This window comes from Elephas maximus, chromosome 16 (genome assembly GCF_024166365.1).
Source record: "Elephas maximus indicus isolate mEleMax1 chromosome 16, mEleMax1 primary haplotype, whole genome shotgun sequence".
In the NCBI taxonomy this organism is placed as follows: domain Eukaryota; kingdom Metazoa; phylum Chordata; class Mammalia; order Proboscidea; family Elephantidae; genus Elephas; species Elephas maximus.
This window is the reverse complement of record NC_064834.1, coordinates 3,820,371-4,048,680: the sequence shown is the minus strand read 5'-3', so window position 1 is coordinate 4,048,680 and position 228,310 is coordinate 3,820,371. Positions and strand designations below refer to the sequence as shown.

General features: G+C 40.1%; 2 protein-coding genes across 14 annotated transcripts; both read right to left on the bottom strand.

Moving 5' to 3' along the window:
• Positions 1-6,693: 6,693 nt before the first annotated feature.
• Positions 6,694-132,281, bottom strand: ZFAND4 (zinc finger AN1-type containing 4). 9 transcript variants are annotated; one of them, XM_049855540.1, is made up of 10 exons: positions 132,202-132,279; positions 122,783-123,083; positions 59,824-59,899; positions 58,840-58,907; positions 53,954-54,140; positions 47,027-47,174; positions 14,895-16,073; positions 14,322-14,376; positions 9,649-9,766; positions 6,711-8,622 (listed from the first exon to the last, which is right to left on the bottom strand). In XM_049855540.1, exons 2-10 carry the CDS (start codon positions 123,042-123,044, stop codon positions 8,487-8,489), a joined length of 2,229 nt encoding a protein of 742 aa, XP_049711497.1. In that variant the 5' UTR covers positions 123,045-123,083; positions 132,202-132,279; the 3' UTR covers positions 6,711-8,486. The 9 variants fall into 9 exon arrangements, with proteins under 9 accessions (XP_049711501.1, XP_049711497.1, XP_049711495.1 ...); XM_049855538.1 differs by lacking the exon at positions 132,202-132,279 and adding an exon at positions 131,877-131,958; XM_049855539.1 differs by lacking the exon at positions 132,202-132,279 and adding an exon at positions 131,728-131,870.
• A 3,169-nt stretch (positions 132,282-135,450) lies between these two features.
• LOC126059664 (WASH complex subunit 2-like) lies at positions 135,451-214,501 on the bottom strand. 5 transcript variants are annotated; one of them, XM_049855532.1, is made up of 31 exons: positions 214,389-214,501; positions 214,164-214,286; positions 213,099-213,263; positions 207,224-207,286; positions 204,491-204,664; positions 199,914-200,007; positions 198,316-198,377; positions 196,698-196,745; positions 196,306-196,416; positions 195,691-195,781; positions 195,039-195,107; positions 193,850-193,968; positions 191,728-191,785; positions 190,071-190,130; positions 189,533-189,688; positions 187,595-187,716; positions 185,884-185,970; positions 181,942-182,043; positions 169,574-169,705; positions 167,285-167,457; positions 156,458-156,560; positions 151,921-152,076; positions 148,709-148,891; positions 144,214-144,342; positions 143,997-144,077; positions 143,284-143,406; positions 141,932-141,994; positions 141,407-141,580; positions 139,222-139,830; positions 138,208-138,385; positions 135,451-135,790 (listed from the first exon to the last, which is right to left on the bottom strand). In XM_049855532.1, the coding sequence occupies exons 1-31, from the start codon at positions 214,389-214,391 to the stop codon at positions 135,651-135,653; spliced, it is 3,951 nt and encodes a 1,316-aa protein (XP_049711489.1). In that variant the 5' UTR covers positions 214,392-214,501; the 3' UTR covers positions 135,451-135,650. The 5 variants fall into 5 exon arrangements, with proteins under 5 accessions (XP_049711489.1, XP_049711490.1, XP_049711492.1 ...); XM_049855533.1 differs by having other exon boundaries at positions 196,698-196,742; XM_049855535.1 differs by lacking the exon at positions 141,932-141,994.
• Positions 214,502-228,310: the final 13,809 nt, after the last annotated feature.

Below are 228,310 nucleotides of genomic sequence, written 5' to 3'. Positions count from 1 at the left end.
CGTATTGTGTGCTGTCTTTCCCTTCACCTAAAGTAGTTCTTATCTACTATCTAATTAGTGAATGCCCCTCTCTTCTGCATTAATGTTTTGTATACAGTTTATGCCATGTATTAGGGCTTCAAAAGTTGTCCCTATTTTTTCTCCCATGATCTTTATCGTTTTAGATTTTACATTTAGATCATTAATCCATTTTGAGCTTGTTGTTGTGCGTGGAGTGAGGTATGGGTCTTGTTTCATTTTTTTGCAGATGAATATCCAGTTATGCCAGCACCATTTGTTAAAAAGACTGTCTTTTCCCCCATTTAGCTGTGTTTTTTTTTGGGGGGGTGGGGGCCTTTGTCAAATTTTTTTTTTTTTTTTTAATGTGGATGGATTTATGCCTGGATTCTCAATTCTCTTCCATTGGTCTATGTATCTGTTGTTGTACCAGTATCAGGCTGTTTTGACTACTGTGGCGATATAATCAGGTCAAGTAAGGCCTCCTACTTTCTTCTTCTTTTTCAGGAATGCCTTATTTATCCGGGGCCTCTTTCCCTTCCATATGAAGTTGGTGATTTGTTTCCCCATCTCCTTAAATAATGTCATTGGGATCTGGATCAGAATTGCATTACATGTATAGATCACCTTTGGTAGAATAGAAATTTTTATAATGTTAAGTCTTCTAACCATGAGCAAGGTATGTTTTTAAACTCATGTTAAGTCTCTTGGTTTCTTGCAGAAGTGTACTATAGTTTCCTTTGTATAAATCTTTTACATCTCTGGTGAGATTTATTCCTAAGTATTTTATCTTCTTGGGGGCTACTGTAAATAGTACTGATTTGGTGATTTCCTCTTCGATGTTCTTTTTGTTGGTGTAGAGGAATCCAACTAATTTTTGTATATTTATCTTATATCTCAGTACTCTCCTGAACTCTTCTATTAGTTTCAGTAGTTTTCTTGATGATTCCTTAGGGTTTTCTGTGTATAAGATCATGTCATCTGCAAATAGAGATACTGTTACTTCTTCCTTGCCAATCTGGATGCCCTTTGTTTCTTTATCTAGCCTAATTGCTCTGGCTAGGAACTCCGGTACAATGTTGAATAAGAGTGGTGATAAAGGGCATCCTTGTCTGGTTCCTGATCTCAATGGGAATGCTTTCAGGCTCTCTCCATTAAGGGTGATATTGGCTGTTGGCTTTGTATAAATGCCCTTTATTATGTTGAGGAATTTTCCTTCTATTCCTATTTTGCTGAGAGTTTTTATCATGAATGGGTGTTCAACTTTGTCAAATGCCTTTTCTGCATCAACTGATAAAATCATGTGATTCTTGTCTTTTGTTTTATTTATGTGGTGGATTACATTGTTTTTCTAATGTTGTACCAGCCCTGCATACGTGTTATGAATCCCACTTAGTCATGGTGAATTATTGTCTTGATATGTTGTTGAATTCTATTGGCTAGAATTTTGTTGAGGATTTTTGCATCTACGTTCATGAGGGATAAAAAGGATATGGGTCTATAATTTTCTTTTCTTGTGGTGCCTTTACCTGGTTTTGGCATCAGGGATATGGTGGCTTCATAGAGTGAGTTTGGGAGTATTCTGTCCTTTTCTATGCTCTGAAATACCTTTAGTATTAGTAGTGTTAACTCTTCTCTGAAAGTTTGGTAGAACTCTGTAGTGAAGCCCTCTGGAACAGGGCTTTTCTTAATTGGGAGTTTTTTGATTACCTTTTCAACCTCTTCTTTTGTTATGGGTCTATTTAGTTGTTCTACCTCTGTTTGTGTTAGTTTAGGTAGGTAGTGTATTTCTGGGAATTCATCCATTTCTTCTAGGTTTTCAAATTTGTTAGAGTACAATTTTTTGTAGTAATCTGATATGATTCTTTTAATTTCAGTTGGGTCTGTTGTAATATCACCCATCTCATTTCTTATTCAGGTTATTTGCTTCCTCTCCTGTTTTTCTTTGTCAGTTTGGCCAGTGGTTTATCAATTTTGTTGATTTTTCCAAAAAACCAACTTTTGGTCTTGTTAATTCTTTCAATCATCTTTTCTGTTTTCTATTTCATTTAGTTCAGCTCTAATTGTTACTATTTGTTTTCTTCTGGTGCCTGTGGGTTTCTTCTGTTGCTCTCTATTTGTTCAAGTTGTAGAGATAATTCTTTGATTTTGGCCCTTTCTTCTTTTTGGATGTTTGCATTCATTGATGTAAACCGCCCTTTCAACACCGCTTTTGCTGTGTCCCAAAGGTTGATAGGAAGTGTTTTCATTCTCATTGGATTCTATGAATTTATTTCATTCTTGATGTCTTCTATAATCCAGTCTTCTTTGAGCAGGGTATTGTTCAGTTTCCAAGTGTTTGATTTCTTTTCCCTGCTTTTCCTGTTATTGATTTCCACTTTTATGGCCTTATGGTCAGAGAAGATGCTTTGTAATATTTTCAATGTTTTGGTGCTAAGGCTTGCTTTATGACCTAATATGTGGTCTATTCTAGAGAATGTTCCATGTGCACTAGAAAAGAAAGTATACTTGGTTGGTGTTGGGTGGAGTGTTCTGTATATGTCTGCGAGGTCAAGTCAGTTCACTGCAGCATTTAGATCTTCCATGTCGTTACTGAGCTTCTTTCTGGATGTCCTGTCCTTCACCCAAAGTGGTGTGTTGAAGTCTCCTACTATTATTGTGGAGCTGTCTATCTCACTTTTCGATGCTGAGTTTGTTTTATGTATCTTGCAGCCCTGTCACTGGTTGCATATTTAATATGGTTATATCTTCTTGGTGTATTGTCCCTTTAATCATTAGTGTCCTTCCTTATCCTTTGTGATGGATTTAACTTTAAAGTCTATTTTGTCAGAAATTAATATTACCACTCCTGCTCTTTTTTGATTGTTGTTTGCTTGATATATTTTTTCTATCCTTTGAGTTTCAGTTTGTTTGTGTCTCTAAGTCTAAAGTGTGTCTCTTGTAGGCAGCGTATAGACGGATCCTGTTTTTTAATCCATTCTGCCACTCTCTGTCTCTTTATTGGTGCATTTAGTCCATTTAAATTCAGTGTAATTATGGATAGGTATGAATTTAGTGCTATCATTTTGATGTCTTTTTTTCTGTGTTGTTGACACTTTCTTTTTCCCACTTAATTTTATGTGCTGAGTAGATCATCTTTATATATTGTATTTCCTCATATTTGTTGTTGTTGATTTTGTTTTGCTGAGTCTCTCTTTTTTTCTTGTATTTTATTTTGCTGAGTAGGATAGTTTGTCTCCTTTATGGTTACTTTATTATTTACTGCTATTTTTCTAAATTTAAACAACTTTAATTTCTTTGTATCACCATAACTTCCTCTCCATATGGAAGCTGTATGATTCCATTACTTAGTCCCTCTTTATTATTTTAATATTGTTCTGTTTTATATAATAACTTCATTGTTATCCTGTTTTGACCTTTTTTTCTTCTTTTTTAATAATCTTGCTTTTTTTTTTTTTGGATTTCCCTGTCTGGGTTGACTTCTGGTTGCTCTGCCCAGTGTTCTGGTCTGGGTTGACACCTGATATTGGTTTTCTAACCAAAGAACTCCCTTTAGTATTTCCTGTAGTTTTGGTTTGGTTTTTAGGAATTCCCTAGTGTTTATCTGAAAATGTCTTAATTTCAATCTCAAATTTAAGAGACAGTTTTGTTGGAGATATGATTCTTGGCAGGGAACTTTTTTCCTTCGATTTTTTAAATATGTCATCCCATTGCTTTCTTGCCTGCATGGTTTCTCCCCAGTAGTCCAAGCTTATTCTTATTGGCTCTCCTTTGTAGGTGACTTTTCGTTTATCCCTCACTGCTCTTACAATTCTCTCTTTATCTTTGGTTTTGGCAAATTTGATTATAATATATTTTGGTAACTTTCTTTTAGCATCTACCTTATGTGGAGTTCAATGAGCATCTTGGATAGATATCTTCTCATCTTTCACGATATCAGGGAAGTTTTCTGTAAACAAATCTTTAACAGTTCTCTCTGTATTTTCTTTTATCCCTTCCTGTTCTGGTACTCCAATCACTCGTAGGTTATTTCTCTTGATAGGGTCCCACATGATTCTTAAGGTTTCTTTTTTTAAAATTGTTTTATCTGATCTTTCTTCAAATATATTAGTGTCAAGTGATTTATCTTCGAGTTCAGAAATCCTACCTTCTACTTGCTCAATTCTGCTCCTTTGACTTTCTATTGAGTTGTCTACTTCTGTAATTTAATTGTTAATCTTCTGAATTTCTGATTGCTGTCTATGGATTTTTCCAACATATAAAACTTTTCATTATGTTCCTGAATTATCTTTCCAATTCCTTCAATTGCTTTATCTGTGTGTTCCTTGGCTTGTTTTGCACATTGCCTCATTTCCTTCCTGATGTCTTGAAGTGTTCTGTATATTAAACCTTTGTATTCTGGCTCTGGTAATTCCAGAAATGCACTTTCATCTAGAAGATCCCTGGATTCTTTTTTTTGAGAGCCTGTTGAGGTGATCATGGTCACCTTTATGTGACTAGATATTGACTACTGTCTCCGAGCCATCTATAAGTTACTTTTAGTTTACGCTTGCTTACTGTGTCGTAGCTTCTTGCTTTGTTTTGTTTTGGTATACCACTATGGGTTGCTTGAGTGAGCTCGCTTGATTATTTTCACCTTTGGAACTCTGACGTCCTATCCGCTGATGGCTAGAGCTGTTATCAGGTATATCAGCCTAGGAGTCCATTCAGTTTTCTTGTATGAATTCAGCTCAGGTTTCCAGGTAGCTGGTATCAAGTGTGTGGTACAGGCTCTGTCCTACAGTCTTAGAGGGGCAGGGGTGATTGGCGTATATACCAGTATCTGATTGCAGCAGGGGGTCACGCTCTGAACAAGGCAGGGGGCTTAGAACTGACCCCCAAGTGTCCCTGAGGAAAGCACATCCCTGTTCCCTAGAGCATGCAGGTGGTTGGATTCTGCAGATGGGCCATGGGCACCCAAAGTTTTTTGGTTGTAAGGACTGGGAAGTACCAGTTTTCTTTGGACCCCTGTTGCAGGTGGCTGGGTGACCTGAGTGGAGCTACCAGTCCTTAGGTCCCTGATGTGGGTAGGTGAAGACCTTGTTTAATATGCAAAGAAATATCAAACATCAAACACCCACCTCTCCACCACACAGCTGTAATGGTTGGAGTCTGCCAACAAGGGCCTATTCTCCCAAAATAGGCCCACACGGGTCCATGCAGAAGGGAAAGGTGTTCAAAGTCCATGGATGGTTTATGCACGGACAGGAGCTGCTTCTGTCCTGAGCTCCCCGGTTAGTGGAGCTGGCAAATTATCTTTTACCCCAGTTGCAAATTTTTTTCTTCCCCAAGGCCAAGAGGATGGCTCTAGGTGCTCAACAGCGTCTATCTCAGGCCCAGGGAATTCAGCTGCTGAAGCCGGCCTGGGGGTCGGGGCAGGGGGGCAGGCGGTAAAATATACGCAAGTACTTAGCTTTTGCCAAGAGCGCTGTTCTTCTCTGGTTCCCGAGGTGTGAGTAGGCTGTGTGGCTGGCTGCTTCTTCCTGAGGAAACTGCGGCCGAACGCTAGTAGCAGCCTGTCATCACCGCCACTCCAGGAATGGTGCCTGAGGGTTCCCCGCGATTCAGGTCCGGTAACTCCTCTCCGCTTCTGAATGGTGTCTTCCTCCCTCTTACCCTCAGTTCGTTTTGTAAGCTTGTCTTTGAAGCTCAGGGCTCCCAGCTTGTCACAAACATACTCGTTTCACTTGTTTTTTCGGGTCTTTGTTGTAAAGAGGGCTTGCTGGAAGCTTCTGTCTATTCTGCCATCTTGGCTCCGCCTCCCTTCAGGTTCACTTTTAGGATTTTTGTTATATGTCGTATTGTCAATTCTCAATCAAGCTTGTTTTAACCTAAATTGATTTATTTTATGTTATTTTCAACTTAAGCTACTTGTATTTTATAACACATGTTAAAAATACAGCTATTTAAAATAAAAATGTTCAACCATGTACTACCTAAAATCATCTCATGTTCCTACAGTGGTACACAGGTCACACTTTGGGAAACACTGCCAGATAAAAGATTTGATTATTTGTCATCATGGCTTAAAGCCATATTGAACACATACTAGAAAATTAATTTGACTTTTTTTTTTTCAATTAAATCCCTCCAAAAGTTACACCACTGATAAAATTTTAAAAAATGAGTATTTGAACTTTCCACATTGGACTGATTAAAATGCACAAAACAATATGAAAATATTTCACATAGCTAAATATTAAAAATTTTAAGATACACTTTTAATGTTGCTAAATCAAATGCTTACTGATAAAAAGAAAAAAAATAATCTGGAAACTCAATTTTTCCATATAAAATTTTGCTTAAATAAAACAATATAAATTCTTTGCTTTTAATTATGGCTAAGTTGTCCAAACACAAAAATTAATTTATTTAACTAATGTTAAGTAGTGCCTATAAGCAAGGCACTCTGCTAATTACTGGGAATGTGCAGATTCGAGAGCTCTAATAATTGCTTCTTTATGCGAATTCAAAACACAAAGAAATGCCTCCCAATAATGATATTAACTTCTAAATTAAAGTGGTTCATTTCCCAATGATTTTAGTAAATAAAATAATCATAATTTCTGATATGGCTATAGAATTAAAGCTGAAAATTAGGAAAAGAGTCAACTTTGCCCAAAATCTTTGGTAAAACTTAAAACAAGATTTGTACTTACAGACTTGGTTTAAAAAGCATAGTACACTAAGCCTATTTCACTGCATGCCCTAAGCATCCACAAGTATGTATGTATGCAGGCATGTTTTGGTCCATATTCCAGCAGTCTATCCATGTAATAGAACTCTTAGATGTTAAACGTCTGAAGTAAACATTTTCTCAACAAGGGAGGAAAACTGAACTATTCATTAACACAAATGGACATATTTTTTATTAACCTATATAGAGGGCCACTATGAGTTGGAACTGACTCAATGGCAAGGGTTTGCTTTTGTTTGTTATTCCCCCCTTAAGATACATTCCTTCAACCCCCAATTGCTTCAATCCTCCACTCATTTCTTGCCATCCCCTCTAAGTCTTGTAAACATATTTCCCTCCAGCATCTTTCTCTATTCAGCATTCTATCTCTCACTGGAGTTAGGGGAAGGGTAGCAAACTCTCCTGTTCATGTGGCTTTAGGTGGAGAAAGAAGTCATGTGGGGAGAAAGAAGTCTCTGAAGCCTTCTCTCAAATGTGTATCAAGCACATGAAAAAGCAAAAAGTCAATAAAAAAATTCTACTGTGGAGTTGCTTTTCAAAACAGGATGAAATATTTTGGGATCAACTCACTAATGAGACATTTCCTAGTCTAATAATCTAACATAATGATCTATAAACACTCACCCAACAGAAAAGGCAGCCAAAGAGCTGCAGAGTCCACTTGGGCTGCCTGCTGGCTGTTTACCAGGGCTCAGCATCACCCTCAGCTGAGCCTCTGTAGAGCAAGTGGCTTCCCAAAAGCCTGAATGGTATTTTGGTTCCATCTGGGAAACAGGGCCTTTACGCCCTAAAACAATGTCTTTATAATGACACTTATTTTTTCAAAGTAGAGTACATCAGATTTATTTAACATTAAATGGTTTTATAAAAGAAAGGTTACTGTAAATAATCAAATAATCTCATAATGAAACTGAATATTTATTTGAATTTCTCCTGGTAATAGCACTCAACACATAAGAAAAACAAACCAAGCTGTGAGGTTTAGTTTTAAACATAGCCATTTCTTAAAAGGTGAAAAGTTGGTTTCCGTATTCAACAACAACAAGTGGGATATCTTCTATTTTAAAACTACCATTCAAAAAGTAGTATTTGAAGAAATATACACTATGATTAAGATGATATGTTTCATAGAATGGACACACATATCTGAGTGCCAGCCTGAATACGGAAGAGATAGATGTGTGCTAAAAACCATACTGGAAAACGAAATGTCCTTTTTAGAAATAGTGGCTTGAAATAAAAAGGAACTTCCTAGTAAACTCAATAAACATTCACACACGGGATTTAAAAAAAATATCCCCACCTTCCCAACGCCCATAACTGCCCTCGCCCCCCCACCAAAAAAAAACCATGTGGTAGACTCAAGTAGAGCCATTACATGACCCTCATTTCTGTACTGCATGTGTGGAGGCCTGGTTACACAGTCAATATTAACTTCCTAAAGTCCTTTTTTTGAAGACTTGTCTAGTGAAATTGCAATATTAAATATAAAACACTTAACACAAGACATGCAATAACAAAGCTAACATCATCATAGTGTAAAATTTTTAAAACTACTTTTAAGACTTTCAATTCACCAAAGAATAAAGATGTCCACTACAGTAGTATTGTCATTCTCCAACAGTATACACTGTACGCTTTTGTGATTTGGCAAATCTTTTGGAGTCGAACAAAAATAATGCAGTCTAAACAATATTTCTTCTGTCATTATAATACAATTCCTTGGGCAGAACAGTTCTGTGCAGAGCAAGAGTTATATTTTTGGAAGCTTTGGTGCATTAACAACAGGGTTTGCCTCCTGCAAGTGTCTCCTCCCTGCACTCTTGTAATCATAGGTGCAGCCGTGGGTTTCTGCATAGCGATGAGTGGCACAGAAGTTGTTTCCACATCTGAAGCACAAAAAAAGTTTACATGAATGGTCACATGTCTACAAAAGGCCCACTTCACTGGGAGATCTGAACTCGACTTCAGGTAGTCCAACGGGAGCCCTCTGGTTCTCTTTAGCAATTTCAGAGCTGACACTTCCCTTCCACTCACAAACAAGCACGAGCACCCTCCAAAAGAACAAGTTAATTATCTGTGAGCATGACAGTTTATAATAAAAAATTCCCTATGGGATAAAACAGAATATAGACTTTTAGGAAGTACCAAAATTGTAAAAACCGATAAACATGTCTACCATTTCTCTTTTACCTAAGAAACCTGGGAGAACGTCTAAGAAATTCAGTCTCATGAGAAAATTAAATTATGTAAAATCTACCTATGACATAAAAAGTTTTAAAAAATATTTCCAGCAACAAGAAAAGTAGTTTTCATTTGAATAGAGTACAATCTAAAGAACAGCAGTTATTTTCAAGGCCTGGCCCCAACCTATGGGCAGATACCATCCTTGGAGCAAATCAATCCAATGGTAATGAATGAAATAATTATGGGTAGGAAAAAGTCAGCAATTTTTTCATTATTTCTTAAATATGTATTATCCATCTGTTGAAATAAAAGTACAATTGTTGAAATTTATAGTACATTAACTTTAAACTTTTTTTTTTTTAAACTTTAAAGTTAGTCCTTTTTTATGTAATTTAAAATAGATTCTTGGGGAAGTGGGTTCCCAAGCTACATTAAAATAAAAACCAAGTATATCTATTGTAAGAGAAAGAATGTCTGTTCTCCTGTTGGTTTAAATCTCCTAATTTAAAGAGCAGGAGAGGCTCTGCCTTCACTTTTTGGAAACTCATGGTACTGTCTACTTGTTCTTTACTTCAGCCAGTTAGGAGTTCTACTGAGGGCTGCTATTTGAGCGTCACCTTAATGATGGTATTATGAATAGCCAATTTAAAGAATGTTTTATTTTGCATAATCCCCACACTGGGTCACCACACAGAAAGCATTTCAGCTTCTCCCGCTGGCCAACCTGCCTGCATTCGTAGCTAGTAGCCAGTCCTGTTTTCTTCCCACAAAGAAAACACTGCTTTGCTGTTTTCTTCTTTGTTTGAACAGGGGCTTTCACAGGTGGCAGGTGATGAGTACATTCCCCTGTTTGGAGAAAGGGCATCTTGATTAACGCAGGCGTAAATTCTAAATGTAAAATACCACGCAGCAAAATACATTCCTGTCATAGTAAACTTCTTTGCCATAAAAATTAATTTGTGCTATTTTCATATCTAAAATTATTTACATACCCTGCAAGTGAAGCTGCAATAGTATTTACTGTTATATTTTTAAAGATGTGGTCTTCTACTGATTAGAATGTGTGTTTCTAAGACTTTTTGTACACACCACCACCTTTCTGATTATTTCTAAGGATAATCAGTTTATGTAAATTATACCAAATTTTGACAGAGTCCTGAAAAATGCGTAGGTCAAAGCCCTATTTGATGAGGCCTTCGAGGAACCACATAATGTGTTATACAATCACCAAGAAGGAGCACCAAAGTACTAGGAGACTGGTCTCTTAGCTCTGATCATACCACAGAAAGTAAATTCATTGAACCTTGAACAAGTTATTTATTCTCTCAAAAATTCAGTTTGTTCATTTTTTAAGATAACAGAACACATATTTTTCTCCCCAGGTTACTAAGTGTTTTAGGTCAAATCAGTTCATATACGAAAAAGCATTCCAGATTTTAAGTGTTATAATAATATAAAATATATTATCAGTAGTACAACCTATGGCATACAGCTCAATGTCTACTAAATTCTGTACTACTGTAACAACTTGATTTTTTGCCTTTAAAATAAGAGCACATCTGATATTACATAAAAAATAATTAATCCAGTTTCTTTAATTACTACGGGAAATAAATCGCTTTTAGAACTGACCAAAATTCCAACGAACCCACTCAAGCAGGGAAGCTCAAAGTCACCCCTTTAGTTATCAAAGTCCACAGCTGTTACAGTGACCGTACAGGTCCACAAGTGTGTAATGGCACCCAAAGGCTAGCAACAAGAGGCAAACAAGGAAACAGGAAAAACGGAAGGAAAAGGCAGAAAAATGGCAGAGTGTGTATGCTACCGGCACCGCTTCTCCACTACTGGGAAAGATTTGCAATAATTGGTGTTATGCTTTTTCTACAACCCCGATTGGGTGCTGAGGGGTACACAAGCCTAATACAATTAAGACTGCTTTACAGTCTAAAATATACTCCCAGGTCTTGCACAAAAGTAGAAACAAAATTTGACTTGACTAACTGAATGCCTCCTAATGGTACCAGGGCATCAACTTAGTGCCCTTTAGTTACCAAGTTTTTATTTAAAAAAAAAAAAAAAAATTTTTGATGGTATATGTTTTCAGCACTGGAATGCATGCTTACTGTGTTTAAATATTTGGTTGGTAATATGGATTTTGAGAAATATGATCTGGTAATACAAGCCACAAATAAGGCAAGTGGCACTGTGGTGCCACCAATCTGTGGTATGACAATACACCAACAAGAACTAAATAGAGAATTTATTGTGGGTGCCTTTTTTTTTTTTCCATTAGGTTACATGGGGAAACCTCTGGTTTTCCAAACATGACACAGAAAAATCAAAACAAACCATCAGATCCCCCTAACTATCACACAGGAAACCCATAATTATGCTTGCAAGTCTTATATCATAGAAATAAAGGGAAAAAAGGCAAAAGTTTACAGAACTAACATATCCAGGAAGCATCACCTAATAGAATGCTCAACCTACACGGTGATGCTCCAACTCTGATTGCTGAGCTCCATGCGTTTCAGAAGGGACCCGCCTTGGTGCTAAATGCATTAGGGCCAGACTAATGTAGTACCTAGGAGGTCCGGAGGCATTAGGGCCAGACTAACGTAGTACGTAGGAGGTCTGGAGGCATTAAGGCCAGACTAACGTAGTACCTAGGAGGTCCGGAGGCATTAGGGCCAGACTAACGTAGTACCTAGGAGGTCCCGAGGCGTTAGGGCCAGACTAACGAAGTACCTAGGAGGTCCGGAGGCGTTAGGGCCAGACTAACGTAGTACCTAGGAGGCCCGGAGGCGTTAGGACCAGACTAACGTAGTACCTAGGAGGTCCGGAGGCATTAGGGCCAGACTAACGAAGTACCTAGGAGGTCTGGAGGCATTAAGGCCAGACTAACGTAGTACCTAGGAGGTCCGGAGGCATTAGGGCCAGAGTAACTTAGTACCTAGGAGGCCCGGAGGCATTAGGGCCAGACTAACGTAGTACCTAGGAGGCCCGGAGGCATGAAAAGTGGCTGCTGGTACACCATCAAACCAATATTAGCTAAAAGGTTTTAATAAGAGCTTTCTTCTTCCTCAAGTATACTTAGAAGTACCAAGAACACTTCACAAAGATAATGGGGGTACTTCGCACTTAAGAAAAATAAAAATAAGCATTTGCTCAGAACGCCGGAGGAAGGCATATACTATGTCCTCTGGAAGCTCTTCCAATTGCAACTATCTTTGAAATTCAGGCTTAGGATATCCTCCCTTAAATAATGGTCAAAGAATCTGTTGATGATAATTTAGTTCAATGTAGCCACATTTTTACTTTTTTTCTTTCTTTTAGGGGTGTTTAACTTGATGTTTTCCAAACATTTTTCATTTAGGAACACAGAATGAGGGGGCACAAAAACATAACTGCAGTCTTCCCCTTATGAGAACAGTCTCCGTAAGTCCTTCCACCCATTCAGAGAAAATCACACATTAGTCATCTATCCATGCTAGGAAGTCTTCTCCCCATCAAGAACCTATAACTGCCCTGCCACCAATTGGAAAAATCCAAATTCCTTGGACTGACTTTCAAGGTTTTACATATTCGACAGGATACCTGCCTAACTTTCCAGAGTCATTTCTTGCCATTGATCACATCACATCCAACCTAAATGATGCACCAGGCCATTCACATCTGAAGTCTCTTCTTCTAAAGTGTTCAACTCCACCTTGTCAACCTGGCAGAATTCTACTTATCCTGTAAGACATCATCAATCAGCAACTCCTCTCTGAAGCCTTCTCTCAAATGTGTATCAAGCACATGAAAAAGCAAAAAGTCAATATAAAAATTCTACTGTGGAGTTGCTTTTCAGAACAGGATGAAATATCTTGGGATTAACGCACTTAGGAGACATTTCCTAGTCTAATAATCTAACACAATGATCTATAAGCACTCACCCAACAGAAAAGGCAGCCAAAGAAGTAATTGATTATTAGTGTTCTAGATGCAAGTTTGGTAGTCATCTGTAAAAAAATGAAGGCTGAAACTATCACAAACGGATAAGAATGGATAATGTTACCCAGGGAGACTCTACAGTGGAAAAAACAAGAGGACCAGTGGGGGAACTTACACCAAGTAGGACAGACTCTTCTAGGTAATTCAGAAGCAAGAGAAAAAAAGACATAGTTATTACTATAAGAGGAAATGGCAGAAAATTAAACAGCTCTAGTTTGGGCAATCATCAGTACAGGTGACAGCTGATGCCTTAAGCCTAAATGAATTCAACCAAACTGAGGATATATCTGGGGACAAGCAGACTGCTGGTAAAATGAGAAAACTGAAGTTAAAAAACCAAAACAAGCCAAAAATCTATAATAATCTGATAGCCCAGAGCTTAAAAAAAAAAAACTCAAAAGTATTTCCAGGAGGGCCACACAATCAAGTAAGATAAGGGTACAGAAGCGTGCACTGTATTTAAAAATATGGAGATCTTTGGTGACCTCAGAATGGCAATTTCAGAGAAGCAGTAAGAGTGGAAGTACAGAAAGCAGTGAAGGCCTGAATTAGAGCTAAGAGAGTAGAGACAGGTGAATGCAAACTTCCAAGAGGCTTAGGCGTGAGTTAGGATGGGAGAGACTTCAGTGTAAGTCAAGGAAAAATAACAACTATGACATTAAAAGTGGGTATATTAAGACGTCATAATTTTGGAGCCTTACATAAGAATGAACACAAACATTAAGTATTTCTTTAAAAACATAAAACTCACAAGAAAGCCACATTATGTAAAAGCACCCTTTAATACTTTGGGCTACCAAGGTGGTACATGTTTGGAAATGAGTTTCCTGTTCCCGGCCTGGGTATTAAAAATCAGAAGATGACAGCAATGACTCCTTCCACCTCAGGAATAATGACCAGGTGGTGCACATTTAAGGTGCTATTACTGGTAGAAGAAGTGCTAAAGTTATACTCATTTCTGCTACTGTGCCTTGGAAAGAGCTAGTTCTTTCTCTGATACAGAAATAACCAGTTCATCAAAAAGAGCTTCTTTCCACCACGCAGGTATTGGACCTTTCTAGGGTAACTCCTCAAAGCCCATTCAACAGCCCATTGTGGCTCAACAGCTCAATAGCTCAGTAGTAACTATGGGTTGGGAACTACCTGTTGTTCATTTTTCATGTCTTTTCACATAGGCCATACCTCTTCTAGGAAACAGAAACCTCAGTTTCTATCTTTGTTTTATTTTCCATGTATCTCCTATGGCTAGTTCCCATAATCATTTGCTTAAGTGGAAAAAGTTTAGGGAGAACATTTACTCTGTACATACCACAAAGAATGTTCTCCCAATTTCTCTTTGAAAATTCAACAGTATGTGTAATGATGTGATTAGCCTTATGCCATTTTCAAAATACCTGTTGCTTACCTACTTTTTTTCCTGCTGCTGCATTATTTCCACTTATTCCAATACCACGGGCTGACTACAATGAAAACACAAAACATCTGCAGAGGTGAGTCAATGAAGAATAGAAGAAGAGATCACCAAATAAGAAATTTGTATTATTTTATTACCAAAATATGATCAGGCTTTCATTTAAAATTATTTAATCTAATTTGTTTAATTAACTTGGAACCTGATTCTGACATCTAGCAATATTCTGCTTATATATCTTTAAGAGAATAAAATTTGATGGCTCAAATAAAAGTTCTTATTTGGGAAAAACAGCAACAAAAATCTTTAGCATTTAAAAATATAATGACAAATTGTTTAATGAAATTATTTTCCAAATTACAGTTCTCAATTTAGGACTAAAATATTATTTACAAGTCAACTGTTAAAATATCTTTTCTACAAACTGCATAATTTTAAGAGACATTTATAAGAATGAAAAAAAATTCAACCCTCAGCCTCCTTATTTATATAAACAAAAAGGAACTTTAAATATGCTGAATCAATATAATGGTAAGTGGTGAAGCATGCTGAAAAGGAAGTACTTACTAGAAAGAAATCTGTGGGCTCTAACTGGGGAGAGCTTTTCCTAAGGCTTTCTTCCTGAAAATGCTGGAGGTCTGTAGATAGCCCAATTCCAGAAGCTCGAAGCCTGCCTGCCCCACACGTGCTCTGTAAACTGTCTCTGCTTGCGCTCCGGGCCAGCGAAGCAAGAAAACCTATATTATTTACACAACCAACGGGCTCTTTGGAAGCCTTGTTGGCCATTTCTGTAATATCCCGAGCCTCAACTTTAGAAATAATATCAGACCTTTTCCCAGGTGAATCAACTTTAACACCTCGAAAGCGAGTAGTCCTAGAGAAAGAACAATCAGTTATATTTCGAACATCCAGTGAACGGAGCACATTTTGTGAAGCAGAAGACTGGAGGTTCCCAGATTCTAAACATTTGGGCTGTCTTTGTGGTTTCACCAGAGAATTATGCAGCGACATTGGTGCAGAACAGCGAAGAGGTGACAAGAGTCTATTCTTGTGAGGGCTTAATTCACGGTGGTTAAGAACTGTAGTTTCTACTGACTCACCACTCAACACTCTTGCAACATGTTTAAGGTGTTGTTCTGTAGCTGTCAGTCCTTTATCACCATTAGTGAGTAGGAGCTCTGGATTTACCTTCCATAGACCTTCTAAGCCACTGCTCTGTTGTTCATTAGAGTTTCCTTCTGTTAACGAAGCAAATGAACCCACTTTAGGTAGAAGGGATTCTTCAGTAACACATGGTTCTGTAGTTGGAAATAAGACAGTGTCATCCTCATTATTAGATGGCAAGCTTCCTGAAAAGTGTTCTGTTCGCCTAGACAGGGATGACCCAAGATGGAGGACAGAATCAGTAAACTCTTTGTCATTTTTGAATTCCACATGAGGTATCTGAGGTGGTAGTTTGATGCTACCATTGGAATGAGACAGTGTGTTACTCTCCCAGTTATCATCTTCCTTAAGAAAATCACTAGTGATAGATGATATGGGTTTATCAGCAGGGAGCAGAGTCGCCAAACTTGAAAGCGCATTCTTGGAAGTTTCAGGTAGATATGTATTCCCAGGAGAAGGTAAGCAAGACTGTCCGATGTGGGGGAGAACCCTCAACAATCTACGGCGAGCTGCTGCCGTGGAACCACTAGAAGGTCGAGGAGCTAGAGGCGGACGAGGTTTTACCTTAACAGCTTTCTTAGGCTAAAAGAAAAGAGTGAATACATAATTCCTTTTCTTTTACATAAGTCATTTTCTCTGCCCATTAAAAATAAAAGTGAAGAAAGAAAATGTTACTTACCATATTAGCATTGTGATTACTTCAATTCGAAATGTTTTAAAAAATGAAAACCTTAAGCTTATGACTGAAAATAATTTTACTATCTCCCTTATTGGGTCTCATTTTCCAAGAATGTTAAAGACAAATAATATTTTTGTTTTCCTCACTACAAATTATCTGTTAGAGTTTTACTGAGAAGAAAACTGATTATCTTAGGTATGACACTGCAAACCTATTTTAAGTCCTTAAAAACACTTCCTAGTAGGGTGAACAAGTGTATGGCTAGGTAGGTGTTCAGAAGAGTAAACAGGCGTAAACTGCTAACCTTGAAAAGGCTTACTTGCAAGGTTGGCCCTTGGCTGGCTTATAGGGACTTGGATTTGGGGAAGGTTCTCACTGCCCTGATAAGAGTGACTCACTAAGCTAGGCTATTTGTACAAACAATGTGGTTCATGTTGAACAGCAGCTTTTCTTCTGGGAGTCTAGAATGTTGATATGTGCTTAGCAGAGGCTGCCTGTGTGACCAGTCTCCAGTACAAATCCTAGATACTAATGAGCTTCCCTGGTAGACAACACTTCACACATTTTGTCACAACTCATTGATGGAGGAATTAGGCATATCCTGTGGAAATCCAGTGGGATAGGACTCTTGGAAGCTTGTGCCTGGCTTCCTTCGGACCCCACCTCATAAGTCTTTTCCCTTTGCTGATTTTTCTTTGTATCTTTCTGCTGTAATAAATTTTAGCCATGAATATGATTATACGCTAGTCTTTGGAGAACTCCAGTGAACCATCAAACCCAGGGGTGGTCTTGGAGAGCCCCAACATAGCAGGCTTTGATAAAGGTATCAAAAATTAATTATATTATGGATAAAGTTGAGAAGCCTTAGCTCTTAAAAACAACCAAAATGATAACCAGCAGGCATCAGGGTAGGATGAGATACCTGATGACAAACCAACACTCCCAGCTAGCACAATAAGAAAAGCTAGACAATTCAGTGCACAGCTGTTAAGGTAGGGAGAACTGGAGGAGCTAGGATTCCAAGGAGGAAAGAACCATGGAGAGATGAGCTGACTGCTTTTATTCTTAGACCATTGTCTTGCCAACATGAAATTTTATGCCCAACAAAAATATTCTTCAAACATGAAGGTAATGGCTTTTGGGTTACCAGAGACTAATGACAGTTGCCTAAATCTGAATTTCTTCATGCATCCTCCAAAAAACCACACAGATCAACAAAAAAAAGCAAAGATAATCACACATACCCTGTGCCTTCAGCAAATCCAGGAGCAAACTTTGAAGTTTCACAAATACTTCACAGTACCTGAAAGTGGGAAAATACCCAAATCTTGCAGACTCAACTACAAAGTCTATGCCTGTAGTGAGAGACAAGCAGGAGTGTGGAGCCCCCAAAAGAGAAAATTCCACTTGATTATGAAAATACTGAAAAGAGATCTAAGATCTATCAAACACTGGCTATTAGGAAATCAAAAGAAAGTGACTTGAAATTCTTCAGGACCTGAGGAAGTAAGTTCAAGAAGGTATCACTTCTTGGGGAAAAAAGGGACAAGTTGGAAGATGATGCTTCTTGGGCACCTGATAGTGAAGGCAAAGAGAGAAGTTCAGAGGGGGGAAAGAAAGGGTCCTAGAGAAACAAAAGGGAATCACAAAATCAGAAAGCACACCAACCTCTCTCTCCTCAAAAAGGGTGCCACTGATTTAAACAGCTGCATGCCACTCTACCAACAGAAGAGGGTGCTTTTTAAGTAAGAAACTTGTTTTCCCACCCAATATCCTCACTCTGTCTACATACAACTACCAATGTTTGCTCAAGAAAATTAAAAAAAAAAAAAGAACAGAAAATAAACAGAAAAAGGCAGAACAAATCCATACAAAGCCACTGTACAAGAAATACAAAAATTCAAGACAAAATGGACAAAAAAATAGATATAAAATGAGACCTGACAAAACCCAGAAAATAATCTAAAGGAAACAACTAAATCATTTTAGAATCAAAGACTAAATGACAAGATACCCAAGGAAGACTAGCTCCTGGTGAACATTTAATAGAGGACACTGAGGAAAGGCAAGAAAACAGCCAAGAAAAGGAAAATAAAATAATTTAAAAGGATAAGAGAGGAAGTGGTTGTACAGCAGACAAAGAAGGTCCCATATAAAGTCCCTAAAAAAGAATATAAACAATAAAACAAATTTAATACATAAACTATAATACAAAAAAAAAAAAATCCTGCAACAACAGCTGACTTGAATCTTCATATTGAAAAGGCTCAAGTGTAAAACGAAAATTGACCCAAATGGTTAACTCCAAAACATACCCCGTAAAATCATTAGGCTTAAAAAAAGACCAAAAAAAAAAAAAAAAATCCTCACATCCTCCAGACAAAAGACCAAGCCATTCACAAACTAAATAAAGTCAGAATGGCAATTAGATTTCTCAATGACGATATACAAAGCAAGGAACAGCTGAGGAATGTTTTAAAAAAACTTGTAGAAAAGAAGTGTGAACCAATGATTTCGTATCCAAACTCTCCTTTAAGCATTAAGACTAAAGAAAAATTTTTGAACATTCAATAACCAGGAATTATTCTATTTACAAACCTTTCTTGAGGCATTTACTAGACATGAGCTTCTTCTAACCACACAAATATGGAGAAACTTCAGTAAAAAGACTGGTGGTACGTATGGAATATATAGATAATTCTCATTATTTGCAGTAGATACGTCCTATAAGGCTGCCACAAACACTGAGCTAACAAATATTGAGCCATTACTCCCAGGGTGTCACCTAGGGTTAGGGTTAGGTTCCTGAGAGCTGCTGGTTACAACATTTTCATCAACTGACCAGTACATAACCTTGTTCTATGTGTGCTTCTGTTTAAAGACTGCTTATTTAATATGCATTGGTGATTCACTAACATCGAACTCACGGCAAACATACTATAACTTATGCCGGAAAGAAGCTTATCTCCATAAGGTACATCACAGTCTTCTTGCACTTAGGAACACTAGACAGCACGTCAGCATTATACTTGGGGGCCATTTTAAATAGTAAAACTACCAACATACAAAAATGCAAAAAAACATGGCACTAAATAGGTTGTAAAAAGACACTTGTTTACAGCATGAGAGCTGAAAAAAAGAAGGCAGACTGCTTGCTCCCTTGTTTGACCTCAACTGGGAACACATATGTTGAATAATTCAAATTTTTTGTCACTCTGCAAAAAAAATCTTTAAATATTGAAAACTATGGAAGTACTGACTTTGAGGTTATAAATAAATTTTAGTGAGCCTGCGAATCTTAGAAGTCCTTGTGGGACAGTGGTTAAGAGCTCAGCTGCTAACCAAAAGGTCAGCAGTTTGAATCCACCAGCCGCTCCTTGGAAACCATATAGGGCAGTTCTAGTCTGTCCTATAGGGTTACTACAGGGTCAGAATCGGCTTGATGGTAACAGGTTTGGTTTTGGTTTAGGCAGTTTTGCAAATATATAATTGCAAACAGTGAGGATCAGCTATATTTCATATTAAATATCTAAAATTATAATGGGGTAAGGACAAGGGAAGAAAATGATTTATAAATGTTATATTTTCTAAAAAAAAAAAAGTAGAAATAATGCCATTTTAAAATGGAGGAAAAAGAAGAGAGAAGGGAGAGACTAAAATCAGTTTATTGACTGACAATTAGTTAAGAGGTGGGAATCAAAAGGCATCATTTAAAGTTGGCAAATATAAGAGGAAAAGGGTAAGAAGGAAAAGGTGAACCAAGGACATGACGTACACAACACAATCAGTAAAATCTTATATTTATCAAACTTTATCCCAATAATAGAGAATAAAACACCTTCTCAAGCACACAAAGAACACTCACAAAAAGTAATATTAGATCTCAAAAAATCAAACTCTATAAAGTGGAAATGAAAACAACATTCTCTGATCTCTAGGCAATAAAACTAGAAATTACAAATAAGGAAAAAACCAAAAAGTCTCTTTCATGAGAAATTTTGCAAATTCTATTAAACAACTCTTGAACAAAAAGGAACATATCAACTACAACTGCAAAATTTCTTTAAAGAAATTAATAATGAAAATACTAGAAATTGACATTATGTGGCTCCTCGTGTACTGCACTGAGGATACTGCATCATCATCTACATATTATTCCTGCCAAAAACGTTTGATCTGCATCTACTCTACTCAAGAAGAAATGATCAGGCAAAGCCAAACTGAGGGATGTTCTTCAAGACAACTGGCCTACACGCCTCAAAACTATCTGACATGGACGTCCAAGCTAAGAAATTGTATAAAAGGAGACTAAGAAAACGTTACAACTAAATGCAATGTTTGATTTTTTATTTGATCCCAGATTTAAAAAAAAATGATAGCAAGGGCATTATTAAGATATGGAAAAATGTGAAAACAGATGACATAATGTGCATAAATGATAAACGATGTGAGCATGACAACTATTGTAATTATACAGGAGAAGCCCTTGTTATTAGGAGGTACATGCTGAAGTATTTAGGGGGAAAGCATCATGATGTCTGCAACTAACTCTCAAGTGGATTAGAAAAAAACGTAGGAAGAGCAAATGTGGGAAAACACAACACTTGGTGAATCTAGGTAAAATGTATATGGGTATTCAGTTCACTGTAGTACTAGTCTTATAACATTTTTTGGAGGATTGAACATGTTTCAAAATAAAAATATATAAGTTTTCAGACAGACACAGAGAGATCTCACTGCCAGGGACCCTAAACAAAAAAGAAATAATTCAGACATAAGGAAAATGATCCTTGAGAGAAACACATAAAGAAAGAAAGAAAAGGAACAGAAAAGGTAAAACGTGGGTAAATGGAAATAACGACTGAATACTGGTGTCTTAGTCATCTAGTGCTGCTATAACAGAAATACCACAAGTGGATGGCTTTAACAAAGAGAAATTTATTCTATTACAGTCTAGTAAGTAACAAGTCCAAATTCAGGGTGTCAGCTCCAGCGGAAGGCTTTCTCCCTCTGTCAACTCTGGAGGAATATTCCTTGTCATCAATCTTCCCCTGGTCAAGTTAGGCCATGATTTCCAGTATTCTGTGGTTGTCCTCCATCTTGTGATTATGATTTTATGTTAAAGAGGATTAGGGTGGGATTGTAACACCCTTACCACGTCACATCCCTGATCTGACAAACACAGGCGAAATCAAGGAAAACACAAAGCAATGGAAGAATCCAGGAAAATAACTAAAGAACAAAATGTCAAAATAATAAGCAATCAGAAATCATAGAAAAACAGCAATTAGAAATCCAAAAGAATTTCAGAAATGGACAACACAATAGCAGGTTTTAGGAGCAAATTTGAAAAAGTGGAAGAGTTAATCGGAGAAATTGGAGACAAATCCATGTATGCCACTTTGTCTGAGGAAAAATCAGAGAAAAGAATGAAGAAAATCTAAAAACTATGTGGGATACCATAAAGAGCAAAAATTTGCACATGCTCAGGGGGATAAAATGGGAAACACAGAGAGGACCATTGAAGATTTGCTGACAGAAAACTTCCCTAATATCATGAAGATGAAAAGCCGACCACCCAAGAAGCTCAACGAATTCCATATAAGATAGACCCCAAAAGAAAGTCACCAAAAAAAAGGCATATCATAATCATACTTGCCAAAACCAAAAACAAAGAAAGAATTGTGAGAGCAGCTTGAGAAAAATGAAAAGTAACATACAAAGGGGAAACAGTAAGACTAAGCTCTGATTACTCAACAGAAACCATGCAGGCAAGTAAACAATGGGATGACATATTTAAAACACCGAAAGAAAAAAACCGCCAACCAAGAATAATAGATCCTGCAAAACTCTCTCTCACATATGATGGAGAAGTTAGGACATTTTCAGATAAAAAGAAATTAAGGGAATTTGTAAAAATCAAACCAAACTTAAACAAGCATTATTAAAGAGAGTCCTTCAGTTATACAACCAACAACTCAGAAAACAACCTGAATCTAAGACACAGGCCAGTGTCAGCCAGATACCAACTGAGATAATGAACTCTCCAAGATAAAATAAAACTAAAAAATTAAAACACGGAACTAGAGACGTCAATCTGTAAATGATGATAACATTAGAACAACAAAAGGGGAATACATGACATAGGTATAAAATTTTCAAACGGAAAGGAAGTCACGATGATATCAAGTAATAAAAAAAGACTGGATCAAACTTAGGAAGATACAGGAAAATTTCAAGGTAACACAAAGAAAGTTAAGAAATCTACTCGTGAAAATAAAGAAGAAAAACAAAGTCTCGGTACACACAAAATCTACATTGATGAAAGGAAGAAAAACAAATTCCACAAACAAAAGGAACCCAGCACCGGAGAGAAAGAAGAACAAAGAAATCCTGAGCACCACAAAAAAAGCACTAAAAAATGACAGCAATAAACTCAAGCATACCAATAATCACACTGAATGCAAATAGTTCAAATGTACCTATAAAGAGACAAAGAGTGACAGAAAGGATAAAAAAAAATGACCCATCAATCTGCTGTCTACAAGACACAATGACAGAAGTATACTAAAAATTAAAGGATGGGGAAAAAAAAATCAAGCAAACCACAACCAAAAAAGCACCAGAGGCAATCCTAATCTCAGATAAAATGGACTTTAAAACAAAATCTACCATAAAAAACAAGGAAGGACATAATGATTAAAGGGACAATCCACCACAAGGACATAACTGTAATAAATATCTACGCACCCAATGACAGGGCCCAAGATACGTAAAACAAACTAACATCACTGAAAAGAGAAATTCACGGTTCCACAATAATAGTAGGACGCTTCGACACACCACTCTTGTTAAAAGACAGAACACGCAGAAAGAAACTCAGCGAAGATACATAGGATCTTAAGGCCACAATCAACTATCTTGATCTCACAGACATATATAGAACATTCCACCCAACAACAGCAAAGTATACATTCTTTTCCGATGCATATGGTACATTCTCCACAACAGACTACATCTTAGTACACAAAGCAACCCTCAACAAAATCCGAAACAATGAAATAATACAAAGCACCTTCTCAGATCACAATGCCATTACAGCAGAAATTAGTAACAGGAAGAGCAAGGAAACAAAATCAAATACGTGGAAGCTGAATAACACCCTGCTTAAAAACCACTGGGCAACAGAAGAAATCAAAGACAGAATCAAACAATTTCTAGAATAAAATAAGAATGAAAACACATCAGACCAAAACCTATGAGACACAGCTAAGGCAATGCTCAGAGGTCAATTCACAGCATTAGGTGCAAGCATCAAAAAAGAAAAACGGACAAAATCAAAATGTTAGTCCTACAACTCAAACAAATAGAGAAAAGCAAAAGAAGCCCACAGCCACCAGAATAAATAACAAAGACCAGAGCAGAAATAAATGAAATAGAGAACAGAAAAACAATTGAAAGAGTTAACAAGACCAAAAGCTGGTTCTTTGAAAAGATTAACAAAATCGATAAACCACTGACCAGAATAACAAAAGAAAAACAGGAGAGGAAGCAACTGAATAAGAAATGAGATGGGCAATATCACAACAGACCCAACTGACACTAAGAGAATCATAACAGAATATTATGAAAAACTGTACTCTAACAAATTTGAAAAGCTAGAGGAAATGGACAAATTTCTAGAAACACACTACCTACCTAAACTAACACAAACTGAGGCAGAAAATCCTAACAGACCCATAACGAAACAAGAGATTGAAAACGTAATAACAAAAAACTCCCAACAAAAAAGTCCTGACCAAGATGGCTTCACTAGAGAATTCTAACAAACATTCAGAGAAGGGCTCACACCAGTACTACTCAAACTGCTTCAGAATATAGGAAAGGAAGGAATACTTCTGAATTCTTTCCATGAATCCAACATAATCCTGATACCAAAACCAGGAAAAGATGCCCCCAAAAAATAAAATTACATACCAGTATCTTTCATAAATACAGATGCAAAAATTCTCAACAAAATTCTAGCCAATACAATTCAGCATTTTATATTTAAAAAAAAAATCACAACCAAGTGGGACTTATACCATGTATGAAAGGATGGCTCCACGTTAGAAAATCAATTAACATAATCCAACACATAAATTTTTAAAAATCACATGATCACCTCAATCAATGCAGAAAAGGCATTTTGATAAAGGCCAACATCTATTCCTGACAAAAACTATCAATAAAATAGGAATAGAAAGAAAATCTTCAACATAATAAAGGGCATCCATACAAAACCAGGAAACCCTGGTGGTGTGGTGGTTAAGTGCTACGGCTGCTAACCAAAGGGTTGGCAGTTCAAATCCACCAGGTGCTCCTTGGAAACTCTATGGGGCAGCTCTACTCTGTCCTATAGGGTCACTATGAGTCAGAATTGACCCAACGGCACTGGGTTTGGTTTTTTTTTTTTTTTTTGGATACAAAACCAACAACCAACATCATTTTCAATGGAGAGAGGCTGAAAACATTCCCCTTGAGAACAAGAACAAAACAGGGATGCCCTTTTATCTCCACTCATGTTTAACATTGTGCTGCAAGTCCTAGCTAGACTAATAAGGCAAGAAAAAGAAATAAAGGGCACCCAAATTAGTAAGGAAGAAGTAAAACTATTCCTATTCACAGATGATATGATACTATACATAGAGAACACTAAAGACTCCACAAGAAAACCACTGGAACTAATAGATTCAGCACTGTAGAAGGACAAAAGATCGACATACAAAAACTAGTTGGATTTCTACATCAATAAAGGGAACTACAAAAAGGAAAATCAGGAAAGCAATACCATTTATAATCGCCCCTAAAAAAAAAAAAAAAAACAACTTAGAAATAAATCTAACTGGGGACATAAAAGGCCTATACAAAGAAAACTACAAAACACTACTGTAATAAACCAAAAGAGATCTACATAAATGAAAAAAACATACCATGCTCATGGATAGGCAGACTCGACATTGTGAAAATGTCAATTATACCCAAAGCAATCTACCAATACAATCCAATCCCAATGCAAATACCAACAGCATTCTTTAACAAGACAGAAAAACTAATCATTAACTTTATATGGAAAGGAAAGTAGCTCTGGATAAGTAAAACATTACTGAAGAAGAACAAAATAGGAGTCCTCGCACTACCTGGCCTCAGAACCTACTATACAGCTATGGTAGTCAAAACAGTCTGGTGCTGGTATAACAGACACATTAACCAATGGAACAGAATCGAGAACCCAAGTAGATCCATCTACCTACAGCCACTTGATGTTTGACAAAGCCCAAAGTCCATTAAATGAGGAAACGACAGTCTTTTTCACAAATGGTGCTGGCAGCACTGGATGTCCATCTGTGTATAAATAAAACAGGACCCATACCTCACACCATACACAAAAACTAATTCAAAATGGATCAAAGACATAAATATAAAACCAGAAACTATAAAGATCATGGAAAGACAAATAAGGTCAACGATAGGCACCCTAATATATGACATAAATCAGATACAAACCATAAATAACAATACATAAACAACAGAAGATAAGCTAGGTATCTGGGATCTTCTAAAAATTAAACACTTATACTCATCAAAAGACTTCACCAAGACAGTAAAAAGAGAACATCCACATTGGGGAAAAAAATGTTGGCTACAACATATCCAGCAAACTTCTAATCTAAAAGCTATAGGAAAATCCAACACCTCTATAACAAAAAGTCAAATAAACCAATCGAAAAAGGGGCAAAGGATATGAAAAGACACTTCACCAAAGAAGACATTCAGGTGGCTAAGAGACACATGAGGAAATGCTCATGATCACTGGCCATTAGAGGAATGCAAACCAAAACTACAATAAGATGCCATCTCACCCCAGCAATAGTGGCATGAATCAAAAAAACAGGAAATAACAAGTGTTGGAGAGGTTGTGGGGAGATTGAAATTTTTATGCACTACTGGTGGGAATGCAAAATGATACAACCATTTTGGAAGACGATATGGCACTGCCTTAGAAAGCTAGAAACAGACCATATGATCCAGTAATCCCACTCCTAGGAATATATCCAAGAGAAAGAAGAGCCGTCACACGAATAAACACATGCACACCCATGTTCACTGCAACATTATTCACAATAGCAAAAAGATGGAAACAACCGAAGTGCCCATCAACAGATGAATGGATAAACAAACTATGGTGCACACACACAATGGAACACTATGCAACAATAAAGAACAATAATGAATCTGCAAAACACCTCACAACATGGATGAATCAGGAGGGCATTATGTAAGTGAACCACAAACAAATACCGTAATGAGATCACTCTTATGAAAATTCAAGAAAATGTTTACACACAGAAAGAAACAATCTTTGTTTACGAGGGAAGGGAGGGATGGTGAGGGAAAAACACTAACTAGATGGTAGGTAAGTGGTAACTTTGGTGAAGGGTAAGACAGTACACAATACCAGGGAAGTCAGAACAACTTGGCCAAGGCAAAGTCATAGAAGCTTCACAGACACACCCAAACTCCCTGAGGGATAGAGTTACTGGGCTGAAGGTTGGGGACCATGGTCTAGGGAACATCTAGCTCAACTAGCATAACATAGGTTATAAAGAAAATGTTAATCTCCATGGAGGAATCTGGAAGGTATTATGCTGAGTGAAATCAGTCAGTTGCAAAAAGACAAATATTGTACGAGACCACTATTGTAAGAACTCGAGAAATAGTTTAAACAGAGTAGAAAATATTCTTTGATGGTTACGAGAGGAGGGAGGGAGGGAGGGAGGGGGTATTCACTAATAAGATAGTAGACAAGAACTGTTTTAGGTGCAAGGAAAGACAACACACAATACAGCAGAAGTCAGCACAATTGGACAAGACCAAAAGCAAAGCAATTTCCTGAATAAACCGAACGATTCAAAGCCCAGCATAGCCGGGGCAGGGGTTTGGGGATCATGGTTTCGGGGACATCTAGGTCAATTGGCACAATAAAATCTATTAAGAAAACATTCTGCATCCCACTTTGAATAGTGGCATCTGGGGTCTTAAATGCTAGCAAGTGGTCATCTAAGATACATCAATTGGTCTCAACCCACCTGGAGCAAAGGAGAATGAAGAACACCAAAGACACAAGGTAACTATGAGCCCAAGAAACAGAAAGGGCCACATAAATCGAAGACAACATCAGCCTAAGACCAGAAGAACTAGATGGTGCCCAGCTACAACCAACGACTGCCCTGAGAGGGAACACAACAGAGAACCCCTGAGGGAGCACGGCAGCAGTGGGATGCAGACCTCAAATTCTCGTAAAAGGACCAGACTTAATGGTGTTACTGAGGCTAGAAGGACGCCGGAGGTCGTGGTCCCCATACCTTCTGTTAGCCCGAGACAGGAATCATTTCCAAAACCAGCCCTTCAGACAGGGATTAGACTGGACTATAGGATAGAAAATGACACTGGTGAGGACTGAGCTTCTTGAATCAAGTAGACACACGAGACTATGTGGGCAGCTCCTGTCTGGAGGGGAGATGAGAAGGCAGAGGAGGTCAGAAGCTGGCTGAATGGACGTGAAAACAGAGGGTGGAGAGAAGGAGTGTGCTGTCTCATTAGGGGGAGAGCAACTAGGAGTATACAGCAAGGTGTATATAAATTTTTGTATGAGAGACTGACTTGATTTGTAAACTTTCACTTAAAGCACAATGAAAATAAAAAAAAAAAAGGAAATGTTAATCTGGAGGGCATTATGGTGAGTAAAATAAGTCAACCACAAAAGGACACATACTGTATGATACTACTATTATACAAATGCATGAAAATGTTTCTACACAGAAACAATCTTTGGTGGTTATGAGTGAGGGGAGGGGTGGAAAAGGAAAAACACTAAATAGTACAAAAGTGAATTCTTCCAAATATTTCAGAAAGAAATAACACCAGTATTATACAAATTCTTCTACAGAATAATGAAGACGGAACACTTCTCAATTCTTGTAGGAGACCAGCTAAGCATGATGACAAAACACAATAAGGACATTACAAGAAAGGAAAACTATAGGCCAACCTCTCTCATGAACAAAAATCCCAAATAGAATATTCAAATTAAATCTAAAGATATAAAAAGGAAAATACATCACAACAAAGAGAGTTTCATTCAAAAAATTCAAGAGTCATTTCATATTTTAAAAAAAATTATTCACCACATTATCAGAATATTTTTATTCAGTACAAAATACTTTTTAAATTCCCTTTGGATTTCTTCTTTGACTCATGGGCTACATAAAAGTGTGTTATTTTCAAATATTATATTTACCAAATATATTTCCATTATGAGTTCTAATTTTATTCCATTGAGAGCATATTTTGTGTAAGTGAATTTTTAAAAAACATATGGGAACTTGTTCTATGACCCACAATATGGTTTATCTTGATAAATATTTCCTGTGCACTTGAAATAATATATATGCTGCTGTTCTGTAATTTTATAAAGGTCAGTGTGGTCAGTAGGCTGATAGTGTTGTTATAGTCTTCTTATATTCTTTCTGATTTTCAGTGTATCTTTTGTATAAAATGAAGAGCATGGGGTGTTGAAATCTTCAATATAAGCATGGATTTGTTTATTTCTCTTTGCAGTTTTTGCTTCATGTATTTTAAAGTTCTGTATTGGGTACCTAAATATTTGGGATTGTAGGAATAAGATATATATATTTTTAAACAGTGTTGGATCAACTGTTCTCTAGAGGGGAGGGGCACAGATATTTTGATCATACTTCACATTGTACCAAAAAAAAAAGGGACTGTAAATCTAAATGAGAAAAGTACACTAATAAAGCTTTTGGAAGGAAAAAAAAAGGAGAATGCCTTCAGTACGTTGTTGTAAGAAAAGACTTCATTAAGTTGGTTATTTAAAAAAAGCACTAATCATAAGGAAAATATTATAATTTGAATTATGTACTAAAATTAAAATCATACATTCATCAAGAGGTACCATTAAGAGTAAGAGTAAGCCACTGAATGGTAGAAGATATCTGCAAGTCATATATCTGACAAAGAACTTGTATCCATGTATATACAAATGTCCACAAATCACTAAGCAAAAGGTAGAAAAACCAATAGGAAAATGAGCAAAAGACCTGAACAGGCACTTCAGAAGAGAAGATATCCTAATATACAAATAAGCATATGAAAAGCTCAACATCATTCTTCACCAAAGAAATGTAAAATTTTTTAAGTAATTTATTTTTCTTTTTGTATTGTACTTAAGATGAAGGTTTACAGAACAAACTAGTTTCTCAACAGTCAGTATACACATTGTTCTATGACATTGGTTAACAACCCCATGACATGTCAACACTCTCCCTTCTCAACCCTGGGTTCCCTATTACCAGCTTTCCTGTTCCCTCCTGCCTTCCAATCTCTGCCCCAGGACTGGTGTGCCCCTTTAGTCTTGTTTTGTTCCATGGGCCTGTTCAGTCTTTGGCTGAAGGGTGAACCTCAGGAGTGACCTCATTACTGAGCTGAAAGGGTGTCCAGGAGCTATACTGTCAGGGTTTCTCCAGTCTCTGTCAGGCCAGCAAGTCCGGTCTTTCTTTTTGAGTTAGAATTTTGTTCTACATTTTTCTCCAGCTCTGTCTGGGACCCTGTATTGTGATCCCTGTCAAAGAAGTCAGTGGTGGTAGCCAGATACCACCTCATACTGGACTCAGGCTGATGAAGGCTGTGGAAGATGCAGTCCATTAGTCCTTCAGACTATCCTTCCCTTGTGTCTTTAGTTTTCTTCATTCTTCCTTGCTCCCAAAGAGGTGAGACCAGTGGAGTATCCTAGATGGCTGTTCACAGGCTTTTAAGACCCCAGATGCTACTCACCAAAGTAGAATGTAGAACATATTCTTTATAAACTATGTTATGCCAATTGAGCTAGATATTCCCTGAGATCGGGTCCCCACAGCCCTCAGCCCAGCAATTTGGTCCCTCAGGGAGTTTGGATGTGTCTATGGGGCTACCATGACCTTGCCTTGTATAGGTTGTGCTGCCTTCCCCAGTATTGTGTACTGTATAACCCTTCACCAAAGTTTCCCATCTATCTATTGAGTGTTTTTCCACCCCCACCCCTCCCTCATAACCATCAAAGATTTTTTCTTTTTCTGTGTAAACCTTTTCATGAATATTTACAGTAGTGGTCCCATACAATATTTCTCCTTTTGTGGTTGACTTATTTCACTCAGCATAATGCCCTCCATATTCATCCATGTCATGAGATGCTTCACAGATTCATTGCTGTTCTTTATTGTTGTGTAATACTCAGTTGTGTGTATGTACCACAGTTTGTTTATCCATTCATCTGTTGATCTGCATCTAGGTTGTTTCCATTTTTCGCTATTGTGAACAATGCTGCAATGAACATGGGTGTGCATACGTCTGTCCGTGTGATGACTCCTGTTTCTCTAGGATGTACTCCTAGGAGTGGGGTTGCTGGATCATATAATATTTCTATTTCTAGCTTTCTAAAGAAGCACCATATTGTTTTCCAAAACGGTTGAATCATTTTGCATTCCCACCAGTGGTACATAAGAGTTCCGATCTCCCCACAGCCTCTCCAATGCTTATTATTTCCTATTTTATTGATTTGTGCCAGTAATGTCAGAGTGAGATGGTATCTCATTGTGGTTTTGATCTGCATTTCTCCAATGGCTATAGATCTTGAGCATTTCCTCATGTGTCTGTTGGCCGCTTTAATGTCTTCTTTGTAGAAGTGTCTGTTCATTTTCTTTGCCCATTTTTTAATTGGATTGTTTGTCTTTATTGTAGAGGTGTTGGATTTTCTTTTAGATTTTAGAGATTAGGCCTTTGTCTGACATGTAATAGCCAAATTTATTTTCCCAGTCTGTAGGTTCTCTTTTTACTCTTTTGGTGACATCTTTTGATGATCATAATTGTTTAATTTTTAGAAGATTCCAGTTATCTAGCTTATCCTCTAGAGCTTGTGTGTTGTTGGTTGTGGTTTGTATCCTGTTAATGCTGTGTATTATCCCCTCTAGTGTTGATTCTTTTTTTCTTCTGTGAACTTCATGGTTTTTGGCTTTATATGGTCTTTGATCCATTTTGAGTTAGTTTTTGTATGTGGTGTAAAGTATGGGTCATGTTTTATTTTTATGAAGATGGACATCCAGTTTTGCCAGCACCATTTGTTAAAAAGACTATCTTTTCCCCAACTGATGGTCACTGGGCCCTTGTATAAGCTCAGGTGACCATAGGTGAATGGATTTACATCAGTGTTCTCAACTCTGTTCCATTGGTCAATGTATCTGTTGTTGTACCAGTACCAGGCTGCTTTGACTACCGTAGCTGTATAGTAGGTTCTGAGGTCAGGTAGTGCAAGTCCTCCTACTTTATTCTTCTTCTTCAATAGTGCTTTATTTATCCAGGACTTCTTCCCCTCCCATATATAATGATAAGTTTTTCCATCTCCTTAAAGAATGTTGTTGGTATTTAGATCGGTATCACATTGTATTTGTAAATCGCTTTGGGTAGAATTATCATTTTCACAATGTTGAGTCTACCTATCCATGAACATGGTATGTTTTTCCATTTATGTAGATCTCTTTTGATTTCTTGCAGTACTGTTTTGTAGTTTTCTTTGTATGGGTCCTTTACGTCCCTGGTTAGATTTATTCCCAAGTATTTTCTTTTCTTAGGGGTGATTAGAAATGATATTGTTTTCCTGATTTCCTTTTCATCATTCTCTTTATTGCTGTATAGGAATCCAACTGATTTTTTAATGTTGATCTTGTATCCCGCTACTCTGCTGAATCTTTCTATTAGTTCCAGTAGTTTTCTCTGGAGTCTTTTGGGTTTTCTGTGTATAGTATCATATCACCTACAAATAGGGACAATTTAACTTCTTCATTACAAATATTCTTCTCCTTGCCTTACTGCTCTAGCTAGGACTTCCAACACAACGTTAAATAGGCCCACAAAAAACCCAGTGTAGGAGTGGTGATAAAGGGCATCCTTGTCTTGTTCCTGTTCTCAAGGGGGAATGTTTTCAGCCTTTCTCCATTACGAATGATGTTGGCCATTGGTTTTGCATATGTGCTCTTTATTATGTTGAGAAAATTTCAATATATACCTAGTCTATTGAGAGTTTTTATCAGAAATAGGTGTTGGTCAAATGCCTTTTCTGCATCGATTGAGATGATCATGTGATTCTTTTTTTTTATTTATGTGGTGGATTATGTTGATTGATTTTCTAATGTTAAACCATCCTTGCATACCTGGTATGAATCCTACTTGGTTGTGGGTTTTTTTTTTTTTTTTTAAATATGCTGCTGAATTCTATTGGCTAGAATTTTGAGAGTTTTTCCATCTACATTCACGAGAAATATCGGTCTGTAATTTTCTTTTTTTCTGGTTTCTTTGCCTGGTTTTGGTATCAGGGTTATGGTGGCTTCATAGAATGAATTCAAAGTATCACTTCCTTTTCTAAGTTCTGAAATAGTTTGAGTAGCACTGGTGTAAGCTCTTCTCTGAATGTTTGGTAGAATTCTACAGTAAAGCCATTGGGCCAGGGCTTTTTTTTGTTGGGAGTTTTTTTTTTAATTACCTTTTCTATCTCTTCTGTTGTTATGAGTCTGTTCAGATTTTCAACATCATTTTGTGTTCATTTGGGTTGGCAGTGCATTTCTAGAAATTCGTCCATTTACTCTAGGTTTTCAAATTTGTTGCAGTAGAGTTTTTCATAATACTCTGTTATGATCCTCTTTATTTCAGTTGTGTCTGTAGTAACGTCCCATTTCATTTCTTACTTGGGTTATTTGTGTCCTCTCCTGGTTTTCTTTTGTCTGTTTGGGTGGTGATTTGTTGATTTTGTGGATCCTTTCAAAGAACCAACTTTTGGTTTTGTTGATTCTTTCTATTGCTTTTCTATTCTCTGTTTCATTTATTTCTGCTCAGATCTTTACCATTTCCTTTCTTCTCTTGACTGTGGGCTTCTTTTTGTTCTATTTGTTTCTATTTGTTCAAGTACTGTAGCTAATGTTTTGATTTTATCCCTTTCTTCTTTTTTGATGTGTGCATCTATTGCTATAAATTGAGCTCTGAGGACTGCCTTTGCTGTGTCCCAAAGGTTTTGGTATGATGTGTTTTCATTCTTATTTGATACCAGGAATTTTTTTATTCCATCTGTGATTTCTTCTATTACCCATTGGTTTTTAAGCAGGGTGTTATTCAGTTGCCATGTAATTGACTTTTTTTCCTTGCTCTTGCTGTCATTAATTTCTACTTTGATGGCATTGTGGTCCAAAAAGATACTTTGTATTATCTCAGTGTTTTGGATTTTGCTGAGGGTTGCCCAGTGGCCTAAGATGTGGTCTATTCTGGAGAATGTTCCATGTGCATTGGAAAAGAATGTGTACTTTGCAGCTGTTGGGTGGAGTGTTCTACATATGTCTGTGAGGTCAAGTTGGCTGACTGTGCGCTTTAGCTCTTCTGTATCTTTGATAAGCTTCTTTCTAGATGTTCTGTCCTTTACCGAGAGTGATGTGTTAGAGTCTCCTGCTATTATTGTGGAACTGTCAATTTCTCTTTTCAGTGCTGTTAGAGTTTGTTTTATGTATTTTGGAGGCCTGTCACTGGGTATGTAGATGTTTACTATGGCTATGTCTTCCTGATGGATTGTCCCCTTAATCATTATACAATGCCCTTCTTTGTCTTTTATGGTGGATTTTGTTTTAAAGTCTATTTTATCTGAGATTAGTTTTGCCACTCCTGTTCTTTGCTGGTAGTTATTTGCTTGATGTATTTTTTTCCATCCTTTAATTTTTAATAAATTTCCATCTTTATTTCTAAAGTGTGTCTCTTGTACACAGCATATTGATGGATCTTGTTTTTTTATCCATTCTGTCACTTTCTGTCTCTTTATGGGTGCATTTAGGCCATTTACATTCAGTGTAATTATTGATAGGTGTGGGTTTATTGCTGTCATTTGTAGTGCTTTTTTGTGTGGTGCTAACGTTTTCTTTGTTCCTCTTGACTCTCCTGCGTTGTTTCTTTTGTTTGTGGATTACTTTTGTTTTTGTAGATTTTATTTTTATCAAGACTTTATGTTTTTCTTCTTTATTTTGATGAGTCGGTTTGTTAACTTCCTTCGTGTTTTCCTTGAAATTTACCCTTATCTTCCTCGGTTTGAACCAGTCGATTATCACTTGGTATCACCTTGCCTTCTTCTCCCTTAGAAAGTTCTATACCTACACCGTTTATTCCCTCTTTTATTGTTCTGACACTGTTGTCATTTATAGATTAACCTCTCTGGTTCCCTGTTGCAAATGTTTTGGTTTTGGATAGTCCTTGAGAGATCATTTCCTATGTTGGTATCTGGCTGGTACAATCTGGCATCCTAGATTCAGGCTGTGGTCTGATTTTATTTGTTCTCAGACTGAAGGACTCCTTTTAATAATTCTTGCGGGTTTGGTTTGGTTTTTACATATTGGCTTAATTTCTGTTTATCTGGAAATGTCCTAATTTCACCATCATATCTGAATGAAAGTTTTGCAGGATATATTATTCGTGGTTGGCAATGTTTTCCTTTCAAGTTTTATATATATCATCCCATTGCATTCTTGCTTGTATGGTTCCTGCAGAATAATCAGAGCTCAGTCTTATTGTTTCTCCTCTGTATGTGAATTTTTGTTGTTCTCAAGCTGCTTTAAGGTTTTTTCTTTGTCTTTGGTTTCAGCGAGTGCAATTATGATATGCCTTGATGTTTTTCTTTCAGGGTCCATCCTATTTGGGGTTCGTTGAGCTTCTTGGATAGTCAGCTTTTCATCATTCATATTAGGGAAGTTTTCTGTCAGCAATTCTTTAATGATCCTGTCTGTGTTTTCTGTCTTCTCTCCCTGTTCTGGAACTCTGATCACTCGCAAAGTTTTGCTTTTGATTGTGTCCCATATAGTTCTCAGAGTTTCCTCATTTTTCTTCGTTTTTTTTTTTTTCTGATTTTTCCTCAAACAGTTGTATCCAAGTGTTTGTCTTCAATTTCACTGATCCTGTCTTCCATCGTTTGAAGCCTGCTCCTCAGTCCTTCTCTAACACTATCCATTTCTGAAATCTTGTTTATCTTTCAGATTTCTAATTGTTGTTTTTGTATTATTTCTAGTTATGAATTTATTTTGACATTTTGTTCCTGTATTATTTTCCTGAATTCTTCCACCTTCTTGCCTTATTTTCCATGAATTTATCTGACTTTTCTATAAATTTGTCTATTTTTTTCCTCATTTTTGTCTGCTTTTTGCTTCAACTCTTGGATAGTTCTGGATATTAGAGACTTGAATTCCCTGTCAGGTAATTCTAGTGCATTTTCTTCTACTAGAAAGTCATCTGGTGTTTTATTTTGGACACCTACTGGAACCATCCTGTCCTATTTTATATGTTTTGATATATATTGTCTACTGTCTTTGAGGGATTCAGTAGTTATTTTCTTCATTTACTGATTGTAGATTTTTTTGTTCCATCCTGGTTTTTTGTTTCATTTGTTATGTCCGAGAAGGCAGGCTGTGCGTTCTTTGTTTTTTACTTGTCCTTAGTCATGATCTTTTTCATCTCCTTGTCCAATGGGTGGTACTGGTCACTCAGCTATGGTGCAGGAGGGCAGGTCCAGTTGTTTGTGGCACATACTAGGGCTAACAGGGCAGACCAGGAATCAGTGCCAGGCAAGTTCTGGTAGGCTGTCCCTGTGCTGCTCAGAGGTGTGATGTTCAGCATATGGTACAGGTAGGCAGGAAAGAGAAGGGAGGTTGTGATGTATGGAGCTAGTATGGGTATGGGAAAGAGAAAAGAGAAACATGAGCCAAAAACAAACAAAGGAAAAATAAAAACACACAGTGCCAAAAGGGAAAAAGCACAAAGAGAGCTTACCTTTGGAGTAGAGATGAGAACCCAAGAAATAGAGAGAACAAAAAGAAAAAAAAGGAAAAAAAAACTAGATAAATATTTGGAAAAGAAAAAAAAAAAAGTAGAAAATAAAAGCCCCCAGGCATCCCACCAGTGAGGCTGCGAAGACTGGGGAAGTCTTCCAGGTTGCATGGTATAGCCTGGCTAGGGGGGTACAGATGTCCCATAGCACCAGGCATTCAGGAGACTGGAAAACAAGGTAAGTATACACAGACGAGAACTGAGAAGTGAAGAAGGACAAAAAGGGAAAAAGAGAGAAGGAAAAAATAAAAAGAAAGAAAAAAAAAGAAAAGAAATGCTCCCAGGGATTCAGCTTACACATCTGTGCAGTGCAGTCCGGCTAGAAGGGGATCCCAAGTGCGAAAAGAGAAAGAAAACAAGCAAACAAATCAAAACAGAACAAAGCAAAACAAAAAAAGCAAAGCAAAGCAAAAAAAAAAAAAAAGCCCCAGGGATCCCAGAAGCGTTGTGTCGTGTGCCAGGGGAGTGGACCCCCCTCAGTCAAGCAGAGCTTCACAGCCTTTCAAGAAGCAAAGATGGCACACGGAGCCAGGTGTTAAAGAGAAAGGAGGCAGAGCTGGTGGGAGGCACGGAAGAAACCAAAAGAGGCCGAAAGAAGCTACAGCAGCTCAGTGACCCAGCCAGTGTGGATAGGGCAAATCCAAGTGGCCTGGGGTGGAAACTGTTGCCTCCTGGCCAAGAGACTGTGGCTGGTGGGAAGCAGAGGAGGCTGAAGGGGTAGGGAAATAAGGGTGGAGATTAGGAAAGTGTGTATCTCTTCTTACTGGGTTCTCTGTCTCCTGCTGGGAACATCATGAAGCTGCTTTTCCATACTCCCTGTCCACCGATCTGTGATGTAGTTGGGGCAAATCCAAGCAACAAGGATGCTGCACTTCCTGGATGGTCGAGCCACTGTAACCAGCCAGGAAGCTCAGAGGTAGAGCAGCAGGAAGAGGACGGGGGTAAGAAAGCATTTATCAACAGTTACTGGGTGCTCTGTTTCCTGCTGCAAGCTCTAAGAAGGTGCTTTCCCATGCTCCCTGTCAGCTGGTCTCTGACAGGGATCCAAGATGGTGAATCCATGCTCTGTTAGCTGATAAGGAACCTTGACAAATATCTCTCCTTGCTCTCAGTCTTCTGTCAGTTTCTTATTGTATTTGGTGTTTGGCTGAGTTCTTTATCTCTTCATTTGATACTTCAGGTTCCAGGAATGACATTTTTCTCTGTTTTACTTAGTTTTTCAGGTCTTTATTGTGGAGGGACAGCATAGTGCTTCCTTCTATGGCGCCATGTTGGCCGGAAGTCAGGAATGTAATTAAAGCTACCACACACTGGAGTTGCTGGGAAGATGGCGACATAAACAAATCATTGTTCCAACCTTCTGCCACAAGTAAAACAAAAAATACAAGGAAACAGTGCTCAGTGTTGAGCAACTCTGAACTGGGGAATAGAGGACAGCAGTGGGGTACTGCAGACAGGCAAGAATCAATGAATCAACAAGTGTATACAGTAGGAAAATCTCTTCTCCCATTGTCCCTGTCCCCCCAATCACACGGTCTGCCGGATACTGTGAACTACAAAAGCAACCACTGCAAAAAGCCTGCTTCTCTAACCACCACACCCCCTGCGTGTACAAAGAGAAGAGACCCCATGTTTCTTCTCTAAAATCAACAAGGCAGACCTCCTTTGGGGTATGACAGCACCTCTACCACCGAGACACTGTCAGCTATCAGGTTTCTACAAACCTTTGGTGTCCACACATCTATGGAACACCGAATAATGAAAAGAATGGAAGAATATAATACAACATTAAACATAATTAAAGACGTAAGGGAAAACACCGACAACATATAAAAGAAATAAGAAAAACAATGCATTAACGAAATGAAAATCTAAAAAAAGAGATAAAAGGAAACCAAACAAAAATATTTCAACTGCAAGGGATAATAACTGAAATGAGAACACAATGGCATAATTTAACAATAGATTTGATCAGACAGAAGAAATAATCAACAAATTAGAGGATGAGATAGTCAAAACTATGGAGTCTGAGGAGCAAGAAGAATGAAGGCTCAAGAAGGCTGAGCACAGTTTACCGGAATTATCTGAGAACATCAAGTGACCAGATAATAGTCATCATGGAAATTTCAGAAGGAGATGAGAGGAAGGGACAGAAAGAATATTTGAAGAAATAATGACAGAAAATTTCCCCAATCTGATGAAGAACATGAATCTACAAATCCAAGAAACTCAAAGAACTCCAACCAGGAAAAAGCCAAAAAGATCTACACTGAGACACACCATAGTCAGGCTCTCAAAAAGTAAAGATAAAGAGAGAATCCTGGCAGCACTGAGAGAGAAGCAAACAGAAACATAAAGGTTCCCCAATAAGATTAAATGCCAATTTCTCCTCAGAAACACTGGGGCTAGAAAGCAATGGAAAGACATATTTAAAGTAATAAAAGAAAATAACTGTCAACGAAGAATACCATACCCAGTGAAACTGTCCTTCAAGAATGAGGGTGAAATTAAAACATTCCCAGACAAACAAGCTGAGGGAGTTCATATCCATCAGACTGACACTACCAAAAAATAATAACAGGAGTTCTGCAGATGGAAAGGACATCAGAAAGTAATTCAAAGCCATACATGAAAACAAAGATCCCTAAGTAAAGGGAATTGCACAGACAAGTATAAGAGTTAGAAATAATGTATTCATGCTTGATAATTCTAATTCTTTTGTCCCTCAGGCTTTTTAATGACAAATGTATAAAAATCAAGAATAAAATTACATTGCAGAGTACATGGAATATAAAGATGTAATTAGCAACAACAACAACAAAATGTGGGGGGAAAGAGGGCATAGGTATCGAATTTCTTGAATGTTACTGAAGTTAAGGTGGTACCAACTTATCCTAGGATGCTATAAATACAAGACGTTAAATTTAATATTCACGGTAATTACCATGAAAATAAAAAACATACATAAAAGGAAAGGAGAAGAGAACTTAAATGGCTCACTACAGTAAACCAACAAAACACAAAAGCAAGCAGTAGTAAAGGACAAAGGCAAAGAAGGTTTAAGACATAAGAAAAATAAGTAATAAAATGGTATAAGTAAGTCACTTCTTATTGGTAATTACAGTGAATATAAATGGACTAAATGCTTCAATCAAAAGGCAGAGAGAGTGGCAGGATGGATAAAAAACATGTTCCAACTATGAGCTGTTTACAGGAAATGCACTTAGACCCAAGGACACAAATTGGTTGAAAGTGAAAGGATGGGGAAAAAAATATTCCATGCAAACAATAACCAAAAGAGAGCTGGTGTGGCAATCTTAATATCAGACAAAGTAGACTGTAAAACAAAATCTGTTAGAAGAAATAAAGACGGACACTATATACTAATAAAAGGGTCAATTTATAAAGAAAGTTTAACAATCATAAATATATGAGGGTAAGTCAAAAAGTATTGCTACTAGTGTCCCAGTTCATACATGCAGGAGTTTATTCCAAACAAAACATGTTTAAACATGTCTCTGCAATCAGTGGATGGCTGCAGACAAGTTCTCACTCAGTAAGTACACTTAGTTTCCTTACGGTGCCTTCAAAGAAATGAATATTTTTTGTGCCATGGAAAAAAGTAATTTTGACGTCAAGGATAATACCAAATTTTTAACAAAACTCAAATGGACATCTTCCCAAACCACTGAAGCCTTACAACAAGTTTATGGGAATGCTGCCCCACATAAAAAAGACAGGTTTTTAGATGGCTCAAGCATTCTAAGGAAGGTCAAGAAAACCTCAAAGAGGAGCCAACAGAGGGAAGACTACTCAGAAGGTTATTCTGGCTGTTTTTTTTGGGATTCTAAAAGGGTAATCTTGATAGATATTCTCAAGGGGCACAGGACAGTCACGGGGGCATTTTATGAGGAAATTTTAAGAAAACTGAAAACTGGTGATAAAAAGGCCAGGGAAGTTGTGCTGAGGAATTTTTTTTCCATCATGACAATGCACCTGCTCATCCTTTGAGGGTGGCAAAGGCTGTCCTATGAGAATTTCATTAGGAAACCCTACCCCATCTACCCTACACCCCTGATCTTGCCCTTCAGACTTCTTTTTTTCCCCAAAACTCAAAGAACATTTAAAAGGAACATACTCTGAGTCACCTGAGGATGCCAACACTGCCACTTTGACATGGTATAAATTGAAGAGTCCAGAATTCTTCAGGGAAGGATTAGAGAGATGGAAAAACTGCCCTCAGAAGTCTACAGACTTAGACGGAGGATATGTCGAGAAACAGCTTCATATTTTGATATTTTTTGTTTAATAAAGTTCCTACGATTTTGTAGCAATACTTTTTGACCTACCCTCATATATGCACCGAACAATGGAGTATCGAAATATATAAAGAAAACACTACAGAATTATAGGGAGAAATAGATAGCACACAGTAATATGTGGAGAATTCAATACACCATTTTCAACACTGGACAGAACATCTAGAAAGAAGATCAACAAGGCAACAGAGGACCTGAATGACAGTATAAATCAACCAGACTTAACAGACATATACAGAACACTCCACCCAACAACAGCACAATATATATTCTACTCCAGTGCACATGGATCATTCTCCAGGATATACCACATGATTAGGTCACAAGGCAAGTCTTGATAAATTTAAAAAGATTGAAATCATACAAATTATTTTCTCTGACCACAACAGAATGAAGTTACAAATCATTAACAGAAAAAAAAAAAAAAGGAAAATACACAACCCTATGGAAATTAAACAATGCACTATTAAACTATCAATGGGTCAAGGAAGAAGTCAAAAGAGAAACCACAAATTTCTTAGACTTAAATGAAAAGGACAGCACAGCATATCAAAACTTATGGGAGGAAACGAAGGCGGAACTCAGAGGGAAACTTACAGCAATAAATGGCTTCATGAAGAAAGAACAAAGATCTCAAATCAACAGCCTAACCTGACAACTCCAGGAACAAGAAAGAGAAGAACAAACCAAGGTTAAATCTATCAGAAGAAAAGAAACAACAAAGATCAAAGAAATATATGAAATTAAAAATAGAAAATGAAAAAATAATAGAAAAAATCAACAAAATCAAAAGTTGGTTCTTTGAAAAGATCAATGAAATTGACAAACCTTTAGGTAGGCTGACAAAGAAACAAGTAAGGAAAGATGCAAAGAACCAAAATAAGAAATAAAAGAGGGAACACTACAACTGATCTGAAGGGAATAAGAAAATTACGACAGAATATTACGAACAACTGCTTGACAACAAACTGGATAACCTAGATGAAATGGACAAATTCTTAGAAATCTACCCAAACTGATACAAAAGGAACTAGAAAATCTCAACAGACCCATAACTAGCAAAAAGATTGAATCAGTGATCAAAAACCTCCCAATGCAAAGGATATTAACAGGCACTTCACTAAAGAAGACATTCAGGTAACTAACAGATACATGAGGAAATGCTCACAATCATTAGCCATTAGAGAAATGCAAATCAAAACTACAATGAGATTCCATCTCACTCCAACAAGGCTGGCATTAATTAAAAAAAAACACAAAATAATAAATGTTGGAGAGGTTGCGGAGAGACTGGAACACTTATATACTGCTGGTGGCAATGTAAAATGGTACAACCATTTTGGCACTTCCTTAAAAAGTCAGAAATAGAAGTACCATATGATCCAGTGATCCCACTCCTTGGAATATAGCCTAGAGAAATAAGAGCCTTTACACGAACAGATATATGCACACCCATGTTCATTCCAGCACTGTTTACAATAGCAAAAAGCTGGAAGCAACCAAGGTGCCCATCAAGGGATGAATGGATAAATAAATTTTGGTATATTCATATAATGGAATACTATGCATTGATAAAGACCAATGATGAATCCGTGAAACATTTCATAACATGGAGGAATCTGGAAGGCATTATGCTGAGTGAAATTAAGTCAGTTGCAAAAGGACAAATATTATATGACTATTATAACAACTCAAAAAATAGTTTAAAACAGAGAAGGAAATATTCTTTGATGGTTATGAGAACAGGGAAGGAGGGAGGGAGAGGTGTTACTAGACAAGAACTATTTTATGTGAAGAGAAAGACAACACACAATACGGGAGAGGTCAGCACAATTGGACTAAACCAAAAGCCAAGAAGCTTCCTGAATAAACTGAATGCTTTGAAGGCCAGAGTAGCAGGGGTGGGGGTTTGGGAGCCATGGTTTCAGGGGACATCTAAGTCAACTGGCATAATAAAATCTATTAAATAGACATTCTGCATCCCACCTTGGCGAGTGGCCTGTGGTCTTAAACGCTACCAAGCGGCCATCTAAGGTGCATCAATTGGTCTCAACCTACCTGGAGCAAAGGAAAATGAAGAACACCAAGATTCGAGGTAATTATGAGCCCGAGAGACAGAAAGGGTCACATAAATTAGAGATTACATCAGCCTGAGACCAAAAGAACTACATGGTGCCTGGCTACAACCGATGACTGCCCTGACAGAGAACACCTGACGGAGCAGAAGGACAGTGGGATGCAGACCTCAAATTGTCGTAAAAAGACCAGACTTAATGGTCTGAGACTAGAAGAACCCCGGAGGTCATGGTCCCCAGACCTTCTGTTAGCCCAAAGACTGGAAACATTCCCAAAGTCAACTCTTCAGACAGGGATTGGGCTGGACTATAAGACAGAAAATGATACTGGTGAAGAGTGAGCTTCTTGGGTCAAGTAGACACATAAGACTATGTGGGCAGCTCCTGGAGAGGAGATGAGAAGGCAGGGGGGGACAGGAGCTGGCTGAATGGACATGGGGAATAGAGGGTAGAGAGGAGGAGTGTGCTGTCTCATTAGGAGGAGAGCAACTAGGAGTATATAGCAACGTGTATATGAATTTTTGTATGAGAGACTGACTTGATTAGTAAGCTTTCATTTAAACCAAAAAAATTAAAAAAAAAAACCTCCCGAGAAAAAACAGTCCTGAACCAGATGGCTTCACTGATGCATCCTAATGAACATTTAGGGAATAACTGACACCAATCCTGTTTAAACTCTTCCAAAAGATAGAGATGAAAAGAATACTCCCTAACCCTAATTCACTCTATAAAGCTAACATAAACCTGATACCAAAACAAGACAAAAACACAAGAAAAGGAATCTACATGTCAATATCCCTTAGGAATATAGATGCAAAAATCTCAGCAACAAACTAGCAAACAGAATCCAACAGTATCTTAAAAGAGTCATATAACATGACCAAGTCGGATTTATTCCAGGAATGCAAGGACAGTTCAACAGTAGAAAATCAAAAACAAAGGAAAAGAACCACATGATTATCTCTGCAGGTGCAGAAAATTGCTTGATAAAATCCAACACCCTTTCTTGATAAAAATCCTAAAGAACATTGGAACAGAAGGGAAATCCCTCAATATGATTCAGGGCATATATGAAAAGACAACAGTCAACATTATACTTAATGCAGAAAGACTGACAGCCTCCCCCTTTAAACCAGCAACACGACAAGGGTGCCCACTTCTATTCAATTTTGTATTAGAAGTCCTAACCAGAGCAGTAAGACATGAAAAAGAAATAAAAGGCATCAAGATTATAAAAGAAGTAGTAAAATTATCTCTATTACCAGATGGTATGATTCTCTATATAGAAGATTCCAAAATTTCTGCAAGAAAACGTCTAGAGCTAATAGAAGAATTTGGCGAAGTTGCAGAGTACAAGGTCAACAAGAACAGAAATCAGCTGGGTTTTCTTACACCAACAGTGAGAAATCTGAAAGTGAAATTAGGGGAACTATTCCATTTACAATAGCATCTAAGAGAATCAACACCTAGGAATAAATCTAACCAGGGACATGAAGTAGTTATACAATAAAAATTATAAAACACTGCTGAAGGCAAATAAAGACTTATATAAATGGAAAGATATCCCATGTTCATGGATTGGAAGACTTAACATTGTTAAGATGTCAGTACTACCCAAAGCAATCTATAGATTCAATACAATCCCAATCAAAATTCCAACAACCTTCTTTACAGAAATAGAAAAACCAATCTCAACTTTATATGGAATGGCAAGAGGCCCCAAATAGCTAAAGCAATATTGAAAGAAAAGAACAAAGTAGGAGAACTCCACAATACCTGATTCTAAAACATACTATACAGCTATAGTAATTAAAACAGCCTGAGAGTCCAGAGAGAGTCCAGAAATAAACCCACACATTTATGGTCAACTGATTTTTGATAAGGGTGCTAAGTCCATCCCATGGGGGAAAGAAGAGTCTCTTCAATAAATGGTATTGGGAAAATTGGATTTCCACAAGCAGAAAAATGGAACAGGATCTATGCTTCACACCAAACACAAAAACAAATTCAAATTGGATTAAGGACCTAAATGTACAAACCAAAAACATAAAATGCTTAGAAGAAAATGCAGGGACGATACTGTCGGTCCCAGCTTTTGACAATGGATTATCTAATACAATAACAAAAGCACAAACAGAAAAAAGGCAAAATAAATAAATGGAACCTCATAAAAATTAAAAATTTTGTTCACCAAAAGACTTTACCAAAAAAGTAAAAAGACAAGATACTGACTGGGAGAGTATCTTATGAAACCATATATCTGATAAGAACCTAACTACCAAAATATATATAAAACTGAAAACTTAACAACAGAAAGAGAAATAAACCAATCACGAAAATGGGCAAAGGACTTGAATAGACATTTCATCAAAGAGGACATTTAAAAGGCCACCAAAAACATGAAGGATACGCAACATCATTAGGCACCAGAGAGATTCAAATCCAAACCACAATGAGATAACATTTCACTCCCAGTAGGAGAGCTAAGATTTAAAAAAGGAAAAAAAAAAAGCAAAAACCCAGAAAATAACAAATGTTGACGAGGATGTGCGAAAATGGCACCTTTATCCACTGCTGGTGGGAATACAAAATGGTATAGCCACTGGGTAAAACAGTGTGGCATTTCCTAGAAAAACAAATGACCTGGCAATTCCACTCCTGGTATATACCCAAAAGGCTTGAAAGCAGAGATTCAAACAGAGACTTCTACACCAATGTTCACTGCAGCACTATTCACAATAGCTAAAAGGTAGAAACAATCTAAAAGCCCATCAACAGATGAATGGATAAACTAAAGGTGATACATACATACAATGGAACACTACTCAGCCAACAGAAGAAATGAAGTCTTGATACATGCTACAATATGAATGGAGCTGGAAGACATTACGCTTGGTGATATAAGTCAGTTACAAAAGGACAAATATTGCATGACCTCACTTATATAAAAAGACAAAAAAGGCATGTATAGAGACCAAATTTTATTAATGGTTACCAGCAGAGAGAGGGAGGTGTAAAGGAGAAGTTATTGCTTATGCAGTACTGAGTTCTGGCTTACGGTGATGGAAAAAATCACACCAATTAAGGGTAGGATTGCACAAGTGATCATTTAAGTGCTGTCAATTAGTTGTACACCTGCTTAAAAGTTGAACTGGAAAAGTTGTGTGATAGACATTTACAACAATGACAGAAAAAGAGTAGCAGCTGAGACTGGTTTTGTACAACCAAACACCTCAAGGGATTTGGTTCCTTCGTTTGCAGGTTTAGGGTCATAGTTTCATGGAACAACCTGGTTAATTGGCCTAATAACGTGTTTAATGCTTCTATTCTACCTCCTATTCCACTGCATATGCCTGAGGTCCTAAAAACTTGCAAATGGACATCCAAGGAACAACAATTGGTCCCTACTCGCCTGGTGCAACAGAGGAAGGAGGACAGTCAGGAATAGGAGGAGGATATGCAATGTGTGGCTAACTGCCTCCATGAACAATTACCTCCTTTGTCGTGAGACCAGAAGAACTGGATGGTACCCGGGTACCATTACTGAACATTTCAATCATAGATTCTATAGAAGAATCCTGATCAAAAGGGGCAAAATACAGAACGGAATTTCAAATTCTCATGGAATCCAGAGTTTCTAGAGCCATGGAGGCTGGATATAGCCCCGAAACTACTGCCCTGAGATAATGTTTAAATCTGAAATCCGAAATATTCCCTGAAGTCTTCTCAAAACCAAACAATAGTTTTGCTTAACTAGTACACAATATCTGCCTTCAGCATTATGCTCTTTTAAGAACTATCTATATGGGATTAAACTGACAACAGCAACTCAAAAAGATTGGATAGGAAGCTTAGGGGATACTGTGTTTATGTTAATGGGGAAGGAACAACCCAGAAAAGGAGTGTGAGAATGGCTGCACAACTCGAAGAATGTAATCACTGTCACTGAATTATACACGTAGAAACTGTTGAATTGGTATATGCTTCGCTGTGTATATTCTCAGTAACAACAACAAAAAATTAAATAAAAAATTTTTAAAAGAATGTATATTGGTTCAATCACTCTGGAAAACTGACACTATCTCATAAAGCTGAGTATGCATACATGCATGTAAACACCAGCAAAGGGAAGAGGGAATAGCCATAATGAATAAATACTAACAAGGCATTTTAAAGGTAATTATTGTATGATTAAAGTTTAGGCTACCTTTTATTATCCTTCTTATCTCTAAGGTTGTGAAATTTTTTAAAAAATCAAACTATTTTAAATTAAATTTAGTCACCTTAGATGTGTTGCTGGCCTAAATAAAATCAATTTATCACTTTTAATATCTCAATAAATAACTGAGGCCAGAAGCTTGAAATACATTTTACGGATCTTTTTTTTTTTCCTACAGTTACTGACAGGCCTCATTGCTGTGAGCCCTACAGGGATAAAGGAAGCTAGAGAAAGGTCGGCAGCTTCACCTTTTTGCTGAGATTCATGTTCTCCATCTTTGCCTTCAGCAGCTTCATCTTATTCATAGTTATTGAATTTTCAATTATCTGTTGCCCAGAAGGAGAAGGCTCAGTTTCTTCATCTTCATCTGTATACAAATTATACACAGAGCCTCCACTGCAAAGGAAGCAATGACCACTCGTGAAACGTGCTTGATGCCTGCATAGTGACGACTAACATACGTGCAACAGGAACATCAGATGCTGCTAATGATAAAACCAAAATGCAAGGAAAATGTATTTCAAAAATATATCTCTAGAAGAAAAAATTAAGTGGAGATAAATACCATGATATAGCATTACTCTGAATTCAGTGCACCATCAGTCAAGATCTTTTGGCAGCCACTGTGGTGCAGTAGTTAAGAGCTCAGCTGGTAGCCCAGATTAATGGTCAGCAGTTCAAATCCACTAGTTGCTCCTCAGAAACCTTACAGGGTAGTTCTACTCTGTTGTACTGAGTTACAAGCACTGGAATTGACTCACAGCAATGGGTTTAAATTTTATATCATCACCACAGGTCAAAATATACTTCCACAAGAATGCTCTGACTTCACTTTACTCGCCAAAGCTGATAACTATGAAACCCAGACAACAGGCTGATCGATTTCCATTAACCAGACACTGGCACAGAAGTCCAGATTTTTATTCATCCTGAGGGTATTCTCACTCATATACAGGTGATGTCAGAACATTTTCTGTTCTTAAAGAACAACAACAAAAAAAAAAAAAAATAGGAATAACAGGGTTTCTCTAAGTCAATCTGGAAATAGAACTACTTGGAATAGCATAGATATTCACATGAAAAAAGATGCCAAGTCAAGGCATGACACAAATTTCTGAACCTGTTTGCTGAACATTTCCATTACCATTCAACCATCATGACATTTATTTACAAAGTAATTAAACTAACATTGGGATTCCCTCCTCTTTGATTGCATAACATCATGGTATTTATCACACTATCCTCATATTTATACTTGTATGTTTTTCTTTTCCCTAAACTCCCCCATATTTAAGCAAGTTGAAAGCAGGTATTAGCTTTATTCATCTTCCTAGTTCCAGCACCTGGCACAGTGCTGAGCTGATGAACTGATCACAAACACTATTGAAATTTCATTTAGCTTTTTCAATAACATGAAAATTAGAATGGCAAGGGTTTAAAAAAACAGCTCAGCATATTTGGTGAATGACTAAAATTTTAAATGCTGCAGAAGAGAAATGAGTATTAATCACCACGCTTGATTTACTTATAGAAAAACGAATGGATGCATCTATGCTACAGAAGTATGAGGGTTAAAACGTCCTGTTCTACATGGCTGTAAGAAACGGAAACAACTTAGAAGGAAAATCTTAACAGGGCATATGACACCTGGAACGCATACTACCACCAAGGGCAAAGTAGAGAGTGGATAGCCCCATTCCCAAAGTTTATATGGTGAAACTGGTGACCTTTTGACATTGCGGGCTAATTGCACGCAGAGCAGGCAGGCATGGGTATCCGAGGGAAGAATGTTAGGAACTGGTCTCCACATGATTACCACTGTTACCTACTGCCGGTGCCTCCTGGTGGATGTTGCCTGACACAACAGGCACACACTAATGTAATGCCATTGCTGCTGTGTAGCTGATGCCTACTCTGCCAGGCACTTCCTGTGCATCATTTCAAAAGTTCACATAAACTATATAAGGGAGGCATTACATCCCATTTTAGAAAAGAAGAAACTGCAGTTGAGAGAGGTAAAGCTATTTTGGTCAAGACCAAAGAGCTAGCAGATGATGGACCTAAGATTCAAATCCCCCATCTGTCTGGTTCCAAAGCCTATTCCTTCTTCTCTTGCTTCCTCAGGGACCAAGCAACAGGCTTCACTGCATCATGCCTGTGCGCCCAAATGAGAGACAGAACGTATACTATGCGAAGGTTCTTCTCTTAAGGTCAGCTAAACCTGTAAAGGACGGCTAAGTGAAGACTTTAACCACTTCACCCTGTAGAGTTGGAAGGGATGACTTAAGTATACTCTATTTTTGGTTACCTTGTAGTATTTTAACTGTAAGTACTACTCTGTTACCTTGTAGTGTTTTAACTTTGTTGTTATTAGATGTCGTTAAGTCGTTTTTGACTCATAACGAACCCATGTGACAAAGTAGAACCATCCCACAAATTTTCTACACTGTAACCTTCACAGAAGCAGACTGCCATGTCTTTCTCCCGAAGAACAGCTGGTGGGTCAAACTGCCAACCTTTTGGTTAGTAGGTGAGTGCTTAACCATTGTACCACCAGGGTTCCTTTAAATACCCATACTGAATACTGAAAGAGGTTTCTGGCTCAGCCTTCCTCTTATAAAAACCCAGTCCTTTACTGTTTTCCCGTGGATTATATATACACAAATAAGGAAGTACAGTCATAAATATTTCATTGAACGCATTTCAGAATATAAAACATTTTAAATTCATGTATTTTTTTCAAAGAACCACATTATTGTATTTTCCCTCACAAACCATAAATTCTTCAGAACAGTTAGAAGCCAATCACAAATTTTTTCTAAGTAAAAAATGCGATAACCAGACCAGGATAACACAGTAATTTACAAACTTAACCCCAAAACATCTTTCTCAATTTTCTTGAATGCTAAATATGTTTTCTAAATCTTTAATCTAATAATATGATCAAAGAATAAGAAATGGATAAATGGCAATATTTATTTCAACCTAAATATTGATTATACCATCCCAAAGTCAAGTACTCATGCGAATTTCACAGACAAGTTATCATTTAAGTCTTGCTCTATCTCCTTGTATTACGTTTCTACTTAGAAAAACAGTAAGGAGATACAATTCACTAAAAAGTTTGAGACTAAAAATGACCAATGATGAATTCTGCACCAGAATGGATCAAATAAACACCCAATTCTTCCTCTTCCTTCTAGAGCAGAAGTCAACAAACTACAGCCATGGGTCAAATCTGGCCCACCACGGTTTTTTTGTGGCCCACAAGCTAAGAATGGTTTTTATACTTTTAAATGGTTGGGGAAAAAAAAATCAAAAGAATAATATTTTGTAACACAAGAAAATTATATGAAATTCAAAGTTCAGTGCTCATAAATAGTTTTCTTGGGATGCAGCCATGTTAGCTGGACCACATACTATGTCTGCTTTCCTGCTACAACGGCAAAGTTGAGGAGCTGCGACAGAGGCTTCTGCGATGCTCTGATTGCTTTGCACTGTGACTCAGCATACCACAAATCACAGTGGCACGGTCATAAGTCCACAGCATTTTGAGTGCCATTTTTGAAAATTATCAGTGCATACCCAGCATGTCAAAACAAGAGAAGTGGACTTCAAATATTGCAATTTTAAGCCACAGTCAATAGTAAATTATTTTGTTATCAAACTAGATGGCAAAGCATTATGTTTACATTAAGTTACACTAAAAAGAATATATCATACTTCAACATTGCCAGACTAAGCACTCACCACAGTATTCCCAACTCACAGGAAAGCAAGAGTCAGGAAATTTAAAATGAAATATCTCATCACAAAAATAAAAAAATGAAAATGAGGCTGTTATCAGTTTCCAAGTCGCTCATTTGTTAACCAAGCAAAGACAGCTGTTTACCAATAGTGAATTAATTAAACTGTGTTTGGTTGCAGCAGGGGAGGAATTGTGTCCAGAGAGGGGAAAAAGCTGTTTAAGACTACTAGCCTTTTAGCAAGAACAACTGCTCAAAGAGTTGACAACACCGGAAGTGACATCAACAGACAATTAAAAAACAGGGCAACTGATTTTGAGCTGTTTCCTTGGCTCTTGCTATGTCAACACTTGTTAACAATACTGCTCGGTCGCTATTGTTTACTCAGGGTGTCAATGCGAAGTTTGAAGTGACTAAAGAATTTGCTTCTATGAATAGTCTGTATAGAACACCTGTAAGAATATTTTCAAAGAAGTTGCTAAAACACTGATTTGCTACAACTTGAAGTGATTCTGCTGAATTATGGTGATAAAAATATATGTTAAACAGAAAAAGGCTTAGTCAGACAGACTGACAAAGCTGGTGAAGATATACAATGTACTACTCATCAGCAGGAACTGCGTAGTAAACATGTCAACCGATCATGTATTACTGAACCAGTAGTGTCAAATTCTGTTGTGATGAGATATTTCATTTTAAATGAACTTCACTTGTTCTCACGGACTTAGCCATCATCAGTTCAATGGCTTGTGGACAGTAAAATTTTACTGTGAGCTTTTTAGTTCACGGCCAAGACTGAAACTTTTCTGAATGTGAAAAACCACCCTCAACCACTATTCTCAAACACTAAAGGCCTCTGGAAATTAGTTTCTACTGTGAACTTGATAATGTTTCTTAAGGAATTCAACCTACAATCATTATGCAAAACAATCCTTATATATGAGATTTATACTGTAGTTCTGAAGTACGGCCAGAATGCTCCTTAGAAGCAAGGATGGCAAGGCTTCATCTCACACACTTTGGACACGTTATCAGGAGGGACCAGTCCCCGGAGAAGGACATCATGCTTAGTAAAGCATCAGCGAAAAAGAGGAAGACCATCAACAAGATAGACTGACACAGTGGCCGCAACAATGGGCTCAAGCATAACAATGATTGTGAGGATGACACAGGACCGGGCAGTGTTTTGTTCTGTTGTACATAGGGTCACTATGAGTCGGAATTGATTTGATGGCACCTAACAACAACAACGTAGTAAAGTCATTTTGATGACAACTAGCATTGTGATGGCGAGTTGCAACATTCCTGTATCCTTGATTTTATGTCTTGACCCAAAAGTCTAAAATATTTACTATCTGGCCTTTGACAGAAAAGGTTTGCTGATCCCTGTTCTAGAGTAAGAAAGCCTCTTCTGGAATAGGTGAGACAAGTGTCCTTCAATTGATAAGCAGATAAAGTTTTATACTTCCCTTTGCCATTTACCTCACCCTATCCTTGCCCGCAAATACTTGGGCCTATTCTGCTGGGTGCATGGAAAAGATGAGAAAATAAAAAATTATCTGGAGAGAAAGAATACAATTTTAATTAAAATTCATGGCAACATTTGGGCTATGCTTTAAACACAAACATAAGTTGGCTGGGGGAAGACTAGGGCAAGAGGAGGAAATGGCGTTTCAAGCAAAGAGAAAAACATGTGCTAAAAATAGGGCATAATGGAGAGACCCAAACAATCGATGATGGCAGGTCATGGATTGCCTTACAGGCTAAACTAAGGAGCTTAGATTTTATCCTTTAGGAAAGACACCAAGAGAAGGATATTAAGCAAATTTATTCTAAGAAAGAAAACCCTAACAACAGTGAGCCAGCATGTGGAGAGTTGAACGTGAAGAAGTTCTAAGGTGACAGAGACACAGGTAGCCTTCACTGCTCGTCGTTCTTTACTTTTAGCCCATGTGTTTACGCCACTTTTGTACTGTGAACTGGATCCTGACCCATTCTAGTCAACTATCAGTACTCAGCTGTCACAGGTCTGCTCTCTGCAGCCACACATGTGCGCATGAACACACAAACACACACACGCACACACACAGCGTACCTTTCTTCCACACACACAGCATCTATGGTAGGCAGAATTCTGAGAAGGGCCCCATGATTCCTGATCCTTGATGTACACATACTAGATAATCTCCTCCCCTTAAGTGTGGGCAGGACTAACAGGATTTTGTAGACATAATTAAGGCCCTAAATTAGTTTTGAGTTCATCAAAAGGGAGCTGAAGGCAGCCTCTAGCCAACAGCCAGCAAAAAGCCAGGACTCTCAGTCATACAGCTGCAAGGCAATGAATTATGCCAATATTATGAATGAGCTTGAAGGTAGATTCTTCCCCAGTCAAGCTTCCAGGTAAGAAAAGACCTTGACTGCAGCCTTGTAACACTATGAATAGGGGGTCCAGCTAAGCCATGCCTAGACATCTGACCCACAGAGACTCTTCTTCAGACTACAAGCTGTTTTTTTTTCTGGGGGTAGTTTTACGACTAGATTTTTATTTTGTGGGGTTAAATTTAGTTACCTGTAATACCTTTCTTTCCTTTGTTTGGCAAACTCCTATTCCTCTTTTAAGATTACTTCCTCTCAGAGGTTGTCCCTAACTCCCCACCTCTCAGACAAAATGAAGGCCCTCTCATCTGTTTTCAGGTCTTGATATCTTTTTATAGACTCAGAAACATAATATCATAGCTACTATTTATAGTAGATTTGCATTCTCCATGAAGATGGGAACAATCATCTTTATAACCCTAGTGCCTCACTTGGTGACTTGCTATAATAGTTCAGTAAATGTTCAGTGACCGATAGTGAAAGAAGACAAAGAGTCATAATAAGTCAGAGTACACAGAATCTTAGCGATTACCTAGTCTAATTTCCTAATTTTTCTACTGCCTACTAAAACATCTTAGGTTTTTTCCTTCTAATTTTAGAAGTATTACAAATCTCCCAACCCCCACTTTATAGGTTATGAAAACAAGGTCACAGAAGTAGAGATTTATCCACTTTTAAGCAGCAGAGTTGAATTTTGAAAAGAGATCCTAACTTCAGCGTCAACCTTTTCTATTACGTCAAAGCTGTAAAGACTCTGTAACCTAGTACACATCTTAGAGTTTCATAAAGTATCATAAACAAATCTTTGTCATAGTTTATATAGGTAGAAAAAATCCTGCCCCATAAAGAAATTTCAGTTCTAGAAATTACTCTCTTGGTATCAATAAAATGAAGGACAATGTCAGAATTATATGCTCAGGGCAAGGCAAGTATGAAATTTAGACTTGGGAATAAACTAAGATTATTTTAACAGAAGGTAAATAACAAAGGTTAATATAGTATATCATATGATATTCTTGTCTAAGGAAGACATGCAAATAAAAACCTGTTTACCTTAAAGATTCAGATAATGGTGTTAAAGTGCCATCTCCCCTATCTACTACACGAAAGAAATTCAATTGATCTCCTTCTCGGTATACCAAAAATGTAACTTGTTTGTTGCAGGAAGTCTTCTCCCAGACCTCCTCTCGACTGGAATCCAGGTACTCAGCCATCTCCCTAAGTGGGTCTTCCACAGGAACTACAAATGACAAAATTGATAAATAAACTTCCATATCATTTGATGCATCTTGGTACAGCGACAGAACATCATGTACTGAATCTGAACAACAGTGCTGTACATACATGATATTCTTCAAATAAATCTCTGAACTTTTTGCAGTTAATATAGCATGCCCTATATTACATGAGAGAAATTAAACACACTATTATATTGTTATGTCCAAATATGTGAGTATTTTCCTATGTCAGTACAGTTGGTGTATTTGCTGATTCTATGGAATTATTATATACCTATGATTATTTTCATTGCACACCTTCTGCTTCCCACACTTTCAAATACTGGTTCTAATAATCAATAATTAAAAAACAACATAAAACTTCCCACATACATTAGATTACCAAAATACACATACACGACTAGGAGGTATATGTATGAAATTAGAAGCCAGTGAACCCCTATTTTTCTTTCTACTTTTATCAAAAGGCTGATTACCCTTAACATGAAGTTAGGTAATTAAAAATGCACTGTCGTCCAGTCAATTACAACACATAGTGACCCTACAGGACAAAGTAGGACTGCCTCATAGGGTTTTCAAGGAACAGATAGTGTATTTGAGCAGCCACGCTCTTAACCACTGTGCCACCAGGGCTCCTTTTAATTACCTAACTCAGAATACAAGTGGGCCACTAGTGTACTAAAACTGCAACATGTGAAATGGTTGGTAAGTCATTTGCTGAAAGTATTCTCCCAGGGCCCCTAGTGTCCTGGTATACAGTGAGGTGTCCAGTCAAAGCACATGAAGGTACACAGGCTGACTGGGGTCACTCCAAAGCCCCATACAGCTCCAGTGGCCCAGAGAGGTGCTCAGGACTCGAATTTTACTACAGCCATCATTGCAACACAAAGGCACAAGGGAAAAATCAGTCCAAAGGACAAATGGACCATATGTACCACAGCCTCCATTAGACTAAGTCCAGCACAACTAGATGGTGCCTGGCTACCACCACTGACTGCTCTGACAAGGAACACAACAGAGGGTCCCTGACAGAGCTGGAGAAAAATGTAGAACAAAATTCTAACTCACAAAAAAAGACCAGACTTATTGGCCTGACAGAGACTGAAGAAACCCCTAGAGTATGGCCCCTGGACACCCTTTTAGCTCAGTAATGAAGTCATTCCTGAGGTTCACCCTTCAACAAAAGATTATACAGGCCCATAAAACAAAACGAGACTAAAGGGACACATCAGCCCAGGGGCAAGTACTAGAAGGTGGGAGGAGACAGGAAAGCTGGTAATAGGAAACCCAAGGCTGTCAAGGGAAGAGTGTTAACATGTTGTGGGGTTGTTAACCTATGTCATAAAACAATATGTGGACTACTTGTTTAAGGAAAGCTCGTTTGTTTTGTAAACCTTCATCTAAAGTACAATTTAAAAAAAAGGAATGTCAGCTTCACTGATCAATGGAAGAGTAACGTACAGAACCATTCTTACTGACAAACTTTGATGAGAAATGTTTGTTTTTACTTTTGCCATTGTAATTATATATGCTTTGTGATCTTATTTGGCTACTACACTGATCTTCACTTTTGCATTCAATATTAGTGGGTAACCAGTGGCAAGTGGGTAACAAAAGAGAAGTTCAGAAATATGAAGGCTGGAATAAAAAGATCTAACACATATCTAATCCAAGTCCCAGAACTGATGAACAAGTGAAGCCATGATGCAGGAAACAATAACATGTCCAAGAGGATAAGTGAAAAGAAATACATGCCTATACACACTGCAGTACAACTGAAGAATGTTAAAGACAAAGAGAAACACTAAAAGGAATCAAAGAAAAAGAGATCACCTTAAAAGTTAATTGGTAACAAGATTTCCCAACAGCAACAGGGAAAGACCAATGAGAGTGGAATTCAAAGTGTCAAGAGAAAGCAACTGAGTACCCTGTAAAATTTCAAAAATGAGGGCGAAATGATTATGTTTACAGATTAAAAAAAAAAAAAAAAAGAATTCATACCAAAAGCTTTTGCTACAGAAAATTCTGAAGAATGTACTTCAGAAAGAAGAAAAGTAATTCCAAAAGAACAGTCCGAGCTGTTAGAACGAATGTGAGCAAATTAAAATTTATATAAACTGTCAAAAAAAGAGAGAGTGATCACCGGCTCATAGGGTAAATGTTCCAGCAGCCCCTGAACCCTGAACTTGGGAGTCTAAGTAACGGATCCAGGAAAAAAAAAAAGAAGCCTGCTTCCAAAGCCATTCTCATGTTATGCTGCAGAAGCATTTGTTCTGTCCTAAAAGGTACAACAATTTCCCAAGCCGCATAACTTTCACTCAAAGAGCTTATTTACTAAAAGAATCACAGTGCTGTATTACCCTTAAAAATAAAAATAAAAATAGCTTCACAGAAAACTACTTGAGTTTAATAGGAAAATATTAAACTCTGAAAGTAATAAGGTAAAAACATTAAATTGTTCCCATATCCTAAATCCATTACTAAAACCCAAAAACCAAACACTGCTGTCAATTCTGAGTCACAGCAACCCTGTAAGACAGAGCAGAACTGTCTCATATGGTTTCCTAGGCTAAAATCTTTACGGAAGCAGACTATCATGTCTTGCTCCCATGGGGTAGCTGGTAGGTTCGAACCGCAGACCTTTCAAGTTAGCAGCTGAGCACTTAACCACTCTTCCACCAGGGCTCCTTAAATACAATACTACCACTAGTAAACTCTTAAAGGATTTTAAAAAATAAACTTAGAAATATGACAAGATTTTGTCTTATTTTATAAACATAATTATTTGGATATTTTGACTGACTCTGTCCTACACACAAAACATGTAAATATCAAGATATTTTCAACAAAATTTTTGTTATTTTTAAGTTAATGCTACATTTTCCACATTATATTAATGGGAAAGAAATAAGAACTATCATACCAATTTACCAGCTGCTGCTACCGCCAAAAGGAGGGACTTTACTAAAATATTAAAAGAAGATTCATCCATATAGATAAGTCCTAGCTGCTGATTTTTCAATTCACAAACCAGGCATTTAAAGTTGTAGGAAAAAAATTATGGTTACAAAGCTTCAACTACTAGAGGGTACAAACAAAAAACCCGTTGCTGTCGAGCTGATTCTGAATTGCAGCAACCCTATAGGAAGAGCAGAACTGCCCCATAGGGTGCCCAAGGAACAGCTGGTGGATTCAAACTGCTGACCTTTAGGCTAGCAGCCAAGCTCTGAACCACTGTGTCACTAGAGGGTAGGGATGCCTTTAATGTTCATTTTTAAAAAATAGTAAAAATATACGTACGCTATTTAACTTAGAATCTGTAGTAGTTATAGTCCTTCTCATAAACGTACAAAATAATTTTAATCCTAGTCAGAAAATGAGGTGTTCTGATTAAATACTCTGGTTTAAAGACTGTACTATTCACAAATAACCAACTTTCAGAATATAATACAATGGAATTCACATGTCATTAAACACTTTGTAATTCAATGTAAATTTAATGGTTCTGTAAACACTTAGGGTTCTTGGACTATACTCAGAGTGGTTACTATACACACTACCTTATGTCATACAGGAAAACTTCATGAAAGCCAGTTAGCAGAAAGTCCATCATACCAGGAATGCTAGGTAACCATCTCTAACACTACCTTTTTTCCTTCCAACCTGTGCAAAACAGTTCAGCAACCTAGTAACACAGCTCACAAAATTCTCTTGAGTTAGCTAGGAAAAAGATGGTAATAACACTATTTTCTCATCAAAGTTATGAAGCATACAGACATAATTTGACTTGAGGAATTAAGCCAACAATGGAATCAATACTTAACCTTAAGTTTTCTGGTTGGTGAAGGGTCAAACAAATTGAAGGCCTTCCCCAAAATGAGACCGACAAAGCAGGAATCTGAGCAGTCTAGGGACTCCTGTGTTTGGTTTGGATTCATGTCACATAAATGAATTATGGAACAATATGAATGCTCCGGGCTTACCACGTGGTTACAGCCATCTTGTCAATCAAGTCTCTGCTCATATGTCATCTCTGAGAGCCCCTTCGCAGTCATCTTCCTACGACCTTACTTTCACAGACACTATCACATTACCGTATTTCCTCCATAGCACTTATGACTACCTGAAATTATGTAATTTCTTTACATGTTTATTATTGTCAGCATCATACAAGCAGAGACTCTGTCTGCATGTTTACTGCACTTGAAACATTATACTGAGCAATCTAGTAAAAGCTCAATGTGTATTTGCTGAATGGATGAACAGATTCCCAGAGACTACGCACATTCTGGGAAAGGATGCAACAGGGCCGTGGCAATATCCATGAAACCCAGATGCATCCCAAACCAAACCAACATGTACCTTTGGAGTTTCCCAAAACAATCATTATTCCACAATCTGAAGATCTAGTGGATTCAATAAGCAACAAGACTGGTATAAACCTAAACACAATGATAGCATAATATTTATACATGGCATCCTATTTCCCTTCCCTGTACTAAAACCCAGTGCCGTACACTAGTGAGGCTTATTTTGAAATCCTCCTGGTTTGAATCAGGAATCCTGAGATATTCCGAGTCTTCTAAGACCTAACAGCAGAGAGAGACCTGACTAAAACCCGAGGCTATAAAAACACTTACTGGCTTGAAGGTTATCATTAGTGAAATTGTTTGAATATATATGATTTTAAAATATGCCTACCTTTTCTAGTATTTATAGGTCCGCCACGCATAGCCAATACCAGCTTCAAGGTACAACCTTCCGAAATGCTGTGGATAGTTAACACAAGAATAAACCATAATCATCAAAATGCACTCAGTGTCAAATATACACATATTAATATGCTGGTTTATCAGGCATAGCGCCTACCCTCTCAAATATAAAAAAGATACAGCAATGTGAATAAATGTAATGTGAACTTATTTACCTGTCTAAATAATGAAAAAGTGAAAAAGTTCTCAATAGCCTTAAATCTGATCTAAAATCCCCGAATAAAAATACTGGAAAGGACCTCTATAATCACTTCCCATGTAAGAAAAAAGAGGCCCAGAGAAGAAAGGAGTCTTGCCTCAGATCCAAAGTGTTAGAAAAAGGTAGAGCCAAATCTATAGCGTCCTGACTCCCAGGGCTCTTCCATCTATTTTCCACACTGCCTCTCACCCCTCTGCTCTTTCCTTAAGTAAAGACTTATTCACTATGTGAGAAGGGAGAAAGACAAGTTGGCGAATATGACAATCTGCAATCGCTGGTACACGAAGTGCCACTTAGTAATAGAAGGAGTGCTTAAATGAAAAATGAAAGACTTACTGGAGACTAAATTCCTCTTACCCAAGACTCTGTGAAAATGGAAAGAAACGGCATTGAACCAAGTGGGAATAGATCATATTCAGAGAAGATAAAAGAAGGCAGCAAGAATAGCAAGACCTAAAAAGGCAGGGGACAAACAGCCTAGCATGATAAAATGAAAAGGAAAAACAGAGTACAAGAAGGTAAGGATCAGGTAGTCTGGGGTAGCCAGCCAACAAATCTTAAAGCTCAGGATTTATATTGAACTTAAGGGATCAAAAAACTATTCAGAAGAAGAAGAGACATGATCCAAGGATTCAGAAGAAAAACACTGTGTTTGGGGCTGTTGTTGTATAATACTGAGAGTCTATAACATAGCTAATATGCAATTACACTCACTTGTAATCATTCAAGCAATAATCGTCTTCAAGTTCCATGTTATTCCAAATTAAGTGCTGCTGACAGATGGGAATACCTTAGGGAAGGTTATAAAAAAAGTTATTAAAAAGTTCAATAGAATCTACAAAAGAATCTGATATAAAGCTATTTTATTAAAGAACTAAGAGTACTAATAAACACATTTCTAAATTGGATGCTAAGTGCTTAGTTAAATTTAAAAAACCATAGGAAGAAGGCATGGCTAAAAATAGATATAGCGCAATCCACTCACTTTAGAAAAGAGGCAATTGAGGCTTAGAGCAGTGTTGTTTCGGTAACTCTCTGGCTCTGAGATAAAGTATAAGATTAGGGATTTCTTGAGGAGCCTTAAGGAGTTTCCCACAGCTCTCATGCTGCACAGACAGCAGTCTTTCCTCAGCTACAGCTGCTGGTGAGGTACATCATGAACGAACCATGCACACGACAGTTTCTGTCTTTACATTTCTGTGATGTTAAATATTAAGGCAGATTCTACACTCGAGCAAAATTAAGCTTTTAATTTTTGACGAACTGCACATTTAAATGCCCAAAGAAAATTTGGACTACATTACAAGGGCATGAACGTTATTTACACAACAGAACATTTAATGAATACTGATTTTGAGAAAAATGTTTTACAAATACCTTGAATACTGGCTTCTCAAACTACTTTTGCTTCTAATGTTATAAGTCTTGAATAATAAGTACTATTTTTTTTATATGTATTACCCTTTGGAAACCCTGATGGCGTAGTGGTTAAATGCTATGGCTGCTAACCAAACGGTCAGCAGTTCAAATCCACCAGCCTCTCCCTGAAAACTCTACGGGGCAGTTCTACTCGGTCCTATAGGGTCGCTGAGCCAAAATCGACTTGACGGCAGTGGGTTTTTTTTTTTTTTTTTTTTGGTATTACCCTTTATTATCATAAGCCAGGCAATATTCTAAGTGCTTAACCTATATTTTCGCAACTTAAGCCCAACAACCTTAATAAGTGGATACCAATATTATCACCATTTCACAGGTGTTAAAATGGAAGCACAGAGAAATTACGTCACACACAGCAAGTATGTGATGGCCCAGAGGTGGGAAGCCCCGGCAGGCTGACTGCAGAGACTTCACTCTTTACGCTACTCAGTCTCTAGAAAATCAGCCTCCATAAAGCGGAAGTAGCTGCTGGGCGATACGCAGTGCTGGCTGTGAGTCGACTTGAGTGTCTGGTAAACGTTCACCAAATGTCCCAAAGGACCGTCATGGAATAAAGCCCGTGGGGGTAGGGTGTAGGTACACATATCTCTTCCAAATGGAAAAATCCATGTCCTTTGCTTCCAGCTAAAAGAGAATACCAGTAAGGAAAGGTTTTAAAGCTGGAATTTATTTCACTTTAAAAGTATTTTAAATGTAAATGTACCAAGGTTATCTTTTCAAATGAACTGAGATATCACCAGCCTAGCTTGATAAAGCAATTTGAGAAGATGACCCACGTTTACATTTAAACAACACGATATAGTATTATTTTGTAATGGCAACTTCAGAGCCGGCATGGAGACGATAACAGAACTGTTTGAACACGACTCTCTAATCACTTTTAATACACTTAGCCATCATTTAGTTGGCTAAAAAAAACAGACAGAAGGTTGGCAGGCAACACAAGTAGGTGTAAACCATCTAAGACAGAGCTGTGGTCCGGACGGCTGCTGGAGCTGCTGGATGACTTTGAGAACTTCGTCAGCCTCTTTAAACTAGGGCTCTTTAGACCACTAACACTTTTGGAATCTCGAACATAAAAGATGAGCCAACTTTGCTTTAAGGCAGGATTACCAAATTTAGCAAAGAAAATCTGGCAATCCAATTTAAGAGTGGCCCTTTGACTTTTAAACTCAACTCTTATTTCTTGTACAACTAAATCTAGATAAATTAATTTCTATAAAACAAACATGTCTCCTCCCCAAAAACATACTACTTGTATATAAATTTTTTATTTGGTGTTTTTAAACTTTTTTCAAATAAAAACATCTACTTCTTATTATAAAAATAAGTCACTCATGAAAAAAATAGACAACACAGAAATATATAAAAACTTTATGTAATCCTAACACCTGGCAGAATCTACTCGTAACATTTTTTGGTATGTATCCCTTTGAATTTTATTTTTTTAATAAAGTTGGAACATATTTTGATAGCTGTTTAATAAGCTGCTTTTTTCACGTAATATACTGTTACATTTTTTCATGTCAATAAAAAAAAATACGCATGGTTTTTAATGGCTGGATGGTATTCCAATATGTTTCCATCGTAATTTACCCAAACCCCCTACTAAGAGATATTTTCACCTACCCAATTTTTCACTTTCTCAAAAGCTGTGATAAAGTGATATCTGTGTTTGAAAACATATTTACATATGTATTGATTAATTATTTATATACCTATAAATAATGTACACATAATAAATATATAATTACTCAAATATGCTTCTTTCTGTATTTTTTTAGAATTTTCAGACTGGTGTGTGTGTCTGAATGTGATTTTGCATACGTGTGCATGTTTGGGAACAGGTTCGTATCTGTATTTGGACTAAATCACAAAAGTAGCATCAATATGACCCCTGGGTAACTAAAGACAATGGTGGATCATAGCTCCCAATTTCCAATACTTCCTCCCAAAACAATACAGAACATGAAGTGAAAATGAATATAGACAGAAATCTCAGTGTAACCTGCAATAAGTAATTCAATTTTCAAAATGATTGTAAGTAAATAGGACAATAACCCAACCTGAGCACAGAATGTCTCATGCGTTTATCCCTACAGAGTAGACTAAGAAACATACAGGAAAAAAAGAAGGAAGCCAGTGGTAGGCCTAAGCTATAAAACCGCCACCATCTAAGGTCACTCTAAGTCTGAATATTCTTAAAAAAGGATTCTGGTATGCCAGATTACTAACTACCACAGAGGGACTTAAAAGTCACACAATTTAAAGGAACTTCTGAGGAAGGTAAAAAACAAAAGAGGAGTGTCTTTTAGTAATTCAGTAGTCAGACGGAAAAGAACCAAGAGGTGAAAATTTAGAATCCTCAAGACAAAAAAGAACCACAAAATCAGAGGACTCACAACTCCCCTCCTCCTCCACCACCACCATATTAAACATTAAAACATCCACGAAAGTATCTGGTCTTTCGCAAAACTATACAATTTCTAAAAGATAACATAGGAGAAAGTCTAGGTGACCTTGAGTTTGGCGATGACTTAAAGCATTTGCCAAAATCCACAGGAATGTTCAACACAAGAGTGAACCATAACATGAAATACGCTTCACAGGAATGCAAGATGTTAACAGCCGGAACAAAGTGCAGGGGTAGGGAGTTATGGGAACTCTCTGCACTTTCTGCACAATTTTTATGTAAACCTGAAACTGCTCTAAAAAATAAAGTATATTAATTTTAAAAATCTGGTCTTTGCTATACTAACATAAAAACAGGCACCATTAAACCAAGAATCTTGTGAAACACCCCCAACCAAAACCAAACCCACAGCTGTCGAGTCGATTCCGACTCATAATGACAGGACAGAGTAGAACTACCCCACAGAGTTTCCGAGGAGCAGCTGGTGGATTTGAACTGCCAGCCTTTTGATTAGTAGCCAAGCTCTTAGCCACTGCATCACCAGGGCTCCATAAAACACCCCAATACCACAAAAACGAACAAAAGAAAAATTAACAAATTCATACAGACCTAATGGTAAAAAACAGAAAACGTAATTCCACACATATGAACCAAGGAAATTTCACCCAGAAAAACAATCACGAAGTAGAAGAGAACTGTAAGGCCATACTTCTGAGTTAAGAATATTCAAATAGGCATGTGAAGATATGAAAAATCATCTCGAATCAGAAATTAAAAACCCCAAAATGGAAACTGTTGAAGAGCGGAGGGATGAAAAGAGGGTTGACTGAACTCAGAAAAGTACAAAAAAAAAAAGGCAAAATTACCTTAGAAAGGAAGAAAAAAATTACTAGGTGCCCAAGAGATAAGAGACTATTATACATATCTAGCAGGGAACAAGGCAGCAAAACCAAGAGAATGAACATGACATAAAAAAAGAAGATGGAAGGTAGACCCCCCCTCAAAAAAACCAGAATAATATTTATATTATCAAAGTTCCTGGAAAAGAAAACCAAAACAAGGGTATACAAATAGTATTCAAAACTATAATCCTGGAAAATTTTCCAGAAATAGAAGATCTAAATCTATACACTGAAAGGATCCACTGGGTACCTGGGAAAACTAACCTGCAAATGTATGTTAAGTGTGGCCACTACCCACCTGTCAGTGCAGGCTTGTGTGCTGCTATGATGCTGAAAAGGTTTCAGAGGAGTATCTACACTAACAGAGACTAGGAAGAAAGGTCTGGTGATCTACGGAAAAATCAGCCACTGAAACCCCTATGGATCACAAAAGTCTGATCTCATTGTGCACAAGGTCACCATGGTTAGGGCCAACTCAATGGCAGCTAACAATGACCACTAACTCCAAGACATATCCTAGTAATAAAACTATTCAACTTGAGTAATAAAACTATTCAACTTGAATGATACAGATGAGAAATTCTCAACATCTCCATGAAAAGTAAAATAATTTACAATGGTAAAAGAATTAGACTGGTATCAGACTTTTCAAAACTAGCACACAAAGCAAGCGCACAGCTGAAGCATTAAAAAAAGAGAATAAGAAGTGTGAACAGAAGATTTTATGTCTAGTCACACTGTCCTTCGAGTATCAAGATTTTTAAGAATGCTACCTAGCCAGCCAACTGGGAGGGACTGATATCTGTGCCCATTCCAAAGAAAAGTGATCCAACAGAATGAGGAAATTATCAAACAATATAATTAATATCATACGCAAGTAAAATTTTGCTGAAGATAATGCAAAAAATGGCTGCAGCCATACACTGAGAGGGAACTGACAGAAATTCAAGCTGGATTCAGATCAGGACATGGAATGAGGAACATCATTGCTGATGTCAGATAGATCTTCACTGAAAGAGGAGACCACCGCCAGATAGATGTTTACACGTGTATTATTGACTATGCAAAGCCATATGACTAAGTGGATCACAACAAATTATGGATAATATTGTGAAGAATGGGAATTTTGGAACACTAAATTCTGCTCATTTGGAAACTGACATAAATCAAGAGGCAGTCCTTCGATGAGAACAAGGGGATGCTGAATGGTTTAAAATCAGAAAAGGTATGTGTCAGGGTTGTATCCTTTCACCATAACTACTCAATCTGCATGCTGAGCATACAATCCAAGAAGCTGGACTATATGAAGGTGAACATAGCATCAGTATTATAGGAAGACTCATTAACAACCTGCAATATGCAGATGATATAACCTTGCTTGACGGAAGTTAAGAGGATTTGAAGCATTTACTGATGAAGATCAAAGACTACAGCCTTCATTATGGTTTGCACCTCAACATAAAGCAAACAAAACTACTCACAACTGGACCAATAAGCGACATCATGATAAACGGAGAAAAGACTGAAGTTGTTAAGGATTTCATTTTACTTGGATCCACAATCAACAGCCATGGAAGCAGCAGTCAAGATATCAAAAGACACATTGCATTGGGTAAATCTGCTGCAAAGGACCTCTTTAAAGTTTTGAAGAGCAAAGATGTCACCTTGAAGACTAAGGTGCACCTGACCCAAGCCATGGTATTTTCGATCGCATCATATGTATGTGAAAGCTGGACAATGAATAAGGAAGACCAAAGAAGAATTGACACCTTTGAATTGTGGTGTTGGCGAAGAATATTGAATATACCATTGACTGCCAAAAGAACGAACGAATTTGTCTTAGAAGATGTACAACCAGAATGCTCCTTAGAAGCAAGGATGGCAAATCTTACATACTTTGGACATGCTGTCAGGAAGGATCAGTCCCTGGAGAAGGACATCATGCCTGGCGAAGTACAGGGTCAGCAGAAAATAGGAAGACCCTCAACAAGATGGATTGACACAGTGGCTGCAACAATGAGCTCAAGCATAACAACGACTGTAAGGATGGCTCAGGACTGGGCAGTGTTTCATTCTGTTGTGCATAGGCTCACTAGGAGTCGGAACCGACTCGACGGCCCTTAATAAGAACAACAACAATCTCTCATGAATTTAGATGCAAAAATTCTCAACAAAATTCTCACCAATAGAATTCAATATCATATCATATCAAAAAAAAAAAAAAAATACACCACGACCAAGTAGGATTCACATCAGGTATGCAAAGATGGCTCAGTGTTAGAAAATCAATCAATGTAATTCCATCACATAAATAAAAGGAAAGAAAAGAATCACATGATCATCTCAATGGATGCAGAAAAGGCATTCAACGAAGTCCAACACCCATTCCTGATAAAAACTCTGAATAAAAGAGGTATAGAAAGGAAATTTCTCAACATAATAAAGGACATCTATCATTCTTAACGAAGCGAGGCTGAAAACATTCCCCTTGAAAACAGGAACAAGAGAAGGATGCCCTTTATCACCACACCTATTTAACACTGTGCTGAAAGTTCTAGCTAGAGCAATAAGACAAGAAAAAGAAGTAAAGGGCATCCAAATTGGTAACTGTAATGGTTAAGATTGTGTGTCGACTTGCCTGGGCCATGATTCTCAGTTATTATATATGATCATTCCCATGACTAAATCTGCTGTGAGTAGCCAAGCAGTGGAATGGGAGTTTCCTTGGGGGTATGGCCTGTGTTCGAATAAAACCATTCTGGCTTTTTTTGCTCTCTCTGGATCCTGTGGCTGCCTCCTGTTCTTCTAACCTCCAGCTCTTGGGACTTGAGCTACCAGCTTATCTGCAGACCTTGGGATTCGTCAATCTTCACAGCCTGAAAGCGGAGCCCTCCTCTCCGATCTGCCAATCTTGGGTTCCCCAGTCCCTGTGGCTATGTGACTCCAAAGAAGAATCTATCCTGATCCATGGTCTTGGGACTTTCCAGCCTCTACCACTGTGTGAGCTGTTTCCTTGATATGACTCCTCTCTATATATATTTATATGGTTTAATGGTTTTGCTTCTCCAGAGAACCCAGCCTAGGACAGTAATGAAGAAGTCAAACTGTCTCTATTTGCAGATGATATGCTACTATACGTAGAAAACCCAAAAGACTCCACGAGAAAACTACTGGAACTAATAGAAAGATTCAGCAGAGTAGCACAAAACAAGATAAATATACAAAAATCCGCTGGATTCCTACACACCAATAAAGAGAACAATGAAAACAAAATCAGGAAAACAATACCATTTGTAATAGCCCCTAAAAAAAATAAAATACTTAGGAATAAATCTAACCAGGGATGTAAAAGACCTATACAAAGAAAACTGCAAAACACTACTGCAAGAAACCAAAAGAGATCTACATAAATGGAAAAACACACTATGCTCATGGTTAGGTAGACTCGACATTGTGAAAATGACAATTCTACCCAAAGCAATTTACAAATACAATGCAATCCCAATCCAAATACCAACAACATTCTTTAAAGAGATGGAAAAACTAATCATTAACTTTATATGGAAAGGGAAGAAGCCCTGGATAACTAAAGCACTACTGAATAAGAAGAATAAAGTAGGAGGACTCGTGCTACCTGACCTCAGAACCTACTATACAGCTATGGTAGTCAAAACAGCCTGGTACTGGTACAACCACAGATACATTGACCAATGGAACAGAATTGGGATCCCAGGTGTAAATCCATCTACCTGCAGTCACCTGATCTTCAACAAGGGCCCAAAGTTCATTACATGAGGAAAGGACAGTCTTTTTAACAGATGGTGCTGACAAAACTGGATGTCCAACTGCAAAAAAAATGAAACAGGACCCACACCTCACACCATACACAAAAACTAATTTAAAATGGATCAAAGACCTAAATATAAAGTCCAAAACTATAAAGTTCATAGCAGAAAAAATAGGATCAATGCTAGATGCCCTAATACACAGCATGAACAGGATACAAACCATAACCAACAACACACAAACTCCAGAAGATAAGCCAGATACCTGGGACCTTCTAAAAACCAAACACTTGTGCTCACCAAAAGACTTCGCCAAAAGGGTAAAAAGAGAACCTACAGCCTGGGAAAAAAATTGGGGGTATTACAAATCAGACAAAGGTCTAAGCTCTAAAATCTACAGGAAAATCCAACACCTCTACAATAAAAAGACAAATAATCCAATTTTTGAAAATGGGCAAAGGAAATGAACAGACACTTCACCAAAGAAAACATTCAAGCGTCTAACAGACACAGGAAGAAATGCTCGAGATCACTAGCCATTAGAAAAATGCAAATCAAAAACACAGTGAGATACCATCTCACCCCGACATTACTGGCATGAATAAAAAAAAAAAAACAGGAAATAACAAATGTTGGAGAGGCTGCGGGGAGATCGGAACTCTTATGCACTGCTGGTAAGAATGCAAAGTGATTACAACCATTTTGGAAAATGATATGGCACCTCCTTAAAAAGTTAGAAATAGAAATGCCATAGGATCCAGCAATCCCACTCCTAGGAATACATCCTAGAGAATTAAGAGTCGTCACACTAATAGAAATAGATGTATGCATACCCATGTTCATTACAATATTGTTCACAATAGCAAAAAGATGGAAACAACCTAAATGCCCATCAACAGATGAATGGATAAACAAACTACGGTACACAGACACAATGGAGTACTATGCAACCATAACGAACAATGATGAATCTGCAAAGCATCTCATAACATGGATGAATCTGGAGGGCGTTATGCTGAGTGAAGTAAGTCAATCACAAAAGGACAAATATTGTATGAGACCACTACCGTAAATACTCATGAAAAGGTTCACACAAAAAGAAACAATCTTTGATGGTTAAGAGGGAGGGGAGGGGCGGGGGTGGAAAAACACTAAATAGAGAAGAGGTAAGTTTGCTGAAGGGTAAGACAGTACACAATACTGGGGAAGCCAGCACAACTTGTACAAGGTAAGGTCATGGAAACTCCATAGACACATCCAAACTTCCTGAGAGACTGAATTGCTGGGCTGAGGCTGTGGGGACCATTGTCTGAGGGACATGTAGCTCAACTGTCATAACATAATTTATAAAGAAAATGTTCTACATTCTACTTTGGTGAGTAGTGTCTCAGGTGTTAAAAGCCTGTGAGTGGACATCTAAGATACTCCATCGGTCTCACCTCTTTGGGAGCAAGGAAGAATGAAGAAAACTAAACATACAAGGGAAAGATTAGTCCAAAGGACTAATGGACCACATCTACCATGGCCTCCACCAGACTGAGTCCAGTACAGCTAGATGGTGCCTGGCTACCTCCACAGACTGTTCCGGCACAACAGAGAGTCCCGGACAGAGCTGGAGGAAAATGTAGAAAAAAATTCTAACTCACAAAAGATCAGACTTACTGCCCTGACAGAGACTGGGGGAACCCTGAGAGCATGGCCCCCGGACACCCTTTTAACTCAGTAATGAAGTCAATCCCGAGGTTCACCCTTCAGCCAAAGATTAGACAGTCCCATAAAACAAAATGAGACTAAAAAAGCACAACAGTCCAGGGGCAAGTACTAGAAAGCTGGAGGGGACAGGAAAGCAGGTAATAGGGAACCCAAGGTCAAGAAGGGAGAGTGTTCACATGTTGTGGGGTTGTTAACCAATGTCATAAAACAATATGTGTATTAACTGTTTAATGAGGCACTAGTTTATTCTGTAAACCTTCATCTAAAGTACAATAAAAAAATTAGAAAAAAAATGAAGGTGAAATAGAGATTTTTTAGCAAATCAAAACTTAAAGTAACCTAGAAATAGAAAGGAACTTTCTCAATCTGATAAAAGATATGTATATTAAAAAAAAAACTGTATCATACTTAATGAAATATTGAATGCTTCCCCTAGACGTCAATAGCAAGGCAAGGATATCCTCTATCACAACTTCCTATTCAACATTATACTGGGGGCTTTATTCAATGCAGTAAGTTAAGAAAAAGAAATAAGAGGTATCAAGGTTAGAAAAGAAGTAAAGCTGTCAGCAACCACAAGAGACATGTTTATTAATAAAAATGTTAAACCCAAAAACCACTAGAATTAACAAGTGACTGTAGCAATGTCACTGGATGCAGGGTTAATACACAAAAATCTATATTTTATACACTTTTAGCAAACAGAAAGTGAAACTGAAAAAATAATACAATGCAGGGACAGACAAAAAGGCCAATGGAAAAGAAGACTCTGAGACAGATGCACATACACGTTCAGCCATCTGAATTACAATAAAGGCCGCAATGCAATTCGGTGGAGGAGAAATGGTCTTTCCAAGTAATGGTGCTAAAGCAATTCATTATCTGATTGGAAAAAATAAATTTACTTCATAGTATATTGAAAAATTAATTCAAGGTGGATCATAGAATTAAGCTTCTAGAGAAAATATAGAATATCTTGATGACATTAGAACAGGCATATTTCTTAAAACAGAAATCAAAAAGTGGCAACAATAAAAATATCTAAATTGAACTTAATTTCAATGAAGAACTTCTGTTCATCAAATGACACAATTAAAACAGTATAAAAAAAGGCAAGTCAAAGTTTGAGAAAAGATATTCACAATAAACATATCCAACAAGGAATCATATCCAGAATACATAAAGAGCTCCTACAAATTAACATGAAAAAGACTGACATGCCAATAAAAAGACCCAGGAAAATAACTGAATATAATAAAAGAGGATATTCAAATGGTCAAAAAGCCTATGAGCAGTTTCTCAACAGCACTGTTTATTAAGGGATGCAAATTAAAATCACAATGAAGAAACACTACACTCCCACCAGAATGGCTAAAATTAAAAATTTTTAAACTATCAAGTGTTTACAAGGGTACAGGGCAATTGGAACTCAAACATCACTGGACATTGTAAACCGTTCCAGCACTCTGGGAAGCTGGCAGTATCATATTTTTACACAAAGAATATGTGCCTCCTGCATTTATTTGCCGACCATTCCCTCCTCTCGTGAGGTATTTTCATAAGTGCGCTATGCTAATTTTTTTACAGCAACATGTGGAAAAGGATTGGCATGGCAGAGCTTGTGAAGGTGTCTCCCGGGGGGAGGGCGAAGACAGCAAACAAATGCTGAGGGCTCAGGTTATTTGTGTTAAAATACAGTATCTACTAAAACAAATTAAATATGGCCCATAAAACTCAGCATCCCTACCCTAGAAATATACCCAAAAGATCTATGAACCTATGTGTGCCAAAAAACAAAAAAACATGTACAAGGATGTTCATAGCAGCATTATTCATAACAGCTCTAAACTGGAACAATACAAATGTCCACTTAAAGTGGAATGAATCAATAAGTTTGTTATATTCACATAAAAGTATATTGTATCACAGTAAAACTGAGCAAATTATAGCTACTTGCCACTAAACCAATGTTAAGTGGAAAAGGCAGTCACAAAAGAACATGGTTCTGTTTAAGTGCAAAAACTGTCAAAATTAATCTACAGTTGTCTGTGATGCTCAAACCCAGCACATCCCAAAGTTCTGACCTTTGATGGACTCCTGGGAGATAATCTCTAAGAATATCCTGCTTGGTAAGAGTTCATCCGGGGCCTTGGGCCACACCAGACGGTTTATGATAACAATGTGATTTACAGTAGGGGCCTAGGGTCAACAACGCAGGTCAGTCATGAGAGCACTCCACGCCACGCGGGTAACCCCCAGTAAAAATCCTGGATACCAAGGCTCAGGTGAGTGTCCCTGAGTAGGGAAATATTTCATGAGTGTTGTCATACATCATTTCTGCAAGAATTAAGTACTGTCCATACAACTCCACTGGAAGAGGACAACTGGAATCTTGTGCCTGAGTCTCTCTTGAACTCTGCTCTATATGCCCTTTACCCTGACTGATATTAATCTGTATCTTTTTGCAGTAATAAACAGTATAGTGAGTGTGATGGTCAAGGTTGTGTGTCAACTTGGCTGGGCTATGATTCTAAGTGGTCTGGCAGTTATGATGTAGTTTGGTAGCTATGCAATAATGTAATCACCTCCATGATGAGATCTGTTATGAACAGCCATATCAGCTGAAAGGAATTTTTCTTGGTGGCGTGGCCTGCATCCAATATAGGTGGACTTTCTGACAAAGTTCGTTGGCTCTTGCTTGCTCTGGATCCTGCAGGTAGCTCCGTTCATCTGACCTCCACTTCTTGGGACTTGAGCTAGCAGCTTACCTGTTGCTCCTGGGATTCATCAGCCTCTGCAGCCTGTAAGCAAGAGGCCTGCTGTCTGACCTACTGATCTTGGGTTCGCCAGCCCCTGCAGCTATGTGAGTCAGGAGGAGCCTCCAGCCCGACCCATGGACTTGGGACTTTCCAGCCTCTACAACCATGTGGGCCATTTCCTTGATAGAAATCTACTAATCTACATATTTATACGCTTCACTGGTTTTGCTTCTCTAGAGAACTCAGCCTAAGACAGTGAGCATAGGAGTTTTTCTGAGTTCTGTGAGTTCTTCTAGTGAATCACTGAACTGGGGTGATCTTGAGGACCCTTAACAACAATGGTGTTTCAAATCAGAATGTTCCAGGTCAACCCTGGGGAGAAGGAGGAGGGTAGTGAATAACAAAGAGTGTAAAGGAGGCTTCTGCCCTCTTTATTGTTCTGGGCAACATTACAGAGATGCATTCACTTGTGATAAGTCATCAAGCCATATGTACGACTTTTTATGCATTTCTATGAATGTTATACTTCTAAAAAAAATCTTGTTAAAAAACAAATTGAGAAAGCCAATATATTAGAAATCATGTCCATTCTAGGTTATTTTTTATACTGAATACATGTACTCCTACTCAACACTGACAATTACTATTTTAATACTTAAGATTACATTATACGGTAATACAGTAAGTACATACGCTACATACAAGTTTTAAAACAAAGATCTGGAAATTAGTTTTTAAAACACTGTATGAACTTAGCCACCTCACAAACTGCAATAAATACTGGTAGAAATAAAGAGGGTTATGAGAATGAAATAGAGAAGGAATGGTATATGCTTAGAGAAGATTACATATGTAACCTCACAAATAGAAAATAATATATACCAGAAAACCACATTGTAATTAAATACAGTAAAGAACTATTAAACATCATTCTGGATTTGCTTCATTCATTCACTAAATATCTGAGTGTCTACTCTATATAAGACATTATTCTCTGAGCTAGAAATACATTGAGTTAAAATAAAAAACAACTCTGCCCTTACGAAGTTCAGGTTTTATTTGAAACTAAAAATAATAATAACTACTCTATCCATTCATCCTTATACTTATCTATAATACAATGCCAAGTTAATCAACACTTTAATACAGCAAAGTAAGGAAAAAAAGAGTGATTGCTAGTGGGTAGGAATGTATTTTTGATAAAGCAGGTAAGAAAGGCTTAAGAAATTACATCTGAGAACTTAATGAAATAAAAGAAAGAACATGGAGGATACCTGGAGGAGAAGATCCCTGCACGTAGGAATAAGCTGAGCTTGCTGAAGGAAGATCAAAAATGCAAGTGTACCTCAAGTAGAATTAATAAGATGGAGAGTAATGGAAGATAGACTAAAAGATATGTGTAGAAAAGACTATATGCAACACTAGAAGTTTGGATTTTACTCTGAATGTGATAATAAGCCAAAGGAGGGTTTCGAGCAGGGGATCGATATGATCTGCTTTTGCTTAAAAAAGAAAAAGTTACTTATATTACAGCAATGCAAATAACTTCAACATTTTTGCTTTTGACAGACTTCATTTATCCTGTCATAGGGATTTCATGGTGGTCCGCCAACACACACAGTAGCCCAGTTTCACACCATCACACTGCTTAAAAAAAAAAAAAAACCGCCAACACACACAGTAGCCCAGTTTCACACCATCACACTGCTTATTTTTCCCAAATTACCACTTCAATCCCTCAATTCTCTACTTTCTCCATAACAATCAGAGATTTAAAAAAAAAAAAAAAATCCTCCCATTTTTTCCATACAAACAGCTTCTTCAGGATTTTTAATATCAGTAGGGGGTAAGAAGACTGGTCCTCTGATACCCATGTTCTAAGGGACTCAACTTCTACTCCAAGAAACTTATCAATGTATTTCTCCCAAAGTTCTCTCACAGAGAGTTGTTAATGTAATAATGTTTTCAAGCCATTATGTCAGTGATAGAAAGATATTTTCTTAGAGAAAAAAAAAAAAGAATCTATCAAAAAGGAAAAAATATTTCCACTAGAGAACCAGATTATAGATGAGAATTAGAAAATAAAGCATTTCCAATAACTGAGATTACAATTAGACTAGCAGAGTTTTACTCTATTGCCTTCCCAAAAAATTCGGTGAGAAAAATTAAAACAAAAAGAAAGGAAAAAATTCCACCTTCAGAGAACGAAAGAAAAATCCATAACCTGAAATCACAAACTATGAAGACTTTATGCAAAATGCAACAGAGAAATGTGAGCCAAAACTGAGGGCAATGAGAATAAATATACTGCCTCCTCAGACCTAGGGCACAAACAAGCTTCTTTAAAAGTATACAGAGGAAACTTCTGCTTCCAGAGAAGACAGAATAACAGGGATCAGATGTACTTTCCCACTCGAAACAACAACAAAGTCAAAATATATAAAACAATGAACATCAAGACACTGGAATATCAAGAAATAAAAAGAAAGTGATCTGTCCCTTAAAGAGGAAAAGCAAATGAAGTGAGCCCTGAGATTGTCCCAGCTTACTACTTTGAAGAAATTCCAAGGCATGGTATATACAAAAAAAAAAAAATAATAATCTAGTCGTTTCCGACTCATAGCGACCCTGTGCAACGCCCCATAGGGTTTCCTAGGAGCGCCTGGCGGACTTGAACTGCTGACCATTTGGTTAGCAGCCATAGCACTTAGCCGCTACGCCACCAGGGTTTCCGTGGTATATACAGGAAGGGGAAATTGAGATGAAGATCAGCAGACACTGAGATGAGAAGACGGAGCTAGAGACCAGTGAGACAAAGCCAGCTGAGTTCACAGAACAGAGTACAAGGGAGAAGAGAACTGCACACCAGTGATCTGCAGAACCCCCTCCTCCCAAACATTCAGCAGAATACTGATCAGCATATGCTTTTGAGGAAACTACCTGAGGCCAGGAAAAAACATCCGAGGGAGAACAATGCCCAGCACTCACACAGGGCCTGAAATCTGGCCTATTCCCACAAGCTAGACTGGAAAAACTTCATAATTCAGGTGGCAATGGATATGTACTCAGGAAAATATTGTCTCAACAATGGGGAATGAATAGACCTAGAATGAGCACTACTCCAATCCCACCTAAAAACAAATCATAAAATCGGTAATGGAAAAAATCAAGTGGTTTCAAAGTAACTTTAGATTTATAAGGATACAAAAACACCCAGCACCCCAAAATGATACATATCAAATAATGAAAAATAAATATCAAGATTTATCAGAATGCAAAAATACTCATCATCCAAAAATAAAAAACTCGTGATGTTTGGCTTCCAGTCAAAGATTGTCAGGCATGTAAAGCAAGAAAATATAACCTTTAATGAGAATAATGAATCAAAGCCAACACAAAACGATACAGATGTCAGAATTACCGCAGAAAGGCATTAACAGTTACAATTGCACTATGTTTGAAAAGTTAAGCAGAGACATGAAAGATTAAAAAAAAAAAAAGACTCAAATCAAATTTCCAGACATGAAAACTACAATGGCTGGGATGAAAAAATACCCCAGGTATTAGATTAATGGGAAATTAGGTATTACAGAAGAGATTGGTGAACTTGAAGACACAGCTATGGAAAATATGCAAAATAAAACATGGAAAGAAGAAGAACGTCAAAACATGAAGAGAACATCAGTTAGCTATTGGACAGCCTCAAGAAACCTAATATAAAGGTAATTTGAGTCTATAAAGGAGATGAGAAAGGGGAAGAAACAGAAAACAGTAGATCAAAATATTTTAATGTATTGAAATTGAAAAAAAAAAGTGTCAACACAGAATTCTATATCCAACAAAAAAATCTTTCAAAAATAAAAGTAATTCAACTAGAAGAATGTAATCAATGTTACTAAATGGCACATGCAGAAACTGTTGAATTGGTGTATGTTTTGCTATATATATTTTCAACAACAAAATAATTTTTTTTAAAAACTGAAAGTGATTAAGAACATGAAAAGACAAGGATTTTTATACCTGAACAAATAATGGATGAAAAATTCCAAATAAGAAGAAAACTATAAACTGAAAGATACAAGAGCTTCAATAAACACCAAGCAACAGAAATATATATAGAAGGCATATATAATCAAGTTGCTCAAAACCAGTGACAAAGAATCTTAAAAGCAGCCAAAAAGGGGGATGGGGGGGGGAAGGGCTTCTTACATCTAGGGGGAAGAAAATAAGGATGACAGATTTCTTGTCAGAAACAATTTGAGAAGACAGTAGAGCAATACATTTAATGTACTGAAATTAAAAAAATAAAATTTCAACCCAGAATTTTATATCCAGCAAAAATATCTTTCAAAAATAAAGGTGATTAAAAAAATGAAAAGACAAGCCACAGACTTGGAAAAAAAAATTGCAAAACTCATATCTGATAAAGGACTTATAGCTAATATACAAGGAAGTCTTAAAACTCAACTAAAGAAAACCAACGACCCAATTACAAAATGGGCAAAAGATCGGAACACATATCTCACCAAAGAAGATCTGTGGATGGAAAATAAGCATATGAAAATATTCTCAACATCGTATGTCATTAGGAAAATGCAAATTAAAACAAGATACTAAAACCCAAACCATTCCAAACCCACTGTCATTGAGTCGATTCCAACTCACAGCAACACTACAGGGCAGAGTAGAACTGCCCCATAGGGTTTTCAAGGAGCAACTGGTGGATTCAAACTGCTAACCTTTTGGTTAGCAGCCAAACTCTTAACCACTGTGCCACCAGGGCTCCAAAAAGATACCACTACCTAATTAAAAAAAAAAATCTTGTTGCCGTCGAGTTGATTGTGACTCATAGCAACCCTATAGGACAGGGCAGATCTGCCCCATAGTTTCCAATGCTGGAAATCTTTACAGAAGCAGCCTGCCACATCTTTCTCCCATGGAGAAGCTGGTGGGTTTGAACTGTTAACCTTTTAGTTAGCAGCTGAACACTTAACCACCGTTCCACCAGGGCTTCTCATACACCTAATAAAAAAACCAAACCCAAACCCGTTGCCTTCAAGTCAACTCCAACTCATAGTAAGCATATCGATCAGAGTAGAACTCCCCACAGATTCTCCAAGGAGCGCCTGGTGGATCTGAACTGATTACCTTTGGGTTAGCAGCCATAGCACTTAACCACCAAGCCACCAGGGTTTCCCATATGCCTAATCGACCAGCTAAAATCCAAACACTCACAACCCCAAGTGCTGGTGAGGATGTGGAAAAATAGGAACTCTCATTAATTGCTGGTGGGAAGGCAAAACGTGATAGCTACTTTGAAAGACAGTTTGGCAGTTTTCTTACAAAGCTAAATATAGTCTTACCATATAATCCAGCAATTGTGCTCTTTGGTATTTACCTAAATGAGTTAAAAACTTATACAAAAATCTGCACACAAATGTTTATAGGAGCTTTATTCATAACTGTCAAACCTTGGAAGCAAATATCTTTCAATAGGTGAATGGATAAACAAACCATGAAACATCCATACCAAAGAACGTTATTCAGTAATAAAAAGTTAGCTAACAAGCCACAAAAAGGCACAGAAGAACCTTAAATGCATAAAGTAGAGGGTCAGCGAAAAAGAAGAAGATCGTCAATGAGATGGACTGACACAGTGGCTGCAACAAAGGGCTCAAACAAAGCAACAATTATGAGGATGGCATAGGTCCAGGCAGTGCTTCATTCTGTGGTATATAAGGTTGCCATGAGTCAGAACTGACTTGATGGCAGCTAATAAGAACAACAACAAGTGAAAGAAGTCAATTTCAAAAAGCCTATATAATGTATGATTCCAACTAGGGTCAGTGAAAAGATGAGTGGTAGCCAGGGATTCAAGTGGGAGGAAGGGAGGAAGGAATGAATAAGTAGAGTACAAAATATTCTTAGGACAGTGAAACAATTCTGCATGATACTGTAATTGGGGGCACATGACATTATAGAATTGTCTAAATCCATTGTTGATGCATGAAAAGTTTTGTAGTCTAAACTGAGTTAAAATAAAGAGGTTTATTAAAGATCCAAGACAGTTTGAACCGGGGATCTCCTTGAACCATGAAAATGGAGCTGCTAAGTCCAAGGCACAGCAATTACAAAGATATTTTCTGTAGGGCTAAAACAAAGAATAAGTGCTTCAATATTCTCATTGGTTTACAGTGACTGAGGTCAATTAAAGGTGGGACAAAGCAAAGCATGATTTCTAACATTACTGGTTATGTTAATACAACTAGCATACACTGATTGCCTGAAAGACATAATTACAAGATATGTGGTTGTGGAGGGGGTTTCATGACCAGTCACAAATGATGGCATGATGGACATTTTCATCACAAACAATGGCATGATAGATACTTTCAAGAACAGACTGTTAACCATTACCTGGCTCAGCAGATAAGATCTAACACAAAGATAAGATACATAAAGGGCAGACCACGATGGCTACAGTAAGCTCCCAAAACAAAGAATCAAGAAATTTTCTGGATGAAGACAAATTCCTGGAATTACCAGAGGTAGTATGCAAAAAATTAATATATAGAACTCTTCAAGACATTGGGAAGATCAGGCAAAATGCAGAACAAGCCAAGGAATGCAAGACATAGCATTAGAGGAACTTAAGAAAATTAGAGAAGAGCATAATGACAAATTTAATAGGGGGGAAGAATCCATAGAGAAACAGAACTGCAGAAGATTAACAATAAAATTTCAGAATGAGACAACTCAATAGAAACTCACAGGAGCAGAGCTGGGATGATGGAAGTCAGAATTAGTGATAATGAAGATAAAGTACTTGACATCAACATATTTAAGGAAAAATCATATAAAACAATTATAAAAAATGAAGAAAGCCTAAGAATTATGTGGGACTCTACAAAAAGAAATAATCTACTAGTGATTGGAGTACCAGAACAGGGAGATAACATAAAATACAAAGAGAACTGTTGAAGGTTTTTTGGCAGAAAACTTCCCTGATATTGTAAAAGATGAGAACATAGCTATCCAAGATGCTCACTGAATCCCAAAATAAAGTCACCAAGACATATTATAATCACATTTGCCAAAACCAAAGATAAAGAGAGAATTTGAAAAGTGGCTAGGGATAGACGAAAAGTCACCTAGAAAGGAGGATCAATGAGACTAAACTCAGACTACTCTGAAGAAACCATGCTGGCAAGAATGCAATGAGATGACATACATAAACCCTTGAAGGAAAACAACTGCATGCCAAGAATGTCTCTCAAATATGAAGGCAAATTTAGGATGTCTCCAGATAAACAGAAGATTAGGGAATTAGCAAAAACCAAAACAAAATTACAAGAAATACTAAACGGAGTCCTCCAGTCATAAAATCAATAACATCACACACCCCAAGGCTAGAACACAGCAGAGAGCAACCACATATCAACCCAGATAGCGAAATCTCAAAAATAAATCAAAGCTAAATTGCTTTGGTTTATTTGATTTTCACTATGTAAAAGATGATAACATTAAATCAAAAAAGAGGGACTAAAAGCTGTAGTCATATATCTTTCATACGGAGAGGAAGTCAAGGTGATATAAATAAAAGAGTTATTTAAACTTAGAAAAAAAGGTAAATATTAAGGTAATCGCAAAGGAAACTAAGAATCCTACACATCAAAACAAAAAGCAAGGAGAACATAAAGACTCAGCAAACACTAAAGCCACAACAAAGAAGACGAGGGAAAAAAAAACGACTCAGCACAGAAAATTAAGTGGAGCAAAGAAACTGTCAACAACACACAAAAAAAGACATTTAAATGACAGAGCAATAAAAAATATCTATCAACAATTAAACTGAATGTAACTGGACTAAGTGAACCAATAAAGAGACAGAGAGTGGCAGAATGGATAAAAAACACAACCCATCTATATGCTGCCTAGAAGACACACACCTTAAAGACACAAACTAAAACTAAAAAGAAAAAAGAAAGATAAACTAAAAGCATGGAAAAAATATATCAAGCAAATAACAATAAAAAAAAAAGCAGGACTGGCAATATAAATTTCTGAGAAAATAGTCTTTAAAGTAAAATCCAGCACAAAGGATAAGGCAGAACACTATAAAATGATTAAGGGGTCAATATACCAGGAAGACATAACCATAATAAATATATGCACTCAACGACGGGGCTCCAAAACACATGAACTCTAACGACATTGAAAAAACAGACACCTCCGCAATACTAGGAAGACACTTCAATGCAACACTTTCGGAGAACAGAACATCCAAATGCCACAATCAACCAACTTGACCTCATAGACATACACAGAACATTCCACCGAACAAAAGCCAATTACACTTTCTTTTCCAGTGCACGTGGACCATCCTCCAGAATAGGCCACATAATAGGTCATAAAGCAAGCCTTAACAGAATCCAAAACATCAAAATATTAGAAAGCATCTTTTCTGACCATAAAGCCATAAAAGTACAAATAACAGAAAAACAAGGGAAAAAAATCAAACACATGAAAAATAAACAACACCTTGCTCAAAAACTACTGGATTATAGAAGAAATTAAGGACAGAATAAAGAAATTCACAGACTCTAATGAGAATGAAAACCTCTTCTACCAGAACCTTTGGGAAACAGCAAAAGCAGTGCTCAGAGGTCAATTTATAGCAATAAATGCACACATCCAAAAAGAAGAAAGGGACAAAATCAAAGAATTATCCCTACAACTCGAACAAACAGAGAGCAGCAAAAGAAGTCCTTGGGCACCAGAAGAAAGCAAATAATAAAAATTAGAGTAGAATTAAATGAAACAGAGAACAGAAAAAAAAATTGAAAAAGTTGACAAGACCAAAAGCCAGTATTTTGAAAAGATCAACACAATAGATAAATCACTGCCCAAACAGACAAAAGAAAAACCGGACAAGAAGCGTGTAACCGAATAAGAAATGACATGGGCCATATTATAACAGACCCAACTGAAATTAAAAGAATCATAACAGAATACTAGGAAAAACTGTACTATAACAAACTTGAAAACCTAGAGGAAATGGACAAATTTCTAGAAACATACTACCTACCTAAACTAACATAAACAGAGAGAGAACAACTAAATAAATCTATAACAAAAGACGAAATTGAAAAGGTAATTTAAAAACTCCTAACAGAAAAAAGCCCTGGCCCCGATGGCCTCACTGGAGAATTCTACCAAATCTTCAAAGAAGAGTTAACACCACCACTACTAGAGGTATTCCAGAGCATAGAAAAGGGTGGAATACTCCCACTCATTCTATGAAGCCAGAATAATCCTGATATCAAAACCAGGTAAAGACACAACACAAAAGAAAACTACTGACCAATATCCCTCATGAACATAGACACAAAAATCCTCAACAAAATTCTAGCCAATAGAATTCAACAACAAATCAAAACAATTACTTCACCATGACCAAGTGGGATTCATAGCAGGTATGATGGTTCAACATTAGAAGCAATCAATGTAATCCATCACATAAATAACACAAGAACCACATGATTTTACCAATTAAAGCAGAAAAGGCACTTGACAAAGTCCAACAACAATTAATGATAAAAGCTCTGAGCAAAATCGGAATAAAAAGGAAATTCCTCAGCAAAATAAAGGGCATTTGTACAAAGCCAACAGCCAACATCATCCTAAATGGAGTATGAAAGCATTCCCCTTGAGAAGGGGAACCAGACAAGGATGCCCTTTATTGCCACTCTTATTCAACACTGTGCTGGAGGACCTTACCAGAGCAATTAGGCTGGAAAAAGAAATAAAGGGCATCCAAAGTGGTAAGAAAGAAGTAAAAGTATCTCTATTTACAAATGATACGATCTTATACACAGAAAACCCTATAGAATCCACAAGAAAACTACTAGAACTAATAGAAGATTTCAGCAAAGTATCAGGATACAAGATAAACACTCAAAGATCAGTTGGATTCCTCTACACCAACAAAGAGAACGTCAAAGAGGAAATCGCCAAATTGATACCATTTACAATAGCCCCCGAGAAGATAAATACTTAGGAATAAATCTTACCAGAGACGTAAAAGACCTATACAAAGAAAACTACAAGACACTACTGCAAGAAACCAAAAGAGACCTGCATAAGTGGAAAAACATACGTTGCTCATGGATACGAAGACTCAACATTGTGAAAATGTCTATCCTAACCAAAGCGATCTATAGATACAATGCAATCCCGATCCAAATTCCAATGACATTTTTTTAAATGAGATAGAGAAACAAATCACCAGCATCATATGGAAAGGGAAGAAACCCCAGAGAAGTAAAGCATTACTGAAAAAGAAGAACAAACTGGGAGTCCTCACTCTACCTGATTTTAGAACCTATTATACTGTCACAGTAGACAAAACAGCCTAGTACTGGTTACAACAGTTATATACACCAAAGGAACAGAATTGAGAATACAGACGTAAATTCATCAACCTATCAGCAGCTGATACTTGACAATGGCCCAACGTCCATTAAATGGGGAAAAGACAGTCTCTTTAACAAATGGTGGTGGCATAACTGGATATCCATCGGCAAAAAAATGAAACAAGACCTGTACCTCACACCATGCATAAAAACTAACTTAAAAGGGATCAAAGACCTAAACATAAAATCTAAAATGATAAATATCATGGAATAAAAAATAGGGATAATGCTCGTAGCCCTAAGACATTCCATGAACAGTATACAAAACATTACTAACAATGCACAAACGCTAGAAGACAAACTAGATAACTGGGAACTCCTAAAAATCAAACACTTATGTTCATCCAAAGACAGCACCAAAAGAGTAAAAAGAAAACCTACAGAGTGGGAAAAAAAATTTGGCTATGACAAATCGGATCAGCGTCCAATCTCTAAAATCTACAAGATAATCCAAAACGTCAACAACAAAAAGACAAATAACCCAATTAAAAAATGGGCAAAAGATATGAACAGACACTTCACTAAAGAAGATATTCATGCGGCTAATAGATATATGAGGAAATGCTCACGGTATTAGCCACTGGAGAAATGCAAATCAAAACTACAATGAGATACCATATCACCCCAACAAGGCTAGCATTAATCCCAAAATGGCAAAATAATAAATGTTGGAGAGGTCGCACTTATACACTGCTCGTGGGACCATAAAATGGTATAAGCACGTTGGAAATCGATTTGATGCTTCGTTAAGAAACTAGAAAAAGAAGTACCATATGATCCAGCAATCCCACTACTTGGAATATAACCTAGAGTAATAACAGTCCTCACATGAATAGATATATGCATACCCATGTTCACTGCAGCACTGTTTACAACAGCAAAAAGATGGAAACAACCAAGGTGCCCATCGATAGATAAATGGATCAAATTATAGTATATTCACACAATGAAGTAATATGCCACAATAAAGAAAAATGATGAATCCATGAAACATCTCATAACATGGATGAACCTGGAAGTCATTACCCTGATTGCAATTAGTCAGTCGCAAAAGGACAAATATTATACAAGACCATTATTATCAGAACTCAAGAAAAGGTTTAAACACAGAAGAAAACATTCTTTGGTGGTTACGAGAGTGGGGAGGGTGGCAGAGGGGTATTCACTAAATGCATAGAATACAAGAATTATTTTACATGAAGGGAAGGTCAACACACAACACAGAGGTAGTCAGCACAATTGGACTAAACCAAAAGCTAAGAAGTTTCCTGAACACAGCCAAACACTTTGAGGGGTAGGGGTAGCAGGGGTAGGGACCATGTTTCTGGGGGACATCTAGGTCAATCGACATAACAAAGTGTATTAAGAAAATGTTCTGCATCCCACATTGGTAAGTCGTGTGTGGGGTCTTAAAAGCTAGCAAGTGGCTATCTAAGATGCATCAATTGATCTCAAGCCACCTGGAGCAAAGCAGAATGAAGAACACCAAAGACACAAGGAAAACACGAGCCCAAGAAACAGAAAGGGCTACATAAGCCAAGACTCCATCAGCCTGAGACGGAAGAACTAGATGGGGCCTGGCTACCACCAATGACTGCCCTGACATGGAGCACAGCAGAGAAGCCCTGATGGAACAGGAGAAAAGTGGGATGCAGAACTCAAATTCTTGTAAAAAAGACCAGACTTAATGGTGTGACTGAGGCTGGAGGGACCCTGGAGGACGACATGGCTTCCAGACACACTGTTAGCCCGAAACTAAAACTATTCCCAAAGTCAACTCTTCAGACAAAGATTAGAGTGGACTATAAGACATAAAATGATACTGGTGAGGAGTGTGCTTCTTAGCTCAAGTACACACATGAGACTATGTGGGCTGCTCCTGTCCGAAGGCAAGATGAGAAGGCAGAGGAGGACAGGAACTGGTTGAATGGACAGGGGAAATACAGGGTGAAGAGGAGATGTGTGCTGTCACATTGTAGGGAGAGCAACTACGGTCACCTAACAATGTGTGTATACATTTTTGTATGAAAAACTGACTTGAATTGTAAATTTTCATGTAAAGTACAAAAAAAAAAAAAAAAACCCCAGTGGTACAGAAGGAAGAAGTTCAAGCTGAACTAAAGGCACTGGCAAAGAACAAGGCTCCAGGAATTGATGAAATAACAATTGAGATGTTTCAACAAATGGATATAGCACTGGAAGTGCTCACTTGTCTATGTCAACTGACTGGAGGAGATCCATATTTCTGTCTATTCCAAAGAAAGGTGATCCAACAGAATGCAGAAATTATCAAACAATATCATTAATATCACACACAAGTAAACTTCTGCTGAAGATCATTCAAGAGCGGTTGAAGCAGCACATCGACAGAGAACTGCCAGAAACTCAGGCTGGATTCAGAAGAGACTATGGAACCAAGGATACCATTGCTGATGTCAAATGAATCGTGGCTGAAAGTAGAGAATACCAGGAAGATGTTTACCCGTGTTTTATCAACTAGTATTTTTATCATCCAAAGACAATCAACTGTGGGGACCATAACTAATTATGGATAACACTGTAAAAAACTGGAATTCCAGAACACTTAATTTTGCTCAAGAGGCATTTGTCAGAACAGAAAAAGGGGATACATCGTGGTTTAAGGTCAGGAAAGATGTACATCAGTGTTGTACCCTTTCCCTATATTTATTCATTCTGTATGTAGAGCAAATAATATGAGAGGCTAGACCATATGAAGAACGGGGCATCAGGACTGGAGGAAGACTCATTAACAACCTGCATTATGAACAGTACTTGAAGCACTTACTGATGAAGATCAAAGACTACAGCCTTCAGTATGGATTACATCTCAACATAAAGAAAACAAAAATCCTCACAACTGGACCAATAAGCAACATCATGATAAATCGAAAAAAGTTCAAAGTTGTCAAGAACTTCATTTTGGATCCACAATCAACACTCATGGAAGCAGAAGTCAAGAAATCAAACGATGCATTGCATTGGGACAATCTGTTGTAAAAGACTGCTTTAAAGTGTTGAAAACCAAAGATGTCACTTTGAGGACTAAGGTGTGCCTGACCCAAGCCATGGTATTTTCAATCGCCTCATATGCATGTGAAAGCTGAACAACGGCTAAGAAAGACCAGAGCTGTGGTGTTGATGAAGAATATTGGATAGACTATCCAATAGAACTATTGAGTAGACTGCCAAAAAATGAACAAATCTGTCTTGGAAGAAGTACAGCCAGAATGCTTCTTAGGAGTGAGGATGATGAGACTTCATCTCATGTACTTTGGACATGTTACCAGGAGGGACCAGTTCCTGGACAAGGACATCATCCTTGGTAAAGTGGAGGGTCAGCAAAAAAGAGGAAGACTCTCCACAAATTGAACTGACACAATGACTGCAACAATGGGCTCAAGCATGGCAATGATTGTGAGGATGATGCAGAACTGGACAGTGTTTTGTTCTGCAGTGCATAGGGTCACTACGGGTTGGAACTGATTTGATGGCACCTAACAGCAACAACAACAAGGTTGTTTTAAATTAAAATGTTAATTGTAACTCCCAGTGTAACACATTAGAAAACAAGTCAAAAATACAAAATAAAAAAAACAAAAAGAGAATTTAAATGGTACAATAAAAAATATCTGAAATAAAGGCAGTAATGAAACAGAGAAACACAAAAGATACAAGATACGTAGAAAACAAATAGCAAAATGACATAAATCTTTCCTTATCAGTAATTACATTAAATGTAAATTGACTATATTCCCCAATTAAAAGTAAGATTGATAGAATATATAAAACATCAGGATGAAACTTAAAAGGAAAAAGATATGCAAACAGCGAGTAAAAGAAAGCTGGAGTAGCTATAACAATATCAGACAAAATAGACTTTAAGACAACAGTTATTATACAAGATAAAGGACATCATATAATAATAAAAGGTTAATCAATTAAAAGATATAGCAACTATAAATATATACTCACCTAACAATAGAGCCCACAAATACACAAATCAAAAACTAACAGAATTAAAGGAAGAAATAGTTAAAAATAGAAATACAACCACAAAAAAAAATACACAGCCACCAGAAGAAAGGAAACAACCCAGATAGGGAAGTCACAAAAATAAAGCTAAAAAACACTGAAAATACGTAAAAGATGACAATGTTAAAACAAAAAAGAGGAACTAAATAATGTAGTCATAGATCTTTCATATGGAGAGGAAGTCAACGTGATATAAAGAAATAAAAGATTGGTTTAAACTTAGAAAAATGGGGATAAATATTAAGGTAATCACAAAGGAAACTAACAATCCTACACATCAAAAAAAATAAAATAAAACAAGAAAAACATAAAGATTCAACAAATACTAAGGCAACAACAATGAAAAAGATGAAAAGAAAATACATAAAGAAAAACGACTTACCACAGAAAATTAAGTGGAATGAAAAAACTGTCAAAAACACAAAAAAAGACATCAAAATTACAACATTAAGCTCATACCTATCAATAATTACGCTGAATGTAAATGGACTAAATGCACCAATTAAGCGACACAGAGTGGCAGAACGGGTATTAAAAAAAAAACACAACCCATCTATATGCTGCATACAAGACACACACCTTACATTTAAAGACATGAACCAACTAAAACTCAAAGGATGGAAAAATATATAACAAGAAAACAACAAACAAGAGCAGAAATGGCAATACTGATCTCTGGCAGAATAGACTTTAAAGCAAAATCTACCACAATGGATAAGGAAGGACACTCTGTAACAATTAAAGGGTCAATACGCCAGAACGCTATAAGCATGATAAATATTTACGCACCCAAGGACAGGGCTCCAAAATACATAAAACTCTAACAGCATTGAAGAGAGAAACTGACAGCTCCACAGTAATAGTAGGAGGCTTCAACACACCACTTTCTGTGAAGAAGAGAAAATCAAGAAAGAAACTCAATAAAGACTAAGAAGATCTAGACACCAGAATCAACCAACTTTATTTCATGGACATATACAGAACACTCCACCAAATGGCAGCCAAGTGTACTTTCTTTTCCAATGTACATAGAACATTCTCGAGAATACACCACGAAATAGGCCACAAAGCAAGCCTTGACAGAATCCAAAGCATCAAAATATTACAAAGCATTTTTTTCTGACCATAAAGTCATAAGTAGAAATCAATAACGGAAAAAAAATCAAACACATAGAAACTGAACAATACCATGCTTGAAAACTACTGGGTTATAGAAGAAATTATGGATGGAATAAAGAAATTCATAGAATTGAATGAGAATGAAAACATATCCTACCAGAACCTTTGGGAAACATCAACAGCAGCGCTCAGAGATCAATTTATAGGAATAAATGCACACAAAATCAAAGAATTATCCCTACAACTCGAACAAATAGAAAGACCGCACCAAATGAAGCCCTCGGACACCAGAAGAAAGCAAATAATAAAAATTAGAGCAGAATTAAATGAAATAGAGAACAGAAAAACAACTGAAAAAGTTAACAAGACCAAAAGCCAGTTCTTTCAAAAGATCAACAAAATAAATAAACCATTGCCCAAACTGACAGAAGAAATACAGAGAGAGGAAGCAAATAACATGAATAAGAAATGAGATGGGTGATATCAAAATAGACTCAGCTGAAATTAAAAGAATCATAACAGAATACTAGGAAAAACTGTACTCCAACTAATTTGAAAACCTAGAGGAAATGGACAAATATCTAGAAAAACACTACCTACCTAAACTAACACAGAAGTAGAACATCTAAATAAGCCCATAACAAAAGAAAAGAATGAAAAATCTCCCAACAAAAAACAAAGCCCTGGCCCTGATGGCTTCACTAGAGAATTCTACCTAGCTTTCAGAGAAGAGTTAACACCACTACTACTGAAGGTACTTCAAGCACAGGAAAGGATGGAATACTCCCAAACTCATTCTATGAAAGCAGCATAACCATGACACCAAAACACAGTAAAGACACCACAAAAGAAAACTACAAACCAATATGCCTCATGAACACAGATGCAAAGATCTTCAACAAAATTCTAGCCAAAAGAATTCAACAACATATCAAAAAATAATTCACCATGACCAAGTGGGATTCCTACCAGGTACGCAGGGATGGTTCAACATGAGAAAAACAAACAATGTAATCCATCACATAAATAAAAGACAAGATCCACTTGATCTCATCAATTGACATAGAAAAGGTATTTGACAAAGTCTAACACCCATTCATGACAAAAACTCTCAGCAAAATAGGAATAGAAGGAAAATGCTGCAACATAATAAAGGGTATTTATACAAAGCCAACAACCAACATCATCCTGAATGGAGAGAGTCTGAAAGCATTCCCCTTGAGATTGGGAACCAGACAAGGATGCCCTTTATCACCACTCTTATTCAGCATTGTGCTGGAGGTCCTAGCCAGAGCAATTAACTAGAAAAAGAAATAAAGCACATTCAAACTGGTAAGGAGGAAGTAAAAGTATCTCATCTGCTGATGATGTGATCTTACACGCAGAAAACTCTGAAGAATCTACAAGAAAACTGCCAGAACTAACAGAAGACTTCAGTAAAATATCAAGATACAAGGTAAACATACAAAAATCAATTGGATTCCTCTATGCCAACAAAGATAACTTTGAAGAGGAAATCACCAAATCAATACCATTTACAACAGCCCCCAAGAAGATAAACACTTAGGAATAAATCTAACCAGAGACGTAAAAGACCTATACAAAGAAAATTACAAGGCACTACTGCAAGAAACCAAAAGAGACGTTTAAGTGGAAAATCATACTTTGCTCATGGATACGAAGACTCAACATTGTGAAAATTTCTATTCTACCCAAAGGGTTCTACACATACAATGCAATCCCGATCCAAATTCCAACAATATTTTTTAATGAGATGGAGAAACAAATCACTGACTGCATATGGAAAGGGAAGAGGCTCAGGTAAGTAAAGCATTACTGAAGAAGAACAAAGTGGGAGGCATCACACTATGTGATTTTAGAACCTATTATACCACCACAGCACTCAAAAGAGTCTGGTAGTGGTACAACAGATACATAGAAAAAGAAAAAGAATAGAGAACTCAGATGTAAATTCATCCACCTATGAACAGCTGATATTTGACAAAGGCCCAAAGTCAGTTAAATGGGGTACAGATATTCTCTTTAACAAATAGTGTTGGCATAACTGGATACTATCTGCAAAAAAATGAAACAAGACCCATACCTTATACCATGCACAAAACTAACTCAAAATGGATCACAGACCTATATATAAAACCTTAAAATGATAAAGTCATGGAAGGAAAAACAGGGACAATGATATGAGTCCTAAAACATGGCAAAAACAGAATACAAAACATTACTAACAATGAACGAACACCAGAAGAGAAACTAGATAACTGGGAGCTCCTAAGAATCAAACACTTATGCTCATCAAAAGACTTCACCAACAGATTGGAAAAAAAAATTGGCTGACATATCTAATCAGGGTCTAATCCCTAAAATTTACAAGATACTCCAAAACCTCAACAACAAAAAGATGAATAACCTGATTAAATATGGGCAAAGGATATGTACAGGCACTTCACTAAAGAAGACATTCAGGCAGGTAACAGATACATGAAGAAATACTCACGATCATCAGCCATTAGAGAAATGCAAATCAAAACTACAATGAGATAACATCTTACCCCAACAAGACTAGTGTTAAACCAGAAACAATCACCCAGCTCATTTCTTATTCACGTTATTTGCTTCCTCTCTCTGTTTTTCTTTTGTTACAAAATAAGAAATGTTAGAGAGGTTGTGGAGAGGCTGGAACACTTATACACTGCTGGTGGGTATGTAAAATGGTACAACCACTTCAGAAGGCAATTTGGCACTTCCTTAAAAAGCTAGCAATAGAAGTACCAAACGATCCAGCAATCCCACTCCTTGGAATATATCCTAGATAAATAAGAGCCATCACACAAACAGACATATGCACACCCATGTTCACTGCAGCACTGTTTACAATAGCAAAAAGATGGAAACAACCTAGGTGCCCATTAACAGACAAATGGATAAACAAATTATGGTATATTTACACAATGGAATACTAAGCAATGATAAAGAACAATGATCAATCTGTAAAATATCTCAAAACACAGATGAATTTTGAAGGCATTAAGCTCAGTGAAATTAGTTGCAAAAGGACAAATATTGTATGAGACCACTATTATAAGAACTCAAGAAAAGGTTTAAACACAGAAAAAGACATTATTTGATGGTTACATGGGGGGGTGGCAGGGAAGAGGGTAATTCACTAACTAGATAGTAGACAAGGATTATCTTAGGTGAAGGGAAGCACAACACACATTACAGGGGAGGTCAGCACAACTAGATTAAATCAAAACCTATGAAGTTTTCTGAATACAACCAAACACTTTAAGGAACAGAGTAGCAGGGGTGGAGGTGTGGGGACCATGGTTTCAGGGGACATCTAGATCAATTGGCATAACAAAGTTTATTAAGAAAATGTTCACTCTGGCATAAATAGCGTACAAAACATTACTAACGATGCAGAAGAGAAACTAGGTAACTGGGAGCTCATAAAAATCAAACACCTATGCTCATCCAAAGACTCCACCAAAAGGGTAAAAAGATTACCTACAGATTGGGAAAAAGCTTTTAGCTATGACATTTCCAATCAGTGCTTGATCTCCAAAATATACATGATACTGCAAAAACTCAACGACAAAGAGAAAAATAACCCAATTAAAAAATGGGCAAAGGATATGAACAGACACTTCAGTAAAGAAGACATTCAGGTAGCTAACCGATACAGGAGGAAATGCTCATGATCATTAGCCATTAGAGAAATGCAAATCAAAACTACAATGTGATTCCATCTCATGCCAACATGGCTGGCATTAATCCAAAAAACACACAATAATAAATGTTGGAGAGGTTGTGGAGAGACGCGAACACTTATACTTTGCTGGTGGGAATGTCAAACGGTACAACCACTTTGGGAATTGATTTGGCGCTTCCTTAAAAAAACTAGAAATAGAACTACCATACGATCCAGCCATTCCACTCCTCAGAATATATCCTAGAGAAATAAGAGCATTTACACGAACAGATACATGCACACCCATGTTCACTGCAGCACTGTTTACAATAGCAAAAAGATGGAAGCAACCAAGGTGCCCATCAACCGATGAATGGATAAATAACAGTATATTCACACATTGGAATACTACGCATCGATAAAGAACAGTGATGAACCTGTGAAACATTTCATAACATGGAAGAATTTGGAAGGCATTACGCTGAGTGAAATTAGTCAGTTGCAAAAGGACAAATATTGTATAAGACCGCTATTATAAGAACTCGAGAAATAGTTTAAACAGAGAAGAAAACAGTCTTTGACGGTTACGAGAGGGGGGACAGAGGGAAGGAGGGAGAGGGGTATTTGCTAATTAGGTAGTAGATAAGAACCATTTTAGATGATGGGAAAGACAACACACAATACAGAAGTGGTCAGCACAACTGGACTAAACCAAAAGCAATGAAGTTTCCAGAATCAACTGAATGCTTTGAAGGCCAGTGTAGCAGGGGCGGGAGTCCGGGGACCATGGTTTCAGGGGACATCTAAGTCAATAAGCATAATAAAATCTATTAAAATCTATTAATAACACATTCTGCATCCCACTTTGGAGAGTGGCATCTGGGGTCTTAAATGCTAGCAAGCAGCCATCTCAGCCATCTAAGATGCATCAATTGGTCTCAACCTACCTGGACCAAAGGAGAATGAAGAACACCAAAGACACAAGGTAATTATGAGTCCAAGAGACAGAAAGGGTCACATAAACCAGAGACTACATCAGCCTGGAAAGGGAAGAACTAGATGGTGCCCGGCTACAACAGATGACCGCCTTGACAGGGAACACAACAGAGAACCCTTGAGGGAGCAGGAAAGCAGTGGGATGCAGACCCCAGATTCTCGTAAAAAGACCAGACTTAATGGTCTGACTGAGATTAGAAGCACTCCAGTGGTCATGGTTCCCAGACCTTCTAGTTAGCCCAAGACAGGAACTACTCCCAAAGACAACTCTTCAGACAGGGATTGGACTGGACAATGGGACAGAAAATGATACTGGTGAAGAATGAGCTTCTTTGATCAAGTAGACACATGAGACTATGTTGACATCTCCTGTCTGGAGGGGAGATGAGAGTGCAGAGGGGTCAGATGCTGGCCGAGTGGACACGAAAAGAGAGAGTGGAGGGAAGGAGTGTGTTGTCTCATTAGGGGGAGAGCAATTAGGAGTATATAGCAAGGTGTATATAAATTTTCGTATGAGAGACTGACTTGATTTGTAAACTTTCACTTACAGCACAATAAAAAAAATCAAAAAAGAAAATGTTCACTCACTTTTGTGAGTGGCATCCAGGGTCTTAAAAGCTAGCAAGCGGCCATGTAAGAGGCATCAATTGGTCCCAACCCACCTGGAGCAAAGGAAAATGAAGAACACCAAAGACACAAGAAAAATATTAGTCCAAGAAACAAAATGGGCCACATAAACCATAGACTTCATCAGCCTGAGTCTGGAAGAACTAGATGGTGCCTAGCTACCACTAATGACTCCCCTAACAGGGAACACAACAGAGAATCTCTGATGATGAAGGAAAAAAGTGGGGTGCAGAACTCAAATTCTAGTAAAAAACAAACAAAAAAAACAGACTTAATGGTCTGACTGAGACTGGAGGAACCCCAAAAGACATGGCCTCCAGACTCTCTTTTAACACAGAACTAAAACCATTCCTGAAGCCAACTCTTCAGACAAAGATAAGACTTGAGTATAAAACATAAAATGATACTTGTGAAGAGTGTGCTTCTTAGTTCAACTAGATATATGAGACTAAATGGGCAGCTCCTGTCCAGAGGGGAGATGAGAAGGCAGAAAGGGACAGAAGCTGGTTAAATGGACACAGGAAATCTGGGGTGGAAAGGTGGAATGTCCTGACATATTATAGAAATAGCAACTAGGGTCACATAACAATGTGTGTATACATTTTTGTATAAGAAACTAACTTGAGCTGCAAACTTTCACTTAAAGCACAATTAAAAAAAAAACAGTTAAAAAATAATAGTTGGAGTATTCATTATCGTACTTTTAATAATGGACAGAAAAACTAGAGAGAAGATCATCAATGAAATAAAATAAAAGATGTGAACAGCACTATAAACCAACTATATCTCATAGAAATCTACAAGTTGTCTAAACTCTACCTAAAAACTGCAGAATACATAGTCTTCTCAAGTGAAAATGGACAGTGCTCCAGGAAAGACCATGCATTAGGCCACAAAACAAGTCTTCAAAAAAATTCACAAAGATTGAAATAATAAAAACAATGTTCTCCAAGAACATGGAATAAATTTGGGAATCAGTAAGAGAAAGAAATTTGGAAAAATTCACAAATGTGTGAATATTAAACAACACATTCCTAAAAAAATTAATGGGTAAAAGACTAAATCACAAATGAAATTAGAAAATACCTTGAGATGAATGAAAATGAAAACACAGCATACCAAAACTTACACTATTGAAACTTACACTATTCAGTGAAAAGAAGGATGTTTATAGTCATAAATGCCCACAATTAAAAAACACCTCAATTCAATAACCTAAATTTTCCCCTTAAGAAACTAGAAAAAGAAGAGCAAACTGAACTCAAAGCAAGAAGGAAAGAAATAATAAAGATTAGAGCAGAAATAAACAAAACAGAGGACAGAAAAACAAAAGGGAAAAATCAACAAATTAAAATTTGTTCTTTTAAAAGATTAACAGAATTAACAAAACTTTAGCTAGTTTGACCAAGAAAAAGAGAGAAGGCTCAAATTATAAAAATCAGGAATGAAATCATGGAATTACTACTAACTTTATAGGAAAAAAAGGGAGAATTCCACCAGTCACCAAAATTTTATGTGTAAATTATGTATCTGTATTCATCAAGGATATTAGTCAGTAGTTTTATCCTGGAATGTGTCTCCCTGGTTGTGATATCAAGGTAGTACTGTCCTCATAGGATGAGTTGGGAAGTATTCCTTTCTCTGCAATTTTCTGGATAACAGTGGAATTGGTATTATATCCTCACTCGTGAATCTATCTCTTTAATAGGTATAGGGCTTTCAGGTTATCTTTTTCTTCTTGAGTGAGCTTTGGTAGTGTCTTTCGAGGATTTTGTCCATTTCATCTAAGTTGTTTAGTTTTGTTTCCAAAGCGTTTTTCATTATACTCTTTTATGATCTATCTATATGGGATCAAGTTGACAATGGTAACTCAAGAGATTAGATAAGAACCTTAGGGAGCAGTGAGTTTATGTTAATGGGGGAGGAAAAACTCAAAGAGGGTGAGAATGGTTGCAAAACTTGAATGTAATTGATATCACTGAACTGTACATGTAGAAATGGTTGAATTGGTGTATGTTCTGCTGCATACAGTCTCAACAACAAAATAAAATAAATTATTAAAAAATGAAAAAGAATACTTAGGAATAAATGTAATCAAGGGAGTCCAAGATTTTACACTGAGAATTACAAAACATTATTGAAAGTAGTTAAGGAATATTTAAATGAATGAAAAGACACAGGTTGGAAAATTTATTGTTAAGATAGCAACAGCCCCCAAGTAATCTACAGATTAAATACATCTTTTAATTTTTTAAAAATAAAAAATCCAACTACCTTTTTTGCAAGCATGTTTTAGCTGATGCTAAAATTCATATGGAAATACAACAGACTGATGGCTAAAACAATCTTGAAAAAGAAAAACAAAGTTGGAAGACTCTCACCAATTTTAAAACTTACTAGAAAGAAAATAACAAGTGTGGTATTGCTGTAAGGATAGGTATATAGATCAATGGGGTATAACTAACAGTCCAGAAATAAACCTTCACATTTAGAGTTGATTTATTTTCCCCAAGACAAGATAATTAGGAAAGAAGTCTTTTCAATAAATGGTGCTGGGACAACTGGTTATCTACTCACACCATATACAAAAAGTAACTCAAAATGTACCAAAGATCTAAATTTGAGACCAAAAGCTATAAAACTCTTAGAAGAAACATAGGCGGAAAAAATCTTCATGACCTTGGGATTGGCAATAATTTCTTAAATATGGTACCAAAAGCATAGACAACAAAGAAAAAAATAAACTGGACTTCATTACAATTAAAACAGTTGTGCTTCAAAGGACACTATCAAGAGAGTCGAAAGACAACGCACAGAATGGGAAAAAATATTTGGAAATCATGTATCTGAGAAAGGTTTAATATTCAGAACATTTAAAGAACTCTTTCCAAGCAACAACAAAAGACAAGCCAATTAGAAAATGGGCAAAGGACTTGAAGAGACATTTCTCCTAAGAACATATACAATTGGCCAATAATCACATGAAAAGATGCTCAGTATCATTAATCATTTGGGAAATGCAAATCAAAACCACAGAGATATCACACCACTCTCACCATTATGGCTCTATCGTGAAAAATTCATAAAATTATCAGATGTCGGTAAAGATACAGAGAAACTGAAACTCTCACACATTGATAGTAGAAAAACAAAATGAAACTGCTGTGGAAAACATCTGGGCAGTTTCTCAAATTGCTAAACACAGAGTTACCCAGCAATTCCACTCTTAAATTATACCCAAGAGATATGAAAACTTAATGTTCACACAAGAAGTTGTACACAAATATTCATAGCAGCATTATTTATAATAGCCCAAAGGTGGAAACAACCCAAATGTCCATCAGCTAATTAATGGGAATGCAAAAAATGTAACAGAATATTACATTTTGGAAACTTTGTACCTCTCAATTTTCCTCTCTCACCCAATCCCATGGCATTCATTAATATATGGAGAAAAAAACTGGGAAGTACAAGGTTTCTTTTTGGTGATGGAAAGGTCCAGGAATTAGATAGCGGTGACATTTACACGATATTGTGGAAATGCTAAGAGAGCACTGAATCGTACACTTTAAATGATAAAAGTTGTGAATTTAGGTATGTGGATTTTATCTCAATTAAAAAAATTATTGTGGAATCAGGGTAGCCAACATGGCACTATAGGCAGAAGCGCCATGTCATACCCCTGCAGCAAAGACCCAAAAATAAAGTAAAACAGAGACAAACATCAATCCTGGAACCCTAGGTACCAAACTAAGGAATAAAGAATTCGATCAAGCACCATATGCAATAAGAACAGAGACCAAGGAGAGCTACAGAGTGGAGGTGCCATACCAACTAACATGGCCAAGTTCACCATCTTGGGCTACAGCTGCCAAAGAACTCAGGCAGGAAGTATGGGAAGGCAACTTCAAAGAGCTCCCAACAGGAGGCACAGCACCCAGTAACCATGGATACATGCTTTCTCACCCCACATCCTTCTTCCTTGTACAAGGCCTCCGCTGTCTGTCAATGGGCCGCAGTCACTTGGTCAGAGAGACACCAGCTCAGTGTTGCCCATATTCGCCATCTTGGGCTAGAGCTGCCAAAGAACTCCAGACAGAGAGTATGGGAAGGCAATTTCATGGAGCTCCCAGCAGGCAAAAGAACATCCAGTAACCAGGGATACACGCTTCCCTACCCCGCCCCCATCCTTCTTTCCTATCTGCTGCTTGCCAATGGGCCACAGTTGCTCACCCAGAGGGCCACTAGCTCACTGCCACCAGGGTCTGTCCTGCCCCCACCAGTCAGCCTCTTCAGCGCCATTTTTTAGTTTTTTTGGTCTGTTTTTTTTTTTTTTTTTGCTTCCTTTCTTGCTTCTCTCTCTCCCTTCCTTCCCTTCTTTTCTCCCACCCAGCAAGCCCTGTGTGCATCCCCTCTCCTTGACGGGCTGTGATTTTTTTTACCTGTTCACTTTATTAAAGTTTTATTTTTTCTTTTCTTCTTTTTTTCTGTTTCTTATTTCTCTCTCCATTCCTTTCTCCCACCCACCCAGACTTATCCCAAGCCCCCACCCCTTCTGGAGGGGCTGTGCTGCACAGCTCGGTTGAAGACTCATTGTACATGGCCTCCCCAGGTCTGTACTATCATCACTGGCCATATCCCCCAGTGGCATTTTATTTACTGTTTGTTTCTTTTTGTCTTTTTTTGTTGTTGTTATTGTTGTTCTCTCTCCCTTCCTTGCTGTCCTTTCTCCTATCCACCCAGCCCCATGTGCCACCCCCAACTTCTTGGTGGGCTGTACTGTACTGTTTGGTTGGAGAGCCTCTGGCACTAGGCCTCTCCAGGTCTGCGCCTCCCCTGCAGACCAGCTCCCTCAACATCACATAGTATATTTTTCTTTACCTCTCCCCTTCTCTTTTTCCTTCTCCCTCCCACCTATACCCTGTGCTGCCTCTGACACTTCAGGACGGACCATGCCACCCAGCAAGAGAGACATCAGCTCACCACCATCCCAATTCTACCCTGCCCACAACGGCCAGCACCCCCACAACCATATCGTCTTGTTGTTGTTTTATTATCTTTTAGTTTTTCTTCTGTCTGACTGTTGGTTTTTTCTCTCTCTTTCCCTTCTTTCCTCTCCCTTCTCCTGCCCACCTGGTCCTGTGCACCACCCACACCACTTCTTGACAGGCTGAGACAAATCACTTGGCTAGACAACTATCACCACATGGCCTCATTAGATCTGCTCCACCCACACCTGCCAAATCCTACTGCATCACCATTATATTTACTTTTCTCTTTTTTGTTCTACTTCAATTTTAGCTTTTTTTTTTAACTTTTTTTTTGCCCTTTTTCTCTCTTCTTTCACCCATCCATTTAAATCTGCACATTACATCCTCCCCTCTTCCTCCTGCCCATGTGCACTATGCACAGAGTGCCACACCCCAGAGCAGTACCGATATAGTCCCCCGGATCCTGCCCCATACTGCACCCCAGCCCCACCCATCCACCTCCACTGGACCCATCCTGCTGCACCAAAGCTGAGCGACCAGCCCTGTCCAGCCACAGGCAAGCAACAGAAAACACCTAGCCTACCTGACCAGACATAACCAAATAAACCAAAAAAGCAGGACAAAACAATCAAATCTACTATCAGTAAATAAAGTAAAAAATTCTGGAATGTCCTGGAGACAGCAGACAACATCAAAACATATAAAAAGAAGAAAACAAAAGAGGATGGGTCCAGAAAGCAAACAAAATAAACACCAGATGATCTTCTGCTAGAAGAAAAATCACTGGAACTAACGGATAGGGATTTCGAAACTCTAGTATTCAGGACTCTCCAAGAGATGAAGGAAAATGCAGACAAAAACAAGGAAAAAATAGACAAAACCATCGGAAACACAGATGAAATCATGGAAAAGACAGACAGAAAAACTGAACAGGAAAATAATACAAGAACAAAATGTCAAAATAAACAACCAGAAGTCCTGCAAAAACTGCAACTAGAAATCCAAAAGATAATAAGATTTCAGAAAGGGACAGTGCAATAAAATGTTTTAGGAGCAAATTTGAAACAACGGAAGATGGGATCAGCAAAATTGAAGACGAATCTTTGGATACCACTTTGTTTGAGGAAAAATCAAAGAAAAATGAAGAAACCCTGAGAATTATTTGGGATACAGTCAAAAGCAAAAAAGTACATGTGATCAGAGTTCCAGAACAGGGGGAGAAAACGGAAAACACAGAGAAGATCATTGAAGATTTGCTGACAGAAAACCCTGATATCATAAAAGATGAAAAGCCGACTATAAAAGAAACTCAATGAACCTCATACAGGATAGGCACAGAAAAAAAAACACAAAGACATATCATAACCACACTTGCTAAAATTAAAGACAAAGAAAGAATCCTGAAGAGCAGCTTGAAAAAAAATGGAAAGTCACATACAAAGGGGAGACACTAAGACTAAGCTCTGATTACCCGGTAGAAACCAAACAGGCAAGAAAGCAATGGGATGACATGTATAAAATCTTGAAAGAAAAAAACTGCCAAACAAGAATAATATATCCTGCAAAACTCTCACTCAAATATGAAGGCAAAATTAGGACATTTCCAGAGGAGCAGAAATTAAGGGAATATGTAAAAACCAAACCACACTTACAAGAATTATTAACGGGAGTCCTTTGGTTAGAGAATCAACAACATGAATCTAGCACATAAGACAGCATCAGCCAGATACCAAATGAGATAATGAATTCTCAAGGATAAAACAAAACTAAAAAAACTTACAACGGGGAACCAGAGATGTCAATCTGTAAATTACAACAACATCAGAATAGTAAAAGAGGGAATAAATGGTGTAGGTTTACCACTTTCAAATGGAGAGGAAGTCAAGGCATTATCAAGTAATAAAAGACTGGTTTAAACTTAGGAAGATAGGGGTAAATTTCAGGGTAACCACATAGAAAGTTAACAAAGCTGTTAATCAAAATAAAGAAGAAAAATACAAAGTCTCAGTAAACACAAAAGCTACAAAAATGAGAGAAATGAAAGAAAAAAAATACACAAAAGGAATTCATCACAGAAGAGTAAGAGAAACAAAGAAAACATAAGCACCACAAGGAAAGCACCACAAAATGACAGAAATAAACTCACACCTATTGATAATCATACTGAACATAAATGGCTTAAATGCAACCATAATGAGACACACAGTGGAAGGCATTATGCTGAGGGAAATTAGTCAGTGGCAAATGGACAAATATTGTAGGAGAACACTATTATAAGAACTCAAGAAAAGGTTTAAACAGAAAAAAACCTTACTTGATGGTTACAAGGGTAGGAAGGGATAGAGAGGGGTATTCACTAATTACATAGTAGACAAGAATTATTTTAGGTGAAGGGAATGACAACACACAACACAGGGCAAGTCCATATAACTGGACTAAACCAAAAGCTAAGAAGTCTCCTGAATACAGCCAAACACTTTGAGGGGCAGAGTAGCAGGGGCAGGGGTTTGAGGACCATGGTTTCAGGGGATACCTACATCAACTGGCATAACAAAGTGTATTAAAAAAATGTTCTGCATCCCATATTGGTGAGTAGCATCTGGGATCTTAAAAGCTAGCAAGTAGCCATCTAAGATACATCAATTGGTCTCAACACACCTGGAGCAAAGGAAAATGACAAACACCAAGACACAAGCAAAATATAAGTCCAAGAGACAGAAAGGGCCACATAAGCCAGAGACTCCAACAGCCTGAGACGGAAGAACTAGATGGTGCCCAGCTACCACCAATGACTGCCCTTACAGAGGACACAACAGAGAATCCCTGATGGGGCAGGAGGAAAGTGGAGCGCAGAATTCAAATTCTAGGAAAAAGACCAGACTTAACGATGTGACTGAGACTGGAGGGACCCCAGAGGTCATGGCCCCTGGACACCCTGTTAGCCCAAAACTAAAACTATTCCCGAAGCCAACTCTTCAGGCAAAGATTAGAGTGGACTATAAGATATAAAATGATACTGGTAAGGAGTGTGTTTCTTATCTCAAGTAGACACATGAGACTATGTGGGCAGCTCCCATCTGGAGGCAAGATGAGAAGGCAGAGGGGGATAGAAGCTGCTTGAATGGACAGGTGAAATACAGGGTGGAGAGAAGCAGTGTACTGTTACATTGTAGAGAGAGCAACTATGGTCACATAACAATGTGTGTATAAGTTTCTGTATGAGAAACTGACTTGAATTGTAAACTTTCACTTAAAGCACAATAAAAAGAAACAGAAAGTGACAGAATGGATTAAAAACAGGCCCCATCAATATGCTGTCTACAAGAAACACACCTTAGAAACAAAGACATAAATTTATTAAAAATCAAAGGATGGAAAAAAATATATGAAGCAAACACCTACCAAAAAAGTACAGGAGTGGAAATACTAACCTCAGATAAAATAGACTATAAAACAAAATCCACCATAAAAGACAAAGAAAGGCATTATACAATGATTAAAGGGACAATCCACCATGAAGACATAACCATAATAAATATCTACACACCCAAATGACAGGGCTCCAAAATAAACTCTAACAGCACTGAAAAGAGAAACTTATAGTTCCACAATAATTTGAAGACTTCAACACAAGACTCTCAATAAAGGACAGAACATCTAGAAAGAAAATCAACAAACATACAGATGATCTAAAGGCCATAATCAACCAACCTGACCTCACAGACATATACAGAACACGGTACCCAGCGGCAGCAAAATACACATTCTTTTCCAACGCACGTGGAACGTTCTCCAGAATAGACCACATCTTAGGCCACAAAGCAACCCTCAACAAAATCCAAAACACTGATATAATGTAAAGCATCTTCTCTGACCACAATGCCATCAAAGTAAAAATTAATAACAGAAAGAGCAAGGAAAAAAACAAATACATGGAAACTGAGAAACACGTTGTTTAAAAACCAATGGGTAAGAGAAGAAATCAAAGATGGAATAAAAAAATATCTAGACTCAAACAAGAAGGAAAACACACCATACTAAAACCTTAAAAAAATAAAAGACTTAGGAATAAATCCAACCAGAGATGTAAAAGACCTATACAAAGAAAAATACAAAACACTACTGTAAGAAATCAGAAGAGATCTAAATAAATGAAAAACATACCATGCTCATGGATAGGTAGGTTCAACATTGTGAAAATGTCAATTCTACCCAAAGCAATCTACAATGTAATCTCAATCCAAATACCAACAGCATTTTTAAAGAGATCGAAAAACCAATCATAAACTTTATATGGAAAGGAAAGAGGCCCCAAATAAGTAAAAGCACTATTGAAGAATAAAGTAGGAGGACTCGCACTACCTGACCTCAGAATCTACTATATAGCTACAGTAATCAATACAGCCTGGTACTAGTCTAAGAAAGACACGTTGACCAACGGAAAAGAATTGAGAACCCAGATGTAAATCCACCCACCTAGAGTCCCTGATCTTCGACAAAGGCCCAGAGTCAATCAAATGGGGAAGAGACAGTCTTTTTAACAAATGATGCTGGCAAAACTGGGTGTTTGTCTGAAAAAAAAAAAAAAAAGAAAGAAACAGGACCCATATCTCACACCATACACAAAAACTAAATCAAAATGGATCAAAAACTTAAATAAAAAACCAAGAACTATGACGATCACAGTAGAAAAAACAGGGTCAACTCTAGAGGCCCTAATACACAGCATTAACAGGATACAAACCATAGCTAACAACAAATAAGCACCAGAAGATAAGCTAGAGAACTGGAATCTTCTAAAAATGAAACACTTATGCTTATCAAAAGACTTCACCAAAAGAGTAAAAAGAGAACATACAGACTAGGGGAAAAAAATTGGCTATGACAAATCCAACAAAGGCCTAATCTCTACGATCTACAGGAAAATCCAACACCTGTACAACAAAATGACAAACAGTCCAATTAAAAAATGGGCAAAGGATACGAACAGGCACTTCACCAAAGAAGGCATTCAAGCAGCTAACAGATACATGAGGAAACGCTCCCCATCACTAGCCGTTAGAGAAATGCAAATCAAAACTACAATGAGATACCACTTCAACTCAACATTACTGGCACTAATCAAAAAAACAGAAAATAACAAATGATGGAGAAGCTGCAGGAAGACTGGAATTCTTACACACTGCTGGTGGGAATGCAAAATGGTACAACCATTTTGGAAAATGATATGATGTTTCCTTAAAAACCTAGAAATAAAAATACCATATGATCCAGCAATTTCACTCAGAGAAGTAAGAGCCATCACACAAATAGACATATGCACACCCATGCTCACTGCAGCATTGTTCACAATAGCAAAAAGTTGGAAACAACCTAGATGCCCATGAACAGATGAAGAGATAAGCAAACTATGGTAAATACACACAATGGAATACTACGCAATGATAAATAACAATGATGAACTTGCGAGGCATCTCACAACATGGATGAAATCTGGTGGGCATTATGCTGAGTGAAATGTCAATCACAAAAGGACAAATATGGTATGAGACCACTACTATAAAAACTCATGAAAAGGTTTATACACAAAAAGAAACAACCTTTGATATTTACAAGGGAGGGGAGGAATGGGAGGGAAAAACACTAGACAATAGATAAGTGGTAACTTTGGTGAAGGGTAAGAGAGTGCACAACACTGGGAAAGCCAGCACAACTTGTCCAAAGCAAAGTCATGGAAACTCCATGGACACATCCAAACACCCTGAGGGACCAAAATACTGGGCTGAGGGCTGTGGGGACCATGGTATCAAGGAACATCTAGCTCAATTGGCATAACATAGTTTATAAAGAATATATTCTACATTCTACTTTGGTAAGTAGCATCTGGGGTCTTAAAAGCTTGTGAGCGGCCATCTAAAATATTCCACTGGTCTTACCCCATCTAGGGCAAGGGAGAATGAAGAAAACCAAAGACGAAAAGGAAAGATTATTTCAAAGGACTAATGGACCACAACTACCACAGCCTTGACCAGACTGAGCTCAGCACAACTAGATGGTGCCCAGCTACCACCACTGACTGCTCTGACAGGGATCACAATAGAGGGTCCCAGACAGAGGTGGAGGAGGTAGAACAAAATTCTTACTTACAAAAAAAATAAGACCAGACTTACTGGTCTGACAGAGACTGGAGAAACCCCAAGAGAAGGGCCCCCAGACACCATTATACCACAGTAATGAAGTCACTCCCGAGCTTCACCCTTCAGCCAAAGATTACACAGGCCTATAAAACAAAATGAGACTAAATGGGCACACCAGCTCAGTGGCAAGGACAAGAAGGAAGGAGTAGGCAGGAAAGCTGGTAATGGGGAACCCAAAGTCAAGAAAGGGAAAGTGTTGACGTGTCATGTGGTTCACAACCAATGTCACAAAACAATATGTATACTAGTTGTTTAATGAGAAATTAGTTTGCTCTGTAAACCATCTAAAGTATACAGCATAAAAAATTCAAAACAAAAAAAAAAAGCCAGTGGAATTTATTTAATAATCTGGATTTTTTAGGAACTCTTAAAATGATTACATTTTCAAAAATAGATTTTAATTTTTTATTGTGGTAAAATGCATATAACAAATTTTAAGATCCAACTTTGAAGTCAAAACTCCTGGGTTACAACAAGGAAAAAGTTAAACGAACTGGAAGTCAGTGACATTATATTCACCATGTTATGCGACCACCACCACTATCAATATTTCAAACCTTTAGTCATCCCAAACGTTCAATTTTTTAAATGTTGGGAAAAAAAGGCAAAATGGAGACATTTTCAGATATACAAAAGCTCTCTATTACAACAAATATTAATGGAACTCCTTTAGTAAAAAGAAAAATGACAGAAGATGAAAATCTGGATCATATACAGAATGAACATCAGAAATGGCAAATACATGGGTAAATATATATTCTTCCCTTGTTTAAACATTTTAAAAAGACAATGAAAGAAAAAATATGTATTGTTGGGTTTATAATATATGTAAAACATATTTTTACATATAAAATGTAAAATATAAAAATATGTAAAAGTAAAATACAAGGCAACAATAGCATAAAGGCTAAGTGGAAAGAAATAGAAGTATACTAACTTAAGGTTCATATAAAGACACTGGAAACCCTGGTGGTGTAGTGGTTAAGAGCTATGGCTGCTAACCAAAGGTCTGAGAGTTTGAATTTCCCAGGCACTCCTTGGAAACCCTATGGGGTAGTTCTACTCTGTCCTATAGGGTCGCTATGAGCCAGAATCAACTTGACAGCAGTGGGTCTTTTTTTTTTTTTTTAAGCAGGATAAAGATATTGAATTGTTATAATATCACTTAAAATAGACTGATAAGTTAAAGATGTATCCTGTAGAACACCAAAGAAACACCCCATGATATCAAAACAGTTACAGTTGACCAATTAACCAAAGGGAATAAAATGGAATCACAAGAAATACTCGTTTGATTTAGGGTCATGGTTTGTGAGAATTCTCAGTCAACTGGCCTAATATTGTTCTTCAGTTCTTCTGTTCTACCTTCTAGTTCACTGCATAGTGTCTGGGGTCTTAAAAGCTTCCCAGTTGCCATCTAAATTATAACCATTGGTCTGCATTCACCTGGAGCAGCAGAGGAAAAAGGAGAGTCAGGAATTGGAGGAGGAAACAGAATGCATGTCTGGTTGCCTTGATAACTGGATGGTGCCTAGCTACCATGGCTGAATGTTTTCATCAAAGATTCCACAGAAGAATCCTGATCAAACAGAGGGAAAACATGAAACAGAATTTCAAACTTTTAATGGAACCCAGACTTTTTGGAGCCACTGAGTCTGGATTACCTGTGGTAATCTTTAAACTTTAAACCAAAAACATCCTCTGAAGTCTTCTTTATAAGAAACAATAATGTAGCTTAATTAGTAAAGTATGTCTGCCTTAAGAATTATCTATGTGGGACCAAACTGACAACAGCAACTTGAAAGGTTAGATAAGAAGCTTAGGGGACAGTGAGCTTATGTTAATGGTGGTAGAATATTCTGGAAAAGGACAATGAGAATGGTTGTTCAACTTGAAGAATGCAATCAATGTCACAGAATTGTACATTTTGAAATGGTGTATCTTCTGCTGTGCACATTTTCACACACATAAAAGAATTTATTTAATCCAAAACAAAGGTGGAAAATAGAAAAAAGGAAGAAAGAACGGGTGAGAAAATGTAAGACAAATATGAAAATTACATACTCAAATCTAACCATATCTATAATTAACTTAAATGTAAATGATCTAAAAACTACAGTTAAAAGGTAGAGATTGTCAGATTGGATTAACATCAATAATAAAACACCAGAACCAACTATATGCTGGCTTCAAGAAATACACTTTAAATATAAAGACACAAACAGATTAAAACGTAAAAGGGAGCAAAAAGCTATTTCATGTTAACCAGTAGTCAAAAGAAAGCTGGATGGCTATGTTAATGTCATACAAAGTAGATTCCATGGCAAGAGATATTTCCAGGAATAAAGAAATCTTTTCATACTGATGAAAATGTCAATTAATTAAGAGGACATAACAATTCTAAAAGTTTATGCACCTAACAACAGAGCTCCAAAATCCATGAAGCAGAAACTGATAGAACAAAGGAGAAAAAGATAAATCCAAGATTACTTTTTGAGATGTCAATATCCCTTTCTCAGTAACTGACAGAATAGGCAATATCAACAGGGATACAGTGGACTGGGACAACACTATCAAACAACTTGCCCTGGCTGATATTTATAAAGCACTCTACCCAACAACAGAATACACATTCATCTCAAGTGCACAGGGAGTACTAACCAAGAAAAACTATATTCTGAGCTACGTAACAAGTTTCAATAAATTCAACAGTATCCAAATCATGCAATGAACATAATAACATTGGATTATAGCTGAAAGACAAGCAAGACAGACTCATTAACAAAAAGACTTCCAGAAATGTCCAAAATTTTTAGCAACTAAACAAACAACACACTTCTAAATAACACACAGATCCAAAAGCAGAAGAAAAACTAGAAAATAATTTGAACCAAATAAAAATACAAACAAGAAGTTCATGAGATGCCACTAAAGCAATACTTTTAAGAAAATGTACTGCACAAAACACAAATATTATAAAAGGAGAACTGACACATTACCTCAGCTTCTCCTTTAAGCAACTTGAAAAAAAAACCAGAGAAAATTAAACTCAATGTAAGCACAAGAATGTAATTAATAAAAACCAGGCTTCCGGCCAATGTGGTGCTATAGACAGAAGCACCATGCCATCCCTCCACAGCAAAGACCGAAATAACTAGGTGAAACAGAGACAAGCATCAATCCTCGAACCGTAAGTGTCAAATAAAGAGATAAAGAACTCAATAAGCACGGAATGGAATAGAAAACTAACAAAGAGAAAGAAGAGAGCGATGTGTGGAGGTCCCCTATCAGCTAACACAGCAAGGATTTGACTTCTTGGACTCCTGTTGAAGATGGGCAGACAGGGAGTACGAGACAGCAGCTTCACGGAGTTCCCAGCAGGAGACAGAACACCCAGTAACCAGAAATACATGCTTCCCCATTCCCCATCCTGCTTCCCCCTGTTTGACCTCCCCTGCTTCATAGCTGGCTACAATCATTAGGCAAGTCAAGGAGAGCAGGATCCATGTCACTTGGATTCACCTTGCCCACATCAGAGATTAGTGCACAGGGAATATGGGAAAGCAGCTTACAGGAGCTCCCGGCAGGAGACTTACAGGAGCTCCCAGCAGGAGACAGAGCACCAGGAAACCAGCAATACATACTTTCCCACCCCCCATCCTTCTCTCCACTGCTGCTCAGCCTCCTCTACATCCTGCTAGCTGCAGTCTGTTGGATGAGAGGCACTGGCTTCAGCCCCTTGCCTCTTGGATTCCCCTGCCCACAATGACCAGCTCCCAGAATACCATTTGTTTGTTGCTGATGTTGCTTTTTTCCCCTTCTTTTGGTTTCTTAAATGCCTCTCACCACCTCCCCCTTTTTTCAAACACCTGGTTCCATGTGCCATCTTTGCTTCTTCTTGAAAGGCTGTGAAACACTGCTTGTCTGGAAAGCATCTTCCCCGGCCTGCCACCATGCTTGGGAGCCCCGTCTAGCTGGGCTATACTGTGGCTTGGGAGCCACTTCCTGGTCGGCACAGCCACACTGGTGAGATCCCTGGGGGTATTTTTTTTTTTCCCTTTTCTCTTTCTTCATTTCTCAGTTTCTTATCTCTCTATACTTACCTTCTTTTCCTGTCTCCTGAACACCTAGCACTCTGTGACATCTCTACCCCTTCTAGGGTTCCCTGGAGGCTTTTCTTTTCTTTCTTTCTTTCTTTCATTTATTTTTTTCCTTTTCCATTTTTCTTTTTTTTTTTCCTCCATTTCTCAGTTTCTCATCTCTCCACTCCAACAGCAAGCATCCGTAGCGCTTCTTTTGTTTGTTTTTGGCTCTTGTTACTCTCTCCTCCATCTCCTCTTTCCCATACCCATCTTAGCTCCACACATCACAACTTCCCCCCTTCTACCTGCCCATCTGCACCATACGCTGAACATCACACCCCCAAGCAGCACAGGTACAGCCTACCAGAACCTGCCCTGCACTGATTCCCAGCCCGCCCTGTTGGCCCTAGTAGGTGCTACAAACAACATAATCCAGCCCCTCCCATTCAGCTGGACCTGACCTGCTGCACCACAGCTGAGCTTTCCCATTGGACAAGGAGGTGACAAGTATTGTGCCCACAGACGAACAAACAACAGTGAATATATAGCTGCCTGCTCAGACATAACCAAATAAAACAAAAAAAGCAGGGTGAAACAAACAAATCTACAATCAATAAACAAAGAAAGTAACTACTGAATGCCCCAAAGACAGCAGAGAATATAAGAACATATAAAAAAACAGCACAGCATGGTTCTGGTAAGCGTCTAAAACAAAATGCCAGATGACTTTCCTGTAGAAGAAAAGGCACTGGAACTACCTCATAGGGAATTCAACTCTCTAATATTCAGAGTTATACACAGCTGAAGCAAAAAGCAGATAAAAATGAGGGGGAAAAATGGGCAAATTCATGGAAATGACAGAAAAATTCATGGAAAATACAGAAAAAAAATGGAAGAATTCAGGAAAATAATACAGGAACAAAATGCCAAAATAAATTCACAACTAGAAACCAGAGAAAAACAACAACGAGAAATCCAAAAGGTAAAAAACAAGGTTTCAGAAATGGACAGCATCACAAAAGGGCTGAAGAGAAGATTTGGAATGATGCAGGACAGGATCAGCAAAGTTGCAGACAAACACTTTTCCTGTTTGAGGAAAAATCAGAAAAAAGAACAAAGAAAAATAAAGAAACCCTGAGAAGTATGTTGGATACAATCGAACATAAAAATTTGCAAGTGATCAGAGTTCCAGAATAGGGGGAGAAAACTGAAAACACAGAGAGGATTGTTGAAGAATTCTTGACAGAGAACTTCCCTAATATCACGAAAGACGGAAAGCTGACCATCCAAGAAGCTCAACGAACAGCATATAGGATAGACCCCAAAAGATAATCACCAAAGCACGCCGTAATCACACTCGCTAAAACCAAAGACAAAGAAAGAATCCTGAGAGCAGCTCAAGAAAAACAACAAGTCACATAAAGAGGAGAAACAACAAGACTATGCTCTAATTTTTTGACAGAAACCATGTAGGCAATGGGGTGACATATACAAAACCTTGAAAGAAAAAAATTGCCAACCAAGAATAATATACACTGCAAAACTATCACTCAAATATGAGGGTGAAATTAGGACATTACCAGATAAACAGAAATTAAGAGAATATGTAAAAACCAAACCAAACTTACAAGAATTATTAAAGGGAGTCCTCCGGTCTGAGAACAAAGAATGACAGACCACAGCCTGAAGCTAGATGTAACATTGCACCAGCCAGATACCAATGTAGAAAACGAACCCAAAAGGACTATCCAAAATCGAAAGAATTACAACAGGGAACCAGAGAGGTTAATCTGTAAATGACAACAACATCAGAACAATAAAAGAGGGAATAACTGTGTAGGTATAGAACTTTCTAATAGAGAGGAAGGCAAGGAAATAAGGTAATAATAGACTGGTCCAAACCAAGGAAGATACGGGTGTATTTCAAAGTAACCACAAAGAAAGTTAAGAAAACAACTTATCAAAATAAAGAAGAAAAACATAAAGTCTCAGTAAAAACAAAATCCACGCACAAAAAAAAGAAATTTAAAAAATCCACAAACAAAAGGAATTCAGCACAGGAGAGTAAGTGGAACAAGGAAAACGTTAGCACCACAAAAAAAAAAAAAAAACTATGAAATGACAAAAATAAATTTACACCTATCAATAATTACTTTGAATGTAAATGGCCTAAATGTACCCATAAAGAGACAATGACAGAATGGATTAAAAAAAAACAGGATCCATCAATATGCCAACTACAACAGACATACCTTAGAAACAAAGGCATAAGTTTATTAAAAGTCAAAGAATGGAAAAAAATATATCAAGCAAACAGCTACCAAAAAAGAGCAGGAATGGCAATACTAATCTCAGATAAAATATATTTTAAAACAAAATCCGCCATAAAAGACAATGAAGGGCACTATAACAATGATTAAAGGGATGATCCATCATGAAGATTTAACCATAATAAACATCTACGCTCCCGATGACAGGGCTCCAAAATACATAAACTCTTAACAGCACTGAGAAGAGAAACTGACAGTTCCACAATACTAGCAGGAGACTTCAACACACCACTCTCAATAAAAGACAGAACATCTAGAAAGAAACTCAGCAAAGACACAGAAGAGCTAAAGGGCAAAATCAGCCAACCCGACCCCACAGACATACATAAAACACTCCACCCAACAAGTGCAAAGTACACATTCTTTTCCAACGCACACAGAATATTCTCCAGAACAGACCACATCTTAGGCCACAGAGCAAGCCTCAACAAAGTCCTCAGAGCAATAGATGCACACATTAAAAAAGAAGAAAGGGACAAAATCAAACCATTAGCTATACAACTCGAACAAACAGAGAACAGCAAAAGATGCCCACAGCCACCAGAAGAAAGGAAATAATAAAGGCCAGAGCAAAGATAAATAATAGAGAATAGAAAAAAAAAAAAAAAGATCAACAAAACCAAAATCTTGTATAAGATCACTAGTGTAAAAATTCATGAAAAGGTTTACACACAAAAGAAACAATCTTTGATGGTTATGAGGGAGGGGAGGGGTGGGGATGGAAAACACTAAATAGACAATAGGTAAGTGGTAACTTTGGTGAAAGGTAAGACAGTACACAATACTGGAGAAGCCAGCACAACCTGTACTTTAAGGAAAGGTCATGGTACCTCCACAGACACATCTAAACTTCCCGGAGGACCAAATTGCTGGGCTGAGGGCTGTGGGGACCACGGTTTCAGGGAACATCTAGCTCAACTGGCATAACATAGTTTATAAAGAAAATGTTCTACATTCTACTTTGGTGAGCAGCATCTGGGGTCTTAAAAGCGTGTGAGTAGCCACCTAAGATACAACACTGGTCTTACCCCTTTGAAAGCAAGGGAGAATGAAGAAAACTAAAGATACAAGGGAAAAATTAGTCCAAAGGACTAATAGACCGCATCTACCATGGCCTCCACTAGACTGAGTCCAGCATAACCAGTTGGTGCCCAGCTACCACCACCAATTGCTCTGACAGAGGTCACAGTAGAGGGTACCAGACAGAGCTGGAGGAAAATGTAGAACAAAATTCTAACTCACAAAAAAAGACCAGACTTACTGGTGTGACAGAGACTGGAGAAACCCTGAGACTGTGGCCCCCAGACACCATGAAGTCACTCCCAAGGTTCACTCTTCAGCCAAAGATTACCCAAACCTGCCAAAGATTAGACAGGCCCATAAAGCAAAACACGACTGAAAGGGCGCACCAGCCTGGGGGCAAGGACTAGAAGACAGAAGAGAACAGTAAAGCTGGTAAAATGGAACCTAAGGTCAATAAAGGGGAGTGTTGACATGTCACGGGGTGGTCAACCAATGTCATAAAACAACACATGGACTGTTTAATGAAAAACTAGTTTGTTCTGTAAACCTTCATCTAAAGTACAATAAAATAAAAGCTTTTTAAAAAAGCAGGGTCTGGTGGCATTTCTAAAGCTTGAAATTAATATCAAAAAGGAGAACAAAACATTTCTTTGGTACCTGCATAAAGAATAAATAATTGCTTTGCAAAAATAAAAATCAAATCAGGTCAAGAAATTGATAAAATAACAGAAAAACAAGAGATGAAATTAATGAAAGCAAAATCAAGCTTTTTGAGAAGTTCGCTAAAACTGATAAACCCCTTTGTTAGACTGATGAAAAAGAGAAGATGTACATAAATAATATCAGGAATGAGAGGAATTCCATTGCTGCAGATTTTACTGACACTGAAAAAATAAAAGAATATTACGAAAACCTTTGGAAATAAAATTCAACAACCTAGATGAAATGGACAAAATCCTCAGAAGACACAAACCACCAAAGTTCACTCAAGAAGAAAAAGTTAACTTAAATAGCCCTATACCTATTAATAAGATGGATTCATGAATAAGGATATAATACCAATTCTACTCTCATTCAGAAAATTGCAGTGGAAGGAATACTTCTCAACTCATTCTACGAGTACACCGTTGATGTTGTTAGGTGCTGTCAAGTTGGTTCCAACCCACAGCAATCCTATGTACAAAAGAACAAAACACCACCCGGTCCTGTGCCATCCTCACAATCATTGCTATGATTGAGCCCACTGTTGCAGCCACTGTGTCAATCCATCTCACTGACGGACTTCCTCTTTTTTGCTGACCCTCTAACTTTACCAAGCATGATGTCCTTCTCCAGGGACTGGTCCCTCTTGACAATATATCCAAAGTACATGAGATAAAATCTTACCATTCTTGCTTCTAAGGAACATACTAGCTGTATTTCTTCCAAGACAGATTTGTTCATTCTTTTGGCAGTCTACGGTATATTCAATATTCTTCACCAACACCATAATTCAAAGGGATCAATTCTTCTTCAGTTTTCCTTAGTCATTGACCAGCTTTTGCATGCATATGAGATGTCTAAAAATACCATGGCATGGGTCAGGTGCACCCTAGTCTTCAAAGTGACATCTTTGCTTTTTAACGCTTTAAAGAGGTCTTTTGCAGCCAATGTGCCCAATGCAGTATGTTGCTTTATTTCTTGACTACTGTAGTCAAGAAACGAGGACAGTACTACCTTGACATCACAACTAGAGAAAAACATTACAGGACAAAACTACAGACCAATATCTTTCGTGAATATAGATACATAAATTATACACAAAACTTTGGTGGCTGATGGAATCATTCTAATCATGACAGTGGTAGTGGTTACATGAAAGTAAACATTTGTCAATGCTAACAGAGCTATACACTAAAAAACGGTCAATTTTATTGTATGTAAATGATACATTCATTAACATACAGGAAAAGTTTGGTAATAACTTGGACACAAATGACAAGATGCTCCATATCATTTGTTAGAATACTGACAGTGTGTATAAACTATTAAAAATGGTGAACTCTATCTAAACCTATATATTGCTATAGTTCCAGAGCCCCGAATGACTTAAAATGTTTTAAGTAATGAAATAAATATTTTTGGCAAAACAAATATTTAGAATTAAATGACAGTGACATTCAACTTACAAAAACCTGTAGGATATAGCGGAAGGAATTCTTGAAAGGAAACTTTAAGTCATAATCCTTATATTAAAAATAAGGTTGAGACTTCCAGTTTTAGGTCCAACATAAACAAAGCTTTGAAGTCACAACTTCTAACAAGCAAAAAGCTAAACAAAGTGAAAGTGAACAACTTTTCTTGGATTCATCAGAGAATTGCAGGTGCAGGACAAACCATCACCCCAAAATCTGAAGAGATAACTGAATCTAGAAAGTCAAAGCCAGTATCTGCTTAACTGAAGCAGAAACCCCTAGGGCCATAAACTGGTAGAAAAACTTAAATGGTAATTACGACAAATGGGTAAAGGCTGAGTATGGACTAGTATAAGAGTCAGAAATTCCTGGGGGTTGCCATCTTAGGAGGGACCCCATACTTTTGTGAGTTTCACATCCAGGAAACGCACCCAAGTTCCCAAGGTAAAGAGCCAAGAAAAATCCTCTTATAGCTCTATCAGGGGGAAAGAAAAAATAAACACTGTGAAAAAGGTCAGAGTGTTCTACAAAACAAAGACCTGCCAACTTTACCAGAGTCTTATCTCACCCGGGGGAATGACATTTCCCAACTTCAGGCCCTTCCTATCTCACCTAAACATAAGTGGAAAGGGTTGCTAAGAACACTTTGAAGGTCACAGACCGGTGGTATAGGCCCACTAAAAGACTGACATTTAATCATGAGATTACAGAGTGTTTCCCCTCCCCCCACCTTAACACCACACAAACAGGACTCCAGTATAATAATAGTGAATTACAGCTGAAAGAGAGGCAAGTCAAAGACTCTTTCTAAGGAAGAGTTCTTACGGAAATCCTAAAACAACAGGTGCTACAAAACTAAGACGCTGCAGGAATTAAAAGCTTCTGGCACTTACAACTACCAAACCAAAACCCACTGCTGTCAAGTTGATTCCGACTCATAGCAACCCTATAGGACAGAGTAGAACTGCCCCTTGGAGTTTCCAAGGAGTGCCTGGCGGATTCGAACTGCCAACACAACAGCAAACATTAAACACAGCCTAATTCCTAGCCACATTAACATAAAGTATCGTTAATGGATGATTGACTTTAGTTCCTATCACCTGATACAGCATGTCCACCTTACAACAAAAAAATGCAAGTCATGCTAAAACGTAGGAAGAAACACAGTCTGAAGAGATAAAGCAAGCATCAGAACCAGACTCAAATATGACAGAGATTTAGGAATTACCAGAATGGACATTCAAAATAACTATGATTAATATAAGGAACCCTAGTTTTTTTTTTAGTGGTGAGGTGGTTAAAAACTCAGCAGCTCCCCAAAAGGTCAGTGGTTTTGAGTGTGTGGATTTTTGCTGTTCTACATAAGAAACCCTGGTAGCATAGTGGTTAAGAGCTATGGCTGCTAACCAAAAGGTTGGCAGTTCGAATCCACCTAGGCACTCCTTAGAAACCCTACAGGGCAGTTCTACTCTGTCCTATAGAGTCACTATGCGGTGGCATCAACTACACAGCAAAGGGTTTGGGTTTTTGTTGGTTATTAGGTATATGAGAAGCCTTGGTGGTACAGCAGTTAAGTGTATGGCTGCTAACCAAAAGGTCTGTAGTTCAAATCCACCAGGTGCACAATGGAAGATGTGGCAGTCTGCTTCTGTAAAGATTACAGCCCTGGAAACCCTATGGGGCAGTTCCCTAGGGTCACTATGAGTTGAAATTAACTTGACAGGAATGGATTTAGGATATTCTTGTCATTAATATATTAAGAAATCTAATGTAAAAGTAGAAAATGTGCAAGAACAGATGAGTAAACAAGGGAGGTGGAAATTCTAAGAAACAATAAAAAGGAAATGCTAGAGAAAAAAAAAACTAACAGAAATAAAGACTGCCTTTGATAGGCTTATTACTAAACTAGATGTACCAAAGGAAACAATAAGTGAGATTGAAGACATGTCAATAGAAACTTCACAGACGGAAACGCGAAGAGAAGAATTAACAAGAAAAAAAGTACATCTAAGAACTGTGGGGCAGTTTTAACAAGTGTAACAATTTCAAAAGGCACAACTGAAACAGAACAAGAAAATAGAAGAAACACTTCTTTTAACTGCCTTAGTTTCTCAGTGCTGCTATAACAGAAATATCACAAGTGGGTGGGTTTAACGAACAAACATTTATTTTCTCATAGTTTAGGAGGCAAGAAGTGCAAATTCAGGGCACTGGCTCTAGAGGAAGGCTTTCTCTGTCTACTCTGGGAAAAAACCCATGTCTCAATTTCTCCAGCATTCTTCCTTGGTTAACTCCACATGGTATCTCTCCCCCACTGGTGCTTGTTTTTTTCTGTCCCTAATCTGCTCTTTTAATAACTCAAAGGTGATCAGCTTAAGATATACCCTTCACTGATATGGTCTCATAAACATAACAAAGAAAACTCTATTCTGAAATGGGATTACATCTACAGGTAAATGGGTTAGGATTTAAAACATACAATTTCGGTGGATAAAATTCAATCCATAATAAGAAATAAAGACTAAGAATTTTACAAAATTAATGACAGAAACCAAACTACATATCTAGGAATCTCAGAGAACACCAAACAGGATAAATAACAAAATACCTACACCTGGTAATATCATGTCAACCTTCAGGAAACCAAAGACAGAGAAAATCTTGAAAGAAGCTACAGGGGGAAAGATCCTCACCTATAGTGGAAAAACACACGTCTGTCAGTTTGTTGTACTGTGGGGGATTCTGTGCTGCTGTGATGCTAGAAGCTATGCCACCGGAATTCAAATACCAGCAGAGTCACCCATGGCGGTGGACAGGTTTCAGCTGAGCTTCCACTCTAAGACAGACAAGGAAGAAGGACCCGGCAGTCTACTTCCGAAAAGATTTAGCCAATGAAAACCTCATGAATAGCAGCAGAACACTGTCTGATATAGTGACAGAAGATGAGCCCCTAAAGTTGGAAGGCACTCAAAAGACGACTGGGGAGGAGCTGCCTCCTGAAAGTGAGTCGACCTTAATGACATGGGTGGAGTCAAGCTTTTGAGATCTTCATCTGCTGATGTGACATGACTCAAAATGATAAGCAGCAGCTGCAAACATCTACTGATAATCAGAACATGGAATGTATGAAGTACGAATCTAGGAAAACTGGAAGTTGTCAAAAATGAAATGGAACACATAAACATTGATATCCTAGGCATTAGCGAGCTGAAATGGACTGCTTTTGGCCATTCTCAATCAGACAATCACATGGTCTACTACGCCGGGAATGACCACTGGAAGAGGAATGGCATTGCATTCATCACCAAAAAGAATATTCCAAGATCTATCCTAAAGTACAACACTGTCAGTGATAGGATAATATCCATACACCTACAAGGAAGACCAGTTAGCACAACTATTATTCAAATTTACGCACCAACCACTAAGGCCAAAGGTGAAGAAACTGAAGATTTTTACTAACTTCTGCAGTCTGACATTGATCAAACATGCAATCAGGATGCACTGAAAATTACTGGAGGTTGGAATGTGAAAGTTGGACACAAAAAAGAAGGATCGGTATTTGGAAAATATGACCTGGTGATAGAAACGCTGCCAGAATTCCCATGATAGAATTTTGTAAGACTAATGACTTCTTCATGGCAAACACCTTTTTCACCAACATAAACAGCAACTATACATGTGGACCTCGCCAGATGGAATATACAGAAATAAAATAGACTATATCTGTGAGAAAAGACAAAGGAAAAGCTCGATATCATCAGTCAGAACAAGGCTAGGGCCAACTGCGGAACAAACCATTAACTGGTCATATGTAAGTTCAAATTGAAACTGAAGAAAATAAGAACAAGGTGATGAGAGCCAAAGTACAACCTTAAGTACATCCCACTTGAATTTCGGGACCATCTCAAAAATAGATCTGACACAGTCAACGCTATTGACCGAAGACCAGACCAGCTGTGGAATGACACGAAGGGCATCATACATGAAGAAAGCAAACGTCATTAAAAAGACAGGAAGGTAAGAAAAGACCAAAATGGATGTCAGAAGAAGACTCTGAAACTTGCTTTTGAACATCGAGTAGCTAAAGTGAAAGGAATAAATGATGAAGTAAAAGAGCTGAACAAAAGATTTCAAAGGGTGGCTTAAGAAGACAAAGCATTATGATGATATGTGCAAAGACCTGGAGATGGAAAACCAAGAGGGAAGAACACGCTCTGCATTTCTCAAGCTGAAAGAACTGAAGAAAAAATTCAAGTCTCGAGTTGTAATATTGAAGGATTCTATTGGAAAAATATTAAATGACTCAGGAAGCATCAAAAGAAGGTGGAAGAATACACAGTCACTGTACCAAAAAGAATTGGTTGACATTCAACCATTTCAGGAGCTACCATATGAGCAGGAACCAACAGTACTGAAGGAAGAAGTCCAAGCTGCACTGAAGGCATTGGAAAAAAAACACGCTCCAGGAACTGACAGAATACCAGTTGCAATGTTTCAACAAACGGATACAGTACTGGAGGCACTCGCTCGTCCTCATCTACGCCAAGAAATTTGGAAGACAGCTACCTGGCCAACTGACTGGAAGAGATCTATATTTATGTCTATTCCCAAGAAAGGTGATCCCACAGAATGTGGAAATTATCGAACAATATCACTAATATCACACACAAGTAAAATTTTGCTGAAGATCATTCAAAAGTGGCTGTAACAATATATCAACAGGGAACTGCCAGAAACTCAACCCAGATTCAGAAGAGTAAGCAGAACCAGGAATATCACTGGTGATGTCAGATGGGTCCTGGCTGAAAGCAGAGAATGCCAGAAAGATGTTTACCTGTGTTGCATTGACTATGCAAAGGCATTCAACTGTGTGGATCATAACAAATTATGGCTAACATTGCAAAGAATGGGAATTCAAGAACATTTAATTGTGCTCATGAGGAACCTGTACATAGATCAAGAGGCAGTCTTTTGAACAGAAAAAGGGGATACTGGGTGGTTTAAAGTCAGGAAAGGTGTATATCAGGGTTGTATCCTTTCACCATACCTATTCAATCTGTATGCTGAAAAAATAATCTGAGAAGCTGGTCTGTATGAAGAACGGGGTATCAGGATTGGAGGAAGGCTCATTAACAACCTGCGTTATGCAAATAATACAACCTTGCTTGCTGAAAATGAAGAGGACCTGAAGCACTTAGTGATGAAGATCAAAGACCACAGCCTTCATTATGGATTATACCTCAACATAAAGAAAACAGAAATCCTCACAACTGGACCAATGAGCAAAATCATAAGAGATTGAAGAGAGGGGTGGGAATACTCTGTTACAGGGTACTTGCACTACATGTGAAGCAGTATAGTGTTATCTAAAAGTAGACTTAGATTAGCTAAATATATTGTGAGGTGATATCACATAAAATAGCAGAGTAAGAAGATCTAGAGGTCAGTCACTACAGCAAAACAATAATTACTGGAAAGTGCAACTGAAAAAAACTCTTTGGGAACTCTGGAACCTGACGTGCCACTTATATTAACCAAGTGCTCGATGAAGGAATGGGCTGCTGATCTTTCCGAAGCCACTGGCCAACTGCAAAATTAATAGAACAGAAACTTCAGTGGCCATACACAATTAGCATATACATTCTTCAACTTTAGTTTGGAAAAGTCACTAAACAAACAGATGACTGTATCTTTCAAGTAAAAACGGAAATCTTTGAGGACTGAGAGAATCGGATTTCCAGGACTACCACGTTATAATACCCGGAATTTCAAATTTCAACAAAAAAATTACCAAACATAGCAAAAAAAAAAAAAAAATCCCACAATAAAGTAATGGCCTACACAGACAAAAAAGGGAATTTGACAGAAACCAACGTTGAGGAAACTCAGATGTTGAAATTACTGGTAAAAAATATTAAATCAATTGTCATGAGCTCAATGAGCTAAATGAAAGCATGGACCAAATAACTAAAGGAAATTAGGAAAATAATGCATGAACAAAATGAGAATATCAAAAAGAGATAGAAATTTAAAAAAGGAACCAAACAAAATACTGCAGTTCAAGAGTATAATAAATAAAATGAAAAAATTCATTGGTGGGGTTAAACAGCAGGTTAGAGCAGGAAGAGGAAGGATCAGGGAACTTGAAGACAATTGAAATTATAAAATCTGAGAAACAGAAGAAAAACAAATGAAGAAAAATGAACAGATCCTAAGGACCTGTGGGACACCGACAAGAATACCAACATATGTATTATAAACCGAAACCGACTGTATATGTATTACAGGAGTCCCAAAAAGAGAAGAGAAAGAGGCAGAAAAAGTATTGGAAGAAATAATGGCGTGAAATTTCCCAAATCTGATGAAAAACATGACTATGTATATCCAAGAATCTGAACAAACTCCAAGCAGGATAAACACAAAAAGATCCACGCTGAGACATATCGTAACAAACTGAAAATCCTGAAAGCAGTAAAAGACAAGGAGAAAATCCTGAAAGCAACGAGAATTGAATTGTTATATACAAGGGATTCTTAATAAGATTTTAAACTGGTTTCTCATCAGAAACCATGGAGGCCAGAGGCAGTAGGAAGACATATTTAACATACTGAAAGAAAAAAACTGTCAACCAAAAATTCTCTATCTGGCAAAAATGAAGGAGAAATTAAAATATTCCCAGATAAACAAAAGATGAGGGAATTCACTAAGAGTACAGCTGAACCACAAGAAATGCAAAAAGGAGTCCTTCAAACTAGAACAAAGAGACACTAGATTATTAACTCAAAGCCATAAGAAGAAATAAAGAACACCGCTAAAGGTAAGTACGTAAATATAAAAACCAGTAAATTTGGTTTGTAACTCTTCTTTTCTTCATACATAGTTTAAAAGGCAAATGAATAAAATAAAAATTATAAATGTGTGCATGACTGTTAATGATACGTGTCAACTTGGCTAGGCCATGTTCCTCAGCGGTTTGGCAGATACTATATAGAAAGGGAGGGGGAGGGGGTTAGGTGTGACAGTAAGGGAATGGGAAATAGGAGGAAATTAAGATCTACTGATCACTAACGGTAGGCATTTCGCATGCTACCCAATAATTAATTACACAGCTTCCCAATAATTGTATTTGTTTTATACATATCTAAACTGAGGTTAGACGCCCTGGTGGTGTGGAGGTTAAGTGTTTGGCTGCTAACCGAAAGGTCAGCACTTCAAACCCACCAAGGGCTCCACAGGAGAAAGGTGGCAGTCTGCTTCTGTAAAGACTACAGCCTTGGAAACCCTATGCAGCAGTTCTATTCTGTTCTACAGGGTCGCTATGAGTTGGAATTGACTCAACAGCAATGGGTTTGGTTTGGTTTTTTTGAAACTGGGATTCATCTGTCTAGTAACTAGAAAGCCAGTTTTTTTAATCCCAAAAACGTCTCCTCCTATAGAAAACAAGGAGGCTACATCGTGGCTCTGCCCTGGGTCTGTTGGTAACTATTCCCCTTGGGTGATTTGCTAATTTTCTCTAAATCCAAGTTTCTTCTGACATTAAGAGATTTAAACAGAATACTCTCTAAAGTGCTTTTACTACAAAGAGGTCATCTGGAATGCATCAAAGAGATGGGGAAAAATACAGAGGTTATTTAGAACAGAGTTTTACCTTCCTGCTCCTAAAATGGTATTATACCACTATATAAAGAAGCAGAACAAAGTCAAAGTACACTATTCCGACTCCAGGCCTCAGCAAATCCATTAAGCAGACAAAACCTTCATGTACCACTGCTAGATGTGCTCAGGTGCTCTTTGAAGTTAGCTGGTCACTGATTTCAACAGGCCCTCCCTGGGGCTGAAAGAATAGCAAATATTTAGAACCTCAGGTACCAGGATCCTTGGCTTCAGAGATCAAACATTCCAACCCTCCAGATCCTACTACAATCCTGAATTTAAACTGGGCTGGAGGATAACCCTAGTTACTACTTTTATATTATGAGCTAGTTCAAACTAGCTCGATCAACAAAGATCCACAGAGTGTTCACTGGAACAACTTAATTCTCTAATCAAACTGCATTTTAACAACTAAAAATGACAAACACCACTTATTTCAGAAATCTAAAAAGTACAATGAAAAAGTAAGATTCTAATTTATGGCACTTCTCACAACACACAAACCACAAGAGATATTGCAAAACGTTTAGTACCCCTGCTATGCTAAGGGAAATTCAAATATATAAATGGAACCCAAAAACTCTTTTCAGAAAATCTCCACATTTAAACAACCAAAAAAAAGCTGTCAAAACAGTGTACAGAAAAGGTAAGCAAGGTTTAGGAAATGCAATTAATTTTTCCAGTTAAAAGTAAGTATAAGATGGTTATGGCGGAATTTGCATGTTTTTATGCAGTGGGTTTTTTTTTTGCGGGGGGGGTATAACCTGTTGAAGGAAGCCCTGGTGGCGTACTGGTTAAGTGCTACGGCTGCTAACCAAAGGGTCGGCAGTTCGAATCTGCCAGGCGCTCCCTGGAAACTCTACAGGGCAGTTCTACTCTGTTCTATACAGTCGCTATAAGTTGGAATCAACTCAACAGCACTGGGTTTGGTTTTTGGTTTTGGTATAACCTGTTGAAAAACTATTTTAAAATATTATTTTCAATCATTCACATGACACCTGGATTCGTTTCAAAAGAATCTTGTAAAAGATGGGGACCTGGGGGAAACCAAGGAGTGGAAACATAAGTCTTTAACTGTTGAAGCTGTGATAGTTATACAGGGGCTCATTATCCTATTTTCTTTCTACTTTCATATATTTGAAATTTGCTCCGTAAGAAAAGTTTAAAAATTATTATACACTCTTAATGAACAAATTTAACACTTATAACCTAAAGACAAAGACTAGTACCTTCCAATCTTTGAATTTTTGCTTTCACAGAAATGACAGCTTCAAAGGGTGAAACTCTCAGCTCAAAACATGTTCCAGTCAGTGTTTCAATGAAGAGCTCCATGGTATCATAGAAAGGAAGTTTGTAGTAAAATGATCCCACGTTATCTTCATTGAAGAATGGAGGTTCTTTTTTGTTATCCATTACTTTGATTTTTCCAATTCCTCTGGAATATGTTGTAAGCAACAGTATTCCAGCTCTAGCCAAGTCAGCTTTGAACATTGGTTACATATATCATTGTTCATGTTTTGAGTTTTGTACCTAAAAAACAAGAATATTCTTTTAACAAGTCTATCTGAAAGTCTCAGTCCTCCATAATGATTTCCCTAACAACTCAGACCCATTTCAATCATCCAGACAGCCCCAGAACTCATTTTAGTGCTTAACCATGTCTAACCCTCAGTATTTCACATCTGTCTCTGAAACTGCTCTGCTAACTAGGCTGAAAGATCACTAAGAACAGGTATAATGTCAGTAATTTTCTGTAGTTCACAGTTCACGGTACATGCTCAAATATTTGTTGTTTTGTAGTTAATGGTGTTTAAACCAACAAACTCAACATGTCAGAGGATGTTTGCAAAACTTTGAAAAATGTATGCATATCCTTTTCTAAAACATGTACAGAAGCTGCTGCTCTTTTGTTGTTGTTGTTGCTGTAAATGTATCTATTACACAATTTTTGCCAATTTAACTTTTTACAGGTACAATTCAGTGACAGGTACAAAATTTTTTTACAGATGTACAACTTACTGACAGCAATTACACTGATCGACTAAGCAACCCGTTACCCTTTTTAATGTGAATTTACCATCACCATAAACTGAAATCAGTGCTCCATAAGCAATAACCCTCCCAAATCCCTCTCTCCCACCCCTGGAAACCACTAATACATTTTGATTTCTATACATTTTTTGCCTATCCTTGTCTTTTTATAAAAGTGAGACCATTCAATATTTGTCCTTTTGTGATTGACTTATTTCACTCAGCATGTCTTAAGCTTCATCCACGTCGAAGCAGTATCAAGACTTCATTTCTCTTACTGGATCAGTAGTATTCCATCTTATGTGTGTACCACATTTTGATGGGCATTTAGGTTGTTTCCACCTTTTGGCTATTGTGAATCATATTGCAATGAACATTGGTGTACAAAGTCTGTTTGCGTCACTGCTTTCATGTTTTGGGGGTATATTCCTAGCAATAAAATTGCTGGGTCATACGGTAGTTCTATTTTCAGTTTTATATATATACATATACGTATAATTTTATTCATTTTGTTGTTGAGAATATACACAGCAAAACACACACCAACTCAACAATTTCTACATGGACAATTCAGTGACAGTGATTACATTCTTTGAATTGCATAACTCCCTCCTTTTCTGAGTTGTTCCTCCCCCATTAAATAAATTCACTGCCCCTCAAGGTTCCTATCTAATCTTTTGAGTTGTTGTTGTCAATTAGATCCCATATAGATAGTTCTCACAAGGACATGATGCTCAAGGCATACATTCTTTACTAGTTAAGCTAAATTATTGTTTCGTTTTAAGAAGGCTTCAGGGGATATCTCATGGCAATAGTTTCAGGGGCTCATCCAACTTTCAGGGCTCCAGGAAGTCTAGAGACCATGAGAACTTGAAATTCTGTTTGCCTTTTCCCCCTTTTGATCAGGATTCTTCTACAGAATCTCGACCAAAATGCTCAGTAATGGTACCCGGGCGCCATCTAGTTCTTCTTGTCTCATGGCAAAAGAGGCAGCTGTTTATGGAGGCAATTAGCCACACATTCCATATCCTCCTCCTGCTCCTGACTCTCCTCCTTCCTCTGTTGTTCCAGGTGAATACAAAAGTTAACAGCTTTTTAGAGGATTCCTTAGGATTTTCTATATACAAGATCATGTCATATGCAAAAAGACATAGTTTTACTTTTTCCTTCCAATCTAGATGCTTTTATTTCCTTTCTTTTTTTTTTTTTTTTGCCTAACTGCCTTGCTAGAACCTCCAGCACAGGTTGAGTAGAAGTGGCAAGAGTGGACATACTTGTTCCTGATTTTAGGAGGGAAAGCATTCAGTTTTTCACCATTAAGTATGATGTTAGCTGAGGGGATTTTACAGATACCTCTTTTCAGGTTACGGAAGTTCCCTTCTATCCCTAGTTTGTTCAGGTTTTGTTATTTTGTTTTGTTTTTTAAATCATGAAGAGGCACTGGATTTTATCATATTCTTTTTTCTGTCTATTGAGATGACCATGTGGTTTTGTATTACGTTGATTGATTTTTGTATTTTGAATCAACCTTACATTCCTGGGATAAATCCCACTTGTACATAGTGTATAATCTTTTATATATCTTGTTGGATTTGGCTTGCTAGCATTTTTTTGTCTATATTCCTAACATATATTGGTCTCTAGTTTTCTTTAGATGGCTTTGTCTCATTTTGGTATCAGAGTAGTATTGGCAACATAGAATGAGTTGGGAAGTGTTCCCTAGAAGTAAGCTTCTGAATGTATTTCAGGACAAGTAAAGCCTCAGAGTGGTAGGAGGATACCAGAGAAGTAAACCTATGTGCACAGAAAGTGAACACTAGGGAGGTGCAAAGGTCAAGAAGAAATACAGGTCATAAATATTTACATTTTTTAACCAAATAATGATATTACTTATATCTCTGCAATTTTCATAACAATGTGTTTAAAGAAGCAGGTATTTTTAAATGATTGTGGTTCGGTTCATAACCTATATCTCCATTCCATAGACATCAGAAATCTGGACACTATACAAACACTTGAAACCCAACATGTTCAAAATTATAGTCATTTTCCCCACAAACCTCATTCTTGTCCTACACTCCCCATCTTGGTAAAGAGTACCACCATACATTCAGTCACTCGATCCAGAAATCCAGGGACAATTTTGGATTTCCCTCCCCATCCCCATGACATCTAATTGACAGTATAACCTCCGAGTACTTCTATAATCTGCCACTTTCTTCATCCACACTGATGAGGGTTTAGTTCAGGCCTTCATTATCTCTCAATTGAGCAATTTTGATAGCCTAGCTATGATCCCTGATTCTTGCCCTTCACTCTTCCAATCTATTTTCTATGCTGCCAATAGTTATCTTTTCAAAATGGAGAGCTGGTCATGTTATCTCTTAGCTCAGGACCCTGCAATGACTTCACACTTTTACACTGTTTACAGAATAAAATTCAGACTTATTCAAAAAGCTCTTACGATCCTGCATCTCATCTTCCAGTCCCATCTTACTTCCCCATATACCCCCCCACACACATCCCGGAACACCTTGGGAACTCCATCCTCTAATCATCTGAACCTCAGGCCTCAGCCTCTGTATCTTTCTCCTGCTCCACTCACCACCCTTGCCACCCTTGACCAGCTGACAAGCACCTAATCATCTTTTAAGACTCAGTTCAAATATCAACTATTCCACACAGCCTTTTATATTTACTCTCCTTTGCACTGCAACCTACATCATACATTGCACCCATAACAATCAATCTCATTTTTTACATGGCTTTCTTACCCTACTAAGCTATAAGGTACCTCAGGGAGAAACCATATCTGATTTACCTAACACCTAGCACAGTGTTTTGCACATGTTGGTACTCCTTAAAAATTTTGTTTAAAGAAAGAATAAGCATTCACTATCTCAATTGATCCTTAGAACAAACTTGTGATATAGGTAAATAATAATCTCTGTTTTAGAGATAGGGAAATCACTAATAGTAAATATGATTTCCTAAAAACCAAACTGTCTTAATTATTTAGTGCTGCTGTAACAGAAATGGAAACCCTGGTGGTGTAGTGATTAAGAGTCTGGTTGCTAACCAAAAGGTTGGCAGTTTGAATCCCCCAGGCACTACCTGGAAACCCCACGGGGCAGTTCTGCTCTGTCCCACAGGGTCACTATGAGTCAGAATCAACTCAACGGCAATGGGTTTGTTTTGGTTTTATAACAGAAATACCACAAGTGGATGACTTTAACAAACAGAAATTTATTTTCTCAGTTTAGGATACTAGAAGTCCAAATTCAAGGCCCTAGCTCTGGGGGAAGGCTTTCTCTGTTGGTTCTGGAGGAATGTGTTTGTCTCTTCTGAGCTTCTACTCCTGGGCAGTCTTCATGTGGCTTGGCACCTCTCTTCTCCCATCTCTGCTTGCTCAATCTCCTCATTTTATAAATCTTGTAAGAGACTGACTCAAGACACACCCTACACTAATCCAGTCTCATTAACATAACAAAGACAACCCATTCTCAAATGGGATTATAACCATAGGCATGCAGGTTAGGATTTACAACACATATTTTTGGTGGACACAATTCAATCCATAGCACAAACCTACTGCCCTCGAGGAGACTCTGACTCATAGCGACCCTGTAGGACAGAGCAGAACTGCCCCATAGGGCTTCCAAGGCTGTAAATCTTTGCTGAAGCCAGCTGCCACTTCTTTCTCGCATGAAGCAGCTAGCGGGATTGAGTTGCTGAACTTTCAGTTGGCAGTCAAGGACTTAACCACTGCACTACCAGGGCTCCTTCACAATTAATTAGGAAACCTGAGTTGTACTGTACAAATCTGCTGCAAAAGACCCCTTTAAAGCGTTAAAAAGCAAAGATGTCACTTTAAGAACTAAGATGCCCCTCACCAAGCAATGGTATTCTCAATCGCCTCATATGCATGCAAAAGCTGGACAATGAATAAGGAAGGCAGAAGAAGAATTGATGCCTTTGAATTATGGTGTTGGCGAAGAATATTGAATAAACCATGGACTGCCAGAAGAACCAACAAGTCTGTCCTGGAAGAAGTACAGCCAGAGTGCTCCTTGAAAGCAAGGATGACGAAACTTCATCTCACGTACTTTGGACACGTTATCAGGGGGGACCGGTCCCTGGAGAAGGACATCATACTTGGTAGAGGGTCAGACCCTCAACAGGATGGACTAACACAGTGGCTGCAACAATGTGCTCAAACGTAACAATTGTCAGGATGGTGCAGGACCGGGCAGCGTTTCGTTCTGTTGTACAAAGGGTTGCTATAAGTCCAAACTGACTTAATGGCACCTAACAGACTGTTAATAGTCCTAAACAGACAGTATCACAAGTAGGTAGCAGAGCTGCTCTGAGTGCTGTTATGCTATTTATTAAAATGAGTAATAAATATGGTAATAGAAAGTACTGTGCTAATAATACTGCAGGCTGATAGTGGTAAAAAGCTTTTAATCTTAAATAAATAAAAAGCTGTACTGCTCAGATTTTATTATTCTTATATCTTTAATATTAAAATGCCTGCAGGAAAAATAACTTTGAAGCTCTTGAACCCTAACAGTTTTTCCCCTCCTCACTGAAATAACTTTTTATAATATGGTTTTGGATAGGATGCAGATCCTTAAGCACATGCCTATCATATTATATCAAATAAGAATGTACTACAGAAATATCAGTGGGCAGACCCTCATTCCCCCAAAGCCAACAGCACTCCAAAAGTGCTCATACTAGCAGCTCCAGCAATAGGAGTCAAGGATGACAAAATGAACATTCCAGAAATACAGGCATGGGTGATCAGTGCCTCCCCAAGGAATTTAGAGACAGAGGATATAAGAGCATTCCCTTCACCATAGTACTCTTCCATAGCAATACTCTGAAAACAGTAAACAAGCTGGGAGTGGGGAGAAGGTTATGGAAAGACAACTAGGGAAGTCCTTCATCTATAGCAAAATCATTGTAACAGAAAAAAAAGACTACAGACTAGAAGAAAAATAACAACCCAGTATGGCACTAAATACACTGGCACACTCACACCATAAATTTGGGCCATAATCAATAGTGTAATTTTCAATATTTGAAAAGAACTAAGGTTGGTAATTATACTAAATTCAAAACTCAAAATGTTGCCTCTATAAAATAATTATACTTCACCTCAGCAGTAGAAATCACTGTAACAGAGGATAAAATGAGGCCATGAAATCTGGTTAAGCCAGAATGGAGGTATACATGCTGGCAGAGGAGAAAATGGAAGCTACAGCTGGCTGAATATCAAGCCAGTACTTAAAAGCAGAGACCACAGACAGCTTCTGAAAGTGGTATGTGGTCATGCCTGGCTGAGCCTATTATGGGACCTTATGATGCTGGAAAACAAGAGGCAATGAAGACTCATTGAAATGATGCAATGATAGGGTCAGCTACAAAAACAGAACCAGGCCCACTGCCATCAAGTCGATTCCAACTCATAGCGACCCAACAGGGTTTCCAAGGCTGTAAATCTCTGCAGAATCAGACTGCCACATCTTTCTCCCACGGAGCCACTGGTGGTTCGAACCATCAGACTTTCATTTAGCAGTCAATCACTTACAGAAAGGACAGAGGAAAGCAAAGAGGACAGAGGATAGAGGAGGAAGAAAAGCATCACACCTAGCTATTAAAAGCAATAAAACATCAAAAAACATTTCTAGAAAGAATGTTGTTATCGTTGACGTTATTGTTGATGTTAGGTGCCATCAAGTTGATTTTGCCTCATAGTGACCCCATGTGACACAGCAGAGTTGTCTCATGAAGTTTTGGGGGCTGTAATCTTTACGGGAGCTGATCACCAGATCTTTATCCCCTGGAACCGCTGGGTGGGTTCAAACCTTTCAGTTAGCAGCCAAGTGCTTATCCACTGTACCACCTGGGTTCCTTCTGGAAAAAACAGTCTCTTCAATAACGGTGCTGGGACAAATGGAACGCCACATGCAAAAGAATGAAGCTAGAACCATACCTCACAATATACAGAAGAATTAACTCAAGATGGATCGCGGACCTAAATGTAAGAACTAAAACCATAACGCTCTTAGAAGAAAATATACGGGTAATGCTTGGAGACCTAGTTTTTGACCATGGATTCTCAGATATGACCCCAAAAGCATGAACATCAAAAGATAAACTGTACTTCATCAAAATTAAGAACTTCTGCACATCAAAGGATCTTATCAAGGAAGCAAAGAGACAACTCACAAAATGAGAAAATATTTGGAAACCATATATCTGATAACGGCTTACCATGTGGAATAAACGAAGAACACCTACAACTCAAAAACAAAAAGACAAACAACCCTATTTAAAAATGGGCAAAGGACACTGTCTTAAGATGGGTTCTCTAGAGAAGAAAAAGAAGTGCAGTATATATACACACACATATATACACATACATACATATGTACACATACACACACATACATGTACACAGGCAGAGAGAAAGAGAGATTTATATCAAGGGAATAGCTCACACAGTTGTAGCGGCTAAAAAGTTCCAAGTCCGTGGATCAAGTGTCAGGTTGGAGGCTTCTCCTGATTCATGTGGCTGAAGGGGCTGAGAACCCAAGATCAGCAGGTCAGAGAGCAGGCTACTGCCTCACGGGCTCTGGAGACTGATAATCCAAAATCTGCAGGTAAGATAGCTGCTGGCTCAAGTCCCAAGAATTGAAGTTCACATCATGACAAGCTGAATGCAGGATCCAGAGCACAGCAAAAGCCAGAAAGCTTTGCCAGAAAGTCCACATATACTGGATGCAGGCCATAACCCCGATGAAACTCCCTTCCAACTGACTGGCTGCTTACAGCAGATCTCACCATGGAAAAGATTGTATCAGATCTCATTACGGAGGTGATCATATCATTACATAACTGCCACACTACATCATAATTGCCAAACCACTTAGAATCATGGCTCAGCCAAGTTATCACACCTCCTTAACCATCACAGACCTGAATAGCATTTCTCCAAAGATATACGTGGCCAATATGCACATGAGAAGATGCTCAACATCATAAACCATTAGGGAAATGCAAATAAAAACCACAATGAGATACCACTTCACCCCCAGTAGGATAAATAATATCAGAGAATAAGCATTGGAGAAGATGTGGAGCAACTGGAACCCTAGACCATTGCTGGTGGGAACGTAAAATGGTGCAGCCATTGTGAAAAACTGTTTGGTGGTTCCCCAAAAAGTTAAACATAGAATTACCATACCCGTTACCCGTTGCTGTTGAGTTGAGTCCGACTCATAGCGAATTACCATATGATCCAGCAAATCCACTTCTAGGTATATACCCAAAAGACCTGAAAGCAGGAACTTGAACAGACACTGTACGCCAGTGCTCACTGCAGCATCATTCACAACAACCACAGTATCTATCAAACAGTGAATGGATAAACAAAATGTGGTATATCCATACGATGAAATATTAATTAGCCATAAAGAAAAACGTAGTTCTGATACATGCTACAAGGATGAACCTTGAAAACATCATGCTGCACAAAATCAGCCAGGCACAAAAAGACGAATACTGTATGATTTCACTTATATCAAATACTCAGAATAGGAATAGAAACAAACAGTTTATTAACGGTTACCAGAGGCTGGAGGGAAGGGGAAAGGGGGAGTTATATTGCTTATGGGATACTGAGTTTCTGTTTAAGGGGATGAAAAACGTTTGAAAATGGGTAGTGGTGACAGCTGTACAACAAGGTAAATGTAATTAATGCCACTGAATTGTACACTTAAAAATGGTTTAAATGGCAAAAAAAAAAAAAAGCTAATTTCTAAAACATTCCTCTCATCTCTTATAAAAAAGTTCTTTAAAAAGCAACGATGAAAAGGATGTTAAAGATAGGTAAGGCAATAACAACACTGATTCAGCCGTTTCAGTAACTCAGAATTTGCTATATCCTGTTCTAAAAAAATTTAGCCACATAAGAACAGTTACCTTTTAAACTTTTCCCCTAACATAAAGATATCCCGAATGTTAGCAGTCATTAAAAATGCAACAGAAATCTATATTTACGGATGTAGAGAAATATCCTTATGTTTTGAATGCGAGCGACGAAGTTTATCTATAAACCCACAGGACAATGCACCTCTCTGCGCTGAACTCTTGCCCGGAGCCAGCTCTCAGGTGGGACCGCCACCTCCTCAGGGTCAGCATTACAGGTGCCGTCCGCGTGCACACCTGCAGCCCCTTCCGTCAGCCCACAGCCCTTGCTTCTCCGGGCTACACTCTACTCACGGCCTGACTGGGCGGCAGCGGTCAAGCGAGCCGGAGACCGGCACCTGTCGGGGTGGCGTGGGGAGCCCCGCGACGCGCTCCGCGAGGGACGAAAGCCGGGGGGCGGCCCCGGGCGAGGCGGGCCCTTCGCGCCGGTCTCCCGGGCAGCGGCGGGCCTGGCGTCGGGCAGACGGCGCAGCGGCGGCGGCAGCAGCGCGGCCCGACTCAGCGTCCCGCCGCCTCAGCAGCCCTCCCCATCCGGTCCGGACCAGGAGGAAGCAGGGGCTCGCCTCACCGGCCGTCCGCTCCCTCGCTCGCCCGCGCGCTCGCCCAGCCGCTCGCTCACCCGCTCGGCCGCCCGACCGCCCGCAGGACAACAGGGACGCGCGGCCCGCGAGCGACGCCGCCGCAGGACCGACGAGCAACGCTCCGAGGGCCGGCCTTTGTGACACCGCGTACCAATCGCACGCCGGCGCTCACGCCGCCCACCAATCAGCGAGGGCGAGGGCGGGGGCGGGGCCTCGCGCTCGACACGGCGGTTGCCGGGAGACGGGCTTCCCTCGCAGCTCGGCGGTAGTTGCCGGTTAGGAGGTGCCCGGATGTTGAGACTTCACCGGCGACGCGGACCGCTGGTTGGGTGCCCCCTGCGCTCGGTCGGAGCGGGCTCGCTGCAGGCCGGCGGAAGCGGCGGTGTTGGCCTCTGCCTGGTGGGGATGGGCGAAAGGATGGCGGGAAAAGGCGTGGACTGCACCTTCCCTCAGGCGCTTGAGTGTCAGGGGAACGGGGCTCGGGCAGCCGCTGGCCAACCGGCGGCCCCTCCGGAGCCCAGGCCACTGCCATGGCGCCCCGGGGCTGGCCCTGCCGGCAACATTCCCCTTCCTGCGCTTCGCGGCCAGCTGACGCTCCTCGCCTCAGTTGCCTCATCTGAAAGATGGGAGAACTGCCGAGCCCATCTTTGTGCTCCTGCCTGCTTGAAGACAAGGGTGAAGGCAGACGACTTCCTTAGGCCTCTCATCCATTTATTCAGTCATTCAATGAGGACTCTGGGCACCTTGGGCTGCCAAATTCCAGCGTCGGGTAAACCTAGCCACCCTTTCTTTCCTGCTCCAATTTCCAAGCTGCTGAGCTCGGGTGCAAATCAGCTGGCTCCAAGACGGCACATGCCGTCCAACCTAAGATGGGACCCATAGCTGCTTGTTCGTTCCATCCCCCACACCAGTGCTTCCAAACTCAGCCTTAGAGGTTTCCCAACCCTCGTGACACAACCTGCTCCTCAACTAGGTGTACTACTGAACTGACTTCTTCAACCTGATCTTCCCTCCCACTGCATGTTCACTCAACCTCACCTTGTGACTCTAGGAATCAGACTGAGGTGAACCCCAGTATCTGTCTCTCATTCCATCTCATTCTCTGAGACTGAGACCCCACCCAGCAATGTACCTCCACAACTTAAACTGGGGCATTATGGTGAGGCACTGGTGCTTCAGGCATCTTCAGTGTCTCCTGCCACTGGTGCTTCTTAAACTGCATAGATGCTTAATGCAAAACCGATTGGAGCCCTGGAGGATGTATCTCAGCCACTTTGTATACCATAGCCTAAAATAGCACCTGTGATGTAGAGTCTTACCAGTCACACATCCAGCTTCTCAGCCCTGCTTCCCCACTTCAGTCACAGGCAGAATGGAGAGCACAGGCTTTAGAGTCAGGCAGATTAGAGTCTGGGTTCCAACATGGAAGCTGTTACCTGGGCCAAATCATTCTATCATCACCATCTACAATTTTTCAAGTTCCTGATACATAATTTATATATTCTCTGCCCATCACAATCCTACAAGGGTTGGTACTGAAACCCCTACTTTACAAAGACAGGTGAAACAGAGCAGGGGGAATAGCTGACCCATGGGAGCTCACTGTAGGTCTGAGCAACTTCCAGTTCTATCTTAATAGTGAGGCAGTAAAGACTAAAGTGCCTCAAGTTAGTGGCTTCAGGATTGGTGAGGCAAGCTGGCTGGTCTACAAGATTGTGTCATGGTTCCAGACTGAATACTCAGCACCAAGATAGCACACCACAGGAAAATACACAAAAATGGGGGTAGGCCACACGTGTGGCAAGTAGCTACCATATCCAACAACACAGACTCAGAACATTCCCATCGGTGTAGAAAGTTAAATTGACAGTGCTGCTCTAGAGGGGGGCATTTATTTATATCCTAAAGTACTTTCCTCTGCTATTAAAACTCTGCCTCCTCTGTAAGACAATGCAAAGTTCCAAGGACACTTTAGGTCAAGGGTCTGCAACTTCTCCAAAGGGCCAGACGAAACACTTTTAGGCTTTGTAAGCTCTGGTGGCACAGTGGTTAAAGCACTCAGCTGCTAACTGAAAGGATGGTGGTTTGAACCCACCAGCTGCTGTTCGGGGAAAAAGATGTCGCAGTCTGCTTCCATAAAGATTACTGTATTTTCACATAAAACATGCCTTCTACATTTGTTTACCAACCTCACCCTCCCTCCACGAAGTATTTTCATAAGCACACTATGCCAATTTTTTTTTATACCCAGAAAATTTTATACAGCAACATGTAAAAAACTTGGCATAGCTGTGCTTAAAAAAATACTTGGGGGGGGGGGCGGGTAAGGTGTCGTTGGCAAACAAACGTAGAAGACACGCGTGATCTGCATAAAAGCACAGTACAGCTTTGGAAAGCCTGTGGGGCAGTTCTACTGGGTCCTACAGGGTTCTGAGTTGGAATCAACTGAGGACAAACCAGCAATGGGTTTGGCCAGTTTTAAGCTCTCCAGTCTGTGGCAGCCATAAGCACTATGTAAATGAATGGGTGTGGTTGTGTTCCAATAAACTCAGATCTTCAAAATGGTTCAGTAATTGTGGACATAAACAAGGACAATGTATGGGTTGCATACCAACCAAATCTGTTGCCTGACAGATTCTGACCCACGTTGGAAACAGCTATGCCCCACTCAAAATGGCAGCTGACCAGGGTACTCTGAAGGTGTGTTCTACCAATAATCCAATCTCCCGCATCAGACTCCTGAAACTTTCGTGATCCATGTGGGAAACTGCATTATTGGCAGGTCTGTGGAAAGTGACACACATTCAAAGTGGCAGAGTCGGCTGACATCTTAGAGTGGGGCACAGCTGTTTCCTCCTCAGGTCAAAATCTGAGGGGCAACAGATTTGGTTGCTGTACGCGTCGCATACATTGCCCTTGTTTACATCCGCAAATACAGTACCATTTTGATTTGGTTAGAAGCCCTGAATAAAACTTTAGTTATAAAAACAGGCAGTGGAGGGCCATAGTTTGCAGATCCCTGTCTTAAATGACTTGAAGCAGCATCTTCAAAATTCCGTGGCATTAGTGGAAACCTCCTCTCATATTGCTCAGACTCATGAAGAATACATCATCTCTCATCCCCTTTTTCTCTTTCACTTGCCCAGGAAAATCTGGTCATCTGCCTAGCATCCATTACCTCTATGATTCCCTGGCCACCCATGAAAGCCACAAGCAGGTTTGTTCTCTAACTTGTCCTAAATCATACTGTGGTCCTACCATGACTAATTAAAAAAACAAACATCACTGTGAAACATTTATTTTTGTTTTGCAGTATTAAGTATGATTATTAAAACAAGTGCAGAAAAATACTACGTACATTGGGTAAGAGGAGCTAGCTATTTTAGCATTTGCTTTTTGTAATTCAGTGAAGACAATGATCATACAAGACAGCATTATTAACTCAGGGCTGCAGCTTGAAGGATGAGATCTGGATACCCTGTACATTCTACTGGCCTCCAGAAGCGTTCAGGGGGTCATCAAATATGTTGGACACCTTGTGTTCAGATCTTGGTTCAGGCACTGCCTGTGCAGACTGGCTTTTTGGTTTGGTTGTCTTAGCCTGGGTACCGGAGGAGAAGATATCATCTTTAATATGTAAAAAAGAAAAGAAGAGAAAAAATTACTTAATAGGTGAGAAAATGAGTGCTTTTAAGATACAGCCACACAAACCACCAAAGACTCGATTTTAGTAACAGTACTAAGGTCCTTAGGTGAAGCAAGTGGTTTGCATTCAGCTGCTAACCTAAAGGTTGGCAGTTCAAACTTACCCAGTGGTACCACGATCTGCTTCCATTAAGATTTTTGTTGTTACGTGTCGTCGAGTTGATTTCAAGTCATAGCAACCCCGTGTGACAAAGCAGAACTGCTCCATAGAGTTTTCTAGACCGTTATCTTAATGAGAGCAGGCCACCAGGCTTTCTTCCAGAGTTGCTCGGTGGGTTGGAACCACCAACCTTTCAGCAGCCAAGCACTTAACCACTGTGCCACCACAAATGAGCTCAACAGCAACTAAGGACAACCGGGTACTAAAAAACATTAATATGGGAGTTGAGCCTCTTGGGTTCTAGTCCAAGCTTTGCCACTAATTAAATTTTACGGTCACATGTAAGTCACAGGTTCTCTCTGATCATAATTTTATCAGCTACAAAAGTGTGTGCGTGTGTGTGTGTGTGTGTGCGTGTACGTACATGCACACACTTACACAGGAGAGGGAATGGGGAAGGATAACTGGATCTCCAGTCCAGTCCATGACCTCACTACCTGTGACATTATATTTATTTCTGTATTCTTTTCACACTCTGGAAACCCTGGTGGCTGTACTGGTTAAGTACTACAGCTGCTAACCAAAGGGTCGGCAGTTCAAATCTGCCAGGCGCTCCTTGGAAACTCTATGGGGCAGTTCTACTCTGTCCTATAGGGTCATTACGAGTTGGAATCAACTCGATGGCACTGAGTGAGTTTTTTGTTTTTCACACTGGATTTTAAAGGGGCAATAAAAATAAGCAAAGGGAAACCCAATATAGGACTCGCCCTCTTTCAGAATAAATGCATCTATATGTGAGGCATCGCAATGCTACAGACGTAAGTCTTTGTGATGACATTTTTGTCTGTGACCCAGTAATGTTACCGCTTGGATTCTATCCTAAGAGATTTTAGCATGTGTACATAGAGATACGTGTACACAGATGGTAAAGACCACATCATATAATAGTAAAAACTTAAGAAACAATCTAAAACCAAACCAAACCCAGTGCCATCGGGTCAATTCCGACTCATAGCAACCCTATAGGACAGAGTAGAACTGCCCCATAGAGTTTCCAAGGAGCGCCTGGTGGATTCGAACTGCCGACCCTTTGGTTAGTAGCCATAGCACTTAACCACTATGGCACCAGGGTTTCCAGAAAAAAAAAAAAAATCTAGACAAATAGGCTAATATGAAAATACTACATAACCACTAAAAAGAAGGTAGATCTCTAGGTACTGACATGAAGGACATCTATTAAATGAATATTAAATGACTAAAAGGAACAGGATAACAGGTATAGTACAGCCTCACTTTTGAAAAAATGGGTATATATTTATATGTTTACGCCTATATTAATATCAACATGTCTGAAAGATAAATGCTAAACTATTAGTAATGGTTACCTCTGGGGTTTTTTACATTTTCTGAATTGCCTCAATCTATATTAATGCACTTGTGTTACTTTTTTTATAATGAAAGGAACGAGTACAGCCTCTTCTGTGTCCTGTGTGGTGTGAAGCAGGTGGACTCGGAGCACAGGCCTGGCTGGGGGAGTATACCCAGTGCTGCGGTACACCACCAGCTCTCTTCCAGTCACACCCAAGGGCTAGATCTGGGAGGGGGGAGGAGGAAATGTATACCTGGCTCAGGCCCAAGTCTTATCCACCAAACACAGAAGCCCTACATTAGGTTTATTAATAAAGTAGATGATACACCATGGAGGGAAAAAAAGCAATTTTGCAGACACTGAAAATCTTTGGTGAAATGCAAAGCTTGATTTATAACCTACTTTTCTGTATGCTACACTCCTCCTGCACTGCCCCTCGATTCTCTGAACCGCTGACACTCTCCAGCTAGAACTCCGTTGCAACCAGCTGCAGCACACATCCAAGTCATCCACCTTCAGCCTGCGTTAGCACCTGGCTAGTTCCTGGTCCTCCTTTTACAATACCAGAGTGGTGTTCACATTTGTCACAGACGGATGGAAGCGGGTATGCTGAGGTAAAGGTTATATAAAACTTAAAGGTCAAATTCTGGGCTCCTGCGAACTCTTTGATGTCTGTCCATCATACCAAAAAGTTGCTTCACCTAAAATACTAGCGCATGTATTTATCAGCCTAACTCAGGGATTACAGAGCAAAACAAAAGAAACCCACCAGGAACCTTTTCCAGGAAAGGATCAAGACAAATGTAGCAGGAGAAGTATCAAGGACTGAATGGTAACAATTCTCTGTCTTGTGTAGAAAAGCACACTTACCCATATCATCATCAAATATAGACTTAGCTTCCACTTTCTTTTTGGACTTTTCTTTTGGTTTTACAGTTAAGTCAGCAAAGATATCAATGTTATCATCAAATAAGTTGCATTCCAATGTTCTTTCCTTCTCTTTTGTTTTTTGTGAGGGTTTAATTGCTTCTGTGGCAAATATATCATCCTGGTTTAGCCAAAAAGCAAGCAAAACAATTTTAAATCAACAATCTGTTTCACTAAACATACTAATTTTAACAAGATACTGAAACACAAACTGCCAGAGATGTGGGCCTCTCATCTGGAGCAGCCACCCCACCTGCCCCCTCTGCCTGGAATGCTCCACCCCAGATCTCTGCATGGCAGGAGCCTTATCTCTTCTAGTCTCAAGTCAAATGCCACCAGCTCTGCAGAGGCCTACTCTACCAACCCTCTCTCTCAAGTAGCACCCACCAGCCTGACACCATCACCTCTGCCCCACTGCCCTGGGCTATTTGAAAACATCTTAATTGTCTGTTGCTGTTTATATCCTCTTTCCCTCCCTGAGAGCTCTGGGAGAGCCAAACACCTTGTACCTGCTGTACCCAGAAGCTCAACAAACATCTGCCAAGCAAGTGTCTCCGCAGGCCTTACTGCTTGCACACAACCTTCACACCTCCAGCCAGTGCCTATTTCCCCATGTCCAGAGATTAAACAGTCAAGCTGGACCAATATACCCTTATATATGTCCCAGAGTGCCATTCCAAGGAAGATAATTATATCAACAGCCTGCTAGAAACTATAAAAATCAAGACCTGTATCAATCATTATGACCACCCAAGAACTAAGCCCTGACACAACAACAAAAATACACTTCTGAGTAGATTTCAAAATTATTAACAGGAGAACCTAATTATAATTACTAAGTAAACAGGCAACACCCATGCATGAAACAAGCCTAACATGATCTATGGTTCAAATGAGCTGACCAGGTATTCTCCTTAAGACAGGGCCAGGCGTAAATGTATGACAATGTCCTGTTACCTCAAAAATATCTTGTGTTTTGAATATAACATCTTGCTGACTGTTGGATTTTAACTCATTCTTCTTGCCTTTCTCATCTGTAAAGAGATCGTCATCATCTTCCAGGAGAGGAAAGGGGCTGGCTTTCTTTGCTGGTTTTGCTTTGACAGACTGGAAGAGATCATCATCACTGCCTGGCTCATCGAGAGCAGAGAAAAGACCACTCTGTTCTCTCCTCGCCCCCGGCTGGCTGGCCCGGGCCTCTGCTGCCTTCTCCTTGGCTTTTGTTCTCCCCGTGGACTGAGATCCAGTGCTCTTGGAAAAGATATCCCCAGAATCAAAAAGGTCATCCTCAAGAGGCTGACCCAGAGATTTTGCAAAGGGGCTTCTGTCCACTTCAAGCACAGGACTGCCTTCCCAAGTAGGAGTGGCAGCTGCCACAGAGCTGTCTTCCCCACCAGCTGCCTTGGGCTGTGGCTGGTGGAGAGCTGGTGAAATGGTGCCGTCTCCTAATTGTGCAGTTGGTCCTCTGGGGACACTCACGTCCTCTGCCTCACTGGACTCTTGGGCAGCCAGCCGCCGAGCTGCACGGGTCTGGGGTCTGCGTTTCCCTCTCATTTTGACTCGGCTCTGCAACGGCATAAAATCACACGTTGATCTGATGACAAAGGAAAAAAAAAAGTACTCAAAGCTAACATAGCAAAGAATCAGTGCCTTAAAATAGTGTTAGTTTATCTAGTCCACTGCAATCAAGATACTATCTAAGGCACAGAAGAAGTTACTTCTGAAGAAGGATTTTCGCTACTACCAGGGCTCTAAGACTAAAGCACTCTTAGTCCTTCAGTTTCTCATTTTTTGAGTCTTTTGAGTATAGTTTCAGTCCAGATTCACACAAATGGCTTCATCTGCCACTGGAACCCCAGAGAGCGGACATGCTGGCACTGTGTCCCTCAACGCTCCCTCCTGCCCCTATTCTCTCCTGAATTTAAATTTAGGTATTTTTCAAGATAAGAAAGAATCAGGGGAAATTCTGGTAGTAACCATTTTATTGGGGAGCTAATGTAAAATCAGGAGCCCTGGTGCTCCAGTGGTTAAAGCACTCAGCTGCTAACCAAAAAGGCAGCTGTTCAAACCCACCACTTACTCCGTAGATTTACAGCCTTGGAAACCCTATGGGGCAGCTCTACTCCGTCCTACAGGGTCACTATGAGTTGGAACCGACTTGATGGCAGTGGGTTTTTTGGGTTAGTATAACATCGGGCTTCAGGAACAGGGAGATGTAAGATAATAAAGAAAAGTAATCTAGGGTGCTGTTTTCTTCAAATCAACAAACACTAAATTCATGTAAAAAATATGGATTAGAAATCAAAATGTACAGTCAAGCAGAGTTTTGAGAAGGCATAACCTACTCTGGACAAAGTACTTGACTGGACTGCATTTGCCTATTTCAAATATATTTCACAAATAATTTTAAGAAACAGCCAATTCAAACTTAACCAAAAAAAGTTTATGAGAAAAAATCTACCACAAAGATGACCGGCGTTTTCTTTTTGCACATGCCTTCCAGAGGGAAAGCATCTTTGTAAATAGTTGCTGTGAATGTATTTGCCAGGCCTATCCTCCATCCTGTGGCTTATTCAGAGATCAGCTAAGACTTTCTAGAGAAGGGAGAGGTGATAGAAGGAAGAACACCAACTAAAATGAAAACAAAGCCTAGAGTGTCTGGCAGTCCACTGGGAGACACTGGTACTGGGTGACGGGGCTGCACTAGACTGTGAGTGACTGCCAGGGGATCTCAGAGGAGGAGCCTGGGGTGGGGGAAGACAGGGAAAACTTCACAGAATGGTGACCTCTGAGCAGAGCTGTAGGTGAGAAAGAGTAACCCAGTCAGAGAAAGTGGATGAGCCGAGGGGCAGCACAACAGGGCCTGTGTGTCCAGGGAGTGGTGCCTAGTGCCACTGGAGTCCAGGTTGTGAATGGGTGACTCCCTTGAAATGTCAGTTGGCATGGACTGTCAAGACTTTTATACCAACCAAGGAGTGGAATGTTCTCTGGGCTGTGAGGAGCCAGGAGAGGAATGACAAGAGATGCTTCCTTCAAATGGGGAGTCAGAAGACCGTGTGTAATTGATGGGCTAAAAACAGATGTACAAGTTGTTCTAGTTTAAAAAAGGAAAAAAAAATCAAAGCAAAGATGGTTTTATTACCTTGTTTGCACTGTGTAAGGTGTCTGCCTGAGCTGGAAGATCAAAACTCACACCAGCCTCCGCACTTCTGGATTCCGATGGAGGAAAAGACAATTTGGACAACACAGGCTTTGCTGCAGAGATCTGGGGAGCTGCTGCAGGCAGCAAGGCTGCTGGGTTAATCGCTAAATTTGCCTGAAAAAGAAAAATGAAACTTGTTCTGTGTTCTTTCTTAAACACAGCAATCTAGTACCATTACTGTGACATATGATAAGAGACTCAGTGAACATAATGCATAGTACCAGAGGAGAAACAGAAATGCGGAAAAATCTGATCGAGTCCAGAATTGAGACAGAAAATCATACGACTGTACTCACCACTGGGATCAAAAAGAAAATGTTAAAGATGCAGCACACAAGAAGCGACAACTAGAGGATGGGGCAGAGACGGGAAAAAGCTTGGCAGCAGCTGACAAAAGGAAAAACCCAAAAAAGTTTAGAGATGCCACAAGGCAGGGAATGAGGAGTCCAGAGGTGTTATAATTACTTGTATTTTCCCGATCCGAGCGGACGGCTCTTTGGTTTTAAACGGAACGGGGCCTGACGAGTCCTGTATGAAATTATATTCAGTTAAAATCCACTGAGGCAACAGTAAGAGAAGTGTCTCTTGGATTATACTAACACCTGTAATTCCTCTAGGGTGGAATAAAGCCTGTCACTTTCTGTAGCTCTGTAATGGAAAAGGCATTCAAATCTCTCCTGGGGCCTCCAACATTTCACTAACATCAATGCACTTATCCCTCCTCATCTGAAACGCAGGTGGAAGGACCTGTATCTCACAGAGAGTCAAGACAGACAGAGATGACAGTTGAGATTCACAAGAGGCACGTTTATCAGAGCATCGAAACCTAACCAACTGGCAGAAATACCATGTTGGTTATCAACAAACACAGAAAAATTCACCCATGGCCTAATGCACCGAGTACAGCAGCAACAGAGTCTCAGGCTTGAGAAGGGTCACTGGACATCTGCCAGTCCAAGTGTCTCATTTCAGGACACTGCAGCCTCAGGGAGACATCCAGGGGCACCTGGCCAGCCAGAACTCACATCCCCAGTCCTGGCCTCTTCCAAAGAGGAGCTTTGCTGAGGAGGGAGGTCTAACAACAATAATCCCAGAAGAAGTAATAGTGAGCAGCACCTAAGATATCAGATTTAATTTACATTTAATTATACTCCAAGGTACCCCAGAGGAAACACTGGGGGTTCTAGTCTGAAGAAGACTATCGTCCTCTCTTAAGTATACCCTGGAATGAAATACGGTAACAACTCTGAAAATGAAGATGACAAGTATAGATTCATGACACCTGGAACGCAGAGTGAAGAGCAGAGGTGAAGGGGGGTTCAAAGTACAGGCAGTTCCCAGGTCACCTACAGGATCCGTCCTTAAGTCACAGGTAAGTCAGAGCAGGTGCACCTGGCTCTCAGCTAACCTTACGTTGAAATCACAGGTGAGTCAGAGCAGGTGCACCTGGCTCTCAGCTAGCCTTACTTTGGTGCCAAGAAAAGGCTGGAAGCAGCTTCAGTGATTCAAAAGCTGCACCTGGGCAAGGGTGGACGACTGTGATGAAGAATTTGCTGAGCGTGGGGACTGGTTCGGTCGTTTCAAAGTGAGGACACATTTGTGTAACATTCAAGGACAAGATGAAGTTGCCTGTCAGTTGGACGTCGGTAACCTAGGGACTTAATGTACAGGAACGAAACACAGGAAGTCCAAGTTACCACTTCCTCCTTATGAAGAGAACTCTGAAAACTCCGAATGATTTGGGGTTTGATTAACGGAGTTTATCTGTACTGAGATGCAAACAAGAACTGAAAATCCTTGAAGCGATCAGTTCTTACCTGAGGTGTTTCCAGTTTCCATATGTTTTTTTCTTTGATACCTTGGGTGGATTCAGGATGTTTCTGGCTCTTGGAAGAGGAGACAGGGTGGTCTTTTTTCACTACCCTCTTCTTTTCTGGTATCTTCAAAAGAAAATGAGGATCTAAAATCTGTCAAGTATCTTGGGAATTCTTTTTTTAAATCATAATACAAAAAAGGAACCTGGCTTCTGAGTTTGGAAAGGTTTTTCCCAGATGAGGCTTCACTAACTCAAAGGCAGCTAATCTGAAAGCACACTCTACAGACTGACCTTCTCAGGAGTCCTCTCGACAATAAAAAGGAAAAGAGAGGGCACTTACAAACTCTACCAGGGCAGAGAGAAGGACACACAGGCTCAGACATAATGCTCTGCACCTGAAACGCATGCACATTTAAGTCACCATATTAAATGCATTTGTTTTTCAATAAACAATTTTAAAATCAAACAAGTGTATGCCACCCTAAGAGAGCCTGGATTGTCTTAGATTTTGAAAGAGCTAGGTAACGTAGGATGGAGAACAAGAACTGAGAGTCACATCCTGTGTGCACCGTCTCACCGGCACACTGGTTGCCATTCTTTTACTGGTGAGCACCACAAGCCTCTGTGATGCCCCGTAGTCATGTAGCTGGACATTCGTTTCCTTTCCCAGAAGCCTTCCCGCACACCCCAGTATGGAGAACAAACGGCTGGTACCAAGGGCTGGGACTTGGCAGAGCTGAAGAGATCATCATCTTCATCATCCTCGAACAGGCTCCCAACACGAGGCTCCAACAACTAGAAGAAACAGACAAAACTCAAATTCAATACCTAAAGCAAACATGATCTAAGCAACAATTAGATGTTACTGAGACAATACCTAATACAAAAAAAAAAAAAATACAAGAGCAAAGATATAACGTGGGAAACTGACCCCGGTTTTTTTCCTGCCAGCGAAAAGGTCAACATCTGGGTCATTGTCCTTTTGCAGTTTGTGACTAAATAGGAGTTCTTCATCCTGAAAGACACCTGTGCTCTTGGGGCGGGCCTCAGGATCGGAATTCTGGGAAAACAGAGAGAATGTCACTCGTGTTCAAAACTCATAAGAATTTATCTCAATAAAATCAGACAGAGAAGCGTGGACACAGTAATGACGTCCCTTCCAGCTTTGCTTACAATGGCAAAAACCTGGACACAGCCCAAGTGCCAATCAGTAAGGACTTGAATACATTTGTGCAATGGAACACAATGCAGCTGTCAAAATGAGTGAAAAGTATGTTCACATTACCTACCCATTGCCATCGATTCCGACTCACAGCAAGCCTACGGGACAGCGTAAAAGTGCCCCATAGGGTTTCCAAGAAGTGGCTGGTGGATTCAAACTGCTGACCTTTTGTTTAGCAGCTGAGCTCTTAACTACTGCGCCACCAGGGCTCCTACTCACACGTATAAACAGTATATATATATGTACACACGCACACATATATATATATAGTCACCTATAACATAACATCTGTTTGGACGATGTCCGACCAAGTGTATGTCCGTGGTCCCATAAGGTTTTTGCCCTTTTTAAAAAAAGGCAAAGCAGCTGTCCTTTTATTATTTCCCTTTAATGGTTTTAAAGACCCCAAGCCCCTGGAGTGAATAAGCAGTGGGGCTCCAGGGCACATCCCAATCCCCGTAGCACCTCTGCCTCCTTCCCGCCCTCCTGGCTTCATTCGCGCACCCTGCTGCACATCATCGGCCACCCTTCCAGCACCTGCACACTTGCTCCCCGCCAGGTCCCCACGGCCACCTCTCTGCACCGTCCCCATATGTCCCCCACCACCCTGCACCCCGGGCCGCAGCCACACACCCAGCAAGGCTGGCCTCCTGTATCCAGTGGATACAGCTCTCAGGCTTTGTCGGGCAGGCAGGCAGTGGAGGGCCTGGGCTGTTCCTGCTCCTCATGTGGTGGGACAGTTGGCAGGGCCGGGGACTGCCTGTATGTAACACGGTGTCCACACAACGTCCAAACGTCTCACGATGTCTTATTTCACAGAACACATTGCGGACATTAAGTGACACAGAACTATATAATCTAGAAAGATCTTCCTTCAGCCTTATAATGTCTGAACCTTCTGTTTAAAAATCAATTAGCTCAATAACGAGAAGCATTTTAGGAGTGAAAGCACACAAAATTAAACAAATTCTATCTCATTCCCAAAGAAGAGTTAACAGCTAGCTTAATCCCAGACACTGTGCCGAGCAGTCAAGTGTGTATTCCTAAGCCAGCAGCATGAGCCCCGGGTCTGCGGGAACCTGGCAGGTGTGGGACAGCAAACCTCCCCCTACGCTCTCCCATCACACAAAGCAAATTATTCATGTTCACTGAACGCAGCTCCCACTTACACAATGGGACTATATTACCGGGATCATAAAAAAAATTCAGAGAACTTTTTTTTTGTTAGAAATCAACAAACACTTTCCTGGGTTTGATATGGAAAAGGGAATGGCCATCTACAAACTGCCACCTATTTGTTGTTTTTTTAAAAATACCTTCATTTAAATAAAATTCACATACCATGAAATTCACCCAAAGTGTATAATTCAGTGATTTTTAGTATATTCAAAGTTTGCAAACATCACCCCAATCAAAGTTTAGAACATTTTTATCACCCTAAAAAGACAACTGAACCCATTAGCAGTCACTCCTCATCTCCCCGCAAACCTAGGCCACCACTAGTCTACCTTCTGTCTCTATAAATTTGCCCGTTCTGGACATTTCACAGATATGGAATGGTACAATATGCGGTCTTTTGTGACTGGCTTCTTTCAATTTGCATGTTTTCAAGGCTCACTCATACTGTAGCACATATCAGTACTTCGTGCCATTTTACTGCCAAATGATATTCCAGTGTATGGATGTACCACGTGTCGTCAATCCATTCATCAGCTGATGGGCTTCTGGCTTGTTTTCACTTTGTGAAATGGGAAATTATTCAAATTATGAATAATGCTGCTGTGAAAATTTGTATACAAGTTTTTGTGTGAACGTATGTTTTCATTTCTCTTGGATACACACCTGGGACTAGAATGGCTAGGTCATGTGGTAACTACTTTACGTTTAACAGTTTGAGGAACCACCAAACTGTTTTCCAAGGTAACTGCACCATTTACATCTTCGACAGCATTTGAATGAGGATTCTATTCCTCCACACCCTCACCAACACCTGCCGTTTTCATTTTTTATTGTATCTACCCAGATGTGTGCAAGTGGCTTCTAAAGGCAGTTTTGATGTGCATTTTCCTACAGACCAATGGCGTGGGGCATCTTCTCATATGCGTATTGGCCATCAGTAGATCTTCTTCAGAAAAATGTCCATTCAGACTCTTGGACCATTTTTAATTGGCATATTTGCCTTTTTATTGTTGAGTTGTAGAAGTTTTTTTTTATATATTCTGGAGCTAAGTCTTTTATCAAATACATGATTTGTAAATATTTTCACCCACTCCTCCACTGTCTTTTCACTTTCATAGTGTCATCTGAAGCACAAAAGTTTTTAATTTTGATGGATTCCAATGTGAGTATTTAGTCTTTCATCTCTTGTGCTTTCAGTGTCCTATTTAAGGCAGCTTTGCCTAATCCAAGGTCTGGAAGATTTAGGCACATATTTTCTTCTATTCTGGTTCTTTACATTTACGTTTATGGCCTACTCGGAGTTTATTCTTGTGTATGGTATGAAGTAGAGGTCCAATTTCATTCGTTTGCATATGGAAACCCAGTTTTTCTAGCACCATTTGCTGAAAACACTATTCTGTCTCCCATTGACCTGTCTTGGCACCCAAACCAATGAACCATAAATGTGAGGGTTTATTTCTGGACTCTGTATCCTATTTCACTGATTTATATATCTACTCTAATCATTTTTAGATTGTTCATTGCTGTTGTACAGACATAGAATTTCATATGTTGATCTTATACCCTACAACCTTGATGAACTTGTTTATTAATGTTCTGAACAATTTTTTTAGTGGATACCTAAGGATTTTCTTTGTCATCTGCAAAACAGTGTTTTATATCTTCCTTTCCAATCTGGATTCCTTTTCTTTTTCTTGCCTAACTGCTCTCCCCAGAAGTGGCAAGAGCAGACATCTCTGTCTTGTTCCTGATCTTAGAGAGTAATAACATCCAGTCTTTAACCATTGAGTATGATGTTGGCGGTGGGTTTTCAAAGATGCCCTTTATTTATCAGGTTGGAAAAAAAAAATTTTTTTTTTTTTTTTATGCCTAGTATGTTGAGTTTTTTGATCATGAAGGGTGTTGAATTCTGTCAAATGCTTTCCTGTGTCTACTGAAAGGACCGTGTGAGTTTTGTCCTTTATTCTATTGATACAATGTATTATATCAATTGATTTTCAGATATTAAATCAACCTTGCATTTTTGGGATAAATCTCACTTATAATGGTGTATAATCCTTTTTATGTTTTGCTGAATTCTGTTTGCTTGTATTTTGTTGAGGACTTCTGTACCTATATTCGTAAGAGATATTTGTCTGTAGTACTTCTGATATCTCTGTCTTGTTTTGATATCAGGATAATACTGGCTTCATACACTATCAACTTTTTTTAATTGTACTTTAGATGAAGGTTTACAGACAAATGAGTTTCTAATTAAACACTTGGTACACATATTGTTTTACGACATTGGTTAACAAACCCATGACATGTCAACACTCTCCCTTCTCAACCTTGGGTTCCCTATTACCAGCTTTCCTGTCCCCTCCTGCCTTCTAGTCCCTGCCCCTGGGTTGGTATGCCCCTTTAGTCTTGTTTTATGGGTGTGTTCAATCTTTGGCTGAAGGGTGAACTTCAAGAGCAACTTCATTATACTGAGGTAAAAGGGTGTCCGGTGGCCCTATCACCTCTTCTTATAAATAAAATTTTATTAGAACACAATGACGCCCTATTATTTTCATATGTTCTGTGGATGCTTTCACGCTACTAATGGAGCAGCACTGGACAGGTGTGAGAGAGACCATATGGCCTGCAAAGCCTCAAGTGTTTACTGTCTGACCCTTTGCAGAAAAAACTGTTGACATGGGATAAAGGTTCCTCTGCAACATCTGTTTCTAAAACTGAACACTAGAAATAGATCTGGCCTTCCTTCTCTTTCTTTTTGCTCATACCCTATAACTGAGCAAGGGGCAAAGGTTTTGTAGGAGGCGCAAAACCCACGGGAAGCAGGCACAATTCTAATCCCCTTGACAGCAATGCCACTTGGGAAAAGGGTCACTGATTTAGATTCCCAAACATCTATACGACTAAAGTGAACCGCAATCTGTACTCTAGACTAAGATTTCTTCAGCAAATGACATGAGAGAACTGACAGCATCATGTAAGATTACTTTATCTTTCTAAAAACCTTTATTTGCTTTTTGCTCACCTTTCCTACTTCTTTCTGTGGAGCTTGGATGCTGCTTTGGTCTCCGGCTTTATCCCCCTCCTCATCAAACAAGCTAAGAACAGTTTTGGTTCTACCCTTGGCTCCTTTCTCCGATGGGGGTGATGAAGAAAATAAATCAGAATGTTTGACTGCTGCCTGAGCAGACGTGGGCAAAGGCCCTTCCTGAAAATCGAAGTAAGGAAAAAACAAATAAGACCTAAAAACACAAATACTACCATGTGGCCTCCTACGCTCCTCAGTGCTTCAGTTAGCAGCCACATCTGCACGACAGCTAATCACACCTATTCCCAGGTCATAAAACAGCGAGGTTAATTCTTGAGTGAATGCTCCAATGGAGAGTCTTACACAGATATTCAATTTTTCCAATCAGTTTTGAGCCATAGGTACCCCCCGTATCGAGTGAAGGGACATTGTAACCCTGATTCACATAGCTGCTCATGAGCTGGAAACAATTTCTGTCACAGAGATAACACAAATGCCAATACCTGAGAGCTGATCATAAATTTCTAATATTTACTTAATACATAAGTCCCAAAGGAAAACCTAATCGGCAAGATCAGACACTCAACTCTTAGGAGGCTTACACTGTACATGTAATTAGAAGGATCTCTAACATAATCCTGGAATGCAGCATTTGTTCATTAAACAGCTGATCTACTAGCTCATTTCAGCTAATATACCACTGACCCTAAGAGGTACCATTAATGTAGCACCAAGAAAGAAAAACAGCTCCCATTTAAACCATAACATGCCACCAATTTGACATACATCCCAATTTCAGAGTGGCTAAATGGTGAAACAAAACACTTCTTAGAAGGAGTATGTTATTATACATTTTTTTTTACTGTGTATAAGGCAATGTGCTAAATGTCACAGATATAATGGTGATCAAGACAGACCTAGTGCCAACTCTCCAGGAGCTCACACTCGGCAGGGGAGAGGACTACAACAAGCAACTACAGCCAAGTGGGGAACAGGCTATGATGGGGTAAGTGAGGTGCTGCAGGAACATAAAAAGAGGTATATATATACTGCAACTGCAGGGAAGAGAACATTACACAATGACCCAGCTACAAAGAAAATGCATAATCACTACAGCTTTAAGGAGGTTCAACAGCAAAAGTAAAAGCAGCACTCTTGATACAGGCTCTAAGAGCAAGATTAACCTCAGTAGGTGGACAGAGCGCAGTACACAGGGTACAAGAAACGTCACGGGGAGAAGTGAACCCAGACGGAAGGCAATCGTGGGTACCAGATCCCCACACACGGCCAGCAGCGCCAGCCACTGGGCTCCTGCAGGAGATGAGAAGGCTAAGAAGAAAACCAAATTTCACTTATTCTGTAATTCCCAGCGTGGTGAAACGAATTCCTTTATGTGGCTTTTTGCTTTGGTTCTCTGGAAAAACAGGTTGAGGGATTTTTCCCCTAATCCCTGAGGAGTTACCTTTGCCCTAATTTGCTACCCCAGAGGATTTGTTACATTTCCGGGGTAAACTGTAAACAACGTGATTTGATACTTTTTCTCTGATTTGGGCTGCAGCTTACCCTGTGATTGGTATGCACCTAGCAGGGATTGGTCAATACACCATGCAAATAAAGTGACAATAGCTTACTATGCAAATGAAGTGTCTGTGGCCTACCAAGAGGGGACTGGTCAGTTTGTGGCCCCCCGGTGGGAGGGGCCATGCCTTGAAATTGACCACAAGTTTGTGTATATAAGCAGGCAGCCCCACAGAGGTTTTAGAGACAGAAAGAAGCAGAAGGAAGGAGAAGGATGAATCAGAGAGAGAGGAGGCAAAGAACCTCCTAAAAGAGCTATGACACAAGTCAAGGCTATAACACTGAAGACAGCAAGCAGTCCAGAAGGGAACCAGTGCCAGCGTCAGTGGCAACAGGCCCAGAAGGGGCCCAGCAGCAAAGTCGGTGGTGACAAATAGCAGGGCCAAAACAAGTGTATCCTCAGGGGGCTGAGAAGAGCCTGTCCTCAGGGGGCGGGGAGGAGCCTGTCCTGAGCGAGCCGAGGGGAGCCTGTCCTGAGCGAGCCGAAAGGAGACCTGTCCTCAGGGGGCCGAGAAGAGCCTGTCCCCAGGGGGCCGAGAAGAGCCTGTCCCCAGGGGGCTGAGAAGAGCCTGTCCTCAAGGGACCAGGAGGAACCTGTCCCCAGGAGGCTTGGAGGAGCCTGTCCCGAGGGAGCCAAGGGGAGCCTGTCCTCAGGGGGCCGAGAGGAGCCTGTCCTGAGGGGGCTGAGAGGAGGCTGTTCTGAGTGGGTTGAAAGGAGGCCTATACAGTCAAGGGGAGCTGAGAGCTGTCCTGCACTGAAAGAGGGAGGCTTTGCCTTCCTGCTTCCTGACCCTGATCCTGATCCTGAGTTGTAGCCTGTTGATCCTCATCCCACATTGTAGCCTGTTACCACCTCAACAAACCACTTAACTGTAAGTATGGTCTGTGAGTTTTATGAGGCCATTTCAACAGATTACTAAACCCAGAAGAGAAGCAGAAAGTGCTGTGGGTGGGACGACTGGTGTCAGAATTGGTAAAACAGTGGACGGTGAAGGTATGTCTGACCTCCACCTCACAGGGATGAGCCTTGGACTGGTCTTGATTCCCATTATCCCCCCTGAAGGCAGGACAGGTTCTGATGCTGATACTACAAACATGCCGTTTTTACACATAGTAAATATAAAAGAATGGTCAACTAAAATCCTCTTATAACTGGATCATTCATTTTAACTCAAGTACAGGTACTGACTAGAAGGGAACCAAGGATAGCAGAAAAGCCACAGAGAAAAGAACAAGCTGGAAATGGCAAACACACAGACAGAAAGCCAAAATAAAAACAAAGATGTGGAGAGAAAAAGGCAAAATGAACATCCATACAATATGACAATAATGTAAAAAGGCAAAACATACATCCACACAGTATGAGACTAACGTAAAAAGGGAAAATGTGCATTGCTCTGCATGCATGTATGCCTAGAAGACCACTAAAAACAAAGGGCACATGTTAAAGGTTTCCCTGAATGGTGGGACCATAAGCTTTCTTCTTCATATTTTTCAGTGTTTTCAAAATGTTCTACAAACCAACTCTTTATTTTCTGTAGTGGAAAATCTTAAAGCTTTTTTGTTTGCTTGTTTTAAAACATGACATGAGAACCACACACATTAGAGCACACAGAAGGAACAGAGTTCACCTTTCCCGACTCCGCAGTGGCATCATCTACCCCAACATCTGACGACCCCATGGCACCACCAACATTCTCATCCATAGGCTTCACTCCAAGTGGTGCCTCCCTCTCTTCTTCATCGCTGAACAGCAAAGGTCGTTCCTGAGCAACTGTCTCTTTTTTCTACCAAGAGAAAAAGAGTAAATGACACCCTGAAAAACAAAAAGTTATGCCTGACTGGAAGGGCAACGTACAGACCAAGTCAAAACCACAACCCTCCTTACGACGCTGGCTGACATGGTGGTGGGATAGAGAGATGATGATGGTGAAGCTGGCACAAAAATCAGACACAACAAATACTACAACCCTGCACCTGCAAGATGGCACGTTACCGCTTCTGCCACCATCTTCTGCAGTCTCCTCTCCTCTGTCACGTCCGTTGGTTCTGCCCTAGCTTAAGTCCTTGCTCTGCACACAATTACTCACCATTCCTTTCTGCCTCCTTCCCCTGAAATTTTAACTACACCCGTCACACTTGGCCAGAGCCGTCCTGCTAAAATAAACATCCACCAGATCACTTCATCCCAATCCCAAACCTGCACTGTTTGCATTAAGCAGATACTAAACATGACAACACTCACCACATCCTTCTCTCCACCTGCACTACCACTATCACTCCTACACCACAGCCGCTCCCAGGCCCCTCAGGCAGAGATTAGGAAACTGAGGGGCTCAGTTTATCGACCTCCCTGGGCCAAGTGATCAGCGAGTTCTTGAGAAAAAACTACCATACTAACTGGAATAGATGATGTTAGGAAGCAGGCTTTTAAACAATGTCTAAGGCATCACTTAAGGCAAATTTAGGAAACCATAAGGACAACACTACCTATGGTACAGAAAAAAAGTTACGAATAAAGTTAAAAAGAATGGAATAAAGGAACTTATAGGTATTGTTAGGAACAGGTCCTTAAAATGCAAGATCATTTGAACTTGAAATAAAAAACTGAAAGCTTGCAAATAAATTTCAGAAAAAAATCTGGTAACAATGAAGTGATTAAAATGAAACAAAATTGTGGAATGTGCTGAGTTCACTGAAAACTATTTATGTTAGGTTCAAGTTAACTGGAATAAAGAAGATACTGCGTACAGGGGAACACATTCTCCCTTCACAGAACTATGGTTCTTAAACCTAGGAAAATGCCACCCGAACTACTGGTTTTACATCCTCCTAAAGAAAAGCTGACTCCTCATCTTCATCATAAAATTAATGTCCTTAATAGGCTTCTATGAGTCCAGTTTTAACTAAATATAAAATATTCTAGGGTCACTAACCTATGGAAGCAGCAGTTAAGAAATCAAACGATGCATTGCATTGGACAAATCTGCCGCAAAAGACCTCTTTAAAGTGTTGGAAAGCAAAAATGTCACCTTGAAGACTAAGGTGTGGCTGACCCAAACCATGGTATTTACAATCACCTCATATGCATGAGAAAGCTGGACAATGAATAACGAAGGCCGAAGAATTGATGCCTTTGAATTATGCTGTTGGCAGAGAATACTGAACATACCATGGACTACCACAAAAATGAAAAAATCTGTTTTGGAAGAAGTACGGCTAGAATGCCCAAGCAAGAATGGTGAGACTGTCTCACATACTTTGGGCATGTTATCAGGAGGGACCAGTCCCTGGAGAAGGACATCACGCTTGTTAAAGCAGAGGGTCAGCGCAAAAGAAGACGACTTTCAATGAGGTGGACTGACAAGGTGGCAGCAATAATGGGCAGAAACAAAGCAACGATTGTGAGGGTGGTGCAGTGTTTCTTTGTGTTATATGTAGGGTTGCTAGGAGTCAGAAATGACACAACGGCACCTAACAACAACAACAACCAGGTCACTAACCAGAAAACACCTTTTTTATACCGTCGTCTGACGGTGGCTGTGTCTCACGGACGGGAAACTCACGTGTGCAGGCTGCTGAGACACTCAGATGCACGTCCTGGCCTTTGGTTTAACCGTCCAAATTACCACGGGTTGACTGAAGTTTTACGTTTCTAAAGCCTTTAAAATTAAATTATTTATTTATCCAGTGCAGAAGTTGAATTTGTAATTTAGAAAGAAAACAAAATCGTGTCATCTCTTTTAACCATGGAGCATGTCCAGATGAGTCCAGGGAAGGATTATGAGCATCTCAGGAGCCCACAGTCCCAGAAAGGCCACACGCTCTCCCAACGCTAAAAGCTTCTAGTGCGAGCTATGAAATGCACATACGAAAACACGGCGAGGAAAAGTGTTAATTCATTAACGGGTAGCTGGCCTGGGAAGATTTCATAGGATGGATTAACACCTATACTAAGTCTGAAAATACAAGGATGTTTTCAGACAAAACAGACAACGACCTCCTTCAGAAGTATTCTTGGGCAGGACGAGGTACCTGTATCTCAAGTGCACAGAGCAAGCAAGGCTGGAAAGCTGGGATGTGTTGGGAACAAGATTACAGGTGGCACTGCAAGCTTAACTATGGCATTTTAACAAGGGGATGAAAGAACCAGACCTGTCTTTAAGAGAACTAAGGCAACAGCAAGTAGACCAGGCTGCAGAGAAAGAGCACTCACGGAGAAGTCAGACAAGACTTATCTTGGTAGTCACGACTAAAGATGATGAGAGAGTAGGTATGGGAAGAAACACCTCTTAACATAACACTGGCAGGAATGGTGACTGGTCATCACAGGACTCACATGCCCCAGCACAGGTCTACTAGAGAATACCACACAGCAGTGAAAACGAACTAGACAGAGGTAATCCAAGTAAAAACCTGCTGTAGTACAAGAAAAATACGTGAAAATGTATAGACGATCTCATTTTAATAAAAAACCAACACAAATACATGTGAATCCCTAGAAACAGGCGTGAAATGGCAGGCAACACATTGTTACCAATGATTACCTTTAGGGAGGGGTGTGGAATGGGGTCTTTTACTCCATATATATTTTTTAAAAATCTTTCTTAAGAACATGTTCATTTGTAACTGTGTAATTAACAACAAACTTTAAACAAAAACTATTTAGGAGGTACAGAAGAATCAAGCACCAGCCTCTAGAGAACGGGAAGTTCCAGGCCCCTCTACTCCCGCATCCCACTTTCACTGCACCCCGCAGGACCAGGAATTCCTAGGGCTATGCAGGTGTCAGGTCCTTCATCGTCAGGGTCACCATGGTGGGAGAGACAAGATTTTCTTCTGTCCTTCTGGACTCTATGGCTGTTCGCACATGCGGAAAGGCCCAGGGCTCATTCCTCCATCCCTGTCTTGCACATCTTTCTTCTTTTAACATATGCTATTACACTGGAGTGGTTTGAGGCTGGAGTTGAAAGCAGTCCAAGCAGGCTTTGTAGTCTGCTCTGATTCTGGGCCTTTCAGGCTAACCCAGCGTTGGTAATGGAGGTCTCCATAGCATTTAGGAGCCCGCATGCCATAGTGGTTAAGGGCTGGGCTGCTAACCAAAAGGTCAGCAGTTCCACTAGACCAGCCGCTCCTTGGAAACCCTATGTGACAGTTCTACTCTGTCCTATAGGGTTGCTACGAGTTGGAATCAACTCAAAGGCATCTAACAACAACATAGGGTTTAACGTATGGAATTCTCAATATCCCTTTAAGGCTGGTAGCAATCGCCAGTTGGCAATAAAATATTCCCTGGCTTCACTTTGATCCACATGCATATATTCACATATGCCCACCTACACAGGGAATGTGTTCGGGAGGGATGAGTGACGGGCCACAGACACAATTCCAGCATGCCTAGGTTCACCGGACAAATGCTATAATGCCAATCTACTTTCATCCTTTAACAGCCTTTTTGATATAACTAACGTCAAGGATGGGAGCCCCTGGGTGGTGCAAACAGCTAACCCACTCAACTGCTAACTGACAGACTGAAGGTTCAAGTCCGTCCAAAGGTGCCACTTCCAAAATATCAGCCACTGAAACCCCACGGAGCACATTCGAATCTGACACACACAGGGTCACCACGATTTCGAGCTGACACAACAGCCACTGTTTCTTTTTAACGTGGAGGATAACTGAATTTTTTAGTTCAGGTGATCTGTGGTAGCGACGTCATTCAAACATAATCACCAGAAGGGTACTTAGGCTATGGAGCCATTGAATGCCTATTTATATGAGCCAGGGACAAAGCACCAGTGTTTGAAACACGAACCAAAAAGGTGTAATTTGTGCCTTAGCTGGCTTAGTGTAATGCCAGAAGAATGGACAAACAAACAGGGGCTTAGCCTGGAAATTCCCCTCTGAGAACCGGGGCAGTACCTTCCCCCAAGACTCCAGTTTCTCGCCCCTCCCCTTGGCACTAAGTGGCTCTACAGCACAGAGAAACCCTTCCTCGAGGCTTCACTTCGTCTGTGAAACACCGTCACCAGACCTCTTTCTAAACTAGGCAGGTGAGTTTTCCCATAAAGACTCAGCCTACAAAGTCAAGTCTAAAGACCTGATTCAGAGTAGTGGCACCATTCATGTAACCAGGGGTACCTTGAGGATCTCAGAGGTGAAGAATACCTTTGCTGAAGGAGGGACGGATGTGGGAGGAGAGGTCAGCAGAGAGCCTCCACTATCAGCATCGTCTTCAAAGAGGAGCGACACTCTCTGGGTCTTCTTTTGGCTACAAAACAAAAGGTAAGATTAAACACAAATCTGAGAAGAGGCAGGGCCAAGACAGCTGAATACCCAGATGCTTCTAGCACTCCCTCTTAAAAGAAAGACCCAAAAAAACAAATGAAACAATTACATTTATTACAAGTTAGGAGTCCTGAACATCAGTGGCAAAGTCAGAAAATGGACTGGGTGGCAAGGGGTGGCAGAGACGGTTCAGAAGCAGACAGAAGCTGCCAGACCTGAATCACCAGAAGCCCTCAGGCATCATTCCTGAGAGCGGTGGCAGCAGCTGGCGGTAGTGTTCCGCCACAGTTTCCTAAGGAAGGAGCAGCCAGCCACACACTCTACTCACACATCCGGAACCAGAGAAGAACGGCATTCTCGGCAAAAGCTAAGATTTTCCATATATTTTGCCACGCCCCCAGCCCCCAAGCCAGCTTCAGAGGCTGTTGATTTCCCTGGGCCTGAGATAGGCCCTGCTTAGCTCCTGAACCCATTCTTCCAGCCTTGGAGAAGGAATAAATTCGCAAATGGGGGGAAAGATAATTTGCGAGCTCCACTAACCTAGGGAGCTCCGGAGAGAAACGGCTCCTACCCAGGCCTAAACGATCCGTGGACTTTGAATACCGTTCCCCTCTGCATGGACCTCTATGGGCCTATTTCATGAGACTAGGCCTTTGTTGGCAGACTGCAACTGTCTCAGCTGTGCGATGGAAAGGTAGGAGTTTGATGATTGACACCACTTTGTCTATTAAACAGGGTCCTCACCTACCCACATCAGGGGCCTAAGGACTGGTGGCTCCACTCAGGTCACCCACCCACCCATGACAGGGGTCCAAGGTTAACTAGTCCCTCCTAGTCCTTACAACCAAAAGCACTGGGTGCCCGATGTGTGTCTGTAGAACCCACCCACCTGTACACTCTAGGGAAGAGGGACACGTTTTCCTGAGTCACCTGGGGGACAGTTGTCAGGCCACTGCCTTGGTGAAAGTGTGACCCCGAGCTGAAATCAGATACCGGTACCCACACTAATCAACCCTGCCCCTCTAAGACTACAGAACAGACCCAATACCACATACTTGATGACCAGCTACCTGGACACCTGAGATGAATCCATACAAGAAAACTGAATGGACTCCTAAGAATGATATACCTGGTAACAGCTCTAGCCACCTGGTGACAGGAAGTCAGAGCTTCAAAGGCAAAACTAATCAACCTAGCTCACTCAAGCAACCCATCTGGCCATATCAAAACAAAACGAAGAATCAAGGGATCTTCTAGATGAAAGTGCATTCCTGGAATTACCAGATGCAAAATACAAAAGATTAATATACAGAACTATTCAAGACATCAAGAACAAGATCAGGCAATACATAGAACAAGCCAAGGAACACACAGATAAAACAGCTGAAGAAATTAAAAAGGTTATTCAAGACCATAACGAAAAATTTAATAAGATCCAAGAATCCACAGACATAGAGCAATCAGAAATTCAGAAGATTAACAATAAAATTACAGAATTACAAAACTCAACAGAAGGTCAAAGGGGCAGAACTGAGCAAGTGGAATGCAGAACTGGTAAGCCTGAAGATAAAGCACTTGGCACCAATATATCTGAAGAAAAATCAGATAAAAGAATTTTAAAAAATGAAGAAACCTCAAGAATCACGTGGGACTCTATCAACAGAAATAACCTACAAGTGACTGAAGTACCAAAACAGGGAGAGAGAACAGGAAATTCAGGGAGAACTGTTGAAGATTTGTTGGCAGAAAACTTTCCTGATATCGTGAAAGACGAGAAGATCCCTATCCAAGATTCTCATTGAACTCCACATAAGGTAGATTTTAAAAGAAACTCACCAAGGCATATTATAATCAAATTTGCCAAAACCAAAGATAAAGAGAATTTTAAGAGCACCTAGGGATAAAAGAAAAGTTATCTACAAAGAAGAGTAGATAATAAGCTCGGACTACTCGGCAGAAACTATGCAGAAAAAACGCAATGGAAGACTTATATGAAGCACTGAAGGAAAAAAATTGCCAGACAAGAACCATACATCCAGAAAAACTGTTATCTCAAATATGAAGGTGAAAGTACAACATTTCCACATAAACAAGAGTTTTAGAGAATTCTTATAAGCCAAACCAAAACTACAAGAAATACTAAAGGGAGTTCTTTGGTTAGAAAACCAGTAACATCAAGTATCAACGCAAGACTAGAACACTCAACAGAGCAATCAAAAGTTAACCCAGATAGGGAAATCACAAAAATAAATCAAGATAAAAAAAACACTTACAACAGGGCAATAGTGACACTATTATGTAAAAGAAGACAACATTAAAACAATAAAGAGGAACTAAGAAATGTAGGCATAGATCTTTCAAAGAGAGAAGCAGCAGCTGGCTTGGGGGATGGGGGCATGGTAAAATATACAGAAAAACTTGGCTCTTGCCAAGAACGCCGTTCTTCTCTGGTTCGGATGTGTGAGTACAGTATGTGGCTGGCTGCTTCTCCTGAGGAAACTGTGGCTGAACACTACCACCAGCTGCTGCCACTGCTCCCAGGAATGATGCCTGAGGGCTTCCGGTGATTCAGGTCCGGCAGCTCCTGTCTGCTTCTGAACCGTCTCTGCCACCCCTTGCCACCCAGTCTATTTTCTGACTTTACCGTTGATGTTCAGGACTCCTAACCTGTCATAAATACAATTATTTCATTTGTTTTTTCAGGTCTAAACAGTATACAAAACATTACTAACAACGCAGAAGAGAAACTAGACATTTCAGAGCTCCTAAAAATAGAACAACTACGCTCATCCAAACACTTCATCAAAGGAGTAAAAAGATTACCTACAGACTGGGAAAAAGTTTTTAGCTGCGGCATTTCTGATCAGCGCCTGATGTCTAAAATCTACATATTGCAAAAACTCAACTACAAAAAGACAACCCAATTCAAAAATGGGCAAAAGATATGAACAGGCACTTCACTAAAGAAGACATTCAAGAGGCGAACAGATACATGAGGAAATGCTCAAGATCATCAGCCACTAGAGAAACGCAAATCAAAACTACAATGAGATTCCACGTCACCCCAACAAGGATGTCATTAATCCAAAAAAACACAAAATAATAAACACTGGAGAGGTTGTGGAGACTGGAACACTTATACATGGCCGGTGGGAATGTACACTGGTACAACCACTTTGAAATTGATTTGGTACTTCCTTAAAAAGCTAGAAATACAACTACCATACAATCCAGCCTTTGCTCTCCTTGGAATATATCCTAGAAAAATAAGAGCCTTTACACAAACAGACGTATGCACACCCAAGTTCACTGCAGCACTGTTTACAACAGCAAAAAATCGAAGCAACCAAGGTGCCCATCAATGCATGAATGGATAAACAAATTACGGTATATTCACACAATGGAATACCACACACTGATGAAGAACAATGACGAATCCATGAAACATTTCATAACATGGAGGAATCTGGAAGGCATTATGCTGGGTGAAATTAGTTGCAAAAGGACAAATACTGTATAAGGCCACTATTTTAAGAACTCTAGAAATATTTTAAACAGAGAAGAAAATAGTCTTTGATGGTTGTGGGGCGGGGAGGAAGGGAGAACGGTTTTCACTAATTAGATAGTAGATAAGAACTATTTTAAGTGAAGGGAGAGACGACACATAATACAGGAGAGGTCAGAACAACTGGACTAAACCAAAAGCAAAGAAGTTTCCTGAATAAACTGAATGCTCCGAAGACCAGCATAGCAGGGGCGGGGGTTTGGAGACCATGGTTTTGGGGGACATCTAAGTCAATTGGCATAATAAAATCTATTAAGAAAACATTCTGCATCCCACTTTGGAGAGTGGCGTCTGGGGTCTTAAACACTAGCAAGCGACCTCATTTAAGATGCATCAATGGGTCTCAACCCACCTGGAGCAAAGGACAATGAAGAACACCAAAGACACAAGGTAATTATGAGCCCAGAAGACAGAAAGGGCCACATAAACCAGAGACTACATTAGCCTGAGACCAGAAGAACTAGATGGTGCCTGGCTACAACCGATGACTACTCTGACAGGGAACACAACAGAGAACCCCTGAGGGAGCAGGAGAGCAGTGGGATAAATGCAGATCCCAAAATCACGAAAAAAGACCAGACTTAATGGTCTGACTAAGACTAGAAGGTTCCCTGTGGTCATGGTCCCCAGACCTTCTGTTAGCCCAAGAAAGGAACCATTCCCAAAGCCAATTCTTCAGACAGGGATTGGACTGGACAATGGGATAGAAAATGATACTGGTGAAGAACGAGCTCCTTGGATCAAGTAGACACATGAGACTATGTGGGCAGCTCCTGTCTGGAGGGGACATGGGAGGACAGAGGGGGTCAAAAGCTGGCCAAATGGAAACAAAGAGAGAGAGTGGAGGGAAGGAGCATGCTGTCTCATTAGGGGGAGAGCAATTAAGAGTATATAGCAAGGTGTATATAAATTTTTGTATGAGAGACTGACTTGATTGGTAAACTTTCACTTAAAGCACGATAAAGTTTTTTTTTAAAAGATGACAAATCTGATTTAAAAAAAATATTATATTCCTTCTAGCTCATACTTACAGAAAACCCCCTACTGCCGAAACACCCGAGTCGTCTCTTGAATTTACAGTGAAAATGAACAGGAAAAGCCTTTGAAGTGTGAAATTTGTTTCTAGTGGGTGAAATTTGTTTCTAGTGGACCGGCAGCCTCTGTCCTTCGCTTGTTCTTACGCAGAGGAGTACAGCGTCCTCCTAATCTTGCCCTCTTGCAGTTACTGTTAATCCAGTGTAGGCACGCTGCCTGTTAGCTTTGCCAAAGGCACAGAAAACTCTCAGTGTCCGCAAGCTTAGATTTCTCTCTCCCCATCTCCTCCGGCAGAAGAACCAGAGAAAGGTGCCTGTTCCCAGACTGGTGAGGTAGGCAGCTGTCAACAGACATCCCAGGTCCAGGTTCAGCTCTGGCTGAGAGCCTGTGGCCCAGCACCTCCTTGGCCACTTTATCCTGTTTTTCTAAGCACCTCTTTCTTCCGTTCCCTGCCTGAATGAGAGCAGGTTTACCCTTCTCCTCAGTCCCTAGACCCACTGCTATCATACCCTCTCTAAGGACTTGGGAACCTCAGAGCTAATTTTCATTTATCTCATCAATATTCTCCAACTATAACACCAAACCAAACCCGTGGCCATCAAGTTGATTCTGACTCACAGTGACTCTATAGAACAGAGTAGAACTGCCCCATAGGGCTTTCAAGGAGCAGCTGGTGGATTCAAAATGCAGACCTTTTGGTTAGCAGCCGAGCTCTGCACCACAATACCACCAGGGCTCCTCTCCAACTATAACCACAACCTAAATCTAGCCACAGCCCCCTCACTACCTTCCTCGGGTTTGTCTTCACCTTCCTCCTCACCTAGATTTCTGCCCTGGTGGTCAACAACTGTTTGCCAAAACAAATACTGATCAGGGCCCTTTAGAGAACAGAAATGAAAAAACACTGGACTAGAAAGTGTTGTAATTACTGAGCGTCAAGTTCTATTTTTTCAGTACACAAGGAGGAATCATCTAGGAGTCCCTGGGTGAGGCAAATGGTTAAGTGCTTGGCTACCAACCCAAAGGCTGGCAGTTAGACAAATAACCCAACTAAAAAATGGGCAAAGGATATGAACAGGCACTTTACCAGAAAAGACATTCAGGCTAACAGATACATGAGGAAGTGCTCACAATCATTAACCATTAGAGAAATGCAAATCGAAACTACAGTGAGATTTCATTTCATCCCAACAAGACCGGCATTAATCCAAAAAGCACAAATAATAAACATTGGAGAGGTTGTGGAGAGATTGGAAACTCATACACTGCTCGTGGGAATGTAAAATGGTACGACCACTTTGGAAATCGATTTGGCACTTCCTTAAAAAGCTAGAAATAGAACTACCATATGACCCAGCAATTCCACTCCTTGAAATACTCTAACGAAGTAAGAGCCTTCACACGAACAGATATATGCACATGCATGCTCACTGCAGCACCGCTTACAATAGCAAAAAGATGGAAGCAACCAAGGTACCCATTAATGGACGAATGGATAAATAAATTATGGTATATTCACACAACAATGAATCTGTGAGACATTTCATACCATGGAAGAATCTGGAAGACATTATGCTGAAATTAGTTGCAAAAGGACAAATATTGTATGAGACCACTATTAGAACTCAAAAAATAGTTTAAACAGAGATGAAAATATTGTTTGATGGTTACGAGAGTGGGGAGGGAAGGAGGGAAAGGGGTATTCAGTAATTAGATAGTACACAAGAACTAATTTGGGTGAAGGGAAAGACACACAATACAGGAGAGGTCAGCAAAACTGGACTAAACCCAAAAGCAAAGAAGTTTCCTGAATAAACTAAAAGCTTCAAAGGCTACCCTAGGAGAGGTGGGGGTTTGGGGACCATGGTCAATTGCCATAATAAAATCTAGTAAGAAAACATTCTGCATCCCACTTTGGAGAGCGCCGTCTGGGGTCTTAAACACTGGCAAGTGGCTATCTAAGATGCATCAATTGGCTTCAACCTACCTGGAGAATAAAGAGCATCAAAGACACAAGGAAAATACTAGCCCAAGAGACAGAAAGGGCCACATAAATCAGAGACTACATCAGCCTGAGACCAGAAGAACTAGATGATGCCCAGCTACAACCGATCACTGCCCTGACAAGGAATACAACAGAGAATCCCTGATGGAGCAGAACAGTGGGATGCAGACCTCAAATTCTCATAAAAAGACCAGACTTAATGGTCTGACTGAGACCAGAGGGACCCCGGAGGTCATGGTCCCTGGACCTCCTGTTGGCCCAAGGCTGGAACCATTCCTGAAGCCAACTCTTCAGACAGGGATTGGAATGGACTGTAAGACAGAAAACGATACTGGTGAGGAGTGAGCTTCTTGGCTCAAGTAGACACACGAGTCTATGTGGGCAACTCCTGTCTGGTGGTGAGATGAGAAGAAGAGTGGGACAGGAGCTGGCTGAATGGACACAGGAATACAGGGTGCAGAGGAGGAATGTGATCTCGTTAGGAGGAGAGCAGCTGGGAGCACACATCAAGGTGTGTATTAACTTTTTGTATGAGATGATAACTTGAATTGTGAACTTTCACCTGAAGCACAATAAATAAATAAGGCCGGCAGCTGGAACCTACCCAGAGGCACCTCCGAAGAAAGACCTATTTTCGAAAGGTGACAGCTATTGAAAACCCTACTCTGAAAAGTTCTACTCTGAAACACATAGGGTAGGTATTAGTCAGAATTGCCTTCACAGCAGTTTTTTTTTTTTAAAGAATCACCCAATATTAGCGATGACTATTTACTACACACTAGAAAATTAACCCAGCAATACTTTTCAATTTTAGCCGGATAAAAGTCATTTCAGTAAACTGGTCACCACAGTTATCTAGTTACTGTAGAACATAATTAGTGTGTGTGTGTATATATATATATGTATCGATAAAAGAACTCTGGTGGCACAGTGGTTTAGCACTCAGCTACCAACCAACCTTTACATAGAACAGAACAATACACTCCCCGGTCCTGTACCATCCTCACAATCATTGCTATGTTTCAGCCCATTGTTGCAGCTACTGTGTCAATCCATCTCGTCTAGGATTTTCCTTTTTGCTGACCTTCTACTTTATCGAGCATGATGTCCTTCTCCGGGGACTGGTCCCTCCTGATAACACGTCCAAAGTATGTGAGACGAAGTCTCGCCATCCTTGTTTCCAAGGAGCACTCTGGCCGAACTTCTTCGAAGACAGACTTCTTCGTTCTTCTGGCAATCCATGGTATATTCAATATTCTTCGCCAACATCACAATTCAAAGGCATCAATTCTTTTTGTCTTCCTTATTCACCGTCCAGCTTTCAAATGCATATGAGGCGACTGAAAATACCATGGCTTGGGACAGGAGCACCTTAGTCCTCAAAGTGACATCTTCACTTTTAAAACCTTTAAAGAGGACTTTTGCAGCAGATTTACCCAATGCAATACATCATTTGATTTCTTGACCACTGCTTCCATAGGTTTTGATTGTAGATGCAAGTAAAATGAAATCCTTGACAACTTCAATCTTTTCTCCATTTATCATGATGTTGCTTATTGGTCCAGGTGTGAAGATTTTTGTTTTCTCTGTGTTAAGGTGTAATCATACTGAAGGCTGTAGTCTTTGATCTTCATCAGTGAGTGCTTCGATACTACAGCCTTGGAAATCCTATGGGGCAGTTCTACTCTGTTCTACAGGGTCACTATCAGTTGGAATCAACTCAACAGCAATGGGTTTTATGTATCAATAAATAACACATATCGTTCTTTTTTTGTAATTTAACTATTCACCAGGCACAAACCGCATGGCTTATTGGTTAATTTAATACTGACATCTGACCGCATCTTAAAAACACACAGGAAAAAAGTACAAGTGGTTCAGGAGTTGAGTGCGCTTACACTGGACGTGTACACTGAAGGACAGGTAAAATGTAAGCCAACACCTTGAAGAAGTCATAAAAGCAAATGGCCAATACTTAGTGACACAGTAACGTAATACCTGATTTGCCTTTAGGGATACATACCAAGAAATGCTTACATAAAATATACTTTAAAAGACTCCTTAATAACCTGAGTTAGAAAATGACACAACCTTGCTTCTAAAAGTCAAGAGGACTTGAAGCACTTAGTGATGAAGATCAAAGACTACAGCCTTCAGTACAGATTACACTTCAACATAAAGAAAATAAAAATCCTCACAACTGGACCAATAAATGACATCACGATAAATGGAGAAAACATTGAAGTTGTCAAGGACTTCATTTTACTTGGATCTACAATCAACGCCCATGGAAGCAGCAGTCAAAAAATCAAATAATACACTGCATTGGGCAAATCTGCTGCAAACCCTCTATAAAGTGTTAAAAAGCAAAGATGTCACTTTAAGGACTAAGGTGCGGCTGACCAAAGCCATGGTGTTTTCAGTCACCTCATATACATGTGAAAACTGGACAACAAATAAAGAAGACCGAAGATTTGATGCCTGTGAATTATGGTGCTGATGAAAAATACTGAACATACCATGGACTGCCAAAAGAACAAACAAATCTGTCTTGGAAGAAGTAACGTCAGAATGTTCCTTAGAAGCAAGGATGGTGAGACTTCATCTCACATACTTTGGATGTGTTATCAAGAGGAATCAGTCCCCTGGAGAAGAACATTATGCTTGGTAAAGTGGAGGGTCAGAGAAAAAGAGGAAGACGCTCAAGGAGATGGACTGACAGAGTGGCTGCAACAATGGGCTCAAGCACAGCAATGACTGTAAGCAAGCAGTGTTTCGTTCTGTTGTACACAGGGTCGCTATGAGTCACAACTGACTCGGTGGCACTTAACAACAACAACGTAACTAAAAAAAAAATCATACGGTATTAAGGAACTAACTACATCAGGTACCCAAAAAAATACCGGAAACTTCATTAAGAAGCTATGAGAAGAGAAAATCTCGTGTATGATTTTCTGCACAATTAAAATATAACTAATCTACAAAAAACTTTGGTGACAGATTCTGAGGAGATAACATACAGAAACCACTGTTTTGCCCTCTGGACGTAGCTATGAGAGGATACAACCGTGAGCCTGAAGCAGCCCCTTTGCCCTCAGTTCACTGCTTGACCACTGGTAGTTAAACCTGGGCCTCCCCTGGGGATCTGTCCTCAGTAGCAGGAGGAGCATTTCTCATTACAAGTAGAGTTAGGATTATTTGCAAACATACAGATGGTCATATAACCTACGGTCTAACCAGGACACTTCTGAGAGTGAAAGGGAATGCTGCTAATAACTATGCTGGAACGACCAGCATAGGCCAGGGCTGTCCAGGCAAGCCAGGATGTTTGGGTTTTCAGAGAGGAGCCTGCGGGCTGGAATGTAAATTAAGGTATTTCAATTCCAGAGCCTACGTTCAAAGTCACTGCCATACTGCCAGAGGCCAACGATGTTCAAGCTTCGCCACACCGACGCACAAGATTCACAAGCCCAAGCAACTGAATTCTAATGTAATCATTTAAGGCCCTCAGGAGAAAAAGTAGTATCTCCGGGGCGTTCTTCTGAATCCACAGGAATCTGGCAACAGGTTACAGTACCAGCCACACCCCATGCTCACTCTAAAATCCTTCTAGCTGCAGTGCAAGTGTTAGTATGGTGAAGCACTTGGAGCAGCGAAAGGATACAGCAGACCTCTGCAGAGAATCACACCGTGAGCAGGACAGTGTCCAATGCTGAGCAATATGCCATCTGAATAACCAAGTTAAGAACAGTCAACATGACCAAACTTCACATTATTTTATCAGGTAGCCAAGGAGAGAAACAAAAACAAACTGTACCTACACCCCTGACAAGCTAAGAAACAAATATTGTGAGGTTAAGAAAAAAATAAGACATGATTGGTAGAACAAATGGTGAGGATATGGGGGGACAAAAAAAAAAAAAGTTTTCCAGTCACAAGAGCACCTGGCAAGTGAAAAGACAGTCCCAGACCTTCTCATTTGTGTGGCTCCTCCATCGTGACTGATTAGAAAGTCATCCAAAGGAATGAGAGCAGGCACATCAAATGGCCATTGCTCAGCACCACAGACACTGGTGAGAGGATTTCTCACTGACCACTTCACCTGTCTTTAGCAATAGCAAACAGGTCATCTTCATCATCCTCTTCAAAGAGACCAGTCTTTTTCACAGCCTCCTTAGCTCCCTGGCCCTGGCTGGTGCCCGAGTCCCTTAGCTCTCCTTTAGGCCTGCTGTCAGATGCTGAGTTGGTCTGTGAATCAGTAATACTCCACTGGTCCTTAAAAAATAAAAAGCATATGAAAAATCCCATGACAATTGAGATTAAGAAACACAGTAAGTAAAATTATTAACACTTCAACTAAGTGTATTTAAACTAATCTTATCACTGTTAAAAGAAATTCATGTCCAGTACTTTTCTTTGTACTCAAATCTTGAAACTGAATTCTCTGATCTAACAAACATTCTCACGGTCCTCCCCTACTGTCTCTCCATGATGTTTCTCTCGTCCATCGATCTGCTGAATATTAGGACAAAGAAACTTGCCCATTTTAGGAGATCAAAATTAATTACAGAAGGGAGAGAAGAGGAACGTAAAAGAAATCAGGAACTCTTAAACTTTGGGGGGAGAATGAAATTTTAACTTAAAAACCCCAAAGCAGCCTTAAAAAAAAAAAAAAAGTATAGAAAGCTCATGCAATTCACATGCCAAGAAGACACAATGAAAGCTGCTAATGATACTTTTCCCACAAAAGCCTGAATGTGGCTTTTACAAAGCATTTAATAAAATACTACCTGGCCATTCTCATCCAGAAACTCCTGTTCACTTGTTTAATTGGTTCTCCACTGTCTACAGGCTAAAGGTTCGCAAAGTAAAGTGAGGTCCACAAAGCAGCAGAATCTGCTTGTTTGAATGGCAGACTCTCAGGGGCCACCAGACTGTCTGAATCAGAACCTGCATTTTTCCCTCAATCCCCAGGTGATTTGTCTGCACATCCAGGTTTTAGAAGCATCCTTCAGACCAGTGACGTTCAACGGTGACTACGTACTAGAACCCCAAGGACAGGCCATGCCCCAAGCCAATTAATTCACAATCTCTGGGGGTGAGAAACAGGCATCAGCATTTTTTAAAGTTCCCACGTGATTCCCATGGGCAGCCAAGGTTGACAGTCACCGTTTGGGTTCCCTGGTTATCTCTACTCTGCATCCACTTCTGCCAGCTTCTGCTAGTTATGTTTATTGTTCCTGTAATGATGGTCTCAACTACAGGAGATCAACCACTAACACTGCCTAAAAAAAATAAATAAAAAGGATAAGCCATCATCAGTTCACACTTCAGTAGAAAAAGCAAATTGTGCTGTGCCTTTTTAAGTTGCTTTCAGTAAGAACATTAACACATCTCAGATTTATCTATCAGAACATACCCTCGTATCTTGCCCACAGTATTATAATAGTATTATAATAATAAAGAACAATTATTACAAAACAGGAAGATTTTGTAATGGTCAGGGCTTTTCATATTATTATTAATATAATCTATAACTAATCATACATTTATTAGTTATTATTTATAATATATATTATTAATATAAAACTAATATCATTATATTTGAAGCCTCTTTCTATATAGCTAAATTTGAAAAGGGGCTAAATCATCTTCACTACTGATTTTGCCACTGTGTATCCAGAGAGCAGATGGAAATATTGTTAAGATGTCTATGAAGGAGTTAAACTCGCACAGGACACTCCTACCAGGTCTAGCTACAGCTCTAGATTAATGAAATGCAATAAACATTTAACAAGATAAAACAAGGCTAATTCATTTGAATTAGCATATACTATTTTTTTTTATATAGTTTTTTATATAGTTTGGAGCTACAGCTGCTAACCAAGAGGTCAACAGTTCAAATCCACCAGGCTCTCCTTGGAAACTCTATGGGGCAGTTCTACTCTGTCCTATAGGGTCGCTATGAGTCGAAATCGACCTGACGGTCCTGGGTTTGGTTTGGTTTGGTTTATATAGTTTGGGGGCACCCTGGTGGCTCAGTGGTTAAGAGCTCTGTTGCTAAGCAAAAGGTCGGCAATTCAAATCCACCACCTGCCCCTTGGAAATACTATCAGGCAGCTCTACTCTGTCCTATAGGGTCGCTATGAGTCAGAATTTACCCTACCGCAACAAGTATATAGGTTGGCGGCCATATTTATTCCTACTTTGAAAAGATTAATCTGTAAATTAACACAGTCTACTAAATAATTTTAAGAAAAGAAAGAGTCTTGTGAACAGTCTTCGATAACTGAACTTCACTAGGTATAAAGCATATTTGCAAAAAAACACGTTTTGGACAGCTGTGACTCTTTAATTCCTCTCCTGCTCCTTAGGACAGACCTGCACCTACCTCCTCATCACTGCTGAACAGTAAGGCAGGTGCTTTCTTCTTAGACGGCTCAGGGAGTTTTGTTTTCTCTTGACTTGGAGTTAACAGAGATGATGTCTGCTTTTTAGCAGCTTTAGCCCCAAAAAGATTATCCTGGAAAACCAAAGACAGGGTATATGACAACTTTATGTACATAAAATGCAGTCAGAAAACTAAGACATTCCCCCACAGCACACTGTAGGTCCTAAGTCTCCAGTCACGTACAGAATATAACACCTTTGGGAAAAAGAATCACAAAATGCTAGTAAATGCCACTCCCCATCTTAGGTGTAACTCTACAACAGCCTATATATAGTTTGTTCTAACTGTATTCTCCATCCACAGAAGGAGAAGAAATTACCCCAGAACTCAAAGGTAGAACACCTGGTGGGGTGGAGGGGGGAGGCAACGTGAGGACAGGTCTCAGAAGTAGAGCTAGGAAACACGGTGGCCGCTCTATTATACTCAAGGGGGGTCTACAATCTGGAATTAGAAAGACAGCAGAACAGCCCCCTGTAGCAGCCAGCAATCTACAACTTTGTCTATGAGTTAGAAACTGAAACAATCGGTTAAAGGAGAGAAAAACAGGGGCTTTCTCTCCTCTTTTACATCTACAAAACACACCTGGGACCAAGGAAAGGAATGACCTGTGTTTCTAACTGATTTTAAAGAGACAATACAAATTTAAGAAATAGGTTACTAAATAACGTCACTAGCCATTTTAAGGGCCGATTCTTTGAGGCTCAATGTCGTCTGTAAATTCTTGTATAGTCAAGCACTTTTATTAAGGTAATAAGAACTAAACAATTAGAGAACCTGAGACAGGGTCAGGATGGAAGAACACTCTCAACAACATACTGCAGCAAGGGGACAGTCCTGAAATGTAAGGAGATATAGGCAGCCTTCTGGGAGGGGGCAGTGAGAAAGGTCTCAAAAATGAAGAGCTGATGTCAAAAGGAGATACCAGTGATAGCCAACATCTATCACCTCCCTACTGCATGCCAGGCACTGTGCTAAGTGTTTTACAAGAGTTACTGGTTTTCATCACCACAATGACCCTAAATACTGTTAATCATAGGAGATTCAGAAAGCTTAAATTACTTGCCCATGGTACATGGTCTACAGGTGGTAGAGCAAGACTATAAACCCGGGGTCTGACTGCAAAGCCTACGAACGTAGCCATGGTACAGCGCTGTGGAGAGGTTAAGACGTGATTCGTCATCCCTCTTACTTCTCTCCCGCACATTTCTCTCACAGTCCAGGGTGAGAAAGAAAGGTGGGGTCAGGACATGGCCTTCTCTTCCTCTCCATCTCCAGGTTATCCAAGACATTCGGTGTAGACCACTAGGTGTAACAAAGACACATTCCCTGCAAATAATTTTTTTTTTTAATTTTCACTGTGTTTTCAGTGAAAGTTTACAAATCAAGTCAGTCTCTCACATAAAAACTTATACATCTTGCTACATTCTCCCAACTGCTCTCCCCCTAATGAGACAGCCTGCTACCTCCCTCCACTCTGTTTTCCTGTCCATTTTGACAGCTTCTAACCCCCTGTAGCCTCTCATCTCCCCTCCAGAGAGGGGATGTCAACATACTCTCAAGTGTCCACCTGATCCAAGAAGCTCAATCCTCACCAGCATCCCTTTCCATCCCATTGTTCAGTCCAATCCCTGTCTGAAGAGTTGGCTTTGGGAATGGTTCCTCTCCTGGGACAAGAGAAGGTCTGGGGGCCATGACCACCGGGGTCCTTCCAGTCTCAGTCAGACCATTAACTCTGGTCTTTTTATGAGAATTTGGAGTCTGCACCCACTGCTCTCCTGCTCCCTCAGGGGTTCTCTGTTGTGTTCCCGGTCAGGGCAGTCATCGGTTGTAGCCGGGCACCATCTAGTATTTCTGGTCTCAAGCTGATGTAGTGTCTGGTTTATTTGGCCCTTTCTGTTTCCTGGGCTCCTAATTACCTTGTGTACTTGGTGTTCTTCATTCTCCTTTGCTCCAGGTGGGTTAAGACCAACTGATGCATCTTAGATGGCAGATTCCCAGTGTTTAGGAACCCAGACGCCACTCTCCAAAGTGGGATGCAGAATGTGTTCTTAATACATTTTATTATGCCAAATGACTTACATATCCCCTGAAACCATGGTCCACAAACCCCCACGCCTCCTACACTAGTCTTCGAAGCATTCAGTTTATTCAGGAAACTTCTTTGCTTTTGGTTTAATCCAGTTGTGCTAACCTCTCCTGTATTGTGTGTTGTCTTTCCCTTCACATAAAATAGTTGTTGTCTACTAACCCCTCTTCCTCCTTCCCTCACTGCTCTCGTAACAAAGAATATTATCTTCTCTGTTTAAACTACTTCTTGAGTTCTCGTAATAGTGGTCTTATACAATACTTGTCCCTTTGCAACTGACTAATTTCACTCAAAGCATGATGCCTTCCAGATTCCTCCATGTTACGAAATGTTTCACAGATTCATCACTGTTCTTTATCAATGCGCAGTATTCCACTGTGAATATACCATAATTTAAACATTCGTCCATTGATAAGCACCTTGGTTGCTTCCGTCTTTTTGCTACTGTAAACACTGCTGCAATGAACATGGGTGTGCACATATCTGTTCATATACAGGCTCTTATTTCTCTAGGATATATTCCAAGGAGTGGTACTGCTGGATCCTATGGTAGTTCTATTTCTAGTTTTTTAAGGAAGCACCAAATCAATTTCCAAAGTGGTTGTACCATTTTACATTCCCACCAGCAGTGTAAAAGTGTTCCAGTCTCTCCACAGCCTTTCCAACATTTATTATTTTGTGTTTTTTGGATTAATGCCAGCCTTGTTGGAGTGAGGTGGAATCTCATTGCAGTTTTGATCTGCATTTCTCTAATGGCTATTGATCGTGAATGTTTTCTCGTGTATCTGTTAGATACCCGAACGTCTTCTTTAGTGAGGTGTCTGTTCATATCTTTTGCCCATCTTTTAATTGGGTTATTTGTCTTTTTGTAGTTGAGTTTTTGCAGTATCATGTAGATTTTAGAAATCAGGCTCCAATTGGAAATGTCATAGCTAAAAACTTTTTCCCGGTCTGTAGGTAGTCTTTTTACTCTTTTAGTGAAGTCTTTGGATGAGCATAGGTGTTTGATTTTTAGGAGCTCCCAGTTATCTACTTTCTCTAGTAATGTTTTATATACTGTTAGTAATGTTTTGTATACACTTTACGCCATATATTAGGGATCCTAACGTTGTCCCTGTTCTTTCTTCCATGATCTTTATCGTTTTAGATTTTAATATTTGGGTCTTTGATGCATTTTGAGCTTGTTTTTGTGCACAGTGTGAGCTATGGGTCTTCTTTCATTGTTTTGCAGATGGATATTCAGTTATGCCAGCACCATTTTTTAAAAGGACTGTATTTTCCCCCGTTTAACTGCTTTGGGGACTTTGTCAAATATCATCTGCTCATATGTGGATGGATTTATGTCTGGGTTCTCAATTCTATTCCACTGGTCTATGTAATCTGTTCTTGTATCAGACTCAGGCTCTTTTGACTCCTGTGGCAGTTGTTGTTATTGCTGTTAGCTTGGCGGAGAGTTGGTTCCAACTCATTGCGGCCCCATGCACAACAGAACGAAACAATGCCCAGTCCTGAGCAATCCTTACAATTGTTCTATCCTTGACTTCACTGTTGCAGCCACTGTGTCAATCCACCTCATTGAGGGTCTTCCTCTTTTCCACTGACCCTGTACTCTGCCAAGCATGATGTCCTTCTCCAGGGACTAATCCCTCCTGACATGTCCGAAGTACGTGAGATGCAGTCTCACCATCCTTGCTTCTAAGGAGCATTCCGGTTGTACTTCTTCTAAGACAGATTTGTTCGTTCCTCTGGCAGTCCATGGTATATTCAACATTCTTCACCAACACCACAATTCAAAGGTGTCTACTCTTCTTCGGCTTCCTTATTCATTATCCAGCTATCATATGCATATGATGCAATTGAAAATACCATGGCTTCGGTCAGGTGCACCTTAGTCTTCGAGGTGACATATTTGCTCTTCAACACTTTGAAGAGGTCCTTTGCAGCAGATTTACCCAATGCAATACGTCTTTTGATCTCTTGACTGCTGCTTCCATGGCTGTTGATTGTGGATCCAAGTAAAATGAAATCCTTGACAACTTCAATCTTTTCTCCATTTATCATGATGCTGCTCATTGGTCCAGATGTGAGGATTTTTGTTTTCTTTATATTGAGGTGCAATCCATACTGAAGGCTGTGGTCTTTGATCTTCATTAGTAAGTGCTTCAAGTCCTCTTCACTTTCAGCAAGCAAGGTTGTATCATCTGCATAACACAGGTTGTTAATGCATCTTCCTCCAATCCTGATGCCCCGTTCTTCTTCATATAGTCCAGCTTCTCATATTATTTGCTCAGTATACAGATTAAATGGGTATGGTAAAAGAATACAACCCTGACCCACACCTTTCCTGACTTTAAACCAGTCAGTATCCCCTTGTTCTTTCCGAACAACTGCCTCTGGATCTGTGTAAAGGTTCCTCATGAGCACAATTAAGTGTTCTGGAATTCCCATTTTTCTCAACATTATCCATAATTTGTCATGACCCACACAGCCGAATGCCTCTGCACAGTCAATAAAACACAGGTAAACATCCTTCTGCAATTCTTTGCTTTCAGCCAGGGTCCATCTGACATCAGCAATAATATCCCTGGTTCCACATCCTCTTCTGAAACCAGCCTGAATTTCTGGCAATTCCCTGTCGATATACTGCTACAGCCGTTTTTGAATGATCTTCAGCAAAATTTTGCTTGCGTGTGATGTTAATGGAATTGTTCTATAATTTCCACGTTCAGTTGGACCACCTTTCTTGGGAATAGGCATAAATATGGATCTCCTCCAGTCAGTTGGCCAGGAAGCTCTCTTCCATATTTCTTGGCATAGACGAGTGAGCACCTCCAGCGCTGCATTTATTTGCTGAAACACCTCAGTTGATATTCCATCAATTCCTGGAGCCTTGTTTTTCGCCAATGCCTTCAGCTCACCTTGGACTTCTTCCTTCAGTACCATCAGTTCCTAATCACATCCCACCTCTTGAAATGGTTGAACATCGACTAATTCTTTTTGGTATAATGACTCTGTGTATTCCTTCCATCTTCTTTTGATGCTTCCTGTGTCATTTAATATTTTCCCCATAGGATCCTTCACTATTGCAACTTGAGGCTTTAATTTTTTCTTCAGTTCCTTCAACTTGAGAAATGCCAAGCGTGTTCTTCCCTTTTGGTTTTCCATCTCCAGCTGTTTGGACATGTCATTATAATACCTGACTTTGTCTTCCCGAGACGCCCTTTAAAATCTTCTGTTCAGTTCTTTACTTCATCAGTTCTTCCTTTTGCTTAAGCTGCTCGATGTTCGAGAGCAAGTTTCAGAGTCTCCTCTGACATCCACCTTGGTCTTTCTTTCTTTTCAATGACCTCTTGCTTTCTTCATGTATGACATCTTTCATGTCATTCCACAACTCATCTGGTCTTCGGTCACCAGTGTTCAGTGAGTCAAATCTATTCTTCAGATGGTCTCTAAATTCAGGTGGGATATACTCAAGGTCATATTTTGGCTCTCGTGCACTTGCTCTGATTTTCTTCGGTTTCAGCTTGAGTTTGCATATGAGCAATTGATGTTCTGTTCCACAGTCGGGCCCTGGCCTTGTTCGGACTGATGATATCGAGCTTTTCCATCGTCTCTTTCCACAGATGTAATCAATTTGATTTCTGTGTGTTCTACCTGGCGAGGTCCATGGGTATAGTCGCCGTTTATGTTGTTGAAACAAGGTATTTGTAATGAAGTCATCGTTGGTCTTTCAAAATTCTATCATCTGATGGCTGGCATTGTTTCTGTCACCAAGGCCATATTTTCCAACTACTGATCCTTCTTCGTTTCCAACTTTTGCATTCCAATCGCCAGTAACTATCAGTGCACCTTAACCGCATGTTTGATCAATTTCATACTGCAGCAGGTGATAAAAAATCTTCTATTTCTTCATCTTCAGCCCTTATTTGGTGCATAAATTTGAATAACAGTTGCATTAACTGGTCTTCCCTGTAGATGTATAGATGTTATCCTATCACTGACAGTGTTGTACTTCAGGATAGATCTTGAAACGTTCTCTTTGATGATGAATACAACACCACTCCTCTTCGAGCTTTCATTCCCAGCATAGCAGGCTATATGACTGTCCGATTCAAAATGGCCAATACCAGTCCATTTCAGCTCACTAATGCCTAGGATATTGATGTTTATGCATTCCATTTCATTTTTGATGATTTCCAATTTTCCTAGATTCATACTTCATACATTCCAGGTTCCAATTATTAGTGGTTGTTTGCAGCTGTTTCTTCTCATTTTGAGTCATGCCACATCAGCGAATGAAGGTCCTGAAAGCTTTACTCCATCCACGTCATTAAGGCCGACTCTACTTTAAGGAGACAGCTCTTCCCCAGTCATCTTCTGAGTGCCTTCCAAGCTGGGGGGCTCATCTTCCAACACTATATCAGACAATGTTCCGCTGCTATTCATAAGGTTTTCACTGGCTAATGCTTTTCAGAAGTAGACTGCCAGGTCCTTCTTCCTAGTCTGTCAGTCTGGAGCTCAGCTGAAACCTGCCCTCCATGGGTGACCGTGCTGGTATCTCAATACCGGTGGCATAGCTTCCAGCATCACAGCAACACCCAAGCCCCCACGGGATGACAAACTGACAGACATGTGGTGGTATAACAGGTTCTAAAATCAGGTAGAATAAGGTCTACTTTGTTCTTCTTTTTCAGTAATGCTTTACTTATCCAGGGCCTCTTTCCCTTCCATAGGAAGTTAGTGATTTGTTTCTCCATCTCATTAAAAAAAAGTCGTTCCAATTTGGATCGGAATTACATTAAATCTATAGACCGCTTTTGTTAGACTAGGCATTTTTACAATGTTAAGTCTTCCTATCCACGAGCAAGGTATGTTTTTCCACTTATGTAGGTCTCTTTTGGTTTCCTGCAGAAATGTATTTTACTTTTCTTTGTATAAGTCTTTTACATCTCTGGTTACATTTATTCCTAAGTATTTTATCTTTTGGGGGGCTACTGTAAATGGTATTGATTTGGTTGTTTCCCCTTCAATATTCTTTTTGTTATAGAGGAACCCAACTGGTTTTTGTATGTTTATCTTGTATCCTGATGCTCCTGTGAACTCTTCTATTAGTTTCAATATTTTTCTTGAGTATTCTTTAGGGTTTTCTGTGTATAAGATTATATCATCTGCAAATAGAGATACTTTCACGTCTTCCTTGCCAATCTGGATGCTCTTTATTTCTTTATTTAGCCTAATTGCTCTGGCTAGGACCTCCACCACAATGTTGAATAAGAATGATGATAAAGGGCATCCTTGTCTAGTTCCCCATCTCAATGGGAATGCTTTAAGGATCTGCTTAAGGTGATGTTGGCTACTGGCTTTGTATAAATGCCCTTCATTATATTGAAGAATTTTCCTTCTATTCTTATTTTACTGAGAGTTTTTTTATCATGAATGGGTGTTGAACTTTGTCAATCGCCTTTTCTGCATCAATTGATAAAATCATGTGGGGTTCTTATCTTTCACTCATATGATGGATTACATTAATTATTTTTTTTAATGTTGAACCATCCCTGCATACCTGGTACGAATCCCACTTTGTCACGGTGAATTATTTTTTTGATATGTTGTTAAAATCTATTGGCTAGAATTCTGTTGAGGATTTTTGCACCTAAGTTCATGAGGGATATACAACTGTAATTTTCTTTTTTTGTGGTGTCTTTACCTGATTTTGGTATCAGGGACATGCTGGCTTCATAGAATGAGTTTGGGAGTATTCTGTCCTTTTCTATGCTCTGAAATACCTTTAGTAGCAGTGGTGTTAACAGTTCTCTGAAAGTTTGGTAGAACTCTGCAATGAAGCTGTCCAGGCCAGGGCTTTTTTTTTTTTTTTTTTTTCCTTTTCAATCTCTTCTTTTTTATGTATCTATTTAGTTCTTCTATCTCTGTCTGTATTGGTTTCAGGACAGTGTTTTTCTAGGAATTCATCCATTTCTTCTAGGTTTTCACATTTTTTTAGAGTATAATTTTTCATAGTAATCTGACATGATTCTTTTAATTTCGGTTGGGTCTGCTGGGATATCGCCCATCTCATTTCTTTTTTTAGTTATTTGTTTCCTCTCCTGTTTTTCTTCTGTCAGTTTGAGCAATGGTTTATCAAATTTGTTGACTTTTTCAAAGAACCAGCTTTTGGTCTTGTTAATTCTTTCAATTGTTTTTCTGTTTTCTATTTCATTTAGTTCTGCCCTAATTTTTATTATTTGCTTTCTCCTGGTGCCTGTGGGTTTCTTTTGTTGGTCTATTTGTTCAACTTGTAAGGATCATTCTTTGATTTTGGCCCTTTATTCTTTTTGTATGTGTGCATTTATTGATATAAATTGGCCTCTGAGCGCTGCTTTCATTGTGTCCCAAAGGTTCTGATAGGAAGTGTTTTCATTCTCATTGGATTCTATGAATTTCTTTATTCCGTCTTGAATGTCTTCCATAATCCAGTCTTTCTTGAGCAGGGTATTGTTTAGTTTCCAAGTGTTTGATTTCTTTTCCCTGCTTTTTGTTATTGATTTCTACCTTTATAGCCTTACGGTCAGAGAAGATGCTTTGTAATATTTCAATGTTTTGGATTCTGCTAAGGCTTGCTTTTTGACCCAATATGTGGTCTATTCTAGAGAATGTTCCATATGCACTAGAAAAGAAAGTATACTTGACTGCTCTTGGGTGGAGTGTTCTGTGTATGTCTATAAGGTCAAGTTGGTTGACTGCAGCATGTGTATCATCTGTGTCTTTACTGAGCTTCTTTCTGGATATCCTGTCCTTCGCTGAGAGTGGTGTGTTGAAGTCTCCTATTGTAATTGTGGTGCTATCTCACTTTTCAATGCTGTTAGTTTTTTCATGTATCTTGCAGCCCTGTCACTGGGTGCGTAAATACTTAATATGGTTCTATCCTCCTGATATATTATTCCTTTGATCATTATATAGTGTTCTTCCTTATCCTTTGTGGTGGATTTCACTTTAAAGTCTATTTTTGTCAGAAATTAATATTGCTACCCCTGCTCTTTTTTGACTGTTGTTTGCTTGATATATTTTTTCTATACTCTGAGTTTTAGTTTGTTTGTGTCTCTAAATCTAAGATGTGTCTCTTGTAGGCACCATATAGACGGATTGTGTTTTTTTATCCATTCTGCCACTGTCTGTCTCTTTATTGGTGCATTTAGTCCATTTACATTCAGCGTAATTATGGATAGGTGTAAGTTTAGTAGTGTCATTTTGATGTCTTTTTTTGTGTATCGTTGAGAGTTTCTTTTTCCCACCTAATTTTTTGTGCTGAGTAGTTTATCTGTAGATATTGTCTTTTCCTCTCATTTGTTTTTGTTGATTTTGTTTCTGCTGAGTCTCTATTTTTGTCTCGTGTTTTTGTTTAATGAGCAGGATAGTTAGTCTCCTTTTTGGTTACCTTAATATTTACCCGTTTTTCTAAATTTTAACGTAACTTTTATTTTTTTATATTGCCTCATCTTCCTCTCCATATGAAAGATCTATGACTACATTTCTTAGTGCCTCTTTTTTGTTTTAATGTTGTTTTCTTTTACATAACAACATCTGTTTCCCTGTTGTAAGCATTGTTTTATCTTGATTTATTTTTGTGATTTCCCTGTCTGGGTTGACATCTGATTGCTCTGCCCAGGATTCTAGTCTTGGGTTGATACTTGATATTATTGATTTTCTGACCAAAGAACTCCGTTTAGTATTTCTTGTAGTTTTGGTTTGGTTTTTATGAATTCCCTAAACTTCTGTTTATCTGGAAATGTCCCAATTTTGCCTTCATATCTGAGAGACAGTTTTGCTGGATGTATGATTCTTGGCTGGCAATTTTTTTCCATCAATGCTTTGCATAAGTCATCCCATTGCCTTCTCGTCTGCATGGTTTCTCCCAAGTAGTCCGAACTTATTCTTATCAACTCTCCTTTGCAGGTGACTTTTCCTTCATCACTAGCTGCTCTTAAAATTCTCCCTCTATCTTTGGTTTTGGTAAGTTTGATTATGTCTTGTTGCGTTTCTTTTCACATCTACCTCATGTGGAGTCTGATAAGCATCTTGGATAGATATCTTCTCATCTTTCACAACATCAGGGAAGTTTTCTGCCAACAAATCTTCAACAATTCTCTGTGTGTTTTCCGTTATCCCTCCCTGTTCTGGTATTCCAATCACTAGTAGGTTATTTCCCTTGATAGAGTTCCACATGATTCTTAAGATTTCTTCATTTCTTTAAATTCTTTTATCTGATTTTTTTCAAATATATGGGTGCCATGTGCTTTATCTTCAACCTCACCAATTCTGCCTTTCACTTACTCAATTCAAGCTCCTCTTTCTATTGAATTGTCTAATTCTGTAATTTTATTGTTAATCTTCTCAATTTTTGATTGTTATCCCTCTATGGATTCTTCCAGCTTATTAAATTTTTCATTATGTTCCTGAATAACCTTTTTAACTTCTTCAACTGCTTTATCTGTGTGCTCCTTGGCTTGTTCTGCATATTGCCTGATCTCCTTCCTGATGTCTTGAAGGATTCTGTATATTAATCTTTTGTAATCTGCATCTGGTAATGCCAGGAAGGTACTTTCATCTGGACGATCCCTTCTTTTTTTTTTTTTTTTGGAGAGCTTGTTAATTTGATCATGGTCTGTTTCTTTATGGAATTTGATATTGACTGTTGTCTCCAAGCCATCTGTAAGTTATTGCATTAGTTTATTTTATGTTTACTTACTATATCCTAGCTTCTTACTTTGTTTTCTTTTGATATGCCCAAGTGGGTTGTTTGAGTGAGCTAGCTTATTTTTCACCTTTTGAAGCACTGATGTCCTGTCACTAGATAGATAGAGCCGTTATCAGGTATTTCAGTCTAGGAGTCCATTCGCTTTTCTTGTACCGATTCAGCTCATGTGTCCAGGTAGCTGGGTATCACGTCTCTGGTACAGGATCTGTCCTACAGTCTTATAGGGGCAGGGGAGATGGGTGTAGGTATCGGTATCTGCTTGCAGCAGGGGGTCACGCTCTGACCAAGACGGGGGCTGAGATTCATCCCCCGCATTTCTGAGGAAACCACAACCCTCTTCTGTAGCACATAAAGGTGGGTGGGTTCTACAGATGGACCTTGGACACCGAACGTTTTTGGTTGTAAGGACTGGGAGGTACCAGTTTTCCCTGGACCCCTGTCGCGGGTGGCTGGGTGACCTAAGTGGAACCACCAATCCTCAGGCCCCTGATGTGGGTAGGTGAGGACCCTGTTTAATAGGCAAAGTGACGTCAAAGATCAAACACCCACCTCTCCACCACACAGTTGCAGTCTGCCAACAAGGGCCTCTTCTCCTGAAACAGGCCCACACATGTCCATGCAGGGGGAAAGCTACTCAAAGCCCACAGACTATTTATGCCTGGACAGGAGCTGCTTCTGTCCTGTGCCTCCCCCGGTTAGTAGAGCTGGCAAATTACGTTTTCCTCCAACTGAGAATTTATTCCTTTTCCAAGGCTGGGAGGATGGCTCTAGGCACTCAACCGGGCCTATTTCAGGCTCAAGGAAATCAACAGCCACTGAAGCTGGCTTGGAGTAGAGGGCGTGGGGTGATAAAATACACACAAGTACTTAGCTTTTGCAATAGCACCGTTCTTCTCTGGTTCTGGAGGTGTGAGTAGGCTGTGAGGCTGGCTGCTTCTCCCTGAGGAAACTGCAGCTGAACCCTAGTACGGACCCGCCCAGCCGCTCCCAGGAATGGTGCCTAAGGGCTCCCGCTTCTGAACCATCTTTTCCTCCCCATGCCGCTGAATACCTTTTCTAACTTGGCCTTTGATGTTCAGGGCTCTTAGCTTGTCATAAATATAATCATTTCACTTGTTTTTTTGGGTCTTTGTGGTAAAAGGGCTCGCTGGAAGCATCTGACTATTCTGCCATCTTGACCCCGCCTCTGCGATGTATTTCTTAAATGCAGATTTTTTAAATGAAATCTATAAAGCCTTCCAATAAGAACTGAGTCAAGAATCTAATGTTCTCCCCATTGTATATCTAAGAAAAGAAAGGAGACTTTGAAATAAATGCAGAAACATTTGCATGATATAAGCCCCCGATGGTGTAGCTGCTTCCCTATTCACCTTTCCCTGGCGAACAAGCCTCTGGATGTAAAGCGAAATCAACAAGAGTTTTCTACTAACCTAAAAATTAGTTAACTAATGCTTTAATGACAATGTTTACCTCTTCATCTTCATCATCGAAAAGCGAGACTGAGGTGGGGAGTTTGCTGGGCAGGAGAGATGCACCTTTTGACTTACTTGCATTTTGAGAAGAAAACAAGTCCTGTTGGATGGAAATTAAGGTTGCTGGTTAACATGATATACAGTTTTGTTTTCTTTTTAATATAATTTTATTTTTTGTTGTTGAGAATATTCACAGCAAAATATACACCAACCCACGTTTCTTCATGTACCATTTAGTAACACTGATTATATTTGAGTTGTGTAACCATTCTCACCCTCTGTTTCTGGAATTATTCCTCACCCATTAACATAAATTCACTGCCCCCTAAGGTTCCTATCAAATCTTTTGAGTTGTTGTTGTCAATTTGATCCCATATAGATAGTTCTTAAAAGAACATAATGTTCAAGGCAGACTTTTTTTACAAGTTAAGCTAAACTCTGTTCGGTTTTAAGACTTCCAGGGACATTTCTGGTTTGTTTAAAGATTATCTCAGAGCAATAGTTTTAGAGGTTTGCCTAACCTTCACAGAAGTCTGGAGTCCATAAGAATGTGAGTCTGGAGTCCATAAGAATGTGAAATTCTGTTCTACTTTTCCCCCCTTTGATCAGAATTCTCCTACGGACTCTTTGATCAGAAAGGATATACACAGTTTTAAAAATATGAGTTCAATATAAGGCACTAAAGACTTGAACATGATGGCTGCCTTAGGTACCGATCTATTTTGATCTCTTTGGTGACTACACAGAGAGTGAGCTGGCTAGTAAGAGTCCCTAAAGAAACACGAAGGACCAACGTCTGATGGATAAGAAGGACCCACGCTGGAACTCCGGGTGGCCTCAGGAACCCAGAGGTTTCTATACTACAACTTGAATTACTTTGCTGTTTTTGTTAGATGCTATCAAGTCAGTTCTGACTCACAGTGATCCCATGTACTAGAGAACAAAACACTGCCCAGTCCTGTGCCATCCTCACAGTTGTTGCTATGCTTGAGCCCATTGTTGTAGCCCCTGAGCCAATCCATCTCGTTGAGGGTCTTCCTCTTTTTCACTGACCCTCTAACTTTACCAAGCATAATGTCCTTCTCTAAGAACTGGTCCCTCCTGATAACATGTCCAAAGTAGGAAATTTTCCAAATCGATGCCCTATCATGGTAAAAAAACAAGAATGACCTCCTTTTTCTATCCAAAGAATAGGAGAGACTGGATGATTCTATTATAATGGAAACAAAGGCCAATTCCCAAATTCCTCCAACCTTTATGACACCGTTTTATTTAGTAACCCCTTTTCTCCTTCTATGAGACTACGATTACTGTATCTTTAAATAAATAAAAATTAAACTTTTATTCTAAAATTTCTGCTATTCAACTTGAACTTCAGCTACGGGATAAATCAAACCAGGGAATAGATCCTGAAGACATTTTCAAAATGCCAAGGAGCGTCAGCCTGTACTGCAAAGGGAGCTCTGCTGGTTGAGCTGTAAGAGCGTCAACGTAAACTAGGACAACTACCCACTTGGGAGGGGAAACCAGAAGCTACAAGAGCCAGAGATTTAGAAAGGCCAAAACATATTTCCCAAGACTTCTTCGAATAATTGTTTTTATTACGGGATCCTTAGATACTTAAGTACTCCTCAATACGGATTAATTAGTTCCTTACTGAGAAGCATGCTCATTCCGGACCCCCGATTCTTGCTGGTGCTCCCTGCTGCCCCCAGGGTTTGTTTAGAAAGGTCCATGTCCCCCCTGCATTGTACACACTGGCAAGATTCCATTTAAAGAAAGGACTCTGCAGCTTTAAAAAAACAAAACTAAGACAAAGAAAAAAGCAAATTTCAGCACCACGGTTTTGGACCCTTAACTGATACCTTTCTTAACGTTGAAAACTAAGACATTTCCGTTATCTCAAACACGTCCCCTAAAAGATACTCCCAAAATGACTTCACATGGCAGGCTTTGGCTCCACACTTGAGATACAGAGGCAAAAGTCTGGAATCAGCCCTTTTGGTCCACAGCTTTATCTCCTAGACTACACGGTTTTGCTTCTCCTTGCCTGCATATCCTGACGGCATCTGATAAAAACATTCTGTCTATGACGCACAGGAGGTTAATCCTTTGATGGTGGTTTTAAAACATGTCCAGAAATAAGCTCTTTTATACCCCTAGAATTAATAAATGGAGTCTATGCCCCCTTCCCTTGACCCTGAGAGGGCCTCTGTGACTACCTCCACTTCCAGAATGGGCAAGAAGTGACATCGTATGACCTCCAAGGCCAGGTAAAGAAGCGATACAGCATCCGCTCAGCTCTCCAAGTCTCCCTTTGGAGCTCTGGGACACCAGGTAAGAAGTCCCACTTTCCTGAAGCCGCCATGCTGAGGCCCCATGGAAACAGAGATGCCACACAGGCCCCAGTGTCTACGTCTTTCCAGCCCAGGCACCAGGCACATGTGGAGATGATTCTCACCCTGCCGCCTTCAGACAGAAACCCCATGAGAGACCCGAAGTCAGAACTGCCTAGATAGGCCCAGTCAACCTCCAGGACCATAAGAAATAATGTTTCATAAGCCACTAAATTTGGGGGTGACTTGTTCCACATCAACAGATAGCTGGAACACCTCTTACATCACTGAAATTGCTCACATTCGGTTTCTTCACGCAGCCGCCAGCTATCTGACAGCTTACCACCTGCCGCACACTAGTCCAGGTGTGAAAGACACAGGCAGGGAACAAACGTCTTCACCCCGGCGGAGCTTATTCTAACTGGGAATGGAGAAAATAACCACCGCCTGAGTAAACAGTATCGTAGGTGATAAGCACTGTGGTGAAAACTGAACTGAGGAGGGGATAAGGAGTTCAGTGTGGTGTGCAGGGTCTTCAGGGGGCCCTGCAGGGACTGGAAGACGGGAAGATGCAAACCCTACAGATTCTATAAAGTGTTCAAGGCCGGGGGAAGAGCCATGCAAGGGTCCAGGCGGAGTGTGCCTGGTGTGCTTCAGGGACAATGGTGAGCCAGTGTGGCTGCTACAAGGCGACCAGGTGACACAGGAGGACGGCAGCAGTGTGTGACCAACATGCCATGCTCGTGCGATAGGAGTCTGGCTTAAGCATTCTGTGTTAGTTCCTGTCTTCTCTACACCAGCTTTGCAATGCAATCTAGGTCTCAGAGCTTTCCCTTATGTTAGGGATAATCCCTCTACTTCCAAATGTTGTATGTTCATCCTGGCTATTACAAACTCTAATGAGACTTAAACCAGGGCCCACAATCTCTTGAAATTATAAGCAAATTTTGGTATGTCCACAGATTTTTCGGAGGAGGGCATTTATTACTTCCCATGACATCTCACAGGTCTCCAATCCCCTAAAACACTAGCCAGAAAAAAAAGCAAGGCTTCTGAGAGTTGGCGCTGACCTGCCTGAAAGGGCTGAAGCGGTCTAAACACCAGTGCCAGCCACAAACTGTTCTCGGGCCACAGCTAGACCAAGGGAAAGGTCTTTTACCTTGTGCCAGAATACAAAGGCCACATCACTGGGCACATTCCCTAGTAAGACTGTCCGTGAAGGAGCAGCACGTTGACTTCCACTCTGGTTCGAGAGCCTCACTGCGTCGTGGGCCAACAAACAGCTCACAGCCTGGAGCAGCACCGTTTCCCCATGAGAACCACAGTCCCTTCAACAGTCTCTCAAGGATGTTTCCTGTGCAAAACATAACCCTGAGGTGAGAGTATTTTCCCCCAGGAGACACACTGGGTTCAAACCCAAGAGTGGAAAGTGCTGCATCTACACTGATTTCTAAAGACTATGTTCTCAAAAAATGATTTTCAAAGAAACAACTGAAGTACTTAATATGAAGCCTTGTATCTCACTGAGAAAACCCTGATTCAGAAATCGTTTCTAATGCTTCATTTATGGGCTGACACCCAAAACTGAAAAACACATTCCATACCTCAGTATCCTCCTCATCTGAAAATACGCTCTTCTGAGTCTTTGTTTCTGACACAAGCTTGAGATGTTTGCTGGAAGGCAGGGTAACCTTTGTTGAAAAAACAGTGAGAGTCAAGAAATGAGACATCTGGAAATGAGGGTTTCTCAATCATCCATTCAGAAAATTCAGGGTTATTTTACTAGGATAAGACACCATACCGTGAGCTGGGGGAACAGAGATGCCATGGACCCTGGATGTGTGTAAAACCAACACAAAGGAGACTGATCAGGAGAGACAATAGAAAAACTGGTAAGTCAGGAAAGGGGGAAGACAGCTCCTTGAGAAAGTATGACCTGTGCCTGAGACCAGGCCTGGGCACAGGGAGATGGTAGAAGCAAGGACATTCCAAACAGAGGGAACTGTGTAAGAAAAGAAGAAAGAGCAGAGGGCAACAATGGAGGATCGGGGAGCAGTACAGACTGGCTGCATTATACAGTGCTCAGGGAGGGTGTGTACAGCTCTAGGCAGAGCAGAAAGAAAGACAGGAGCCAGCCGGTTCTGAGTTGGGACTTCATGAGATCAGCGACAGGTCAGGATTTCATAGCAAGGACATGACAAACTTTAGGAAGAGGAGGCAGCAAGCTGTGCAGATGGCAGAGGAAGGGGCAGCAGCCAGAGCACTTACAGCCTGATGGGGACACATCCCATTGGCCAAACACAGGACAACTTCAGCATCAAAAAGAATAGTGATGGTAAGGGGTTATAATACAAGGACTTAAAAACCCAGGACCCTACGTGACACTAAGGGAAGTGGGGAGGAGAAAAGCTCTTGTATCAGAGATCACTTCTCAGTGACAAAGGAGACCAGGGTAGCCTTCCAAGGGAACAATACAGCGGACACTCCTTTAACTAAGGGCTCAAACTCAGCATCTCCACCAGTGGCACAGGGACACACCATCCCTCTGAGGCAATGAGACAGGCAGTGCACGGTCTTGCCTAGGGGTATTCTTGCCGGAAGTGTTGAATGGGAACATAATCATAGGAAATAACCAGGCAAACGCAGTGTGTGAGACATTCTATGGGATGGCCGGCCTGCCACGAAAAGGAAAGGAAAGACGTGGGGCATTACTGCAGATGAAAAGGAGACTGCAGAGGCAGGCCAGGGCCATGTGTGACCACTGCCTGGATCCTGGGCTTCTTTTAAAGAAAAAAGGCTATAAAGGACATTTGGGGGCAGATGAGGAAATTGGAGTATGACCACATATGAGATGATTTTAAATCAATACTATGCTCCTTGCGTGTGATTTTAAAAAGACATTTTGGGCACAACTGCAATAATCTGAATATGGACTAGATATCAGATTCTACTATGGATTTACTGTTAATCTCTCAGCGTGATAACAGAATTTTGATTACGTGGGAGGTCTTTAAGAGCTGCTTGATGAAATATTTAGGGGTGAAACATCACAATGACTACAGCTTAATTTCAAACAGTTTAGAAAAAATACACTTAGAAGGTTCAAACAGATGTAACGCTTCGCAAAATATCACCTGTTGAATCTGAGCGGTAGTTATTTGGGTGTTTGTTATATACTGCTCTTTCAACTTTCAGTATATATGACGTTTTTCACAATAAATTTTAAAGGAAACAATGCTTCCCTCTGGGTTGCAGATAAACTGGCATGATAACCCAAGTTCACATTCCTACGTTCCATCTTCCCCTCCTGCTCACCTTCTTTTCTGCTCTTGTTTTATTTCCACCTGTGTGATTCGCAGCAGTTTCCGGTAAGGCTGCTTTTTCCTTAAACAGATCTTCTTCATCATCGAAGATAGCAGCAGTAGATTTGACCTTGTCTTTAAAAAGATACCACAACACAAAGTTATACTAAGGTCACAAACCTTCTGACAAAATTCACAGATTAAAAATTCTTCACTCCTAAAGAATAAACAAAGAAGTAATATTATTTCCTGCTTAGTTATGAAAAGCATTAAATGGAACTACACTGCTTACCAGCCCCCGACAACAACAGCAACAGTCTCCCTTGGAGTTTTTCCAAGAGCATGACAGCAGCTCGGATGAAATACAGGACAGACAGTGCAGCCATCTGGCCGACACACTTATCCGAGCCGGATTAACCTACTGCTTAGAATAGCCTGGACTCGCTTAACTGGTAGAGACCTACAGAGAGAAAGGTAACATTGAAGAGAGGCACCAAGTCCGTCACTCGAGGAACGTCTCTGAGAACTGAGGGTTGACATTTCCTTTTCAAAGTCAGATTATACAGAAGCATATAAAAGCAAACACTGAAATCTCTCCTCACCTCCATCCCCCTGCCCAAACCAGACAAGCCTTAGTAACAATCTGGTACAGATGCTTCCAACTCCCCCAGAGGATATTCTAAGGCACCAACTTTACTTATTCACAAGTAAGGAACTACAGCATAATTTGAACAATGCACCTTACAGTTTGCTGTTTTTGATTAATGTACCTTGGATATCCTCCCATACCAACACATATAGACCTTACATTCTTTTTACCATGGACCACAGTCACCCTCTGATCACTATTTGAGTAGTTTCCAACCTGTCCTGGCAATAAGCCCATCTGCAGTGAACAAGGCACATAGCATTGAAACAAGGGCACCGACTCATGAACGTCCCCAGAGAACAGCAGTTGTCAAAGTGGCATCAATTCACCTGCGACTCTAAGCCAGTCCTCAGCGATATCCACGGTACAAATTCTTCGGCCGTGACTACCTTTACTTTCTCGTCATTCTAGTCTGCACAGGTCTGAGTGTATTCTGTATCAGCTTGCATTCCTTCTGAAACACCTGGCCTTCTATCCTTACTTTCTACACCTACCACTAAAAAGGAGAAGAAATGCAGGTAGCCTGCTTCTAAATAAATTCTGGTTGCATCTATTCCTTATGAGAAAAAGGTCTTTCTTCAAGTTTCTGAAAACCAAGCACCGCAGGGATCTACTCCCCTCTTCCGCAAAGGCGCCCAGTGACTCTCAGTCACCCTAACGCTCACTTCTCCAAGCCTGAGCTACAGGCCAGCAGCCTCCGCAGCGCCTGGGGACTGGTCAGGTATGCAGACTCTCAGGCCCCACCCCAGATTCGTGTGCAGACTCAACTACGCATCACGGGACAGTGACTGAAAGGAATGACCTCACGAACACGCTGACTTAACTTTGAGGAGAGAAAAAGGAAGAGTGTCCAGGTGGCCACACAGCAGAAAACCCTGCCATATGAGAAAAAGCCAAGGACACCTGGACCATCAGGCAGAGAGAAGAGAAACTGAGAACAGAACAGCTAGCATGTAACGCTCTGCTCGTATAACTTACTAATGACTGCTGAAGTACACGTAGGTAACAAGTCCTCTGTAATTCCAAAGGTCAGAATGAAACTCCTGAGCAGAAATTCTAAGAGAACTGATTTCAGTTTTCTAACAGGAAGATTATCCTAGTAATTAGTTTCCAAAGCAGGAAAGATCGGTTCTTAAAATAAGAAACCTCCACATGACAGGGCTGCTTGAGTGGGGACTCTGGCAGACCCCACTTAAGCAGTCCTGTCGCATGGAAGACAGGACCAGAGGAGCTTTATGCCTTTTTTCGGGTCAATGTTCTTTTTCTGGCTAAATCCTCAAAAACAGAGGCTGGACCAGGTACCTGTTCGGGAAGGTTTACTGCAGGACACTGCAAAGAAGTCGTCATCTTCATCGTCGTCATCAAAGAGGCCAGCAGGAGCCGGGATGTGTGGGCTTTTCCCTGCAGGGGGCTCCTTCAGGGATGGAGCAGAGGAGGCACCAAACACATCAGTGTCCCCTGCGGATGGAGAAGCAGGACAGCCACAGCTGTGAGCCAGTGTGGGCTCCTCAGGGAAAATAAAAGCAGCACCTCCCAAAAACTTTTAGTTTCAGTTCCCCACAAAGCACATTCTCAGGGTCCCATCAGCTCCGCCCCTTACTGTTACAGAAAGGAGCACAATGGACAATCATCTGGCCATTCCAACACAGAAAATCCAAGGCCAGTGATTTCTAAAAGAACATGAGCTAACATCAGTGACCAAGTTATTGCCCTAAGCTTTTTGATGTGCCCTCTGAAGCAACCAGACACCTCCTAAGCCGGTCCTTAGAAAACAACAATTTTAAGAACGACAAAATACTTACGTAGTTTCTAGAAAAATAACCCCGAGCTAAAAACATACCTAAAAATACAGAGACAGCTCCTGCCGGGATTTTCTTCCTGGGTTTGGAGGATGAAGGCGCTAAAGTGGGGAGAAAGAAAGGCATAAGCATTTCACAAAGAAATGACTTTCCTTAGTAAGCCCACCTTCCTGAAATACATGTGATAAAATACATAGCTAATAGAAGATCTCGTAAATTAATTTTTCCCAAACAAGACACTTAAAATTCCAGACTGCTTTCTTTTCTATCGCTGTCATGACTCCTTTTCTTCTGAGTAAGACAGTCTGAGATGTGAACCCACGGAAGATCGCTCTGACTCTGGCCAAACAGCAGGGGCTGAGTAGGGAAGGCTAAGAAAGAGTACAGAACACACACAGGGGAGGCAGCAGCAGAACCATCAGGGCGCCTGAAATAGTTCTAACTCCGCTCATTCCACTTTGATAAGAATAAATAGAAAAGAACTGGAAAAAATTCGAGACGTTATGAAAACCTGAAGACACTAACAGCAAAGAGGGAAACGAGGCCAGTTACCACCGACAAGACGCCAAGCCGTGGAAAGCAGAAACGGCCAGCCGAGTCTGCAGGAGCATTGCAAGCATAAGTGGTCCAGACCCTGAAGGTGTGTGGCCCGGGGACACTGAGCCACTTAGTGACAAATTCCCAATTCCCAACAACCACCACAAACCTAATGGATAAATTACAGGCCTAATGCTAATGGATAAATTACAGGCCTAATGGAATAAAATCTCCAGGGATATTGAGTGAGAGTGAGAGAGTGAGAGAGAGAGAGAGAGTGTGTGTGTGTGTGTGTGTGTGTCTCTCTCTCTCTCTCGCACAGATGCTTTTAGTACATATCCAGGGTAATGTGTTACAGACATCCAGTGTTATATGTTACCGGCAGTGTTGTGGACTGTCCCCCCAAAAAGAGATTTGAAGTCCTAACCCCGTACCTATGAACGTGACCTTGTTTGGAAATAGGGGATTTGTTTGTTTTCAGTTAAGTTAAAGGAGGTCATACCAGGGTAGGGTGCATCCTAACCGTAGTCCCTTCTGAGTGGTGTCTTACAAAAGGGGAGAGGAGACACGGAGACAGAATCACAGATGGGGCAGACAGACACCACATGCAGATACGTCTACAAGCAGCAAAGGGTGCCACAAACTGCCAGAGCCCACTGGGAACTTGGAAAGGGGCGTGGAAAAGTTCCTCTCTCAAAGCCATCAGGAGGAACTGACACAGCTGAGAACCTGACTGGGATGTCTAGCCTCCAGAACTGTGAGAAAATAAATCTCTGTTCTTTAAAGCCACCTGCTCCACGGCACTTGTTATGGCAGACCCAGATTGGGGAGCTACCAATCGCCACTTTACGTGCAGAATTTTAGAAATATCTGTTTGAATTAAACTTGATTGATTTCAAAGTATCCTCAATGCTACTATTAGTATGCATTTTCTGTCAGGCTTTTTATCAATTCTTAACTAACAAAGCGGCAAAATTATGATGTGGTTTTACAGATGGCACTTTTTATTTTTTCCAAAACATGAATTAATGAAAATGAGCTACCTTTAACTAGATCAAGGAAAAAAACAAACAACTTCAAGGGTTCCACCTCTTAATGGGAAAGAAACAGTTTGGAAAAGGTGCTGACCAAACGGCAGAATCAGCCCCAATCCATACTCACCTTCCCGAACAGAGGCTGGGGCTTCCCGGTCCTTCGGGGCTTCCTTGAAGAGGTCGCTCTGTTAGAACAAGGTATACCACACAGAGTTCAAAAGAGCAAGGGAAGTGTAGCTGCATTTGGGGAGTTCTAAAGAGAAGCAGGTACCTGTGACGTTTAAAGCTACCTATTTACTGTTTTGGAAACCCTGATGACGTAGTAGTTAAAGTGCTACAGCTGCTAACCAAGAGGTCGGCAGTTCAAGTACGCCAGGCGCTCCTTGGAAACTCTATGGGGCAGTTCTACTCTGTCCTACAGGGTCACTATGAGCCAGAATCGACTCAACGGCAATGGTTTTTTTTGGTTATTTACTCTTTTGGAGCCCTGGTGGTGCGGCAGTTTAAGTGTTTGGCTGTTAACCAAAAGGCCTTCAGTTTGAACCCACCAGGCGCCCCTGGAAACCCCTATTGGGGCAGTTCTACTCTCCTACAGGGTTACTATGAGTCAGAGTCAACTCAACGGCACAGGATCATTCACTGTTCTGCCGGAAAACCAGTCAGTTCCTAGATCAAGGCCATGGCACAGTTAAACCCTCAGTCAGTTCCTACATCAAGGCCATGGCACAGTTAAACCCTCAGTCAGTTCCTAGATCGAGGCCATGGCACAGTTAAACCCTCAGTCAGTTCCTAGATCAAGGCCATGGCACAGTTAAACCCTCAGTCAGTTCCTAGATCAAGGCCATGGCACAGTTAAACCCTCAGTCAGTTCCTAGATCAAGGCCATGGCACAGTTAAACCCTCAGTCAGTTCCTACATCAAGGCCATGGCACAGTTAAACCCTCAGTCAGTTCCTAGATGAAGGCCATGGCACAGTTAAACCCTCAGTCAGTTCCTACATCAAGGCCATGGCACAGTTAAATCCTCACTCAGTTCCTAGATCAAGGCCATGGCACAGTCAAACCCTCAGTCAGTTCCTAGATGAAGGCCATGGCACAGTTAAACCCTCAGTCAGTTCCTACATCAAGGCCATGGCACAGTTAAACCCTCAGTCAGTTCCTAGATGAAGGCCATGGCACAGTTAAACCCTCAGTCAGTTCCTACATCAAGGCCATGGCACAGTTAAATCCTCACTCAGTTCCTAGATCAAGGCCATGGCACAGTCAAACCCTCAGTCAGTTCCTAGATGAAGGCCATGGCACAGTTAAACCCTCAGTCAGTTCCTACATCAAGGCCATGGCACAGTTAAACCCTCAGTCAGTTCCTAGATGAAGGCCATGGCACAGTTAAACCCTCAGTCAGTTCCTACATCAAGGCCATGGCACAGTTAAACCCTCAGTCAGTTCCTAGATGAAGGCCATGGCACAGTTAAACCCTCAGTCAGTTCCTAGATGAAGGCCATGGCACAGTTAAACCCTCAGTCAGTTCCTACATCAAGGCCATGGCACAGTTAAACCCTCAGTCAGTTCCTAGATCAAGGCCATGGCACAGTTAAACCCTCAGTCAGTTCCTACATCAAGGCCATGGCATAGTTAAACCCTCAGTCAGTTCCTAGATGAAGGCCATGGCACAGTTAAACCCTCAGTCAGTTCCCAGATGAAGGCCATGGCACAGTTAAACTCTCAGTCAGTTCCTAGATCAAGGCCATGGCACAGTTAAACCTTCAGTCAGTTCCCAGATCAAGGCCATGGCACAGTTAAACCCTCAGTCAGTTCCTAGATCAAGGCCATGGCATAGTTAAACCCTCAGACAGTTGAAGACCACCCAGGATATAATCCAGGCGGAAGAGAAAAGGTAAGAAGCTGTCTCCTGACCAAGTAAATTATTAACAGTTTCACACCCTCTCCACCTAACAAGGACATCAGGATACAGTATTTTTCTCTCACTTTGTAATTCTTAATTCAGAATGTCCCAAAATATGACACTAAAAGCAACTTCCAACTAAGAAACCACATTTTTCCCACCAAAAGAAAAAAGCGTAGTTCTTTGTGGACCCAGGACACCGCATCACTAGAGAGCAGCAACGAGGACACAGCCGTGGGGAGCGCCACAGACGACACAGCCGTGGGGAGCGCCACAGAGGACACAGCCGTGGGGAGCGTCACTGAGGACACAGCCATGGGGAGTATCACTGATGACTACTGACTCACTTCATCCTCCTCATCGTCAAAAAGTCCTTTCCCTCCACTGAACAGACCACCTCTGGAGCCAAAAGGCGAGAAGTCTTCATCAGTCAGCTTGGGTGGTGCAAATAAGGTGTCTTCTTCATCTAGAGAAACAGAAAACAACGTGTCACAGATAGGATGAAAGATAAGTTTGGAACCCAAATTCCAGGTTTAGCCTCTACATCTTCTCCAGAAGTGACACACAGTTTATTTAACCACATTTACCAACAAATGCTAAAGGGCATCCTGCTGATTTCAAACAAAACCCATTAAAAGACCCACTGATTCCCTCAAAAGGCTCTGTGGATTCCCACCCGCAAGTCTGTAAACGTCCTGAGCAAGGTGAATGCTTCAGGCAACCCTCCACACCTAGATTTCTTTCTTTTGAATCAAGTTAAAGCATTGAATTGTGACATTTAAGACACATCTTACCAAGAATTAAAAGGAAAGAAGGAGAAACTGAACAGACAGATCTTCAAATTGACACAGCCACGAGCGGGAATATAGAGAATGTTCCTAGCTTAATAGCGACAGTGGTGGTTCGGTGGTAGAATTCTCGCCTTCCATACGGGAGACCCAAGTTCGATTCCCAGCCACTGCATCTCGCGCACAGCCACCCCTCGTCTGATAGTGAAGGCTGACTTGTTGCTATGACGCAGAACAGGTTTCGGCAGAGGTTCCAGGCTAAGACAGACTAGGAAAAGGCCTCCAATCTACCTCCAAAAATTAGCCAGTGAAACCGTATGGATCACAACGGTCCGATCCACAGCCCTTCATGGGGATGGCACAGGACTGAGCAGCAGTTAGGCCCACCGTACGTGGGATTGCCATGAGCAAGGGGCCAACTCAACAGCAGCTAACAGCAACAACTAGCTTCATATGAAAGGACCTGATATACTTTATTGGAAAAATATTCTAGAGATCCCTAGATAACTTCCACAGAATTCTAGAAAGACAGGTAATGGCCTCTAAAAAAAACTGAGACATTTAAATCTTTACGGGCATTTTTTACTCCACACCCACTCCCCTCTCTGCTCCCCTAAAGCCTTCTCTTAGATGCTTTAGAAAAAGCCAAGGGAGACTGACCTCCTTTCTCAACATCCACAGAATCACATGAGCAACATTCCTGCATCAGGAGGCTCCTAAAACAACAGCTCTGAGGGAGAAGGCCTACCGTCTGAGGGCGCTCTCCTTTCATTCGCTTTCAGTGTCTTCCGAGGTTTTACGTCCCCTGAGGATAAAGCTAAAAGATATTTCACAGCTTTAAACTGCGCCTCAGTCCACCCCAGTAGACACCTACTGATGCTTCACTCCTGAGCTGAGAACAAGACGTTCACCTTGTTTCAGCTCCACGCAGCACGGTACCCCTAGCAGGCCCTCAAAGTGCCTCTTCCCAGGCAGCGGGCTTCACCTTACACACCAGGGTCACATGCACAGCAGGACTGTACTTGCTGAGACAGTTATTTCTTCCACCTCGACAGGTGACTAGAACATACTGTACAATTTTTTTTTAATTTGAAATATAAGACACAACTGAATATTAAGCCAGTAGTTCTTTATCTGGAGTTCATGGTATACCTCTGGGGTATCCATCAATCCCCCTGAAAATACCTGTTACTACATACGTATATGTGCATTTTTCTTTGGGGTTACAGTATTCTGGTACCAACAGGAGTATGTAAACCAAAAAAAACAGAGTGCTACTTTAAGCCTCTCTTGTGCCTTTGTCACTGAAAAGGGTAACATGCCCTCAGTGACACCCAGGACAGGGTCCCATCCTCTCACTCCACACTCCCCTCATAAACCCTTCCCTGGGACTGACTTACTTGTTGTTTGGCCCCCGTCTACTGGACCGGTGGTATCCCCTTTGATCCGAGCTGCCAGCTCATCAGCAAATGACGTAGGTCTGCTTCTTTTCTACAGGCAGAAGTCAAAGAATCATTGTTTTGGTAACATACACAACAGCCCACTTTACTTTTGGACACCTAACAAAATCATGGAAAAAATAGCAAAGACACTGACCTGAGGAGAAAATAGGATTTAAAAATAGGATTTAATTAAGTGAATTGTATGAATCCCTTGAGAAACAGGACTCATAAAACGTTCCTGCAAAAGGGAGATGCTCTCCATTTCGTTCTAATGCCTGAATAATTAGATTAGAAAACTACTTGGCATGAAGTGCTTCGGGGGTCTGGTGGGGGGAGAAAAGACCATTAGGACCTTAAAACTTCTGGAACTGAATATATTCTGAATGACCTCAGCGGTGAAACTGCAATATGTATAAGAAAATTTGGGAAGCTCATCACTATTTTCAAAAGTATAAATGAAATTACAAATCCGACGCTGGGCAAGAATAACACAAATATCAACGACCATTAGAGGGATGAGCCCTAGGTACTATTTCTAAACCCTGCCCAACAGCAGCAAACAGTCTTTCTTACAGGTCTAGTGTTTTGTTCAATGTCCTCGATATCCTCCTCCTCCTTCTCGGAGTCAGCAAAAAGGTCACAGCCATCATCCTCCTCTCCTTCCTCACTCATGTGTGCTGGGTGCTGTAGTACAAAACCACCAGATCAGACTATTAGACAGCCATCAAGCTGAAAAACAGATCCTGTAATTAGCCTTTAGGCTCCTCCAAAAAGTTAACAGCTCTTTAAAACAGTAATAATACAAATAGCAGCAAAGTTACAAAGCAGTAATTATGCTAGAATAAATACACAAGATTTTTTTCAATTCAAGAATGTAACAACAAAATATTAAATATTTAAAATGCCCATCACCAGAGATTTAAATAAATTTAAAAAATTAAGTCACTTCAATACATGAACCTTACCCGGTTTTGATCATTGTCACTATGGTTGGCAAAGTCTTCATCTGACTGCTTTGAGGGGGGAAAAAAGGCTTTGTGAGCACAGAACTACTTCAGATCTAAGTCTCGGGGTCACACCGTTGTCTCTGGTGAGCACAAAACTACTTCAGATCTAAGTCTCAGGGGCACACCGTTGTCTCTGGTGAGCACAGAACTACTTCAGATCTAAGTCTCGGGGGCACACCGTTGTCTCTGGTGAGCACAAAACTACTTCAGATCTAAGTCTCTGGGGCACACCGTTGTCTCTGGTGAGCACAGAACTACTTCAGATCTAAGTCTCGGGGGCACACCGTTGTCTCTGGTGAGCACAGAACTACTTCAGATCTAAGTCTCTGGGGCACACCGTTGTCTCTGGTGAGCACAGAACTACTTCAGATCTAAGTCTCGGAGGCACACTGTTGTCTCTGTCCAGTTGAGGAAAAGCTTGATATGGATTACTGGTCATCTGACGTACCAAGGTGCAGATTAGGAGGGTAGCTGGCCATATCACTAAGGTTTGTTCAGGTTAACACGTAACATGTAAATTTTGTGGTTCATTTAAATATCTGCACTATCAACTTGGACCTGTGGATTTAAAGTAGCAGGTACATATTTAATTAACTAAGTTATCCAAAGTTGGTTGGTGATAGTTTACATTTTGTACTTGACACAGAGTTGCTATAAGTTGGAGTCAACTCGATGGCAGTGGGCGGTGGGTTACCTGACTTTCTAGGATCCCTCTAAGTAGAAAAACTACTTCTCCAGGGAAATCCAACAGTATTTGTTATCAGCAATTAGGAAAACAGCTGCACTGATGGCTAAAAAAAGAGATTCTTCTAATGACCATCTGTCACAACAAGTTATTTAGGAAAAGCTTCTTTCCTACTGATGAGTTTTTTGCTTAGAGGGCCAGGGAGATAAGGGCGGGGGGAGGGGGAAGCTACAGAGAAGGGAAGGGACGCAAAGAGAAGAGCATTCCTTCCACACTGCCTCCTGCAAGAAACCCCATGCTCAAGGACCACCTTGCAGTGTCTCTGCCCCTGGAAGGATGAAAGTTCCTTCTAAATGAACACCTCCAGACACAAGTGTGCTTAGGGCCCACCAACACAAGGACCTCAACCAGGGTTCAGACCACACTCTGCAAGCATGAAGACGCTGGGGGCAGCTGCACAGCTAGAACGTAAGCGGATGCTTTTAGCATCTTTCTCGTCTGGAAGGTTTTACAGTAAAACAATTTTAATGCGGATTTTTCCTTCCCTAGAATGATTCAAAGGTAGAACTTACTCAAAGACTTTATCTCACACAGAGATGCCACCAAAATAACCTAAGCTGCTCCCCTCAAAAATAACCAGGAGGAAAAGGGGTGAGGTGGTGAGGTGGTGGGAGGAAGAGAAACGGTGAAAGAACTAAACACAGTTTTCCCTTTTTTGTCCTCAAGACTAAAAGGTAATTAACTACAAGGAAAAAAACTTCAGGCTCCTATCACTGCTAAAAAATTTATTCAAACAGATTTCTAATTGACAAATATATTATTCACATAGCCTCCTAAACACATCCTACATTTCCTGCCCACCACAGCCTGGTCCCACCAAACAGCCCTTACCTCTTCTTCTTTCTCTTCTTCACTGTCCACAAAACTACCACGATCACTGCAAACAGAACCTTCTGTTTGGAACAGAGATGAGTGTTATCACCCATAGGCACAAGAAAACATCCTTATTTCCTTTCCAAGATCACAACCCACCATACAACAGTATCACAGAGGTTTTGATACAACCATCTATACTCATTACCTGGAATTAGAAACATCTTTCCTATGGTGAGGAACAGGATATTTACAACATCTCAAAGTACCTCCCCACAAACTATTTATTAGTTACAAAGAAAAAAAAATAACTTGACAGGAGAACCCAAGCAGACACCACCCTGACCATGTGATCAAGGTGATCACTGCCAAGGGCAGGCTGACTTCACACACCTTCTGAGGGGGCCTGAGAAGGGGCCTTCTCATTTACAAAGAATTCTGGCCAAAAATGCATAATCTCAAGCCAATTTGGAGGAAATGCCAAACAAATATAAATTGAGGGATATTCTACAAAATAACTGCTCTGTACTTGTGATGGTTAAGGTTGTGAGTCAACTTAGCTGGGCCACAATTCTCAGTAGTTTGAGAGTTATCATGTAGTTTGGCAGCTATGTAATGATGTAATCACCTTCATGATGAGATTTGCTATGAGCAGTCAATCAGCTGAAAATGAGTCTCCTTGGGGATGGGGCCTGCATCCAACATAAGTGGACTTTCTGGCAAAGCTCACAGGCTTTTGCTCACTCTGGATTCTGCAGCTGGCTCCTGTTCATCTGACCCCCGGTTCTTGGGATTTAAGCTAGCAGCTTACCTACCATCTTGCCTGCCTGTGAGTCAGAGCCCTGCTGTCTGACCTGCCAATCTTAGGTTCACCAGCCCCTGCAGCTATGTGAGTCAGGAGCAGCCTCCAGCCTGACCCACGGACTTGGGACTTTCCAGCCTCTACAACCGTATGAGCCATTTCCTTGATATAAATCTATGTATTTACACGCTTTACGGGCTTTGCTTCTCTAGAGAACCCAGCCTAAGACAGCATGCTTCAAGGATGTTAAGGTAGTGAAAAGGCAAAAAAAGGCCTAGAAATTGTATCAAATTAAAAGAAGACTAAAGAATTCTAACAAGTAAACATAGACTAGATGATGGATCGGGGGTAAAAAAAGTGAGAGAGACTGTAAGGGATGTTATGGGTACAACTGGAAAAAATTTTTGAGTATTACTGATAATTACATCATACTGTATATCATCTTGTACCTAGTTAAATTTCTTGAGCTTGATAACTATATTGTGGTTACGAAGAACCACGGTATATATAGGCGTTCTTAAAAAATATTCCTGTACTGTTCTTAGAAACTATGTACAGACATATTTAGCAGCAATGGACATGTTGTCTGCATGGTGTCTATCAGATAGCTTCAGAAAAACATCATGACCAAAGGGAGAGGCTGATAAACCAATGTGGTGTAATGCTACAACTGGTGAACCTGGCTGAAGGGCTTTAAGGGTTCTTGCTACTATACTTACCAGCTTTAATGCAAAGTTTCAAATTATTTTAAAACAAAAAGCTAAGACATAAATGTCCAAACTAACAAAAATACTTGGTAGAAAAAAAAGAGTACCTTCACTAGACAGCTCTCCCAGACCTACGTCTTCCTGCTCCATGAACAGCTTGGATCCAATTAAATAAGGTAAGGGGCGATCAATGTAGAGGTCCTGTGAACAACGGCACAGAAAGTCATTCCGGAGGCTGACAAACAAAAGTGGTGTTTCTCTTGACCTGTTGTTCCTCTGACTACCCGAAACAAGTTGCATAACAACGGTGGATAATAACAAACAATGCAGTACTTAAAGTAAAAGAAGAAAAAATTCCACTGATATAAAAAAAAAAAAAAAAAGTGAAATTCTGGGTAAACATGACAAAGTAAAGCTAGGTCCCCCTGAAACTACGGCCCCAGACGCACTGCTGACCCAGAACTGAAGCCCCCTCTTCAGACAAAGATCAGACAGGACGACAAAACAAAATAACACACGCAAGGAGCATGTTTCTTAGTTCAATCAGATACAGGAGACCAGATGGGCAGCTCCTGTCTGAAGGCAGGATGAGAAGGCAGGAAGGGACAGGACTGGCTGAAAAGACACAAGGAAGCTGGGGTAGAAAAGGGAATTGTGCTGTCACATTGTGGGAACTGAAGCTAATGTCACAAAATAGTATGTGTATCAATTTTTGTATGAGAAATTAACTTGAGCTCTGAACTTTCACCTAAAGCACAATTTAAAAAAAAAGTAAAACTAGGTCACACAGAATCACTCTTCTCAAGTGCCCAATTACAGTAACAAAAATTTCCAGAACCAGAAGTTACCAAAAAAGGAAAGGGCACAACCTCAGTTCAAAAAGTTCAAAAAGAGGATCAAGAGAATAAACAGAAAGTTCTGGTAGGCTTTGTGAGCCCCGGCTTACTTCACCTCAGTACTGGCGAGTCAGAAAGAGCTTGAGAATCTTCAGTGACGAACTCATATCGGAGAGAAGACGCAGGAAATAACCGAGTTCCTTTCACAAGACTAGAAGCCCTGGCGGTGCAGTGGTTAAGCACTTGGCTATTAACCCAAAGGTCTCTGGGTTGAACCCACCAGCCATTCCATGGCAAAAAGACGTGGCAGTCTGCTTCTGTAAAGATGACAGCCCTGGAAACCCTATGGGGCGATTCTACTCTGTCCTATAGGGTTGCTATGAGTCAGAATGACTTGGCAGCAGTGGGTTTGGTTTTTTATGACTACGAGAAGGTACTGGGTATGTCCAAGTTGGGGAGGGGAGCTGACTGCTGCTGAGCAGTAAAGACTGTGACAATGCCAGTGTCCAGCGGTTCAGCTGCTCTGACCAAAGGCACAGGTTCTAGGGCTCCAGGCTACACTGGAAGAGCTACGAGACATCCCCCTTCCTAGGAGGTGAACTGTGCCTCTAACTAGTAAGAGTAAACCTTGCTACAGTTCAAACCATGGACTATCAGAAACAAAAGAGCAGAAGAGCCAAATTCTCCCCCTACCCCACCCACTACAATCCAAGGACATAAAAAGTGGATTAACAATCTAAGGACAAATGCAATACCAGCAGCTCAGAGAGAAGGACAAGCAGGTCACAAACAAGGTGCAGAGGGGATCGGGGAGGATTTATCCAGGCTATACCAGGGCAAAGAGAAGCTGTGCACAGCACACATCCACGGCCACGTGGAAAGGGGCAGAAAGGCAGCTCCACAAGTATGCTACAGCACATGGAGGAACATGTCCAAGAGACTGATGAGAGTCTCTGCTTGGGAAAAAAAAAAAGGAACCCAAGGTAAAAAAGAATACTCCTCTCCACTGTAAAATGCAGAAAAGCGAACCTGATAAAGAAAACTAGATGATACAACAACAGAATGAAAAGGAGGAGGCCGTATGTAATCACACGTATTGGACACCCTTGCATTTCAGGCCTCTACTTCTAGCCCCACCCATCACACACAGACATTAGAAAGGTAGGGTCAGAAAGAACTCTACCCTAGGACCACCCCCTAGCTCCACTGCAGGAGGAAAAGCTGCCCTGTCCTCACTGAAGCATTCCCCTTTAGCCATAATCTCTCTTCCCTGTTGAAAGATGCTCGGATGTTAGTTCTGAAGCTTCAGACAGGCACAGGACATTTGGGAGTGTAATGTAAAGATACAACAGCAATCGATTTAGTGCAAAGAAAAGTACTAACTGGGTAAATTCCTTACTGACTAGAAGGCATACCCAAGTCCTCCATTAAAATAGAAAGTGGTATGGGATTTGGAAACAAGTGGGACCCAGGCAGTTAATATCCAGGGTCTGTTGCTGACTTCTAAATCCCTACAGTGAAAAAGCAAGCAAGCAAATCCACCAGTGCCAAGTGATCAGTCCCGAAGCTCAAATCAAAATGTGGCACTAAAGTGACATCAAAAAGGGCTTGATTTTGTGGCATCTTGTAATTCATAAGGTACTTGTGTGTCATGAGGACAGCTACCTTTTGTGTTTACTGATGAGTGACTCTGTGTTGCCCAACAGTCTCCTTGCTCAATCTGAGAGAAAGTAACAGAAAAGCAACAAACGCCTGCAAGGCTAATAACATAGCTGTGATGACATCAGCTATCACACGTGTGATGGACTGATTTGTGCTCCCCCACCCCGACCCCCCAAAAAAGACACTTTGACATCTTAACCCCTGGGACCTGTGAACGTGGCCTTGTTTGGAAACAGGGTCTTTGAGATGTTATCAGTTAACACGAGGTCATACCAGAGTAGAGTAGGTCCTAATCCCACCTAAGTGGTGTTCTTACAAAAGAGAAGAAGAGACACAGAGAGACACGCAGAGAAAGATACAGCTGCAGCCCAAGGAACACCTGGGGCTACCAGAAGACATGAGAAAGGATCTTGCCCTACAGCCTTGGGAGGGAGCATGGCTCGGCTGACACAGATTTGGACTCCCAGCCTCCAGAACTGTGAGACAGTAAATTTCTGTTCTCATAAACCACGCAGTCTGTGGTATTTTGTTATGGCAGCCCTAGGAAACTAAGTTGACATGTAAAAAAAATCTGCTCCAATTTCCTGCCTCATTGATGAACTGCTGTACAAAGTTAAATCATTACCACATGACCCAGCAACCACACTCCTGGACATTTATCCCACAGAAGTGAAACTTCTGTCCCTCCACACAAAAATCTACACATGAATGTTCACACCTGCTTTACTTCTAATAGTTAAAAAGTGGAAACGACCCAAATGTCCTTCAACAGGTGAAAGGCTGAACAGTGGGATAGCCACACCAGAGGGTACTACTTAGTACTAAAAATGAGTAAACTACTGACAGAAGCAACAACTTGGATGAATCTCCAAAGAATTATTCTAAGAGAAAAAAGCCAATCTCAAAAGGTTACCCACTACATGATTCTATTCATAGACACGTCTTACATACACATACATACACATTTTGAAACAACAAAATTATAGGGAGAAGTAACAAATTATAGGTTACCAGGGGCTAGGGACTGGGCTGGGGGCTGAGGGAAAAGGGGTGGTTGACTAAAAGGGGTAGCATGAGGGAGTTCCTTATCTTGATTGTGGTGGTAGATATATAAATTTATACATGTGATAAAATGTCATTGAACAAGGACATTTAAAAAACGACTGCATACAGAAACTGGTGAAACCCAAGAATGATCCGTAGTTTACTTAACTATATTGCACCAGTGTCTCTTCCCCGCTTATGATTATGTACTATGGTTATATCGTTATATAAGACACTATCACTGGAAAGCTGGGTAAAGGGTACACACTCGTTCTCTGTACTATTTTCACAATTCCGAGTCTAAATTTTTTCAAAATAAAAAAATCTTTGAAAAATTAAATCACGACTGACTTGTGAATAAATCATGTTTCCACTGTATTTTAAATGAAGGCTTCCCCAGAGTATGAGCTTCAGTATATTCTGGTTTAGGGCAAAAGTCAACAGGAACGAAGATTTTCTGGTTTACCAAAACAAGCGTGATTTTTAGAACTAATTTTAAAGAACTGGTCTGCAGCAAACAGATGGGACACCATGAAGATGACCAGCAGCGTGTAGAGTGCAGTGCACCCATTTTCAGACCCTTCTGCAATGCTCCTTAGCACAAGCTACAGAATTTCAGGTTCCCAACTATCTCCACCTCTTATGGGCTTCCCCATCCTTCAAAACCCAATTCAAGTCTTCTCTTCTGACTAACTCCCCAGACAAAAGTCGATTCTCTCTCAGAGTACTAATGACAGTTACTCGGGTATACGTCCCCTCTCCCACCACACTGTAATAAGCATCTAACAGTAGGAACCGTGTCTTCATCTCTGTTACCCCCAACCTGGCGCACTGCCTGGTACCTAGTGAGCACTCAGTGAAAACTCACGTAAAACAAGTCTTTCTGCTAAGAAAGGAAAAGCCCGTGTCTTACTAATTGTGTGCCCAAGTAAAGTACCCAAAACACAATACTCATTGCCGTCGAGTTAATCCTGACTCGTAGCAACCCTATAGGACAGAGTAGAACTGCCCACAGAGTTTCCGAGGAACACCTGGTGGATTTGAACTGCCGACCTTTTGGTTAGCAGCCTTGGCACTTGACCATGACACCAAAGAGGTTTCCAACAGGTAACAGTAAACACCTGAATTAAAGAAGTCTTTACCTTTGGTTCAAGGATCAGTTCTACCCGCTCATTAGCATCTTCTTCTTCAGAGTCCGAGTTTCCCGCTTTGATATCAAGCTGCTCAAATGCACTGTCCAATACCTGTAAACCATAGTTCACTGCCTCCTGGACTTTAGGGATCAGGTCTACTTCTTTCTGTTCCCGGGTTTTCTCCTACAAAAAAAGATGTACTGTTCAGTACAGATATTCAATATATTGACTAATATACTGGAGGTCCGTACTAAATGATATTTACTAAGTTAATTAAATTTTATTTATATAAATATATTCATATTTTTAAAAAAATAACATCTAGCCTTTCATGCTTCAAAAACGTTAACTGAAAATGTTAACAACAGTTAGATTCTGAAGGCCTGGACACCGACTTTGATGTCAAGTTGAGATGCCTGTTTGAAATCCCAGCACCACCACTTTCTAGATGTGCTCCACACTCCCTAAGACCCTGGAGCTTCAGGGTCACTGTCTATTAAAACCAGAGCACGTGTGTGATGATCCAGCCAGCTCACTTATGGACAAGCGCTCCAACAATCAACAGCACGGCACAGGTACTCAAACAGCACTTCACTGCCTTGCTCTGGGAGGAACCAAGGGCCTAGGCATTCATCTCCACCATGACTGTAATCCCACTCACCTTAGGTAATGGTCCCTGCGACAACTGTAGGAGTGAAGACTCAGCAAAAAATACTGCAGCCAGAAATATCATTTTTCAATTACAGTTAAAAAAAAAAACTGGACAACTACAATTACCTTGTTAGTTTCACACCCAGAGAGGGTCACTTTCATCTTTCATCTATCTTGTACATCACCCTAGAACAATGCCCCCCTCAGAAAAAGTCTGTGCACATCACCAACCTGCTGAGAATATTCCCGAGGCCTCCCCTGCTTTAACGGTGGATATCCCCTCACAAACAAGGGCGTCTGTCATCAGCGTGAGAAATACTAAAACACACTCAGTGTCGTTTTCCCCTCCTCGTAAATGTTCTGGAAGTTGATGCATAACCATAGAAGGAACCAAACAAAATACGCTGTTCTGAAGGCCAAAGGGGAAAACCCTACAAGTACTTTACCCTTTTACCTCAAGTACAAAAGTCTTTCTGATTTAACTGTTTTTTGGACAGACTGCATCTTTTTCTACTCCAGTATGCTTGGTTAAAAAGCTCACATTGTATGGAGTCTGTGAAAATATGTCAAAGGAATATACAGCGGCTTTTTAAAAACAATTCACTGAACACCTATCACTTTAGATTTTAACCCTGACTTGGCATAGCCAGAAACGACTGTATTCAAATGGTTAGCAAACCCTTGCGTACCACGAAAATTTTTTAAAAATTAAAAAAAGACTGGGAATAGGCAGACCTGTACTAATTGTTACAGATAAGGTAACAACTTTTTCAAATGATTTATGTTTTCAGAGTAAATTAGGGCTGATTCAAAGCTGCTCCCATAGGAAAGTTACTCTTTACGTTGTGCTGCGCTTTCCTGGTGGGAGAAACAGGGTAGACTCACTGCCAGAGCAGCAAAGTCAGGATGGCTGGCGGTCCTACAACGTGCAAATACCCAAGGGAGACTGCTCATCAATAAATACCACGTGAAGCCGCAGGAACTGCTGCCTCTCAATTCCTTAGCCTAGTTCCTGACACCCTCCCCTTTGTCTTGTCTACCTGTAGTAACTTCCACAAACAGCCCATAAAACACTGGGTACATCCCCAACTTCAAACCTTAGTTCACGTCATTTTCTCTGGCTAAAATGTTGCCCCTCCACTCCCTCAACTCCCTTAAAATCTGGCCCTTCTTTCTTCACCCAGCTAAAGACTCATCCTTGAAGCTTTTCTCTGCCATCTTATACCAGTAAGCTCTTCCTTGTCTGAACTTCCAAGATACTTAGCAGCCACACAGCTCCGAAACCTCATCCTAGACTGGAACCCCTTGACGGCAGTCTCCCTCTAAGTCACCAGCTCCCTACAGTTGTACTACTGGGTCAACAAACGTTCACTGTGCATTCTGTATCCTCAGTGCTAACATACCCTGTGGCATTCAGGAGGAACTCAAATGTGTGTTGCCCAAATCAGTATTCATCTACTGTCATTTTATCCAGTAGGAGCAAGAATCAATGCATTCATGAAAGAATACAGAAACAGTCTTCAAAGGCCAGTACTGAGCTTTCTTTCCAAACGTTACTGGACTCCTGGCTTAGCTATTAACAGCACGCTTAGATGTCTGGGACATTTCTATTAACATAAACTCACAAAATTGGTTTAGCTATATAGTTCTGAAAATATGAGTCAAAAAACTTATCTATATAATACTCTATTCTACAGGCTGAGAAATTACAGCCCGGATTGTGGCCTGCTGTATGGCCTAGAGTTAACAGTGGTTTTTACATTTTTACAGTTACTTTAAAAAGAAAAATATGTAACAGAGACCTACATGGTTCACAAAAACTAAAATATTTACTATCTAGCCTTTTACAGAAAAAGTTTGCCATCATCTGCTCTATTCCTGAACCAGGGGGGTTCAGGAACTTAGCCGATGTATTACTTAATGCACTAAAACGCAGAAACAAACAAAAGGATTCAACTGCTAGGCTGTCAGCAGCAGTCCCTCTCATCTCCCCAGTACCCACCCCGCTCCTCACCCCCACACCTCCAGCCACATCATAAATGTCTACCACTGTAATCAGGAGCTCAGCTGAAGGACAAATCAGACAAGTACCTGTTCTGTCTTTTCTGGCTCAGTCTTGAGTACTGGCTCCTCCACTTCTTCATCATATACCCGCTAAATATGAAAGAAAACTCATTTTAAAAAGGTCAGAACACAATTTAAAATAGATTATAATGTAAGAACTTATAAAGAAAGACAAAGATGGGCAGGGAAATGATTATACAGCAAACGGCTACAGACACTGGTTACGAACAAATAACAAAAAACAGTTCCAAAATTTCACCAAAAAAAAGGCTAGGAAACATGAAAAAAATTCAACTTCATTGTTGACCAAAGAATTGCAGGAGCAAGAAGGTACCAGTTTTCAAACCTTGTTAACGGAGCACTTCCTGCTGAGGAGAGGACATTGACACAGGTCCTCTGGTGTGAGACCACTGCTGTAAGTCATCAACTAGCTAACAGGAGTTTTAACATTCTGAGCAATGGAAACAGTAAAGATGCAATTCACTTTCATTCTTTTGCTGAATATTCTCGGTAGATTTTTATTACCCCATTTATATTAAAACAGTCCAGACAAAGCACTGATTTGCCAAAAGGCTCTCACCTCACAGGCAGGCAGGGCCCTTTTCCAAAACACATCTGTCAAACTGACTCAGTGTGATTTCCTTTTTTTTTTTTTAAACTATTTACTGCTTTTTAAACCACCAAAGTTCAATAAGCTAATTATAAAAAGTTAATATAAATGACCTGAAGAAAGTGTTCTGAAATTAGGATAGTGATAACGTCTGCAAAACTTTGTAAATATATCAAAAGCCACTAAACTGCACTTTAAAAGGGTGAATCTTATGGTATGTAAATTATATCTCAACAATTTCTTTTACATCAATATAAGCATATATTTAAAAGGAACGTATTGAAAAATAGTTTCTCTTCTTAGCTCCATCTTAACCCAGAGATAACCAAGGCTGGTGTGTGTGTCCTCCCACATCTCCCTTGGCTCTTATACAAACACGTACAAACACATGCATGCGTTCAGCGTTCTCCCACCCTATTTCCTCCCTATTTTTAAATAAAAGTGGACTCCTACTATTCACATTCCTGTGTGCTGTTTTTTCACTTCATCTTCTCGTGAACAGCTTCCTGTGTTAAGGCACACAGATTTGGCTCACTCCTTTTAATATCTGCATAAAATTATGCGGTAGAAAGTCTATCGTAGTTGATTCAATAGTTCACAATTGGTGCCAAAAGGAAAACCAAACAACTAGTTCAATGAATCCGCAGGGTTTGCTGAGGGAGAAGCAGCTAGAGCGCAGGGAGAGTCTAAAGCTGAAAGTGCTTAGGAAGGAGTTCACTCCAGCAACCCAAACACAGGGTTCTTAAAGACAGTTAGGGGGTTTCCAGTAAGGAAGTTAAATGATTGGGTCTTAGGTATATCCCTAATTGAACGGAGGATTTTACAAAGCAGCAGTCTTTCTGTCGCTGGTTTCATAAGTATACTTGTCTGGTGGGAACTGACTGTGTGTGGTATGCTAGATCAGAAGCATCCTTCAATGTCAAACTGCTTTTCTGGGAAAGTCCCCGCTGTTAGAATACTTTGAAAACTACCTATTGTCCTATCAAGATTTGTACCTGGCACAAATGGCCATTTTGATTTACTGGTCTTGGAAAGGTCCGAACTTGACACAAAAGATCATTTTGTTCTTGACTTAACAGAAACTTGTGTACCAATGTTCGCTACAGCACTGTTCACCCCAGCCAAAAGATGGAGACAACCTAAATGTCCATCCACGGATGAATGAATAAACAAACTGTGGTCATACACACGATGGAAAACAACTCAGCCATAAAGAGAAATGAAATCTTGTACATGCTACAACATGGACGAACCCTGAAAATACGCTGAGTGAAATAAGTTAGTCACGAAAGGGGAAATATTATATGATCCCAGTAACATGAAATAGATAAGTGCATAGAGACCAAAGTTTAGTGGTGGCTACTGAGGAAGGGGGAGTCACTGCTTAGGGAGCCCTGAATTTCTGGTAATGGTGGTGGAGCTACTTGGGAACGGGCAGTGGTGATGGTTGCACGGGATGAATGTGATCGATGTCACCGAACTGTATGTGTAAAGATGCTGAATTGACAGTTTTTATTAATGCTGATATATATTTCCACCACTATAAAATGATTAAAAAAAAAAAAGATAATAACCCAAGACATTTTCCCAGGAAAAACAGAAACTGTGACCCAAAGACATCATCAGCTAAGGGCAGCTAGAAAGTGAAATATGACATCTATGAAACCAACCAGCAGAAACCTAAAACCCATGGGATCTTTACAGGGTCAATAATATGATGCATCTCAAGTACTCAGTACACACCAGAAAATCAGTGCTAACTTCTTTCATCCTTACTATTCTGAACGCTGAGTTTCATGTGTTTTTGAAATCATTTTAAATTCAGGTAACCATACCCAGGATTGTTAGATATCTTTGGTATATCCCATTGAAGGATCTTTTCCCCATCTGGGGAGGCAGGGTGAGAGACGAAGGTGGGGAATTGAGGAAAAAGGCATTAGGAGCAGGGGCTTTCTTTACAGGAATATACACAGCCCTGGTCCTTTTCATTTACAGTCATGTACCACTTAACATCCATTTAGACAACAACCAACCACATTTATGTCCGTGGTCCCTGGGTTATGAAGTTCCAACTTCCGAACAACCTAAAGTTACGAACCAAACCCCATAAAGCCTGTTATATTAAAAACTCGAGGTACAAACAATGGTTCGTAACAACAAATGGGAGCTACTTTGCAATGTGCATCAAAACATTATTATTACCGTATGGCTATGTCAAAGATGTTTTAGTGTACCTGGAAGTAATTTTTTTATGTATAGAAAAGTACACTATATACTAAGACAAACATTTGACTAATTGACATTAGATATGAACTATACCTGTTTGACTTACAAATTCGACTTAAAGACAGACTTAGGAACGGAACTCGTTCGTAATCCAGGGCCTGCCTGTATATAATACGGTGTTCACAAAACGTCCAAATCACATAGCCTATTTCACAGGACATATGGTAGTCATTAGGCGATCCATGACAGCATTTGTTCTCTCATTCATTCAAATATTGAATTCCTACATACCAGGCTTGAACTGGGCTCCAGGAATACAATATTTAGCAAAACCACGGAGCTTGATTTAGTAGGGAAGTTTGACTTATCATCAATAAATGTAAATTTACAACTGTGGAAAGTGCTAAAGAACAGTACATGGTGCTTGAAGAGCTTTTATCAGGGTTTACTCAGTGCAGAGTCAAGAAGGGCTTCCCCGAGGAAGTAATGATTAAGCTGAGACCTGGAAGACAGGCAGGAGTCACAGAGCAGAGGCACCGCGGCAGCAGGACACATGGTACTTCCAAGGAATGAGAAGGCTAATATGGCTCGAGTGTCAAAAGCCAGGGACTCCGTTCTGTAAAATAAGGTGCAAGGGGGCTGCGGGGGTAGAAAGTTATAAGCTAATATGGCTTTTGAGCTTTCTTCCATCTTACTAATTGTTGAAGATCCGTCAGTTTCAACAACTCAATCTGCATCTTCAAGGAAAAGCCGAAAAGGGGTGGGGGGAAGACAAAATGACAGCTTTTGTAGGTAGGAAGATAATCTGGGAAATTAAGTCTTATTTTGAAAAGAACTTATTTACATTTTACAAAGTGAAAGAGGTCTTTTAACAAGCTGAAATCATTAACTATGGGACTTAGTGTTCTAGGATAAAATTCCCAAATTAACAGATGAAGTTTTAAAAACTGCGCTCCCTTCTGATTAAGCACTAAAGCACCGGCCAGCATTAATGAGTATTTCTCCTCCTTCAGAAGCCCCTCGTGAGCCTTTACTGAAGGTACTAACCTCTTCTGCCCTAGAAAATCCTGAGGGTTCTTCAGTTTCACTCACTGTATGATGCTGTCTGCTACCTGGCAGCTGCTTCTGAGGTCAATTAATAAAACCCAGAAACCTACTTCAGGTAAAAAAAATCTTTCTGATAAACTACCAGAAAACCAAATGTCACCATCATCCAAGCCTAAATACTAACACATGTACTACAACTCAACTGGTAGTACACGAGAACCAGGGTCAGGGTTTGAAGAAAACACACCAAGAACCAGATGTATTCTCAGCAAGCTGATTTTTTCAGAGCTTTATTTAGGTTAGCTATTCTTTCAGGATCATCATGCTCTCTGCCCCAAATAGAAAGAACCTATATGTGGTATTATAGAGAGATCTGGAAAGCAGTTAAATTTGGCAGTGTGGCACTGGGTACATCAGAGAGGAACTCTGGCTGCAGACTGGAAAGGGAAGAGGCATAGGGCTTATGATGAAGGGAATGGAGAGAAAGTGGATGGACGGAACACAGGAAACCACACAAGTGAACAGAACTAAAGAACTATAACCAAAAAACCCCACTAGATGATGAAAAATATAGAATCTAAGAAAACTTGGCTAGGAAAAAAAGAAATGGAGGAAAAGAAAAGATGGACCTGAAGGCCGAAATTCAGAGAACGAGTTTATCATGGCCACCCTCCTCCCCACTAAAGAGCTATGGGATTGGTACAGGCACAGCAATGACAAACTCACATCAGGGACCCAGAGAAGCCCCCCAAATCTATTTCCTGTCCAGTCGCGTGCTGCCACATTGGCTTCAGAGAAAAGAACTGAGCATCTGGCCCAGTAAGAAAGGTACAAAATGAAAGTATCAAGTACACTATAGGAGAAAAAAAAAAACCCACCAGATTCAGCTCAATGAAAAAGTAATTGCTGCAACAGCAGGAAGCAGAGATCAGAGTCCTCTAAACCAACTCTTCCAGCACAAAAGCTACACTCAGAGCCAGCACCGACATTCCATGTAGACAATGAGAAAATGACCATGGATTTTACTTAAATACTTCTTACATCTTAAATTTACAAGTTTTGTTTTGCCATAAAAGAAAACACCTGGCTGAAAGATCTTTAAGACCCATTTTACACAGAACCCACCCAAAAACAGAGCTCCCCCAAAATGGCTGGAGTAGCATTTCAAACTGAAACTACTAAAAAACGTACACCTTACAACAAGGTCATGGCGTTATTTGGTCTTCTCTTAATGATGCTGAATCCTGGGCTTTTTATAATCTTGCTATTTTGAAATTCTTTTATATTACTTGGTATCTAAGAATCTCAAAACAGTTTACCTTAACAATCCTTTTCTCACAGATGAATCAACGCTGATACTCACAAAGTCAGCCACCCTAACTCAAAGATCAGCTCAGCTACTCTGCGCCTTCCCGTATTAATACCCTCCCCCGACTGGCCTCCAGCCACACTGCTTGCCTTTCTATCCTGGAATTACCTATTTGTGGAAGATTGCATCAACCTGTGTCTTCCTAGCACCTAGCAAAAACACAGTAAATATAGACACACTTAGGTTAAAAGCTCAGTAATCTGTTTAGAGTTCACTGTGTGTCACACATGCAGTTATCATAACCAGATGTTAACTGAGAGCGTTCCAATTTCACACACACAAGCTTTTAACATAATTTATCACAACATAATGGACACAATCCTTAATTGCAGCCACATGCTGATGCTGAAGGTTAGACCAGGTATATGGCTCCCCTTACAGATCATGTCTTAATAATTCAGCACAAATGCTGTCTACTCTCAAAAAAAAGTAGAGGAAAGACTGGAATATGAGAAAATTATATCATTAAATTTAAGAAAGTCCTTGTAAAAAATAACCTTAGAACTTTATTAATAAAAAACAGTGTAAATCCCGGGGAAAGATCCACTACCTCTGCCAAAGTTTAGGAGGAAACCTAGTAACAGCTCATTTAAATTACAGTAATTCTTGCCCTCCAAAGATTATAAGTTTGATATAACAAGACTACTCACATTCTCGATGAACTGGGTATTAGACAGCATAAGAAAGTCATTGAAGACATTATGCAGGCGACAATCTGTGGCTTTAGTTTCCCGAATTAATCCGTCCACTTGTTTCTTGATTTCATGGGTCCTAGAGATAGTCTGCTGTGAGAATTCCTGTAGAAACTGTAGCAGCTGTTTTAAAAATAAATGTACAATAATGTCACCATCATAGTCTGCTGTGAGAATTCCTGTAGAAACTGTAGCAGCTGTTTTAAAAATAAATGTACAATAATGTCACCATCATATGCATCGATTCTCCATGTCAAAACAAATACCATTTCCCTCCACCTTTGTGTGGGGGGGGGGCGGGTGGTGTAAAATGTAGACGTGATGCTGCCTTTGACAATACTAGGACCAGGCGGTTAGTGGGTTAGGACCAAGTGGTGTTGAAAAGCATTAAGGAAGCGAGAAACTGACAACTCATCAATGGACACTTACTATCTCGCTTCTGCAGAAATTCTAAAGTCCTGTTTGGCTGTCACATACAGATAGCACACAGGAAGGATAAAATAACAAACAGCCACTGTGAGCAAAGAATCCTATTCGTCCGGGGACGCGGAGTTCTGAGTCCCCTGGCCCCCCGTTTGAAGAGTCCCACTCGAGAGTTTGTCTCCCGCTCCCACTCATTCCAGGTCCCAACACGGAATTGCCTCGTTAGTGGCTGCAGAGCGGCGAAAACGAATCCGGTCCCTTCGGGCTGGCGCTGAACGCACCACCAAGAAACCCAAACAGGGCAGAGCGCCCCGCCTCTGGGCGGCACCGAGTCCGAGCTCTGGGCCGACTAGGGCCGACCGTCTCCGGCGCCTGGGTAGCGCCACAGCGGCGTTTTCGAGGACACGGACAGCACAGAGTCGGGGAGCCGCTCTGAAGCGGGGCCTCCCTCCGCAGCCCCGGCCCGGGAGGCACCGAGACGGCTCAGGCCGAGCGCGCGTCCCACGACACCGCCTCGCCCCGACCCCACACGCGGGCCTCGCTTCGCCCCGGCGCCCCAGGCGGCGCGCCCTCCCCTCCGGGCCCGGGCCCGCCGCTCACGCCCGCGTCGGCCGCCAGCGACCAGCTCTGGCTGCTCCTGCGGATCTCCTCCACCGACCAGGGCCGCTCCCACACGGGCTCGGACGCCGGCGCCCGTTCCGGGTCGGCGGTCGTCCCGTTCATCTGCAGCGGGAAGGACGAGAAGAGCGGCTGAGCCGGGGGAGGCGACACGGGCGGCCCAGCCAGCCTCGCCCCCTCTGCCCCGGCCCGGCCGGCCGCCCTCACCATCCCGGCCGCTCAGGGGCGACGACGCCCCGCTCGCCGAGGCCGGCAGAGCTCCGGAACAACAGCGCGCAGCCGCGCGGCTCGGGGCGCTGACCCGGCTGGCGTGCCCCGACGTCACGTGCCCCACGTCACGTGACCGTGCAGCCACGTGACCGGCCGTAAGGCGCCGCCATGTCCACCCCGCCCCCGGGGAGAGGCTTCCGCCCCGGGCTGGGACTGGGACGTGGGGTCCTTCTGCGGGACGGAACCAGCACCCGACGAGAGTGGGCGCTGAGGAGGTGAGGGTCAGCTCGGCGGCGCTTCCGCCGAAGGTGTGGGTGATAATCAGGGTCTGTAGGGTGGGGGCTGTTGGGCAGCTGCGCCCAGGAGTCTGTGGCCCACCCAGCCGAGGGCTTTAACAGCCGGCGACGTGAGCAGAGGAAACGCCCCCGTCCGTTGGCTGCGTGGCGGCGCCCTGTCGCGGGGCTGGCACCCGGGCCCTTGGGTCTGGAGAGCGACTCACCTGCGGGCTCGGCGTGCTCCGGATGACCTACTGTGTAGGCTCCGCTTAGCCCTCCGCCACGTCGGCATTGCCTGCAGATGGAAGTCCAAACGGAAAACCCGCCGGCTGACTCGGCCTCCGTTCTCCCCGCTCCCCACGCCCACTGGAACGCGGTGAAGTGGCTCTTCGATCTCCCGCTTCCCGAACTACTTTCTGCTGAGTCGCCCCTGTGCAAGACGAGGTTAATTTTTTTTTTTTTTAATAAAAATCCAACTCGTTTTCATTCGTTTGTGACCAAGGGCAAGTTACTTAACCTCCGTGAGCTTTTCTCCTGAGTAATATGGAGACATATTTTGCAGGAATAAGAAATTAAATGTATTATCTGTAGAACAGCTAGGACGGTCCCTGGCATACAGTGTGCATTTAACATAGATCTTGTTTGTCCAACTCTTGGGCACTCAGTATTCAGTCGTCACCTCAGTGAAGCCTTCCTTGACTGTCCCATCAAGTATAGCTTTATCAAATATCTATCATAAAGTTACATTGTATTGTAATCATTTATTTGCATACCTGTCTCCCGTTTAATAATAATTGCTGACTGTTATTGAAGGACTCAGTATTTACCAACTGCTTTTTATGTTTGATTCCTATAATTCTCAGGATAACGCTACAAAGTAGGGATTAGTATCTGCCTTTTATAGTTCAGAAAACTGAGGCACAGAGAGAATGAGTAAATACTCAAAGTTAACCATCCATTAAAGAAGCAGAACCAGGAGGCCACACCAACATGTTACACCATACTCACCGTTGAGTCAATTCCTACTCATAGTGACCCTATGGAAGAGAGTAGAATTACTCCATAGGATTTCCAAGGAGTGACTGGTGGATTCAAACTGCCGACCTTATGGTTAGCTTCCAAGCTCTTAACCACTGTACCACCAGAGCTAGAGTCTAAGTTTCTTAAAGGGACTGGGTAAGCTGCTGTCTACCAATCTGCTAGCCATTACCCCACATTCATTAAAAACAGAAAAAACTTTAGAATCTGGTTGGTAAAAGTGAGTGGATCCAGTTACTGAACTTGCATCTCGTCTAACCTCATCATGAGCAACTTCAGTGGCTGTTTAGATGACCCTGCCAGGATGTGCTAAACAACCTTAATCCCCAGTCCAGTTCTGGAAGACCTCATTCACCCACACCCAGGACCTCATTACCTGAAACCTTTTGATTCCAAATAGGAGCCACAATAGAGCAATCTCTTAAACTTTCATGTCCATCGTGTATGTTCTCAACTCACCGCAGGCTTCAGTCCCTCCTTTTCATCCTGTTGCATAACCACTTGCCTTCATTTCCTTCCCTGTCCAGTCTAGAGCCCATGATAATAGCCTTCAGCTTCTCTTGAGTATCCTTTAATATCCTTACCTGTGCTTCTGACACAGAAGCTCTGCGAGTTCCTAACTAAATCAGCCCAGCCAAGCCCTTTCTCCTTTCCTGCACCGGGGCTACTGAAGGAAACGGCTACAAATTCACATGTTCTGCAGACTTACCTGGGCTCTCAGCACTGATGGGCAGTCTTATTACATATCCTTGATCTTTACACTTATCCTTCATCAGCTCCCTTCTATAACTTCACCATGTCTTTCAAGCTATCAGGTTATCTGCTTCTGCTAGAGAAGAGACTTCCCCTCCTTGCCTCGTACTTAAAATGTTTGTGTCTACACCCTCTATCACCATACAGTTTTTCATTTGCACACAAAAGAATTTGGCAAACTCTAGCAAAATGAAAATTTTGAGAACGATACTGCACGGCTCATAGAACTTACGGAAAAGAGAGGCAGAAAGGTCTTGAAAAGGGCATAAATCAGAGGAAGTCATCAGAGTCTCCTTTTTTGCCAGTACCATCTGAGTGACTCAGCTTTGATCATTTCCCTTCTTCTGTTCCTCCATTAAAGGTTCAAATTCCTTCAAGGGGAATCTGATTGGCTTCCCTTGGGTCATATTTCCATCCCTCTGATTGGCAGTTCCACCAGGACCACATGGGATGGAGAGAAGTGGATCCCCAAGGAAAAATTAAGCTTTACCAAAAGCAGAGACAAGGAATGCTAGGGAAACAAGCAACAGCATACACGCTCCCTCGGTTCATCTCTTCCAGTCTCTTCAAAAGCCTTTCTCGCTCTAGGCCAAGGCCAGTGACCACTGTGTTATTCATGAAGCCCTTCCTGCCTTCCTTGGGCTGGTGGTCCATTTGTCTTGACCTCCGCTTCTTGTGTCTTCATTTATCTGCACTTCTCCTACAGACCTTTTCAAGTGTTTCCTCTGACGCATTTACCTCTTATTGAATGTGTTAGTGTTACAGAGTTCTTGTACACCTGTAACCATACCTGAGAACTCAAATAAAGAAATGGTATCATGGACAGCCTCATACACCCATCATACAGTATATCAGAACTTGATACTTGCTCATTTTGATAATTTTACAATCTTTTAGACAGTTATAACAAAAGTTGGAATTTTAAATCTGCCACAGATGTTTAGATTTCTGGTACAGTGTGAGATTAAATAACACTTCCACATATTCATCTTAGTTTATTCGTTAATGCTGTAATGTCCAACAAGATTTTGCTAGAAAAGATTAATACTTTTCAGGGAAAATGTGTGGCTCAACAAGAGATTGTTAAGATTTTAGGTTATCAAGTGAAGTCTTCAATTTATCCAAGAATCCCTAGTTTCTCTTTTTAAGCATCCAGCCTCCCTTGGCTCAGCTACTCACCCAAATACATCAGAAGGCAGGCATCTTGCTTGCCACCTCAAATAATGCTAACACTATTGCTCAGAAGTGGTTGGCAGGTCTGTCAATAGACACCGTAGCTCTCTGAGGAGTCTAATTCCTGCACTGACACTTCAATCAAGACAAAACTGTAGGAAAATGATCCCACAGAACTCCTACATCAAGGTAGTTTTACTCCCCTACTACTTCATTCTTCCCAGTAACAAGCCTGCAACTCCTACGTTTTGGGAAGAAATTTATTATAATATTTATGAATATTTGGTAAATTATAATAAGTGTCTTAGGCTGAGTTCTCTAGAGGAGCAAAACCGGTGAAGCGTATGTATAAACATATGGAGGTTTATTTCAACGAAATGGCTCACACAGCTGTGGGGGCTGGTAAGTCCCAAATCCATGGGTCATCAGGCTGGAGCCTGCTCCTGGCGTGTGGTTGCAGGGACTGATGAACCCCAAATAGGCCACTCCGGTGAAAGAAGGACTGCTGGCTCACGGGCTTGTGGGAGCTGGCAAGTCCCAAAATCTGTAGGTCAGGCAGCGGCTCCCAAGAACTGGAGGTCAAAGGATGATGAGTTGGATGCAGGATTGAAAGAGAGTAAGTTTTGCCAGAACATCATATATGTTGGATGCAGGCCACATTCCCAAAGAAACTCGCCTTTATGCTGATTGGCTACTCATATCAGATCACAGACTGGAGGATCGTAGCGTAACAGCTGCCAGACCACTGAGAATCATGGCCTAGCCAAATAGGCATAGAACCTTAACCATCACAAAAGTATACATTTATTGTATATAAGTTAAATGATCTCATCTTTTTACTTTTTAACTTTTCATTTTGAAATCATTTCAGACTTACAAAAGTGTTGCAACAAATTCTACAAAGAATTCCCATATACCCTTTACCCAGTATTCCCAAACGTTAACATCTTACATAACCGCAGTACAGTCAAAACTCGAAAATTAACTGATTAAAAAATTAAGAACAGAACCAGTTGCCGTCAAGTCAGTTCCAACTGGTGACGACACCACATGTTTCAGAGTGACGCTGCTCCCGTGGCTTTCAGCGACACCACGTGTTTCAGAGTGACGCTGCTCCCGTGGCTTTCAGCGACACCACGTGTTTCAGAGTGACGCTGCTCCCGTGGTTTTCAGTGGCTGATTTTTTGGAGCAGTAGATGGCCAGACCTTTCTTCTGAGGCACCTCTGAGTGGACCCAAACCAGAAACCTTTCAGTTAGCAGCTGCACACATTAACCATTTGCACCACCCCATGACTTCTTAATATTAATACAATGTTATTAACTAATCTATGGCCCTCATTCAAATTTTGTCAATTGTCTCAGGTTATTTTACGGACAAGAATCCAACCCAGGATCATATGTTGCAGCTGGTTGCCATGTTTTGTTATTCTACTTTAATCTGGGACAATGCCTCACTCTTTTTCTTTTAAGACTTTAACAGTTTGAAAAGTAGTAGCCAACTATTTTGTAGTATTTCTCTCAATTTGGGTTTGTTTCCTCATGATTAAAATCAGATTATGCTTTTTTTTTTAGGAGTCCTGATGGCACAGTGGTTAAAAGCACTTGGCTGCTGTCTTAGTCATCTAATGCTGCTATGACAGAAATATCGCAAGTGGATGGTTTTAACAAAGAGAAATTTATTTTCTCACAGTCTAGGAGGCTGGAAGTCTGTTTTCAGGGTGCCAGCTCCAGGGAAAGGCTCTGTCTGTCTGTCTCTCTCTGTCACTGTCAGCTCTGGGGGAAGGTCCTTGTCATCACTCTTCCCCTGATCTAGGAGCTTCTCAGTGCAGGAACCTCAGGTCCAAAGGACGCACTCTGCTCCCAGCATTACTTTCTTGGTGGTATAAGGTCCTCCTGTCTGCTCACTTCTCTCTCTTAAATCTCAAAAGAGATTGACTTAAGTCACAACCTAATCTAGTAGATTGCGTCTTGCCTCATTAATGTAACTGCCACTAATTCTACCTCATTAACATCATAGAGATCGAATTTACAACACAGAGGAAAATCACATCAGATGAGAAAATGGTGGACAGCCACACAATATTGGGAATCATGGCCTAGCCAGGTGACATTTTTGGGAAACACAGTTCAGTCCATGACAGCTGCTAACCAGAAAGGTCAGTGGTTCGAACCCACCAGCCGCTCCATGGGAGGAAGATGTGCAGTCTGCTTCTGTAAAGATTTACAGCCTTGGAAGCCCTGTGGGCAGTTCCACTCTGTCCTGCAGGGTAGCTATGAGTCAGAATTGACTCTACAGCAGTGGGTGGGTTATGCTTTTTTTTTTTAAGAATTCAATGTGGGAAAAACAAATACGCAAAATTAAACAGAAGAACACTAATGTGATTGTGTCAAACCTTGTCTGACTTCAGGACGAGAGACGAGAGTCACCATCAGCACAAAGCTGATTCCTGTGAGGTGAAGGTCAGACACACTTCCACTCTCCAGCCTTTTTACCAGTGCTGACACAAGCTGTCCCTCCATGGCACTCTCCACTCCCCATCTGGGTTTGATAATTCGTTACAGTGGCCACGCAGATCTCACAGGCCATCCTTACAATTAGGCGGCTTTCAATACAGCTTGGGCTCAGGGCCAACAGGTTACTACCCTGGATCAGGATCAGGAAGCATGCAGGCAAAGCCCGAAAGGCTCCCGGAAGTGGTGAGCTCATCCCGCCCTCCCTCAGCGCAGGGCGGCTTTCTTACCTCCTCTTGGCCACGCAAGCAAGCAGGCCTTTTCTCTGCCGTGCACACCCCCTCTCAGCCCTGCAAGCCTCCTCTCAGCCCCCTGAGGACAAGCTTCCTCTTGGCCATGCACGCCCCCTCTCAGTCGTATGGGTCTCTCTGCACTGCCAACCGACCCAGCCCACAGCCAGTGTGTCCGTTTTGTTCCGCTCTCTTAGCTGCATTCCCAGCAGCAGGTTTCTGCCATCACTGCCAGCTCTGCTGCAGGGCCCCTTCCTGGCCTCACTGCCGTCAGTGTTGCAGCCTTTGGCGCGTGCTGCAGCTCTTTTAGGAGTTTCCTTACCCCCTTCACCCCTGTTCTTCTCCCCTCTTGCCTCTCTTGCCTTTTCTCCTTTTTGCTTGTTCCTTCTGAAACCTCTGTGGGGTTGGGTGTATATATGAGCAAACTCCTTGTCAGTTTTAAGGTATGGCCCTCCCAGCGGGGCCGTGAGCTGGCCAGTCCCCTCAGTGGACCATTGTTACTTCACTTGCATAGTCTATAGTTACTTCAGGGAGCCATGGTGGCACAGTGGTTAAAGTGCTCAGCAGCTAACAAAAAGGTCAGTGGTTCAAATCTACCAGCCACTCTGCAGGAGAAAGATGTGGCAGCCTGCTTCTGTAAAGATTCACAGTCTTGAAACCCTATGGGTCAGTTCTCCTCTGTCCCACATGGTTGGTATGAATCAGAATCGACTGGATGGCAGTAGGTTTGGGTTTTGGGTTTATAGTTACTTCATTTGCCTCTTGTGTAGTTTATTACCCAGTCCCTGCAAGGTGAGTAAAATAGACCAATCACAGGGCAGGATGCAGCTCAGGGCCAGACAAAAAATATGAAAAACCATCAAGTTGTTCACAGCTTACCCAAGAAATGTCAATCAACCTGGACAAAAGTAACCTTCTGGAGTAGAAAACTAGGGCAAAGGTAACTCCTCAGGGCTTAGGGGAAAAAAATCTCTCAAACTGTTTTTCTAAAGAACCAAGGCAAAAGATCAAAAGGGACTCATTTTACCACAAACACTGAAAAAGAAAGACTGAGGGAGGACTAGCACTACCAAAGTAGCCTCTGTAACTAAAACCATGTGGTAGTGGTAAACGAATAGACAAATAGTAAAATAGAATAGAATGCCTCAAAATAGGCCCAAGCACATTTAGAAACAATAGATTGATGAAAAGTGGCATCTCAGGACTAAAGATGGACTTTTTTGAAAAATGGTGCTGGAACAACTGGGTAGTCATTTATAAAAATAAACTCCAAATAGATTAAAGATCTAAATGTAAAAGATGACACCATACGAGCAGTAGCTAAAAACGTGGTTGACTTCCTCCGTTACTTCAGTGTAGGGAAAGACTTTCTAACTATAACTCAGAATCCAAAGGCAATAAAAGAATAAATTTAAATGCATAAAAAGAAAGTATTTTTTCCACTCTGACATGTCATCACTCTGACCCTCACACACACATACAACAAAATGAAAATTAGCAACTATTCTTACATCCATCAGCTAATTAAGGTCATATGGCAAACTAACATCCAGGAAACTGGAGAATGAATACAGAAAATACAGATTTGTTTAGCTGAGGTAGAAGTTACTGGAACCAGTAACCCCAGTAGGAGTATTTAAAAGTAATCAACAAACTGCCGGAGGCTAAGTGTGAATTAGCTTGAGAGATTAAATCTCCTGGTCTTCCATTCTATAGGGTGTCCTTACACTTTTCTGGGTTTTACCTCCAGGAATCCCACTAGGTTCTCACTGTGAAGAGCAGAGAAAAATCCTCTAGCGGCCCAGAGCATTCGCCACAACAAAAAACTACCCAGCAGATGCAATAACTTATCCTTCACTTTAGAAGGAATACCTTGACATGCCCCACACCACTGAACCCCTAGAAATTTCACTGAGGTAAAAGGCACTTGAATTTTTGTCAGATTAATTTCCCACCATCTAGCATGCAAATGTTTTACTAATAAGTCAAGAGTCACTGACACTCTCTCCTTACTAGGTCCAATCAGCATAATGTCATCAATGTAATGGACCAGTGTGACACCTTGTAGAAGGGAAAGACAATCAAGTTTCCTGTGTACTAAATTATGACATAGGGCTAGAGAGTTGATATACCTCTGAGACAGTACACTGAAGGTGTATTGTTGGCCTTGCCAGCTGAAGGCAAACTGCTTCTGGTGGTCATTCAAAACAGGTATGGAGAAAAAGTCATTAGCCAGATCAATAGCTGCATACCAGGTACAAGGAGATGTATTAATTTGTTCAAGCAATGAAACCATATCTGGAACAAAAGCTGTAATTGGAGTCACCACTTGGTTAAGTTTTCAGTAATCCACTGTCAGTTCTCCAAGATCCATCTGTTTTTTCTATAGGCCAGACAGGTAAGTTGAATGGGGATGTGGTGGGAATCAACACCCCTGAATCCTTCAAGTCCTTGATGGGGTGGCTATAATTACTGCAATCCCTCCAGGAATGTGGTATTGCTTTTGGATTACTATTTTCCTAAATAGGGGCAGTTCTAATGGCTTCTGCTTGGCTTTCCTACCATAATAGCCCTTACTCCACTTGTCTGGGATCCAATGTGAGGGTTCTGCCAAGTTGCTGAGTGTTATCTGTTCCAATTATGCATTCTGGAACTGGAGGAATCACTACAGCATGGATTCAGGGACCCACTGAACCTACTGTGAGACCACCATGAGCTAAGACTCCATTAATAACCTGACCTCCATATGCTCCCACTTTGGTGGGCCACAGTGACATTTCGGGGTCCTGGAATTGTGTCAGTTCAGAGTCTGTATCAAGTAATCTCCTAAAAGTCTGATTATTTCCTTTTCCCCAATGAACGGTCACTTTTGTAAAAGGCCGTAGATCCCCTTGGGGAAGGCTGAGAGAGAGATTAACGGTATAACTTTTTGGCAGTGTATTGGATTCCTTCCTCAAGGGGACCCAGCCTCCCCTTCATTCAAAGTGTTGCAAGCCTTTAAACTCACTCATGCCTGGAAATTGATTCACGGGTCATGACTCTCTATTCTGGCGATTTGAGTTAAACTGCTGTTCACTTGACCTAGAAGTCATCCTCTTGTACAGATCCACTAAATATTTAGTAGATTTCTAATCTATGTCACTCCTAGGGACACCATGACTAAGTAACAGACACTGTAAGTTCCATATGAGTCAGACTCTTCTGATTACTGCTTTGACTCCACTGCCCATTACGGTAACCACATCCATCTTGTCTTTGTTGATTGAGTACCACCACTTGGCCCCTACTACCATGGGGTCCAATCAGCTCCATTGTAGTTAGGTGTCTTAATTCAGTTAGGGCAGCTCCCACAGTCAAATCTGTCTTACATAAAATAGCAATCACAGCAGTCTTCAAGCTCCCTTCACAATTTTTTTCTCTCACAGTTGTGGTAAAGTGTGTGTCTTCTGGGCACTCCATGTGTGAGTCTGTGGGTCTAACCTGGTAAATACACTCTAGCATGCCAATTTCCCTAAGCCTGTGAATACCATCTTCTACAGTATACACAGCCAGAACTGGTACTTCAACTTGATTTAGTCTAATCCATGCTTCAGCAACCCAACCAAATAAACTATCAGCTCCTTTCCTAACTTCTTGAGCTGAAACACTGAATGAAGAGTCTGTGCTTAGTGGGCCTATATCAATAAACTCAGACTGATCCATCTTTATGTTCCTTGTACCATTATCCCACACCCTTAATAGCCATCCCCACAGATATTCCATAGGTTTCTGTTTGTACATATTAGAAAAGTCAAGCAGTTCTTTTAGGTTGTAATTTACCTCGTCCTGGGTCACACTTTGTACCTGACCTTTTGGGGCTCCCTGGGACTTAGGTCTAGTTATAGGTCTAGAAGCCAAAATTGGTGGTGGGGAAGTGTTTTGAGAACATTCAGCATTGTCTTGTAAAGCATCTGCCTCAGGCAGTCCCCGAGGCAATGACTCAGATGAAAGCTCTTTAGACACAGCTGCGTTAATCTCGGAAACCCTGGTGGCATAGTGGTTAAGTGCCACAACTGTTAACCAAAAGGTTGACAGCTCGAATCCAGGCGCTCCTTGGAAATTACGGGGCAGTTCTACTTAGTCATCTAGGGTCACTATGAGTCGGAATTGACAGCAGTGGGTTTGGTTTTTGTTTTTGGGTTAATCTCATTAGATGGGGGTAGAGGGGTTAACGGTTTTACTGAGGAGGGTGGTTTCACAGACAAACATGGAATAATTTCTTCAAATGGGAGTGAGAAGGCTGGTCCTGTTGGCAGAAGTGATTCAGTGGCATTCAGGGACTCAGCGTCCCCAGCTCCCTGATTATCTGCCCATATGTCCTCATCCCAAGTTTCAGAATCCCATTTCTTCCCAATCAATGCCCTCACTTTAACTTCAGATACCTCTTAAGTTTGGGAATTGAGTTGGCATTGTAATTCAGTCACTCTTTCAGTAAGACTCTGGGTTTGGTTTTTGACAACATCAGCTCTGTTACTACAAGAAATAAGGCTTTTTTCCAAAGCACAAGTGGAAACTTTCGGGTTGTTTATGCAGCTCTTGAGCTTTGACTCTGAAGCCCTGACCTCATCTCTTTCTTTCACCAGTTTGTCTTGCAAAAGTAGGACCAACCAACCAGCTCACTTATATTTCTTGTTATAACAAAATTGTAGAACATTATCACACATGCAATCACCCAGAGCCTTGCCTTTCACTAACACCAGATCTATTGGTGCTGATAGTTTGTGTATTTGTATTGCCACCTCACACAGTGCCCTCTTTACTACTGGAAGCAGAGTCATCATCATTTTGAAGACTAACCAGACTTGAGAACCAATTTAGAAAACTCATCCTTACAATTTCTTTTCTCTAGAACCACTCTGCATACCAAATGTTTTAGGCTGGGTTCTCTAGAGAAGCAACACCAGTAAAGTATATATATATATATATATATATATATATATGGAGAGATTTATAAAAAGGCAATGGCTCACTTGCTTGTAGAGGCTGCTATGTGGGTCAGGCTGGAGGCTTCTCGTAATTCTTACTGCCATAGGGGCTGGCAAACCCAAGATTGGCAAGTAAGAGAGCAGGGCTCTGGCTGACAGGCTGCAAAAACCAATGAATCCCAAGATCAGCAGGCAAGACCACAAGTAAGCTGCTAGCTCAAGTCCCAGGAACCTTGAGCTGCTAGCTCGAGGTCAGACAAACAGGAACCAGCTGCAGCATCCAGAGTGAGCAAAAGCCCCTGAGGCTTGCCAGAATGTCCACTTATATTCGGTGTAGGCCACACACCCAAGGAAACTCCCTTTCAACTGATTGGCTACTCACAGTAGATCCCATCATGGAAGTGATCACATATCAAATATCATCATGGAAGTGATCGTATCATACGACTGTCAAACTACAGCATAACTGCCAAACCAGCGAGAATCATGGGATAGCCAAGTTGTGACATAGTCCTTAGGATCACAGCTATCCTCAAAAAAACCAAAATCCATTGCTGTGGAAATATATATAGGGACTCATTGAACTGCCCCATAGGATTTCCTAGGAGCAACTGGTAAATTCGAACCGCCAACCCTTTGTTTGGTAGTCAAAGGCTTAACCACTGGACCACCAGGGCTCCTTAGCCATCCTCACCACACACACCCCATTGCCACTGAGTCGCCTCTGACTCATAGCAACCCTATAGGACAGAGTAGAACTGCTCCATAGGGCTTCCAAGGGGCAGCTGGTGGATTTGAATTGCTGACCTTTTGATTAGCAGCCAAGCTCTTAACCACCATGCCACCAGGGCTCCACTATACAGCTGTCGCAATCAAAACAGCCTGGTACTGGTATAAAAATAGACACGTAGACCAATGGAATAGAATCGAGAGTCCAGAAATAAACCCACACATCTATGGTAAACTAATTTTTTGACAAGGGTCCTAACTCCATTCAATGGGGAAAGAAGAGTCTCTTCAATAAATGGGAGAACTGGATTTCCACATGCAGAAAAATGAAAGAGAATCTATGCCTCACATCATACACAAAAACAAATTCAAAATGGATTAAGTACCTAAATGTGCAAACTAAAACCACACAATTCTTAGAAGAAAAAGCAGGGGCAATGCTGTCAGCCCTAGCTTTTATCTAATAGCAAAAGCACAAACAGAAAACAACAAAATAAATAAATTGCTTTGTGTAGTATTAATATCTTAACAATGTTAAGTCTTCCTGGAACATCTTTCCATTTATTTAAATCTTCTTTAATCTCTTACAGCAGTTTTGTAGTATTAATTGTGCAAGTTTTTCATGTCCCTGGTTAGAGTAATTCCTAGGTATTGGATCTCTTAGATGCTATTGTAAATGGAATTGTTTCTGTAATTTCCCTTTCAGGTTTCTCATTGCTGGTGTATAGAAACCCAACTGATTTTTTGTTTGTTGACCTTGTACCTCTAACTTTGCTAAACTCTTCTATTAGCTCTAGAAGTTTTCTTGTGAGTTCTCTGGGATTTTTTGTGTATAGGATCATAAATCCACGAATAGAGATAATTCTACTTCTTTTCCAATCTGGACACTTTTTATTTCTTTTTCTTGTCTTATCGCTCTGTCTAGGACTTCTAATACAATCTTGAATAGATGTGGTGAGAGAGCACCCTTGTCTTGTTCTTCATTTCAAGGGGAAATCTCTCAGTCTTTCTCCATTAAGCATAATGTTGTCTTTTGGCTTTTCATATATGCCCTGAATCATATTGGGGGATTTCCCTTCTATTCCAATCTTCTTTAGGGTTTTCATCAAGAAAGGGTGTTGGGTTTTATCAAATGCTTTTTCTGCATCCGTATAGATAATCATGTGGTTCTTTTCCTTTGTTCTATTGATATGGTGTGTTACGTTGATTGGTTTTCTAATGTTGAACCATCTCTGCATTCCTGGAATAAATCTCATTTGGTCATGGTGTACTACTCTTTTAATAATTGGATTCTGTTTGCTAGTATTTTGTTGAGGATTTTTGCATCTATATTCCTAAGATATATTAGCCTGTAGTTTTCTTGTGGTGTCTTTGTCTGGTTTGGATATCAGTGTTACAAAATTTGCTTCATAGAACGAATTAGGGAGTATTCCTTCCTGCTCCATCTTTTGGAAGAGTTTAAACAGTATTGGTGTCAATTCTTCTCCAAATGTTTGGTAGAATTCCTTAGTGAAGCCATCTAGCCCAGGACTTTTTTTTGTGGGAATGTTTTGGTCACTAATTCAATCTCTTCATGTTTTGGGTCTGTTGAGACTCTATTTCCTCTGGAGTCAATTTGGATAGGTTGTGTGCTTCTAAGAATTTGTCCATTTCATCTTGGTTATCCAGTTTGTTGCCATACAGTTGTTCATAATATTCTGTCATAATTTTCTTTGTTTCCATCAGGTCAGTTGTCATTTCCCCACTTTCTTGTTTTATTTTGGTTGTTTGCATCTTTCCTCTTCTTTTTGTCAGTTTAGCTAAAGGTTTTTCAGTTTTACTGATCTTTTCAAAGAACAAACTTCTGATTTTATTGATTCTATTGTTTTTCTGTTTTCTATTTTATTTATTTCTGTTCTGATCTTTGTTATTTCTTTTCTTCTGGTATGGTTAGGTTTAGTTTGCCCTTCTCTTTCTAGTTCCTGGAGTCGTCATGTTAGGCTGTTGACTTAAAATCTTTCTTCTTTCTTCATGTAGGCATTTATTGCTGTAAGTTTCCCTCTGAGTACTGCCCTTGCGGGGTCTCCTAAGTTTTGATATGTTGTGTTTTCATTTTCATTTGACTCTAGGAAATTTGTGATTTCTCTTTTGACCCATTGGCAGCTTGATAAAAAGTGTGTTGTTTAATTTCCATATGTTTGTGTATTTTCCAGTTTTTTTTTAAGTTATTTATTTCTAGCTTCGCTTTATTGTGGCCAGAAAAAAT

Excerpts from the sequence above, each read along its gene's own strand:
- ZFAND4 (XM_049855540.1), bottom strand. The coding sequence starts at position 123,044 with ATGTTCAAAGCTGACTTGGCTAGAGCTGGAATACTGTTGCTTACAACA. Across the intron at positions 14,377-14,894 it reads AGCCCACAGATTTCTTTCTA|TCAGCCCGTGGTATTGGAAT; the intron begins GTAAGTACTTCC and ends TTTTCATTGTAG. Across the intron at positions 9,767-14,321 it reads AGCAGCAGGAAAAAAAGTAG|GGGAATGTACTCATCACCTG; the intron begins GTAAGCAACAGG and ends TTCTCCAAACAG.
- LOC126059664 (XM_049855532.1), bottom strand. Across the intron at positions 189,689-190,070 it reads AGCTGTCTCTGTATTTTTAG|GGGACACTGATGTGTTTGGT; the intron begins GTATGTTTTTAG and ends CTCCATCCGCAG. Across the intron at positions 152,077-156,457 it reads CCGTCCCTCCTTCAGCAAAG|AAAAAAGAGACAGTTGCTCA; the intron begins GTATTCTTCACC and ends TTCTCTTGGTAG.